The sequence below is a fragment of the Myotis nattereri genome (genome assembly GCF_964212035.1).
Source record: "Myotis nattereri genome assembly, chromosome: 9".
NCBI lineage: Eukaryota > Metazoa > Chordata > Mammalia > Chiroptera > Vespertilionidae > Myotis > Myotis nattereri.
In genome coordinates, this window is record NC_138084.1 from 43,050,833 (window position 1) to 43,339,190 (window position 288,358).

General features: G+C 43.1%; 2 protein-coding genes and 2 pseudogenes across 5 annotated transcripts; 2 read left to right on the forward strand and 2 right to left on the reverse strand.

Moving 5' to 3' along the window:
- Positions 1-6,914: 6,914 nt before the first annotated feature.
- On the reverse strand, positions 6,915-185,991 carry FCHSD2 (FCH and double SH3 domains 2). The gene is made up of 20 exons (XM_081098695.1): positions 185,555-185,991; positions 183,138-183,235; positions 159,234-159,279; positions 118,682-118,758; positions 110,505-110,649; positions 102,134-102,267; positions 97,442-97,496; positions 96,437-96,565; positions 67,150-67,272; positions 60,415-60,510; positions 55,163-55,279; positions 45,913-46,017; positions 32,870-33,031; positions 21,188-21,319; positions 13,564-13,647; positions 13,266-13,443; positions 12,746-12,966; positions 11,434-11,563; positions 10,985-11,067; positions 6,915-9,000 (listed from the first exon to the last, which is right to left on the reverse strand). Exons 1-20 carry the CDS (start codon positions 185,573-185,575, stop codon positions 8,917-8,919), a joined length of 2,220 nt encoding a protein of 739 aa, XP_080954821.1. The 5' UTR covers positions 185,576-185,991; the 3' UTR covers positions 6,915-8,916.
- LOC308524343 (large ribosomal subunit protein uL24-like) lies at positions 17,984-18,436 on the reverse strand (annotated as a pseudogene). Its single transcript has one exon. The product of its transcript is annotated as a large ribosomal subunit protein uL24-like (transcript).
- A 51,329-nt stretch (positions 185,992-237,320) lies between the features above and the next one.
- LOC308525495 (ferritin heavy chain-like) lies at positions 237,321-241,680 on the forward strand (annotated as a pseudogene). The gene is made up of 3 exons: positions 237,321-237,366; positions 240,371-240,438; positions 241,148-241,680. The product of its transcript is annotated as a ferritin heavy chain-like (transcript).
- An 18,721-nt stretch (positions 241,681-260,401) lies between these two features.
- Positions 260,402-277,912, forward strand: P2RY2 (purinergic receptor P2Y2). 2 transcript variants are annotated; one of them, XM_081100216.1, is made up of 3 exons: positions 260,402-260,850; positions 270,797-270,975; positions 276,142-277,912. In XM_081100216.1, the coding sequence occupies exon 3, from the start codon at positions 276,146-276,148 to the stop codon at positions 277,271-277,273; it is 1,128 nt and encodes a 375-aa protein (XP_080956342.1). In that variant the 5' UTR covers positions 260,402-260,850; positions 270,797-270,975; positions 276,142-276,145; the 3' UTR covers positions 277,274-277,912. The 2 variants fall into 2 exon arrangements, with proteins under 2 accessions (XP_080956342.1, XP_080956341.1); XM_081100215.1 differs by having other exon boundaries at positions 260,641-260,850; positions 270,699-270,975.
- Positions 277,913-288,358: the final 10,446 nt, after the last annotated feature.

Genomic DNA, 288,358 nt, shown 5'->3' on the forward strand with positions numbered 1-288,358 from the left:
GTAGAGCTCCTGGCACATGCCAAAGACTGTGTGTTGGTCAAGTACCCAAATCTGCTGACTCCAGATCACTCGCTGCTCTTGGTCGCCCAGCTGTCCCCTGAACTCTAGGTGAGATACCCAGCTGCCTCCTGGGCCTCATCCCCCCCCTCCGCATAAGCTCCTCTTCCCCTCACACGGCATATCCTCTGGCACCAAGGCCTGGGGCCACCATGTCTCTTTCCAACCCTGCGGCCACTGCAGGCCACCTTCTGGATCTCCTGTTACCCCACCGGCCCCCTCCTTGCCATCATGACGTTCTAAGGTGTCATGGTCACATGTTCAACCATTTGGAGTCCCCTGCTGCCTGCAGAGAAACTCGGCCTGAATTTCAAAGCCCTTGGATCTACCCTGCTGGCCTCGGCTGCATCTTCATGTCCTGGCTACTCTGAATGTGTCTTCCATGTGACTTTCTCTCTATTCAGACTGTTCTTCCCTCCAGTCCCCAATTCACATTTGCCTCATTTGTCAGGCTGGCCAGGGGCCCGCCTCCGGTTTGTGCTCCAGTCTGTGTCTGCCTCCCTTCATCCTTAGCAGAGAACTCTTGGAAGAGACCAGGATGGGAAGTAGTCCCTGGGGTCAGACCTGGCACAGAGAAAGCCCCAGGAAATGTTTAAGTGGCTAAATTCTGCCCGAGGACTGCAAGTCCAACAGTTGAAGACACTTGGAGTCCAGCATTCTTAGAATCTAAAACTCCAGAGGCTCATGTCCTGGCTCCAGGTGGCCACCAGGAGTCACCAGCTGCCTGGTGTCTGCTGAGGCCATGCCGTCCCCTGGGGTTCATGGCCAGAAAGACCAGCGCTTCCAGGAGCCACCATTACCCAGTGCTCGTGTCAGGCCCTGTGCTCTGCACTTTTCCTGCGGTCTCTCTTTAAAAAATTATTATTTTTTTAATCCTCACCTGAGGATATCTTTCCGTTGATTTGAGAGTGGAAGAGAGAGGGAAAGATAGAGAAAATATCGATGTGTGAGAAACACATTGATTGGTTGCCTCCTGCACGTGCCCCGACCAGGGCCTGGGCTGTGGAGAGGAGCCTGCAACCCAGGTACATGCCCTTGACCGGAATCGAACCCGGGACCCTTCAGTTCACAGGCTGACGCTCTATCCACTGAGCAGCCGGCTAGGGCATCCTATGGTATTTTATTTGTTCCCAACCACCTTGTGATGTAGGTATTTCTTTTACAGAATAGAAAATCGAGGCTCAGAGAGGTTAAGTGATGTGAGATTACACAGCTGGCACAGCTGGATTGCGACTATTATACTCAAAAACACACACAAACAAACCAGAGAATTTGGGCTCCAGTTAGGCAGAGCTGCATGGCATCCCCCCACCCGTGTCCCAGTGGTGTACCCCCTGCCAGGGGGTGATTCCTCCCTGCATCTTCTTGGAGGGTTAGTGTCTTTTGAAGTGAGGGACATGCAGGGCCACAGGAGTGAGGGAAACAGGAGGCTGTTATCAGCTATACCGTTTGGGGCAAGTCCCTCACAGGACTGCAGCGAAGACTGCTTTGATAACAGAAAAGGTGCTCAGGAAATGATCTGACTCGACTCCTGGGACAGCAACCCCTCCGCTCCCCTTAAGCCTCCTCTCTATGGGCCAAACCGACAGCACACCCTTGGGGTACAGTGGCCTCACCTGAGGGAGCACACAACCTTCACTTACGTGGAAGGAATGCTTCCTGGAGGAGCCAGAGACGTTCGGGGATGAGGTGGGCCTGGAGGAAGAACGGCTGGCCACGGCCGGGTGGGGCAAATGCTCCAAGGGGATGCGGCTGGGAAGGCTGTGCCTGGTCTCTGCAGCCCCTGCTTGTGGAGGTGGGGGCAGAGCCCTGGTGCTGAACGCTGATCCAGGCTCTCAGTAGTTGGTACCCAGGTTTTCAGTACTGAGCACTGTGCAGGGAGTACTCAGACGTTCAGGCTGCTTCCCAGCGAGGGGGCAGGGACTTGCGCAGGATAAGAACTCAGGCCTGTCCCTCTTTTCTGGAAACTGGACTCAGGTTCTGCAGAGGGGCTGGCCTGGTCTCCTGGGAGAGCCCGGGCAAAGCAGTGTCTTCCAGGGCATGGAGCGTCCGATCTGAGTCCTCCTGCCCCATGACTCTGGGCCTCGCCACAGGTGACCCTCACCCAACAGCTCCTCCCTGGGCTGTTCTGCTGGTGTGAGTACTGCATCCTCTGCCTGCCCTGCCCACTCTCAGATCTCATGAGCCTGAGACCCCCAGAGGGAGGAACCCTAGTTTGGGGCTCCAGCTGCCCCCTGGTCATCTTCCTGTCTTGGGAGACCCTTGGCTCCGGTCTCCCATTCCTGAGTCTCCCCCTGGGTAACGGGGGAGACATTTGTGTCACCAGAACATGGCCTGGAGCAGTCAGTTTGCTGACAGGACAAACAACAGTTGGATAGATGTTCTCTGGAGGAATCCTGGCGGCCCCAGGCACGGACCCACCTGAGGCTAAGACCAAGTCAGTGCAAGGCTGTTTCCTTTCTCTGGATGCACATCCACTAGTTAAAATTAATATCAGCTTATCTGTACGTAATCTTATTTGATCCTCCTGGAGCTTAGGGCATTTGTATTACCTTTTTTTTTAATTAAATCTTTATTGTTCAGATTATTACATTTGTTCCTCTTTTCCCCCCCATAACTCCACCTAGTTCCCACCCCACCCTCCGCCCTCACTCCCCACCCATTGTCCTCATCCATAGGTGTACGGTTTTTGTCCAGTCTCTTCCCGCGTCGCCCACACCCCTCGCCCATCTCCCCCAAGAATAGTCAGTCCATTCCCTTTCTATGCCCCTGATTCTATTATAATCACCAGTTCATTCTGATCATCAGATTATTTATTCACTTGATTTTTAGATTCACTTGATAGATATGTATTTGTTGTTCATAATTTGTATCTCTACCTTTTTCTTCTTCGTCCTCTTCTTAAAGGATACCTTACAGCATTTCATATAATACTGGTTTGGTGGTGATGAACTCCTTTAGCTTTTTCTTATCTGTGAAGCTCTTTATCTGACCTTCAATTCTGAATGAAAGCTTTGCTGGATAGAGTAATCTTGGTTGTAGGTTCTTGGCATTCATCACTTTGAATATTTCTTGCCACTCTCTTCTGGCCTGCAAAGTTTCTGTTGAGAAATCAGCTGACAGTCGTATGGGTACTCCCTTGTAGGTAACTGTCTTTCTCTTGCTGCTTTTAAGGTTCTCTCTTTGTCTTTTGCCCTTGGCATTTTAATTATGATGTGTCTTGGTGTGGTCCTCTTTGGATTCCTTTTCTTTGGGGTTCTCTGCACTTCCTGGACCTGTAAGTCTATTTCTTTCACCAGGTAGGGGAAGTTTTCTGTCATTATTTCTTCAAAGAGGTTTTCAATATCTTGCTCTCTCTCGTCTTCTGGCACCCCTATAATTCGGATGTTGGTACGCTTGAAGCTGTCCCAGAGGCTCCTTACACTATTTTCGTATTCTTTTTTCATTTTGCTTTTCTGGTTGGGTGTTTTTTGCTTCTTCATATTTCAAATCTTTGACTTGATTCTTGCGATCCTCTGGTCTGCTGTTGGGAGTCTGTATAATATCCTTTATTTCAGTCAGTGTATGCTTAATTTCTAGTTGGTCCTTTATCACAACATTGAGGGTCTCACTAGATTTCTTGAGGATCTCATTGAGTTTATGGGCGGTTTCTAGAAATTTCTTGAAAAACTTTAAAAGTGTGGTTTTGAACACTATATCCAGTAGTTTGCTTTCTTCCATTTCTGTCATTTGTGTCCTGTTTCTTTGTCTTGGCATTTTTTATGCTTCGCTGTGTCTACAGAGTGGCTTTCTGTGCTAAGTGTCCTATGGGGCCCAGTGGCTCAGCCTCCCTAATTACCTGAGGTAGACACTCTTGGTGCACCCCCTTGTGGTCTTTGTGCACAGTCTTGTTGTAGTTAAGCCTTGATTGTTGTAGGTAACACTAGGAGGATTTGACCTCCAGGCCAATTGGCTGTGAGAATCAGCTGTTTCTACGGTGGGAGAACTTCTGTGCTGGAGGCACCCTTATGGGGCAAGACTTGCTTCATTGGGGCTTTGGTGCTCACTGACTCTGCCCCCTGAGTGAGTCCCTTATGGATCTGAGTTGTAATTGGTTGGTCCCCTGTATTACCTTTTCATTCTCACTGTAGGGTGAGGAAAGCAAGCCAAAGTTCACAGCTTGGTGGGTGGCTCAGGGACTTGAATACAGGATGTTTGGCTCATCTTCCTCACCCCTCACAGGGGCACGTGGGTGATAAGAACGAAAAGGATGCTCAGGAGTTTAGCGCGCAGTGTGGCAGGGATGTAGGTTCCCTTCTGTTCTGTTTCAGGATCAGATTTCAGGAAAACATTCCACAGAAGTACATTTGCTCTTTGGCCAGTGGGACCAGGAGAATGGTCCAGGAACAAGACGCTCTTTGGCAGTCACAGGGTTCTTGGCAGGTCAAGCAGTAACAGAGCAAACACAGGGAGAGTCTAGGAAGAAACATCCCGGTTGTGTCAAGTTGTGAGACTTTGGGACAAATGATAATTCTCCCCCTTAGCTTACATTTCTGTAACGTGGTTGTATTTTTGTCATGAAAAACAACTTTGTAATGAGCAACATAAATGCAGAGTCCGAGCAGCCAGATTTTGTCAGGAGGCCACTCTGAAAGGGCTAGGCCGTTAGTGGCCCCACAGGCAAAGCTGCAGCTGGGCTCCTCGGGCAGCCAGTGAACAGTGGAGCCTGGGATGCGATCCCGACCTGGAAACTGAGGGTTTGCTTTGTCTCAGGGGACGTTGCAGGGGCTTGGGTTTTCCAATTGCTGGCCACCCGGGAAGTCTGTGTGTGCAAGTCTGTTCTCAAATACTGCAACCTTTCTGTGCGACATTCTCACTCTGCGTCAAGAAAGAAAACTTATCTAGAACACTGGGAGTTGGATAAGTCCTTGGAAATCACCCGTTTTCACTCCTTTTATAGCTGGGGATGTGGCAGCGTGGAGGGAAAGGTCACCCACGTCCTCTCACTAGCGTCTGTGTCTGGCTGGTGGACGTGGTGGTCATAGAAGAAAGGGATCCAGGTGATGTGCTGTGAATCCAACTTGACTGCATTACAGTTAGTTCCTGTGATGAAGGAGGCCAAAATGTAGCTGTGACATTAGGGTGGGGCAATTAGCTTAACTCCGTTCCTGAGTCACAGACTAATCCTCTGATGCCAACAGCAGTCTCAGAGGTGAGCAGCTTTTCATTAGCAGGTGAAGGCAGGTGGAAATGACATTTAATGTGCACAACCTTGTCTCATTTACGGTAAAGCATTCACACACACGCCTCCCCTTGGGCCTCATGGCAGCCCTGTGTTATCACGAGGCTGGAGGAGCAAAGACTCTGAAGGAGAGGACGCCGAATGTGGAAGAGGTTCATGAGGAATGTTTGTGACCACCGTGCTGCTCACTTTATGCATCCTTTTTGGGTCCGCAGTATTACTCTCAGATGTCCGATGAGTATGCTGAGGTTTAGTTCCCACAGCTCTCAAAGAGGAGCCGGAATCTCACTCAGACCTTCTGACTCCAAAGTCCATGTTGTCACCTCCAATGCTGTTGGTGGGCGTGTCAATGGTTGCAATCCTTTTGGAGGCCAATTTGGCAAAGTCTAAAAAAATTAGGTCTGGCCGGTGGTTCAGTGGTTAGAGTGTCAGACCACAAACTGAAGGGTCATTGGTTGAGGCAACCAATTGATGGGGCTCTCTCACATTGATGTTTCTCTGCTCTCACTCTCTCTAAAATCAATGCTTTCTCTAAAAATCAATGGAAAAAATATCCAGTGAGAATTAACAACAAAGACATCTAAAAAATTAAAAAAACACAACACCTTTTTGACTCTCAAATTACATATTTAGAAATTTCCCCAATGTTTTTACTGGAACAAATTTATAAAGAATTATGTACAAAGATGCTAATTTCAAACTTTTTAATAGCAAATGGATGGATATAACCTAAACACTCGTCACTATAGGAATGTTTAAATTATGACCAGACAGCCCTGGGCAGTGTGGCTTAGTTGGTTTGGGGTCATCCCATGCACCAGGAGGTTGCTGGTTCAATTTGTGGTCAAGGCTCAACCCCCTGTAGGGGGCATGCAGGAGGCAGCCGATCAATGTTGCACTCTCACATCCATGTTTCTCTCTCTCTCAAAAATCAATAAACTACTCTTAAAGTTATGCTCAGATAATGGATTATAATGTAGCCTTCAAAAAGAATGAGGTAAACCTAAATGTATTATATAATCCCACATATATAAAAAGGCAATGTGTATAGGGGTATGAGTTTTATGGCCAGAAAATATCTGGGAGAATACATATCACATGTGTGCAGCTCTGGGAAGAGGAGAGCTGTAGGCCTCTGCCCAAACATGCCGAGCCCTGACCCTCAGTGTGGCCGGCTGGGAGCCACAGGGACTCAGCTTTTAACCAGGAATCCATCCACCCCGGGGGCCAGTAAAATCTCTGCTTGATTCATTACTCCTGAGGGTGGAGGCTGAGGAAAGGGCAGAGGAGTTCAGAATTCCCACTTCCCAGAAGCCAGCAGTTACATCCTCCGAGGGGACTTCAGTGACTTTCTTGTCCCTGCAGCTGCAGAATCAGCTCCATGCTCAGCTCCCCGCGCACTGTCCTCCCCTCCCTCCCAGCACGTCACACAGCACTGTCACGTGGGTACCTGTCCCCCACCGCTGAAAAGGACCTTGAAAGCAAGGCCACAACTTACTTGTTACTCTCTCTAGGTATCCAGAATGTTACACCTGGCAGCTGGTGGCATCAGGAACTGCTTGTCCCAGGGATGGGTTAACAGATACCCCTCTGTATCTGTCACATGGTTAAAGAAGGGCCTAGGAGTGTGTCTTTATAAGTAAACTTAGAAAACTTACTTCCATTTTTTTATTATTCAACATTTTATACATAATAAATACAAACTTTTTACAGCCACTTTACGTAAAGAAAGCACATCTGCACAGAGGACTCCCTCTAAGCCAGGCCCTGTGCACTGTGATGCTGGGTTATATGTCCTGGAGGGAGGGGTTCTTAAAAAGGAGGCTTATTTGTACAACATTGATTTTTTAAAATAAAATTAGCAGCTCTTCCAAAAAATATTTAAAATATAACAAAATTTCAAATAACCCTCTGAGAGTGTGGAAAACCCAGATTCAAGGACAATTTGGCTAACTAGAGAGAGAATACAAGACTGGGTGGCAAGAACTGCCTTATTCAAGCACTTGGAAGATTTTTAAAGTGCTTTGAAGATATTTAACATGTAGGCAAACTTTAAAATCTTAAAAAAACCCACCCTTTTATTTTTTAAACTTAAGAATAAGTTTGATAACACAAAAAGACCTCAAATAGATCAACAGATTAAGAAATGCAAAAATAACAAAAAAACAAAAAAAGAAACCCCAAATCATGGAGAAAATTCATCAGTTGGTATTGTCACTGAAATGATCAAATAGCAGACTGAAAATTTCTTCAGCTATGACCTTAAAAATTCCCATGGGGACATTTGGCGAGCATTTCAAGTTTCTAGAGTCTTAGGAGTTTTCAAAGTGTAATACAACGTTTAAATTCTGCAAATTTGATTTCTTAAAAAAAAAAAAAAAAAAGCAACTGGCAAATATCCCTTAGTCCCTAGGTGACACCCCCCCTATCTTCCATAGGAAGTGGAGAGCCAGCAGAGGGTTCTGGGACACCTGTGCTGGGGGCTTGCTGGCCTGTGGAGGAATCCCCCTGGCTCTCCTCGTGATGCGGAGAACTTGTCTTTTCCGTGCCCATTTGCACTTGTGCAGGGTGTGCAGTCCTTTAGTCCTTTTTCGTAGGAAGCTGGTTTCCTCCATGAGCCACAGGTTCTTCCTCCCAAGGAAATGTCAGTGGGACCTGGGAAGCGGCATTTTCTGTCGGGGGGTGACCGCTGGGCTGGGCCAGCCACAACCTGGCTGGCTGGGCCAGTCCACGACTTGGGAATAAAACGATGCCAGCGGCTCTCCAGTAGAGAAGCTCAACAAGGCAAGTGTGTGTCCCCAATTTACCTAGACATTCAGATTCTAAGGATACTGGTCAGAAGAGTATGTGCTGCAAAAAATTAAGATGAAAAATACCCAAATACAAAAAGAACATTAAATCGGCTCATTTCAGATCTGGAAGATCCATTTCTGCCTTGGCCGCAGCCTCCTTTCTACTACCCTATGTGATAGACAAGATTTGGCTGCTAGTTCAGCCCCTCCATATTAGCTCCACTAGTACTAAATGAATGGCATAAATATTAATACAAACGACGCTGTTATTGTTTAAACCCGTTAGCTGTGGTAGAGATGTGCATTAATGCAATTGGCGCTAGACTCGGGGCAGTCCACTGGTTTCTCAGTCGGGACCAACTGCTGGGAGGAGCCAGCCTCCCTGGAATCCCTCCTGCTTCCTTATGTAGCCAACGTGATCTGATTAAACTTAACCAGATGAGCAAAAGCCACTTGGAGACGAGAATCTCTGCCACATCCTGTGGCCACAGTAATATACTGTACGAGTGCACACGATCAGCATCTCTGTGACTGTGCCTGCACGAGGCCTGGTCTTGAGTCTCATATAAAAACGGATGCTGTTAGGCACGAGGGCTGTCCCTCTGTTTGGAGGGCCCGCTAGGATTTGTGCTATGGTAGGAGAGATGACATAGAAAATGACAACAAAAAAAGGCACAAAATATTCAACATGTCGGAGGAGTCCACCAGGCCACCCAGTCACATATAATCCTCCTGGTTTTTGCTCTGTTCAAGAGTCTTCATCATGCAAAGGTGCCTAAAAAACAAGACTGGCCAAACTCCAAGCCTGACCTTGATTGTAGCAGTAACAGACGGGCAAACCCATCATCACACCAGCGTGATTTCCACATCCTCGACCTTCTCTGCTGGCCTGCGATGGTTCTGTGTAGGCGGAGGGGGAGCTGCGCGGACCTGAGCAGGAAACAATTGCACAAATTGCCCATCAGCTTCTGGATTCAGGGCCGGAATGAAGCATCCAAACCCCAACCAGTCATTTATCCAAGGACATGGGCCCCCAGGGGGTCTCAGAAATGTTCTGAACGTGTTCTTTCAACCTAATTTTCACTCTTTCCCGCTGAGGGGGAGTTATCCTGGATTTCATGTGAAACCCGTGAATCAGGGTCTTGCCTAGGCTGAAAGCCTCACGGGCACAAGAATGAGGCCCTAAAAGGCTCGTCCACAGCACAGGCTGGAGCTGGAAGTGAACGCAGGGCCTGGAGAACTGAAAACCTTGGCACATGTCTTGGCAGGAGAGTTGCAAGAGAGAAGACGGAAGAAGTAGGCTGGGGTTAAGTCATGAAACCTGAGCTTTACTCTGTAGGCAAAGAGGAGTCCGTGGTGGATTTTAAACAGCATTATCAGAGTGTGGAAAGATGAGTTTGGTAACAGTTTGGAGAAAAGCGTGGAGGAGGGCAAAGGTACGATGTAGTCATCTGAATGAGAGCTGCTGTTAGCCTGAACTGCGCCGGCAGTGGGGAGTAGAGAAGTGGGAAGACTGACAGCTGTCTCCGAGGGAAACTTGGCACGATTTGGTGATGACTACTTGTGGGGGACCAGAGCACTTTTGGTACGGACACTCTGAGATGTCCACAGGCCTGAAGCTCAGGAAAGAGATCGGATTGGCAGTTATAAATCTGGGAGTTGTCAGTAAATAAACAGTTGTCAAAGCTGTGGCAATAGATGACATTACACAAAGAGAGTGAGTTTAATGACTTCAAGAGGATTCATGGACAGAATCCTGAGAAGCATCAGCAGAAATCAATGAAAAGGAAGGGCCAGAGAGGCAGAAAGCGAAGCAGGGAAGGGTGGTGCAACTCATCGGTCCCCTTCTCTCCAGTCTCTATCTGCCGGCCCCTCCTGCTTGCAAATAGAGGCCTGGAAACTAGGTTCTCAATAAATGCTTGCTGGAAAAAAAGTGCTTCTGTTTCACAATTAGACCATGTTGATGCTCACAGACCTTGTTACAATTTAAATATACTTTCACAGCTATCGCCTTGAATCTCACCATGGCTCAGAAAAAAGTGCCAATGTAGACTGGACCTTCCAAGATATGTTGATTTAAAAAATATATATTTTTGTTGATTTCAGAGAGAAAGGGGAGGGAGAGAGAGATAGAAACATCATTGATGAGAGAGAATCATTGATCGTTTGCCTCCTGCACCCCCCACAACTGGGGATCGAGCCCGCAACCCAGGCATGTGCCCTGACTGGGAATCGAACCGTGACTTCCTGGTTCATAGGCCAACACTCAACCACTGAGCCATACCAGCCAGGCAATGTATTGATTTTTTAAAAAAATATATTTTATTGATTTTTTACAGAGAGGAAGGGAGAGGGATAGAGAGATCGACACATCAATGAGAGAGAAACATCGATCAGCTGCCTCCTGCACACCTCCTACTGGGGATGTGCCCGTAACCAAAGTACATGCCCTTGACTGGAATCGAACCTGGGACCTTTCAGTCCGCAGGCTGATGCTCTATCCACTGACCCAAACCGGTTAGGGCCAATGTGTTGATTTTTATACTCTTTTTTTTTTTTAATATATTTTATTGATTTTTTACAGAGAGGAAGGGAGAGAGATAGAGAGTTAGAAACATCGATGAGAGAGAAACATCGATCAGCTGCCTCCTGCACATCTCCCACTGGGGATGTGCCCGCAACCCAGGTACATGCCCTTGACCGGGATCGAACCTGGGACCTTTCAGTCCGCAGGCCGACGCTCTATCCACTGAGCCAAACCGGTTTTGGCTATACTCTTTTTTTTCAAGACCTTTTTACCTTCCCATACCCATCTTACCTTCATATGGGGGAATTAGTAACAAAATGGGCCATGGAGAAACACTAATTTCTAATGTTCAATTTGGAAGATAGCCCTCCCAGATAAGAGACTTACAGGTCGCAGCTTGCCATATGAGGTCTCAGGAGTTTGCCTTGGTGGCTGTGAGAAGCCCGGCGATTCGGCATGGACGCTATTTTCTAAGGGAGGGAACCAAAGAAGCTCATTTTATTTGTGTTTTTATTTTTTTCTTACTGATTTCAGAGAGGAAGGGAAAGAGAAAGTGAGATAGAAACATCAATGATGAGAGAGAATCACTGATTGGCTGCCTCCTACAGGCCCCCTACTGGGGATTGAGCCCCATAACTGGGCATGTGCCCTTGAATGGAATCAAACCCGGGACCCTTCGGTCCACAGGCCAACGCTCTACCCATTGAGCCAACCCGGTTAGGGCTACTTGTGGTTTTGAGCAATGAGAATGCTAATGCAGATCTGTTTGCCCTCCAGTGAACAAGTGAGTTTCTGAGTGAAAATCCATTTTGACCCGTGTCCAGGAGAACCCTTACCGTTTGCTGAAGGAGAGCGGGGGAAGTACTGGGAGCTCCTCTTGTCTGGGCTGGGGTAGGGGCTGCTGGGAGGCTGGTCATACAGTGGTAGTGGCGGCAGGGAGCCGGGCGGCTTGGGGGATGGAGAGACCTGCCATGAAGGGAAGGGAGGTTACAAAGTGCTTACTCAGGAAGGACAGACCAGCTTCTCTGACTGACTACTTCAGACAAGTTACTTTTCTCTGGAGCTGAGTTATGACTGTTGATTTTTTTTGGTCAGATTCATTAGAAGCACAAGAGCCTGCATTAAACACCCTAAACCCTAATTTTGTGTTGCTTAAATCTTTTTCCTCTCATAGATTGCATTATACCATTGATTAGCTCATCTTAAAACAGTTATCAAGTCAAATCATTCTCTAGAGTTCCATTAAAAACATACCAAATTAGTCAAGTCAGTAAATTCAATGAAGAACAAAAAAGGGGACAAGTTGTGTTTTTCGGTGTGTGTGAAAAATAAAATAACTGGCAGAGTTTCTGACTTCCCCAGGTCTCGTAGATGTCAGGCTAAGGCAGTGGTCGGCAAACTGCGGCTCGCGAGCCACATGCGGCTCTTTGGCCCCTTGAGTGTGGCTCTTCCACAAAATACCATGTGCGGGCGCGCACGTACAGTGCAATTGAAACTTCGTGGCCCATACGCAGAAGTCAGTATTTTGTGGAAGAGCCACACTCACGGGGCCAAAGAGCCGCAGTCTGCCGACCACGGGGCTACGGGGTCATATCATACACACAGGACATGTTCCTTATGGCCCTGGCCCTGCCGGGCCTGCCATGATAGATCCCAATCAGGGGTTTCCTGTAAAGGCAGGTTCTGCTATAATGAGCTAAGCTCAGGGCCACGAATATAATGGGGCTTTGGCAGGCTCATGAATTCTCTGAAATGGACCGACACACCCTGGGCTGGCAGGAGGCTGACAGTGAGGGAGCGAAAAAGCAAGCTAATATTTTTACCACAGAAACTAACCACAGAGAGAATACATTCCCTCTCTGGTTTGTTTCCGTTTCTCCTCATACAATGTCACATACAATTTAGCATTTTGGTTAATGGATTCGGAGAATAGAATGTGGGAGAGGAGAGGTGTGACACAGCCTTTACAGAAGAGCCTGACCGATAAGTCCTACTTTCCCAAATTTGGTTTTGCAGAAACCTGACAACTGAGGATTGGAGTGGCGAGGGTGAGGCTGAGACCGCAGCCCACTTCTGCGTGGGTCCACAGACCCCTTGGGAGTCATTTTCTTTAAATATCTTAGCTCAGCTTTCTCTCTTCTCACGTACCCGAATCTCTCTCATCCCTGGAGTGTCACCATTTTCTGAGGCTGGAAGTTCTTCCACGAGCACCGATGGGAAAACTCCAATCCGCCCACTGAATTCTCCCTCCCAGAAGCCATCGTCATCTTGGTTTTCTTTGTTCAAGATTCGGATGATTGCTCCCTCAGGAAAAGATAATTCGTCCTCCGTCTGACCCTCGTAGTCATAAAGTGCTTTCACGAAACAGACTAGGTGGCAAGAGAGAGAGAAATGCAGTGAGAATGACGACAGCCAGGCTACTCGCGACCTCCCCTAGCTCGTGTGAGGACCAAGAGGGCACTGTGCAGAGCAGGAGGACAGCTGTACTTCTTACCCACTGAAGATCAACCTTAGGGGTCTACAATAAAGAATACAAGTGGCCAAATCAAGGCAAACGTGCTATAGAACAGGAATGGAGTTGTGCTTTTTAATCTGCTGAAGGTTGACTCTGGGGAATACAGTTTAGGCCAAATGCGACAGATAAAGAATGCCTTATTTCAGTCTTTACCACTGGCGTCTCCGTTGAGGCTGCCTGACACGAGCTCGGCCTCCGTGGAGTTGCTGGATGTGTGCGACCGACTGTCCAAGGCAGCCAGGGACTGCAGCATGCTCAGGAGACTGTTGGAGGTGGGAAACTGGAGGTACTTTTCTGGCACATACCCCACTTGACCAACTTTGTTTCGAGCCTGAGTAAAAGACATGTGACACAACAGGTTTGCACACACAACCTGGACAGAGCGTAACAAGAACCGAAACACACTCCTAAAAATGTCACAAGAAGGGGCGATATGAGCAAAGGAATATACCTTTACCCAGTCTTCCATATCTCCATCTTCAATCACTTCTAACACCTCATGTTCCTCAATGGTCAACTCATCTGGTTGAGAAGCCTGCAATGTAGGATGGTCATGGACAAAATAAAAAAGGTTAGATAAAGAGAAGATGTGTGCTGATCGTAACAAAAACGGGGGGTCAAAATACTGAAATGATTTTGAAAACATATCAAACACAAAAATTTAAGTGTAAAACTATCACAATGAGGTGAAGTTTTACTTAAAAACAAAACAAAACTAAACTAAACAAAATAAAGCCATAACCAAAACTGGAGAAAGGGAGTCCTGCAGAGGCAAGAGGCTCAATGAACACTGTGGTCTCGGGAAGCAGGGGAGCAGGGTTCCAGCTCTGGCTTCTGCATCTACGGTGAGTTATTCAACTTCTTGATGCCTCCATTTCTTCAGTGACAATCCTGCCATTCTCAGGAGGCTCGGGGAGTCAATGTGGGATGAAGACGCACAGAGCCACGGTGGCTTGGGACGCACAGGCCAAGGAGAAAGCACTGCATTAGAAAGCAGAGGGCTACATGGAGGTGCATGCTGGGAAATGTGAGGAGCTATGTACATGGATTGGATGACAGCTTGAGCAGCACCTAGAATTCACCTGGAATCACTGGCGAACTGTGGCCAAGAAAAGAAAGTTGTAGTAACGGAAATGATTGAGATCTGTCAAAATTTGGATTTATGATGCTCCCACTTAACTGTGGAGACTGGCCGATCCACTCCGGTGCGTCTGCACGGGCTGCTGACCGTGCGGCGTTGTTATCCTGACAGCAGGAGCTCACAGGCACCAGCCACCCAGAATCTGCCCCCGAGGCTGTAGAACCCGAGGAAAACCGCAGGGGCTCTGCAGAAGGGCTGGAGAGACTATGTGGCTTTGTTCCCTAAAGAGACCTGTCTGTCACCTGTTCACTGGGAGGGGGCTGCTGGCCTTTTCTGACTCTCTAGTGAACAATCTTAAAAGCTTCCCTCAAGTCCCAAGATCAGTTAAAACTATCAGCTGAGACCATAGTCTCAAAGTGTGAAAAAATCTCCAAATTTCACAAGCAAAAACAAGGCAAGATAACGGGTCACTTCCCTAAGATCCATTTTCTATTTCATGTACATGAAAACATTTCATCAAACCCAGATTCTGGACATTGCTTGAGGTGGAAAAATAGTGTTGAAAATAGCTGACCAATCACATAAGTATTTACTCCAGGGCCAGAATGTTAAGTAAATTACCTCTGATCTCAAAATATGAGGGAAAAAAGCTCACTTTTTAAAAATCCTCACCTGAAGACATGCTTAGAGAGAGGAAGGGAGAGGGAGGCAGGGGGGGAGAGAGAAGGAGAGAGGGAGAGGAGGGGAGAGGAGAGGGGAGGAGGGGAGAGGGGAGGGGAGGGGAGGGGAGGGGAGGGGAGGGGAGGGGAGGAGAGGAGAGGAGAGGAGAGGAGAGGGGAGGAGGGGAGAGGAGAGGAGAGGAGGGGAGAGGAGGGGAGGGGAGAGGGGAGGGGAGGAGAGGGGAGGGGAGGGGAGGGGAGGGGAGGGGAGAGGAGAGGAGAGGAGGGGAGAGGAGGGGAGGGGAGAGGGGAGGGGAGGGGAGGGGAGAGGAGAGGGGAGGGGAGGGGAGGGGAGAGGGGAGGGGAGGGGAGGAGGGGAGAGGAGAGGGGAGGGGAGGGGGGAGGAGAGGAGAGGGGAGGGGAGGGGAGGGGAGAGGAGAGGAGAGAGGGAGAGGAGGGGAGAGGAGAGGAGAGGGGAGGGGAGGGGAGGAGAGGAGAGGGGAGGGGAGGGGAGGGGAGGGGAGGGGAGGGGAGGGGAGAGGAGAGAGGGAGAGGAGGGGAGAGGAGAGGGGAGGGGAGGGGAGGGGAGGGGAGGGGAGGGGAGGGGAGGGGAGGAGAGGAGAGGAGAGGAGAGGAGGGGAGAGGAGGGGAGAGGAGAGGGGAGGGGAGGGGAGGGGAGGGGAGGGGAGGGGAAGAGAGAGATTGGTTGCCTTCTATATGTGCCCTGACCTGGAATCAAACTGGCAACCTTTTGGTGCACAGGACCACTGAGCCACTCTGGCCAGGCCTCACTGGTTCTTTTATTTTTTTAATATATTTTATTGATTTTTACAGAGAGGAAGGGAGAGGGATAGAGAGCTAGAAACATCGATGGGAGAGAAACATCGACCAGCCGCCTCCTGCACACCCTCTACTGGGGATGTGCCCGCAACCCAGGTACATGCCCTTGACCGGAATCGAACCTGGGACCCTTCAGTCCGCAGGCCGACGCTCTATCCACTGAGCCAAGCCGGTTTCGGCCTCACTGGTTCTTGATAGCTTTTCCACAGGAATTTCTTTGCTCCTCTGAAACCACATTACACCATTGAATATACCACCAAAAGGCACCTCTATAACAAAGATATTTTTCCTAATTCATGGCAAGATTTTAAAAGTACCAACATGCTCCGGCCGGTGGTGCTAAGTGGTTAGAGTGTCAACCCATACACTGAAGGGTCACAGGTTGGATTTCTGGTCAAGGATGTGTACCTGGGTTGCAGGTTCTATCCCTGCCCAAGTTGGTGCACATGCGGGAGGCAACCAATCCATGCTTCTCTCTCCACTCCCCCCCCCCGCCCCCCCCCCCAAAAAAAAAACAAATAGAAAAAATATCCTTGGGCGAGGATTAAAAATAACAATAACAGCAAGTACCAAGAGACAATCATGAGAACACCTTTAAATATATTGTTGTCACCCAGGCTGGGTAGCTCAGTTGGTTAGAGCGTCGTCCAATATGCCCAAGTTGAGAGTATGAGCCTCAGTCAGGGCACATGCAAGAATCAAACAATGGCCCTGGCTGGTGTGGCTCAGTTGGTTGGAGTGTTGTCCCATGACCCGAAGGTCTATTCCTGGTCAGGGCATATACCTAGGTTGTGGGTTTGGCTGGGGCTTGAGGCATGTACAGGAGGCCTGATTGATGTGTCTCTTCCACATCGATGTTTCTTTCTCTCTCCCCCCCCCAAAAAAAAATCAATAATAATAATTAAAAAAAGACTATAAATATATTGCTGTCCTTGTAAAAAAGTCATGGAGGTCCATGCAAGTTGTCCAACATTGTTATATAAGCAGACACTTTCTTGCTCATACCACCTCCAAGAAGTGACCAATTCTTCTACTGGACAAGGTCAGGTCCTCTGCATGGCACTAAGGACTCTAGAGAGCTGGTCCCCAAGGTCTCTCGATGTTCCGGCCCTAGCACACGGGTCCCTATTCTCTGAACACACCATGTGCCCTTGCCTCTATGCTTTTACCAGGCTGTTCCTTATTTCCAGCAGTCGCTGCTCCCTCTTCCCCATCCAGTGAATGGGTTTAGATTACTATGAGTTCAAGTCCAACTTCAGTCTGTAATTTTCAATTATCTTCATAATTTAGGCAAGTGACCGTAAGACCTCTCTGAGCCTCAGTTTCCTTTTTATTCTTATTAGAATGTAAGCTCCATGAGAGCGAAGATTTTTGTCTGTGTTGATCAATGCTAGATCCTTGAACCTAGTTTTTAGGTACATGGAAGGTGCTCAAGTCATATTTGTTGAATTAATGGGTTGGGAAGGGATTAGAAAAAAAATATTTATGGTGCCAGACACACAGTACTTCATAAATGGTGGCCACTATTATTACTCATGATTTGAGGCCCAGCTCATGTTTTCCCAGACTACCCACAAGGAGCTGGTTGCTTCTTCCTCCTGCTCTCGTAAGGCTTTGCACATCCCTCTAACACTGACGACCATGGCATCATAGTTAGTTGTTCGCCCTTGTGGGCTTCCTACTAGAATGACTTACTTAGAGCAGGGAAGGTAATCTCCTCAAGCCAATTAAAGACAGCAAACCGGTCAGTAAATAGTTATTAGTAAAGACATGGTCTCACACTGCCACCTAAGTCCTAATATACAGTGACAGCCAGAACTCCAGAAGCAGCCATGCCCTCAATTACCCCCACGCTCTCTCTAAATTTCCTGTTTTCTTTTAAAACAATGTGTTTTTCTGAAGTCAAAAGTAATATATGTCATTGTAAAAAAAGCTGAAAATATGCATAATTGAGATGCTAAGGTACATACAATTTGGTATCTTACTTCTTTTGACATAGCATTTCTTCTTACACAAAAAACTCACTATTGTAATTTTCAATTATTTTCATAATATTGTTATTGTTACATTATATCAGTAGTTAATATACTGAACTATTCCCTTATTGGATTGCCAACTTTGAACTATTATAAAGTAGACGCTTTATAAAATGATGAAAGAACATTTTGTATCCAAAACGTATTTCTATATTGTGGGTCATTTCCTTAGGATTTATGCTAGCAGGGTCAAAAGTTAGGAGCATTTTTTTTTTTAGTTTTAAGTTTTTAATGAAAGTTGTATATAATATTACTTTATTCCTGCATCTTCTCTATTGTTCCTTCCTTGTATCTTCCCTTTTCCTTTCCTACTTGGCGAGATTTGGCTTTATGTTCAAGGACCTTTTTGCGGTCTTCGTCCAGCTTTAGTCTAGTGATAACCACCTTGCTGGGGTGAATGCCCACATGAACAGTTGTACCATTAGCTTTCTCCCGTTGCGCTCGTTCCATGTAGATGACAAATTTCTGCCTGTAAACCTGGACTACTTTGCCAATTTACTGCCCTTTGTAATGTCCTCAAACAACCTGAACTTCATCATCCTTTCGGATGGGCATGGATCGAACATTATACTTCTCTCTCAGCTCTTTGGAAAGAGGAAAAGACATAATCTTCCTTCGAATGTGGGAAGCTGCATTGAAATGCCTTTTACGGTTCTTTCTCCGGTCAGAAGTCACAAAGGGATTGAACTTCATTTTGACCGCTGGCGCTCCTACGAAGGCCAAAGAGGGAAGAGACCCACACGCTGTTTCCGGTTCTCTATGAGCATGTTTAAGGCTTTTGAATCTGGTTCTTAAATACAGCTTTTCTTTATTTTCACAAGATTAGTCCAGGCCTTTTTGCTATTCTGGACTATAGGAATCACTATTAGGCTTATACTTAATCTCCATTCTACTCTGTCCTCTATAGTTATCTATATCAGGATCAGGGTTACTTTCTTAAAAGCCCAGTCTGATTTTAGGACATCCAATGGCTCCTCCGAGGCAGGATAAAAGGCAAACTTCAGTCTGGTCTACAAGGCCCTTTGCTCTCTGAGGGCAAACATCCTTACTTCCAGCTGCTCTGTTCCCCACACTTGCTGCTCATGCACCACCGAATTTCCCAGACACCCATAGGCTCACCACACTGTGTCGGTATCTACTGTTCTCTTTGCTTAGAAGGCTCCTTCCCTTCCCTTCCTTCTCACTGTGTCTAGAAAGATCTAAGAATTCATGATTGAACTTAAATGCCACCTTGTCTGTAAAATTTCTCCCAGCCATCACAGGGAGAACTAGCAGTTTCACCTCTACTATGTTTTCAGACATACTCTATTTTTTCAATTTAATATTTATTCTTCCCAGACTATCCATTTCTGGGGGACATGGATTATGCCACATTCATTCTTGCATCTGCAAAAGTTATCACAAAATGGGCACTCAATAAATGCTTAATGATTAGCTGATTAAATAGATTTTTATAGTCTGTTTACCATAGGGACACGCCTGGGATATGCCAACAGAGGGGATGTTGGATGAATGTGAGATGTTTGTAATCACTCAGACACCTAGGACCCTTCTCCACTTAAGGATCTCAAATTTTAACTCTGAAAATTCAAAGTAAATACAATATTGAGAAGTGAGATGGGGAAACATTCCCAAAGCTGGTTTTATAATCTCTATAACAACTCTCCAAGTATCTCAGAAGATGATTTCAAATTTTCAAAGATTATCTAAACACTTTACATAAGAAAAAAACCCAACACTCCAACTCTTTCAGAAAATAGGAAGTATTTTTAATTTAAATATATAGTGAAAGGTTGTTAAACTAAAAAGTCTGGAAATCACTGATATCGAGGATTTTAAGTAAATACTGCCAACTTTTGGCTTATCCAGGGATGGGGATAGTGGGCGTGAGACTCTCCCGTATATGATTGCTGAAGATTCTCTCCAGACACTTCCTCTGTTGTTGTCCCCCTAAGCACTGGGTTTCCATCAGCATGAGAGCCAGAGGAGGGTTCATTTGTTCATGCCTTTCTTACATCATTTATTTATTCCACAATTATTTACTGCGTACCTACTATGTGCCAGGCACAGTCCTACATGCTGAAGACACATACACAAGGTGTACAGACACAGACAGGTTTCTGCCTCCATGAACTTTTAGTGGGGAGTCAGACAAAGAGGTTTAAAAAGAAGTAAGTTTAAGTGTAGTTGATGACAAGTGCTATATAGTAGATAAAAGAGGGCAAAGGGCAAGGGGATAGAGAGGAGTGACTGAGCAGTCAGTTGTGTATTTACGTGGTCAGGGGAGACCTGAGGAGGCACTATTTGAACTGAGCCTCAGTGAAAAGCAGAGGGCAGCTAAACAAGATTTGGGAAAAGAGTTCTAGGTAGAAGAACAGTAAGTGCAAAGTTATCAAGACAGGAAGAAGCCTAGTGCCTTTGAAGACTGAAAGGCAGCCAGAGTTGCCAATGTATAGTGAGTGAGGGGTTAGGAGGGGGAAGGGTCTGGCGTGAAGCTAGGGCAAACGGCAGGGGCCAGACCGATCTGGACACTGCAGACCCTAGTGAAGAGCTTGTTTTTCTAAATGTGATGGGAAGCTTAAAAGGGTTTCAGGCAGGGGAACAAAATAATCTCCTTTATGTGTTAAAGATAATTCTGGCTGCAGAGTGGAAAATGGACTGTTGGGAGGCAAGTATGAAGAAGGGACACCAATTACGAGTGGGTTTTTTTTTCCATTTACTATAATCAAAGCAATGGCCTAGGGCAGGCCAAGATGGTGAAAAGGAAATAGATTCAGGATACGTTTTGAAAGTGGACTCAATGGGACTGACTGATGGACTGGATGAGGGGAGTGAGGGAAAGAGAAAACGAGGGGAACTGAGTAAAAACTTACTGTGCAAGCAGGGCAGGGGTGAGTGAGATTGAGAACTATTATACTAAACCAAGTTTGGATATTCTGGCATCTATTTATCTAGGTCCTTGCTTAATACAGAAACAAGAGTTGGTTATATCAAGACTAGGAAAGATAAAGATGAACCACCTGCTTTGTAAAAAATTTTTATTTTAATATCAATTTGAGAATCACCTTAATAGAGGGTCTTGTGTTAAGCAGGCAACTGATAACAAGAGTAAGAGTTCTATGAATGGAAAGTTTATCAGATGCCAGGCACTGTGCCAAGTGCTTTGCTATAAAAGTGTTATTTAATTTCAACTAGCCTTACAGTATTACCCCCATACTACAGATAAGAAAACCGAGGCTCACAGAGACTAAGGGACTAGTGTGGTCATACTGCTCCTTAAGAGGCTGAGACAGGCTTTTAACCCAGGCAAATGACATCAGAGCCTAGACTCTGCACCTCTAATATTAACTGAACACCAATTTTATGTTAAGCACAGTATGAGAGGCTGGGGAGATACAGTTATATGTATCTCCGAGCCGTTACAATTTAATATGAGCAATGTGTTAGAGAAATACAAACCTTGTACGAATAAACAACTTTGCAGGTGAGTGGATAATTTCTTAAGGTGCCAGAAGGGCTGGAACTGCTGTCATCAAAAACATCCATGTTGTCTTCAAACTCTTCTTCTTCTCTTTCAGTATCTGCATTAAGCTAGGAAAAATTAGAAGCCATTGGCTACCTTAAATATTTCAAGAAAGTGGTTGAAAGCAAGAGAACACTTAAAACCTGATTATTTCAAAATATTAACTTATTCAACTGCATAGAGAAATAAGTATCTATTCTCACTCGCATTTTTCATGTTATGAAAGGACACAGGTTTTTTTAAAAACCAAGAGTGAATGTCTTTCAAATTTTTATCAGTATCCTTTCACTTTTCACTGTTAAATACCAATTAATAAAGACCTCTTACCATTTTAAACTGATCATATTGGGGAACATTAAAAAGATTTCTAAATGCTACCAAGGATGTGGAGAAACAGCTTTCATCTATGGCTGATAAAAATGTAATTTGATATATATATTTTTAAAAAATAACCTACCTACTGAAATAAAAATTAAACATACCACTTGATCTAGCAATTTCACTTCTGTAAATCCATTATGGAGAAATAAAAGCATCAGGATGTGGGACTATATAATCTAGGATGTTTACTGCAACAGTGCATGTAGTGGCAAAAGCCTGAACACAATCTATATGGTCACCAATAGAGGAATGTCTGAATAAACTGTGAGGTGTCTATATTACAGATCAATAACACCAATTAAAAATGAGTTAGGGAATAGAAAGACCAGAAATAAACCCTCCCATATATGATTTAATGATTTTCTACAAGGGTCCCAACACTATTCAATGGGGAAAGGACAGTCTTTTCAACAAATGGTACTGGGAAAATGAGATATCTACATGTAAAAGAGTGAAGTTAGACCCTTAACTTGTAAAAATTAACTCAAATTGACCAAAGACCTAAATGTAAGAGCTAAAACTATAGAATTCTTAGGAAAAAAAAAACACAGGGGAAAAGCTTCATGACACTGGATTTGGCAATGATTGCTTGGCTATGACACCAAAAGCACAAGTAATTAAAAAAAAAAAAAGATAGATTGGACTTGATCAAATAAAAAACTTTTATGCGTCAGAGGACAAGAGTAAAAAGGCAACCTACAGAATGGGAGAAAATATTTGCAAATCATGTATCTAATAAGAGATTAATATCCAGAATAGCATGTAAAGAATGCCTAAAACACAACAGTAAACAAACAACCCAATTCAAAATGGATAAAGGACCTAAAAAACATTTCTCCAAAGAAGATATCCAAATGGGCAATAAGCACATGAAAAGATGTTCAACTTCACTAACCATTGGGGAAACGCAAATAAAAAATGTTGTAACAAGATATCACTTCGCACCCATTAGGATGGCCATTATAAAAAGACAGGAAATAAGTGGAGATAAGTGGAAAAATCGGAGCACTTGTGTACTGCTGTTAGGAATACAAAATGGTGCAGCTGCTGTGAAAAAACGGTATGGCAGTTCCACAAAAAATATAACATAGAATTACCATATGATCCAGCAATTTCACTTCTAGGTATATACCCAAAGAATTTGAAAGCAGGGACTTGAATAGATATTTGTATGCCAATGTTAATAGCAGCATTATTTATAGTAGCCAAAAAGGTGGAAGCGACCCAAGATGAATGGACGAACAAAATGTTGTAAACACAGACAATGGAATATTACTCAGCCTTAAAAAGGAAGGGAATTATGACACATGCTACAATATGGGTGAACCTTGAGGACATTAATATTAAGTTAAATAAGCCAGTCACAAGAAGATAAAAAAGTACAATTCTACTTATATGAAGTACTTAGAATAGTCAAATTCACAGAGACATAAACTAGAATGTTGGTTGCCAGAAATTGGGGTTTGGGGGGGGTGAGGAGTTTTACTTTTGCAAGATGAAAAGAGTTATGGAGATGGATGCTGGTTATGTCTGCACAACAGTGGTACTGTACTTAATGCAACTGAACTGTACACTTAAAAATTGTGTAAATGGTCAATTTTATGTTATGTATATTTTACCACAAAAGGGGCATTTTTCTTTTTGAAATACAGCACGAGGGAAACAATTTTTAACAAAGTTTAAATGTGTATTAGTCACCACAGCTAAAAGGCACATATTAATTAAAATGGTACAAAATATAAAAAAATGTATTTACCTAGAGTGCTGTCCATGATATTAAAGTACAAATAATATTTATATAATCATAACTATCTGACAGGGGAAGGTAGAGTAAAAAGAGTAATGACCGGAGAACAGAAGAGGTGTTTGACTTGTTTTTTATATACCCCTGTACTATCTGAGCTATTAGAACAAGCATGTTTTACTCTTTAAACTAAAAATCCAATAAAGATGAAACAAAACCAGGCTTAAAGGTTTCTTTGTTTGTAGCTACATATAAGCACTTATTTGGCTACATTTCCCCGTTTAAACATTCAAAGGCACCAATGTTTGTACATTAAGGATATAACATTATTAATGAACAGTCAGAACTGGGCATCACAATTAATTAAAATATCAAATACCGACTATATGTTGAACACTGTGCTAGGCTCTTAGATATGAAATGGAGGGCACCATCATGCTTTGCAGGAGCTCACAATCTAAGTGGAAAACTACCGCAACTAAATGCTAAGTATGCAGGGAAGTATGAATATGGAAGAGGTCACTGGAGAAGGTCAGAGATTTCCTGGATTTAATGAGTCAAAAAGTAGAGGCTGCCTTTATTGTTAAGTTCTACTTTTTAATAAATTAAAATGACTTCTCTTGAGTAATTATCACTAACATTTTAAAACGGACTCTCCTCTTAACTGCATTTCTCTAACAAAATTCTACAGATTTTTCTTTTGTATGTGTGGGTTTCAGAAGATTAAATCGTGTATATTTTGTCACATTTATTGGGTTTCATTTCAAAATCCCTCATTTATAACTACAATTGAAAATCTCCACAACTGAGTGAGGTAATTGTGTACCTCATCTTACAAATAATTCACCTATGGTCAGTCAGGTCAATGACAAAAAGTAGGCTCAAATCTTGACCTTTCAAATCACCTCAGGCTTATGATTCTACTATTTCCCAACAAGGCATTGTGTCATAAAAGACGAGGATCATATGCTAGAAATTGCTTTCATGTTCTAGTAAAATAACTGTTGACATTACAAAACGAAACAAAACAAAAAACACCCATACATCTTTAAAAACTAAAATTAAAGCCAGTGTGGGTAGAACAAGTTTCCAAAAATATATAAGGAATGTTAATATGTATTGTGCTTTGGCACTGGGAGTCAATCCAAAACATTTTATCTTGGCAACGCTGATTGATACTAAACATTCCGTCCTTCCCCTTTATGTTCTGAGTTCATTTTTTGATTCTCATGAAAGGGAACGAAAGGTTGTCGCGACAGCAGTAGGGGTCACAGCCACATGCTTTCTGCATGGCTCTGTTTCATAACAACTGCTCTCTTACCCTTTCCCCTTCCTGCCACCTGACAGGACTTCAATCACTATTCTTTCTAGCTGTACTAATATTTTCCCTTTCTTTGATGTTGTAAAATGCTTACTCTTATTGCAAGGGCAGATAAGAACCTTTTTGAGTTGGTTTCAGTACCCATCTTCTTGTACTTGGCAAAACAAGCTCTGAAAGGGCTTTAAGGTCCGATAATGAACTGGAAAGCAATGGGTCCTCTAGGTTCAACACGTATGGGCTTGAACGCTGACTATGCCATTTACTTGTTGTGTGACTGGGAAAATTTCTTTAACTTTTCAATGTAATCTCTATAATGGAGACAATACTTCTTCATATGAAAAGGTGTTCAACATTAATAATGAAATGCACATTAAAACTATAATGATACACTACTGAATACCTATTAGAATGTCTAAAGTTAAAAAGACTGACCATACCAAGTGTGGGCAAGGCCGTGGAGCCACTGGAAACACCAGCATCCTATTGATGGGGATGTAAAATGGTACAACCACTCTGGAAAACAGTTGGCAGTTTCTGAAAATGTTAAATATATACCCACTATAATGTTATCATCACAATTATCTAGTTAATAATAGGCAGAGAGCAAAGAGGAAGCCAGACATTACAAGCATGGCCATCTGGGCAGCTTTACCAGGAAGCTACAACTTCACGCTCCCCAGGGAACCACCTGTCCATACCCTGTAGATCTCTGAGGAAAGGGCTGAACAAAGGGGGAGATGGGTACATGCACAGTGAGGTTGGCGTGATGTAGGGAAGATGCTTGCCTGTCAGTCTAGCCCGGGGAACAATGGATTGGGTAGATGGTGGACCCCATCAGACATGCATGAAATGTTGGAAAGTTAAAATCCTCAAAGTGTTCCCTCTCTCTTATTCATCTCTCAGTCGTTCTTGCCCTCTCTTGTTCTGTGACCTGCACTTGCCTATTCTCGTTCCATAGCCATGTGGCCTTAAGCAGCCACACATGCAGACCCCACATACAATGGACTAGGGCTGGGAACACAAACTAAGCTAGCTGGATTAATAGGGAGCAGAAACTATGGGCAATACCCTTAAACCTGGCCCTGCTGAAAACAAGATTGGACTTCTTCCATGAGGAGACAGACAGAAATTGGACCTTGGAGGGAACCCCCTTAATTTTAGATAATCGATCAAGCTTTCCACAAAACCCCATCCTCCTGTGGGGGCCTCAGGAAATTCTTTTCCTCGGGGCACCCCAAGAACTCCACTTCCACCGATAATATAACCCACTCAAAACATATGTTCAAAGCAGTTTTTCTTGTAATCGCCCCATAACCCCAATGTCCATCATCAGGTGGACGGGTAAACAAACTGTGGTATATTCATACAATGGAACAATACCCAGCAATGCAAGGATGGAACTACTGATACCTGCATCAGCCTGGGATGGTCCTCAAAGTAATCATGCTGAGTGAAAGAAGCCAAGCATCCCCACCCCCAACAAAAGTGTACACATTGTAAGACTCTGTTTATATAAAATTCTAGGAAATTCAAACTAATCTATAGTGGCAGGAAGAAGATCAGTGGGTTGATTGAGGCGCTGGAAGGAGCGTGAGGAAACAAAGTTCTCACTGGTGCATTCATATGTCAAAACGTACCTAACTGTATGCTTTAGATATTTACAATCTGTTTATGTCAATTATACCTCAGCAAAGCTGTTAAAAATATCAGTGAAGCTTGGAAATTTTAATGACAACTGGCCACATAGTACTTGAAAATGCTAGAAGACCACTAGCTACATTGAAAATAGGATGTTCGATGATGATTCAACAAATGCTTTAAAAAAAGAAAAACAGGAATGCACAGCAATTAAAACGATTCATGACAACAGGTAGAGGGATAAAGGGTTAGCCACAGGGTCAGAAAGTACAAAAAGAGCAGGGCTTCAGAGGCAGACACATCTGGGTTCAAATTCCTGCTCTCTCCACTTCCTAGCTGTGTGCTCCTGGGTGAGATGTTTAACTCTTCCAAGTCCACCTCCTCGTTGATAAACACATTCAGAATTGTTGTGATCAGTAACTGAAATACTGTAGGAACGTGCCTGGCATAGTACCTGTTACAGAACAGATACTTTAATGACATGCGGTAAGCTCCCTACTTTCAGCAGTATTTTAAGCTGAGCTGGTGCACTTGGATGGAGTAAACGACTTATCTTCAGGTTCAGATGAGTATTTTCGAACAGGCACTACGTGTAAGGATCTGTGTCAGGCCCTCACAGCTAGGCAGGAAATCAAAGGACACAATACAGCTGCAGACACTTCTCTTAGAAGTGAAAGTCTCTACATCTTTTCAATGTCCACCGTTTGGTCTTAACTGTCACGAGACTGGTTGGCTCAATCTGTGGATACCATCTCGACAGACATACTCAGCTTGCAAATTCCCAGCAGCTAGCAAAGGGTTTCATAAGCATTGCAGGCTCAATGCATACTTACTGAATTAAACAAAACTGATCCCAACTGGAAATTTGAAATGTCAGTTTCACTAAGAAACGTGGGCTGTTTAAGTATGGAGTTTAATTTAGTCCAATAGAAAGACCACTGCCCATTTGGAAATAATGTAAACAAAAGTGACAGAAGATTTCTTCAGGTGTATTTTACAATTTTCTACAGTCTACACTTATCACATTACAAAAGCCCATCATTTATTTTCTTTGGGATTAGCTCAAGTCAACAGATTTTCATATTTCAAAAATAAAGCCCATTGAACTGCAAGGACTATTAGGCATTATTGAGGCAGATGGGAACCAAACTCTCATACTGAAGATTAAAAATATTTAATCTCTTTGCCTTTCAGAAACATTATTCAGCATAGTCTACAGAATGAGTGGAGTCAGAATTTACGTCTATGCAACTGTGCAAAATGCTGGTATTCTTAGAGAGGCTGCACAACCAAGTAGATGTCAGGATGCCTTTGTACAGTAGCTGGGAGAAGTGGCTGAAGACAAGAAAGTCACATAAACAGTGTTAGCTATAGTTTGAGAATCTAAAGAAAAAAATAATAAAGAGAACAACAACAACAAAAAACCCCAAGCTCAAACCGAAACAAAGGACTATAGACATCTGACCCGATAACTCTACTTGTAAGACTCTATGTTACAGAAAAATAAACCCAGCATGAAAAAAAGAAATATGTATACAAATGTTTTTTTTAGAGTGTTATTTAGACTACCTGGAGGCAATCTAAATATTGAACCTATAGGAAGCAGTTAGTTAAATGAATTACAGCACGCTTTCCTGATGGAACACTATATAGACATAAAAAGGATGGTTATGAAGACCATTCAGCAGGCTGGAATGTTAGATGGAAAAATATGCAAAATTAACATTATTATGATAAATATGTTTTTAAAAAAAGAATACGAGAAAGAGTGAGAAATTACATCAAGTTGCTAACAGTCTAACGTGTTATAAAGATGAGCTTTAGGTAGTTTTTTCCCACTATTGTAATTTTTAATTATAGTCTAGTTATCGAACTTTTTCTATTCTAAAATGAATATAATTTCAAAATTAGGCTGTAAACTGGGTTTGTGAGTAAGAGAAGGCAGAAAAATAAGAGAAGGGAGGGATGAGTGAAGGCTGACTGGGTCACTGGTAGCGATCCAGTCATATGAAGCTGTGTGTAGACTCCGGTTAACCATCAATTGAATATAACAGTAGACTGCTCTCCTTTTAAAAAATGGTGCTATATTCTGTGAATCTTTGTCTCTCCTCCCCCCCTCTTCCTATATTCTGTACTACAGGATAACACAGAAGGCAAAGAGTTAATACCCAATTAAGTACAGTTCTTTCCTTATTTTTTAAGGTAAATAGGCACGTAACCACTTTAGCATCTATAAGGCCCTTTACACTGCTGATGTCTAACAGCGGTATTTACCATGTTTTCCAGATGGAAGGGAATTCTAAACTTGATGACTAATGTTTCTGTTGGCATCTATAATGGAAGAAATAATTTAGTCCCCAGACTGTGCATTTGTGATTTATGCTCCTAGCCAGCTAGCTGTCAGTGTGAAGAGATAACTCCCTGTGAATAATTTCAGTGCTGCCACTTAAAAGCAGGTTAAATAAATATTGAGGCTTCATTAAGCTATTTTGTGCCTACATCTTTCCCTTATTTTTATTGTTAGTAGAGTTTCCACACAATATATCCTTCAGCTGAAAGCGTGAAGACATAAGCTCCATAAGACTGACTAGAGCAGTGGTCGGCAAACTGCGGCTTGCGAGCCATATGCGGCTCTTTGGCCCCTTGAGTGTGGCTCTTCCACAAAATACCACGTGCGGACGCGCATGTACAGTGCGATTGAAACTTTGTGGCCCGTGCGCAGAAGTCGGTATTTTTTGGAAGAGCCACACTCAAGGGGCCAAAGAGCCACATGTGGCTTGCGAGTCGCAGTTTGCCGACCACTGGACTAGAGGAAAGGAAGAGTGAAAAGGAACTGCAACATGCTTCTTACACAGGAGATATGGTATGTCTCTAGTTGAGTTGATGTCTTTGGACAGTTCTCAAAAATATCCAATTTAATCAACACTCACTGCCCGACTGTACACTCACTGCCCAGCTGCACTACTCACTGCCCAACTGTACCCTCACTGCCCGACTGTGCACTCACTGCCCAACTGTACCCTCACTGCCCGACTGTGCACTCACTGCCCAACTGTACTCCTCACTGCCCGACTGTACACCTCACTGCCCGATTGTACACTCACTGCCCGGCTGCACTACTCACTGCCCAGCTGTACCCTCACTGCCCGACTGTGCACTCACTGCCCGACTGTACTCCTCACTGCCCGACTGTACTCCTCACTGCCTGACTGTACACTCACTGCCCGACTGTACTCCTCACTGCCTGACTGTACACTCACTGTCCAACTGTACCCTCACTGCCCGACTGTACACCTCACTGCCTGACTGTGCACTCACTGCCTGACTGTACTCCTCACTGCCCAACTGTACTCCTCACTGCCCGACTGTACACCTCACTGCCCGATTGTACACTCACTGCCCGGCTGCACTACTCACTGCCTGACTGTACCCTCACTGCCCGACTGTACTCCTCACTGCCAGACTGTACTCCTCACTGCCAGACTGTACTCCTCACTGCCCGACTGTACACCTCAGTGCCCGACTATACTGCTCACTGCCCGACTGTGCACTCACTATACTCCTCACTGCCCGACTGTACACTCACTGCCCGACTGTACATTCACTGCCCGACTGTACTCCTCACTGCCCGACTGTACACACTCTGCCCGACTGTACACCTCGCTGCCTGACTGTACACTCACTGCCCGACTGTGCACTCACTGCCCGACTGTACACCTCACTGCCCGACTGTACTGCTCACTGCCCGACTGTACCGCTCACTGCCAGACACTGTACTAGGCACATCTTTATTTTCTTTCTTCACACTCAGAAGCCTTTTTTTTTTTTTTTTAATCTCATTTTAAAGTTCTTCATGGACTATCACAAATGACATTTCCTTCTTGGGCAAAAGTCTCTCCTACTTTTCTTTTCTAGTTGGTATTAAGCTGTACTGACGACTCTTTACAAAATCACGGAATTTTGGAGTTGGAGATCTTAGAATCATTTAACTTAACTTTCTTTGTGAAACCCAGAGAGAAGTGACTTTTTCCAAGGTGTGCAGATGAGTTAGGAATAAGCAACTAAAAAAAAAATCTTTATTGTTGAAAGCATTACATAGGTCCCCCTTTTCACCCCCATTAACTCCTTCTAGCCTACCCCCGCAGCCTCCCTAGGCCTTCACCACCCAATTGTCTGTGTCCATGGGTTATGCATAAATGCATACAAGTTCTTTGACTGATCTCTTTCCCCTCCTCCACCTCCACTTTCCCTCAGGAGTAAGCAATTCTGAGTTTGCCATACGGTAGCCCAGTCACACACTAGATCTATAAAAGCCTGTCTGCTCTTTGAGGAAAGAGACCAAGTCTTGTTCATTTCCGATTTGCTCAGGAAGCAAGCACACAGCTAGGCGGTAAGTGCCAGCCCAGTTGATGCAGTTAGAAAAGGTGCTAGTCCAAGGAAAAGCAGGGGCTTGACTGGTTGCCAACAGTGCTGCTGCTGAAGCCAAAAGCAAACCTGTGCCTGGAGTTTGCTGTCATCACAGCTCCTGTACAACAGAATAACCTGAGCAGATGGGAGTTGGACTTTTAAGAGACGCAAACTCTTCTAACCCCAAAGTCAAGTGGACCGTGTGTGCTTATCTTCCCCAGCTGGGTTACCAATAACAGTGAAATAAAAATAAACCTTCAATAGATTATTTTTCCTTAAAATGCACATGCACACACAATCCTTTTTGAATGTGCAAGCAGAATGGTATGTACAAAAATTGAGAAAAACTCTAGGAATGTTCTTAAACTTTGGCCAATTTCTCTAGCAAGGATGCCTTTTTAAATCCGAAGGGCACAGGACTGAAGGGGCACTACGGTTATAGTGGGAAGTTGGAAGATTAGAATTTTATTTTTCAGTTTACCACTATTCCCTCTATCCATTCTTCCACCATCCATTCATTCATTTCTTCCTTCAACAGATGTTTATTGAGTAGCTACTATGTGCCAGGCACTTTGCTGTGTACAGCATGAATCAGGCAGTCATGGAGATTACATTCTAGAGAGAGACAGATAATAAACAAAAGAAAACAAATAAAGAAGATAAAAATCCTATATAATAAAAGTCTAATATGCTAAGTGTCCAGTCATCTGTTCAACCAAAGTGTAATATGCTAATGATATGCTAAGGCTGCTCAACCACTCGCTATGATGTGCACTGACCACCAGGGGGCAGACAGTTGATTGCCGACCAGTTGCTATGATGGCACTGACCACCAGGGGGCGGATGCTCCAACCGGTAGGTTAGCTTGCTGCTGGGGTCCGGCTGACTGGGACTGAGCGAGACTGGCCGGACGTGCCCTGGAGCCCTCCTGCGGTCCCTACCCGGCTGGTCAACCTCCTGCGTCCCTCCCCGGCCCAGATCGTGCACTGGGTGGGGTCCGTTGGCCTGGCCTATGCCCTCTCACAATCTGGAACCCCTTGGGGGATGTTGGAGAGCCAGTTTCAGCCCAACAGCGGAATAACTGGTTGCCATGACGTGCAATGACCACCAGGGGGCAGACATTCAATGCAGGAGCTGCACCCTGGTGGTCAGTGGGCTCCCACAGGGAGAGTGCTGCTTAGCCAGAAGCTGGGCTCACAGCTGGCAAGTGCAGTGGTGGTGGTGGGAGCCTCTCCTGCCTCCGCAACAGCACTAAGGATGTCCGACTGATGGGTATCTCCCAAGGGCTCCCAGACTCTGAGAGGGAGCCCCCTCCTGAGTGCACGAATTTCATGCACCGGGCCTCTAGTAGATTGTAATAAATGCCACAAGGAAATAAACGAAGGGAGAATAATGGGTGGGGAGGTATCAACAGGGATGACTTTAGTTTGGCCAGACAGGTATCATTATGCCTACCTATATAATATCAGGTGAATCAGTGAACTCTTCTGGGATTCAGATCTCCAACACGAAAAACTAAGGTTTAACATTAACTGGATGACACTGGAGTGGAGAGAGCCCTGGACTTGAAAGTTTAAGCCTGAGTTCTGGCCTTGTTTGTAAGACACTGTCCCCCGTGAAAGGCTCTGTGAGCAGAGGGTGAAAGTCCTTATGAACTGAACAGACTAAGGCACAGATTAAGAGTGTTCCTCTCCCTTCTTTAAGATTGTTTCCAACTCTCTGGATGTCTATTTTCATTACACAGAAAAGACTTCCGAGAACTTCAGAAACCCTAGATCAAAATTTTTACTTTGCTATTTCCAGACAAGCATATATATTTCATAAATGGGATAATGAATGTGGCAAATCGGCACTGATAAACCAACTAGGGAGAATATATTCTTCACTGAACATTTTTTAAGAACACTATTCCCCTCCAGCCCCTTTCTTTCTTACACTAAAGTTTAACTCAATCAGTGATAGGTTAAAGAAAAAAACAAAACAACAAACAAACACAAGCCAAACCACTAGCTAAACCATTACTTTTTTTCTTTAAAATTTTGGCCATTATCAGGCTTGGCTACATAGTCAAAGAATATCCTCCTTTAGTGAAAGTTAGCCCATCATCTCCAAGAAGAGAAGCCATACCGAGTGTAAAGTGCCATTATTGGTCACTGCAGGCAGGCGGGCCCACCGCTCATTTTCCAGTTCTTCCATGACTTGGTTCATTGCACTCTTCAGCCACGTGTCCACAGAAACACCGATCTGCTTTAGCAGGTCCAGCCGGGCTTCAGCTTTTAACTTAATTACCTGAGAAAACCAAGAAAATGGTCAGAAGTCAAGGCATTTTCTCTCTCAAATTGATAGTTTTTGTTATTTCTGACATTAACTAGTACAATATTGACATTCCCCAGCAATTCTGCCTTGGCATAATTGTTAATTTTTCAACTGGAGGGACGGAGAGAGGGAAAGGTAGAGAGGCGGTGTGCAGGGAGGGAACACACGAACAGGAATCCGGCTGCTGACAACATCAAAGGACACACTTGCATCAACAAGAAACATCAAATATAACTTATGAATAGGAAGATACTGATGTGCTATAAAGTCTGCATCCTTTTCTTCTTAATTAGGCTATGCCTCAGAACATTCTAAAATCTAGCATCTTCAACAGCCTTCTACCCACCTCTTGGACTTTTTCTTCTCCTCTCTCATCTATTTTTTACAAGTCTGCAAATGATCTCATCATGTCACTCCCTGCCTAAAAACTTTTCATGGCTCCTGACTGCCTAGTGAGTAAAGATTTTAAATTATTATGCAACTGTCAAAAATAGTAGAAATTGAGAATAAAACATTCCTATTCTCTAAATTAAAGGGAAAGACTGCCTGTTTTGGCTCTTGTTCCAAGAGGTAAGCAAGTAATCATTGAACCAGTTTAAACCTGTCTCTAAAATAGCAAATTCTTTGCTCCAATAGCCATGCCTCTGAGAGCAGTCAGTGACAGGCAGCCCATCAACCAGAGCCTCACTCCAGTCATCATCACTCCGCCAATCTCTCTATCCACCACAGCTAAAAGTGAGCCCATCTGTAAAACACTCCCTGTTTTGAAAATATGCCAATCTCTGAAATCCACACTTCTCAAAACCCTGTATGACAGTTCTACTTTGTTCAGGGAGATTGTATTTTGTAAGTATCATTCTCTTTTGCTTTAGCAAGTAGTATATTTAGCTTCATTGCTCCACAAATTAGAGTAGTAGTCTCTTCCTCCAACCGCTGAAGGCTCCACTAAGGTAATTTTAAGGACCTTTACTTGATGGCCTTCTGTGGGACTCTTGGACAAGCAAGTGTGCTCACTGAGCACTTCTGGCACGAAATTTGATGGGGGAGTTGGTATCCAAAAGGATCTGAGCTCTGACTTAGGTCATTGAGTTCTCATTGCTGAATTTATTTTTGTATTCCGAAGATTTTTAGGCACATGTATTTTAAAGAATTGAGATCATTCCTATATCTTCTTTAAAAAAAACCGTCTAATTAGATCGTTTGCCCATTTTAAAATTAGGTTGCCTATTTATTTATGGCTTTTAATATATTTTTATTGATTTCAGAAAGGGAGAGGGAGAGAAACATCAATGATGAGAGAGAACCATTGATTGGCTGCCTCCTGCACACCCCCTACTGGGAATCGAGCCCAAAAGCTGGGCATGTGCCCTGACCAGGAATTGAACCATGACCTCCTGGTTCATAGGTCGATGCTCAACCACTGAGCCCACACTGGCCAGGCAGGGTTGTCTTTTTATTTTGTCTCTGTCTTTTAATTGTAAGAGTTTTTATGTGTTCTAAATAAAAGTCTCTTATCAGATACATACTTTCCAAATATTTTTTCCCCCATCCTGTGGGTTTGTTTTTTACTTTCTTAAGAGTGTCTTTTGAAGCAAAAAAGTTTTCAGTTTTGACTAGGTCCAAGTTATATTGCTTTGGCTTTTGGTTCCATATCTAATACACTAATCCAAGGTCACAAAGATTTATCCCTATGGTTTCTTATAAGAGTTTTCTAGTTTTAGCTGTTACACTTAGGTATTTGACAATTTGGGGTTAATTTTGGAATATGGTGTAAGGTAGGGGTCCAACTTCATTCTTTTTGCATGTGTATATTCTGTTGTTTCAGCACCATTCCAGTATGTATTTTAAACTAATATAGGCACTGAAATGTTTAAAACAAAACAAAACAGAACAACAGAGTACCCTGCCTGGTGCGGCTTAGTAGGTTGAGCATTGTCCTGTGCACCAAAAGGTGGCCAGGTAGGTTGTTGATTTGATTCCTGGTCAGAGCAGATGGCCAGGTTGTGAGCTCCATCCTAGGTGGGGTGCTTGTGGGAGGCAGTCGATCAATGTCTCTCTCTCTCTCTCCCTAAAAAATCAATAAAAACATATTTTAAATAAAGAGTAAACCCTTTCTTTGAAATCATAAATGTAAGCCATTTAGCTGCTAAAAAAAAAGAAAAAGAAAATAAGAAAGAGATCAGTTTATTCTATTTTCTCAATAACAAGAAATCTAGTTTTCATAAGATTTATTTTTGCCAGTACTTTACCAAATAACTGACTACAGTTCCAGAATAAACATTACTATCTTTCCTTTAGAGTTTCAACTGTTTATATTTTAACAACCGCTTAAAAGCAGAATTTTCCAGTGTTTTCAAATGAATTTTGATGATTTGCCAATGGATTACAATTTTGCAGAGTATAGCTGTCTGTAACTTGATGGCACTCTAAATACAACGTGACCAACTCATTTTTAGAACTTGTAAAGAGACAAAGCTTTTTTAAATGATGTTTTATAAAGCCAGATCCTTTAAGATACAATATCATGGTGTATGAACACTGTCTGATTTTAATGTAAAATGTAATATAAGCATATCTAAGTATTAAGCCATAGTTGAGTTTATGAAACTTTGATAGTTATAAAGTCTGTATATCTCATTTCATTTAATCCACACAACAATTCTGAGGATGAATATTATAACCTCTAGTTTATAGATGAGAAAAATGATTTAATCAAGGTCATATTAATTGTGGTAAATTGTTATCCTCAATGAATCATGCCTCCTAGTGTCCATATAGTTCCCTCCACATCAATTCTGGGCTTGTCCATCTAATAAGCTTTGGCTAATGGAACAAATGCAAATATGATGCAAACAGAGGTTTGATGAGTGCTCTGAGGACTTCATTTTCTTGGAATGTGCTTCCATCATGTGAGGAAGCCCAGTTTTAGCCTGAGGATGAAAGACCATTTGGAAAACAAACACCTCGTTCTCTAGCAGACCCTCTAGCTCAGTGATGGCGAACCTTTTGAGCTCGGCATGTCAGCATTTTGAAAAACCCTAACTTAACTCTGGTGCCGTGTCACATATAGAAACTTTTTGATATTTGCAACCATAGTAAAACAAAGATTTATATTTTTGATATTTCTTTTATATACTTAAATGCCATTTAACAAAGAAAAATCAACCAGAAAAATGAGTTCGCGTGTCATAGGTTCGTCATCACTGCTCTAGCTGAATGCAGCTCAATGAGGAATCTCAATCAAAACCTGCAAAAACAAAAATAAATAAATAAAAAATAAATACACAATCAACAGCCAGAATGGTGAGAGATAATAAATCATTGTTGTTTTGGTCATAAAGTTGTGTGTTTTTTTTTAAAGATAGCAACAGATTATGGTGCTTGAATAGTTTAATTTCCAAATATCTGGGGATTTTCCAGGTATCTTTTTTGTTACTGATTTTTAATTTAATTCTGATGGGTTAGAGAACATATTTTGCCTGATTACAATTCTTTTAAACTTACCGACAGTGGTTTATGGTGTAGTATTTGATTTTGTTGAATATTCCATATATACTTTAGAAGTGTGGTGGAGTGTTCTATAAATAGCAATTAGGTACATTTGATTGACAGTATTGTTCAAGTCTTCTATATCTTTACGAATTTTCTAGCTTCTTGTTCTATCAATTACTGAAGGGGATGTTGTAGAATTGTCTATTCTTTCAGTTCTGTCCATATTCGCTTCATATATTTTATAGCTCTATTATCAGTTACATACACATCTAGGATTATGTTTTCTTAATGAACTGATATTATTTTTAATCATTATGAATTATCACTCTTAATATTTCTTGTTCTGTAATCCATTTTGTCTGATATTAATATAATCACTCCAATTTTCTAATAATTAGAATAACAGCTGAAATTTCTGCTCAGTTTTTTGTTTTCCAGCTCTTGCTTCTTTTTTTTTTTTTAACATTTTCCTCTTTTTTTTTTTTTTAAGATGTTTGTTTTAAATATATGTTTATTGATTTCAGAGAGAAAGAGAGAGGGAGAGAGAGAGAAAAAAACATCAATGATGAGAGAGAATCATTGATCAGCTGCCTCCTGCCACCCCATACTGGGGATCAGCCCGCAACCTGGTCATGTGCCCTTGACAGGAATTGAACCTGGGACCCTTCAGTCCACAGGCCAACGCTCTATCCATTGAGCCAAACTGGCTAGGGCCAGCTCTTGCTTCTTGCCAAGCACCTGGGAGTTTCTGCTCTACATGCGTTGGGCTAAGCAGGATTTGGGCAGTTACTTACATGCAAATTTGAGACCTCCCTGACATTCATCCTCAAATCAATAAGACTCTCTGCTAGAATTCTAGTGTGCAGCCTTCAAAAAGAACTGTATAGTGTAAATGTCCAAGTATAGTCCCATTCTGTTAAGGATCAATTTCTCTCCAGTTTTTTATTAAATTGATTTCAGAGAGAGGAATAGAAACATCAGTGATGAGAGAGAATCCGATTGGATGCCGCCTACACACCCTCTCATGGGGAGCGAGTCTGCAAAACCAGGCATGTGCTCTGACTGGGAACTGAACTATAACTTTCTGGTTCATAGGTCGTTGCTCAACCACTGAACCACACCTGCCCGGCTCCTCTCCAGTTTTTATTTATTTATTTAAAAATATTTTTATTGATTTCAGAGAGGAAGGGAGAGAGAGAAACATCAATGATAAGAGAGAATCATTGATCGGCTGCCTCCTGCACGCCCCCTACTGGGGATGAAGCTCACAACTCAGGCATGTGCCCTTGACCGGAATCGAACCTGTGACCCTTTAGTCTGCAGGCCGACACTCTATCCACTGAGCCAAACCGGCTAGGGCTTGATCTTTTTCTATGTTTGAAAAATTTTACAATAAAAACTGAAGAAAGTGATTAGCTTAGAGTCTGCTAACATACCATATTATAATAGTACAATGAAATCCTACAATGACAGGCCCTGAGGTAATGGGACTTTGGATATAATGTCAGTGGAAATTTTAACAGCAGGCTCACCTTAGTATTTCATTAACCTTGCCGTAATGAAGCCTCACATTTTATACAACAAAACTTTTTAGATTTCTCTTAGAGCATTATGGCAAGGGTCTTACCATTTTGAGTTACGGAGGTATAAGGATGACATAATTTTCTTTGGAGGGAGAACTATATTATTATGATTTCATTATTAAAGAATACACTTCTATGACTGTCATGAAGTCCTGGCTGGGCAAACAGTAGCATGCTCTAGAGCAGTGGTTCTCAACCTTCTGGCCCTTTAAATACAGTTCCTCACGTTGTGACCCAACCATAAAATTATTTTCGTTGCTACTTCATAACTGTAATGTTGCTACTGTTGTGAATCGTAATGTAAATATCTGATATGCAGGATGGTCTTAGGCGACCCCTGTGAAAGGGTCGTTCGACCGTCAAAGGGGTCGCGACCCACAGGTTGAGAAACGCTGTTCTAGAGGTAACTACACCCTACTCTGGACTTACTGGTCATAACCACTGTCTTGTCTCTACTTTAGCTGAAAACCCAGACTCACGAGGCCTCAATCCCTGCTCTCCAATTCGTGGAAGATGCCAAAGCCAGCTATGTAGGAGGCTTTCTCAGAGAAGAAGATGACTGTCTTCTCTGGAGACAAACTCTCTGCTTTGCTTTGTGAGGCAGACAGCAACCCCAAACCACGGTCAGGTTGGGACCTGCGCAAGCCTCAATGACTCAGTAATTTCGAATTGAATTTATAGTGTGCAACAGAACCTTATGAAATAATTTAAGAAAAAATGGTTGTCTTTGAAAATGTGTTTATATAGACAATAATTGATATTTTTGTTTTGTTAATTCATTTGATACCAAGTACTTTGGCTTTGAAATGTACCTACAATTCAGATCACAGACTATAGTTAACATCTTGGAGAAAGAATCATATAGTCTGTAGTTCCTCCTGCAGACCTTACACTAAATGTGAGTTACTAACCATTTCTGGATATCTTTAACTTCTTACATCAACTTTCTCCTCTTTGTGTTAAACATTTCACTGTCATAAGGAGAGAGAACTGCCCTCAAGCGAAATAAAAGGCACAATTTAAATATAAAAATAATTGTGTTCTGGAACAACTTAAGCTATGTACAGCTTCCAAAAAGATGGCTTTTAAAACTCTTGGCTTCTTGGCAAGCTACTTTTAAAATAGGTATGATATGTCAGATGAAGAATGTGTGTATGTCTGTGTGACAAAGGAATTTCAAAAATTCAAATACCTCAATACCAGGTTAGGAAAACTGTTATTAAAGTGTAATTTAACCAGCTATTGCCTCATTTCAATTCTTGAATTAATCAGGGGCCACCAACAGTAGTATTTCTAGTACCAATATTCTTGTGACCGTCAGAGAGATCGTAACAATGACAACGGTTTGTTCATCACTGTGTGTCTAAAATACTCATCAGGCCCTGGCTGGTTTGGCTCAGTGGATAGAGCATTGGCCTGCGGACTGAAGGGTCTTGGGTTTGATTCTGGTCAAGGGCACGTGCCCGGGTTGCGGGCTTGACCCCCAGTGTGGGAAGTGCAGGAGGCAGCCGATCAATGATTCCCTCTCATCATTGATGTTTCTATCTCTCTTTCCCCTCTCCCTGCCTTTCTGAAATCAATAAAGATGTGTCTAAAAAAAATTTAAAAAAATAAAATACTCATCAGTATCTGGCACAGAGCAGGAACTCATTAAGTATTTGTCAAACTAATCAATTAGTGAATTTGCTCCCCAATTGATCATCCAGTAATTAATTATTCACTACATAACTCCTATTCTTTTGAAAAGCACAAACCATTTATATTTTCAATTTCTTATGAATGGAAAAAGTTTCTTTATTACTGAGCACCACACAGAGGTTTTTATTCTAATTAGCAACACTGAATGGAAACCCAATGTAGAAAACACTGGATGAAGCAGATGAGCCAACAAGGGAGGATAACACGCATGCTAGTAGGAGTTAAAAACAAACATGAATGTAGTCCTAGAAGTGGGGTTACTGGGTCAAATGAGAAACACCAATCAGAAAGGATGTTCACAGTGGCACAATTCACCATAGCTAAGATTTGGAAACAGCCTAAGTGCCCATCGGCAGATGAACGGATTAAAAAACTGTGGTACATAAGCACAATGAAATACTATGCAGCTATAAAAAAGAAGGAACTTTTGCCATTTGCAACAACATGGATGGACCTGGACAGCATTATGCTAAGCGAAATAAGCCAGTCGGAGAAAGATAAATATCACATGATCTCACTCATATGTGGGATATAATGATCAACATAATCTGATGAATAAGAATAGATTGTTCTAGAGACAAATGGTAGGGGAGGCAGAGTTAGAGAGCAACTAAAGGGCTTGTATGCATGCATATTAGCATAACCAATGGACACAGACACTGGGGTGGTGGGGGCTTGCCTGGGGTGGGAATGGCTGGGGGTGAGGGGGTCAAATTGGGGAAAAAGAAGACATATGTAAAACTTAGACAAAAAAAAACAACCATGAAGGATATAATGGAATTTTAACCAGCTTTCTCCCTTTGGTGCAGGTATTTATAATAAATAAAGTAAGTAACTACTGAATGAAAAGGGAAAATCTAATACAAATGTTATATAGGCAGAAAAAAGAAGAAGGCGGATATATCAAAAAATTTCGTTAGGACAATCCTCTGAGTACTATTCCAGCACTGCCCTCAGAGTTGCCATCTAATTTTAGCTGAGTTATTCTCTGTATCTGATAAGTGGAAATCAAGTGAGATCAAGTCAAGATAGCAAGATTAACTACATTTCACAGACATTCAAAACTGAGATAATGAACCTGGCCTCATGGTTTTTTGCATGTTCCATATCTGGGTAAGAAAATTATTTTTGAGAATGCAGACTTAAAAACTGGTATTGGGAGAGATGAGACCTTTTGTTGTGGGAATCTCACTTCATATTTTTACCTTTAAGCTAACAAACACAGGGTAGTTTAGCATATTCATGGAAATAAAAGATCATTCCGGCTAAATGTAGTCTGTGTGACTGATACCTACTACCACTCTACTGGGAGGTGTGGTGGAGCTAGGATAGCAGACGGCGACACCACGGATGGAGTCTGGGAATGGAAAATACAAGAGAAAACACACCCTTCAGAAAACTTCTGAGACTTGTTCTATCAAAGCTCAGAAACTGGCCTCACCGAGTTTGAAGAAACAAACAAGAAAAGCTCTTCTACACAAGCCAACGTTTCTCAAACTAGGAAAGGACCTGCCAATAGTACTTGGCCAGCCCACTCGGGTAGCGGTTGAGCCCTGCCCCTGAATTCAGAGGAAAATGGCTATTTATTGTACGCTCTGCCCTCTTCACTACGGAGGCCGTAGATCGTCTGCCAGGAAAAAGGCGAGTTGTGGTTACTAGGGCTTCTCTAGGCCACGCAGATGGCAAGCTGTTTCTGGTTCAGGTCACTTCCATGGGCTTGTGCCAGAAACATGCTCATAGTTTCTATGTTTGCCTATGCTACTCTCCACCACACCCTCCGCCCCCACCACTGGAACACGTCCTCAAAGTCCCTAGATCCTGAGGGGGTGTATGAAAACACTGGTTTAAATGAACCCTCAACCAATGAAGAATTCTGAGTACAGAGTCCCAGGAGATGTTTTCCCAGAACCGTAAAGCTGCGTGCGCTATGTCCCAGAGGAGCTTATTTTGTCATTGGGAAGATCTGACTGTTAGAAGGTATTTCCCAATACCAAGCTCAGATCTGCCTCCTTCCTGTCTTCTTGTTTTGGTTCAAGTTCTGCCTTTTGAGGCTGCATGGCATAAATCTGTGCTATCCCTTTTCCCCTGACTAATCAACTATTACTAATCTGTTAATACTCATCTTAAGTCCTACTTCTTCTGTATTACCTGCCCTAACAACTCCTCCCAGTGACCTGTTTCTTCTGTGGTTTTTTTTAATTAATAATTTTTATTTCTTAAAGTATTCCTCCCCCCCACCCCCCTTGACATTCCCCCCGCCTCCCCTACCCCCCAGTGTCTTGTGTCCATTGGTTATTCTTTTTTTTTTTATTGATTAAGATGTTACATATGTGTACCCTCTACCTACCCCCCCCCCCCCCCGCTCATGCCCTCACCCCTCCGTTGTCCGTGTCCATTGGTTAGGCCCATATGCTTGCATATAAGTCCTTTGGTTGATCTTTCCCCCTTGCCCCCACCCTCCCCTACCTTCCCTCCAAGGCCCGACAGTCCAATCAATGCCTCTCCGTCTCTGGATCAGTCCTTGTTCATCAGTTTATGTTGTTCATTATATTCCACAAATGAGTGAGATCCTGTGGTATTTATCCGCTCTCCAGTTCCATCCATGCTGTGGCAAATGGTAAGAGTCCCTTTTTCTTCTTCCTCTTCTTAAAGAATACCTTTCAGCATTTCATATAATGCTGGTTTGGTGGTGATGAACTCCTTTAGCTTTTTCTTATCCATGAAGCTCTTTATCTGACCTTCCATTCTGAATGATAGCTTTGCTGGATAAAGTAATCTTGGTTGCAGGTTCTTGCTATTCATCTCTTTGAATATTTCTTGCCACTCTCTTCTGGCCTGCATGGTTTCTGTTGAGAAATCAGCTGACAGTCGAATGGGTACTCCCTTGTAGGTAACTGACTGTCTTTCTCTTGCTGCTTTTAAGATTCTCTCTTTATCTTTTGCTCTTGGCATTTTAATTATGATGTGTCTTGGTGTGGTCCTCTTTGGATTCCTTTTGTTTGGGGTTCTCTGCGCTTCCTGGACTTGTAAGTCCATTTCTTTCACCAGGTGGGGGAAGTTTTCTGTCATTATTTCTTCAAAAAGGTTTTCAATATCTTGCCCTCTCTCTCCTTCTGGTACCCCTATAATTCTGATGTTGGTACGCTTGAAGTTGTCCCAGAGGTTCCTTACACTATCTTCATATTTTTTGAATCTCTTTTCTTTTTCCTTTTTCGGTTGGGTATTTTTTGTTTCTTTGTATTTCAAATCTTTGACTTGATTCTTGGGATCCTCTTGTCTGCTGTTGGATCTCTGTAAATTATTCTTTATTTCAGTCAGTGTATGCTTAATTTCTAGTTGGTCCTTTTTCATGTCCTCCATGGTCTCACTATACTCATTGAGGGATTCATTAAATTTATCGGCGGTTTCCATAAAATTCTTGAAAAACCTTATAAACGTGGCCTTGAACTCCATATCCAGTCGTTTGCTTTCCTCCATTTCTGCCATTCGTGACCTGTTTCTTTGTCTCCGCATTTTGGCTGCTTCCCTGTGTTGATAGAGTGGCTCTGCGCGCCAGGTGTCCTGTAGGGCCCAGTGGCTCAGCCTCCCCAGTTACCTGGGGTGGACACTCTTGGTGCACTCTTGGTGCCTTGGTTGTTGTAGGATCACTGGGAGGAATTGACCTCCAGGCCAACCGGCTGTGGGAATCAGCCGTGTCTGAAGTGGGAGAATGGTCCCCCTCTGACCACTGGGCACAGTGGCTCCTGGATCTAAGGAGGTGCTAATTCAGCCTCTGCCTGAGGCCACACAGCAGGAGCCACGAAGAGGCTCAGCTGTGAAGCAATGCAAGCTGCTGCGGGGCCCTGGGCCTTCTCTTGGAAGTTCCGGGTCTGCCTGGCTCGGCTGCAATTAGGTACATTCACATGCAAAAGCCTTTGCCGCAGCCTGGGTGGGGCGGGGTTTCAGGGAGTCAAAAGGGCAGAGAAAGAAGCTATGGCTGATTCTCCGCCTGGAGTCGTGCGTCTCAGTGTCCCGGTAACGGCTGCAAGCACCTCTGAGGGAAAGCCGCCCTCAAGTTCGCCCGCTGCCGCCTGACAGACCAGCTTCTCCCCGTATGAGTCCTGGGTCCCCAGAGACTCGCCGGAACCGGAGTTCAGAGCAGTCGGGAGCTTGTGATTCAAAAAGACAGCCGCATCCTCAGGTGCCACCCCCTTTCCGTGCACGCGCGAGCCGCCGCCGTACCTCTGCACTTCACCTCCGCAGCTCTTCTGGCTCTCAGCGTGCCCCTCTTTTCTTCTAGTTGTAGAATTTACACTCAGCCAGCCTTCCTGTTGTTCTGGACGATGTTTGCTCCGTCCTTTGCGGTATTTTTCAATTGTTGTGTGAGGCGACAATTTCCCGGTGTTTATCTATGCTGCCATCTTAGTTTCTCCCACTGGTTATTCTTATATGCATGCATATAAGTCCTTCAGTTGATCTCTTAACCGCCCCCCCAAACCCTCCCCAGGCTTCCCACTATAGTTTGACAGTCTGTTCAATGCTGCTCTGCCTCTGCATCTATTTTTGTACGTCAGTTTATATTAGACTTTATTATCCGTTTCAACCTCACCAGGGCTGTCCTAAGCTCACTGGGGCTGTTTCGGCCTCACTGGGCCGTCCCGACCTCACCAGGGCCGTCCCTACCTCACCGGTGCCGTCCCTCACCAGGGCTGTTTCAGCCTCACCGGGGCTGTCCCGCCTTCTGCGTTTCTTACGTGTCAGGTATGCTTCAGTGGACCACTCCTCAGCATTTGTGCCTGACAGTCTTAGCTCTCTCTGGCATTCCTATGCCTTCCTGACAAGACTGGACAGCCTCAGTTTTTCTTGAATATCTACTTCCACATCCCATCCATGGTGCCCTGGTCCTCCATGAACTAGTCCTCACCACGATTCATTTATTTACTGTCTACCACATTTCCTTATAAAACTCTAATCAAATCTAACTGCCAAACTATTGCCTATGTCTTCCTCCTTTTCAAATAGGTTCTTTCTTTCCATCTTAACCTTTCCCCCTTGAAGTCAGGGAATATTAGCCTCAGGTACATGAACGTCTGGAAACTGTTCATAAAAATGTTCCTTTTTTTTGGTGGGAGAGGGGGTTTCACATTTTCCTACAATGCTTCAAGGATCCCATGGCAACCCCTCCCCCCAATTAAAACCCACTATTATAACTTTTTAAAAAACTCCCACCCGAGGATATGTTTATTGATTTTAGAGAGGGTGGAAGGGAGAGAGGGAGAAATACCAATGTGAGAGAGAAACATCGATTGGTTGCCCCCTGTAGGCGCCCCGACTGGGGATAGAACCTGCAACCTGGGTATGTGCCCTGACCAGGAATCAAACCCACAACCTTTTGGTGTACAGGATGATGTTCCAACCAACGGAGCCACACTGACCAAAGCTGTTGTAAGTTTTTTGTCTTGTCGGCTTTTCTCTTCTTAAAAGCGTAGCTTATGCCTCTAGCCCAGAGGTGGGCAAACTTTTTGACTCGAGGGCCACAATGGGTTCTTAAACTGGACCGGAGGGCCGGAACAAAAGCATGGATGGAGTGTTTGTGTGAACTAATATAAAATCAAAGAAAACATCATTACACAAAAGGGTACGGTCTTTTTTTTTTTTTTTTTTTAGTTTTATTCATTTCAAACGGGCGGGATCCGGCCCCCGGGCCGTAGTTTGCCCACGGCTGCTCTAGACCCATGATTCAAGAGGACTTCCATGTAGGGGAGGCTCTTCTAGGCTCTAAACATATATATTAAGTTTCTATACCGTGAATTTGACTGATTTATTAGGTAAACTGTGAAAGTTTAAAATTACTATCTTCACTGTGACTTCATTCTATTTTTTATTTAATGTTTCATGAGTGTAAACTTTTCTTAGCGGGTTTAGTGTCCTTTTGTCATGTGTACCACCTCCTAAGAAGCAGTTACTAAAAAATAATACTCTTGATACAGATGAAGATGGTGAATCATCTTCAGAATAATCAGTGTCTAGAAACTGAATTCTAAAAGTACATATCACACCTGAGACATTGACGAGGCTGGGCAAAATGAGCTATCACCTCACCTCTGCTTTACGAATGTTTTCTTTAGCTTCATCTATTTTCTGTTCCAGCTCTACTCGGCTTTGCTCTGATGCTGGAGCTCCATGACATTCCAGATCACCTAGAACCTGTTAAAGAAAACAAAAAAATAATGACTGATTTTTCTTAAAAGATTATTTTATTTGTTTACATACATTTTATTGATTTTACAGAGAGAAAGGAGAAGCGTTAGAAACTTCGATGAGAAACACTGATCAGCTGCCTCCTGCACACGCCTTACTGGGGATCAAGCCTGCAACTGAGGTACATGCCCTTGACCACAATCGAACCTGGGACCCTTCAGTCAGGCCGATGCTCTATCTACTGAGCCAAATTGGCTAGAGCAGTATTTAGATAATTTAAAAGACTTTAGCGATGAGTGGCAACGACTAGTTTTTTTAACCTTTAATTTTTTTCAGTTTTTATTTGTTAATTTTTTTAAAATTGAAAGAATTAGAGATCCAAAAGAAGCTGTAAAAGTAGAACAGAGAGTACTTTCCCAGCTTCCCAAAATGGCAACAACTTGCATAAGTACAGTACAATATAAAAACCAGGAAATTCACATTGGCATAATCTATAAACCTTATTTGAACTATACATTTTGATATGCATACCTTTAATTTTTAAAAACTACACAAATATAAAGTATTGTTGCTAAACAACTAAAAAAAAATGGCAAAAACTGTTATACCTGCACACCCCACCATGTATCCGACTCCCCAAGATAACCACTGTCCCATCAATTTAAATGCATTTTTTCAAACCATTTTCTATGTATTGCCTATACACTTGAATAGTTTGTTTTAAAAAAATAATTAAATGAGCTCTATTATCCTCTCAATGTGTCTAAGAAACTTTTTTATGTTTTTTAAAATAGACTGACTTCCTTTTCTAATCCATAGATTTAATAGTTTAACTGTACCAATTCTCTTATTCTATTGCTATTTAAATTTGCAAATTTCTCAATACTATAAATAGTACTGTACAATGCTATAAACAGTACTTAATTTTATTTAAGATAAAAACAGAAGTGGAAATTGTACACCTTAATATTAACAGACATTACCAAATTGCCCCCCAAATTGCCTACTCTTTTACAAGTAGTATGTGAGAGCGTGTTTCTTTGTACCTCACCAACACTGGATATGGTCAATTTTTGAAATGTTTGCCAATAAGCTATATAAATAAAGATCTCATTGTTTCAATTTTCATTTCTCTATAATAAAGAGCATCATCTCAGATATTGCTAACCATCTGTTATTTCTACTTTTATAAAGTTCATATCCTCTATACATTTTTCTGATTTTTGTCATTATTTAAATATATTTCTTTCCAGGTATCAGTCTTTTTTCTATTATTTATGTTACAAATATTCCTCCCATTCCCTTTCTTTTAATTTTTCAAAGTTCTTCTCTTCTGTTTTACAAAATTTTTTAGTTTTTATGTTGTTGAGTTATCAATCTTTTCCTTTATGGGTCCTGCCTGGGTTTTATGTTTTGCTTAAGAAGCCATTTGTAATATACAAAAAATTCTATATTTTTCCAGTTTTCAATAATCTTTTGTTTAGCACTTAGGTCAGGGGTGGGCAACCCCTGGCATGCATGCCAAACATGGCATGCCAGTAACTTTTGCTGGCACGCGAAACCCTCTCTTATAATCTTCCATTTACAATTTTTTTCTTAATATCAACTTTTTTATTTTTTCAGATAAATTCAGTGTAGGTGCCTCTTAGATAAATAAATAATTTTACATAACAAGTTATCTTAAAGACCATAGACATGGATTGATGAGAGAGGTGAAGAGCAATTTCTATGCCTCTGCCTTAACTCTTCCTGCCTTCCTAGATCCTACCAGTGTTTTGGTTTCATCCACATACGCTTGTGAATCTTTGTTCTCAGTGATGAATTCTGTTAAGTCTTGTAATAGGAGTAGCCCGATGGATGAAAGTAGTAGCTCGTGCATATCTCTGAAGGTCACGAAATATAAACCTGATGTAAAATCTCTGTCATCAGTGATGCAGCAGCAAAAGTCCCACTGATAATATTAAACGGAGTCATAAAGTTTTCTGTTGGACTATCAGTGTACATGTATACATTAAAAAATAAATGTATTTTTTATCATCATATTCTGTTTTTGTCGCTCGAATGAATTTTACTATTTCTTCAAGGTTCTTCACATACGTACACCTTAAGAGATATCAAGTAGGCGTAACATGTTCTCAAAAAATTAGGATTGGCACGCAGAAGAATTTTGAGTCAGAGATTTTGCTGGTTTTAGCATGCACTCACAAAAAGGTTGCCCACCCCTGACTTAGGTCTTTAATTTTTCCAAAATTTACTTTGTATTTGGTGAAAGAGAAGAATCTACTCCCTCCCCCAAATACCTAGACAATTACTCTAACACCATTTATTGAATAACCCTTTCTCCAAAGCTTTGAAATGTCATTAGCATGTTTTTTTATTATAAAGAATTTCAAATATAGAGTATTCAAAAGTAGAGAGACTAGTATGATGAACTCCCATATACTAGTACCGATCACCATGATTCAATGGTTAAGAAGATTTTTTTCACATTAGTTTTATCTATTCTTTTTTCCTTTACTAAAAGCATTTTAAATAAAACTGCAGATATCATATCATTTCACTCCTACATGCTTTTTTGGTAAGTCTCTAAAAGTATGAACTTTAAGACAAAAAAATATACCCACAATATTATTTCAAAAGTAATAATATTTCCTTGGTAGGCTCAATATGCTGTCCATTAAATTTCCCTGCTTGCTTTAATATGACTATGATTAGTTGGTTTGAATCAGTATCTAAAGGTCCAGACACACAGATCATTTTCTTTGATGTATTTTTTAACTCTTGGATGATGCCACAGTTTTAATTACTATGGTCATTACTGGAATATATTAGTATGTGCTAATAAGTAAGGAACACAAGTCTCATTAATGTTGTTCTTGGCTATTTTGTACATTAAAATAATTCAGATACATTTCAGAACCATTTTTTCAAGTTTCTTTTATTTTTTTTTTATATTTTATTGGTTGTTTTTTTTTTTTACAGAGAGGAAGGGAGAGAGAGAGTTAGAAACATCGATGAGAGAGAAACATCGATCAGCTGCCTCCTGCACACCTCCCACTGGGGATGTGCCCGCAACCCAGGTATATGCCCTTGACCGGAATCGAACCTGGGACCCTTCAGTCCACAAGCCGATGCTCTATCCACTGAGCCAAACCGGTTTCGGCTCAAGTTTCTTTAAAAATGTATTTTATTTGCAAATATCTTCTCCCATTCTTTTTAGTTTGATGTAGTCCCATTCATATATTTTGCCTTTACGTCCCTTGTCTTTGGGGTCAAATTCATAAAATCTTCTCTAAAACTAAGGTCCAAAAGTTTAGCACCTATGTTTTCTTCTATGTAATTTATTGTTCCAGGTCTTAAATTTAGGTCTTTGATCCATTTTGAGTTAATTTTTGTATATGGGACAAGCAGTAATCTAGTTTCATTCTTTTGCATGTGGCTTCCCAATTTTCATCTGACAAGGGGTTAATATCCAAACTATATAAAAAACTCAACCCCAAACAAGCAAATAATCCAATTAAAAATGAGCAGAGGACTTGAATAGACACTTCTCCCATGAAGACATACTAATGGCCAACAGATATAGGAAGAGATGCTTAACTTCACTAGCTATTAGGGACATGCAAATCAAAACTTCACACCTGCTGAAATGGCTATTATCAACCAGACACGTAGTAACAAGTGTTAGTGAGGTTGTGGAGAAAAAGGAACCCCTATTCACTGCTGGTGGGAGTGTAAACTGGTACAGCCACTATGGAAAATAGTATGGAGGCTCCTCAAAAAATTTAGAGTTATAATATGACCTAGCAACCACTCTTCTGGGTATATACCCCCAAAATTCAAAACATTTATTTACTGCCACATTGTTCACCATGGCCAAGACATGAAATAACTGGAGTGTCCTTCCCTAGGTAATGTGGTACATTTATACAATGAAATACTACGCAGCCATAAGAAAAGATGAAATACTGCCACTTGTGACATCATGGGTGGGCCTTGAGAATATCATGCTAAGGGAAATAAGTCAGACAGAAAGAGTTAAGGACCATATGATTTTAGTCATATGTGGTATAAAAATACTGAAAGCAAAAAATAAACAAACAGGGAAAACAAACAAACAAAAATTCAGAGACACAGACAATAGTATGGTGGTTACCAAAGGGAAAGGGGTTGGGGAGAAGGTAGTAAAGAGTGAAAGGGGTCAAATATATGGTAGCCAAATATTTGCCTTCTTTTAAAAATATATATACTTTTATTGATTTCAGAGAGAAAGGGAGAGGGTGAGAGAGACAGATAGAAACATCAATGATGAGAGAGAATCATTGATTAGCTGCCTCCTGCACGTCCCCTGCTGGGGATAGAGCCCACAAACTGGGCATGTGCCCTTGCCTGGAATCGAACTTGGGACCCTTCAGTTCGGAGGCTGATGCTCTACCCACTGAACCAAACCAGCTAGGGACGAAGATTTGCCTTTGGGTGGTGGGCACACAATGCAATATACAGATGATGTATCATAAAATTGTGTAATCTTTTTTTGTTTTTAAATCTTCACCTGAGGATATTTTCCTATTGATTTTTAGAGAGAGTGGAAGAGAGAGGGAAAGACAGAGAGAAACATCAATGTGAGAGAAACACATCGATTGGTTGCCTCTTGCACGTGTGCTGGTCAGGGCCAGGGCTGGGGAGGAGCCTGTAACCAAGGTACGTGCCCTTGACTGGAATCAAACCCAGGACCCTTTGGTCTGCAGGCCAACGCTCTATCTACTGGGCCAACCAGCTAGGGTGAAACCTATATAATCTTATTAACCAATGTTACCTCAATAAATTTAAAACTTTAAAAAATTAAAAATATCTTTTAAGTTTCATCGAGATTGCATTGAAATTATAAATTTAATAAAAATTTACATTTTTTGTACTAATTACTTCTGCCTTCTTTATGTTCTTTGGTTTAAAAAATGCCTTCCTGGAACTCTTACCATTTGCAACGTCATGGATGGAACTGGAGAGCATTATGCTAAGTGAAATAAGCCAGTCAATGAAGGAAAAATACCACATGATCTCACTCATTCATGGATAATAGAGACCATTATAAACTTTTGAACAATAATAGATACAGAGGCAGAGCTGCCTCAAACAGATTGTCAAACTGCAGCGGGAAGGCCGGGGAGGGTTGGGGGGCAGGAGGTAGGGGAGTAAGAGATCAACTAAAGGACTTGTAGCCGAACCGGTTTGGCTCAGTGGATAGAGCGTCGGCCTGTGGACTGAGGGGTCCCGGGTTCAATTCCAGTCAAGGGCATGTACCTTGGTTGCGGGCACATCCCCAGTAGGGGGCGTGCAGGAGGCAGCTGATCGATCTCTCTCATCGATGTTTCTAACTCTCTATCCCTCTCCCTTCTTCTCTGTAAAAAATCAATAAAATATATTAAAAAAAAAAGGACTTGTATGCATGCATATAAGCATAACCAATGGACATAAGACACTGGGGGATAGGGGAGGCTAGGGGACTGTCTAGGGCGGGGGGATAAAATGGACACATATGTAATACCCTTTGTAATACTTAAAGCAACAACAACAAAAAAATGCCTTCCTTCCTATAGGTCATGATATTTCACTGGCTGACTCATCAGTATTTCACTGCTCTGGTAAATAATTTTTCCAACTACATTTTGCAATGTATTATTTATAGCTAATAAAAAAATAAATGATTTTTGTATATAATCTTCACCTCACTGAACTCTTATTAGTTCTAATAGTTTGACAGTTGGGTCTCGTATTTTTGGAAGTACTTATCACATAATCTATAAATAATGACAGCTGTACCTTTTCCTAAAGTTTAAACACCTTACTTTTCACTTATTAACCACTGACTAAATTCTCCTATAAAACTGAAAAGTAGTGGTAATGATGGGTACTGTAATTATCATTGTAGCAGACAGGAAGGTTTCCAAAGATGTCTACACCCTAGTCCCTGGAACTGTGCATATGAAAGATAATGCAGACATATTAGAGTTATAGACGTAAAATAGGGAGGTTATCCTGGGTGATCTGAGTGAACTCAATCTAATCACATGACTCCTTACAAGCAGAAAACTTTCTTTGGCTGCAGTGAGATGAGCCAAAAGCGAAGTCAGTGAGATTCTAAGCCCATGCACCAGGACCAGAGAGACTGGCCTAAGTATAGGAGTTAGGAGCTAAATGTAGCTCCCAGCTCATAGCCAGGGAGGAAACAGAGACCTCAGTTTCACAGTTACAGGAATTGGGTTTTGACAACAAATTGCATGAGCTTGCAAACACATTCTCCCCCTGAGGCCAGCCTGCCTGACACCTTGAGTTTGGCCTTGGTAGAGTTGGAGCTGAAAAAACCAGCCAAGCCCGCTAAGACTTCTGACCTCCAGAAATGTGAGATAACAAGTTTATATTGTCTTAAGTTACTAAGTTTGTGGTAATTTGTTATGGCAGCTATGGAAAACAAATACCAACATCAAGTATAATGTTTACTGTAAGTCTCAAGATATCCTCATCAGGGTGAAAGAGTTTTTATCCAGCTGGCTAGGAATTTTGTTTTATTTTTCAAAAAATTAACACATTTTGGCCTAGCTGGTTTGGCTCAGTGGATAGAGCATCGGCCTGCAGACCAAAGGGTCCCGGGTGCGATTCCGGTCAAGGACACATACCTTGGTTGCAGGCTCCTTCCCAGCCTGGGCACTGGGTGGGGCTTGTGCAGGAGGCAATCAATCAATGTGTTTCTCCCATTTCAATGTTTCTGTCTTTCCCTCTCACTTCCACCCTCCCTAAAAATCAATGGAAAAATATCTGCAGGTGATGATTAACCAAAAAAATCCCCAAACAAACAAAAAATTAACACATTAAAAATTTTTCTTGCCGAAACCGGTTTGGCTCAGTGGATAGAGCGTCGGCCTGCGGACTGAAGGGTCCCAGGTTTGATTCCGGTCAGGGCATCTACCTTGATTGCGGGCACTTCCCCAGTGGGGGATGTGCAGGAGGCAGCTGATCGATGTTTCTATCTCATCGATGTTTCTAACTATCTCTCTCCCTTCCTCTCTGTAAAAAATCAATAAAATATATTAAAATTTTTTTTTTTCTTAAAGTTTTTGTTAATCCTCTTCCAAGGATATTTTTTCATTGATTTCAGAGAGGAACGGAGAGGGAGAGATAGAAACATCAATGATGAGAGAGAATCATTGACTGGCTGGCTGACTCCTGCCCGGCCCCTACTGGGGATCGAACCTGCAACCCAAGCATGTGCCCTTAACCGGAATCGAACCTGGGACCCTTCAGTCTGTAGACCAATGCTCTATTCACTGAGCAAAACCAGCTAGGGCTCATTGCTTGCTAGAGAGAGTGGAAAGGAGGGAGAGAGACAGAGAGAGAGAAACATTGATGTGAGAGAGACACACTGACCATGCCTTTAACCAGAATCGAATCTGGGACCCTTTAGTCCATGGGCCAGTCCTCTATCTACTGAGCCAAACCTGCCAGGATGTTTTATTTTTTTAATGGACTAAGGGATACTGAATTTTACCAGATGCTGTTTTTGGGCAACTAAGAAAATAATCATAAAATTTTCATCTTTATTCTATAAATACAGGCTATTATATTGCTAAATTATCTCATATTGAATCATGCTTGCACCCTAATTAGTCATGTGCTTAAAACATAGCTGGATTCCTTTTTTATTAAAGTTTATTCAGCGTTTGTTTGTTGATTTATTGATGATAGCCACTCTGTGAGGTGATATCTTATTGTGGTTTTAATTTGTACCTCTCTGATGATTAGTGACATTGAGCATCTTTTCATATGTCTATTGACCATCTGTATGTCCTCTTTGGAGAAGCGTCAATTCATATCCTTTGCCCGTATTTTAATTGGGTCATTTGTTTTTTTGGTGTTGAGTTGTATGAGTTCTTTATAAATTTTGGATATGAATACCTTATTGGATGTATCAATTGGCGAATAACTTCTCCCATTTAGTAAGTTGTCTTTTTGTCTTATTGGTTTCCTTTGCTGTGCAAAATGTTTTTAGTTTGATGTAGTACCATTTGTTTATTTTTTTTCTTAGATTATCTTGTCCAAGAAGAAATATCAGAAAAAATATTGCTCAGAGTTTACTGCCTATGTTTTTTTTCTAGGAGTTTTATGTTTTGAGTCTTACATTTAAGTCTTTAATCCATTTTGAATTTATTCTTGTATACAGTGTAAGATGTACACAGAAGAAAGGCCTAATATTGAAGATATTAATATATCATTTGTTGGTAAGTGAAACCATGGAAGAGCTCAAGACTGTCTATAATAAAATAAAGAATAAGAAAAGAAGAAAGCTTAGTACAGAAATCTAAGGAATTTGAATATTTAAACGTGAGGTAGAGAAAGAACCTCTCAGAGCACCCAGGAACGGCAGAAGAAAAACCAGGCAGTTATGCCATAGATGACTAGAGAAGAGAATGTTTCCAGAGGAAGCGTATTGTCAATTGTGACGAAGTTAACAACAGGTTAAGACAGAAATCAAAGTGTCCATTTTGGATTTAACAACACAGACATCATTGGTGATTTTCACAAGTGTAGTCTTTGGGAAGCAGGGAAAGAAAGAAAAACTGGATGTGAAGGTTAAGAGAATAATGAAGATATAAATAAATGAAAATTGAGGAAAAATTTACTATATCTAATGTAATTTCTTTGCACTTTTAATTTAGTCTTAATACATTTTCATGGAATCTACAATTGCACCTTCAAAAAATTTGCTTTTGGATGAGAAGCCAAATTACATTAAGCCCAAGCTGGTTTGGCTCAGTGGATAGAGCGTCGGCCTGCGGAACAAAGGATCCTGGGTTCGATCCCGGTCAAGGGCACCTACCTTGGTTACAGGCTCCTCCCTGGCCCGGGCCTTGGTTGGGAGGCATGCAGGAGGCAACCAATCGATGTGTTTCTCTCACATTGATATTTTTCTCTGTCTTTCCCTCTCCCACTCTCTCTAAAAATCAATGGAAAAATATCCTCGGGTGAGGATTAAAAAAACACACACCAAATTATGAAACACATATAGGATATTTTTCACATTAATAAAATTCAACTCTTAAAATTGGTTAGACATTTGGCTTAAGCTAAATGTAGCCTAAAACTCTATTACACTTACTCGTTGTTGGTGAACAATGTTCTTGTGCTCACGTGCCACACGTGTGGCCCATTTCCGAGCCTCCTTGTTTAGACTGTGCTCCTCTGTGGTGGCAGTTTCTGATTCTAATTGTCGGCTCTACAACACAAGAGAGAACAGCAAGAAAAGTACTGTTATTCTTATTGAAAACACAACCATTTTGTAGGCAGATCTGAGGGCCTTCACTTAATCAGCAGCACTCAAAACAGGAGACATGCTCCACTATATAAACATTAACAGAAGACTAAGAGGAAAGTATGAAACCATAAATGACCACAGTATTTTGTCTTACACTGCTGAACATTAAAGCTTCATCTCTAATACTATGGACTGATCCACTTGGGATGTGAAGAAAGCTAGTAAAGCAAAGAAAAGGAAAGTATTCATGCCAACCTACTATGGCGCTAAAATAGTTGCACAGATGAAAATAGAAGCAGCTCAATAGTTTCAATGGGATTAAAGAAAGGTTCATTGGATAGAGTGAAAAGAAACAATAATAGCATCACAAACTCTCTGTCCCCGGAAGATACTGGGTTTAATTTAGTTTCAAGTCCATTACCAACTTACCACCAAACCTCAAACTAGCTTTTACCTCTCCTCTGGATTTCAGTGTCATATGAAAGTTAGTGGTGCTAGATCAAATGATCACTAAGGGTTTCTTCTACTCCTAAAATGCTGTGATTATGTTTCACAAAGAACAAACTGCAAAATCTAAATAAACAATAGTAACAGTTAACCCCTACTATTCAAGGCACTGTGGAAAGCGTTTCATATAAGGGTGGGACAAAAGTAGGTTTACAGTTGTGAATATGCAAAACACAGATTTTACTCTATAAACCTACTTTTGCCCCATCCTGTCCTTTTACTTATTTTTATTTTTTAAAATATATTTTTATTGATTTCAGAGAGGAAGGGAGAGAGAGATGGAAACATCATTGATGAGAGAGAATCACTGACTGGCTGCTTCCTACACACCACCTACTGGGGATCGGGCCTGAAACCTGGATATGTGCCTTGATTGGGAATCGAACCATGACCTCCTGGTTCATAGGCTGATGCTCAACCACTGAGTAACACCAGCTGGGCCACCCTCTACTTTTATAACAACCTGATGAGATGGGTCATAAGCCAAAACTCAGAGAGATTAAGTAAAATTTTCAGTGTCTACCAGATATTAAATGTTACAACTCTGATTACACAAATCTGGTTCAGGATTCAGCATTCTGAACCACTAAACTATTTTAACTTTCTCTAAACTCTTAAGAACTCATGAAAAAAAATCTTTATTAAAATAATTAAGAAAATTTTTTTTCGTAACCATGAATTACCCAAAGAGAATTTTAATACAAAAAGAAGCAACATTTTAGAGTGGGAAGATAGTGCTCTGTACGCCAGGAGGCTTAATGCTACCAGCTCCAGGAGGAAACCAGAAAAAAAGTAAACAACAGCTCCATGCTCATGTGAAAGAACAGTCCTAGTCCAAACTGAGTAAAAATAATTATTTGGGACTGTGTTATTTGTGGGCAGTAAGAGTACTTAATTTACAACAAAACAAAAAGTACACACAAGAATATTTTGCAGTTAAACACATTAAAAAATGATTATTCTAAAGACTTTTTCAATGGCTGACAATCTGGGATGACTTTTATAAAAGTATGGGCATTTGTCTTTTTCCATTATGAAAAAAATAACTGCTCCCCAAGGGCTCAACATTTCTTCTCAGGAAATAGCAGCATGCAGAAAGAACATAAAAATTGCAATCAAGACAGTAATGTGCCACTAATTCACTGTCTGATTCTGGACAAGTGTCTTTTCCTTTCTAGGCTTCCGTTTCCCTTTTAATCAAGGCAAGATCAGCTCTAAGGTTCTTTTCAGCACTCCTGTTGAGGAATAAGGTGCTTCAAATAAGATGAAAATCAGAAGCTCAATCTTCTCACTATAAACAGGAAATGAAATCCCTAAGGGAAAATGAAAAGCTCATCTTACGCATTCAGTGGTTCTAGCAGGGTGGATTGGGAGGTTGCGATGCCACCCTCAGTCACGCTCAGGGTAGGGCCGATTGGGGGGTTGGGGCACCGCCCCCTGTCACACTCAAGGCAGGGTCGATGGGGAGGTTGCGGCGCCACCCCCTGTCATGCACAGAGCAGGGCCAATCAGGGGGTTGGGGCGCTGCCCCATCACACACAGAGCAGGGCCCATCGGGAGGTTGGGGCTCCTTACCCTATCACGCACAGAGCAGGGCCCATCGGGGGTTGAGGAGCTCCCCCCTGTCACTCACAGAGTAGGGCTGATAGGGGAGTTGGGGCACCGCCCCCTGTCACACACAGAGCAGGGTGGATCAGGGGGTTGGGGCGCCGCCCTCTATCACCCACAGAGCAGGGCTGATCAGGGGGTTGGGGCGCCGCCACTCTCACACTCAGGGCAGGGCCGATGGGGAGATTATGGCTCTACCCCGTCACACACAGAGCAGGGCCCGTGGGGGTGGGGGGGTTGGGGCGCCACACCCTGTCACACACAGAGCTGCAGGGTGATCAGGGGTTTGGGGAGCTCCCCCCTATCAGGAACAGAGCAGGGCAGATAGGGAGGTTGTGGCCCCGCCCCCGTCACACACAGAGCTGCAGGGGGATCAGGGGGTTTGGGCGCTGCCCCCTGTCACGCTGATCCCGATGCTGGGAGGCCTCGCGGCTCCGCTGATCACAGTGCCGGGAAGCATATTACCCTTTTACTATATAGAATAGAGGCCTGGTGCACGTGTGGGGGCCAGCAGGTTTGCCCTGAAGGGTGTCCTGGATCAGGGTGGGGGTCCCCACTGGGGTGCCTGGCCAGCCTGGGTGAGGGGATGATGGCTGTTTGCAGCTGTTCACACACCCTTCAGGGTGGGGGTCCCCACTGGAGTGCCTGGCAAGTCTGGGTAAGGGGCTGAAGGCTGTTTTCAGGCTGGGACTGAAGTTCCCAACTGCTCCTTTTTTTATTCTGGGCCAGCTTTCGCTCTGAGGCTCCAGCTCTGAGGCCTCTGCTGCTGAAAGCAGGTATCTGGTTTGTTTCCGTTCTATAATCGAAACTCTGTATCAATTCCAGCTCTGAGATCCCGGCTCGCTGAAAGCAGGTTTCTGGGGTTTTGTTTAGCTTCTATATTTGTTACAATGTTTTTTAAACTGCAGGCTCAGAGGCTGGCAAGGCAGGCGGGGAAGGTTGGAGTCCTCAGTCACTGAAGCAAGCAAGCCTCATGTTAGTTTCAAGCTGCCTGGCTGCCGGACGCCATCTGGCTGGCAGTTAATTTGCATATCTCGCTGATTAGACAATGGGAAGGGTAGCGGTCATACGCCAATTACCATGTTTCTCTTTTATTAGATAGGATAACTTTCATCTCAATAGCAGGTCCCACCCTCAATTAACATGCAAGCCCACACATCCCACCACTCCTATCCATGACCTACACCCCATATACCTCAGCTATGGTCATTCCCAGAGCACTGACGGGGAGAGCTCAACATCCACCAGCTGGGAGGCTTTTAAACTCTGCCCAGTAAAGATTGCACAAGGACAGAAAACAGCATAGTTAGCATTGTAGGGCGAATGGACACAGCTAAATGTCTAGAAACAAAAAAGAATTTAGTGTTGCAGTTAGGACAAGTGAGATGAGTGTCACTGTTATTCTGATTTTCTGAGTAAAATGAGCAAAGATAAAATAATCTCAAATTAGTCACAATTTTAAGTCAAGCTTCGCAAACTTGTCCACACTCTGCATCTTCCAGTGCTCTGCTTCACTCCTCCCAGGCTTCAAAGAAGTCAAATTATAGAACAATGTTACTGAATCATTAAGCAAAAGCTGACTGACTGAAAAAAAACAAAACAGCCCATCCAGTGTGGCTCAGTTGGTTGAGCATCATCCCATGCTCCAAGAGGTCTGGGTTTTGTTTTGGGCTTGGTCCCAGTGGGGGGCATGCAGGAGGCAGCCAATTGACCATTCTTTCTCATTGTTGTTTCTCTCTCTCTTTCCCTCTCCTTCCTCTCTCTCTATAACCAATAAAAACAACACCCCCCACCCCAAAACAAGACATACTACTATAAATGCAAGGGCTATGATCTACAGGAAAATGGTTTCCCTACATTTCTTTTATACAGCCACTAACAGGGCTACTTAAATTTTAGTAAGAAAAGTAACGAAGCCCTAGCCAATTTGGCTCAGTGGATAGAGCATCAGCCTGCGGACTGAAGGATCTTGGGTTCAATTCTGGTCAAGGGCACATGCCCGGGTTGTGGGCTCGATCCCCAGTAGGGGGTATGCAGGAGGCAGCAGATCAATGATTCTCTCTCATCATTGATGTTTCTATCTCTCTTTCCCTCTCCCTTCCTTTCTGAAATCAATAAAAAATATATTTTTTTTTAAAAGAAAGAAAAGTAATGAAGATACCTCTAGCAAAGTTTTCTATTAAATGGATACCATTTAACTCTGATATAACTCCCCCTGATTTGATTCTAGGTTTACCAACAGAATTAACTGATGTAATCTGACTTGCGTTGTGGCCTGCCGACACTGAGATCATGTGCTAGAGATGCTGGCACAGAGATATCTGCTGGATATGTGCTTTCTCACCTTGTAGAAGTTAAATATTTATTTTTGGTTATCAAATAGCTTTTCAGTGTTTTTTTTCTTAAATTTAAAAAAATGGAATTTTTCATAGATTAAACTCAAGAATAAAAAAGGATGATTGTCAGCCTTTTAAAAATTGCCAATTTGGCATCTGTGTTAATACTTTAACATTCTAAGAATTCTGAAAGACATTATAAAGGACCTATAATTTTGTACAAAACCAATAAAATACCTGCATGCACATATTCATTATTCTATTTATTAATTCTATAAAATTTGACCACTGGAGTCTTTGAAAGGATATATATGCAAAGAATTTCATGGATAGAAAGTATAATTTATATTTCAGTTGAAAAAAAACCCTACCCTTTATTGAATATTTTTTCTTCTTCCCTAAGTTCAATTTTCAGCAGTAACTTGTCTTATAATTTAATCCAATTTAGTAGAAAGTTGTTAGCATAGTACCAGATGTGATAGTTACATTTGACAAAGAAGAAATGTCACAGTTTCTCTGCACCCTCACAGTTATAAAATTAATGAGACATACTCAGCCTTTTCTGTCTGTCTTTTCCAAGGATAAGTTATTTGAGCATGAACATAGCTTAAAAACAAATGAAATGAAAATCTGGAATTCCCTTACAGTATCGCTGTCACAAGGCTGGAACTGGAAGGGCTGGGGTTTGTGAAAAACAGCATTCTCTTGTAGAAACAGCTGAAAATTATAGTCCCGTACCACCTACAGAGAAAATAAAATACTTTTAAGCCTTTAATAAGGTTAAAATGACCAGTAATTACATTTTAAAGTTTAAGATTTATTCTGCTGGGTTTTCAAAAAATAAGAAATCAAACACATGGTCAAAAAGAAATGATAATTACACTTTTTTTTTCTTTCATTTTAGGTAACAGTTGTTCCTCAACTGTTCTATTTTCTCAAGAATCTAAATTTGGAAAGTACTAGTTTAGAAACTAGCCCAGATATTGACTAGACAATAATACTAATACCTGCCTATCTTTATGTCTGTCAATCTCATTGGTATAAAATAGAATCTCGCGATTTTAATTTCCATTTCTTTGATTAATGACGAGGGTAAGCATCTGCATTAGTCTGCTAGAATGAAGTATCACTGGTGGCTTACACAACAGAATTTTATTTCCTCACAGTTTGGAGGCTACAAGTCCAAGATCAAGGTGTTTTCAGGATTGGTTCCTACTGAGGGCCTCTCTGCTTGTTGTCCTTATAATCTACTCTTATAAGGACATCATCTCCAGTCATGTTGGATTAGAGCAGTGGTTCTCAACCTTCCTAATGCTGCGACCCTTTAATACAGTTCCTCATGTTGTGGTGACCCCCAATTTCATTGTTACAAATTGAACATAATTAAAGCATAGTGATTAATCACAAAAACAATATGTAATTATATATGTGTTTCCCGATGGTCTTAGGCGACCCCTGTGAAAGGGTCGTTCGATTCCCAAAGGGGTCTCGACCCACAGGTTGAGAACCACTGGATTAGAGCCCACTCACATGACCTCATTTTATCTTAATAACCTCTTAAAGGCCCTAGCTCCAAACAGTCACATTCTGCGGTAATGGGGGTTAGGACGGCAACATATACATTTTAAGGGGACACAATTCAGCCCATAAGAGCATCTTATACGACTAGAGGCCTGGTGCACGAAATTCATGCACTCGGGGTGTCCCTCAGCCTGGCCTGCGCCCTCTCGCAGCCCAGGAGCCCTTGGGGGGATGTCCATCAGTCGGGCATCCTTAATGCTGCTGTGGAGGCGGGAGAGCCTTCTGCCACTGCCACTGCATTCGCCCACTTTGAGCCCGGCTTCTGGCTGAGCGGCGCTCCCCCTGTGGGGGTGCACTGACCACCAGGGGGCAGCTCCTGCGTTGAGTGTATATGGAGGTGGGTTTTCGATTTAATTCTTTTAATGAAGTATCCCAGCATGTGGTTATTTTGTTGTCCCAGCACCTTTGTTGAATAGGCTATTCTTTCTTCATCAAATGGCCTTGGAAACCTTGTCAAAAATCAACTGCCATAAATGTTGTGGTTTATTTCTGGAATCTCAATTCTATTTCATTGGTCAATATGTCTATCCTTATGCCAGTACCACACTGTCCAAAATAAAGGCCATTGGAATTTTGATAGGAATTATCTTATTGAATCTGTAGCTCGCTTTGCGGAATATTGCAATATTAGCGATATAAAATCTTCTAATCCACAAACATTTATTATTTCTATTTATTTAGTATTTCTTTAATTAATTTCAGCAATATTTGGTAGTTTTCAATGTACAAGTCTTTCATGCTCTTGGTTAAATTTATTTTTAGGTATTTTATTTTCCAGATATGATTGTAGCTGAAATTGTTTTCTTAATTTTCTTTTGGTTCATTTATTAATGGAGTATAGAAACACAATTGATTTTTGTGTTTTGATCTTGTACCTGCAACTTTTGCTGAATTCGTTTATTAGTTCTAATACTTTCTTTGTGGCTTCTATAGGATTTTCTATATAAATCATGTCACTTACAAACAAATAATTTTACTTCTTCCTTTTCAGATCAGATTGGGCATGTTCAGGATGGTATGGCAGTAGACTTCTTCCTTTTCAATCTGGATGCCTTCTATTTATTTTTCTTGCCTAAGTGCCCTAATACCCCCAGTACAACAGTGAACAGCAATAGTAAAAGTGGGCATCCCTTGTCTTGTTCCTGATAATAGCGGGAAAGCTTTCCATCTTTCACCAATGAGTATGATATTGGCTGTAGGTTCTTCCTAAATGCCCTTTATCATGTTAAGAAAGTTCCCTTCTACTCCTAATTCGCTGAGTGTTTGTTTGCTTGTTTTTTTATAATAAAAGAGTGTTGAATTTTGTCAAAATTTCCTGTGTCTTTTTTTGTTTTGTTTTTGTTAATCCTCACCTAAGGATATTTTTTCCGTTGAGTTTTTAGAGAGAGTGGAAGAGAGAGGAGAGACAGAGAGATAAACATTGATGTGAGAGAGACACATCGACTGGTTGCCTCCCACACGCCCTGACCAAGGCTGAGGATGCAGCCTGCAACTGAGGTATGTGCTCTTGACCGAAACTGAATCTGAGCCCTGCCCCTTCAGTCAGAGGGCTGATGCTCTAACCACTTAGCAAATTGGCCAGGGCATTCTTGTGTCTTTCGAAATGTAGTTTCCCCCCTTCCTTTTATTAGGTTTACTTTTTTGGCAAGTCTTCAGGATATTAAGAATGGCAATATTAGGCTATTTATTTTAAAAGAAATATAGGATAACATTGTTATTTTCTGAATTGTTAAAAGAGCTACATTATTAATGAGTTCCTGAAGGAGTTTCCTTAAGCAGACAGAAAGCGAGCACAACTATCTTTAGAGGTTACTCTTCTAGAGAAAATATCTATGACAACATCTGCTTCAGTTACATATACAAAGCATTTCATAAAATATTAAGGAGAAAAGCAAGCTTCATAAATAGTTAAAATTAAACACAAGCTCCTAGGAGATGTAAGTATAGAGTGCCACAACATGTATAGTGTCACTATGAATAACCCCAAATATCTTTCAGAACATGTACAGTTACAATTTAGATATGTGGGGTTCCTCCTCAAAAGACAAAGGAATGATAATGTAGAATAAAAACCTAAAGAGTTTCAAAATTATTTCTGGATTATCAAATCACTGAACTGGGTGGCTTTCAGCAGTATAACGAGAGCAGAATAAACAGCTCTTTGTAACAGAAAAGTACATGGAATAGGTGTGAGCTCTTCTGGTACCTGGAACAAAAGGGTATATCCCCTAGCTATATCATTCTTATTAAATTTTTATTACTACTATTTTCAATCTAAATATAAGAGCATCTCATTTATTTCTTATCCCTGGGGAGCAAGATACTCACATGAACAAATGCAGAGGAAAATAAAAGTTGATCTCTTTATGTCCAAATCAGGTTATACATTTTTAATTCATTTTCTATGAAAATAATAAAGCTAAAGACAGCAAACAGGATAGCAGCAGAGCATGGAAAAATACTGTGTGTGAGTGTGTGACCTTGGGCAAGCCATATAAACTTCGTGAGTCTATTTTCCTCTTTATAAAATAAGCACGATAATGCCAATTTCAGAGAATTGCTAAAAACTACAAAACTGTTAAGTAAGTGCTATGTAAACTATTAGCTGTTTTTTAAGACTATACATTTACCTGTTTTATAAACTAAGGTAGTGTATCTAACCTAACTTATTCTTGAAAAAAGAGATTTTAATGAATTTGGTCAGATGACAATCTCTCAGACAAATTTAGAATAAATGTAATAAAATAAAAATAAGATACAATTTCTAATAAAATTAGAAATAAAAAATGTTACACCACTACATGCTCACTGAATGGAAACTGGAAAAATTCACTTTTAAATAACTCCTGGGTAAATGGGGGTGGGGATGGAGAACATACAACAGGGTTGGGGGGCTGGTAAAAAAAAAAAAAAGTAAAGGGACCATAAAAGTACAAATTGGTAATTACAAAAGTCACGGAGATGTAAAGTACAGTATAAGGAATATAGTTAATAATACTGTAATAACTAAGTATGATGCCAGCTGGGTACTGGAAATATTGGGCACACACTTTGAAAAGTGTATGATTGTCTAACCACTATGCTGTACACCTCAAACTAATACAAAATTGAATGTAAACTGTAATTAAAAATATATATATAAAAAAAGAAAACCCCAAAAGCCCTAAATATTACAGAATGCAATTAAAGTAGAAAGAGAAATTTTTTAGCCTTAAGTGGATTTATTTAAAAACAAGGCTGAAAATACAGGACCCTAATATAAAAATAAGGGCTTATTTTTAACTCAAATAAACTCTAATAAAGTAGAAAGAAATAATGAATATAGAGGCAGAAATTAAGGACACAGAAAACAACACCGAGAAGCAGAACAAAAGCTGGCCCTTGAAAAAAATTAAAAAGACTGTTAAGCCTGATCAAAATAAGAGAGAATGAAAACAATATTAAAAACAAAAAGGGAGACCACTGTAGAAGCAAACAGGTTTATATACAAATTTATGCCATCAAATTTGATAAACAAAATAGACAATTATCTAGGAAAGTATAAGTTACCAAAATGTACAAAAGGAAAACCAGAAAACCAGAGTGTACCAATAAATATAAACAATTTGATCACTAGTCAAAATCAACCACTCCATAAAAAAAAACAAAGCCAAGATGTTTTAATAGATTTTTTTTACTAATATTTTCTTATGGAAAATTTCAAATATACACACATTAAAATAAAAAGAATTGTACTAAAACATCCATGTACCCACTACCTAGATTTTTCAATTAACACTTTCCACATTTGCTTTCAGAAAACTATCTACCTATCCATCCATTCTTCTTTCTATATATCAGTCCTTTTATGTCTTTTATTGGATCCTAGGGGAGGAAAATATAGGAAAATAGAAATATGACAGATTTTAAAGCAACAGACCAGTGATCTTTACAGTTCCATATCAACTTAACATTTTAAATGTTTTTCTTAAAACAGAATTAAAGCAATAGTACATGGAAAACAAGAATAAATACAAAAGGAGGTGTTCAAGAAGAAGAATATGTGGCCCTTTTCTTTCCTATCTTTGGACATTAGCTCGTGAGATGGATACCGACTGCTTTCCAAACAATTTCTTATGGTATTAGCCAATTCCCACTCTCCTTTCTAAAAAAGAGAATTGAACTGGCTCTTTTATTTACTTTTATTAAAATATTTATAAATTTATTGATCTTAGAAAGTAAAAGAGAGAGAGAGAGAAATATTGGTTCCACCTATTTATGCATGCATTGGTTGATTCTTGTATGTGTCCTGACCAGAGATCAAAGTCACAACACTGGAGGATCAGGTAATGCTCTAACTGATGGAGCAACCCAGCTATGGCTGATTTGTCTCTTTCAAAATAGCAGTTATAAAGTGAATATCTTTTGACAAAGGCATGCATTCAATTAGAAAACATTTACTATGCATTTAATTTATCAGAAAGAAACATTTACTAGTCACAGGAACGATTTATCTTCCAAAGGACAGTTTCTCTTCTGCAAGAAATTTTAATCTGTCAGATCCTAAAGCAGTGGTTCTCAACCTTCCTAATGCCATGACCCTTTAATACAGTTCCTCATGTTGTGGTGACCCCCAATTTCATTGTTACAAATTGAACATAATTAAAGCATAGTGGTTAATCACAAAAACAATATGTAATTATATATGTGTTTTCCGATGGTCTTAGGCGACCCCTGTGAAAGGGTCATTGGACCCCCAAAGGGGTCGCGACCTGCAGGTCGAGAACCGCTGTGACCTAAAGAAAAGCAATTTCATTTATTTTCTCTGTACACAAGGTAACATGCCAGCAAAGTTGAGGGATCTCAATACTTTTGAATGGAAAGATTATCAAAGAATGACCATGCCCTGGCCGGTGTGGCTCAGTTGGTTGAAGTGTTGTCCTGTATTCCTGGGTTCAATTTCTGGTCAGAGCATATACCCAGGTTGCTGGTTCAATCCTCAGCTGGGTTGCGGGTGGAAGGTGGCCGACTGATGTTTCTCTCTCTGCATATTTTATTTTTTTAACTGATTTTGGAGAGAGGAAGGAGGGAAGCCGGTGGTGGTGGTGGTGGGGAGACAGAAAGAAAGACGGGGGCGGGGGGGGGGGAGACAGAGAGAATATCAATTGGCTGCTCTGCCCCAACCAGGGTTCGAACCCGCAACCTGGGTATATGCCCTGACCCAGAATGGAACCCTCTACCTTTCAGTATATGGGATAAGGCTCCAACCAACTGAGCCACAGTGGCTAGCGTTTGATGCTTCTCTCTCACATCAATGTTTCTCTCCCTCTCTCTCTCTCCCTCCTCCTCTCTCTAAAAATAAAATAAAAATGACAGCATTTAGATATAAGATTAATTTTGGGGAAAAAAGAGTATTATAGTATTCATCCTATACTGATTATAAGATACTGTCCCCCTTAGTGTCCCTTTATTATTCCTTGCACTGACACATGACCTTGTTTCCTCATATGAATGAACTGAGTGCATTCAATATCTGAGTGGAAGATAAATCTTTTTAAATCATTCTTCTCAAAAGCTATGTACATGGCAATGGACTGATGTCTTGAGCTAGACCGTATCATCACTTCCCCTTTGACCTTTGTGTCAACTCTTCAAGGAGAACAAAATACCCTCCAACTTTATTAGAAGAAATACTGTTTCCAGGAAATTTGTCTTTAAAGCATTCTTCTAATGTCATTGGTATCCTCATTTAGTTTGTATGTAAAAATATTTTAGATTCTAATATGGATAACATCACATATTGCACTAAAGGTAACTTACCTTGCTAGAGGTTTCTAATAAAAACTGGAATGTGTTCTGCACAGCTTGACATGCTTCTAGCTCAGTCTGGCTGAAGGCTATTAAATAATCCTTCAGGTGATCATACACATTTCCATCAAGAGCCTGTAAAACAGGAATAAACAAAAACAAAAATTATGATAAAGCTTTGACACATAATGTCTACTGTCTACAAGGTAAGTTCAGTTTAAAATCTATTAATAGTAAATGAACAAAAGATACAGATTATTATGTAAATGTAAATGAACAAGCATTTGGGAAAATGTTGATACTAACAAGTAGAAACTAAAAAAGGTAAAATCCAATATTGGTAAAGCTGTGGGAAGAGGATAAAACTTGAAGACAAAATGCTTGGGTTCTGACCTTTGCTCATCTGCCATTAGCTGTGTCAACTTCTGTTGCCACTTTAGTGGGAAGAGGTGTGGGAGTTGAATGAAATTATGGACATGAGCCCAACTACGTGGCTCAGTGGTTGAGCATCAACATGGCTCAGGTTTGATTCCTGGTTAGGGCACTTGATCCCCAGTGGGGGGTGTGCAGGAGGCAGCCAATTAATGGTTCTCTCTCATCATTGATGTTTCTATTTCTCCCCCCTTGCTTCCTCTTTGAAATCAATAACAACATATGTTAAAAATAAGTACAGTGGGGCCTTGACTTACAAGTGTCCCGACTAACGAGTTTTTTGAGATACCAGCTGTCTCTCCGCCGATTTTTGGCATTGAGTTGATAGAGTAATTTGAGTTAATGAGCTCCTTAACGAGCTCGGTCTTGGAACGAATTAAACTCGTAAGTCAAGGCCCCGCTGTAATAATGATGTGAAGGGACCCAGGCACAGTGACTGAAACAGAGTAGACACTAAATAAACATTCATCTCCTCTTTTTTTTCCTCAGCCATTATTGGTAGAAGTATAAATTAGCATATTTTTCCTATAGAGCAGCCAGAGAGAAGACAATTTAAATAGTAAAGAAAAAAGAAAAAGAAAAAGTGACTCAATTCCTGTTTTGGAAAAGAAACATTAGTGTAATGTCTATGAAGAGTTTTAAACATTTATATTTGTTTAAGCATAGAAAAGGATTCTTTAAAACTAAAAAAAAGGAGAGAAAAACACCAAATATGTGAGAAATGATTAAGCTATGATGTATATAAATGACTAAAATATATACAGCCACCAAAATAAAAATGATGAAAACTGTATAGAAAAGTATGTATCAAATAATTTTAGGTTAAAGAAAAAGAACGAATAGAATACATACATACTAGCAACAACTATGGGAAAAATATTCAATAATCAAATCTTGCCAATCAATGGAAGTCTTCTTAAAAACTGAGGTAAAATCCACATACCATAAAAGTCACCATTTAAACTATTTTAAATAGTTAAATTCAGTGGTTTTTAGTACATTCACAATATTGTCCAACCATTACTACTATTTAATTTCAAGACATTTGCACCAACCCTCACCCCTCAGAAAAAATCCCATATCCATTAAGTGGTCACTACCACGCTTCCTTTCCCCTAGCCTCTGCCAACCACTAATCTACTTCTTATCTGTACACATTTGCCTATTCTGAACATTTCATATAATATGTGGCCTTTTATGCCTGCTTCTGTCACTTAGCATAATGTTCTAAAGGTTCACTTCTTTTTATGGCTGAGTAATATTCCATTAGATGGAGCCCCATATTTTATGTATTCATTCATTAGTTGGCGAACATTTGGGTTGTTTCCCCTTTTTGGCTATTATGGAGAATACTGCTCTGATCATTTGTGTACAAGTTTTTGTTTGAACACCTGCTTCCAATTTTCTTGAGTGCATACCTAGTAGTGAAATCGCTGGGTTCTGTGGTAATCTGCCTACTTCGGGAATCGCTAAACTGTTTTCCACCGTGGCTGTAACACTTTACCTCCTCACCAGCAATGTACAAAAGTTCCAATTTCTCCACATCCTCATCAACACATTTTAAAAAATTTTTCATGCCATTCATTGTGGTTTTAACCTGCATTTCTCTAATAACAAATACTGTTGAACATCTTTTCATGTGTTTATTGGTCATTGGTATATCAACTTTGGAAAAATGTCTATTCAAGTCCTTTACTCATTTTAAAATTCGGTTGTTTGGTCTTTTGTTGATGAGTTGTAAGAGTTCTTTAGATATTTGAATACTATTAATATATTTGGACACATGAACTTATTAGATATATGATTTTCTAATATATTCTCCCATTTGGTGAGCTATCTTTTCACTTTCTCAATAGTGTCTAATATGCAAAAGTTTTTTATTTTGATGAAGTCTAATTTAGCTATTTTAATTTTGTTACTTGTGTGTTGGTGGCATATCTAGGATCCTCAATGGAAGTTTTAGAGTAAAGAAATTATTTCTATATCTTGTGTTTGGCTATTCCATTAAACTTTTACTACAAAACTGATTTTTAAAAATATATACAAATTCTGTCCCCGAAACCCTGAGCAATAAAGCTGCATGTACATTCTATAGTGCTTAAGCCACTAGGTGGCATCATCAAGCACTTTAAATATAGGTAGTGCGAACTCCTTAAGATTCCTTTCCATGTAGTTAAGTCATATCTCCAGAGAGACTCCCAGTGTTGTCTGAATAAAAATTCTTGCCTTAGGACATGCTTTTCATGAATTTGCTAAAAAAGAAACATGTAACTTCTTCTGATACAAAACTTTTGCCTTAGAAATGCTCATGGTAGGTGGTCATAACCTTGTGTTTGCAGGAAACCCTAGAGTATTTTATTAAATACAGCAAATGGCAATATAGGGCATCATGAGCTCCCACCTTCAGAGTTTCTGATTCAGTAGTGGGGCTGTCACCTGATAATTTGTATTTTCTAACAACTTGCTGCTGGTCTAGAGACCATAATTTGAGAACCACTGGACTCGTCAGTCATTTTGGCTGATTAAGTTGAGTGTCTGCATAGACCTAGATCCTGGTGACAGTAGAAGCAAAGTGGCTGGAGGCAGAGAGATCTCCTATCCTGAGCAAGGAGGCAGACCGACTGCTGCTTTCCATGGGGAATCATGCTCTACTTCAGAATTACAGAGGCAGCACGATGCAGCACGGGAAAGAACTGGAGCTGAGAAAAAGTTGGATGTGAGTTAGAAGCCCAGCACTTTCACTTACCTCAGCACAGGGTATTGTGAAGATTAAGAAAGGCAATGGAAATGGCACAGTGTCAGTCTCCCTTCTTGCCTTGCTTAAAATCTTTACTGGATTAGCCACATATTGGTTAAAGCCGGGTAATGAGTACATGGGGGTCATTGTACAACCCTTTTCACTACAGCATATGTTGGAAATTTTCCACAAAAAAGTAAAAAGAAAACCTGAATATCAGAGTAGGGGGAAAAAAGTGAGGCCACAAAGTTTTGTGTGTTTTTTTAAATCACTCCCACTATATTTTTGGAAAAGTCAAAATTCTTTACTTGGTATTTACTCCCTAAGGCCCTTTACAATCTAGTCCCAAACTACCTCTCATTAGCACCATCTCTCAGCACCATCTCTGAATTGTACTCTACATCTCAATCACACCGAGCCATTTTGGACAATGACATTCACATTCATATTTCCAGTTAAGTTACTCTTGACTGGAATGTCTTTCCTCCTCTACTCTCCCACTCAAATAGCAATAATGATGGCTAAGACAGGCAACTAAGATTTACTAATGGCTTACCATGTTCCAAATGCTTTTCAAAACTGACTCAACCAGTTCCTCCATAGTGATTCCATAACCTTCTGTATACTGTATGTGTAGTTATTGCAAGTTATGGATTGAGTCTTACCCAGGCACAGTGCCTGGCAGACAGCAGATATTAAAAAATATGTACAGAATGATTTATGCTAGAGCTTAATATAGCAGCACATATACCCTGAATAAGTTACCTCACAGGTAAGCTACACCTAACACATTCCGGTTAAGAGAAAATGTACCATTAGTAATCATGTACCAGTAAAGGCTTCTCTTGCCTTCAGCAACTCGAGGAAGGCTTAATGCAACTTCATTAGGTGGGCCAAGTGACTGGAAGCCTCTTCAACAGACAGATTAATTTTAAAATGTTTCTTTCATCCTATTCAACACCTAGAATTCCCTAAATTTCAATGATCACATTTGCAGGGTTGCAGTATTCATTAACCTGAACATTTGAGTTTTTCTGGTGGGTAAGAATAAGCTAGCTGGAGGCCTTCTGGCCTATATGGATTATTGCTAGTGTGCACAAAGTTAATGCAGGAGGTATGAAAATTAAGAAACTGCTGGATCAAAGCACAGGACGTGGATGATTACTCTATGACTGGCTCCAACCTCCTGCCTCAAGTTAAATGCAATTGTTTGAACCACTTGTGGTGCCTAGAGATGAAGCTCAAAGCAATCCTGGGTAGTACTATCTCAACATGGTTTGTGATTAGAAGGCAGATTGCATAATATTTACATGGACTTTGGCTAAAAAGCCAATAATTAGAGGAGAAGCAGTCCCCCAAAATAAAATGAAACACTGGGAATCAAAGAAGTGAGCTTGAAAATGCTTTTTATAAACTCCTCATCATATTATCATACGGAGTACTTATTGCTATCACAGTACTCAGTACCTGTCTCATCTGGATTACTACAGCAATCTCCTGTTGTACCTCCTGCCCACCCTTTCCATACCGCAGCTAGGAGAATGTTTCTAAATTGCATATTGGAACCATTAATATACATCTGATTTCCCCAACAGATGATTAGCTCCTTGAGAGCAGGCAGCACCTGTCTCTTCCCTTTATCCCTAACCTTAGCAGGGAACCCTACAATAAATGATGACTGAACTGAGCTGAGCTGAGAGAAGTGGGACCTAAAAAAGCAGGCCCATCACTGTACAAGAGGGAAGGCACGGATGGGAATGAGAAAATTCATTTTATCTTAATGGGGTCAGCTTTACTTTAGTAAAAAAATATGTAATTATTCAGACTGACTTAGATTTTGACCAGACACTATTTCCCTCCTGAATTTCTCACCTAGATATTAAACTGCCTCTGAGGCTGAACCATTTCTCTTCTCCAACTGCTCTTCTTGTGTGTGTTCCTAGTTCAGTGTGTCCACTATCTGCTCACCTGCCTACCCGGACACTTGGAACTAAAGGTTTACTTTCTCCTGTGCCTTTTCCCCTGACATCCAGTTAATTACTACACTGGTGACCGAGCCTGAAACCCGTGCACATGCCCTTGACTGGAATCGATCCTGGGACCCTTCAGTCCACAGGCTGACGCTCTATCCACGGAGTCAAACCAGCTAAGGCAATTACTAAATTTTGATTCTATTTCCTAAATATTGATCAAATCCAACCCCTCCTCCATCTCCACAGCGACTACCCTCCTGCCATCCTGTCTCATCTGGATTATTGCAGCCAGCTCCTGTTGCCAACCGTTTCTATATTGTGGCTAGGAAGATGTTTCTAAAGTGCATATTCTACTTGACTGCTCAATGATGTTCATTGGTTACCCATTACATTTAAGATAAAGTGGAAAAAAAATCACGATTTCATGATCTGGACTTGCCTTACCTCTTTAGCTTCTTCACTCATTGTTCTCATTTTCCTTCCCACTACACTTTCTGTACAATGCACCTCCTTTTGTTCCTCCAATATTACTTTTGCCTCCGAGTTTTCACACAGTTTTTTCCTCTTTTTGACTACTCTCTACCTTCTCTTTCTTGACTGCTCTATATCTTCTCCTTTTTGGTTTAGCTAACTTTTTCTCCTTAAGATCTTCACTCAGTCATTAGCTATTCTGGGCACCCCTTTTGTCTTTTTGCTGTATAACTCCTAATCACAGCATTAACCTTGCACTGATGATGCCAATTTTCTCTCCTTTGGTTTGCTAAATTCCATGAAGGGAGGGATCATGTCTGTCTGTTTACTGTTGTGTTGTCTGTGTTGGGCATAGGGTGTGACATACTGGTAGTGCTTAATAAGTACTTGCTCTGTTTAACAAATAATATAGCAATCAGAATTCTTTATTTTTAAGCGAACAAGCTCACACTCGAGTCCCATGACTGAAAAGTAAGCCTACTGATGTTATTAACATTGGTAAAGTTTTATAGAAGCTAAAGAGGAAGCTATTCTCGCAAACTTTGTACAATGCAGTAGTTTTAAATATTTTTAGTGGCATCTTTTTATATGGAATCCTAAGACATAAAACATATATGTCTCTGCACACTTTCTCTCTCCTTCTACCAAAAGATCCTGCTCTCTTGACCACAGGGGTGAACTTGCAGGCCACACTGGTATGCAACACAAAACACTGTTACTGGTCAGAGGTGGGCACTTGACCTAAATTAGGCCATCCCTGGGATGGTTGATGAAAGATGAGTCCAAAATGGCCTATTTTCCCCACCAAATGGCTATTCTTCCCACCAAGTAGGGAAGTAGGAAAGACTTAAACCAACTTATAAGAAGACGCAGTGATAAGCAATGTGGCAGAGTGAAGCTGGGAATGGGGCAGTGGAGAGCGACAGGGAGCATCTGTGGATTGGGTGGTTTCTGAACAAGCACCACCTTGTCCTTTTTGTGATTTGTTTATCTGAGCCAACAAATTCCCATTTTGCTCAAGCTACTTTGAGTCAAGATTTTGTTATTTGCAACTAAGAGACTCCTTACTAAAGGTTTTGGATGATAACTGTAGCTTATATGAGCCCTACTATCTAAATTATTTCTTATAGATAATTAACTGGAAAGAATAATAATCCAATAGCTTGCCTTACTATTATTGCTGGTTCTCTTCAATTAAAAAAATCTAAGAGCTTAAAGTAGACAATTTTTATTTCAAAACTAAATCACAAACACAATTCAAAAGCTACATGTATTTCTTATAAAGTAAAGTAAGAAATACTTAAAGCTTACAATAAATGATAGAAGTGTTACAACTATAAGGTGGACAAGGATATGCATGGTGAAGAGTCATCTAAGCCCCACCCAGCATTTACATGAGAGGCACAAGAGTATGTGTACATGTTTATTCAAATTCAAATGAGCAGACGTGCGCAAACTTCAATTCCTATAGAGATCTGTGTCAAGAGCCATACATTTCATAATCAATGATACACTAGAATTAGCATATATGCTTAGAAATGTCAGGAGAAGCATTTTTTCAAGGTTTATACAAATATGAGTTAATCTGGCTATATGAGCTCCTTGGTGGTCTTCACTATGAAAAATCTGATAGGTAACTCATCCAAATGTACATTTAAAACATAGTCAAACTTTTCCACCAACTTACACCATACACAAAAATAAACTCAAAATGGATAAAGGGCTTAAACGTAAGACAGGAAACCATAAAAATCTTAGAAGAAGCCATAGGCAGCAAAATATCAGATATATGTATCTTTACCGATACAGCTCCTAGGGCAATGGAAACTAAAGAGAAAATAAACAAATGGTACTACATCAAAATAAAAAGCTTCTGTACAGCAAAAGAAACCATCAACAAAACAACAAGAACGCCCACTGCATGGGAGAACTTATTTGTCAATGTTATCTCCGATAAGGGTTTAATCTCCAAAATTTACAGGGTACTCATACAACTTAACAAAAGGAAGCTAAACAATCCAATCAAAACTGGGCAAAGGACCTAAATAGACACTTTTCAAAAGAGGACACACAGAAGGCCAAGAGACATATGAAAACATGCTCAAAGTCACTAATCACCTGAGAGATGCAAATCAAAACAACAATGAGGTGCCATCTCACACCTGTCAGAATGGCTATCATCAACAAATAAAGAAAAGGCAAGTGCTGGCAAGGATGCAGAGAAAAAGGAACCCTTGTGCACTGCTGGTGGGAATGCGGACTGGTGCAGCCACTGTGGAGAACAGTATGGAATTTCTTCAAAAAATTAAAAATGGAACTTCCATTTGACCCAGTAATTCCACTTCTAGAAATATATCCCAAGAAAACAGAAACACCAATCAGAAAGGATATATGCACCTGTATGTTCATAGCAGCACAATTTACTATAGCTAAGATTTGGAAACAGCCTAAGTGCCCATCAGCAGATGAGTGGATTAAAAAACTGTGGTACATCTACACAATGGAATACTATGCTGCTTTAAAAGAGAAGGAATTCTTACCATTTGCAACAGCATGGATGGACCAGGAGAGCATTATGCTAAACAAAACAATCCAGTCAGAAAATGATAAATATCACATGATCTCACTCATTTGTGGAATATAATGAACAATATAAACTGATGAACAAAAATAGGACCAGAATCCTAGAAGCATCGAACAGACTGTCCAACCTAATAGGGAAAGCAGGGGGTGCGGGGGTAAGAGATCAACCAAAGGACTTGTATGCATGCATAAGAGCATAACCAATGGACACAGACAGAGGGCAAGGGGGCAGCATGTGCTGGGGGTTGGGGCTGGCTGGGGAGTGGTCAATGGGGGAAAAAAGAGACTTATGTAATGCTTTAAACAATAAAGAAGTTAAATTAAAAGAAAATAAATAAAATAAATGAGTAAGCACCCCCCTCCCCTAAAAAAAACATAAGTCAAACTTTTAAAAAATTATTTGATACAAAGTACTAGGGAAAGGAGTCTGTAATATCTAAATTGAGAAACCATGAGGCCTTAGAGCAGCAATATGCTTTAAAGGTCCAACAGTGTTTTTGTAAAAGTTGCATGTGAATGCCTTTAAGCAGCCATGTTCCGTTACCTATAAACCACACACTCCCTTATATATTTTCTCTGTCTTCTTTTGATCAACTTAATCTCTAAAATAAGTTGAGTTAGGCCCAGTTGGCATGGCTCAGTGGTTGAGCATTGACCCAGGAACCAAGAGGTCACTGGTTCGATGCTGGTCAGGGCAAATGCCCCAGCTCTATCCCCAGTAGGGGGCGTGTAGGAGGTAGACAATACATGATGTTTCTCATTGTATGTTTCTCTCTATCCCTCTACCTTCCTCTCTCTCTAAAAATCAATAATAATAAAAAAAGAAAAAATAAGTTGAGTTAGAACCCAAACTTAACAGTAAATGCCCAAAATAGTAAAAAAAAATTTGGAATATCCTAGAGACCAATTCAGAAACTTAGAATTCTAGGATGTTCCACTAGCTAAACGTTTAACAGGAAAGTGTAAATTCATTGGAACTTCTAAGAGGAAAATTATGGGGAACTAGTAGTTAGGAGGAAGAAAATGTGTCATCTTCTTAAGCATTTGATGCAATTTCCCCTTAAGGGAGAACTTTAAACAGTGGCCTCCTTATTAAGATCCTGGAAAAGCATGGATTCTGCAGTCACAGAGTTATGCCAAAACCTCTGGAGTTTCCTTAATGTAGCCTAGAAATGCAAACTGTTCGTTTTTTTTTTTTTTTTTTTAGAGAACTGGGCATTCTGAAATAGTCTTTGGTAAAAGTCAAGGATATAAGTATTTAAGTTATGATAAATATGAACTATCTTAAAATTAAATCATGAAATTCTACAGTTCTCCCTTGTTGATGGAGAAAACAATGATTGTCTGCCCACACGTTTATCTTTCAGAGAAGACCCCAGGATGCAAAGAGAAAGCAGATTTTTACAAATCCAAAGAGATCAAAGCAAGTACTGAACTACATTTGCATCACTGTAAATATCTTAACACATGGCTTAATTTATCAATTGATATAAAGTAAAATTAAAACACGTCATCTAATTTTATACTTGACTGCTTTATTTTAAAAGAACTGAGTTACTTCAGGTTCTAAGAAAGAGAAAATGAAAAAAAAAGAGCGCTGTTCTGTTCAGCTATACCAAACATGTCAAACTCAAACGCTAACACAGGCCAAGTAAACAAGCATGTGGCCCGCGGGCTGCAAGTTGGACATGCTTGGTCTACACTGTCCTGAGTTATTTACTAGCATATACCATCTGGTTGTGAGTGTGCTAAAGTCACCTCAATATTTAGGCTGCAACCCTAAAGCACATGGTCCAATAGAAAGCCTTGAACCATCTACTCTTGCATGCAAATATAGTACTACCACTTACTAGCAATTTCACTCTGGGAAAAATGAACCTTCTTGATCTTTAAATTCCTGATCTGATAGAGTCAAAAGAGCATGATACTTGTAAAAAGATGGCTATTAAAATAATAAAGCTAAACCATTTCTATGTTCTACCCAAGAATTTCATTTATTTTCCTTTGGGTAAGGGATTTTGGTAACAGACTTGGATTTGAGCCTGGATTCTATTATGTAGTTAAGCAGTCTAACCTCTCCTAGCCTCAGCTTTCTCATCTATAAAATACAGAAATAATAACTGTATTTTCTCATGATATTTTCTAGTGCACCATTTTAATTCCCTTGCTGCTTCTTTTAATATATTTTTTGGAGTTATTTCATAGTGATTGCCTGGGGATTACAATTAACATCTTAATTTAAGGCAAACTGGTTTGGATTAATGCGACAGTAATTTCAAAGTATACATACAAACGCTATGCTCCACCATAACTTTATTCTTTGTTCTCTCCCTCTTCAGTGATATTACTGTCATACAAATATACCTTTATACATTGTAAGTCCATCAGCATTTTATAATTGCTGCTTTGTGCGTTGTCTTTTAAATCAGACCAAATTATCTATTCTTCTCTAGGACTAGATAATCTCACTTATCTAATCTTTACTTACTTTATTCTTATAATTTAAAAAAATATTTGTATTTGTTTCAGAGAGGCAGGGAGAGGGAGAGCGAGATAGAAACACCCATGATGAGAGAGAATCATGGATCGGTTGCCTTTTACACACCCTACACTGGGATCGAGGCCACAACCTGGGCATGTGCCCTGACTGGGAATCGAAACTGGGACCCTCCAGTACGCAGGCCGATGCTCTATCCACTGAGTCAAACCAGCTAGGGCTCTATTCTTTAATTTTTTAAAATCCTTACCAACTTCCATACCGGGAATGGGACCTGCAGCCCAGGTATGTGCCCTACCTGGGACTTGAACTGGCAACCTTTCGGTGCACACTCAACCAACTGAGCCACTCTGGCCGGATTGAATAGTCTAATCTTTGAATTCACGGATTCTTTCTTTTGGCAGTTCCCTGCTGAACTCATCTAGTGTGTTTTTATTTCCATTACTGTACTTTTCAACTCTGGAATTTCCATTTGGTTCTTATAATTCCTATCTCTTTGTTGACATTCTCTTTTTGGTGAGACATTGTTTTCATACTTTCCTTTAGTTCTTTGGACATAGTTTCTTCTAGCCCTTTGGCATTTTAGGTGATTTAAGTAGACATGATTCCTTTAGTCTTTTGGCATTTTAGGTAATTTAAAATCTTTGTCTAGTAAGTCCAATATATGGGCTTTCTTGGGGTTAGCTTCTTTTGACACCTTTTATTCCTGCTGTATGGGCTAAACTTTCCAGTTTCTTTGCATGTCTTATTTTTTTATTAATAACTGGACATTTAAAATAATACAATGTGGCAATTCTGGCAATCAGATTCCTCTCTTTCTCCAGAAATTGTTGTTGCTGCTGTTTATTTAGTGACCATGTTTTATCTCTGTGTTTCAGGAAATTCCAGAATTTTGGAGCTTCACAGACTCCAAAAATACTTGAACATTTTAATATGCACCAATTTGACTACTTTTTAAATATACATGAATTTATTTTAGTTCCTCAGCATTCATTATTTTCCATCTTACCCTACTGCTAAACATCCCAATTTTCATTTCTAACAAACCCAGCAGAATTAACAATAACTAATAAACTCTTGTATAATGTTAAGTAAAATTATATGCTAAAGGTGACTGACTTGACCAGATGAATTTAAAGCAGTACACTTCAAGAAACTTGGTTAAGATCTACTGGCTTGAGTATACTGCTTTAGGAAATCTTTTTTGCTTCCTGTCCCAAGCAGCAAATCTCTTTTATTCCTCACTTATATACTGTACAGGCAAAAATAATTAGCTTTGTAGTCCATAAATTCTGTGGGAATTTAAATTTTTTGGTTTTATTTTAATACCAGAGGCCCAGTGCATGAATTCATGCACATTGAAAGGAAATTAATTAGAAGAAATATTTTAGAGGCCGGAGAGGGACCACGGGAGGTTGGCTCCAGAGCGTCTCTGGCCTGACTCACTCAGTCCCGATCAGTCGACTCCAGCAGCAAGCTAACCTTGGAGTGTCTGCTGCCCTGGTGGTCAGTGCGTGTCATAGCGACTGGTCGAGTGGTCAACCGAATGGTCAACTGACCAGTCGGACACTTAGCATATTAGGATTTTATATATATAGATATAATTTTTAAATAATATAACTTAACCCAGGATTATATGGACAACACCTTGTACTGAAGTATTGCCATAGAATTTCTATGCCTATGCTTGAGTTTATAATCAATGTGTCAAGCAGTTTTACTCCAATGGTCCTAGGTTAATGAGAATAGGTCTTAAACTTAAAATGACCTTGAACTTAAATGCAAATGACATAGTGGCAACATGTGGAGATCAAATGACATCAGTGAATGTCATACTAACAAAGCAAAAAGGGTAGTGAGAGCCCATACTAATTTTTGCCCATGAAAAAGAGGGTCCTAGATTACTGAAGGTAAAGTTTCATCACTGTCCCAATTTTTTATTCTACTTCAGGAGTCTTTAGAAAGGTGTTCCTGCTGTTTAGTTAAATAACAGATTTCTGCTCACCAACCGTACCACCCAAACAGCAAAGAGGGGCTCTTTCTTAGTTGTGGTCCTGATGACCAATACATAGTAGTAATGTGGGCACAGTTGCTTGGCTGGAAGCAGAAGAACTGGAGGGCCCAAAGGCCTGATGGAGGAACCCTAAGGGCTTCTGGAAGAAACTACAACGTAAGTTCAGATTTTTAGATATATAAACCATAAAAACATACAGATCTGACAGTAAACAGGACTGCTGCACACAGTTCTATTTTGGGAGAATTCTGGGCATTCCAATTTAGACTGAGAATTTCCCCATAGTCATCTTGGCTGTTATTTAGTTATGTTTTTGCAGGTACTTATTTTTATTTGCTAAAATATCTCTAACAACTTAAAGTGGAAATGTGATTCAGTATCATGCAGTTACCATTTTAAAACTAAGAGTGAAAGAACTAAAGGGAGAAACATCAAAGGAGAGTAACAAAAAGAATAAGACTAATTTTTGCCTTGAAAATAAGGAAACAGTTTTAGTTACGGTTAACTAAGCATAGATTAGAAACAAGGTTCTGCCTATTCACAGTGTCAACTGATTCTCTCATCATACCTCCAACTCAGCATCAAAAAAAAAATCAACAAAAAACCTGAACTATAAAGCAGTTAAATTTTGCCGAAGTCACACAATTTAGTAAGTTAACATTTTTTTCTCTTTATTTAAATGGCATCTTTTATGTGCATTTTTGACATTAAAGTATTGAAGTACCAGAAACTATTTAGCGTGAAGAATGTAAAGTCTTAGTTTTAGATGACGGCAATATGAAAGTTCCTTACATTAAAATTTTAGGGAAGAGTTAATATACATTTCTTGGACATATGGGACCATGGATGGAAAGAACATAGTTCTGCTGCCCTGAGATGTTCCCATTGCTCTCTTCTGAACTATAATTGGTGGTTGCACTGAACATGGTCTGATCCTTTACAGCTTCAAGACAGCCTTTGACAGGAACAATCTTAGACATATGGTATATTCACATGTGACAGCTAAATTTCTTTGCACCTGAATTTTCTATGCGACTTGGAATACTATGACAAAAACAAAACAAAACCCTGTGGTAAATATAATAATAAATTATTCAATAGTTCAAGTCAATATAATAGTTCTTGAGAACTAACTCTGTGCCAAGAACTAGGCTAAGGGTTAAGTCTGTGTTTATATGTGTGTATGTGAGTACTTAACCATGAAGAATTTGGCCAAGTATTGGAGACATGCATGCAATATGAAGGTTTTAATTACACAGGATGCTATAAGTGAGGCACCAAGACAAACATGGAGGTTTAAAGAAGATTTTTCTGGAGGGAATAATACCTTGAGAGTGCATTTTAAAATCCTTAAGAATTATATTAGTCACAGTTTTTATTAAGAGAATGGTTCAGTTCTTAACTACTGAAATCAGTATTTACCAAAGCTTGCTTAAGTTTAATTTATCGTTTTGATTATTTTTGTTTTCCTAGTAAATCAATTAATAGGGTTTTAAATGGTTTTTTGGTTGTATTTTAAAGCACACTTAAAATTGTAAATAGTTTCTAGAAACTATGTAAGGGTAAGAGCCACAGAAGTTTTGTTCTTTACACTTAATAAAAAATGGACTCTGAGCTAAACATGTAAAGCAGCATATTTTTAAAGTTTAATACAGTAGCCAAATTATACTTTTTGGCATCAGAGCTTTCAAGTACAGAGCCCGTGAAGAAAGAATTTGGCTTTTCTCATTATAAACACTCACATAGTGATACTGAAGTCAATTTCAGCATCCTCTGCTGTGCTCAGCAGTATTTGAATCACAGAAAAAACATTAGCTGAGGACATTCAGGAAGGAAGGAAGGAAGGTCAAGAAAGATAGGATTCATTTCTCAGCAGCAATGATAATAATTCCCCTTCTAAAAAAATTAAAACTAAACACTTTTCCCCTACTTAGTAAGATTATGGTTTCAACAGATTGTGCCTCAAATACCTTTCTAATTAGCTAATGCATTTAAAATTACAAGACAAAAATTAAGATTCTATTTTCTTTTCCCAAGTTTAATGGTACCTACAGTTACAATTTAATTTTCTTTAAAAAGTTATATAGGTCTACTCAGATTTTTTAAAGCTGCCTATTTGGTAAAAAACATTCCAGTTTCTGTTAGATTTTAATCTTTTTTAAAAAACTTCCCGACTTATAGGAAATCTATGAGATGGTGGGTGACTCTTTCTGTAAGCAAGTAGTAATGTTCCAGGGAGCTTCTTCAACAACATCTGTGGACTGCTTGTTCAGTTCCTGGCAAGAGCCCCTAGTGTTCTGTGTGACCGTCCTATAGCCTCTCTGCAGAAAGCGCAAACGAAGCCTAATTGAAAAGGCATTAAGGCCTAACACAGATGATCCTTAGCTCAAATTTCATAGAAGCAGGACAAATAAATTTTAGCCCTAAGTGGGAATCAGCTTTGTCATCATCCTTAGCCTTTTAAACTCATCACTGAGGACTGAAAGTCTTACAACAATACTGAGATGGAATGAGACTTTGCATGTGGTCACATGCTATGCTGATCACAAATGACCACACGTTTGATACTGAAAGGCCTTTTATAAGGTATGTTAGCATTTCAGTTGATGTGAACAGGTTTGATCAGATAGATGAATGTCTCCCAAATGCAGTTTCTAAATATCATTTTGCTATTAAAGAAAATAATATATGTAATGAGGTTAGTACAATGTGTGGCAAGTAATAAATAGTTAATGAATGAATAAGTCTATTTTTCTATTTTTATTACCCCTTAGGGGGCCAGAGGCCATGCGGATCTTGTTCACTATTGTGTCTTCAGTAAATGGCACATAGAAGGCACCCAGTAAATATTTGTTAACTTATGAATGCATGAATGGTCTGAAATAAAAATGTTTGCTAACAGTACTGTATCCCCCATGTCTAAAGTAGTGTCTAAGAGGATAACAAGTTATGTTAGATGTCAGTTTGCTTGGTATAAAATATAGGCTCCAACGTAATATGTCATTACTATCTTCAGCATTAACTGTCTTGTTCTTTTAATGATCCACATTTTTCTTCGACTTGTAACTGGTCAAAGAGTTGTATAAGTAGCACAAAATGAAAATTCAACTTATTAGTATGCAAAAAATTTAAAAAATAATTACACATTCATCCAAATCATTGCTCATATTTATCCTATATAATAAAAGGCTAATATGCAAATTGTCCTCAGGAGTTTGACTGACCGGGAATTCAACTGCTCACTATGACGTGCGCTGACCACCAGGGGGTGGCGCAGAATGAAGAAAGGAAGGCCCTGGCTGGCAGCTGGAAGGCCCTGATCGCAGGCCAGGCCTAGGAACCCTACCCATGCATGAATTTCATGCAACGGACCTCTAGCTTAATTATAAAACTCATTTTTGATAAGGGTGTCAGGAAATAGGTACTTTTATACACTGCTTTTAGGAGTATAAATTGATATAATCTTTCTAGAAGGCAATGAGTCTATATGAAAAGTATAAAGAAATCTTTATTTTGCCCTAACCAGTTTGGCTCAGTGGATAGTGTCAGCCTAGGGACTGAAGGGTGCCAGGTTGGATTCTGGTCAAGGGCATGTACTTTGGCTGCAGGCACATCCCCAGTGGGGGGGGGGGGGGGTGCAGGAGGCAGCTGATCGATGTTTCTAACTCTCTATCCCTCTCCCTTCCTCTCTGTAAAAAATCAATAAAATATATTACAAAAAAAAGAGAAATCTTTATTTTGACCAGTGGATGAATTTTAAAAAGGTATCATAGAATGTTATCAAAGGGGTATACAAAGATTTATGTAAAATAATCTTTACTACAGATTAATAAAGCAGAAAAACGGGGCAAGAAAATTATTGGCATATTAATGTAATAAAATACTATGTGGTCATTAAAATCACATTTTCAAGTGATATTTAAAGGCAGGAATAGTTCACAACGTATTTTATGGGGAAAAAAGTACTTATGTGAACAAAATGATACCAATTTTTAAGTATGTTTATGTAATAAAATATGCATAGAAAAGACGAGAAGGATATGCCAAAATGACAGTAAGAATGATTTGCTGCTGCATAGTGAAGTTAGAGTTATTTTATCTTTGGGTTTCTCTGTATATTGTACGTTTTCTTCTAGTGCTTTGGTAAGAAAACAGAACATATATCTTTTTTAAAATGAGAGAAAAAGAGTATTGGCTCAACTACAAACATGCTATAGAATGCTATGCTATATGCTTTGCTATTCATTTTATTTTTATTATAGCCATCACAGTGGGTGTGAAGTAGTATCTCTATTAGCATTTCCCTAATGACTAATGATGGTGAACATATTTTCATGTGCTTATTGATCATTTGTGTTATCTCTGGTATAGAAACCAATGCTTCAGTGTGGGAAAACATTGACTATAATGAATACTCAGTTACTAGACTTTGTCCCATGGTGTTTACATGAAGTTCAACAATTCCTTTAGAACTTGTCATTATTGCACTCTGCTCCTTAGTGCCAAAAGTTCACCTATGACTTGACTTAAAGCAAGCCATCTTTTCCCTTTGTAAAGTTGTTTAGCCTTTGTTCTAATTAATACAGAATTATTATCAAAATAAGTATCTGACAGCGGGATGTTGCTATAACAACAAAAAATAATATAGGTGGCATCTGCTAAGCAGTTGAGTAGAAAAAAGTGAGAAAATAGACGTTGCAGATTGGGAAGCTGGTAGTCATCACTATACCATGGAAAAACATCAGGTGGATACTATTTCCTGTGATAACATGAAAAGCAGAAAAGGATTACAGGTTATGCAGTTCTAGGGCAAAGTTTCTTAATCTTGGCACTTTGACTTATTTGTAAAGCACTTTCTACAAGGCTTGATACTTAGTTTAATAAATGCTAGCTGTTTTATTATTGTATTATACATTTTTAAAATTTGGAATTGTTAAATCTCTCACCTTATTCTCAGTGTTTGCCTTTGCTAGAATACTTAAAAATCTCCTCCCTATATTAAGATCAGATACATATTTTTTCATGTTTTTCCCTATTACATGTATCTTTCACAAATCTATAACTTGGCTTAGTATTATGTAGGGATCTATTTTTTTCTTTTTCTAAAGAGCCTCAACATCATTGCCTTTAAAATCTGTTATTTTCCCACTGATTTGAAGTTTGGCTTTTCAGTTTGTTTACTAGTTCTTAATATCTGGCTGAAATCAATCATACTTGCAGAGGAAATGAGGCCAGAGTTCAATATAGGAGATAAAGTTCTTACCCCATAAAGTTTAGGGAAATTCTAGTTGACAAGAATAGTATAACAAACATAACTCTTTCTTTTACTTAAAAAATAACTTTCAGAATCCACACATTGTTGGCCCTCTCAACAGGCAAGTGTTTATTTTTGGCAGGAACCAAAAAAAATAAAAAAATTAAAAAATCCCCAAATCTTTGGTATGTCTCCAGGTCTTATCAAATGAAGATAAAATTACGAAGGAAGAGCACCCACAAATTTAATGCCTGGAAACTCCCTCCAGCTTTCATTTATATTGGTCTTGCTTGATCACTCAGGTGAAATAATTCTCTCTTCTCTATTTTAACATCAGAAAAATATGAGGTCTGTAAGGGAAAACACTACTCTAATATTAGCCTTCGGTATTTTTAGAGCAAAAACAATTCCACACTTTTTGTTTAGTTGTGGTCACCAACTTGAACTATTTTGATAAGAAAAATTTGGTTAAGATACATAGGAGTTTATTAGTATAAACAAGACATTAAATTGTGTTAATTAGTGGAAGAGCAGCAAAGGTATACCTACTATATGTCAACCACTTACATACATATACAATTCATGAAAAAAATTAGTATTAGTCCTAGGAAGGCCATATATATATATATATTTCAGAGGGAAGTAAAAGGGAGAGAGAGAGAGAATCAACAATGAGAACAGAGAACCATTGATTGGCTGCCTCCTGCACGCCCTCCACTGGGGACCCAGCCTGCAACCCAGGCATGTGCTCTTGAGTGGAATCAAACCTGGGACCCTGCAGTCCACAGGCCGATGCTCTATTCACTGAGCCAAACCAGCTAGGGCAGGAAGGCTTTCTTGCATTATCTGCTTTTTCTTAAGCCCAATAGCTCACCCTCTCTAGAGCCTTAACCTACCCTGAAAGAAATAGAACTACTCCTCTACTAGTTTTAAAACACTTCACATTTCAAAAATTTTGTTATTGGAGTAGAAAGAATAAGAGGAACTTATGAAGTTACTGTACTCCAGTAGAAATTTAAATAAATGTGGTATTAGATATTAATAAAATAAAATATGCCAGAAAACATACTAGTAAGATGCCTAATAGTCTTGAGTCAGAAAGAAAGGTTACAGATGGGAAGAAATCCAGGTTTCTTCTTCAGAGAGGGCCCAGCTGATGCCATTGGGCGAGACAGATCCATGGTACCAGCCACCATGACCTCAGCATGAACAGAGAACTCAGGCAACAGCTGTAGGCAATTGGATTGTGAGAGGGTTACAGTTGTTTAGCTTCTATAATTGAAACATAGTTGCTTTCGGAGCTGTTGCTTTCAGGCTCAGAGCCGGCCATGGCAGGCGGGGGACCTTGGCTTCCTGCATCACTGGAGCAAGCAAGCCTCATGTTCGCTTCAGCTGCGTGGCTGCCGGCTGCCATTTCTGTTGGCAGTTAATTTGCATATCCTGCTGATTAGCCAATGGGAAGCGTAGCGAAGGTATGGTTAATTACCATGTTTGTCTATTATTAGATAGGACTAGAGGCCCAATGCATGAAATTCATGCAAGAGTAGACCTTCCTTCCCCTGGCTGCCGGCACTGGCTTCCCTCTGGCACCCGGGACCCAGGCTTCCCTCAAAGCCCTGGCTTTGTTCGGAAGGTCATCTGGAAGGACGTCCAGTCTAATTAGCATATTACTCTTTTATTATTATAGATGTATTTCCTAGCTCTGTCCACTAACAGGGACGAGAAGCAATAATACCCAGCAGCAATGAGCACATCAAGTGCCCAGCTTTCAGTTTCTGAATACTAACTTCCACTAAGATTAAACAGGGATTCTTGAGGAAATGCTTGATTCCATAATTGCGGTGAGGAAAAGCAAATAAAAAGCCTGGAACACACTGCACCAGAGAGGAAATACTCATAAATGATGGGGACATTTGTGAAGGACAGGAGCCAATGTGAAGGGACTCCTACTGGTCAAATATGAAGCAATTTGAGCATCATAATAAAAAATTAAAGCAATAAATTTCAATCCAGTGACTAAAATAGAAATCCATAACCATGACGATATAAATAAATGAATGAAAAAAATAGGGAATGTCCTAACTGGTTTGGCTCAGTGGATAGAGTGTCGGCCTATGGACTGAAGGGTCCCAGGTTCGATTCTGGTCACATCCCCAGTAGGGTGTGTGCAGAAGGCAGCTAGCTGATCGATGTTTCTCTCTCATTGATGTTTCTAACTCTCTATGTCTCTCCCTTCCTCTCTGTAAAAAAATCAATAAAATATATTTTTTAAAAATTAAAAAAGAAAAAAATAGGGAAGAATAAAAACTTATACCTTATCATAGAATAACAACTAATAAATGTAGAAGAAATGATGAAAATATTTCATGATTTGGCAGCCATCATAAAGGATTTCATCAAAGTATGCTAAGGCCGGGAAGGTCTGATGAGGAACAAGATATTCTCATAGTCTCCCACCAAAATACTTACTATTGCATAAGAAAGAATGATGACTTTACAGTGGAAAAAACCTATCACACACAAAACTGACTAAGATTAACATCGCCAGTAGCAGGACAAATTGACATCATGTGCCTCTTGATACAATGTACTGAGAAGAGCACAGCGTCATTTCTGAGGTATCTCTGCCAAGAATGCATGACCTGAGATTGGACATGTAGCAATACTGCACAAACCCAGCCTGAGGGACAGCCTACAGCATCAAAGGCTCTTTAAAACTGTCAGTCATGAAAGACAGGAAAAAATGGAAAACCTCTTTCAGACTGAATGAGACTAAAGAGAAATGACAACTGATCTTGGACTGGATCTCCAATCAGAAATGTATGGCGTTGGATGGGTACCAGATTTACTGGGGTAATCACTTTGTAAGTTATATAAATGTGTAATCATTATATTGTACACCCAAAACCAATACAATATTGTATGTCAACTGTACTAAAAAAAAAAAAATAATGTGCCCTAGCTGGTTTGGCCCAGTGGATAGATCATCGGCCTGAGGACTGAAGGGTCTCAGGTTCAATTCTGGTCCAGGGCACAGGCCTGGGTTCTTGGCTCGATCCCCAGTAGGAGGTGTGCAGGAGGCAGCCAATCAATGACTCTCTCATTATTGATGTTTCTATCTCTCTCCATTTCCTCTCTGAAATCAACGAGAGAGAGAGAGAGAGAGAGAGAGAGAGAGAGAGAGAGAGAGAGAGAGAGAGAGAGAATGTTTAAACAGCTGGTAAAATTTGGATTGTGCCTGTGGAATGGATGGTAGTGTTGCACTGATGCTGATTTCCTGGTTTGGATGGCTGTACGTTTGGATGGTTATGTAGGAGAGTAGCCTTATTTGAGGGACATAAATTCTGGAGCAAAATAAAACATTTTAGTGTATAAATATAACTGACTTGTTTCCATCTTTGGAAATAAGTACTGGACTAGTCAGTTTCTCAATTATTTTCCTGCTCTGACACACCTAAAAATATGACACATGCTTATCAGTATTAATACCTTTGTACTTGGTGTGTGCGTCATGGGTCTCTCTACATATTAGAATCTTGAGGGTGAGCAGGTGGAGCACTAGAGCTCACTGAGATTTGTAGGACTAGATGGTGTCTAAGGTTCTGTCAAGACTCTTCACCCATTTCAGAAATTTTCATCTAGTTCAACTGTTACTCTTTCTCTTCCACTTCATATATTCTGCAGTCTTTGTTCATCAGAAAGGCTCAGTCCCTTCTGAGATTAGCAATTCAGAGTGTCAATGTAGATCTGTTTCTACAGTTGGTCAGGTGCCACATGAAATGATGAGTCTCCACACAAGGTGGTCCTGGCTTTAATATACTGCAAAAATGGCCACGTCAGAGTACATGCTCCCAAAAGCCTTCTGTGTGTATACTGAAATGAGCAACAAAAGTATTTAATATTGCATGTCAGACACTGGTTCAAGTGAGATCGACAGGTTATGTAAATCAAATGTTGACTGGTAGAGGCAGAACTATAATTCAAGCTCCTTTGATTCTAAGTTTCCAGGAATGGTTTTTTGTTTTGTTTTGTTTGGTGTCGTCATACACCATGACCAAATGGGATTTATTTCTGGGGTGCAAGGATGGTACAATATCTGCAAATCAATAAACGTGATACATCACATAAACAAAGTGAGAGATAAAAATCACATAATCATATCAATTGAAGCAAAAAAAAGTATTTGACAAAATCCGACACCCTTTCTTGATAAAAACTCTCAGCGAAGTGGGAATAGAGGGATCATACCTCAACATAATAAAAGTCTTATATGACAGACCTATAGCCAACATCATACTCAATGGGCAAAAACTAAAACCATTTCCCTTAAGAACAGGAACAATACAGGGATGTCCACTCTCACCACTCCCGTTCAACATGGTACTGGAAGTGCTCGCCATAGTGATCCAACAAGAAGAAGAAATAAAAGGCATCCAAATTGGAAAAGAATAAGTAAAACTACTGTTATTATTTGTCTTTTCCATCCCCATTCACTCACAACTATATGATAGTTTTCCAAAGGGCTTGAGAACACATGATAATGCAATTGGTCTATTTGCACTTATGTATTCTTGTGTCCTAAAATTTTCTCAGTTTAAATTTCTAACATAGTAACTATCAATAACTCTTTGGGTCTTTAATAATTTTTAAGAGTAAAATGGGATCTTAGACCAAGAGTTTGAGAACCATTGGTATAAGCTCCTGATATTCAAAGTAAAAAGAATAGGAACAATTTATAAAAAAATATATCATATAAACTAAATGATGACTAGATTTATATTTTGACATGCTTTTTCTTTAATAATTGTCAAATAAGTAGATATACTTTGAGGATTTTTACATTATTATTTTTTACTAAAAATGTACTTTAATTACATTAAAAATGACAGAGAAATAAACTTAATGTGCCTTCCTATCTGGAAAAGATTATTAAACAAACAGCTTTATAATTTAAAAAGATAAAGGCAATCACCAGGAACCAGCACAGGTTAAAACAAAAGTCACACCAGGATGAGGTCATAACAGATCTTTTTATATTATTAATTTATTTTTTAGTAATAGAGTTGCTAGATTATGGAACTGCCATTATACCGGAATATCCTGATTTCAGCAGGCATTGCTGGAAGTGACTCTAGATGAGAGGCCATGTTACATAATGGCTTAAAGAAAGCACACAGGCTGAGTTCAAATTCCAGCTCTACTGCCTACTGCCTACCTGTGTGAACTGGGCAGTTTACTTAACCTTTTTGTGTCTCACTTCTCTCTTCTGTAAAATAGAGATATTAACAGTATCTACCACAGAGAGGTGGTAGGTTAGTGCAAGTAGATCATTTAGATCAGTGCCTAGCATATCCTAAGTGTTTTATAAGTACTCTTAATTATTGTTGTCCTTTTTATAATATTTCCAATGCCTAGAACAGGACGAGGCAAAAAGCACACATGCAATAAAATTTCTTGAATTAATAAATGAATAACCATTTTTATTAATAGTGACAATGATGATAACCACTTTCCCATTTACTGTGTGCTTGCTATATGTTGGGCAAAGTGGTAAGTATTTCATATACATTTACCTCATTTACTATTCCCTAAAGCAGCGGTTCTCAACCTGTGGGTCGCAACCCCTTTGGGGGTCGAACGACCCTTTCACAGGGGTCGCCTAAGACCATCCTGCATATCAGATATTTACATTTCGATTCATAACAGTAGCAACATTACAGTTATGAAGTAGCAACGAAAATAATTTTATGGTGGGGTCACATGAGGAACTGTATTTAAAGGGCCAGCAGGTTGAGAGCCACTGCCAAGCAATTTGGGACACTTAGCAGCCCCATTTTACAGATGCGTTGAGACTTACAGAAGGGAAATAATTTGCTCAAGGTTGCAAACTATTAAATGACAGAGCCAACAGTCAAACCAGATTTGCTTACTCTAAAACTTCTCTTCTTTAACCATTTTGTTATACTTACTTGTGAGTAAGACTGAAAAAAATGCAGATGAAAAAACCGTGCGGTTAACGATTTCACAGTTGTTGAATAACAGCGGCTAATTAAGAGATGGGTGAAGTTGGAAGTAAATTTTAGCAGCAAAGAAAGCACAGGGTTTTATCCATTTCAATGATTTTATCTAATCCATGGAAAAATAAATAGAAGGAAAGCTTATCAAGTTTATGGATGATAAAAGAAGGAGAGCACGCTCAATATTGTGAAGGACAGAATCAGGATTCAAATATATTTCCAAAGACTGGAATGATGGAACAGAAATTAGTACTGGCATAAGAAATACAAAATATTCCTTGGGGAATCTGTCTAAATACCTGTATTTAAATACTGACCCAATCTTGCTTTTTAGAATAATTAAAACAGGAGAATTTTCAATTGTGAATTTTATTTTACAAATAAATTCTCTCAGAATTTATGACATTCACTTTATACTACTGCTTACTATACTATCTTTTACTATCAAGAAAATCGGAGTGGTATGAAGAGAACCCAGAGTGATATCTAGGAAAGAACGCAGGCTTTAAAGTCACAGAGACCTTGACGTAAGTCCTGGCTGCTACACCTATCAGCTGAACTTCACTAAACACCTGTATTTATCCAGGCTTTGTCATAATTTCCTCATTTGTAAATAGGGAATAATTCATCCTGTGAAGATTAAAATAAGTCTGCTATCTGATCTGTATAAAAACAGGGCTAGTATTTAGCTTAAAAGATATTATGAAACTAAATAAAATAATGTATTTAAATAAAGGAAATAACATATTTAAAAGTACCTAACAAGTTAGATACCTAAACAGTTGCTCCACTCACACTCCCAAGCATTCAAGGCCTCTTCTACACTCCTCCCCCCAATGCTAAAGAAACGCACAATTTATTTAAAATATCAATAGAATTTCTGTTATGTAAAAAGACAATGTATAACATATATACCAAGCTTCAAAATTAACAAAAACACTTTTTTGTTAATTACTTCATTTGCTCCTCACAGAACCCAAACGAGACAAAATAGTGCTGAATTATTCCCCATTTAACAAGGGAAGAGGAAATAGGTCTAAAAAGCTAGTTCATATAAAGAGCTAATGTCACTGGCTCTGAGACCTGCCAGAGTTAAAGCCAGGCTTTGTCATAATTTCCTCATTTGTAAATTGGGAATAATTCATCCTGTGAAGATTAAAATAAGTTTGGTTGCTCATTCATTCATTCAATAATATTAATTTAAAGACATTTAACACACATTATACAAGGTAGCTAGGATAAATTCTCCAATGACATAGACACAATCATTGTTCACATGGAATGTATAGTTAAGTGGGAGATAAGGCATCTGTCACATAATCACACAGATACACATAAAACGACAACTGTGTTAAGCACGTTAATTTTATTAGATCATCAGACTGTGTGGGAGGTATAACCAGGTTAAGGAGCTCATGGGAGTCTTCCTCAGAGAATGACACCAGAGGAGATGTAATGAAGGGAGTAATGAAGGGAGTAAAGAGGGGGTTTAACCAGCCTAAGAAGAGAGATTTAAGGATACTGACATTAGGGTTTTTCCTACAAAGGTCCACCAGATCACCCTATTATGAAGCTCAAAGTTGCTAAAAACACTCTAAAACAGAGATTATGCAGGGAGAAGAAAAAATATTAAATAAATCTCTTCATTGATACTATCAGAATTAAAAAGAGAAGACAAAGCACAAAAACCTGCTTAAAGTACAAAAGGAATATTCAAGAAACAAAAAGAAACAACTGGATATTGACAAAACCTAAAACACTTACGAAGAGTTGCACCATAAATTTGAAGTCTCCAAGACAGTAGTGCATAATGACAAAAAAGAAAAATAAGAGAAAAATAAAGAATTAGGCCAGGATATCCCACATCTTAATGACAGGAGTTTCAGAAAAAGAAAACAAAAAGGGAGAATTAATACAAGAATCAAAGGGCGTACTGAGGATATTTCATAAAGCTTCTAAAAAAAACTGATCAGATACAAAGAATCAAGAACCAGATGGCTTTGAATTCTCAATACCTACACAGGACACAAGAAAACAACAGAGTATTGACTTAAACATCTGAATAAAAATGGTTTTCAATCTTTAATTCTATACCCAAGTATTAGCACAAAATAATTACATTTTCATTAACATAGTATCTCAAAAACTTAGCTCTCATGTTCACTCTCTCAAGAAAGTACTAGAGGAAATATTCCCCCAAACAGAGTAAACCAAGAGAAGAGAAGACACAGGATACAGAAAACTGAAGAGCCAACAGAGGAAAGAGGCAAAGGAAGATCTCAGAATAACTGCACTGCATTGGACACAGGAGGGCAATTAATCCAGGTTAGGGAAGCACAACACAAAAGACAGACCTAATGAGGGCCATCATCACTAAATTCTCATCAACTATTCACCTAAAAATAAAGAAAGATAAGGAGAAAATAAAATTATCAATTGTTTTTATTCTGAGAGGACAGGAGGGGACGAGATATTATCCAAAAGATCATCTTTGAAAAGGAGGAATAACTGCTATTGAGACTCTTTGGGTCTTGAACACAGATGGAGGCAGGTAATGAGACAAAGGATTCTCCCTTTTAATGGCTTCTATTTTCTCTGTAAATTAGGAAGAAAGACCACTTGCTACAGTAGTGAAAGAAAGGGTAAGTTTGAGGTTTGAAGAGAAGGAAAAAAGTTGAAATAATTGTTAAAAATAGGAGGGAAAGTTAACTAGGGAAATATAGTAGGAAATCTGAGCCGTGTTACTGATCCATTTGAGACGGGTTCCACATTAATTTATGATCATGAATCTGTTGTCAAAAGATCTTCTTCAGTAGTATTTGGCTACTTAGATGCAGATACAAAGAGGTTATCTGAGTTCATCTAGAGTTGGGATTTCATTTCATTTCACTTATAAGCTAGAATGTTAAATAATGTATTATGAACTCTAATCAGGAAAACGAGAAAGGATAATGTGCCTAAAGTGATTAAGATAATTCCAGGGTGACATCAAGCATTATAAAAAGGACGATAGCTATTATTATTACTAACCAAGGTCCTCTAGCAGTAAGTGATTTGATTATTCTAATTGGTAATCATTTCTATCTCTCTCTTACCAGATTGAGCTCTTTGAGGATAAGGAGAGTATCTCACTCATCTTTGCTTCTTCCCAAAGTGTAGTCCAGTAGCTACCATACTATAAACAAATATTAAGTATGTATGATTAAATTAATGAATCAAATTTTGGGTGTCCAAGCTATTCACATAAATTTTTTAAAAAATGATTCTAGCTAGGGCATTATAACCTTAACAACAATTCAAAAACTAGACATTTTCAAGAAAGGCACTAAAGGGCCAGCCACTCCACTGTCACTTCAATGACAGAAACTTACTAAGAGGCTAACAGCATGATTAATGGGAGTTTTCCAATACTGCAGACTATAGAATTAGCATGAGAAAGAAAACGAATGAACATGCACAACAGGAAAATTAAGATATACTTTCTTATTTTTTAGGTATAAGAACTGCCTCTATTTTTATCACTTCAGTACCCTTTAATATTTCATGAAATGAGTAATCTGAAGCATAGACTACCCAAATGCTGATCAAATACATACATGCACGAGAGCAGACCGGGCCCATTAACCTTTTTTTTTTTTTTTTTTTGGCAGAGGGCAAATACCTAAAATAATACAGTACCTTTCTTTCCTGGTTTATCAAAGACCATACATAGGATTTTAAGTAAGAGAACATTTTGGCTGTAGATTCAATTTAAAGAAACATAAAGATTTTGTTTTTGCTTAACCTAATATAATATTCATTTTAAAGTATTCAAAAAGGAAAAATACAGTTAATGGCTTTGACTTAATAGTAAAAGGATATAGAAAAATCACAATCTTAAGTGAAACCTGCACTAAAAATCCTATCCTATATAATAAAAGGCTAATATGCAAATTGTCCCCTTGACCGGGAGTTCGACCAGGGGATGAGGCCAGCCCACCAATCGCCTGTGGCCCCTCCCCTGGCCAGCCCGGCCCAATTGGCACAGGTCAGCCAGACCTCACCTGTGCATGAATTTGTGCACTGGGCCTTTAGTCTTTAATAAATAGGTTGTATGAAACCATGTTATAATGGGAGGCCAAATCTCCAGTTGGTCCTTGTAAGTCTGAAGCACTATGTAAGATACTAAAGCACCCAATAAGATACTAAAATGCCTAAACCTCTAGGTACTTTTCATGGGAAAAAGTATGCAAAGTTCAAAACGATCCCTTGTCTCTCTCACCACCTGTATTCTAACCAGCAGGTCAGAAAAGGATAGAAGCTAGGAAAAGTGTAATTCAGGCAGTGAAAAAAAAAAGACATTAAAAAACTTGTAATAGGATACTTCTTAGTCCAGTTTGACTCTCTCTACCACTCCCATTTTTTCCCTCAAGCTCCCAGGAAATGTCCTATCTTTACTCTCAAGGAAAGAACTTGTCGTTTCTGGACAGAGTTTATCTGTCCCAGAGTCAGTGTTAAAAAAAAAAAGAGTGCCCACTCCTGTTGCATCCCCATTCTCAACACCTTGGATTCATAAAGCAAAGAATTCAATGAAAACAATGTGTTTGATAATCATTAAGGACAAAGTATTTGAGAAGATGGGTTGAAAATTTAGAGAAAGAATAATCAAATGTTTGGGTTCTTGAGAAGACAAAAGAGAATGAGATATAATTCAAAGCAGAACTTATCTGCCAGCAATAAGGGGAAACTTGGTGGCCGGTTAAAAAGTTTTCTTCTCTTCCACTCCCTTTCCTTAAAGTTAGTGCAAGTCAAAGATACAAATAGTGTATAAATAGGGACAGACCAAGATCGAGTTTGGGCACACAAGAAACTGTAATCCAACCTATCTACATTTCAGAGTGATACTCAGGGCAGAGGTATTGTCACATAACTTACTAGACACCTTTTCTTAGAAGTTTTTCCATAGGTACCTCAAAAACCATAAAATAGTGATGTTCAAGTTTACCTATCAATGAAAAGTTATAGAATTTTTTAAAATATAAGCTTTTAAAAATAATCTTATTTTATATATTAATAACCTTCATACACTAAATATCTGCCGCTACTAGGGAATAATACAATCCTTTACTATGATTTGGCTTTAAACATGTTCTTACACTAAAAATTAATTCAGAATTACCTAAAACAGAGATTACCCAAACAAGATCAAGTATATTCCAACAAAATGCCAAGTAGCCTGGATGCTATTCTATAGACTCAATCCCATGTACTGAACACCCAATTCGTCAGTTATTTTTGTCTTTAATGAAACCAAATTACCACAGATATTAAGGCTGTTTTACCTTCATAATGTTAACTAAATCTGTTTGATAGTAGCGATCCTGGTGTGCATTTGCTGCTGCTAATGTAAGAAGATAATCATTCCTTGCGTGGGTAGCTTTGGAATTACACTCAGATCGCCGGGCTTTTAACTATAACATAATAAAAGAAAAAAAAATCAGTGCAAACTGCTATTACAGTGCAAAACATTACCTCTCTTATTTGGCAATTAATGGCTCCTCAACAAGAGTAAAGGTCACGTGCAGAAACATTTATATGCATACAAAACTATTCAACACTATTGAGGAAATAAGTAAACAGTACCTAGAACTGTTAAATATGGTAAGAGTGTTTCTCAAATATTTGTTATTTACACTTAACATACTTCCAAAGCTTCTTAGAGAACTTTAAAGTATTTTGTGTGTGTTATCCGAATGGGAAAATAAAGGTTCCCAAATTAACTACCTTATTGTTATTGTCAAAGACATGGGTAATTCTGTTGGAGATAGAAAATTGTTTTTAAAAATTCAGTACTATTAATGTGCCAAAAGAACTGCATTCCCAATGGGAGCCTGGGAGCCAAAGCCAGGCCACTAAGCTTACCTATCAAGTACTTCACCCCTGAGGGTCCCACAGGAATAAAACACTTGCTACTAGGAATTTGTGGCCCAGAATTTCTGCTCAGGGTCTACATATCAATGAAATGGATTTTATAGAGCGTTCTAAAGCCCGTGGACTAAGTCTCTTGTACTAAGAATTAAAAACATAAGGATACCTAAGCAGATCAAGTATAGAAACCTATCTGTAAAGCAATCTTGAGAAGCAAGCACTGTCCAAAGTGTTGACACCTGGGTGAAATCCACCCCGAACCCACTGAACTGGGAAGGAAAGTTTTTCCCAAAGTTAATGACTTTAAAACACTTCCCTAAATTAGTTGAAATAACTGACCTCCATCATCAAGACATAACTCTTTTATTTTTTTTGAAGATAAGGTTCTCAATTGTGAAATATAGTTTTCAAAAACTCACCTTCACACTTGCCTTCTGTAAACTGATTCTTGATTGGAAAAGACTAAGTTTAGATCTGTTATAAAAACAGAAAAATATGGTTAATAAAATTATCAAATTTTATCATAAAGTGATTAAGTATTATAATTACTAAATTTTTTAAAGTTACCCTTTTCCACAACACTATTCTAAAAGAGAACTAAAAAAATGGAAAAACAAGATCAGTGATTATTTTCCTTTATTTTACTACAGGAAGAATGTAATGTAATGAAACAGGAAATACTGAGATTAATAAAATAAAATATCCTGAATGACAAAAAAATCAACTAGATAAATCCAATATAAAGGTATTTCATAAAAAACAAGAGTCATCAATCTATACGTAATTTCCATATTTTACAATTACTCATACTTCAGTTCCTACAAGGAAAGCTTAAACCCAGGAATAACCAACCTATGGAGGCCAAGGTTAGCAGGCTTTCAGGGCAGTGTGTGATAGGCTGCAACAACGCCATGCAGCAATCCACAGTATGACAGTGACCGGATTCTAGCAAGTCTTTAATTCCATTATTTCTCACATTAAAAGTTCTTGTTTGGGTGCCTGCCTGTGTGCCCTCTTTACTCTTAATATAGTATTTGCAACACAATGAGAAAGTCCCTGGACTCTCTGCCCTATATGGTGTTTTTTTTTTTTTTTATTAGTGCATGGATATGCAATACTTTATTTTATAATCTCCTATTCATGAACAGTTGGGTTGTTTCTAACTTTTTGCTTTTTTTATTTTACACACACACACACACACACACATATATTTTTTTCTTTATTGAATAAGATATTACATATGTGTCCTTATTCCCCCATTGCCCCTCCTCCCCACTCATGCTCTCACCCCCCCTGGTGTCTATGTCCATTGGTTATGCTTATATGCATGCATACAAGTCCTTTGGTTGATCTCTCCCCCTAACCGCCGCCCTCCCCTACCTTCCCTCTGAGGTTTGACGGTCTGATCAATGCTTCTCTGTCTCTGGATCTGTTTTTGTTCATCAGTGTATGTTGCCCTATATGGTTTTGTTCTATTTTATCTTCTCCCAATCTGGTGTCATGATTTCCCTCAATCCCTTTTAGTATGGGAAGGGAACCATAATCTAAAAATTAGCAGTTAAAATATGTTGGCTTTACCCAAACAACCAGAGATAACAAGAAGAAAGTCAATAGACAACTGCTAAGAAACAATTAACATTCCTACAATCAGTGAATTTTGAAGCTGCAAAGTTTGTCTTGAGTGCAGTGTCATGGCGATTGCAGTGGAGAATTCAACGCATGTTTTGGCAGCTGAGCCATACGCTGAAGCTGCAGACCACAGGGCAAGCAGGTCCCTGCAGAACAGATGTGACAAGGACAGCAAAAGCAGCCTCTCACTTTTCTAATGAGAGAGAAACATTTAAGGATGTACACACATATGCATCACAACTACTTCCCCACTGTTAAAAAAAATTGGGCCCAAGATATTCCTGCTATTTTCTACCTTGCCATATTCATACTTCATGGGAGTTTTGGTTTTTATCAATTATATTCGTTTTCATTTTAATCTAGAAAAACAAAGGCCACACACTTTGAAATTTGAGAGGGACCATTCAGGTTTGGGGGGTTCTCAATTATCCTTTTTTTTGTAGCCATTGTCCAAATAGTATGAGTTGCACTTCGATTTTCCAATATAAGGTTTTAAGTTTCTGGCTTCTGCTTCATTTATGAATCCTCATATTAATTCTTGTATGGTACTAAAGTAGGTAATCGATAGAATAATACAGTCCCTGTCCTCAATGATTACTATTTAGAACAAATAAGATATATATATATATAGATATATATATATATATATAATGAACTCTTCCTCATCTACCTTCCAAATGTTAACGTCACTTAGGGTTCCAACTCAACCTCCCATCTCATTTTATATATGATTTCATCCCTATACCTATCCTCTGAAAGGCAATTAACCCCCAGATTCTCATCTGAGAATGAGTTATATGACTCCCTACAAAATACATTCATACCAATGGTCCACAGGTTTTGTAGAACCTTCATATCCAAATCGGAACTCACCTTTGCCTTCAAATGATATCCCTCTTCCTTTGAGGTACATATCTCTCCTAAAGTGCACATCTCACCAACAGTCAAATCATTTATCAAATGATATGTACTCCAGTTTTCACATCCCCATTCCTGATCTTCCTTCTCATCTTTACTCAGAAAAATCATATTCGTTCTCCAAGACTCTGTTCAAACATCACTTCTATAAAGGTTTCCTTTTACATTAGGCAAAATGAGTCTACTTTCCGTGCTTACGTATTACCATACTAGAGGCCTGCTGCATGAAATTTGTGTACTCTGGGGGAGAGGGATCCCTCAGCCCAACCTGCTCCCCTCTCACAGTCCAGGAGCCGTCAGTCGGACATCCTTAGTGCCGCCGCGGAGGCGGGAGAAGCTACTGCCACAGCTGCTGGGCTCGACAGCTGTGAGTCCAACTTCTGACTGAGCGGTGCTCCCCCTGTGAGAGTGTCTGCCCCCTGGTGGTCAGTGTGCGTCATAGTGACAGCTCGTTCCACTGTTCAGTCGATTTGCATATTAGCCTTTTATTATATAGGACAACTACTGCAAATAAATTAGTTACTAGGTAAGTGACTTTAGGCACTTAGTTTCTTTAAGTTTATTGGGAATAAACAAATCATAAAATCACTTTTAAATATATTAGTCTTTAACTATAGGCTTTAAACTTCTTTAGGGCACAAAATTTAATCTTACTCATATCTGTACCCATAGCACCCAATATAAAGTAATTACTCAATAAACAAGTAGTGAGTAAAGATGAAAAGGCATTTCTTACTCTGCAGTTAATTTTCCAGGAAAGTTACACACTGAAAATGTCCAATTCATATCCCCTTTGAATTTGAGCCATGTCAGAAGGAGTTCCTTTCAATCAGCATCTGTGACCGGAACAGCCCTCAACTGTCCTCATTTTCACCCTGTAGGCCCTGCCTAGAGTATGTATTTCTGTATGTGCTACAAATCAGTCAACTCTTTGTTCTAGAATCCCTGAGAGTTTTGTTTTTTAAAAAAAATATATTTTATTGATTTTTTACAGAGAGGAAGGGAGAGGGATAGAGAGTTAGAAACATCGATGAAAGAGAAAAATCCATCAGCTGCCTCCTGCACACTCCCTACTGGGGATGTGCCCACAACCAAGGTACATGCCCTTGACCGGAATCGAACCTGGGACCCTTCAGTCCACAGGCCGACGCTCTATCCACTGAGCCAAACCGGTTAGGGCTCCCTGAGAGTTTTAACAAACAAGTTCCATAACAGGATATTCCTAATGGAGATCACTTGATCTAAAAAATTTTGGTTCTTGTTGGGAAGATGGGTTCATTCCCTCTACAGGAAATATTTGTATGCTGACAAAAATAAAGTAATAAAGACAATACATTAAATCAGGGAAACAGTAAATAGAAAATATATTTCCCAGTAACATTAAGTACTTTATGAACATTCAATTACCGAACCTTGGTAGTACATATACTTCCCAGGAGTCCTTAACTTTTCACAAGATACTTATGAGGTTCTTTAATTTCTTGCAGATAAAGAACATATTAGGAAGATACTCCCCACACCTTACTAGTCTGTACAAGTGTTCATAGCCTTTCTGATTTCATGACTCGGAGTTCAGACCCCTAGATTTTGCATCAGTGAGCACTGAATGGGAGTCTTAGCTCTCCTCACAGACCTCTTCAGAGTTCCATTCTAGGATACAGGTTTTTTTTTTCTTAAAAACGTATCTTTTCTCAAGTTGTCATTGCAACTCTACTGCTTGCTTCATTATCTCTTGCTATTACCCAATGCCATTTCCTTCTTTTCCTAATTATTCTCAAAAGAATGAATTTGTGCCCTGACCGGTTTGGCTCAGTGGATAGAGCGTTGGCCTGCGGACTCAAGGGTGCCAGGTTCGATTCCGGTCAAGGGCATGTACCTTGGTTGCAGGCACATCCCCAGTAGGAGATGTGCAGGAGGCAGCTGATCGATGTTTCTCTCTCATCGATGTTTCTAACTCTCTATCCCTCTCCCTTCCTCTCTGTAAAAAATCAATAAAATATATTTTTAAAAAAATGAATTTGTAAATCACAAATGCAGATGTAAAATTCACAAAGTTGCTGAAGCAGACATAAAACAAGCATATATACTAGAATTTCACATAAAGAGGAAAACCGTGCCAGGGGCAGGGTCTCTACGCTGAGGTCAGTGTCCTTGTTCACGTGATGTGTCCATGGTCCCTCCCTCAATGACAGGCTGACGACGAGGGATTTCCAACTACAATTGACTTAGAGTCTAGAGAAAAATAAGGCTCTGAAACCCTGATATTCAGACACCATACCAACTCTAACTAGACTTTTGCTAAGATTTCAATACAATATTCATTTGTCTTCTTTAGATAACTCAATTTAATGTAAAAACTGACTAATCAAATCTTCTCATTTGGCTATAGTATTTTAAGTAAAATCAGCTAATACAAAAAATTTTTGATCTGAAGTACACTTATAGGTCAAATGAAACCAACATAACCTAAGAATGAGTCTATGCCTGATATTAATAGAAAACAAAGGATTGGCAAAAATAACATTTATTTGCATAATCACTTTTTCACAATCGCTAAAACATACTTTGCCTCGATGTCAGCTTTCTCTCGTACTGCATGAGCCATCTGTTCAGTCTCAAAGTACTTCTTTTTGCCTTTAGCTAAATCTTTCACTGTCTCTTGTAATTCAGTTTGGATCTTTGTCAACTGGTCCACACACTGTAAAATAAAAAGTTCAATTATTATGATTTTAGTTTGAGGCTCACATGAATTAGTTTGTCCCAAGGACTATGCACTCTCCCCTTAGGATGGAAACCCAGGAGAAGAATCAGCACTCCTGCTCTCCTTCAGATTGCAAATCAAAATCCAGCGAACAGCTGGTACTCCCACTGCACGTAATGTACGGCCCAGTGTCACAGTTTGCTGAACAACTGTGTTCTGGGAAATAACCTCTGAGTGCTGATGACTGACATTAAGGTAAGACAAGAGGAGCAACAATGAACATGCTTTTACTGCTGGAGTTCTCATGGCAATAAAGGTAAAATAATAAAGCAATTCTGTGTTTCTTCATAATCTTAATAAAGTTTCTATATGTTTGGGGAACCAGTGGTGCAAAAGGTACTGAAGAATTCACCTCTAGAAAAGAAGTGAAATCTGAGAAGTCTGACGTTTGATAAGCCCAAGATGGAGAGAAGCAAGAAAGCTGGGTCCCACAATAATAATTACTACTCAAAACTATCCTCAACTCTTTGGATGCACATATACATTCTGGAAAGAATAGACATAATAACACCAAGCAATGTTTAATCAATAAACTCCCGTTATACACTGAGGCCAAAGTAGCACTATTTTGGGACCCTTCTGGATATCCAAAAGGGAATAATTTTCCCTGGTTTAAAACAAACCACTGAAAAGTTTCACCAGCCTGAGGCCAGTTCAGAGTAGTCCCCAATGAAAATCTTGTGAGCCTGGAACAGCACAGACAGTGCTTGGCGGACACTGATAAAAGCTCAGCAAAGCAGGAAGAGACATTGGTGAGGGCCTCTACAGGCTGAACAGTGTGGAGTAGAGCAAGGACATCGGGAGAGCAAGGATAAACTTAAACTTAGCCATGTGACATATAGGACAGAATTTCCCAGAAATTGTTAGGTGTCAAGAAAGGTACTCCTTTACAAGAAGTGAGCGATCTGGAAGGTTCCCTGTGGGTACATGTATTGAGCATTTAATAATTGCCAGGCTGTGAATAAAGGGTTAAGAAAACAGACCTCTTTCCTTCTGCATAAAAACTGGAGCTTTAGGTCTGTGTTTCAATGGAAACCTGATAAGAACAGTGTCAACTCAATTACTCAACAACAATGCTTATGAACCCTGATAGGTAAATTGCATCAACTGGGAAAAACTGTAAATGAACTATAAATATCTTGGCTTTGGGCTTGAGTATGGTGATTCCTGGGTCTGGACGTGCCCCCTGCAGGGACCTTGGAAGCTCTATCTCTAGAGCTGTAATAAGATATTTTAGTCTCCTTTAGAGCCTGTGAGTCTCATTCCCTCCCCCTGTATATGTGAGTCTCATTCCCTCCCCCCAGACATGTCTCCTGGGGACCAGAGTAACTCTAGTTGGCTGTGTAGACTGAGGTATACACTGGTGGAAGAACTAATTGTATTAATGTTGGATGCCACCCTACTGGTTAATTGTGTTCCCTGTCCTAATGTCCTTCTGAGTAAATATGCCAGATGTGGCCTGGGATAATCATAACAGTCTGAATACTTAACTACAATGAAGAAGATTCCCTGTGGGCATTGTACGGGCACAATGCATTATGCTTAGCACTTTATGGGCATTTTTAAATTTAGTTCTTGAAACGACTCAGTGATAAAATTATTCATATTATTAGTCCCATTTTAAGAAGGGGATACAAATAGGTTAAATAATTTACCGTCAGTCATACAGTGAGGAAATAATTATATCATTTACCATGTAACCTATTATAGTATCTACTCCAGTTTTGTGATAACCATGTTTTTAAGGTCTAATATAGAGATATTTTATCTTAAAATAGCAAACTTTTAAAAATGTTGATATATCATTTACTTTATATAAAACTCACCTTTTTAAAGTGTATAATGCAGTGGTTCTTAGTATATTCGCAACGATGTTAAAACCATTACCACTATCGAATTCCAGAACATTTTAAAAAACCAAAAAAGAAACTCGATTACATTTACAAGTAACTCCCCATGTCCCCCTACCATAGCCCCTGGCAACCACTAATCTACTTTCTGTCTCTATGAATTTCCTATTCCGGACATTTCATATCAACGGGAACATAAAATATATGGCCTCATATGTCTCATTTCTTTCACTTGGCATAATGTTTTTAGGGTTCATCTATGTAATACTAAGCATTAATGCTTCTACTCTTTTAATGGCTGAAAAATATTTCATTGTAAAGACATACTTAAATAGTAAGGTTTTTATCTTGCAGAAAAATCTTTTTCTCCTTAATTTTAAGTCCTTATCACATACAAACCTCTTGTTTAATAAATAATACCATGACGACCTGACAATCCCACAGAGAAGTGATAAACATCCCAATAATGCCATGTTTACAGGTGTGAAGAGCTGAAGAGAGTGCTCCATGGCTACAATTAGATATTAAGAACTCAAACTGGAGCATGGTCTGAAAGATACAATTGTGTTTCATGGGAAAATGAAATCAATTATTTAAAAGAGGAATCAGGTGTAAGGCATATATGCCTATAATGTTCATCCAAACAAGCTTGGCCTCAGAAAAACTAATCAATGAAGGGAAGCCCAAGAGTCCTATAGTGATATATATGCAATGAAAAGGTCTGCTAATCTATTTTGAGAGGAAACTACACATAGTAGGTCAAAGGTTTTCCGGGGACTACAACCATGTGGAAAGGGTCTCAGTATATCCATACAAACTGAATACCATGGGTACCTATACATGAGAACAAGACAGCTCTCCTTAATTATGGGTGACTAAGCAACTAATGAAGGTTACTTAATTCATTTTCATCTATAAAAGGGTATTAATTAGAGCTACCATATGACCCAACAATCCCTCCTTTGGGTATCTACCTGAAAAATTTGAAAATATTTATTTGTAAAGATATATGTAACCCTATGTTCACTGGAGCATTATTCACAGGAGCCAATACATGGAAACAACCTAAGTGTCCTTCATGGATGACTGGATAAACCAGATGTGGTACATACAGTATATGTAATGGAATATACTCAGCCATAACTAAGGATAAAATTTGAGATAATATGGATGGATTTTGAGAGTATCACGCTAAGTGAAATAAGCCAGACAGAACAGTATAAGAACCATATGATTTCACTCATGTGTGGGATATAAAAGAAAGCAACAAATGAACAAACAAAACAAACTCATAGACACAGGCAAGAATATGGTGGTTACCAGAGGGGAAGAGGCTGCGAGAAGAGAGTAAAGGAGATCAACTATATGGGGACAGAAGGAGACTAGATTTTGGGTGATGAGCACACAATGCAATAAGCGGATGATGCACCAAAGAACTGGACACTTGAAACTTACATAAATATTGAACAATGCCACTCAAAAGGCTTCTATTTTCTCTATGTACCACAGTATCAGATGCACTTTATGATAGTTCATATCTTTAAAAAGATTCTCAAAACTCTTATAAAATTCTGGTTGATTCTATTCCAACTTGCTTTTTCCCCTTTACATATGTTTGTAAGATACTAGTTATTAAACTACTAGAGATAGCCTATGTTTATACTGAAGAGATCTCTTGTAATCCTTTCTTCCCTACAACCAAATGTTCTCCATCACCCAAGTGAACTATTCAAGTCAGAGTAATTAGGGTTTTTCTTCAAAGGAAAGTGCTCTCTACGTAGCAAAATGCCAAAAATATTTATTTTTAAAAAGTCATAAAATTTAATTTGCATAGGAAAAGATTACCTAGGGCTTTCTTTCCAACTTCTAAAATAAATTTCGTCTGTGGGAATCTACTTTTCTGGGGTGGACTATTATATACTTAAAAAGAAGCTTAATGTTGCCTATGTTAAGAAAAGCCCAGCTTTCCCCCAAGAGTTACCAGCACTGAGCAGACAGAATCAAGTTTACATTAAGGCTAAGGGATCATATAAAATGATGACAAACTTGGATATTATAACTTAGATCGTAGTAAAGAAATTTTAAAAAGTATGACCTCTGAGTATGACACGGAAAGAATATAGATAGAGAGATAGATGGATAGATAGGACAGGTAGACTTGCTAATAACTTGAAAGCAGAAATAAAAATAAAAGTAACTTGGGCCAGTACATCCAAGTCCTACAAACTAGTAGGTTCTCTGACCCAGTAGTCATGTCCTGGAAATTTACCCTAAAAAAATAACTGGAAAGAACAAAGTTAACTTTCATTGCAGATTATTGTTATGATTAAACAGAGGTATGATGAAATAAAGTAGCATAAATGAAAAAGTCATTCAGAAATAATAAAAAATAAGCATAAAGGTTGTACAGAAATATGACGAGTTCCAGTCAAGATAGAGGTATAGGTTAACATGGTACTAGGAACCTCCATAATTACATCAAAATTACAACTAAATTACAGAACAATTATCATTCAGAACACCTGAAATATGGCTGAACAGAAGTCCCATAACTAAGAATATAAAGAAAAAGCCATATCAAGATGGGTAGAAGGGGCAGGGATACCGAATGGGTTGGTCCTACACCATGTGTGGTGGTTAAAAACCAGGAGAAATATCTCAACTTCAGAGGTCCTCCACTAAGGAGCGAAGGGTCCCAGGGGCCCCACATCAGAACCCCCAACCTGCGGAAAAGTTCCCGTGCCAGGAAGAAAAGTCTCTCTAACTTCTAGCTGTAAAAGCCAGTGGGGATTGAGGCTGAGGGAGACAAAAGTTGGCTGGAGTCCCAGGCAGTTCCTCTTAAAGGGCCCATGCACAGACTTACTCAGACTCACTTGCTCTGAGCTCCAGTACTGGGGCAGCATCTCCAAAGGCACCAGGGGAAGAACTGAATTGTCTGGCTTCAGGGCAAGGGCTAAGGGGCAGCTTTCTCCCAGACAGCAGTGCTGGAAGAGGCCATTGTTCTTTTTCTGAGCCCTAACTCCACCGAGCCAGCAGGCAGGCCCCATATCTGAGTCTCCATTAACTTGGCTTACAATGTTCACCCCAACCTGGTGATTCCCTGAGACCCTGCCCCACCCAACTTGTGGGCCCACCCAAGCTATTACTAGTGGCTTTTCCATACAAACAGCTTCTCTTGGCTCATGCTTCAGACTTTTCTAAAATCTCCCAAGTTAGCAGCATCTGGCCTCTGTGTGCTCCTAATTACTACTAAGTGGCCCCAGTCCTCGCACTAGTGGTAGCCAGCCTAAGAAGAAAAAGAAAAAGAATATGCAGATGGTTTAGCTGTTCCTATATGGAGTTAGTTGTCATAAAGTTTGGGAGGTACAATTGGAGAGGCCAATTGCAGTGGCCATCTGTTGCTTTTGTTTGTGAATGTTTCTTTGGGAACCCATCTCCATTTTCCTTTGGAGAATCTCTTTCCCCATTTTTAGTCCATGTAGTTTATATGACGATTGTAACTCCTGCCTGGAGTGGGTGGGCTGTGAGCCAAGATAACCCAATGAGTTTCAATTCTGGTGGTTTTGTTAGAACTACTAGAAAAATAGAAAACATGGAATGGCTAGCTATAAAATTTTAAAATCTGGCACTTTGGGGGCCACCTTGTGGAGAGAGTTGCTAAAGAATGAAGCCACTGGAGAAGGCACAGCTAATGGATGGGAAGGAAAAAACTAAATTCTAATATTATTATTTGAACACCTGGATCCACCCCACCTGGATTCCATCCATGTTGAAATTTACAAGTGAATACATTTTCATCTTGGCTTAAATGTCTGAAGTTAGTTTGTGTCATTTATAATCTCAGAGTTTTGACAATTAGCCTAATATGTACCTAATGTTTAACAATTGCTTAGATGAAACATAAACATGCTTATCAGCTATAATATAAAACAAGTTAATTCACATATGAGGGCTTTTCAAATCTCACCAAACATTCTTTGCTCAGGAATGTTGGTTACATTCAGGTCAGAGACTATTCTACCAATGGAAGAAAAAAAGTAAAAGAGGTAAAATCTTTCAAAATATTCTGATAGTGAAAAAGGTGGAACATTCCAGTAATTCAGTTAGATTTGTTGAAAGCACTGATATTTGAAACATGGTATTGCCAGTTAGGAAGTTACAATATTATTCATTTCCTGTCTTTTCTTAGCATGCACAAATGGGTATATGTATATACATATACAAAATATTTTCTTTAAAATCAAAGCACTGTTTGGTCAGTGGTTATATAGTTTATTCACCATGTTTGTTTTAAAAAAGGTATTTGATCAAAGATAAAAAAAAGTGCATTCTTATATCGTATGTTAAGATCAACTGATATTATCTGACCGCTCGAAAGAGATTAAAATTTTATATACACACAACATACACTTAACATATTGATATTATGCTTTGACAAAAAGGAAGATTAGTGTTTGTTGCTTTTTGTTTGTACAAAAGTTCTGAAAATCCAAATGACAATTAGAATCAAAATACTGGATGGCTTCTGAAACATTATATTCTTAAATAATTACCTTAATATCTTCTAAAGTATTAATAATTCCCCAAGAAAAATTTAATTGCTTCTTAGGTGTCATGATAATCTCTATTTTTGTAACTCTATTTCCAAAAATGACATAATTCCATTACCTATTTCCAATAGCAAGCCTTTCATAAAAATCACATTTAATAATGGATTTTCTGTGAATTTTTAATTTCTGCATAATCAAAGAAAGATCTATTTGAAAACTTTTACTTTTACATAACCTATATCCGTGGTCGGCAAACTGGGCTTGCGAGCCACATGCGGCTCTTTGGCCCCTTCAGTGTGGCTCTTCCACAAAATATCACGTGCGAGCACGCACATAAAGTGCGATTGAAACTTCGTGGCCCATGCCCAGAAGTTGGTATTTTGTGGAAGAGCCACACTCAAGGGGGCAAGGAGCTGCATGTGGCTCGCGAGCCGCGGTTTGCCGAGCCGCAGTTTGCTGACCACTGACCTATATAATTAAACTTTAGAGTATATCATTTTTGGTAATTTTTGGTAATAACTTTATATTTTGTCAAAAAGTGTCAACTTCTTTTAAATCATTATGCAAAATGGCTTAAATTGAAGCTATATTGAATTTTTTTAAGACTCAGTGAGATTAATAAATTGTAACTATTTTAATATACACCAAACTATACCAGTGTTGTAAAACTATAATCTATTTACTTAAGCTAAGTTGAAAATTAATATTTAAGTATTTACAGAACTTTCAGAATGTCCACATATTAAATTTACACTCACCATTGTCAGTTAATAAAACACAGTAGTTAGAAAGTACATGTTGTAATCAGAAAACCATGTTGAAATCAGAATTGTGATCAAATAGGAAAGCTCCAAGTATTAAATGCAATCTATATAGCCGAAACCGGTTTGGCTCAGTGGATAGAGCGTCGGTCTGTGGACTGAAGGGTCCCGGGTTCGATTCCGGTCAGGGGCATGTACCTGGGTTGCGGCCACGTCCCCAGTGGGAGATGCGCAGGAGGCAGCTGATCGATGTTTCTCTCTCATCGATGTTTCTAACTCTCTATCTCTCTCCCTTCCTCTCTGTAAAAAATCAATAAAATATATTTAAAAAAAAAAAAATAAATGCAATCTATATATATAAAAAGCCAGCAATCATAATGGCCATAATGACTGTAATGACTGGTCATTATGACACCCACTGTGGCCAGCAAACCAGTTGATTGGGGGGTGGGTGGGGCCAGTCGGCCAACCTCGTGGTCCCTCCCCCCTGCCCCTGATTGGACTCTCCCACTCCGATTAAGAGCGGGGCTGGCTGGCCAAACGCTCCCTCCTTTCCCCCTGGCCACCCTTGCCCCCAATTAGCCTACCCCACCATGATAGGCCCGCAGCCCTTCCCCCTGGCCGGCCCACCCCTGATTGCACCCCCCACTCCATTTGGGGGCGGGGATGGCTGGCCCACCACCCACAGCCCCTCCCCATGGCCAGCTCCACCCCCAATCGGCCTCTCAACCCCAACTGGGGGTGAGGCCCACCGGCCACTTGTCAGCCGCTCCTTCCCTCAGCCGGCCTGGCCCTCATCAGGCCCCGATCAGGGCGGGCTGGCCGGCCAACTTCCCACCATCTCCTCCTCCCGACAGGCCCAGCCCCAATCTGCCCCGATTGGGGCCCAGCCGGCTGGACCTGACCCGTGCACGAATCCGTGCACTGGGCCTCTAGTTTAACATAATCTTGCAGATTACAATATAACACAGATATTAAAATGCATATAAGAAAAGAACAAATAGAAACAATACCCTTTTCAGTTGCTGTTCTTTTAAGCTTCTCACTGTCCTTGCAGGCTCAGAAATGAAGTTTTTATAGTTTTCACATATATTGATCCGAGACTGGGCTACCTGCATTGTTCCCTCGAGAAAAGATTTCCAAACAGGATACATGCTCCTAGGTTCAAAGAGGTACAGAAAAGCATTAGGTAGGGAAGAGAAAAGCTGTCTAACCTTTTTCTTACTGGTTAACACTGACAAACAGAAAGAATGTTGTCTTTATAGTTAAAAGTGTATTTACACTGGTTTATAGGAAGCACTATTTTTAGAATACATAAGTAGAAACACAGCATATACTCTCTCTCTCTATGGCTTAACAATTGGCTGTTTTGATTAATTAGTTATTCAGATTACTGGTTAAAGTGATACAAGGATTGCAATTCCAGACAAAGCTAACACTATAAAAACCAGTCAATAATTCAGCCTGTAGGACTTTCATAGTCTCAGGGTCATCATTATGAATATCACCTGTCATTATTTCAACAAGATATTTTCTTAATTTTATCGATGAAGTAATGAGACTCAGATTTAGAGAATTAAATCACATAAGAATGCAGCAGTACTGAAATACAGATGAAGGTTAGGTACATTCTATTTGAACTACATCATATTACTCTCACACAAACTGATGTGACACGGGGGGTGGAGAACAACTGCTTATGTGCTGGAGAAATCTATTTGTCTGACAAAAGAAGTCTATGGTATCATTGCTTAACATCTATTTCTCTGTTGTAATAATGCTTAGCCAGCATCACACTGTGGCTTGGCATCACTTCAAGCAAATCCCATTACCTTTACTTGATAAATGTGCTCAGCAATCTCTTGGGAAAGTCAAATAATTATTCACCTGTGTTTTTTTATAGCCAACTTCCTTTTCAAACCTTCTCTTCTACTTTGCTAAATGCCTTAGCCAGTTCTAGTATGACCCTACACTAGCTATAAACATATTTTATAACATAGCAGAATAATGGACGGCACTCTGTTTTATAAAATGAGATACATGCACTGATAGATTACAACATTCATCTCCTGAGATTTCCTTTCCTATGTCATGTGGATTTTCTACTATAGCAATGTATAGGACCATATGCTACATAAAATGCTAGCGGGGGGCGGGGGGGGGGCAATGGATGATCCATGAAAACAAAACAAAAATTAGCTGGGCCCCCATCATAATTAGAACTAAAAAAACCTTGAAACTATTTTTCAACCAAGGAAACAATTAATTTGTGCAAAAAATTAGTTTTTGTAATATGTCAAATGAATCAGTTTAGATGGGAATATTCATTTACTTAGATAGAAAATAAATAAATGAATCTTTGGAAAAAAGATTCAGTGTAGTGTGCTAGCAAAAACTACCAGCATAAAAGTACTGATGGACTTAGAGAACAGCAAAATCAATTTCCTCTAAGGCCTTACTGCATGACAATCAATGCAACCTGGGTGTGAACTCACACAGGACCTCCAAAGCAGTCCAAATAACTGATTTCCTCAAAGAATCAAAAGCTCGGTACTATGTTTTATAATCCATTAATTTATATTAAAATACATTTTAAAATCCTAATAAAAATGAGAAAACATATATTTTTTTAATCTCACAAAAAAATAGGTATACTTTTAATTCATTCACACGGGATGGCTACTGTGTTGGTTGTTGTCACTTTTTAAATTTAACAATCTAAGGGAAAAGAGGTTAGTGCCCCTGACTAAATAGTCAGACGCTGCATGTTTTAAAAATTTTTGCGGCGCATCAGTGTGCCATGGCACACCGGTTGAAAACGCTGACCTAGGTGACTGTTGCTGATCCTTCAAATCTTGGCTTAAATGCAACTTCCTTAGGAAAGTCTTTTATGATCACCACCAAGCCAACCCACAAACTCGGTCAAGTCCCTCTCTGTTATTTGTTCACTTGTCTTGAGCATTTTCCCTTCAATTATAAACAGCGTTATGTAATTGTTTAAAGTCTGTCCTCACTATAGTGAAAATTTCATGAAGGCAGGGGTACATGTCATTCTCACTATTATATTCCTGGACCTAGCCCATGGCCTACTATTTAGAAAGATTATAATAATTATGCGATGAATGAAAAAGAGAAATAAATGGATGAATATATATAAATTCATTTTATAATACTGTACAATGAGGCCTATACAATAAAAAATATTTTCATTATACAATTTAAAGGGAGATCTTTATAGAGTAACAGATCCGTAGTAGGCAATCATATTCTCAACAATGAGATACCATGGAAAACACAGAATTCAGTTACTAGTCAGTCAGAAGACCTGGGTTCAAGTTCTAATTTAAGGAATATAATCATATGTAACTTTTCACTTTACTTTCAGTTCCCCAACTGGCAAACAAAGCAATAACAAAAATACCTGCACAATGTAACTCACAGGGCTATTTTAACAATTAAATGCAAATGATGTGACACACAGATTCTTTTAAATGAATAAATAGCAACAGTAGCAGAATTGTAAAAGAGAAGCACTTCTTGTTAACACAGTAGTGGTAGTTCTAAGCTAGTGGTGTTTTTCATTCTGATTGGGGAAAAACAATAATGGCTTGTAGAGTGATTTAAAATTTTTATCTTATGTCACTAGGCTTCATATAAGTAACTCTGAAGCAGAAGGAAAGGTATCAAGTATGTATGGTATTTTATTATTCTGCTCAGGTCAGGAAATGAGGGTCAAAATTACAAAAGAAAGGAGAGAAATTATTTTAAGAACCTATCACATGCTAGTCACTATGTCATGCAGTTTACATTTATCATACCACTTAATTCTCATGATAACTTTGTAAGATAGGCATTGCCCCATTTTGCAGGACCATTTTGCAGAGAAGAAAAGTAAGACTTAGAAATGTGAAAATTTTCTCAGGCTATCCATCTGGACAGTGCACTCCCATGGCCATAACCTAGACTTTGCCATTGCCAACAACTACCTCTCTGCTCTAACTCCAATTTAATTACCTATTTGCTGACCAATAACTCCTGTTTCCCCTCATTCCCTTTAGGATTTTGACTCTAAGAATCACTCAACCCCATCAGAACACCCACAATCCATTTGATCCTACCCCCTTCCCACAGTCTCTCAAACCTGTCATGATCTCCTTTCTCAACTCCTTAACCTACCTGGCTTCATGTCCACCATTATAATTACTTCCTCATGTACACTCTTACTATCCTCGCCCCCCTTTCTTTTCATCATTATAATCCACAAGTTCCAACACTGGTTAAATCCAAAATTCTGTTTATATCATATTGATGTCTGTGCAGCAGAACGTTGCTGAGAAAACCATAATCACGCTGCTTGTTCTCACTATAAATTGATGTCAATACATTCTACTAGCGCCTTAGTGCTACTATCCAGCAATCCTCCTCTGTTCCCCTAATCCACTTGTTATCTCACTGTTTTAAATAATTATTTTCTACCTTCTCCTCTCATCTCAAACCCAGACCCAGAAATATATCACCACACATCAAGCAGATTCTAGAAATGCGGTAAGTTCATAATCTAAGATTAATTTATACAGTAACTGATAACAAGGAAAAAGCATGGTGTTTAATAAATAAGTATTCATCCTGGCCTGTGTGGCTCCATGGGTGAGCATCCGTCTATGAAGAAGGTCATGGTTTGATTCCCAGTGGGGGCGCATGCCTGGGGTTACAGTCTTAATCCCTAGTGGCAGGCGTGCAGGGAGCAGCCGATTAATGATTCTCTCTCATCACTGATGTTTCTCTCTCTCTCTCCCTTACTCTCTGAAATCAGTAAAAATATATTTTAAGTAAATACATAAGCAAGCATTCAAGTATTGTTGTTATTGGTAGGAAGGGAGAGTATCCTGAGCCTAGACAACCAGGAAGGCAGGGAGGATGACCGACTGTAGTTCAGCTGAGGTGTGATATGAACTGCAATACAACTGCAGCCTGATGTGCCCAAGGGTTGGGAACCAAGGATGAAAGGGGAAATGGCAGACAAGGACGGAAGGTCATTTGGAGCCAGGTTTCTCCATGGCTTTGAATATTTAAAAAAATTTCTTTTAATTTTATTTTATCCTCTTGGGAAGGAGAAACAATAGAAGATTTTCAAGCAGGGGAGTAACAGTAGGCCTAGAGATAGTGGTATTGAAGCAAATGAAATTGTGAAAGGCAACGATCAAGCAGAGAAACAGCAACTTAACATTCTTAAAAACAACAACAACATAAGATCTAGAAAGAAGTGAAAGTTGGAGGCAGCTGACTTTTTGGTTCCCAAGATGAAGACTTAATAAAGCATATGATCATTACTAGTTTATAGGCAATATTTAGAGATAGGGATAGAAATAAAGAGTACTTAAAGCAGTCACTAGAGAACTGAGGGAACTTTAAGAAACATTTACAGAGAAAGGACTTGCTATGGTTTGAATGTTTGTAAACCCTCCCACCCTCACCTCCACAATTCATATGTGGAAATCCTAACTCCCAAAGGTGATGTTATTAGGAGATAAGGCTTTTGGGGACTGATTGGTCATAAGTCAGATTAGTGTCCTTGTAAGAGAGACCCCACAGAGCTCCCAAACCCTTTCCCCATATGAGGACAAACCAGAAGTTGGGAAGTTTGCAATTCAGAAAAGAGACTTCACTAGAACCTGACTATGTCTCGGACTTCCAGCCCCCAGAACTGTGAGAAATAAACTTCTTCTATTTATAAGCCACCCCATCTATGGAATTTTGTTATAGCAACCTGGACAAAGACAGAATGAAAACCTGTCCTCAAAGATTTAAAAAAAAGGACCAAGAAAAAGTAGCGTTCCAGAAGTTCAGTTTCTAGGCAAATGGAGGTAGTTTAATGGCATTAAATGGTGCATGTATTATCAGGCTGGCAATTTTTTTTTAAAGGACTTATCACATGCCCTATTGGTAAAAAATGAAAAGGAATAGGCAATTTGAAATCAAATATGAAGAAACGTAATATATGGGAGGGGGGTGCAAAATAGGTTTACAGTTGTTTGTATGGAAAAATAATGCAATAATTAACAAATAATAATACAAAATAAATTCTGTGTTTTGCATACTCACAACTGTAAACCTACTTTTGCCCCATCCCATATATTGACACAGAGTTTATGAAGGACAATTTACAATACTATCATTTTAAATATATAACCCCTTTGACCCAGCATTTCCCCCTCTACCAATTTACCCTATAAATACTTTCAGTCCACAAAGACATAACTGTGTGCATACATGAGTTATCCACTGCAGCATTATTTTGCAATAGTAATAAACTAAATAACCACCAACAGAGAAATGAATAACAAAACTACAATTTACTCATACTATGACACTAGCACAGCTTGAATGTACTGGCATAAAAAGAGGTCTAAAATCTCCTTAAGTGAGTGTATGAGCAGGGGGGAGGTTACAGAAACATCCTTTATAATAAAGAGCTAGGGGTGGGGCGGGGTCTCAGGGAATCAACAGGGCGGAGCAAACAGAAAAAAAAATAAATAAAGAGCTAATATGCTAATTAGACCAGACAGCAAAGCGATCTTCCTGAAGGACCAGTGGGCGGGGGGCAGGGCCACAAGGGCCAAGCCCCTTATACAAATTTCGTGCATCAGTTCTGTTAAAAACAGCAAAACTGTGTATATTCATGTGTGCATCACACCAGAAAATATGGAAGAAAAGACCACAGGCTTTTAGCAGCAATTACTCTGGGGGAGTACAAATATGAGTGGAAGAAGCTTGGGAAAAGCGGGGGCTACACTTTATACTGTTACACATGCTACAAACATGCATTTCTTGGGCAAGAATGTGTAAACTACCAATTCAAATACAAATATAAAAATAAAGTGAAAAGGAAAATTTTAAATGACTAGAATGAAAACTATAATAAACAAACAAAAAACTGGCAATTACCATTCTCACCCTGGATCCTGATTTCTCTCTACTGTTTTTTTCACAATGGTACAACCATCCTCTCAGTGCCTAAGTTAAAAAACCGAGGAGTCATTCTATAGTCCTGCCTTTCACTTTTTCCCTCTACTGCATTCTTCACCAGCAGATACTGACCAAGTGCTTTCTATACTCCAAGAGCTATTTTAGATATTGAGAAAACTATTTTATAGTTTGGTAACTACAGAAAATCTCTTATAGTTTGTCTCAAAACAAATTCCACACACACACACACACACACACACACACACACACACACACCCTCTGCCAAATCAATTCCAAGTTCTCTAGCTTCAGTTTTCTAAGTATAACTGAAATTTCCCCCACAAACTACTTTCTACTATAATTTCCAGGGTTCAAGTACAAGACAAGGGATTAAATTCTTGCAATTCTATTCTTTCCAAATTCTTCTTCACATCCCTCTAATCCACTTTCATACTATTACTAAGTGAAGCTGAACATGCTACTCCTCTTGTGGGAATCTTCAATGGTTCTATTATCTTCTGGGTAAAAGAAGAACTGATATGCAAAGTCCTTCATGACGCCTTTCTATGTATCCTCCCAAAACTCCTCTCACCCTCTAACCCATGGACTTCACACCACGCTGAACTGCTCACCGTTACCTAACATTTATATTTTCTCATGCCTCCATGCTTTTAAGGAATTTTTTCTGCTTAGGATTCCTTTTGCACAAACCTGGCAAACTCCTGCACATCCTTTAAAATTCAGCTCTAGAAGCCTCGTTTTCCTCTGCCGTTGCAATGCACCTATACTGCTACCAAATACTGCAACTATTTATAGTGGCTGCCTCCTGTAAGCTCTTTCAGGACAGGCACCATTTCCTCTAGTCCAACCCTAAAATCTACTTCCACAGCTAGCGTGTAGCAGATATCTCACATCTATCTTATGGATAAAGAATGAATGAATGAATGAATGACTGCGTGTCTAAGTAGCTGTGTGACCCTGAGTAATGCATGTAACCTGAGATCTGGTTTCCCAGTATATAAAAAGACTACATAATTTTTATGTACGTCATCGGGTTGTTTTGTAGATAAGAAAAATCTCTATTTTTGTTTACTTCCCTGTTTTCCTTTATTATTCTATGTAGCAACTACATGGATCTATTACTTATAGTATCATGCTACCTTCCAAGTTATCAGTCATTCCTGCAATTGTGAAGAACTATTAGGGTTTCTCCTGTACTTTCAATTTTCTAGCCCCATTAAGAAATTATCTGAGGATAAGATAATTATCTGGTGACTTCATATACAGATTCAACCACACACTTTAATATGAGTTCTTAATGACTCTGGTTTCTCTGCTATTGTTTCATGGGCATTAGTCTTAACTCCAACCAGACAGCAAACTCTGAAATCTGTCTTTGACTTTTGGTTCCCGCAACACTATGTCTTGAGCACAAACACCAAAAGTACTTCTAAATTAATCTCAAAAAATATATTAATTTCTAAACAAAATTATAAATACTTTAAATATATATATTACTGAGGACAGAATTTATGTTCTATTGTCATCTACCTTCTTTAAAATGTGTATGTGGGATATTGATTAGCCAATTTCTGGATACCTGTTTTTTAAATCATCAATCAATCAATCAATCAATCTGTTTTTAAGTAACAAACAAACAAACTTAGAAACTCTTTTCTCTTAAGCTCACAAAATCCCATCTTTCCAAATCTGTTTCAAAACAAAGAATCAGTAATCATGGTAGAACACTACAATCTTGTTTCATTATTGTTGCAATGTGTTTCATCTATAGGCTGCTGAGGAAATAATGCCTCATTATTCAACTCTCTTAAATTCAATATGTGGGTATTAATTAATTTTAAAAATGTAATACTAGTCTAAGACATAAAATGATCTCTTTTATATAGATTACATATGTTGTGAAACATTAACATTTTTAATAATTTTGAAATTGCATCTAAAAACAGCAGAAAAAAGAAGCAATTTTTTTTTAACTGGAGTCTACATTATCCTCTATATGACATGGCTCTCAGTGAAACCATTTTTTAAAAACAATGGGCAAGGGTGTTAAAGGCCTGGAGCAGGGCGGAAACTGCGTAGAGGGGGACAATGAGGGGTAAAGGGGGCACATCTATAATACTCTCAACAATAAAGTCTTTAAAAAATAATAAATACATACATAAATAAATAAAAACAACGGGCAAGAACTACTTAATTAAGGTACCTGTAATCATTCCGATCATCAGCTTTTATTCCAGGCCAATCTCTCTTCAGATATTGACTAGCCAACTTCTGGATACCCTGTTTAAAAAATACACATATTTTATAAAATAAGTATTGTGCTAAAAGGAGACTCTTTTCCTAAAATACAGTACTTAGCAAACCCCATCTTTCCAAATATAAATTTAATTCTGAAGTAAAGAATCAATGTTGAATGGTAGAACACTGTAACTTATTTCATTATTGTTACAGTCTTCTCATCTCCATTTTAAGGAAAACGGTGAGTATAATTATGAGAAAACTGAAAACTGATATGCTTTTTACTTCACCAGCCATTAAAACAAACTAACAGGGAGCACAGCTGTCCACCTCCATAAAGCTCCAATTACACAGTCTGACATCTCCATTTCCCGCCAGTTTTCTGCTGCGACATGTACTGCGTTTCTAAATTCTGGCAGCCAAATTTTAAGATACCAGGAAAGGTAGTAACACATTCAATTTGGAGCAAATACTCATTGGCTTATAAAATCAATGAATATTCTATACCAATACTTCTCAAGAGAGATTTTAAGGGGTTTTACTTTTTAAATAATACCATGGCACAAACCACTTCAAATGAAAAAAAAAAATTGGCTTTACAAAGAAATATACCCAATTACCGTTATCAATACAACATGAACCGGAACAAAACAGAATATTTATCTATAATAGGTATGGTGGGTATCAAGATTTGAACAGAGAAGACTATTTTGCTGGCAAGTGAGGTTAAACTACTCACTCTAAATACAGAACATATTACCTTTCTATGGGAACATACGTGGTCCTCTAACATTATACCAGGGACTGATGTAATGGATTAGAAATCATTAACTTTGGGATGCTCATCTCTATACATACAACTTTAAAAAGAATAAATAAAATGCTGAGATGAAGAACAATCACATTAATAGACGGCATACTCTAAGCAGAGGTTGCCCAAGAAAAATTAATGCTGTTCTCTCTATATGGTACCTTTTTACTAAGCTCTGCTGCCAAATCAATTTGGCTTCATTAAATCCATTGTTGAATTCTTCTGTTTACCATTTCAATAGCCAAAGGGTAGTAGGAAATGTAGAGAAGCTCCTTGAATCTCAAGTTCCTCCTGAACTTGGTATGAGTATGGTTTCACTATTTCTAGGAATTGTGAATATATAACTGCATATCCACAATACTACCACTTACATAACTTGTACTTTGGGGAACCCAATTACTAACTCTTCCCTGAACATGTACAGTATTTTTTCACTTCTGCATCTTGTTCATACTGTTCCTATTTTCGGAAAACATCTTTCCACCACTCCCATTCCTACTGGCTGAATTCTCACTGCCCCTCCTTTAAACTGACTTAAAAATTTTCAAAAGCACATATGAAAATGTGAGAAGTTTCACTGCCTACTCTATTTTAATAAAACTACATTTTATTAAAACAGAGATTATCATTCTTTCTGCATTTACTAGCTTGAATTCTTTTTAAAGACCTATCTCTCATTGAACAATTTGGTTATCTCAGAGTAAAGGCAAGATAAGTATTTGTCCAGTTTTGGTCCTAAGGTGAACAATGAATTTTTAAAGTAACATTATGAACTCATATATTTTGAGTAAAAGATGTGTTTCAATTTATTGCAGTCGCTATTCTTTTCATCCGCTAATTGTTACATCTGTGGTCAGTGGGAGTCCCCTCAAGTTGGCTCCCATATCATGACCCCACCAGACTTTGATAGTTTGTTTTATAGTTCTTATTATAGATCTTCAAGTAAGCTAGTTTTCCAAGGAATGCTAAGTCCTTTCAGAGAGAAACCACATTTAAAGACCACAATCTAGGCACTTCCTTATCCTTTGGGTCTGACTTTGTACCTTTCTCTAGAAGGCCTTTTCTCATCACTGTATACAAAGTAGCTCACCTTTCAGCCAGTTACTTTCTCTCATACCATCCTAATCCCTTATAATCCTTATTACACTGTTACTGTCTGGTTTAAATCAACAGTATATATTAATGATGCTCAGGCAAACATAAAAACAAATTATATGTCTACTGCACCAGTTTTTGTCTGTTTACTGACTATAAACTTCATCAGGTAGGAATCTTGTCTTTTTAAAAAAAAAAATCACTATGTCTTTAGGGTACAGCAGCAAAGAGCCTAACATGAAGTAGTTGGCAATAATATTCACTGACTGCATGAATAAATGCCACCTACATTATTTTATTTCTAATGTATAATGCCCAAACTCCTTTTGTGTTTTTGCCATTCTCAGAAATGTTTGGATCAAAATTTCCCTGGAAAAAAAAAATGTCCCTGGATCCCAATTTTCATATGCTCAAAGGGGGTGGGGGTGGGGGGCAGGGAACTATATCATATTTCTAAGCTTATGACCAGGTAGTTTTAATATAATAAATAATTTCCTTAGTAAAATTACAGTCAAATTTGACCTTCTCCACTATTGGGGGAAAACACATATGTACACTAAAGAGCAATTAAAAAACAACAACAGAAGTTTACTCCATAGTTAGCACTACACATTAAATTTAGTGAAGGTTCAAATGAGTCAAGTTCCCTGAATTCAAAGAATTCATAATATGTCAACAGATGTAAGAAGCAGATCAGGTAAATTGGGAGACAATACATAGGTTACTGCCAAATAAATGGCAATGTGATATAAGTACACAGATGAAGAAAAGATCACCTGAAATTTACTTAACAAATTACATCTAAATGATATGATAGTGACTTTTTCAGTTTAATCACTGCTAAAGTTGTCAGAGAATACTTAATACAGAATATGAGATATAACATGAGGACTGAATTATATAAAACAAATGAACTTAACAAGCATTTCAAAACATTTATTCCTCTGAGCTCTGTAAGGCTTTGTTACAACCACACAGAAATCTGACACTAAGAGTATACAGAATTTGACTTAAGATCACATAACTAGTTAAATTTGAATTAGAATCCCTAGTTATTCTAAATCTTTGCTCCCTTTCCCCCAAACCCCACCATTTTAGCTTGGATTTTATCTAATTCTTTAAAGAATTCTTAAATTACTTTAACTTATCTTTTTTTGTGCATTATAAGTCACAACAGCAAAGTCTAGAGCGCTCCACCACAAAGTTGAACTGTATTAAACTGAATGAGCCCTTCAGAGATGAGATGAGGGATTCATGAAATAGACAAACAGTGAGACCTTTAGATGAAAGACTTTATTCAAGTGAGTTCACAGAGGCAGGAATCAGGACTTCTGTGTGCTTCATGCAGCTGTTCAAGATCTCATCTGCACGGACGCTCAAGAAACACTCCGTGGCCATTACAGGAAAAGTCCTAAATAACATCTCATGCCTCAGAAAGCATTCTATACTTAACTGGTTTCCTTTTTATGTTATGCTTAAAGCTACATCTTATAAATAAAAGGTTTATTTATATAGAAATAAAATCTACCCCAATTAAGTGTCTAAGGAAAATAAAGGTATGACTGTTTTAAAAAGTGGTTTGTTTTTTAAATCACTCCCCCAAGCCCACAACATTACTCCTTAAAACTGGTGCACTAGACATATAATATGTATTTATGTTCACTTGAGCATCACTGATATATAATGTTGATTTGATTTCCAAATACAGTTTACTCTGGAGCAGTAGTTTCCATAAAAAGTTACTATCAATATACTCTTTGGAACATCCAATAACATCCCATTCCAACTTTTTAAAAGCCACCAGTGTCTGATGTAAGACTTGCTTTGTTTTATCTCTCAATATTGCTCTAACAAGTGAAGCAACACAAAAAAGCCACTATTCAGTAGACACTAGGAAATGGACTGATGGCTTAACCTTTTGACCATTTACAACAGCAAATGGAGCAGGAGTGTGCTCCATGGCTCCCATACAGGTTATTCTGAATCTATTTCTTCCCAACATACAGATGGCTCCACAAAATTATAGGAAACCATGTTATCTATATACTATAACATTCTGTCATGAAATTGCCAACATTAGGCAAATTACATTTAAAAATTAACAAGTCTACTGCATAAGTTGGATACTTCTCATACTGGTGTAAATTATACAGATTGTCTTTATTATTAAGTTACTTTAATAGTAATAGAGAACTTCACCCCCACCCTTGAGGAAACTTATGAAATATTTTTCATTGTCCTATTTGTCATGTCCTCCTGCTTGTTTTTTAGTTATATCCCCAATTAGAAGACTACTGCATGAGAAGATCCTGGGAAGAGGGTGGCGTAAGAAGCACCAGGAATTTATCTCTTAAGCCAGACTCAGTGGCAGAATTTGTCTCATATAACTATTTTGGAACTCTGATGAAGTTCATTTTGGCCTATCACTGTTTTTAGCTCAAAAGTAGTTACCTCCCATCTCCCAGTGGCAGGCAACACTTGTTCCTGGAGCAGCCTCTATGTAGGGTGAGCAATAAAGGCCCTGTCCTCCAAATATTTGGGATCTGCACCCTGATTGCTGATTCTGATCAAGGAAGTGGAGACAGAGAGGTGGGCAGCCATTGTAGCACCCCTATTTGCCACTGAAGAAAAGTAAACAGAGCCTAAGGAACCTTTGGGACACCATCAAATGAACCAACACACACACTGAGGGGAGTATTAGAAGGAGAAGAGGGAAGGTACAGAGAGATTAAGTGAAGAAATAGTGATAGAAATGTCCCCAATTTGACAAAAGATCATATAAAAAGCCAAGAAACTCAATGAATTCCAAGTAGGATGAACCCAGAGACCTACAGTGAGACACATTATAATCCCAGTGTCAAAAGCTAAGGACAAAGATAAATTCTTGAAAGCAGTAAGAAAGAAGCAAATTGCCATACAAGGGCTCGCCAATAAAATTATCAGCAGATTTCTCAACAGAAACTGAGAGGGCAGAAGACAGTGGGTCCAGATATTCAAAGTGCCAAAAGAAAGACAGTGCCAATTAAGAATACTATATCCAGCAAAACTATCCTTCAAAAGTGAGGGAGAAATTAACTGACATGATTGCTAATGGTCTAGTGATGAAAAAGATAAAAAAGGAGACAACAAAAATGATCCTTTGGATTTTGACTTTATATAACTGGATGGATGATGGTAGCTCCCACAGAGATAAATATACTGGTAGGTTATTTAATTACAGAAAGCGTTGTTGGATTATAAGACAAACAATACCAGGTTTAGCAGAAGTATAACAGAAAAAGCCACTATCGCTCCTAAAGTGAGATATGTCAGGAAATATATGTAAATTTAAGTACATTAAAACTAGGTCTGAAAGAACAAATTGGAATTTGATCAACTGAAAAATGAAGAAGGGCTTGGCATAACTCAGGTAAAAAAACAAAACCGGTGATGTAAAAAATAGTAGGGGAAATGTGGGAGATGGGCTGGTGGGGTAAATTTTACTTGTGAGCATCCAACTTGTTCTTTGAAACTTACGCTGACACACAGTGAATTCTTTTTTTAGTACCCAGGAGATATCTTCTCTCAAAGCAGCTTTACACAAAGTTATTCTCTTTCTTTAAGAAAGATTCTCAATGTCTTTCTTTTCCTCATTTTAAAATAAAAGCGCCATTAATATAATGCTTATAATAGAATCATAAAAATACATTAAAAAAGATATTTCCTTGGAACTGGGATGTATCATCTTGAGTTAATTCACTACGCTTACACAAAACACATAGCGTCACCTTCAAGATACATGAGACATAAAAGTCACCTGCCTGAAATACGGTTAGTTCTCCACTGAATATTATGACAATTTCATAAGAGAAAGTATGTGTATAAATCCTGTTGGACTTTTACAGGAAGGAAATGTTAAATGTTAAGTTTCAATAATGCTGTTGCCAATATGAGTATATAACTTGGAAGTTTGTTTAAAAGGTATACTCCCTTTAGGAGGCACAAGGTCAAATCTACCTGATGTCAGTTATTTAATCATTTTCTAGTTTACTTCAATGATTCCCGCCTCCCCCCCCCCAGTCTTGTTTTCTCCTATACAGTCCCTCCATTTATTCCCAAAGAAATTTACATGCAAGCTTTAATTAAGAGAAAATACTACTAATTAAAAGGCACTGACTTAGCTTACCTCTATTATTTCGATAGTTTTTACTTCACTTTTTCCATTTTTCAGATCTAGATTGTTTAACCAAGAAATGATGGTTACACTTTTATGAATGTTTTTCCTTTCCCCCACATTTTGTAAATTTTTCTTTCCAAACTGCCAGAAGATATTAGTAAGAAGAAGCAACATTTTTTCACTGTGTGTTACAGTCATCTTCTAGTAAAGATTAATATTACTTGTTAGCAAAACTGGCTTTGGCAGAATTAATTTTACAATATTTAAACATTATCAGCTGGAAAACAAATTATGGCTTATCAAATTTTAGAGCAAAATGTATGTGACTTTAGCTTATTTAGAACATTAAGAAGTCACTATACATCATAAAATTTGTAATTTTTTAAAAAATTTTTTGTTAAAGTCATATTTCAAGGCTTAGATTAATTGATACCTATTTGTAGGACATGTATACCTCTCCTACATGAAGGTTTTAATTGGGGCAGAGGGGAAACAACCTAGTTGCTGTTGCTTTTAACAGTAAGAAAATGGTTAGATTAGTCAGCATGACTGAACTGCCCACTTGATCTCAAAGACAGCTGTAAAAGCAGTTCCTTCTTCAAAGCAGAACTGGAATGTATCAAATCAGCAAGCAAACAATTTCATGTGCTTGACCTTTAGTCATCTCAAAATAGTTTACTTTAGAGAATATCATTTGCAAATCAACTTAATCAGATGAAAACTGCTGCACAGTGCAACACAGAAAGGCAAACAAATAGAGTGCTGTTAAAAACCCCTTCATGTATATATGATCATTTTGTACACCCCCAATAGTGTGAACAACCTACTGTAGAGACCACTGATTAGATCATGGGTTTTGGTCTCAGACATGATGCGTATTATATATGTGAACTTGGGCAGGTTATTTAATCTCACCTTTTGTCTCATCATCTGTAAAATAAGGATAATACTTTTGTAGGTGAATAGAAAAACCGCAGCACATCCAGACAATGGAATATTCTTCAGCACTAAAGAGAAAGGAGCTATCAAGTCATAAGAAGACATGGAGGAAAATTAAGCACATTTTACTGTGTGAAAGAAGCTGATCTGAAAGGCTACATAATGTGCAATTCCAAAAAAGGCAAGACTATGGGGACAGGAAAAGGATCAGTGGTTTCCAGGGGTTAGGTGGGAAGAAAGAAACAAATGGGGGAGTACAGAAGATTTTTAAGGCAGTGAACCTATTCTGTATGATACAACAATGCTGGGCACATGTTATTATACATTTGCCAAAACTCACAGAATGTACAACATCAAAAGTTACCCCAATGGGCTACATCAAAATAAAAAGCTTCTGCATAGCAAAAAACAAAACAAACAAGCAAACAAAAAAAAACACCCATCAACAAAACAAAAAGGGAGCCCACTGTATGGACGCCCATATTTGACGATGATACATCTAATAAAGGGTTAATATCCAAAATATGTAAGGAACTCATACAACTTAACAAAAGGAAGACAAACAATCCAATTAAAAAATGGGCAAAGGACCTAAACAGACACTTCTCCAAAGTGGACATACAGAAGGCCAAGAGACATATGAAAAAACGCTCAAAGTCACTGATCATCAGAGAGATGCAAATTAAAACGATAATGAGGTATCACCTCACACCTGTCAGAATGGCTACCATCAACAAATAAACAAATGATAAATGCTGGCGAGAATGTGGAGAAAAAGGAACCCTAGTACACTGCTGGTGGGAATGCAGACTGGTGCAGCCATTATAAAAAAAAAAAAGTATGAAGTTTCCTCAAAAAATTAAATATGGAACTCCCATCTGACCTAGTGACACCACTTCTAGGAATATATCCTAAGAATCTCAAAACACCAATCAGAAAGAATGTAATCACTGCTGTGTTCATTGCACCACATTTAAAATAGCTACTAGTAAGATCTGGAAACAGCCCAAGTGCCCATCAGTAGATGCACGGATAAAAAAGCTGTGGTACATTTATACCATGGAAAACTATGCACCAGTAAAAAAGAAGAATCTCTTACCCTTTGAGACAGCATGGAGGGACCTGAGAATATCATGCTAAGTGATAGAAGTCAGTCAGAGAAAGATAAGTATTACATGATCTCACTCATATGTGGAATCTAAGTTACAAAATAAACTGATGAACGAACATGGAAGCATGCAACAGGGTGCAGAATCTCAGAGGGAAGGCAGGGGAGGGTGGGGGTGGGGTGGGAGGAAAGATCTTGTATGCATATATGCATAACCCATGAACATAGACAATAAAATAGTGAAGGCCTGGGGGGGCGGGAGCAGGCTGGAGGGGGTCAATGGGGGGGGGACATATGTAATACTTTCAACAATAAAGAATTATTTTTTAAAAAGTTATCCCAATGTTGGTTTTGAGTGACAATGATGTGTCGATGTATATTCATTGGCTGTAACATATGCACCACTCTGGTGTAGGTTGATAGTGGGGTAGGCTGTGCATGTGTGGGGACAGAGGATATATGGGAACTCTGTACTTTCTGCTCAAAATTACTGTAAAATTGAAACTGCTAAAATTTAAAGTAGATTTAAAAAGTACAATACTATTGATCTCAAAAGATAGTTATGATAATCAAAGAAAATTAAATATACACAGCACCAGATATGTATACTACAGGTACTAAATGTCTCCTAGCAGTATTCAATCTTTCATTCATTAATATATATTTAATGAGAACTAAGATCATTGTCACTACCATGTATATTTCCCCCCAAAGTAACTCTGGTAATTTTTAAAAATTTTTATCAATTCACTGACCACTTATTTGATATTGAGGTTTTCTTATATAGTATGATTACAGGGTCTCTCAATTACAAGTTAATTCTAACATGAAAAATTCAATTCAGTTGGTCATTATGTACAAGAAATACCAACACTATCACATGTAAGTTTTTAAAAAACTGAGAAATTTCCCATCACAGGCTGAATGTCGATGATTAACAAAATTAGTTAATTATTAGGACAAAAACTTCCTAAATGAGTAATGAGGCTAATTATCAAGGTAATAATTATTCATTTATTTCAAGACCACAGAAATTTCTTTTCCTTTGCTAATTTTAAAAATTTAATTAATTATTCCACATAAGTCAAATGGACTCCTAGAAAACAGACAACATTTCATTTATAATTTATAGGAGGGTGACTACAAATCATTTTGAAGTTTCTTTTTAAATTCTCACATTCCTAATTAATATTCATGAGGATAATTTCACAAAAGCAGATACAAAACTATGCCAGAGGGGACATGGAAATATATAGTTGTGCCAGTGGAATAGGCAGAACGTTTCTCTCTCCCCAAAATGGAAGATTTACGTTCAACACAAATATTTCCTAAATAGTTTTATAATATTTAATCAAATTATTCATTACTCAGAAATAACACTGGAGAAACAGATAATAATGTTGCACAAAGACCGAGTTCATTTGTTCTGGACAGGTGGCCAGTCTGTAGCTCTGTGTCAGCAGCCCAAACCCGCCCACAATAGCCCTAAAGACGATTATGCAAATACCAGCCAGCCCAGCTATTTTCCCAGGAACAGGAGAAGGGCTCCTAGAAGCTATAATTGTTCCGCAGTCATGTGGAAAAACAAGCAGGTTTTTTTTCCTTTTTCTTTTTTTTCTGGAAGCAGAGTGTTTTCATTAAGGGCACAACTACAATATGTGTGAGACATACAAACTCACACATACACACACAAACACATCAGGAAAAGACCTGGAGGAGCCCTAAGTGTACATTTACTGAATGAAAGAAGGCTACACACTAGGGTGGGTGGGGTGGGAGTACCGTTAGTCTGTGCATGCATGTGTGTTAGTGTTTGAGGTACACAGGATGCCTCCCCAAAAGTATATGTACTAACAGCTGATAGCGCAATTTAAAAAATGAAATGTAGTTTAATAAACACCACCTTTAAAATTACTCAAAGTGTGTGTGCCCATTTTTGGAGGACAGGCTGTATTTCTCAAACACCACACACAGCTTATCCCAGGCTCTCCCCACGTTCTCCTCGCGAGGTGGCTCTGCCTGCTCCACAACACCAAGGCTCCTGTGATGATTACACCTATCCCCGCCAATCAGACACATACAGTAATGCACTGACTTTGAGCACTGTATGAAACAAATACTCTCTGGCTAAGCTGAGGTAAAGACCATTCTTACTCCACATATGTAACGCATTTTTCCTTTTCATCCGGGGCAAAACAGGCTGAAGACAGAAACCCATCACATTTGAAGTGCAACATTGACGAGGAGCGCCGTTCCCTAGCATTTATTAATTAATGCTATCTCATCAAAGTTTTTGTTTTTGATTTTAATAAAAGTCATCAGAATCCTTACTTTCTAAATAGCATCTTTTAAAGTTGCCCGCTCTAAAACCTGATTTACAATTCTCTCTGGAATTAGTTATTTCAAATATTATTGCTGTTGGATTTTTGATTCTACAAGATTCAAAACCAGTATTTTTTCCCTTTCTCTTATCTATCTTGTCCTACTCACCCCATAATCCTCTCCTCTATAAAATAAATGGACATTACCTGCTTTACTTAGTAAGAAGCTAAGATGTTACTTCTTCATGTATGGGATTTAATAGTTTCTAGAAATCATGTTATACTATTTAAGGGAGGATTTTTCTCAAATGCTTATAAACAGAAATTATTATATGCTTCATAGATGTCAAATATATTATTTTAAAATAAGATATTACCAATTTTTAAATGTTTAACTAAGAATGCATGTACTGTTAAGGTTAAACCAATCATAAGTAGATAACTTCTTTCACCTCACTAGCATTACAGATATGAGATTTTAGTTAATATAAAAACTCCACTGTCTATGACACAAATTCATACCCAAAACTATTTTTAAAATGACTTAGCACCCCTATGTTCATAGCAGCACAATTTACCATAGCTAAGATTTGGAAACAGCCTAAGTGCCCATCAGCAGATGACTGGATTAGAAAAATGTGGTACAACTACACAATGGAATACTACACTGCTGTAAAAAAAAAAAAAAAAAAAAAAAGAATTCTTACCATTTGCAATAGCATGGATGGAACTGGAGAGCATTATGCTAAGTGAAATAAGCCAGTCAGAGAAAGATAAATATCACATGATCTCACTCATTTGTGAAATATAATGAACAACATAAACTGATGAACAAAAACAGACCAGAGACATAGAAGCATCGAATAGGCTGTCCAACCTATGAGAGGATAAGAGATCAACCAAAAGGACTGTATGCATGCATATGAGCATAACCAATGGACACAGATAATAGGGGGGTGAGGACATGTGCTGGGGGGTGGGGGTGGTCAGGCAAAGGTCAATGGGGAAAAAAGGAGGCTCATGTAATACTTTAAACAATAAAGAATTTAAATTAAAAAAATTTACATGAGACTCAATCATACTGCCATTAAAGATAATAAATAATTTTAAATATTCACACAAGAAAACTCCAGGCCACATATGGCTTCACCATAACAACTTCCTAACAATGAAGAAACTTAGAGAAATTCTTTAAGAAGGGGAAAGAGAATATTCTCAACTCATTTTATAAAGCCTTGATATAAAAATTCAAGAAGAAAAAATATCAGAAGAAAAATTATAGTCTTCACTCATGAACAAATGGCATCCAACAATATATAAAAAGATAAAAAACATCAAGACTAAGTGAGTTTCACCCCAAGAATGCAAACTTGACTTAGCATTGGAAAAATCAATTAATATTATTTGCCACAAATTGAAAGTTAATCATATAACTGTCTCAATAGATAAAACAATTGATAAATCCAAAATCCACTCATGATAAAAATTCTTAGCAAACTAAGAATAGATGGGAATACCATAAACTGATATTGCCACCTTCATTCAACACTGTACTGGAGGCCCTTCACAGTGAGATAAAGCTAGAAAAATAAATAAAAAGGTGCAGGCAGTCCTCACTTGCCTAAATTTCAGCTACTTACAGTTTAAATTACCACTCCTCCAACAACACAGTTTGAATTTTAGTTACTCATATATTAAACTTGAGTAACTACATAAAGTACAGACTTGACTGCTAGCTCTTTGGTTCACAAATCACTGCAAATTACAGATGTGTATCATGATCACTGACCAATCACTTCACTTCTTTCAAAGTCTGTCAGTGATTCATCACTGTGCACCTGCTATTCAGTTCACACACAGACAGTAAAGATGTAACTGTGTTGCCTCTTTGTCTTACAGTGATAAACTCACAGGACAGTTTAGAAAAATTAATAATCAAAAGAGGGAGTTAGCCAACAAAGGTAAAACTGCAGCAAAGAAACAAAGTGATAACGTTGGAGGGAAATTCTAACCAGATATAAATGTAGCTATAGAAGAAATAGCTGACTATGGGAATGCTGATACCACTGCCATTCCATTTTAGAGACTGTATCCAGGAAGTCAGAGGGTGAAGGTGAACATATCAACATAAATGAAAAAAGTGAGTGTGATGAAAAGTATGGACTTATCCCAGATGAATGCTGGTGGCAAAAAAAAAAAAAAAATCACATTATGGAAACTCTCAGAAATATTTGATAACATTGAAAGTGAAAGGATAAAGTTGGAAACTAACCCAAATATAGAAAAGACAATAACAATTCACCAAGGCATGTGATGAGAGAGAAAGGCAATCACTGACCCTGGGGTGGGGCTTCCAGTTTCTGGTTCTGCACTTAAGGAGCTTATACATCACCACTCCATCCTAACAACAAGTAAAAAGCTGAAGAGACCAAAAAATCTACAACTCTTCATGGAGGTGTAAACTGCTGCCCCCTGGATTAAAGAGGTAGACAGGTGACTTAACTGATGCAGAGACTGAAGAGCAGAAACCTCTTTGGAAACTGGTGCCAGGGTAGGAAAACATGAATTGTAATTGACAAATTGTGGGAGGCTCTATGTGAACAACTCAGAGTTAAACACTCCAGGGGGGCACAGCCATAGGGGGAACCCCACAATATTGTGAGAATTACCTCCAGGAGCTCTGATAAACTCCTGGTATAGCATACAACCACTTTGGGAAATTTCAGACACATTTAACCCTATGATTCAGCAATTCTACTCCTAATACATGACATAGGAAAACTCATGCATATGTGCAACAGGAGTCATGTACATAAACGATCATTTCTAATAAAAACCAATAAATGAAAACAACTCAAATGTCTATCAACAGTATAATGGATAAACTGTGGTTTATACATACAACAGAAAGCTATGCAGTTGTGAAAATAAACAAATTATAGCAACATAAAATAAGATAGCCTGAATCTTATATACATACTAGAGGCCTGCTGCACGAATTTGTGCAGTGGTGGCGTCCCTCAGCCTGGCCTGTGCCCTCTCACAATCCAGGACTCCTCAGGGGATGTCAGAGAGCCGGTTTCAGCCTGATCCCCGCAGGCCAGGCCAAGGGAACCCACCAGTGCACAAATTCGTGCACCAGGCCTCTAGTATAATTATATATTTAGTATACATTTCTATTGCTGGCATTTTAAAATTACACCTATTATGTTTCATAATTTTAAAAATTTCCTCATTATAAGTGACTATATCATTAAATCATTTAAGAGATTAGATGGAATATATAAATTTATGCATATACATTTACACTAATATGCTAAATGGGAAGAATTTTATTTCCTAATAATGGTATTTTCCCACTTCCTTTCTTCCATTGGTATATACATAGTAGACACTCAGTAAGAGCTTAATTAACTCAGAAGATAACACAACAGTACTAAATCACAAGATCACATGAATCACTTAAAAGGATCACCTTATAATAACATTAGATAAATTTAAGAATACAGGCTAGTATCACAAATCTTTAAAAAGATACAGATTAGTATTTAACATTTACATCAAATTTTACCTCTCTGCATCAAAGATTAAATCACTAAAAGGCTCTATTCAGTAGTGAAAGCAAATATTATTAGTTTTCATAAGCAAGTATTCATCATTCTATCCAGTTTTCTGGGCAACCTGATAAGTAATATATAATTTAAATGTCTATTTGTTTAATTGCTCCTTCCTATCTTAGTTACCAGATCCACCAACCATTTATGTAATTAAAGGAATTAATCAGCTAAGTTACATACAACTTTCATTGTTCTCTTAAACCACTGACGTAATGTACACAGTATGGAGAGATTAAATAATATTTTCAGATTAAAGAAAACTATTTCTGTATTTTTTTTCAATCAAACATGTGTCAGAGACTGCTAGTTTTATTGGTATCCATGTTCTCCTCTTCTTCAAAACACACGGACGAGTTTTTCCAGCTTCCTCTTATTAAATTAAATGTGACCATTTGACTGAGTTCTGGCCAGCAGGATGTTAGAAGTAACGTATACTACGTTCAGGTCTGGCCTATCAAGACTGCCCATGTGCAATCCTTTTCCTTCTTCCCTTCATATGCAGAGTCCATGAGCCCTAAAGAATCTTGGATTAAAGGCATCGAAATCACTAACTCATCACATGAAGGCCATCAATTTTTGCTGTTGTTGTTAATCCTCAACTGAGGATATTTTTCCCGTTGATTTTTTTTGAGAGAGAGAATGGAAAGGGGAGGGGAGGGAGCGAGGGGGAGAGAGAGAGAAACAATGATATGAGAGAGACATATCGCTTGGTTGCCTCCTGCACCTGCCCTAACCAGGAGTAGGGATGGTACCTGCAACCCAGGTACATGTCCTTGAGCGGTAATCGAACCTGAGACCCTTTGGTACACAGACTGATGCTCTAACCTGAGCAATACTGGCCAGGGCCATTCAACAAATTTTGGCAATAAAGTGGAAGTGAGTGAGAAATACATTTCTTTTTGCTAAACTTCAGAGATTTTCTGGTTGTTGGTTAAAGCAATTAGCCTTTCCTGAGAAACACAGAATATTTACCGGTGAAAGTTATTAGTAACTCTACAAATTAGTAATTTGTTTCCAAATTCGTTACTATTGACACATTCAGAGCCTGCCAGTATCCCCATATCACCTTTGTATAATTCAAAGACCATTTTAGTAGATATATTAGGAAAAGGCACCCCTCTGGGAGGACATATTAGTAACTCCACAGGAAATAGCATGGCAAGGCAACCATATCTCTGTGAAGGAAAGAAGTCCCTTTCTCCAAGGGACTATAAGGCTTACCCAGAAAAGCCAGGACCAGATTTCAATTTCCTACTGTACCCTAACTTAGCAAGGGCACAACTGTACAACTGTTCTAAAAGGCCCTGGACATACTTCTCTACTACTCCTTTTCCATCGATAGGAAAGGGTACTCCTACAGTTCCTTACTAGTGCATTTTCTATATCAACTATAATTCACAGTAAAACAGGCACATATCAATTTTTCCGCATATATACAAGGTAATCTTTATGTCAAAAACCATACAAATAATTCTGAAAATTAAGATTTAAAATAAAACATTTAAATTTAGGTGGTCAAATTATTCTTTTGTTTCAATACATTTCAAGAAGAAACCCACATTGTTTTTTTTTAAATATTAAAATCAAATTTCTCATTCTTTTTTTAAAAAAATATATTTCTTTATTGATTTCAGAGAGGAAGGGAGAAGGAAGAGAGAGAAACATCAATGATGAGAATCATTGATCGGCTGCCTCCTGCATGCCTCCTACTGTGGATCGAGCCTGCAACCCAGGCATGTGCCCTTGGCCGGAATTGAACCTGGGACCCTTCAGTCCGCAGGCTGACGCTCTATCCACTGAGCCAAGCCGGCTAGGGCAAGTTTCTCATTCTTTTAAGTAAAATCCATTGCAAGCATAGTATAGACATACTTTCCACTGTTATTGATTTAAAATTACCCCACGTCCCCGTTTTCCTGGCACTGTAAAATTAAGGCTAGGGCAACCACTGTGAAGGGTGATGGAAGGAATCCAGCCTGGCCAAGACATTTGAGCTTAGCACTACTTGCTCAAGAAAATCAATAAACTTCTTAGAAGCTGAGGTTGTTCATCTGAATAAGAGTTATGATAGATATCTCCAATTACAAACAGGATATCTCCCGTTACAAATTTCCTCAAGTCCAACCATGGATATACAACACAAGCAATGTGATACCTTGAAAGTCAAGCAAAGGTATACAATTATTGTATTAAATTGAACCTACAAAATGCCTAGCACAGTGACGAGGACACAGATACTGAATAAGTATTACTTCATTTTTAAGCTTAACAATAAGTTTTGTAACTATTGAATTCATTACCTAAAATAAGAAAAGACTTTACAAACAATATTTCCAGTTACTTCCAAATAATTCCAAATAATACCAATCTACAATAACAGAATTCAAAATCTGTCTTTTAGAGGTTAAGCATGTACATTAGAGATATACATTAAAATTAGAAAATATTGTATGTAATGGGTGAATATTGTATATAAAACGATGCACATATTATAAACAAAAAGAATTCATCGGGAGGTCAAGGGGGGAAAAAAGGAGACGTATGTAATACTCTTTGTAATACTTTTAGCAATAAAACAAAATTAAAAAAAAATAATCCATCAATTTTCTAGTATGCTATATAAAAATATTCTAAAACGAAAGATGGGGAGGAAAGTCAAAAAGGTCTCTTGCCTGACTTTCTGGAAGAACTTTCGAGAAGTCCCTATGAATTGATTTTAAAAAGAAAAACAACCAATACAAAGAATATGTGAATAGCAGATACAGCGAAGTGCATTGCAAATAGCTATAAACATGAGACTATGCATAGACACGAGTATTCAGAGAAATGAAACTTAAAATTAGATACTATTTCTGATCCAGCCTGGCAAAAAAAAAATGTATGACTGGCAGTGTCTACTCCTTGTCAGGGCGAGATGCGCCGGTTCTGCTGATCAGGAGTCTCCCCTCACCGGACGCTCACACTCAGCAGTTTCAGCGACCCCGCCCCGCCCGTGAGTCCCTTAGTGGCCACAAAGGCTATCAGATCGACCTTTGAGGCACTGCGGTGCTTGCGTTAAAGTAACCCTTACTTTACTTAATAGAGGCTTCAAAGCTCAAGCGTAGTGATGCTGGCGATTCGGATTTGCCAAAGAGAAGCCGTAAAGTGCTTCCTTTAAGTGAAAAGTGGAGGTTCCTGACTTAATAAGAAAAAAAAGTCACATGCTGATGTTGTGAGATCTATGGCAAGACTGAATTTTCTATCCGTGAAATTGTGAAAAATGAAAAAGAAATTCATGCTAGTTTTGCTGAAAGATACCACATTCACATAACTTTTTAAAAAATATATACTTTATTGATTTTTTACAGAGAGGAAGGGAGAGGGATAGAGAGCTAGAAACATCGATGACAGAGAAACATCGATCAGCTGCCTCCTGCACACCTCCAACTGGGGATGTGCCCGCAACCCAGGTACATGCCCTTGACCGGAATCAAACCCGGGACCCTTCAGTCTGCAGGCCGACGCTCTATCCACTGAGCCAAACAGGTTACGGCCATAACTTTTATTACAGTAGTTATTTATTCAATTTTATTGTTAATCTTACTGTGCCTAATTTATAAATTAAACTTTATCCTAGGTGTGTATGTACAGTAGTTCCCTTTGTCTATGTTGATAAGGTTGAAGAAAAAAATCAGTGGGTGCATGAAACAGCGGACAGTACCAAACTCCATATATACGATGTATTTTTTCCTATATGTAATACCTTTTCACTCAAAGGAAGCACTTTACAAGCGGCTTCTCTTTGGCATCATCACTACTCTTTCATTTTGGGGCCATTATGAAGCAAAATAAGGGTCACTTGAACACAAGCACAGCGATACCACGACAGTCAGTCTGATAACCAGATGGGTGCTAGGGGACTAACAGGAGGGTAGTGTACACAGCATGAATACACGGGACAAAGGGATGATTCACACCCTGGAAGGGACGGAGCAGGGCTGCATGAGATTACATCGTGCTACTCCGAATGGTGAGCAATTTAAAACTTAAGAATTGTTTATTTCTGCAATTTTCCATTTAATATTTTCAGATCACAGTTGACTGTGGGTAACAAACCACGGAAAGTGAAACCACAAATAAGGGGGGCTACTGCATAGGAAAAAATGTATACATAGGGTTCAATATCTGCAGTTTCAGGAATCCACACGGGATCTTGGAACATATCCCCTGCACATAAAGGGGGACACTACTATGAATCATTAGTGGAAATATAAATTGCTGTGGTATTTAATAAGTTTTTAGAAAAAAGTTTTTAATTGTCTAACCTGTTAATATCTATTAAAATTTTAATGCACATATGCTTTTCTGCAGGGATGTCATTTTTGGAATTATTAAAAGCACAAGTATAACAAGATAAATAAAAATGTTAATTGCAGTATTATTTTTAACAATTTAAGTCAATGTGGATATTACATAATTATACCCATAATATGAACTATGATACTACCAATAAAATTGAGATCTTTATTCACTTAAGAAAAATATCAATAATAAAAATACTATTAAATATGAAAGACAAAATGTAGAATAAGTTTAAGTATGATGCTATTTTTTATAAAGGATAAAAAACTACATATTAAATTGAGTACACATACAAGAAAAAGATTCATACCAAACATAAGGTGAATTTGAAAAAAAATTTAAAAAGACAATTCATTTTACCTTATGTACTTCTGTATTATTTGAATTATTAAAACCAAAATTTTTAAATTAAAAAAAATTCTTATGAGCCTGGTCTGGCTCTGTGACTGAGCATCGTTGGCCGGTGAACCAAGAGGTCATGGTTCGATTACAAGTCAGGGTATGTGCCTGGGTTGCAGGCTCGAGCTCCCAGTGCTGGCATGCAGGAGGCAGCCTATTAATGATTCGATTCTCCCATCACTGATGTTTCTATCTCTCCCTTCCTCTCTCTGAAATCAATAAAAATACATTTTAAAAAATTCTTATGAAACACAGTTAAAATGTCTGACATGTGCCCAAATAATGGGACAGAAAGCTGTTAGCTCATTTACTGTGTTTCATCCAAGGCTGTAAGAAAAGAATTCAATCATCCATAATATTAAATGACATGATATATACTTGAATTTATTTTCTGAGTACATGTAACTAGAAGAGGAAACGGAACACAAGCAATCTTATATTTTGCCTTGGATTTTTATCTTCAGATACAACAAAAAATACCAGCCTTTGAGAGTACATATTCACTTGCCAAAGACAATACAAAAAGTCCTGCAATAAAGTATTAAGCTATGATGTAACATATAACTTATCTATAAAATTGTTCTATGATTTCTAGTGGCAAATATTTATGTACCTTCCTTTATAAATAGAAATGGAATTTTTTTCTTTTCACTTGGCATCAATGTGATACCTACGAGTACTTTGTAGGAGCATGCTTTTCAAAATGCTTTTATAAAACGTGTTGACTTTTTTATAACACGCAAAGCATTGAGCCTCTCAGAATTCACTCAGTATTTGCTAAATGACACAGATGATGTAATCTCATTTCAGTTTAGCAACAACTGTTAGTTACTTATTAAGCCCACTATGTAGAGGAGGAAACAGTTTAAGTAACTTATTTAGGGTGGCTGAGTTAACAAATGATAGACTCAGAATTAGAATCTCAATATACTGGCACAGTGCATTCAACTCAGTACCATGAAGCCTCACAGGAGTAGTCTGGCTGTGGGTTTAGTACAGGATGGAGGAGATCAGATTTAGTGGTAATATATGTAAAAGAATTACTCGTTTTGAGTTTAAGCTACCTAAAAGGATAACGCAACTTAGCCTATAGTAACAGAAACCATAACATCACTGAGTGACCAATACATATGAAATACATTAGTAAAATTAAAAAAAAATAAAAACAGAGAAGAAACATTCTGCTCTTCTGAGCCAATCACATCTACAGGATCATTAAATTGGATTCTGATCTGAGTATCAATCTCTGAGGAACAATGACAGAAAACAAGATAGATAAAAGGTTTAAAACAGGGTTGCACAGTCTGTCTATTCAAGTATAAATTGAATACAGAATTTCAGGACCAGAAAGGCTATGAGTGGGACACACACCTGCCGAAAGAGATAAGAACGAGCATAAAAGTTGTCCTCAAATTCCTAAAAGACTATCATGTATCCATGAAGGTTACCTGGAGGGGAAGGTTTTTGCTCAATATATATAGGAAATTTCTAACTAAATGATGAATGCTTTGAGATATACTGAATTATGACCACTGAATTCAGAAAGAGGCTGCAAGGACTGTAGTGGTTGGCAAATTTTTACTGTAAAGTGTCAGAGAGTAAATACTTTTGGCTTTGCAGGCCATATGATCCCTGTGTCCATTCTGCCAACGTAGCAAGAAAGCAACCATACGTAACATGTACACAAAGGAGTGTGACGACTATGGTTCAATAGAACTTTACTTACAAAAACAAGTGTCAGGCCAAGTGGCTATGGTTTGCCAACCCCTCCTCTATAGTAAAAAGAAAGAATAAATGTAAAGAGGTTGGAACACACAGTCTTTACACCACTAGATAAAACAACTTGAGAAAGTGTAAACATTTATTTCCATAATATGTCATTTTATAATAAATTTAATATTTTCAGTTACATTAAGTAGGTAAATAAGTATTTCCACCTGTAATTTACAGATAGCAAAAAAAAAAACGTAACAGATCTTTTTTGACAAGGAAAGATACACCTTCTGTGAATAAGGCAGGAGTAGTAAATCAAATGATAACAATGGAAGTTATTTGGAAACAAGAAACAGCAAAAGTTCATTCTAATTTTACTTGTAAGTATAATTAACAGTGACATGCTAAAGCCAAAGTGTGTTGACTTGCTATAAAATAATAAAACCATAAAACTGAAGTGGCAATTATTTAGATAACATAAAGAAGTAAGTTCAAAACAAACTAATTTGAAAATAAAAAGTATTAAATTATAGAGCCAAAAAAAGCAGATGTTCCTTCTTTCACATATAAACATTAGTGCTTTCTAAGCTTCTTATACTAGCTCTTCAGATACTAAAACTTAAAAAACAAAAACAAAAATCACCATGTATCTTGACATTAGGAAAACACTCCTTCAAAGATGTTTGCTTGGAAATATTCAGTGAATCTGCAACAAAGAACCAATTTATTTTTTTAAAAATATTTTATTTATTTTAGAGAGAAAGGGAGAGGGATAGAGAGACAGAAACATTGATGAGAGAAAAACATTGATTGGCTGCCTTCTGCATGCCCCCTACTGGGGATCAAGCCCACAACCCAGGCATGTGCCCTGACCAGGAATCAAACTGGTGACCTCTTGGTTCATGGGTCGATGCTCAATCACTGAGCTACAATGGCCGGGCCAAGAAATCAATTTCTCATGATAGTATAGTTTGATGCATTCAGGAACTGGCTAATCATATGAAAACATAATTCACAGAACACACACACCTAGCAAAGTATTTCTTATAAGTGCAGAGAAAACATGGCAATGCCTTTAGTATATGCCAGATTTGAATACGATGGTGTTATACAGAATTTTAGCTTCACTGCCAAACATCACTAACTCTGAATTGTATAAATTTATGAAGGATTATGTAGTCAACAAATGTGATTTAGAGTTTAAGTTTTGTGTAACAGTATATTCTGACAGTGCAAATTTAATGATAGGAACAGATTAAGGATTTTACTCCAGCGTGTAAAGCAGTGTACTGCTTTCTTCATCGAGAAACTCGTGCTATGATTTAAAAAGAACACACAAAAACACTCACCTGTGTAAACAGTGTGCATAGTGACACAGATAACTGTGGATCGCTTAAAGGTTAATACACTATATTAGAGAGCATGCTCCTCACTGACTGATCACATGGAAACTGGTCATATGGTACTATTACTACATGCTGAAGTTCCATGGTTACCAAGGAGAAATGTTCTGTTGAATATGAACAATGAAATGAACTCTTAGTGTTTCTACAAGATAAAAAAAATGTGGTACCAATGTTTTAAATATGTGAATTGGACAGCCACACTTAATTTGTTTCACATATTTGGTATTTTTAATGATCTTCATACTCCCATGTAAGGAAGGCATACACATGTTTCTCAATGGCCAATAAGATCAAAACAAAAAAGTTAATTGTATGAAAGATCAGAGTTTCTACAGATACTTATGACATGTTCCTAATTTAACAATACACTTCAATGAAGCATGTGCGATCAGATCTTGTATATTTTTTGAAAGATTTTCACTATACACCTTACAAATTTTATAGAACATTTCAATCTTTGTCTAATTAAAAAAAGATCCATATGTTGGAAATTTATGGATCCAAGATCCACTTATTTAGTTGAAAGGTATTAGAACTAATAATAAAAGACTGAAACATGAATTCTGAAAATAAAAATTTACTTGCTTCAGCTTGGGAAAAGTTAGAAATTAATATCATGAGTTGGCTGAAATTCCTTTTAAATCTCTTCTTCAGTTCTCATGAACATATCTCTGGTGAGTCTGGTTTCTCTACTCTGAATGTTGTTAAAGCATAGAAATAATTTAGATATACATTATCTCATCAGTAATACTTTTGTTAATCCAACTTCGAACAGATACAATAAGAAGCAAATTTATTTCTTACATTAATTTTTTTATTTGTTTGTTTAGAGTGTACATACAAGCATTTAATTAATGGGAGTTGCAATTTCACTCAACTTTGTGTGTAGTCATCAATATTGTGGGATGACAAAAAGTCATGACTGTAACAGCAACTCTCTACTAACAGGCTAGAAAAGAATTTCAAGTAACAACATTTAGTTTTTCTAATTCTTTTCTTTTTCCTTATGTAACATAGTTTTAATTGTATTTGTTAAAATGTAACTTGTTATCCATTCGATCTAAAATTTTAACCTTGCATTTTGTCTTTTTAAATTTCATTTTTCCAGTAATTCATTTTCATTGTACTTTACAAGTGTCCATCCACAAATTATTAGAAAGAAGAAAAGTCCTCACAACAGGTATTTCAAGAAGCACAACTCTAGTGCACAGGTTGGCAAATTATATCCTACTGTCTGCTTCTCTAAATGAAGTTTGTTTGGAACACAATCTCATCTTTTGTTTACCAATTGTCTATGGCTACTTTCACTCTACAATAGCAAAGTAGAGTAACTGTGGCAGAGACCATATGGTCTTCAATACCTAAAATATTTACTATTTGGTCCTTTGCAAAAAATAACTGCCAACCTTTGCTTTAGGTGGCTGAACATAATGTTGGGAAGGACTCTGTATTTTCCTCCCCCAGTCATTAGGAAAACAGAGACATCACTGGAGCTCAGGACTCTTAAGATGATTAAGCATTTCCACCTGCAGACAGAGGGCTAGAAGACTGACGTTCAGACACTCTAAGTATTATCATTGATAGGAAATTAAAGGCCTGTAAACACCTTTACATGGTCTCTGTCTCTTGGTATCCAGAATTCTAATTTGCATGTCTAATTTTTATTTAAAAGAATCAAAATCTGATCCACATAGAAGAAATACTATATCTGGAAGACCCAAATGAGTCTTCAAGCCAGACACACAAGAGTTCCAACTACAGGGAGGTGTGTGTGTGTGTGTGTGTGTGTGTGTGTGTGTGTATGTGTTATTTCTCTGAATATAATTTTTATCTAACTGTACTTTAGATAACTTTTAAAAACTTTCAATTACTTTACTACTTTCAAAAACTGTTATCCTATATAGATTTTAAGAAGTAACAATAATAGTAAAAAAGATCATTTTAGTTTGATGTGCTTTGGATTTTATTTGCTAGTTATGTCCCAAACTTAAAATAACATGTTAAAACTATAATGGTTATCTAATTCAATGTCCATGATTTAATTATTTTAGAATAATAAAACTATTTTTGTAAAAAGTTATGCATAGAGTAGGTCATTATATTCTTTCATGGGCTGGAAATGCAAAGTCTATAAAATAGAAGGATATCCTGTTATTCTGAGAACAATGCCTCACTATTACACACCTCTCAAATAATTTCCTATTATGATTTTTTTGAATTCCATATAATATAAACCATATATATAATGAATACAAATTATTGAAAGCTGCTGAAAATATAAGTTGGGATTATATTAAACTTTCAACTTTATAACAATAAACAGTGCCCAAAATATTTTAAGCACTGATATCAAAGAGCCATTATATCAGGTATTTGAGTTCTTCCTTTCAAGAAGTTATGACCTATAAGAAATCATAATATATATATAATTGCTGGCTACAACTAGTTCATATCCTAGTTGAAGACTTCTACATAGTTTAAAAGTAAGTGATGCTTCGAATGTCTAATGGTATAGAAGAATTTGTGTTCAAAACTTGTATCAGCAATCATATTCTCAAGTATTGCAAACTGTAGGAGGAAAGGCTACAATTACATAAGCCATAAAATACTTTTAAAAATTAGCTGAAAGGACTATTAAGTACCTTTTTAAAAAACATACAAACCAAAAAGAAAGATCTAATTTTGCGTATTAAAAATGAGAGGGCTTAGTAACAGAATTATCCACGGTGGGGTCAGTGCAAAATTAAAATAAACCACATAACCAAAGGACTTGTATGCATGCATATAAGCCTAACCAATGGACACAGACACCAAGGGGGTGAGGGCATGAGTAGGGGGGATTGGTGGGGCAATGGGGGGATAAGGACACATATGTAATACCTTAATCAATAAAGAAAAAAATAAAATTAAAAAAAGAAAAAGAAAAAAATAAAGCACATAAATGGAGAAGAAAAATATTAAAACATCATCTCTGAATGAAGTAAAAATGAGAGAAAGTAAACCTTTCAAAAACAAAGTATACTTGAGGAATTTAGAAGAAAATGTCTTGATATCTGCAATTTATTCTGAAATGCTCGCAAAATAAAAAAGATTAATGAATGATAGACAATCAATAGAAGGATGGATATGTAATAAAGAAAGTATAACAATGATAATGGTAAAATATAGGTAGATATATGGGTGTTAATTGTCATATTCTTTGATATATGTTTGAATATATGTAAAAGGGAATACGAGTCTATTAGTATTTAAAATTTTTTACATTAACATTTTAACATCCGTTCAATATGACATCAGCTGAAGAATTTACTGAGTACAATATACTTGGATAGAAAAAAATTTGGAATGTGTCCAGTTTTATTCACAAGAACAGATTAAATGATATGAACTACTAAAACAGAAATAGAGAACTAGTTAAAATCACATAAAGACTAATGGAAAATTAAATAAAAGAATGAGGGTTTCTCATTAATTTTGCACTAATAACTTTTAAAGCGTAAGAGAAAGTATTTTTAAAAGCGGAGGAAACACTTAGATAACTGGCATCCAGGCTTTTAGAAACCTCAGAATTCCAGAGCTGTTCCAAACCTAAAAGTCAATGTTCTCTCTAAAAAAAACAAAAACAAAAACAAAACTGGTAGCAGAGAAGCATTTGCTTTCTTCCTGAAATCTAGGACATAATATAAAAACCCCAGATTAAAAACCTTTTCTAAAATACTATTTCCCCTGCTCTTGCTTTCAGTATTCATAGTTCTAATTTCACTGCACTACAATTGGATTTTTAGTGCACACACATTCAAATCCATTCTCGCTCTCACAAACACGCTTGCATACACACAATGTCTTGTTCATCTTAGAATCTCCATTTATTTATTCTGCTATGAAGTGTCTATCCCTGACAAAGCCTACTTTAATAAGAAATAAAGACAACCCTACATGGGTATTATTATACTTTATAGACTGGTAAACTGAAACACAGACTAGTTAAGTAAAGTGCCCAAAGGTACACAGTTAATAAGTGGCAGAGTTGGGATCCATACCATATTCTTAGCTATCAGGCTATACTGCCCATTTAGAAAATTCTTATCCTCCAGAGACACATTTTTAGCAAACAGTCAAGATTTCAAAATTAAAAAAATTAAAAAATTGGCCTCACTGTTTAAAAACTGCACCAACCAAGACAAAGAAAACTCAGTGTGTAAGAACTGGTTATATTCTTCCAACAGCAATTAATATCGATTGCCTTACCCACAGTCTTCCCTGATCATTCATTACTAGTATGGATTATAACTCTTTGCTTATAATCTTGTTGCATGCAACTGTGATTTGGAAACTACCTCATTTTGCTTATGCTATACTCATTTACACATTTCTTTGTCCTGCTTGATTATAAACCCTTTGGGGATTAGAATCAAGTTTTATTTATCTTTGCATCTATCCTGAAAAACTGATTTAAGAAACCACTTGCTCGTATTCAATAATTCATTGAGTTTCAATGTTTAAGTAATTAAAAAATTATTTGAATTAGTAACTGTTCATTAAAATAACATTTAATAACATTAATAAATCACCAAAACGCATGTTCCTTATATCAGTGATATTTGTTTTACATTGATTAGTGTATGAAGACTAAGGGCATAATTCTGTTAAATGATACATACATGTATATAAAAAATGGTTTAAAATGGAAAAAAGCAAATGTCATTAAATGAATAGAAAAGTCTAATCCTACTACCAGAAATATATAAAGTTTTTGCAAACTATTTAAATGCAAACTTCATAATGATTAATTTCTGAGAATATAAAGGAATAGTTTACACTACACGAGCTCTCAACTATTGGTAGAAAAAACATGCTTCGATTTCCTTCCAGCAATACCATTTTCTCAGCTTAAGAATAATATTTGATTATCAGTCTGAATTTTAATTTTCAACACAGCAGACATGAAAAGAACATTCTTCACTTCACATATCAAATGTTGCTTAAGCACTTATGATGTGCCAGATATTCTAAGAACTAGACATAAATCACAAAGGAAATATTATCCTGTATGGACATATTTATAGGTGGGGAAGTGAGGTGTGGATGCTATCATGGAATGTTTCCTGGATAGTTGTTAATGATTCCCTTTTTTAAAGTAAAAGCATTAGAACTCCTCCTCCTTTCTCAGAAAAGTCAGGAAGCAAGCCAACTTACAGAATTAGAAAGGAAATAAGGTTAGGCTAGCTAGAGTAATGTTGGCTTATACCAGTAAACTAAAATTTCTGTTCATTACTTTTTCCCATACATCGCAATAAAGGGTTGGATTGAGTTTTATTCAGTTGGACATATGGTTAGGACCAGCTGATTTAAAATACAGGCTAGCACTGGCTGGGTGGCTCAGCTGGCTGGCGTATCATTCTGTATACCAAAAGGATGCAGGTCCAATTCTTCAGTCAGGGGACATAACCAGGTTGCAGGTTCCATCCCCAGTCGCAACGCATATGGCAGCCAACCAATTGACATTTCTCTCTCCTTCTCTTTCCCTAATTCTCTCTAAAATGAATAAAAACATATCCTCAGGTGAGGATTAAAAAATAAATCAATACATAAAATACAGTCTATGTGGCTTAAACAAAATTTACTCTGGCATGTTATAGGGAGTGCATGAAAGATATAGGCAGTCCTATTATAGAACAACTGATTCTAAGATACAACAAACAAGAGACCTATGTGATTGTTGATTATAAATGACCTAACATACATATTAACAGGAAGAAGTGATTTCAGATATGAACCCCAAATTCAAACTCACCTGAACTAATGATTTAACGTGCAGAAGTTTATCTCCATGGGCAATACTATGAAGCAGCATTCTAATGAGAAGCACTAAATGTGCATTTATTTAATAATGGATAATTATCCTAGGCAAAATCAGATCCTACTACCAGAAATATATAAAGTTTTTGCAAACTATTTAAATGCAAAAATATATTTGTTTAGTTATTTCTCCATCAGATTAAGATTTATTCTGTGACACTAACCATATTCTTTTTACTTTAAAAAAATTAATTTTTATTGAATTTATTGAGGTGACATCCTAGATAATAAAAGGGTAATATGCAAACTGACCCTAACAGTGGAATGACCAGTCGCTATGACGCGCCCTGACCACCAACGGGCAGATGCTCAATGCAGGAGCTGCCCCCTGGTGGTCAATGAGCTTCCACAAGGGGAACGCCGCTCAGCCAGAAGCCAGCTCATGGCTGGCCAGCTCAGCAGCGGTGGCAGGAGCTTCTCCCGCCTCCGTGGCAGCACTAAGGATGTCAGACTGACAACTTAGACCCACTCCTCCAGAGAGCGGGCCTAAGCCATAAGTCAGACATACCCCAAGGGCTCCCGGGCTGCCAGAGGGGTGTCTGAATGCCAGCTTAGGCCCATTCTCCTGGGGAGCAGGCCTAAGCTGGCAGTCGGACATCCCCTGAGGGGTCCTGGACTGCAAGAGGGCACAAGCCAGGCTGAGGGGACCCCCCCCTCAAGTGCACAAATTTTCATGCACCGGGCCTCTAGTTGGTTAATAAAATTATATAGGTTGCATCTGTATACTGTATTGTGTGTTCATCACCCTAAGTCAAGTCTTCTTCCATCACCATTTATCCCCCCTATACTCTCTTCTATCTCCCCGCACCTTCCCTCCTCTAGTGATTACCATACTGTTGTCTATGTCTATGAGTTTTCTGGGTTTTGGGATGGTTTTTTTGTTTGTTTGTTTTTTTTGCTTAATTGCCTCACTGCAATCCCCCTCTCTTCTGACAGCTGTCAGTCTATTCTCTCTCTATGAGTTTGTTTTTATTTTGTTTGTTAGTTTATTTTGTTCATTAGATTCCACATATAAGTGAAATCTTATGGTATTTGTCTTTCTCTGACTGGCTTATTTCACTTAGCATAATGCTCTCCAGATCCATCCATGCTGTCCCAAAGGGTAAGATTTCCTTCTTTTTTTCAGCTGCATAGTATTCCATTGTGTAAATATACCACAGCTTTTTAACCACTTATCTACTGATGGATGCTTGGGCTGCTTCCAAATCTTGGCTATTATAAATAACACTGCAATGAATGAACACAGGGGTGCATATATTCTTTTGAATTAGTGTTTCAGGTTTCTTCACATATATTCCCAGAAGTAGAATTACTGGGTCATAAGGCAGTTCCATTTTTAATTTTTTAATCACTCCATACTGCTTTTCACAGTGGCTGCATCAGTCTGCATCCCACCAACAGTGCACGAGGGTTCCCTTTTTCCCACATCCTCATCAATACTTATTTGTTGATTTATTAGTGATAGCCATTCTGACAGGCAAGTGTGAGGTGATATCTCATTGGGGTTTTAATTTGCATTTCTCTGATGATTAGGACATCGAGCACCTTTTCATATATCTATTGACCATCTGTAGGTCCTCTTTGGAGAAGTGTTGTCTATTCAGGTCCTTCACCCATTTTTTAATTAGATTGTTTGTCTTCCTGGTGTTGAGTTGTCTAAGTTCTTTATATATTTTGGAAATTAACTCCTTATCAGATGTATTATTGGCGAATATGTGCTCCCATACAATGATACTACCCAAAGTAATCTATAGATTCAATGCAATTCCTATTAAAATACCAATAGCATTTTCAGACCTAAAAAAAATATTCCAAAAATTTATTTGGAACCAAAAAAAGACTCCGACTAGCCACAGATATCATGAGAAAGAAGAACAAAGTTGGAGTTATCACAATAGTGGATATCAAACTATACTTCAAGGCCATTGTGATAAAAACAGCCTGGTACTGGCATAAAAACAGGCATATAGACTAATGGAACACCACAGAGAGGCCACCCTTTTATGGTCAACTAATATTTGACAAAGGAGGCAAAAACAAACAACGAAGTAAAGTCTCTTCAATAAATGGTGTTGGGAAAATTGAACAGGTACGTGCAAAAAAATAAAACTAGACCACCAACTCACACCATACACAACAATGAACCCAAAATGTATAAAAGACTTAATGTAGGTCACAAAACCATAAAAATCCTAAAAGAAAAATAGGATTAAAACCACTGACTCCCCATCCCTGGGTGCTGATGCCATTTTTGGGCTCAGTCCATCTAGTTTGCAGATGATCAATAAATGTATAATCATGTGCCACTTTTGGCCTTGTGCGTTCCTCCTTCGGTGACCTTAACAAAGGGTTCTTTTTAAAAACTATGTGGAATATACTCATTCAAAGATTATCTAACACCACTAGAAGCTTAACCCTAACCTCTATGTCTACGTTACTGAAAAAGGAGTTAATTTTTTTTGATAAATTCATTAAATGAATGCAAATGTAACTACTCATTTAAAGTTAAACCTCAAGGAAAATAACACCTGCTCAAGAAAGAATTTTAAACAAATGTCTAACTGTATAAGATTAGTCATTCAGAAAGTTGAAGCATTTATTCATTCTTCATATCTGCATATTTCTTACTATTGTCTGTCATAGCGAATTCATATGTAATATCATAGGAACTCATGGTTTATTTTAAGATATCCTATATCATTTCATTCAATCTTTCTAATACCAAGAGTGTGGAAAAATACCCAGGATAAGAAAGTTTTGTTTTTCCCTGTGCTCTGACCCAGAGGCAATGAAGGATTACATTTTAGTCAGTATATTCCAGGAGAAAGTCTAAGAAAGGCTTTGAGGGGAAAAAAATCAAACAATAAGTTCATGTTTCAATGCACTGTCCACCCACCTATTCAAAACCTATATGAATGAGATAAAAAAAAATTAAAAGAGAAAATCAGTAAGACAAAGATATGCATAAAAATGATAACTATCTTCCTGGATGTGAAAAGTGGTCAACCTTACTAATCCTTACTACACAAGGTTTCCAGTTTCTCCACATCCTTGCCAACACTTGCTATTTTATTTTTATTTTGCTTTATTCAGTTTTATTGGATTGACTCTATGTAAGTTATAAAATGTTAAAGGTGCAAAATAGTATACAGTGAAAGATAAAGTCTCCTTCCTCCCACAATACCTGCTCCTCCTCCTTGGAGGCTACCACACTATTACTTTTTTTAAAACTTCATTTTTATTGTTGACACTATTACAGATGTCCCCATTCCCCTCTCTCCTCCTCTTTGCCCACCTCCACCCAAAGTACCCCTCTTTCCATTAGCCATCACTTACACTGTTGTCTGTGTTTATGGGTTATGTATATATGTTTTTTGGTTAATCCCTTCACCTTCTTTCATTCAGTTCGTCCTTGATAATAGCCATTCTAATGGGTGTGAGGAGGTATCTCATTGTAGTTTTGATTAGTAATGATTAGTAAGTTAACTAATCATTGAATATAAACTACTTGAAAAATAAAATAAATGAAGAAATTTTAAAAAGCATCATTTTCACTTATAAAAGAGTAAGAAATAAATTAGGAAAACATTCAGAACTAACACAAAAACTGGTGACACACACATATATATATGTACACATATACACATATGTATGTATATGACACATTTATATCTAAAAAGAACTAAGCAGAAATTCTAGAAATAAACAATATGGTCACTAAAAGCAACAGATAAGATAAAACCCTCAGACACAGCTGAACAGAGAATTAGTGAACTGGAAGGTCAAATTGGATATGCACCTAGAATGCAACACACAGAATAAAGAATAAAAAATGCAAAAGAGCAACTAACAGACTTGAAAGTTTTAGAATAAATTGATAGAAAGAATGAAGAAGCAATATTTACAGAAAGAACTGAAATTCTTCCAGAACTGAGGAGACTCAGATAGACAAATAACTCTGGATTCCTAACAGGTAAATGAAACATCTAGATTCATAAATGGTAAATTGCCCATACTTAGGAAGAAGGTTCAGATACTCTAAAGCAGTGGTTCTCAACCTTTCTAATGCCGCGACCCTTTAATACAGTTCCTCATGTTGTTACAGATTGAACATAATTAAAGCATAGTGATTAATCACAAAAACAATATGTAATTATATATGTGTTTTCCGATGGTCTTAGGCGACCCCTGTGAAAAGGTTGTTCGACCCCCAAAGGGGTCGCGACCCACAGGTTGAGAACCGCTGCTCTAAAGCAAAAACAAAATAAGATTATTTCTACACTATAGGAAAACTTGCTCTACCTTTTAATTCAAGCTTTATAATCTTCATAAATGTATACTGCACAGCTCAACAAAGAGTAAAGTTTATTGTCTTAGTTTTGTGAATAGAAATTGCCAGGATATATGTCAAGGGAACTAAAATGGAGCCAGGAGGTGATAAAGAGGTTTACCTTATGCTCATTCCACCTGTGAACTTTTGAACCAGCTGTAGGACCACATGCTGAACTTTAACTTCCGCCTCATGGTGGCATCTGCACCCTTCATCTTGGAAGGAGACAATCTGTTTCATTAGCCAGTATCCTTCCTTTGCATAAATGAGGTTTTAACTCTTGAACTTTCATGCTTGCCGTAGAAGCACATCCTAGAACTCAGTTACTCCAGAGTCTCGCCACCCAGACCTGACCAATCCTTTTTGAACTAGTCATTACACTGTGCTACTTCCACTCTCTCTAAAAATCACCAATGGAAAAATATCCTTGGGTGAGGAAGAAGGAGGGGGAGGAAGAAAAAGAAGGAGGAGAAGGAGGAGGAGGAGGAGGAGGAGGAGGAGGAGGAGGAGGAGGAGGAGGAGGAGGAGAAAGAAAAGGTGATATTACATAAAGATCTACCAATTATTTTACTTCAACACTTCCGGAAGACAGTTCCTTCCATTCTGGATCTGCTCTAACTAGAAAACATCTTTTGTTATCCTGATCTCTCTACCCCTTGTTCCTAGTTCTACACTTCAGAGTGACAAGAAATTAGTCATAGTCAATTCTCTCTCTCTCTCTCTCTCTCTCTCTCTCTCTCTCTCTCACACACACACACACACACACACACACACACACACACACACACATACATGAAGTTATAATGCAGGCTGCTGAAAATCTGCAGTTCCTTCAACCATTTTCACAAACAGCATGATTTCCATCCTTGGTCTTGTTCTGGATGCCCTTCAGTTTGCCAAGGTCTCTTTCAGAATGTGGTCAGAACTAAATTATTTAAGGGAAGGGGAGGAAGGAGCAGAGGACAGAAGACTCTGAGGAAGTTACTTTACTTGCACATCGATAAAATAAGAATAACAGTTATTACCCCAAAGGGTTATTGAAAAAACATAAATGAGTTAATGCACATAAAGTGCTTAGAAGAGTGCCCAACACAAAACATCTCATGTATGTGGTTTAACCTATAATACAGAGAAAGTTAGAGTCCACAAGATACCCTGAAACTTACATAGAGAGACTGAGACAGGGGAAGTATTTAAAAAAAATCATGGCCTTTGATCAATGGTTGGAACAGGGGATCCAAACTCAACTAGTGAATGAAGATGTGTGCAGACCAGTATGTCCTATGTAAAATGGGGGAGGGGGGGCACATTAACATAAAAAAAGGTTCAAAACCACAGCTTGAGTTTGAATTCTCCCCTCTACATACTCCGTGTTATCCTGGCTTAACACTAAATTAATACAAATGATATTTGGAGAGGAAAAGAATAGGGGCAGCATAAGCAACCATTTCCTTTCACTCATCTAAGATGTGTGCTGCAGAATAGCTATGAAAAGACAAAACCTACTAGCAAATTTATGTACCCAAGAACATGAATATTTACTCATAGTCAGCATTTCTTCTTTTAATACAGTTTAAAAATTTTTTTAAACCAAACTATATCAAGTATTTTGAGAAAAAAAATAGTCTTCTCTTCAAATGTATTTCTAACCATCACTGCAAGCTGAGGCACACAAAAATTAAATAATTTTTTAAAATAAGTATCAACATGAAGACAGAAAATAACCCTCAATTTTCTCTCAAGATAGTTATCCTTATTGTTCTACATGACAAGGCTGGCAGAACAGCAAGCTCCAAGTATAGAGTCCACCATTTCCAATAAGTTTACCAATAATTCTTTAATAGCAATAGCCAGAGAGCTAACTGCACAAAGCTGAGTTAAGTTATAGTTTAAACTTCTATGCTGATGAAATTTACCAAAAAAGAACCCTACCACATACACATAACACTAACTTTATGGGTAATATGCCCAACTCTTTATAAATGTATTTCTTAAAATAATAAAAATAGCAAAAACTTTAAGTTCAAGAGTGTGATACCACGGGCTACTTGACAGGGCGTTCGTGTTTGCTCTGTGTTTGTCCTCAGGCAAGGAGCCGCCCTTAAAGTCCACAATCTTTTCCTGCTCTTTCTCTCCAGCCACAGTAACCTTTTGTATCCTTCCTTCACTAGAAGCATTCTGCCAAAGACTACAGGAAGTATATTAATACACAGAACTTGCCTTTAGCAATTTCAGCTAGAGTATTGCAAATGATTTTACCAACACCTCAGTGGTTAGCTAACTGCAGTCAAAAGCCAGAGTTGATTTTACCCTAACATTTAATTTTGTTTAGTGACATATATGACTCCTATACTTTCAGGTATTCATCTGTTTTGTTTGTATAAATAGATTGCAACACATCTGTTATTTCTGGAGAATTACTAAATGAATTTCACAAACTATGCCTAAAAATAAAATTAATACTCTTGTAGAAAATGGAAAGTACCAAGAGACTTGAAAAAATTCAGGGCTCAAGTCCTTTAAGTGTAAATACTAGGTTATGAAATATTATTTTATTCTTGAGGTACTATTTCTCAAATTGCTGTCATATGAACAATCCCACATGAGTTCTTTTTCTTTCTAATACTTGTCTATTGGGCTGGCTCTCTAAATTTCACAAATAATACTCAACCTTTTTGGCCAATCAATCCTTTGTATAGAGAATGACAACATAGGCTACTAGCAATAATTCTATAAAGGTCATTTTTCTCAATTGACTATAATGCCGTCAGTGGCTTTGAAGAGAAAGAAGTTAATATACTTAATCGAAAGATAACATACAACTTTAGAATATAAACTCTATAAGTGCTAGGGTTTTTTCTTTCTTTTTTGGGCACTGCTATAGTCATAGTACCTAGAAGAGTGCTCAATAAATATTCTCAATACATGAAAACTAGTCGATCTTAAAATAGACTTCTAACTTTAAAATAATACTTTATAAAAAAATTAAATGTAGTAAATCTTTCCAGAGCATAGATTCCCATTCATCTTAGCTATTGTAAATGAACTGTATTGAGCATCAACCTATGAATCAGAAAGCCACGGTTCAATTCTAGTCAGGGCACATGCCCAGATCACGGGCTAGATTCCCCAATAGGGGGCATGCAGGAGGCAACTGATCAATGATTCTCTCCCTCTTTCTTTCTGAAATAAATTAAAAAAAGAACCAAAACACATCACCATATTTTTAAAGACCATTTTAAAATTGACAAAATTGACAGGGGAAATAAAAATTTCACAGCAGTTGCTCATATAAGTTGCAATTCAATTTTTTTGAAGTATTTGAATATTCTGACTATTTAAATGATGTATCAATGACAAATAATAGCCAAACCTTGGGACTTCTTGAAAAGAAAGCTTCTCATGTAATTACCAAACATTATTATTAGATAACTAGTGGCCCGGTGCACAGACTCATGCACACTGAAATTAATTAGAAGAAATATTTTAATATCGCTATTCGCCCTTTCTCTATAACAGAAGTGTCAACCAAATTCACGATTGACAATGACAGATTGAAACACATGTGTGCGATTGGCACCAGTGAGAGCTTTATATGTATCGTGCATGCATGTCAACTTAGCCTTTTATATGTATAGAATATAAATAGACCTGCTTTCTGATTTAGCTAAACTTTTTCCAGTTCAGTGAAGCACCCCAACTTCTCTTTCAGGTAATTGTCAGCAACACAGCAGTAAACATCAACACGAAGCAGATTATTATTGTAGATCACACAGGGAGAACAAAGGGTAAAATATTTAACTGTAGCAGGGTTTGACTATATTCTGCGCAGTGAGAAAACCTAAGTCATTTTCAAGGTCCACCATTTCTTACTTCTTTTCAGTCAGGTCAGGTTTCTGAACTTTCTAAATCTCCATTTTCTGGCTAGTGAAAAGAAAATAGGATTCCACTGAGTCTCCTGTCTACCTACTCCAGGACTTCTGTGAGGATCAAATGAGAAGAGGTACAGGAAAATGCTTCACAGACATTTGGTTAAAGTGTTGTAACTGGCTATAAAGCAAGTCCTGTTCCTGGGCTGTAGAAACTCCAAGGAGGCTAGTTGCTAGGGAGAGGAAGCCAGATGTTGCTATGTGATGTCATTACTCAGCGCCCACAGCCACCATTTTCAGGCTGGGCTGTTGGCCACATTTTGCACCATGGGGTCTCAGCAGTGTTGGCTGCGATTGGTGGGCTGTCACACCGGGGTGGTGGTGGGGCCTGTGTCCCACTTGGGGGAAGCCGAGTGTTGGTTTGTTGGTGCCAGGTCCACGGTGCCATTTATTTTTAAATGGCCAGTGTTCGTCGTGGTGCTCCGGCATTGAGCGTCTGCCCCCTGGTGGTCAGTGCGCACCACAGCTACCAGTTGGACAGACACTTAGCCTTTTATACATATATATATATATAGATAGGACTTAAAAACACTGACTATAAAAAATAAGTTAGATTTCATTAAAATTAAGAACTGTTGCCGAAACCGGTTTGGCTCAGTGGATAGAGTGTCTGCCTGCAGACTGAAAGGTCCCAGGTTCGATTCCGGTCAAGGGCATGTACCTGGGTTGCGGGCACGTCCCCAGTGGGGGATGTGCAGGAGGCAGCTGATCGATGTTTCTCTCTCATTGATGTTTCTGACTCTCTATCTCTCTCCCTTCCTCTCTGTGGAAAATCAATAAAAAAAATTAAAAAAAAATAAAAAAAATATATAAAAAAAGAACTGTTTTCATGAAAAGAAACAGATAAAAAACGAGCCATAAAACATAACCTTTCTTCATGAGATTGAAGAGATATCTATAATACATACAAAGTGGGCAAAATTAGGTTTACAGTTCTAATACTAATAAATAATAATACAAGAATAAATTGTAGCCACTGTTCTCAAAACTGCCTGGTACTGGCATAAGAACAGACATATAGACCAATGGAATAGGATAGAGAACCCAGAAATCGGCCCAAACCACTATGCTCAATTAATATTTGACCAAAGAGGCAAGAACATACAACGGAGTCAAGACAGTCTCTTCAATAAATGGTGTTGGGAAAATTGGACAGATACATGCAAGAAAAGAAAAAAAAATGACACTAGACCACCTACTTACACCATACACAAAAATAAACTCAAAATGGATTAAGGACTTAAACGTAAGATGGGAAAACATAAAAATCTTAAAGGAATCCACAGGCAGCAAAATCTCAGAGATGCCGAAGCAGTATCATCACTGATACAGCTCCTAGAGCAATGGAAACTAAGGAGAAAATAAACAAACGGGACTACATCAAAATAAAAAGCTTCTGCACAGCAAAAGAAACCATCAACAAAACAACAAGAAAGTCCACTGCATGGGAGAACATATTTGCCAATGATATTTCCTATAAGGGTTTAATCTCCAACATTTACAGGGAACTATACAACTTAACAATAGGAAGATAAACAATCCAATCAAAAAATGGATAAAGGACCTAAATAGACACTTTTCGAAAGAGGACATACAGAAAGCCAAGAGACATATGAAAACATGCTCAAAGTCACTAATCACCTGAGAGATGCAAATCAAAACGACAATGAGGTACCATATCACACCTATCAGAATGGTTATCACCAACAAATCAACAAATGACAAGTGCTGGCGAGGATGTGGAGAAAAAGGAACCCTCTTGCATTGCTGGTGGGAATGCAGACTGGTGCAGCCACTGTGGAAAACAGTATGGCGTTTCCTCAAAAAACTAAAAATGGAACTGCCATTTGACCCAAGAATCCCACTTCTAGGAATATATACCAAGAAACTAAAAACACCAATCAGAAAGGATATATGCACCCCTATGTTCACAGCAGCACAATTTACAATAGCTAAGATTTGGAAACAGCCTAAGTGCCCATCAGAAGACAAGTGAATCAGAAAACTGTGGTACATCTACACAATGGAATACTACGCTGCTGTAAAAAGGAAGAAACTGCTACCATTTGCAACAGCATAGATGGAACTAGAGAGCATTATGTTAAGCAAAATAAGCCAGTCAGAGAAAGATAAATATCACATGATCTCACTCATTTGTGTAATATAATGAACAACATAAACTGATGAACAAAAACAGATCCAGAGACAGAGAAGCATCGATCAGACCATCGAACCTCAGAGGGAAGGCAGAGGAAGGTGGGAAGGGTAAGAGATCAAACAAAGGACTTGTATGCATGCATATAAGCATAACCAATGGACACAGACACTAGGGGGGGGTCAGGGCACGAGTGGTGGTTGGGGGTGGGTAGGCAATGGGGTTATCCGATAAGGACATGTGTAATACCTTAATCAATAAAGGGGAAAAAAAGAATAAATTGTGTTTTGTGTACTCACAACTGTAAACCTACTTTTGCCCACTCCTGTACATCTGACAAAGGATTCAAATGCAGAACATATAAGCACTATAAATCAATAAGAAAAAGGCCAATAAGAGACTTTAACAGGTTCTTCTCTAAATGAACCACCCAAATGTCCAATTAACATACGAAAAGTTCCTCAGCTTCATTAGTCATCTAGAAAATGCTCATCAAATCCACAATTATTTACCCCAATTTACACCAGACAGGCTAAAATAAAAAACATGACAAAGCCAAGGGTTTAAAGCAACTACAACTCTCATTCGCTGCTGGTAGTGATTGCAACAATCACTTTGAAACCATTGCATAATATCTTCCAAAGCTGAACATATACCTTATGACACAGCAAATCTTATCCTTAGGAATATACCCAATAGACAACATTCATAGTCACCAAAAGACACATACAAGAATGTTTGCAGAGGCACTATTCATAATGATTTCAGTCACAACAATAGCTGTAATTAGAAAGACAGACAATGGTAAGTACAGGGTGTCCCCAAAAAATGTATACACACTTTAACAGCTGATAGCTCAATTTTGAAAATGAAATGTATTTTAGTAAACACAACCTTTATAATAAGTTTGTGTATACATTTTGGGGGGACGCCCTATATTTATGAGGATATGGAACAACTGGAACCTCTATACATTGCTGGTGAGAATGAAAATTGTACAACCAATCTGAAAAACAGTTTGGTCATTTCTTAAAAAGTTAAACATAAACTTACCTAATGACCTGGTAATTCCAATCCTAGGTATACACTCAAGATTTTAACAACATATGTCCAAATAAAGACTAACATGTGAATGTCTACAGCAGCATTATATATAACCAGAGGCCCGGTGCATGAAATTCATGCACTAAGGGGTGGGGAGAGTCCCTCAGCCCAGCCTGTGTCCTCTCCATAGTCCAGGACCCCTCAGGGGTCGAAGGAGGTTGGCCAGCTAGGGAGGGACCACGGGAGGTCTCTGGGAGGGCTCCAGGGCGTGTCTGGCCCATCTCACTCAGTCCCCATCAGCCAGACCCCAGCTGCAAGCTAACCTACCGATCGGAGCATCTGCCCCCTGGTGGTCAATGCACATCATAGCAACTGGTTGACCGGTCGACCATCTACCCCCTGGTGGTCAGTGTACGTCATAGAGACTGGTCAACGAGTCGACTGTCTGCTCCCTGGTGATCAGTGCACGTCATAGTGAGCAGTTGGTGGCCTTAGTATATCATTAGCATATTATGCTTTGATTGAACAAATGACCGGACGACCGGACACTTAGCATATTAGGCTTTTATTATGTAGGCTATCAATAGCAGCAGTAGCAATACTGGTTAGCATGTACAGCATTTCCTGGGTATTAATTTTCCTTCTAATATTCTCCAGTATTTTTAGATGCTGTTATAAATACTAATTTTTTGAAGGGGTATCATATTTTGGGGGTGGAGGGGAGCGATCTATTTTAGAATTCTATTTCACATAGAAAGTAATTGCTTACAAGGGCCAAATTTCCAAATTATGTTAAGTTGTTTTTGTCCAAGGAAGGGTAAGTTATTAATTTTTACATATCGATAAAATGATATATCAATATAATTTTTCTTGGCACATTTAGCTGTCTGATTCTAATTTAAAAAAATTTTTTTAAATGCTTAAATTTTCTGTGCCATACCATCCATTGAAAGCACACCATTCTCTATCAACAAGGACCTAATGAGAAAAAATGCCTGATTGTACAAAAATAACAATTAACTTCTCATAAAACTGCAGAATGGGATATATAAGGGAGAATAAGTTATTATTCTTATTTATATTTGTAAATACTTTAAGTGTTATCTCCATCTAAAAGGTTTGATTTATGACCTTCTTTGTAGTCATGAAGATCCAAATGGAGTAAAAGGGGTTAGCCAGAACTATGAAGAAAAGGAGAATGCAGGGATACCAAGGCTTCTCTCCAACAAACATATCTGCCCTTGTACCTTATAAAGAACAGGTATACCTAGGATGGGACCTCCATATCCAAGCTTACCTGTGCATACTCTCTTTCAATAGCAGCCTTCTTCTGACTGAATGTCCTAAAAACACAAATAAGAATTCATTACCAAAAGTATTATAATAATGTTATGTAAATTTACCACCACACCCTCAAATTGTACCTGCTAAGCTGTGTTAAGGAAAGGAACCATTTTCATTCATCTTATGTGCCTAGGAATACTGCTGACATCACAGACTCCTCTGGAGTCCGGCAATCTACATTCAAATCCTAGCTCCACCACTTACTAGCTGTATGACCTTGGTCAAGTCACGTGACTTCTCTGTGCCTCAGTTTTCCCGTTGGTAAAATGGGGACAGTAACAATACCACCTTGCAGGGATAATGTAAAATTTAGTTAATTAAAATATATAAAGTGCTCAAAACAGTGTCTAGCACATAATAAATGCTATATAAATGTTAGCTACTGCTATTAGAATGGCTAGTGCATAGGAGGCACTAAAATAAAACAAATTTACTAACTTAACCAATGTAGAGGGAACTACAGAAAACAAGTTTAAAATCAAATTCTGAGCAGCTTCTCATCATGAAAAAATAGTCAAATCATTTCCTTCTTCCCAGTTTTTTACAAGAGTTACAAAACAAAGTACAGGGCTACTACATGTGTGGTACGATGGGAGCACCCTTTCCATACCCACATATTTCATAGATTCTACAGCAAACACTGTTCACATTTTGACATTTATTACATTGGGATTCACCTTTTAATAATTATTGGTAGTATTTTCTTCTATGGCAACAGTAATGAAATAACAGTGTACCTTATAAACCATAGACAAGGTAGAGTCAATGATATATATAATATGCACAATTTACCTTGAATAGTCTGAGTAAAGACTTTCCTATGCACGCCAGATATGTGTGCTCTTAAAAGCACTTCATTAAGGCAGAGATATGACAGCAAAAAGTGAAAAAATATAAAGAAAAGAGACTGACTAGGAAAAAAGGCAATAAGCCAAAATTCCCACTTTTAATTCAAGTTATTTAAATTTACCAAAATGACTATTAATTTCTTATCTAAGAATTATAACTATTTAAAATCTTACTACATTTGTTTTGGGTGAATAGCTATTATTTAGCCTTAAAAAGGTAGAAAACTGCCCGACTGGGTGGCTCAGTTGGTTGGAGCATCGTCCTGTACACCAACAAAAAAGTTGCAGGTTTGATTCCCAGGCAGGGCACATACCTGGGTTGAGAGTCCGACCCCCAGCTGGGGCAGGTGGGGGAGGCAACCAATCGATGTTTCTCACTCTCTCCCTTCCTCTCTAAAGTCAGTGAACAGATCCTCAGGAGAGGATTTTAAAAAAAGGACAGAAACCCTCACAAATGCCTTGAGGATAATATACTAAATAAAATAATTCAATCCCAAAAAGACACTGTATGATTTATATGTGGTATTTGGAGTATACAAAAATTATATAGACAGAAAATAGAATACTGGTTGCCAGGGCTTGGAGGAGGGTATCAGAGGAGTTATTATTTAATAGGCATAGAGTTTCAGTTTTGTAAGATAAAAAGTTCTGGAGATGGATGGTGAAGGGTGCAAAACAATATGGATGTCTTTAATACCATTAAACTATACACTTAAAAATGGTTAAGAAAATAAATTTTATATTCTGTGTATTTTGCTACTATAAAAAAAAGAGTTGAGCAAGAACATTTTCCTTATGGGGTACTGCACATTATAAAAATAGCCCTTTAAAATACAATCAGTATACTCTTCTTAAGAAACACATAAACTATCCTATCTAATACAGAGGGAATATGCTAATTGACCCTCACGCCATCGCAAAATGGCGGCACCCACAACCAATAAGGAGGGAATATATAAACTGACTGCCCCACACTCAAAGATGGCAGCGCCATCAGCCAATAAGGAGGGAATATGCTAATTGACTGCCACGCCTCAAAGATGGTGGTGCCCACAGCCACAAGATGGTGGTGCCCAGTCCCCTCGGCCCTGCTGGGGCACCTGCCTCCAGAGTCCCCAACTCCCCTCAGCCCCCCAGCTGCCCAGGGCCTCCCAAGGCTCAGGTAACCAGGGCCGGCCGAGGCTTGCACTGCCAGCAGTGGCAGCAGCAGAGGTGTGATGGGGGCATCACCTTCCCCTGATCACCATGTCGCCTCCCGCCCCTGAGGGCTCCCGGACTGAAAGGGGGTAGGCCAGGCTGAGGGACTCCCCCTCCAGTGAATTTTCATGCACCGGGCCTCTAGTATTTTATATATATAAGTATATATACACACACACTGCATACTAGCATTTATATATTGTATTTTATATATATAGATATACACATGGACATTTGTGGGTATTTGGGATTATATGTCTCTGTTTTTATACACACACACATACAAACACACACACACACACACACACACACTAGAGGCCCAATGCACAAATTTGTGCACAGCTGGGGTCCCTTGGCCTGGCTGGAGATCGGGGCCGATCGGGCCTGGTGGCCAGGGGAAGGGACCACGGGAGGTTGGCTGGCTGGGGAAGGTTGCCTGTGGGAGTGCACTGACCACCAGGGGACAGCTCCTGCATTCAGCGTCTGCCCCCTGGTGGTCAGTGCACGTCACAGCTACCGGCCGGTTGTCCAGTCATAACGGTTGCTTAGGCTTTTATATATAGAGATATATACATAGAGAGAGAGAGCGATCAAAATAATAATGTAAGTTTTGTCTGGGTAGTGGGATTACAGAATTTCACTTTCTTCTTTTCATTTTACTTTCTATATTTTCTGATGTTTTACTAAAAATTTGTATTGTGTTTGAAGAAAATATTGTCCTTATATTTACTTTTATTTTTTGTTCCATTGATTTTTAGAAAGAGTGGAAGAGAGAGGGAAAGACAGAGAGAAATATTGATGTGAGAAAAACACATTGACCAGTTGCCTCTGTATGCACCCCAACCAGGGAGGAGCCTGCAACCAAGATACATGCCCTTGACCAGAATCAAACACGGGACCCTTTGGTCGACAGGCCGATGCTCTATCCACTGAGCCAAACCAGCTGGGCTACTGTCCTTATTTTTAAATAAATAAATGAACACTCACAAACATATGCACACACCTTTTGACACCCATGTTATTTTACTAAAAACTTCTACACAGCAAAAGAAACGATCAACAAAATGAAAAGGGAATCTATGGATTAGAAGGAAATATTTGTAAATCATATATCTGATAAGGAGTTAATATCCAAAATATATAAGGATCTCATATAACTCAATAGCAAAAACCAACAACAAATAATTCTATTAATGATAGGCAGAGGGCCTAAAAAATAAAAAAGGCAGTTTTCCAAAGAAGGTATACAATGGCCAACAAGTACATGAAAAGGTGCTCAACATCACTAATCATCTAGAAAATACAAACCAAAACCACAATGAGATACTACCTCACACCTATTCAAATAGCTATTATCTAAAGACAAGATATAAGTGTTGGTCAATGTGCACTGTTGGTGCAAAAGTAAACTGGTAGAGCCATTATGGATACAGTATGCAGGTTCTTCAAAAATTAAAAATAGAACTACAATATGATTCAGTAATTCCACTTCTGGGTATATATCTTAAGGAAGTGAAATCACCATCTTTAAGAGAGATCTGCACATTTATGTTCATTGCAGCATTACTCACAATAGCTAAGATATGGACTAAGTGTTCACTTCTTTCCCCAAATGTACCAACTCTGAATCTTTTTTTTTTTTAAATATATTTTATTGATTTTTTACAGAGAGGAAGGGAGAGAGACAGAAAGTCAGAAACATCGATGAGAGAGAAACATCGACCAGCCGCCTCCTGCACATCTCCTACTGGGGACGTGCCCGCAACCCAGGTACATGCCCTTGACCGGAATCGAACCCGGGACCCCTCAGTCCACAGGCCGACGCTCTATCCACTGAGCCAAACCGGCCTCGGCCCAACTCTGAATCTTAAGAGTAGGACCTAAGCATCTGTAATATTGTAAAGTTCACAGGTGACTCTTACTAATACAATGTGTTGTTGGCACCTACATTTGAATAAGCTATTTTTACTTCTGGGAATTAAAAATACTTCAAAGACAATGTCATCACACTGTGATAGCAATATTCAGGAGTTTGAAAAAGTTCTATGATCTTCCTCATCACATAATCATCTTCCCCAGCTCCCTCCCCCACTCAATACTTCCCAATGTCAAAGTGGTTTCAAAGTGGTTGTGGAGCATCACCTCTCACATTTATCAAATGCAGCCTAGATAAAGCTGCTTTGCCCTGGCCTGGTTGCTCAGTTGGCTGGAGCATCATCCCGTACACCAAAAGCTTGTGGGTTCGATTCCCTATTGGGTCACTATGGGAGGCAACTGATCAATGTTTCCCTCTCACATTGTTTTTCTCTCTCCCTCTTCCTTCCTCTCTCTCTAAACTCAATTTAAGAACATTTTCAAAATCCCTTTCTTTAATAAATAATTACATAAATGCATAAATGCATAAATGCATAAATAAATAAAGCCTTTTTTTTCTAGTTGCATGTGTTGACCAACTGACTTGCTTTAATTGGACATCTTTAATCTTATTTTCCTTTCAGCTCTTGATGCACCATAAATAAAATTTTAAAAAATGTCATCAAACTGAGTTACCTGAAAAGAGATAATTTATATCACAAAGAAATCAAAGTCCAAGTTTGTCATGAATAGCCCAGGGCCTAATATGAAGAGAGTCACAAGAAATCTTCCAATGCTTTCTAACACTGCATCCTTTAAATAGTATTCAGGTCATTTTAGTAAAAACTACATGATAGGAGATTAGTATGTCCTCTTATTCTTCAAAAGTGCTGATATCGTCACACACACACACACACACACACACACACACACACACACACCCTGAGGAAAAAGGGGTTAAACACCCCCAACAAAAAGTGCATTTTCAAAAAAATTCTTTATTGTTTAAAGTATTACATGAGTCTCCTTTTTACCCTATTGACCTCTTCCTGGCTGCCCCTACCCCCCAGCACATGCCCTCACCCCCCTACTGTCTGTGTCCATTGGTTATGCTCATGTGCATGCATACAGGTCCTTTGGTTGCTCTCTTACTCCCTCACCCCCCACTTTCCCTCATAGGTTGGACAGTCTGTTCGATGCTTCTATGACTCTGGTTCTATTTTTGTTCATCAGTTTATGTTGTTCATTATATTCCACAAATGAGTGAGATCATGTGATATTTATCTTTCTCTGACTGGCTTATTTTGCTTAGCATAATGCTCTCCAGTTTCATCCATGCTGTTGCAAGTGTTAAGAATTCCTTCTTTTTTACAGCAGTGTAGCATTCCCTTGTATAGATGTACCACATAAAACTGCATTTTTAAGTATAGTCATGCACCCCTTAACAGGAACATATTCTGAGAAATGTGTCATTAGGCAATTTTGTCATTGTATGAACATCATTGAGTGCACTTGCACAACCTAGATAGTACAGTCTACTACACACCTAGGCTATATGATTAAACCCATTGCTTCTAGGCTACAAGTCTATACAGCACGTTACTGTACACAATGACACAAGATTAAATCAAACACAAGATAAAAATAATGCAATCAAGAGATATGGTAGACACAAGTTGTATGAGGCAGCCGTGTGTAATACAGCATACTGTTTTACAACCAACTTTTTTTATAAGAAAGATTGCACTCTAAAATGAAGATTAAAAGTATAGTATAGTAAATATATAAACTAATAACACAGTTGTTTATTATCATTGTTAAGTATTATGTACTGTACATAATTATATGTGCTATACTTTTATACCACTGGCAGTGCAGTAGGTTTGTTTACACCAGCATCATCCCAAACACGTAAGCAATGTGTTGTGCCACAACACTACAACACTGCTAGGCAACAGAAAATTGTCAGCTCCATTATATCTTACTAGAGCAGTGATGGCAAACCTTTTGAGCTCGGTGTGTCAGCACTTTGAAAAACCCTAACTTGATTCTGGTGCCGTCTCACATATAGAAATTTTTTGATATTTGCAACCATAGTAAAACAAAGATTTATATTTTTGATATTTATCTTATATATTTAAATGCCATTTAACAAAGAAAAATCAACCAAAAAAATGAGTTCGCGTGTCACCTCTGACACACGTGTCATAGGTTCGCCATCACTGTACTAGAGGGCTGGTGGATGAAATTCGTGCACTCGGGGGTGGGGGAGGGTCCCCCTCAGCCCAGCCTGTGCCCTCTCATAGTCCAGGAGCCCCACTATAGATCACTCCAGAGAGGTAGGCCCCACCCATATTGGCCGGGGCTTCATGATGGATTGCCCCCGCAAAGGGAGGCCCAGGCTAACTGCTGCAGCGCAACGGCCAGGGGCCGGGTAGCCTGGGCTTCCCTCTTTGGGGCGATCGTGGAGCCCCCCAATTGATCAATCACCCTGCTGGCCAGTGGCCTAGGCCTCGCTCTGCAGGGTGATCATGGGGCAATGGCCGGGCCCCCCGACCAACCGCATCGCACCCGCCTTGGCTGGCCTGGCACCAGTGGGTGTCATAGCATGGTCGTCCGGAAGGTCATCTGGAGGTCATCCTGCTGTTTGGTCGTCCGGTCGATTTGCATATTACACTTTTATTATTATAGACGGGACCATCTTCGTATATGCAGTCCGGCACTGACCCAAATTTTGTTATGTGGTGCATGACTATAAACACATTAATTTCCATTAAGATTTTTCAATACTAACCAAGTTGCCAAAACCATCTTGTCAGGAGATTCATAATCAAGCTCACCTTTGAACACCATGACTTAAATTTGTTTCATCTATGATATATCATTCAAGACCCAATTTAAGATGCCAAGTTTTCTTTGCCAGAGAAAGAGTGGGCGACATTTATTAGTCAGATAATTTTTTATTAAAGTGGGACACATATTCCTTTCAGATCATGGCAGAGAAAACATTGTAATCAAATGAAAATTCCTGCCATTTAAGTTAACACAATCTTTTACTACATGATTTATCTTTAAACATATTTACTGCAAGATATATCTTACTCCTTTATCCATGAATTACATTGTACATTTGAAAGATACATCATAAACCTTTCACAGCCTTCAGCCTGGCATTTACTTACATAAAATTAAACACTGAAGTCTTTTTCCTTGCTTTCTCCTCCCTTAACATGATAAAAATGTATAATGGATAGTTTTGAAGACTTACTTTCAATACATGTGTACTAACATATAAAGACTAGGTCTAGATCAATGACAAAAGCCTTATTAACAAAATAGGCCACTGTCAAAACCATTTAAAAATTTTAACAAAGTTTTACAATTTGTTATTATTCATTTATATTTTTTTATAAACTAATGGAACTGAAATCTAGTCATTTTCCTGAAAGCAATTTTAGGATTATGATGTCTCCTCAGGAGAATATTTGTTTTAATGCATATAGCTATACAAAATGAAACATTGTAATGGGCTAAAAGCAACTTATATTCTAGGTAAAAATATTTCAGTAACTTTTGTAACCTATTGGTTTCTAACATGTGAAGATTTTTCCCGCCGAAACCGGTTTGGCTCAGTGGATGGAGCGTCGGCCTGCGGACTGGGGGGTCCTGGGTTCGATTCCGGTCAGGGGCATGTGCCTGGGTTGCGGGCACGTCCCCAGTGGGAGATGTGCAGGAGGCGGCTGATCGATGTTTCTCTCCCATCGATGTTTCTAACTCTCTATCTCTCTCCCTCTCTGTAAAAAATCAATAAAATATATGTTTTAAAAAAAAGATTTTTCCCATTAAAGTGAATTTACTAATATAAAGTATCATGATATCATATACATTTCTATCACCCAATATGAGCTGATTATAAGCTATCTGTGGTGTATTTTTATTTTATGTACACTGCCAAAAAGTTGAAAATAAACATAATTAAATAGCAAAAAAACACACCTTGCTACATAATAAGTTATGTGGTACGTGACTATAAAAACATGAATTTCCATTAAGATTTATCAATACTATCTAAGTTGCCAAAACCATGTTGTCAGGAGATTCATAATCAAGTTCACCTTTGAACACCATGTTCACCTTATGTTCATTCAGAAACTTTGTCTCCTTCACTCAGTCACCACAAAACTGTCTCATCTTAACTTGCAGCAAAAAAGACAGGTAAGAGCATTTTCAACTATGGAAATATCTCAAAATCTAACCTAAACCCCATATACAGTTATCAGAAGAGCTAAACAATCCCTAAAAGCTCAGTGTTTCACACAATCTTTCAACAATCCTGGATCTGAAAAAACAGAAACAAAAACATGAAACCCCAAACAATGACCTTCTTCCACTCCTGTACTACTCAGCCAGACTGAAAGTTATGCAGGGCACTGAATCTTACACCTCTTCTTTGGTGTCTATTCTACGTAGCAGTTCTTGAAACAAGATACTACATCCTCCATCTACAACAGTGGTTCTCAACCTTCTGGCCCTTTAAATACAGCTCCTCACGTTGTGACCCAACCATAAAATTATTTTCGTTGCTACTTCATAACTGTAATGTTGCTACTGTTATGTCGTAATGTAAATATCTGATATGCAGAATGGTCTTAGGCGACCCCTGTGAAAGGGTCGTTCAACCGCCAAAGGGGTCGCGACCCACAGGTTGAGAACCACTGATCTATAATGTCTGGACATGGTGGGCACTGAAAATGCTGTGCTCCCAATTATTTAAAATAATCCCAAGGGAAAGATAACTGTCTTCTATTTTCAAGAAAACAGCTATCAAAACCAGGGAAAAGATGTTCTTGGTTCAATGGATTTCTGCCAAGATGCAATAAAGGCTGGGAAAATATCTACATAGGCTCTCTCACTGCTTGGAATACTATGAAAATTTCACTTGATTTTAACAGCTACATCTGTAGAGATAGTTTTCAATGAGAGGGAGAGCTTAAAATTTAAAGTCACATAAACCCAGGTTAAAACCCAGTTCTTCCGCCGAAACCGGTTTGGCTCAGTGGATAGAGCGTCGGCCTGCGGACTGAAAGGTCCTAGGTTCGATTCCGGTCAAGGGCATGTACCTGGGTTGCGGGCACATCCCCAGTAGGAGATGTGCAGGAGGGGGCTGATCGATGTTTCTCTCTCATCGATGTTTCTAACTCTCTCTCTCTCTCTCTCCCTTCATCTCTGTAAAAAATCAATAAAATATATTAAAAAAAAAAAAACCAGTTCTTCCATTTCTTAGTTCTATGATCCTATATAATTAAAGCCTAATATGCTAAGTGTCCGACAGTTCAACCAGTCGCTATGATGCGCACTGACCACCAGGGGGCAGACGCCCCAACTAGTAGGTTAGCTTGCTGCTGGGGTCCAGCCGATCAGGACTGAGCGAGATGGGCCAGACACGCCCTGGAGCCCTCCCATGGTCCCTCCCTAGCCCCAATCGTGCACCGGTGGGGTACCTTGGCCTGGCCTGCACCCTCTTGCAATCCGGGACTCCTCGGGGGATGTCAGAGAGCCGGTTTCAGCCTGATCCCCACAGGCCAGGCCAAAGGACCCCTTCAGTGCACAAATCCATGCACCGGGTCTCTAGTCTAATAATAATATAATGCATAGTTGCTAGGAGGCTTTGATATACAAGTATAATTAATGTTCAAAAGCAAATGTTGACAGGATATGGAGAAATCGGAACCCTCATACATTGCTGGTGAGAATGTAAAATGGTATAGTTCCTTTGAAAAACAGTCTGGCAGTTGCTAGAATAGTAAAACAGAGTACTAAGCAATTCTACTCTTAGGCATAACCCAAGAGAAATGAAAACAGATATACATGAAAAAAACTTAAGCAAAACAATCCAAATGTTCATCAACTGATAAATGGATTAATAAAATGTGATTTATACAAACAATGGAATATTATTTAGCAATAAAAAGGAATTAAGTACTGATAGATGCTACAACATTAATGAACCTTGAAAATCTTATGCTGAGAGAAAGAACCCAATTACAACAGACCATATATAGTACCATTTCATGTATATGAAGTGCCTATAACAAATAAATCTATAGAAAGTACATTAGTGGTTGCCTAGGGCTGGGCAAATGGAGAGAGAGGGGAAGGATAATGGCTAAGGGATGTGGGGTTTTTGTGTGTGTGGTAATGCAAATGTTCTCAAGTTTATGTGGTAATGGATGAATATACCAAAAGCCACCAAATTATACATTTTAAATGAGTGAATTACATAGTATGTGAATTATATCTTAATAAAGCTGTTAAAAAAATTCCTATGCTACAGTATACATACATTTAGATATGGAGTATCTAAACTCATATATCCAAAAGCAGAGGATTAAGATTATATAGATATTTAATATGCATAAATACATAATTTTACTTATGTATTTAAAGACAGTTAAATATCTTCCTCCAATACACCTGAGAAGTAGACTCCCATTTCTCGCCATGATGAAGTAACTGGCACCAGACTAGCCTTCCTAAGCACTATCTATAACACTGGATAAAATATGTAACTCTGTTCTGTTCAGGTATGAAACAGCCAGCACACAGGAGGTGTGAATCACAACCGCTCCAGCTTTCTGCTTGGGACCCTTTCCCAACTGTACCACAGGGAAGTGGAGCCTCAGCCAAGCGTGATGGTCTCACTGAACTGAGAGGCAGAGATCCTAGTTCTGGGCTACTGGAGTGGGCTAGAATGGATAGGACAGATACTGAAAAGGAAGCAACAATGCAAAAGGGGTGGCCCCAGAAATCTGTATGGCGGGGCGGGAGGGTCCCTTAACCACCCTCTTCTGAGTACTGAGCTACAAATAAGCCAGGGTGAGATTCCATGAGGTGTAGTAAAGTCATGCCTGAGAGCTGAACAAATACCAGAAGCTACACATTTCTGCAAAACAGTGGAATTCATTCAGCCAGTGTGGCTCAGTGGTGGAGTGTTGACCCGGGAACCAAGAGGTCAAAGGTTCCATTCTCAGTTGGGACACATGCCCGGGTTGCAGGACTGATCCCCAGTAGGGGTTGTACAGGAAGCAGCCAATCCATGATGTTTCTCTGTTATCGATGTTTCTATTTCTCTATCCCTCTCCCTTCCTCTCTAAAAATCAATAAAAACATTTTTTTTTTAAAGTGGAATTCCAGGTCAGCCAGGGTGGAGACATAGCTGTACACCCTGGGCATTCAGGCTTTCAGTTGAAGCCTGCAAATTTAACACGCTCTAAAGCAGTGGTTCTCAACCTTCTGGCCCTTTAAATACAGTTCCTCGTGTTGTGACCCAACCATAAAATTATTTTCGTTGCTACTTCATAACTGTCATGTTGCTACTGTTATGAATCGTAATGTAAATATCTGATATGCAGGATGGTCTTAGGCGACCCCTGTGAAAGGGTCGTTCAACCGCCAAAGGGGTCGCGACCCACAGGTTGAGAACCGCTGCTCTAAAGAAAGACAACACAACAGAGACTTCTTATGATGTGTCATCCACATGCCCAATTAATAAAAAATTACTAAATATGCAAATAAGCAGGAAAACATGACCCATAATCACAGAAGCATTCAATGGAAACAGACCATGACATGACTGCAATGTTGGAAACAGCAGGCAAGAGCTTTAAAACAGCTTTTATAAATATTCTAGCATTTAAAGGTACAATATCAGAAATGCAAACTGTACTGGATGGGCTTAAAGGTCAATTTTAAACTGCAGAGGAGAGACAAACAGAAATTAGCCAATCCAAAGAACACAGATTAAAATCAGTTTAACATATGTGTACTCGGAGTCCAAAAAGCAAAGAACAGAGAATGGGGCAGAAAAAAATATTTGAAGAAATAATGACCCTACAATCCCCAATTTTTGTTGAAAAACATCACCTATAGATTAAAAAAAAAATCAGTACAGTCCAAGTGAAGATACCCCATTGCTCACATCATATTCAATGTGCAGAAAACCGAACATAATGAGGAAAAAGCAATGGGGGGAGAGGAGGCACATTACACAGAGAACACGTAAATACATAATAGCTAACTTCCATCAGAAACAGTAAAGGCCAGAAGACAATGGAGTGGCCAACTGTCAACCCAGAATTCTATATCCAGCAAAAATTATCTTCCAAAAACAGGGTGAAGTAAAGACACTTTCAGATAAGTGAAAGCTAAAAGAATTGTCACCAGCAGAACTGCACTAGAAACTGAAGGAAGTTCTTCAGCCCAAAAGGAAATGATACCAGATTGAAACTCTAAACTATGTGCTGGTCTCGGGAAGGAAAGAAGAGAGCTAAAATTGGTAAACATAAAAGACCCTTTTCCTTCTCTTAATCTCTGTAAAGGATAACTGTGTTTAAAGCACAACTAACATTGTATTATAAGGTTTATAAAGTATGCAGCACAAAGTCTGGGGTGGAGGTACTGAATTGTTTGTAAGCATCTTATGTGGCGTGGTATAATATTAACTCTAAGTATACAGTGATAAATTAAAGATGCATGGTGTAACAACTAGAACCACTTGAAAAACAGAAAGAGGTAGAGCTAAAAATGCAAGAGTTGAAAACAGAATACTAAAAATATTCAATTAGCTCAATATAGCTGAGAAAACTATTTATATAAAATACCTCTATAGTAACACAGACTAAACAGTTGCCCATGGAGCAAGTTGGCTAATAATGCAAAATATATCTTACCACAGAAAAAATATTTTAAATGACTATAATGTAGAACCTTTGGATAAAGTCATATAAAATAAAATTTGAGACTAGAGAGGAATCTGAACACCTTAAATGTTTGCCTCTTTGGGGACAAAATTCTAGAAGGAAAGGAAAGTAGCACACAGCCTGTTTCCCCAACTCCAAGCTAAAAGACCAGTCATTTTATGAAGAGAAGTTTGTGCTATGGCCAGAGTGGCTCAATGGACAGAGTGGTAACCTGCCCACTGAAGGGTCTCGGGTTCGATTCCTAATCAAGGGCATATTTGGGTTGCAGGTTCCATCTCCGTCCCCATTGGGGCATATGGGAGGCACCCAATAGATGTGTCTTTCTCACATCGATGTTTCTTTCTCTCTCTCTCTCTCTCTCTCTCTCTCTCTCTCCCCCTCCCACCTCCCTTCTAGTCTCTCTAAAAATCAATGAAAAAAATATCCTCGGGTGAGGATTAACATAAAAATTTTTTAAAAATAAAAGAAAAAGAGAAGTTTGTGAATCAAGTATTCTTAATATTTATACATATTGGAAATATACTGTAAAGTCTATTAATAATAAAAATAACTTCACTAAAGACTAATTAAAAGCCTAAAATGATATTTTATCTTCAACTAATAAGAATTTTTACAACATTTATATTAACAGACATGCAGTAAAATGTTACCAATACAAAATCACTAAATTTTAGTTTTGAGAGTAGAGAATATTTAGTTCAATAATTCAAAACATACCAAAAAAAAGGTGTATAATAAAAAGTCTCTGGCTCTCACCCCCATTCTCCAGCCACCAATGGGGTAAAACAAATACTGCTAAAATATAATCAAGGGACATATACTCCCAGTTGTTTCCTGTGGGAACATGGACATACTAGTACTTTTCATAACACCAGAAATAACATTTTCTTTTTGAATTGGGATTATTGCAAAGTTTACAAAACAGAAAACATCTGGATGACAAGACACTCATACATGAATGCCAAAAAGGAGACCAAGTGAAATGTTGAAATAAAGCATGACCAAGGGATACTTCGAGGACACAATAAAATGAAATAAGAATATCAGCCAAGTTCTGTTTAGTTCGTCCTGACCAGCACATGACAGGAAATCTGCAGCAGTGGAACAAAGCGAGGATTACAAGTTTCTGTGCCTAGTTCCCAAATTAATCACTGAAGAGCCAACAGCACAATCCAGACTTAGAAACTCACTCCTGCTTATGCAGCAGATCATTCCTGAACACTGACACCAGCAAAACAGAACAGCATCTGTGGGATTCAAGTGAACATTCGAAGAATTTACAAAGAAAAACACTGACTTACCACCACTGGGCTCCTCAGGTAAAAGGCTTTATACTTTCAAGACTAAATGGCCAAACCTCAATCAAGGGGCAAATTATTCAGCTAGGAGTATTTTTGCTCTTATTTGTCCTTCCCTGCTTTCAGATTAACCACTTCACTACATATTAATGCTTTCACCCGAGAAGTACAAGGAATGCAGCAAAAATACAACTGCCTGGTGGGCCCTTAGGCACCATTTCTCCAAATTATCAGAAGACCAAAAGCGACACGATATTTAACCACTCCCGCACTCCTAAGAGGAGAATCCTAAGAGACTCCTGGCCTCTGGCCTACCTATGGCAATACAAAAACCTACTCCTGACCCAAGACATTTAATTCAAAAGTAGTTGGAAGGAGGAGATACAAGGTTTCTAAAGAGCTTCTTATTCCCAATTTGTCCGGGACAACTGGAATTCTAGCTGTGTCTTTCACAAACTAACCCCAAAATATTTTTTACACTTTCATGGCCAGCACTGGGAGTAAATGAGAAATGAGTCCCTGTGGCAAACTGGCAAGACAGTAATGTGGCAAAAGCCGTATTACTGGTAACCAACACCTATTTCTTGCTGGCAAAAACCACCTCTACAAGAAGATAATCACATCCCCGGCCTCCTTCGCAGCTAAGCATGCACGGGCATACGAAGCAAACTCAGCCAATGAGATATAAGGGAAAGTCTGCTGGGATAATTTCTCATAGAAATTGTCTTCACTAATAGAAGGAAAGGAGGAGGGGAGGAAGGGAGGGAAAATCTGCATAAGGAGACACTGTCCTTCCCTCCTCTTCTTCCACATAACATTGTTGCATGAGAATATCATGCTTGGAGTTGCAGAACCCATCCAGCAATAGTGAGGAGAATCATTACCAACACACAGAGCGATGGATAGTACCCAGGACTGCTGAATTTGGTGAAGGAAATTCTCTTTAGAATCACTTGAACAGTTTATCTTTGAGGTCCATGGCATTTTTTAATCCACAGGTTAATTCCTTAGGGCAGCGGTTCTCAACCTGTGGGTCGCGACCCCTTTGGGGGTCGAATGACCCTTTCACAAGGGGTCGCCTAAGACCATCAGAAAACACATATAAAATTACATATTGTTTTTGTGATTAATCACTATGCTTTAATTATGTTCAATTTGTAACAATGAAAATACATCCTGTATATCAGATATTTACATTACAATTCCTAACAGTAGCAAAATTGCAGTTATGAAGTAGCAACGAAAATAATTTTATGGTTGGGGGTCACCACAACATGAGGAACTGTATTAAAGGGTCGCGGCATTAGGAAGGTTGAGAACCACTGCCTTAGGGGATGACAAGTCACAGACATAATTTCTGAGTTGATGTTCACAACTAAAATCACAGTCCACATGCAGTTCCTGAGCATCTATTATGTTCCAGACACTATGCAGGAGAGTCTTTATATGCATTACTGTGTTTCATTATAAAAATAATCCCATAAAATATAATTATTACCATTTTACTGATGAGAAACATGAAGCTCAGAGAAATTTAGGTGACTTGTGGCCAAAGTCACACAGTTAATAAGAGATTAAGAACTAGAAATCAAGCCGGGTTGTATGCCTCTAAGCTAGTGCTAGTTGCAGTATATCACAGCTACCCTACCACACAGATCACCTTCACCATCTCTCCTGCTTACATACCTGGGTGTGGCCAAAAAGACCAAATCAAGAAAGGGCGCACACAAACATTCTTCAACCCCTCTATTCTTAACCCAAGTGGTAGGTAACACTCATTATTAGTCCCTAGTTTAATTCCATCTGGTTCATGAAAGTATCCTCCATTCAAGTCTATAAATCAGAAAGCAACTTCTCCCCGAAGTGGGCTGCAGTGGCTATCCCATTCAGAACCAAATCTTCAAATTTTAGGAGTACATAAGGACCTATGAACAATGGCTTATGAGTTCATAAGTTATTAAATAGTAATAGGAAGAGGTATTATTAAAACCCGACTCTTTCAGTAGAAGTAAGCAGTGGTCTGTGACAAAACTCTATTTCCCTCTTTCTTCCTCTGCCTAGTTTGTATCTCCTATTCTGCGCAAGCACTGCTGTATACCGCGCGCTAACTGATTGCGCTACTGGAGCTCCTGTATCTCCCATTCTTAGTATCCTCCACAACTGGCCATCATGTGGAAGTATATATTTAAAATTTAAATTCATTTAGTCAGTTAAGTTTCATGTTTTCTTTTAATTTTAAAATCAGGTCATCTTTTTTCTCCCCTCTCTCTCAAAGAAATATTTATGGTCCTACTTATCTTTTTCTTTGTAACCCTGTTTTTAAAAAATTCTCTATCTCATGGTCTGCACCTCTTTTAAGTTCTAGTCTGAAAGAATACTAGATTGAAAAGCAACAATGATTGCTGAACAAGTGAAGAAAAGACCAGAGTCCAGTACCTGATCTGCTGCTTCCAGTTTTTATCATTTCTAAAATACCACCAATTGCAAGACACATTATGTTCCACTACGGAAAAATGCTGCCAATTAAATTGATAGAATGGCCTGACACTTACTATTTTTATTTATTCTTATTGAAAATAACTTTTAAACTTATACTTTTAGCATGTATTACTCTTGTGCATAATTTCTAAAAGATAAAATAAACTGGTGCATAAACTGGCCACATTTAGACTTGAACTCTTTTGAATTAGTCAATACCCATGTTTTCCCACACAAAATCATATGTTGTTGTGTTCATTTATTTTAGAGAGAGAAGAAGGGAGAGGGAGAATGGGAGAGAGCAAAACATCAATGTGAGAGAGACACGTCAATTGGATACCTCCCACATGCACCTCAACTGGGGATCAAGTCCACAACCTGGGCATGTGCTCTGACCAGGAATCAAACTGGCAACCTTTTTAAAAATATTTTTTTATTGATTTTAGAGGGAAAGGGGGAGGGAGAGAGAGAGAAAAACATCAATGATGAGAGAGAATCATTGATTGGCTGCCTCCTGCATGCCCCCTACTGGGATTGAGCCTGCAGCCCGAGCATGTGCCGTTGACTGGAATCAAACCCAGGACCTTTCAGTCTGCAGGTCCATGCTCTATCCACTGAGCCCAACCAGCGAGGGCGTGAACCACCAACCTTTTGATACACAGGACAACGTTCAACCAACTGAGCCACACTGGCCAGGACTCCACACAACATCATAATCTGTGTCACCAAAAGCCCAGGTGCTCCAAGATTTGTATTCCAACCTTTATCTCTGGGATTTTCTTCCAAGTCTGCTGATACCTATTCTGCAAGTTCTCTGCCTAAAGAGACAATGACAACTGCATCATGGCCAAAAGCAACTGTAAGAAGTATCTGGATTTCAAAAGTGTAAAAATGTAAAAACAGTGCTTCTCTAGAAGTAATGAAACAATGAGTTTTTCTGTTACCTTGAATAAGACAACATCCTTCCCAGCCTTCAATTTCCCCTAATAGTAGTTTCCAATGCTGAATACCTACCACACTGGGCATTTCACGTATCTCATTTAACTCTTACAGAAAAGCAAAAAGGTGGGCATGAACCTTGCTTTATATACATAAAATATGAGGCTCAGAGAACCTTAGTCTCTTGCCGAAGATAACCCAGCTAATAAGTGGCAGAGCTGGGTTTCAATCTCTGGTCTACTTTCAAAGTCCTTCTTCTTTCCACCACTTCAGTGGTTCCCAAAATTCAGTGAATGTAAAAATCACCTCAGGTGATTCTCCCACAGAGTGGGAAAATACTGCAAATACAGTATATATTTGCAAACCATAAAGCTGATTATATATATTTATTTATTTATATTTACATATATATTTATGTACATATGTATGTGTATATATTTTATATATATGTATATAGAACTCTCACAACTCAATAAGAAAACAACAAATAACTCAATTAAAAAAATGGGCAAAGGATTTGGACAGACATTTCTCCTAAGAAGATATACAAATGGCCAATAAGCACATGAAAAAATGCTCAAAATCATAAGCTATTAGGAAAATACAAATCCAAGCCACAATATGATACCATTCACACACTAGAATTCTATAATCAAAAGACAGACCACAGACTAAAAATGGAACTCCCATTTGACCCTGTGATCCCACTTCTAGGAATATATCCCAAGAAACCAGAAACGCCAATTAGAAAGGATATATGCACCCCTAATGTTCATAGCAGCACAATTCACCATAGCTAAGATTTGGAAACAGCCTAAGTGCCCATCAGCAGATGAGTGGATTAGAAAACTGTGGCACATATACACAATGGAATACTATGCTGCGGTTAAAAAAAAGGAACTCTTGCCTTTTGCAACAGCATGGATGGAACTGGAGAGCATTATGCTAAGTGAAATAAGCCAGTCAGAGAAAGATAAATACCACATGATCTCACTCATTTGTGGATTATAGAGAACAACATAGACTGATGAAAAAGGACAGACCCAAAGACTGAGAAACAGCGATCAGGCTATCAATCCCCAGAAGGAAAGTAGGGGAGGGCGGGGGTAAGGGGAAGAGATCAACAGAAGGACTTGTATACATGTATATAAGCCAAACCAATGGACATGGACAACGGGGGGATGGGAGCATGAGTTTGTGTGGGGGGGGGATGTTGGGGGTTAAAGGGGGGGATGAGGACACATTTGTAATACCTTAACTAATTAAAAAAAAAAAAAAAAAAAAAAAAAAAAAAGACAGACCACAAGCATTGGCAAAGATGTGGAGAAACTGGAACCTTCATACATTATTGCTAGTGGGAATATAAAATGGTACAGCCACCTTGGAAAACAGTTTGAGAGATCCTCACAGAGTTACTATATGATCCAGCAATTCCACCACTATGTATATACCCAAGATAAATAAAAACATTACACACAAAAATTTGTACATGCATGTTCAAAGAAGCATTATTAATAATAGCCAAACAACCCATCGATTAATGACTAGATTAATAAATTGTGGTATATCCATATAATGGAATATTATTGGGCAACAGAAAGGAATGAAGTACTGATGTCACAACATGGATGAACCTTGAAAATATTATGCCAAGTAAAAGCCAGTCAAAAAAGACCACATATTGTATGATTCCATTTATATAGATTCCATTTCTATATAGAGAGCAAGTAATTGCTTAGGGCTAGAGAAGTACAGAGTTTTTTGTGGTTTTAATTTTTTTTATTTTATTGATTTTTTAGAGAGAAGAAGGGAGAGGGAGAGAAACAGAAACATCAATGAGAGAGAAACACCAATCTGCTGTCTCCTGCAGGCCCCCTACTGGGAATTATACCTGCAACCCGGGCATGTGCTCTGACCAGGAATCAACCACTGAACCACACAGGCCAACCAGAGATTCTTTCAGACAGGACAAAAATGTTCTAAAGTTTAAGTGTAGTGGTGGCTGTACAGCCCTATGAATATACTAAAAAACTTTAAATGAATTAATTGTATGTTATGTGAATTATATCTCAATAAACCTATTTTTAAAAATTCCTCTAGACCAGACTACCGCTAAAGAAACTACAGTTTAGAGAAAGTATCATGTAGTATAGTAATTCCTTACTTGGTGTCGTTGGACCTCCAGGTGTCAACAAAGGAAGGACAGGTGCTTCTTGAGCCAGTTTCAGTTTTTCAGAACATCTGAGAGAAACCATACACTCAGCCTTCTCTGAGGTAAGGTTTTAGGTATCTGCCTTCTGGCTAGTTTCATGGTAGTAGTTTTAAAATATGATTCAAAGCTGACTGACAGCTTAAGGTATGAAAAGTAACAAATAGGAAAACAAACTATTAGTTAAAATGTACTTTTTAAAAGGCAAAATGTTTCCCAAAAAATGAGACCATGATGAGTTCTCTGGTTAAAAAATGGGAAATACAGATAAGTGCACTAGTCTAGAAACTAGGAGAACCATCTCAGGGTCCTCCTTAATATGATTCATTTCATCTCACTGTGCCTCAGTTTCCATTTTCATCTGTAAAAATCAACAAATGTGATAGTATCCACCTGACTCTAAAATTCCATGATTTTTCCGTATTATATAATGACACCCTAAAAATGTCTGCTAAAAAGGAAGGTATTTCTTCACATTGTGGGTGCTTGCAAAGAACTTTCTTTACTGAGAGCACATCATAGTAATAAACAATACAAAATACATAACACTAATAAATAATACATGCTACAGCATTTAGAAACTTACTTATGAGTGGCCTTAGAAAGCAAAGAGAGGAAAAAATGTTTAAAAAGAGAGTGAAGTGTGCTTGTCTACTACTGACAGCAAAAGTCAACAGGAAACACTTCAGAATAGAATCTCGCCAAAGCACGGAATGTCCCTGATTAATAACAAATGAGTTATCTCTCCTTCCAATACTTTACTCCCAACACACCAGCTTCCAAATGCATCCCTGAAACTAATGAACTGAAAAAGAGGAAGAGAGCAAAGGAAAAAATATATATTATAATTGGTTTCCTCCCTTCAAAATTCCAAATGATCAACAGAGGGGAGAGGGATAAACACTACCAATAACCAAGCATAAAATTCTATTTACAGCTTAATGTGTTCTGGTGTTTTTTTTCTTTTTTAACTTTTTTTAAAGTCATAAAAATGTTTCTACTACTAATTTCTTTATATTAAGAATAATATACTATTTGCATTTTTTGAATAAATTCATACTAACTTAATTGAGTAATAACATTGGGGGGCCATGGGTTAAAAGGAGTGCTGTCTGCAGGGTCTGGGAGAGGAGGGAGGTTTGGTTCAGTGGATAGAGCATCGGCCTGTGGACTGAAAGGTCCCAGGTTTGATTCCAGTCAAGGGCATGTACCTTGGTTGCAGGCACATCCCCAGTAGGGAGTGTGCAGGAGGCAGCTGGTCGATGTTTCTCTCTTATCAATGTTTCTAACTCTCTATCCCTCTCTCTTCCTCTCTGTAAAAAGTCAATAAAAAATATTTTTAAAAAAGGGAAAAGCAGGAAAGCAGTCAAGATCCTTTTCAAAATAACATATACAAAAACCCCAGTTCAGAGATTTCTGATGAATTTTTAAAAGGTCATTCCACTTGCTACAACAGACCAGAAAAGCCAGACCTCCTCCCTCCTCAAGCAACTAAAGTTATCATGAATACTAAAGAGCAGGCAATTTTCAACTTCAAATTCAGTATTATCATTGAAAGCAAAAAAAATGCCTGGCTGGGGTTGCTCAGTGGTAGAGCGTCAACCTCTGAACCAAGAGGTCACGGTTTGGTTCCTGGTCTTGATTCCTGGTTGGGGCATGTGCCCAGGTTGCGGGCTTGCTCCCCAGTGGGAGGTACACAAGAGGCAGCGGACAAATGATTCTCTCTCATCATTGATGTTGCTATCTCTGCCTCCTCCTTCCTCTCTCTGAAATCAATTTTTAAAAAAGGCAAACCTAAACTCCTATTTTAGTAAGTAATATAGTATTCTGCTCACAGCTACATAGGAGTGAAGGAATTCATTCTATTAATTTACTATGAAAGAAGAATGCACTAACGCCTTCAAAATAATGAAGAACCCATTAATTCTTGCAGCACCAACAATCTTTGTATTTACACGTTATACTATATACTATATATTACAGATATACTATACATCAAATAGCACAGTACATTCTAAAGTGCTCATGTAAATCAAAGTATAACCCAAGCTCAACAGACTATAGCTCCTATAAATGAGCTTATAAAATATCGCACTTAAAAACAAATAAGGTGCAGCCTGGTGGTGTGGCTCAGTTGGTTGAAGTGTCATCCCACACACCAAAGGCTGGCAGGTTGAATTCCCAGTCGGCACGTATGAGAGGCAACCAACTGATGTTTCTCTCTCATATCTATCTATCTATCTATCTATCTATCTCTCTATCTCTTCCTCTCTCTAAAAATCAAAACAAAAAAAGATGCCATTAAATTTATCAATTCTGCCAGCCTAAATAAAGGGTACAAAGACACAAGTAATTTCGACCCTAACTGAAAGGAATTCTCATGAAGAGGAGAGCCAGAAACATGTACAAAGTCAAAATTCTTCGAGATCACAGAGGACAACAAACTTATACACGTAATGGTAACCAGAATTTGCCAGGTGAAAAAGCAGGAGGAACGACACAGCAGGCAAAGAGAACAACACTACAAAGGCATGAATGTAGAGAACACAATTAGACAACCAAAAGTCCTGAGGGGCCAGGGCAGGGAGATTAAGCAGGAAGGATGCATGGGCATGAAACGGTAGTAATTAAGTCAGCAAAGGAAGCTTGTAGCTGGTTGCAGAAGGCCATGACAAGGTGTTTGGTCTTTATCCAGAAGGCCACAGAGAACCTGATATACAATAAGCAATGATTTCTGAAAGCTAACTGGTGATAAGACTTAGAAGGAGGGATTGGGGGGAGGGGTTAGAAGATAGGAAAACATTACTGCAATAATGCAAGTAAAATGTGATGGGGTCAGCAATAATACAAACAACAACTTACATCAATTTGACAGTGATTCTGTATCCATATATTTGACCATAAGCTCTGGTACCAAGTTACAGGAAATGAAGGAAAAATTGTTTTTAAATGCAAGCAAGAAGTCTTTATAAGATACAATCAACAGGACTTAATGACCACTGACCATCCAAAACCCAAAGGGTATCTTTACTTACACGCTAATTTTGCCTTCCTAAGGTGCTTCTGAAATTTTACTTTCTTCATCTAGAGAGTTCTACTAAAATACCTTAGTTCACTTAATAGATGTTAAAAACTTTAAATTTTTAACCACATGAAGAGTGTCAGGTATCCTGTACAGGAATTATTTAAATCTAAAAATTTCCTTGTGGCCACAAGAAAAGTAGAAGAAATAAATACAGAATTTAAAAAGAACAATGATCTTGGTACATCCAAGACTGGAGACTATATGTCTTAGGTAGAAACTCTGAAAATATAGGTATGCAGTAGAAATACCCATAAATAATACCTAATAAACAGGGGGGAGAAAAAGGAACTCTTTAAATCAAAATCTTTGGGCTATAAATAATTCAGCTACCCAAACACATATAATTTTATTATAACAACATATAGTTTATACTTTTCATGAAACCAACATAAAGTTGTGCACCATAGGAAAAATAGGAAACTGATGAGGCTTAGACCCAGTTCCAATTTGACAAACATATTACTAAAGGGAAGTAAGAATTGTAGCCATACTGTTTCAACGTGCAAAGCATTTTCCACCCTTTACCAAGGTATGGTAGTTAAACTATCGGTTTGTATTATAGGATTGTAAAATAAAATGGTGTTTCTTTCAATAAAATGAGTTATGCTTCCCTCTATAGAGAAAGATACTGATTTTCACAATGCTGACACAATGTCTTATCTTTTAAATTTAAAGTTAATGTGAATACGAAACAAGGTAACTTTAATGATAAAATAGGATACATTTTCCACTGAATTTAATGTTCAAAGACAAAGTGATATTTGTCATGTTCTAACAAATAATGCCAGTATATAATCAGCTGAGGTTGACTGGCTCACCCCCAGATATTAACCATTAACCAGAGGTGCTACTCTAAAAATCTGTGTGAAATTGTAAAGGTCAATAAATGTTACAATTCAGTAGAAAGATTATTTAAATAAGAATTTCTACTTCAATGACTATATTTTGACAGGTAAATTTTAAGACCCTTGTTTTTTCATAATAGTATGTGTATGTTATAGGTTCCCCCACTAAAAGAAAAAAAGCTTGAATTGTGTTAGTTCCAGTAATAATTTCTAGCTGAGTCAAAGCTCTAACAGCCTTAAAGCAGGAAATCCAAAAGGAAATTCCATCATCAGTTCCTGGGGTTTGGTAACTAAAAGGTTCTTTGAAACAGATATAGAAGTTCAAACTAGTTACTATAACCTTACCTCATATCTTCAAGCAAGTCACATTCTGCTTGATGTTTGGCTTGAAGTTTTGTCATCTGTTCAACTTGAATGTTTTTCAGTTCTTGCGTAACTTTCACCTAAAATATACCATGTATTTATGAAGACCTTACTGCAACTTTAACAACAACAAAAACTACTTAAGGAAAATACTAAATACGTGTCAGAATATATACCTCTTGCTCACCTCTCCCCTGAAGACCATAAAGCAGCGGTTCTCAACCTGTGGGTCGCGACCCCTTTGGGGGTCGAATGACCCTTTCGCAGGGGTCGCCTAAGACCATCGGAAAACACATATATAATTACATATTGTTTTTGTGATTCATCACTATGCTTTAATTATGTTCAATTTGTAACAATGAAAATACATTCTGCATATCAGATATTGACATGACGATTCATAACAGTAGCAAAATTACAGTTATGAAGTAGCAACGAAAATAATTTTATGGTTGGAGGTCACCACAACATGAGGAACTGTATTAAAGGGTGGCGGCATTAGGAAGGTTGAGAACCACTGCCATAAAGCCATTATTTGTCACCTAATTTTGTTCACTAAGGATATTTAATAAAAATTCTAGACAAATAAGCGGAAACAGGTTAAATATAAATACACAAATATAAAAACTACAGATTAAAGAGGTGCAAAATAAACTGCCCATCATCCTACTTCATGCACGAGCTCAGTAGGCATCTAGGTCTTCTTAAAGTTTTAAGACTCTTGTCTTCTATTTCTTCCAAAAAGGATTCAAAGACATTAACCACCAGAAATGGTGAGCAGAGTGGAACCGGGAGGAAGGAGTATATAAGAATGCCTAATATATAATGACTGAAATGTACACAATAAAGAAGTTACATGCTTGAATCGACTACATAAATTACTCCATAATGGCTGCGAGCAAGCACACGGTCTCAGGATGATGCCCTCCACTTGCTGACAGCGCATCAAATCACAATCTCTTTCTCACAAAGGAGAAAGCAAAAGTGACCTTCTAGGATGTGCACTGCTTTTAAGCCTCCCCAGCAAGCCGGTTCCTGTGGCGGCTCCACTTCAAACAGCTAGAACAGCAAATGCAAGCTGGCCAGTGCCTCGCCCGCCAGGCCGGCACCCCAGGGTCCCAGGTCCAGTGGGCCTGGAAACGCCCCCCCCCCCCCCCCCGTGGCAGCGGGACTACTCGGAGGGTGGGGGTACATGTGTGAAAGAAAAAAGAGGCATAACTGGAGAAATCCGGATTAAGAAGGGAAAGGAAGGGCAGGGAAGGGCAGGGCGAGGAAGGGAAGGGAAGGGAAGGGAAGGGAAGGGAAGGGAAGGGAAGGGAAGGGAAGGGAAGGAGAGAAGGGAAGGGAAGGGAAGGGAAGGGAAGGGAAGGGAAGGGAAGGGAAGGGAAGGGAAGAGAAGAGAAGAGAAGAGAAGAGAAGAGAAGAGAAGAGAAGAGAAGAGAAGAGAAGAGAAGAAAACAAAGAAAAGGAAGAAGACACAAGTGAGGCATTCAGTAAATGTTTGCCCACGAGGGGAGGACAGAACAGCCTCCTCCACCCAGCGCCCAGAGCAGACACTGAGGAACCATCTGCAGGATTAAAAAGACAAGAACACAGCCTCAGCCCTGGGGAACGCTGGAGAAGAGGGCAGAGAGGCGGTTCTCCAAGGGGCGCAGCAGGGAGGCTGCTGACAACCCCGGAGACCCGTCACTCCCACCCCAAGCCCAGATCGCGACACACGCCATGCACCGCCGGATTCTCACTCTCCGGGGGGCACTGCCACCGCCCCCAAGGTCCCCTACCGGAGGAACGGAACGGGAAGGGGGATGGGGGGGGGGGGAGGTTGAGAATGGCAAGACTGGTCAATGCTGAAAACCTTGTTTATCCCTAGGATGGGGGGCGATGACTATTCCAACTTCTTTACGGCCCGCCCCGTGGGAAAAGCAGGCCAAACCTTCAGGCTAGGCTGGAAACAAATTGCTTGCAAATCTGCAAATGGGCGAGGATGGCGACAAGCGGCTGGAGGGCTCCAACCTGGTGCAGACTAAACAATCACACAAGCACAAGGCTCTGCAAAGCTGCAAGGGCTCCCCCGCCCCCCCCTCAGTGCAGCCCCGAGAATGCACTTTGCAGCGAACAGCACTGCCATACGCGCGCGCACACACACACACACAAATGTGCACCCGAAACTCTTGTGAGATGTCTGGGGGTCTACCGCGGTGGAGAGGGCGAACCCCGGCCGCCCCTTCATCGGAAAGGCACCTCCCCCGTCTGGAACCGGCAGCAACTCGGTGACAAGCCAGAGGCTACGGCGGGCACGGCCCGTTGCGGAAAGGGGGAGGGGTCGCAGCGATCGCCCCAGCCGCGTTCCTTGGACGCATCCCCCCCAAAGCCCCAAAGCCTCCCTCCAGCACCCTCACCTTCCTCGGCGGCGGCTGCATGATGCTGAAGGGACATCAATCCTTCCCCCGACGGCGGCGTTAGCTGGGGTAAGAGAAAGGAGAAGGGCCGAGAAGAGGGACCGGCCCAGCAAGCGTGCGTGTTTGAAAGGAGAGCTTGAGGACGAGGACGAGGACTCGCCCCGGAGGGAGCAGGGCGGGCGGGCGGGCGGGCGGCAGGAGGACCCGGTCACGGGCGAGAGTGAAGAGAAGGAGGAGCCGGGCAGGCCTGGGGCTCCAGCGGCCCGGGGGGTGTGTGCGCGCAGGAGGCGGAGACCGCGAGGGGGCGGGGGCCAGGAGCTGGGGCGCAAGGGCTCCCGGCTCGCCGAGCGGCTCCGGAGGAGCAGCTGTGCCTTCCGGCTCCCCGCCCGCCGCCGGCTCGGGCTCCTCGCAGACTCGGGCTCCCTCGGCCCCAACTCAGGCGGCCCGGCCCTCGCTGGGCCCAACGCCCCCGCCCAGCGCGGGGAGGTGGAAGGCGGCGCCACGCTCTCGGCTCCGGCTCCTCCACTCGGGCCGCGGGAATTTCCGGCCCCACCGCGCGGCGCAGCGCCCCACTCCGGCGGCGGCGGAGAGCGCTCGGAGAGCCAGAGCTGGGTGGCAGAGGGCGAGCGTGGCCGCGGCGTGGGGCTCGGTTTCGTGGCGGGGACGGGGGGAAACTAACGGGCCTGTCAGCAAATAGGCAGGGCAGAAACGCTAGTCGAGCACGAAAATCCCCCCGTCCTCTCCCCGAGTGGCACGTTCCGGACGCCTCCAGCCCTCCCTCCCCCACACCGGGAGCCGCCGGGGGCTTCCCGCGCGCTTTCCCGCCAGCCGGCCGCGGCGCGCACCTCCGCGCGGGGGCGCGCACGTGGGCGAGTGGGGGCTCTGCGGCGACGCACGCGCACCAGCCGCCCCTGCCCCCCGCTGGCTTTGGCGACTGCAGGGTTCGTGTGGGATGGGGGGCGCCTGGACGCTGGCAGTGAAGTTTTCACAGTGAGGGGAGGGCAGGAGGAGAGCTGTGTTTTCTGCTACTTCTGGGGTCCTCCAGCACGCCTCTCCCCCGAGCGAGCGGATGGAGTTTGAACAAATCCTTTCGCAGTGGCCCGCAGGTGCCTGTTACTGAGGGTTGGGGGTGAGGGGGGGGGGTGAGGGGGGGCGTCTAGTTGTCCTGCAAAGAAAAACACCGACGGCCCTCCGCTACGGGGCGTTCAGGCCAGAGGGCATGAACTCTGCTGGAAGGGAACAGTGAGGTCATGAAGGCCAGGGCCCCCATTTCACAGATGGAGAGGCTACGGCCCATAGAGGACAGGATGTTCTGACGGTCACATAGTAGGACTAGAATCTCTGTGTCACGAAGGGGGTTTGGGGTTATAAAGAAACAGATGCAGCTCTCCCTCCAGGGAGCAGGCGGTTCCCTTCCCCCTCCCCTCTGCCTTCCCCACAGGCCTGTTGCCATTGCCTTCCTCACTCCCAGACTCCAAGGGTCCTTCCTTTGCCTCTGTAACTTGTTTCCTCCGCCCATTCCTTCAGATGATAACCATGAGGAAGAGTAGAGGAGGCAGCAGGGGCAACAAAAGCCCTTGTCTGGGAGTCAGGACCTCGGACCTGTGTGCTCTGCCTGCCCCTAACTGGCTGGGTGAGCTCGGGCTTCATTTGCCAATGGGGATGCTCATCCAGGCATTGCCTCCTCTCCCCCCTCCCCTCCCCACCTTCCCGCTCTGTCCAGACCATCTGGGGGAAGGGGTATCCGCTTTCCTTGGGGTCCTTAGAAGAATGAAAATACCTCTTCTGGAGCCACAGGTCTGTGTGGAAGATGAACTACATTCCCCCATAATTTTATCAGAAGTTGGTCTCCCAGACACAAGCTCTCAGAAGTGTGTAATCACACAAAGCAGGAAAGTGAGTGAGGCCTGGAGAGACCTAAGTACGGAATTTGCTGAAAGCTACGTGGCCAGAAATTGGGAAAATGGAACTTGAACCCAGGTTGTTTACATTGAGTTAGCCTAGATTCTTAGATAAGAAGGTGATAGAATCAGAGTTATGCTTCAGTCAGATTCAATCTAGAGCTGTGTATGAACTAGCAGAACAGACTTGATATTTCTAGTTTCCTTGAAGCCATTCAGAAGTCTTCACCAGAGCCCTCAACTACTATCAGAGAAGGCCTGGGGCAAGGGAATAAATAGGTGAGTGGAGGCCCAGCTCCCAGGACCTTTAGCTGTGGGTTAAAGGCTAGAGCGCCCAGGACCAGGACAGTGGTGTCTTAGCCAGTCTCAGCTCCAGCACCACTTCATTGTGAGGCCTTGAGCTAATCAATCCCCCTCTTTCTTTATTTCCTCACTCATAAAATAGGGATATAATACCAGTTTGCGGGCTTGTTGACTAAATAGAATTTCTCCTACCACAGAACCTAGCACATCGTGCTCAATAAGTGCTCACTGATTCATCATTCATTCAAAAAATATTTGCTAAGGTCCTGTTTTGTGCCAAGCCTTGTACCAGGCACTTGGGATACAAGGGTAAGCAAGACTCTGTCATCAGCCTAGGCCTTCACTAAGGCTGAGTTCCAGGCCAACCATGCCATGAATGACACTGGCTTCTTTGGGAAGGGGGTGGGGGTCACTGTGCCTGCCCAGATGTAGTAAACACATAGAAGGTGTTTAACAAAGATTTGCTGCATCCTAGTCCTGGGTGTATCTAGTCTGGCCCAGAGACTATCCTCCCTTCACCTCCCTTCTGGCAGTAAGCGTGGGGTATAAAGGTGCTGGATGTTGGGAGACTTGGGATCCAGCCTCCCAACTGATCTGCTGGGCCTTCTCTGGGCCTTGGTCCCAACTGCAGAATAAGGTAAGTGAATGAGCCTGGAGCTTAGTAGGCGCTTCATAGATTAAGTCAAATCCTGGGGCTTCACTTTATGACTTTAGGAGGGCATCCTCCACCTAATTTGCCATTATTCTGGAACCAGGAATGGCATTGACTTTCTGGGATAATTTCCTTTGGAGATGTTATAAAAAGCTAAGAGGCAACTCCAGATGGGCTTACCTACTAACTGCTTTTTCAAAAATACGATTTTAAAAAATATGTTTCATATTTACCAAGTGCCTTTACCAAACCCCAAATTTTCATGTTACTTTTTCAAGCTAATCTTCTTTGTAATTCTATGAGGTAGCATTATTTTCTTCATTTTACAAACGAGGAACTGGAGACTCGATGAAAATACGTGACTTTTCATGAAGTGATAGATTTGGGACTAGAACCCAGTTCTCCCATCTGCTTCTGTGGGGACTGTTCAAAGGAATTGGGAAAGTTCACACAGGAAAAAAAAAGCAGACTTGGGAGGGTAAAATCCATACCTTCTAAACTCACAGGGGTGGAGAAAGGGGTTTCTGTGATTTATGCAAGCCCGATATAAAATATACCCCTTTGTCCTGCCCAGGTAGCTCAGTTGGTTAGAGCATTGTCCCGATACCCCAAGTTTGTGGGTTCAATCCCGGGTCAGGGCACATATAATAATCAACCAATGAATGCATAATAAGTGAAACAACAAATCCATATCTCTCTCTCATCAATCAATAAATAAATTAATTAAAATATACTCCTTTGAACCAGGCTAGGCACTTTCAGAGCCTTGCTCCTGAAACTCAAGCAACCACCATGCTACTTGAAATTCTTTGGGGGAGATGCCACAGAGCTGTCCCATGGCCACAAAGCAGCATGCACTGTGGCCCCAGAGACAGAACTAGGACAGACCTCAGCTGCATCTAGGGAAGGGGGTTTCCAGGCAGAGCCGCACCTAGAGGGGATGAGCTCCTCCATCCCTGGGGCTGTGCAAACAGGTGCTGGCCCTCTTCCTTAAGGAGGCTACAGATGGGATTCACACCCTGGGAAGGAAGTAATAACAGCTACCATTTATGCTGGTTCTTCCATGTTCCAGGCATTGAACTAGGCATGTCATTTACATCGTTTCTAACCCTGACAACAACCCCTCATAATATATATGACCCCATTTCACAGATTTCACAGACTGAGGCTCAGAGTGAAATGAGCTGCCCAGGGTCACATAGCTAGGACAGAAGAGCCAGGGGTGGCCCCTGGCTCCCTCTGGCTCTGAAGCTGGGCTTTCCCTCCAGCATGTGTGCAGCTGTGCAATCTCCCAGAAGGAATATGATTCTAAGTTGAAGTCATAGCCAGGATTGAAAGCTGGCCTGAAGCAGGTATATGCCACTGTGAGTGGGCATTGGAAAATAAGCTATTCCAGTATCCCACAGGACTCCCGAGAGAAACCAGTTTGCAGCAGCCCTTAAACATGGCTAGAACATGAACAACACCCCACCCCAGTCCAGAGTGGGCACTGAGGAAAGGCACTCCACCCAAAGCTCTCTCCCGAGAAGGTGGTCACCATCCCATCTGCCCATACTGCCCCCAGGCACTCAGCCTACCCTTCGTGAAGGGGGTTCATAGCTTCGTTCGGAGCTTGCTCCCTTTCCTGCTCTGTCATTATCCTCCGCTCACATTGGCAGAGGCCAGCTACTTCCTGCCTAGCTTTGGATGCTGCTGCAGACAGTCTGTGGACCCCATTCCCATTCACCTCCCTTCTTCCCTAGACACCTTGCCCCCTCCACCTCCAACCCCTATGCACACATATGGGCCTTTGCTCCTGCCTGAGCTAATCCCCTCAACACCGTCAGCCTGCTGTGGGAGTATGCCTGTCTCAGCTCCCAAGACAGTCACAGTCCACTGGAATGAGGCTTCAAGATCTGTGGCCACCAGAAGAGGGCAGGGGCTCACCCTCGGACACAAAGTGAGTCCATGGCAAACCTAGACCTTGGATTCCATCCTACATCACTCAACAACCCCCTTATTGTGGGCTCAGGCATAAGCAGGTCTCTGGGATGAGATCCACGCCCTGCACTCCAGGAGCTCCCAATCTCAACACATGAACCACAGGTCACAGCAGTGAGTCTAGGGTATGTAGGGCCAGGAGAGTTAGGGACCCAAATCCCACCAGGTGGTGAAAGGGATCTAAGGCCCGAGGCGAATCCTTGAGAGGCAGGCACTGGGGCAGGGAATTATCTGGTCAGCTGGCACCCTTGTGAGGGAGTGTTACAACGTGGGGTAGGGAGGAAAGGACAGCCCGTCCCAGGAGGTGGCAGTCACATGGTTTTAACATCAGGAGGCAGGACACCGAGGTTCTAGTCCTATCTTCGCCAGGCACTTGCTGAGTGTGACCTTTGGCACATCACAAATTCTGTCCTGGGGGGAGGAGGGGTGCAGGATAAATGAAGTAACAGGTATGCGATCTATCAAGGGCTGAGGAGCTATGTGAGCACGTGACTGCCCATCCTGGGACAGATCAGAAAAGGCTGAGCGGCTGACTGCCTACCAGTATGTGGGACTCGGATGAGGGTCTCCCCCCTGGGAGCTATCCTGCGGTTACAGCTCTGGGCAACTAGGACTGATGGGCAAAGCAGTCAGGTTTGGGTGGAAGGGTGACACTATGGTGACTTGGGGGTCAGACAATCCTCAGTTAGATGTCCTGTTCCTTCTCTGCCTAGCTTTGGGTTCTTGACTGAGTCCCGAAACCTGTTTTCAACTGAGCTCCCTTGTCCATAAAGGAGAGTAAGGATTTTTTGCAGGGTGTGGTGGGAATTAAATGGGAATGTTTATATAAAATGCCTGCAACTGTGCTGGCCCACACATGTGCGTTTCCTTTGTGTGTGCATATGTTTTCCTTCAGTTTCTCTTCATTTTGTTCTGATTTAGTTTGTGAATTTTAAAAAATAAAACACAAAAAGAGGAATTCCCATGGGAAGAAGTTAAGCCCAACTGCAGTCCCGGGTTTTGCCCCTGACTCACTGTGAGGCCCTGGGAAGTCCCAGCCCTCCCTCGGCCTTCGGTTCCTCATCTGTAACACCAGGGAGTTTCTCAAAGCCCAGCCTGGAAGGTGGGGAGGGGGGGTGCCCCCCTTCTGTGAGCCCTTCCATGGGAAGGACCCTCCAGGCTGAGCTGAGGGATGGGGGTCAGTCAGGGACCAAGGGAGGGAGATGGAGTTGTGGGGGAGGGACAGCAGGACAGGGAGGTGGCAGCTCTGTAACCATTGTGCTCAGGCCCGCTCAGCTCAGGAAGCCTGCTGCCTATTTCCCACAGCCTGCCCAGTTAGTGCCCAAACAAAACACTTGCCTGCTCCCTGCCATGGGAGGGCAGCGGGCCAAAATGAGCGTCCCGAGGGCTGGCAGATGCCCTGGCATCCTGCCTCTCCTTCCTGGGCACCCACCCTTCCCCTGTCTGCGGCACATCCACACTCACGTCCTGTGGCCTGGGCACCACCCTCAGCCCGAGCTGGCCCAGGGAGTGGAGAGGAGCTCCCCCGGGACCTGCACCCCACCTCTTGTTTTCAGCCCTCCTAAATGGACACCTCCAACACCAAAACCTGCCCATCTTCTCAGACCAGCCTCTGCCCGAGATGTGATCTGATTCTCACTATGCTGCTGTGGGCAGAGCACGTGGCATCAGAAGGCTGGGGGCTGCTATTAGTTGCTATGGGAGGGAATTCCCTGGCTCGGGAAAGCTCTTCCAGCAGAAGGGAGCAGGTGGTGAATTTCCCTGAAGAGACAGACGCCGCCGCCAACTCTGTAGACAGAGCCAATCCTGGGGTAAAAAGCAGCAAATCCGCCACCCCCGCCTTCTCTCTGATGCTTGTCTAGACGGGGCACAGTGATGATAATAGCTCATACTTTATAATAGTTACTATGTGTCAGCACTTCACATAAATAATTAATTTAATTCTTACAACAACTTTGTTGTAGGTGCTATTAGCCCCATTTTACCCCAGGGTTACGCGGTCAATGAGTAGCAAACTGAGATTTGTACCCAATTAATCAGCCTCCAGGATCTGTGCTGCCAACTGCTATGCAAATCTGCCACCAAAGATGGTATCCCCCATAAAACCCAGGTCCCGACTTGGAATATGGCAAGATGCTTGCCCTAGCATTCTAGGATCCAAGGATTTTCCAGATTTGCCTAAGCTGAGAACCACCTCGGGAGGCTTGTTTAAAATCCAGGGCCCTTGGCCCCTCCTCTGAGGATTCAGTAAGTTTGGTATGGAAAGAGAGGAAGTACCTGCCACGTGAAAAGTGTCCCCAAAATATCTGTTAAGTGAATGAATGCCTGTGTCTCCGCTGAAGCCTCCACTCAACTTAAAATGGGGTCACGGTTCCCCACCCTGCCCCATCTCCCAGTGTGGCTGTGTGTTGAGCCGGTGTGTGTCCTCACTAGCTTTGCTTGGGTGTGAGGAGTTGTTTACCAGTGCACCAGGCTGGCTCCTAATAATAGCTGTAATAATAATAGCTAACATTTCTTGCATGCTTATGGAGTACCAGGCGCAGCTCTGAGGGCTTTCATTGTGTTAACCAATCGATTCTCACATACCCAATTATCCTGACTGTAAGAATGTAGAAACTGAGGTTCAGAGAGGCTAAGTAACTTGACTGGGATCAGGTAGTTAGTAAGAAGCAGGATTTGAACCCAGATGGTCCGATTCCAGTGTCCAGAGGTTAATCACCCTATAATAGTGTCTGGACTCACCCAGCCCCTCCTCTTGGAAACTGGGCTGCCACGGTTCGTTTGAGCAGATGGTTACTGCAGCACTGGAAGTGGGCCTTGATGTATGGAAGGTACACACTCACTCCCAGGAGGGGGACAGTGAGAGCAAAAACCATAGGTGAGTGGGCCTGGGTCGTGTTTAGGAACAGTCTGAGTAGTGAGTCCTGGAGAATGAGCCTGCAAAGGCAGACTGGGCCTTGAGTGTCCTACTTGACTGTTTGCTCTCAATTTAAAAGCAATCCTCCTTTATGGCATTGATCATGTTCTGATATAGCCGTGTGTATTGCCTATCTCACCCATCCTGTCAGTGCTCCCCAACCCCATAGATCTCTGGGAGGATACCTTTATTGTCACTGTATCCCCAGCACCTAGGATGAGGCCTGCTGGATGGGTGGATTTTAATACTTGAAGACCCAGAGGTTTACCAGCTGTGGAACATTAAGTGTGGGCAGCCAGGTCGCAGACTAGAAGGCCCAATACAGCACCATAAGGGAGAGTGTGCCTGAGGGCTGCATAGGCCTGTTGTCTGTCCAGATTCAGCCGTCTGTCCTCCCGCCCTGCGCGGGGCCTGTGACCGCACTGCTGCCCTCCCAGGGAGAGGCTTGTGGACAGACGCATGGACCATGAAGGAGAGATGGACCCGTCCAAAGAACAAGGCACCTTGAGCTGGGTCACACTAACTCCAGTGCCTTTCCTCGCTGCACACTGGGCACTCAGCTTAGCGTCTTGGTTAAGAGCTTGGGTCAAATCCGAAGTCAGACTGACCAGTTTGAATTGTGGCTCTGCTGCTTTCTAGTTATGTGGCCACAACTGCATAGTCTAGATACAGAACACCTCTCTAATGTCATCAGACATCAGCCCTGGGACCCTGGGACCCTGGGACCCTGGGACCCTGGGACCCTGGGACCCTGGGACCCTGGGACCCTGGGACCCTGGGACCCTGGGACCCTGGGACCCAGCTCTCACTCTCTGCGTATTTGGGATGGTTACCCTGGTGGCTCTGTCATTCTCTGGTTCTATAACTATCAAGACTACACAGTGCTTTCTGGATGGTAGCAAAATGAATGTAAAGGTGAAGCTTGGTCTTTTCTCTCTGGGGCAGGTAGAAAAACTGTCTCCAGCCACCTCTGATCACAGAGAAATGACTGGGTCAAGGCCATAGGCATCATCCAGATAGTCCATCTGGGTGGCAGTTTTTCAGGCGTATCTGGAGAGGGTTAGTCTCTATTTGCACCCCCACCCAGACTCTTGGCCCTGCACTGTGCCCTAGGAGGCAGCCACCGTGGGCTGCATCACTAAGGCCCCCTTGCCAACTGGTTTCCACTTGGTTTTGGACAATGAGAAACAACAGGAGATTGAGGCTGAGAGAAGGGGGAGGGCTATTTCTCCTTCTGCTCCCTCCCTGCTTTTAGTGCCTTCTCCACTCCCTCCTTGATCTCATTCCTGCCAGGCAGCCCTACCTCTCACTGGGCTCCAGTAACATGATTCCTGCCCTTCCTTCAGCTCTAGTCTCTGGGTGCTGGGTGGGTGCCTCACCATCCTTTGTTTGTTGCTTTAACCTACCCATACCTCAGAACAGCAGTCCCATCATTAAGTCTCTTCTTTTGAACCATTGGAGAGGAATTGCTTCCTTCCAGCCTTCTGACTTATATAGGACCCTCAATCTGGAACTTGCCTATTTGGCTCAGTCAGGTCAAGACATTCCCCAGAACAAAGAATCAACCAGCCTGGTCCATGAACGTCCTTCCCATGCCCCTGTTCTTGGGCAGGCATGCACAGTATGGCTTCTTTGGGAGCCCCCAGGTCTGATTAGGACTTACTGTCACTCCTAAAGAGCTCTTGTGGGCAGTCAGTTGACAGAAGGACACCCACAGCAAGGTAACAGTGACTAGTGTGGTGAACCAAGACCACAGATCAAGACATTGCTCAAGGCAGAGCATGGTCCTGCCACCACTCGGGCAGGGTAGGCGGCAGGGCCATGGAAAGCAGGAATATTCACTGCTCAGGGCAGGCTCCCTGGAGGGCCGGGCAGGGCCTGGTCAGGAATCCTGGGGTGCTGGATAGGCAGTGAGGAGAGGGAAGAAAAGCTTAACTCAGAAGAGAGTTCAGCAAAGGGTTGTCAGAAGGAAGTAGGATCCCAGAGGGCAGGAGCCAGGGGCAGGGACTTCAAGGAAGTCCATTTAGTCATATTTTACACAACACTTTTATGCCCTTGGTGATCTGGTGTAAACAGCTTCTCCAGCCTACGGAAGGGGTAGCTGGCTGCCCCTTGGCCTCCCTCAGCACATGGCCCCTCCCCCTGCCCTAGCACAGAACAGGGCTCCTGTCAGTCACCCCAGCGCTTTCACTTCCCTAGCGAACCACACCTGCCCAGCCCACAGCCACAGCACGGTCTAGGTTTCAATTCTCATTTTCCCCACACCTCTGTAGGCGCCTAAAGTTTCAGTTTATTGACAGAGGTTGGGCCTGACACTGACCTAGGTTCGCACCTTCAATCCTCTGTCACCGCCTCCTTGCCGTCATTCCTCTCTCCTAGCTTCTGCCCTCCTAGCAGCTAAAGCAAGCCTTCTAATGTGCTAGTTGGACCATGCTCTCCTCTGCTCTGGTTTCTGTGGCTCCCCCTGCCCTATACATTAAGCCAAAGCTTTTAAAGGGACATTCGAGGCCCTTCACTGTATGAGTCCTGCTGGCCCACCTGACCTGACCTCTCAGTCTCACCATTTCAGGTGCCCTTTGTTCCAAACACAGCATATTTGTGCATTTTCCAGGGCTTGCCAGGTTCTTTTAGCAACTTCACACTGCTGAATATGCTGTTCCCTCTCCTTCAGCCTTGCCCTCTTTTCTCTGCCTGATAAACTCATACTCATCTTTCAAACCCCAGCTCAGAACTCCTGCTTCTGTAAAGCCTTCCTCCCGGCCAGAATTAATCCACCTGCCTCTGCGTCTCCACAGCCTCGTTCAGACCTTGATGAGAGCACCAAGCACAAGCTGATTGGACTTCTATTTAGCTGTGTCTTTTTCTGAGCTCCCCTTCCTTTCAAGTCTCTGGCCCAGCTGCTCTGCTTCTTAGCTATGTGACCTTGGACAAGTCACTTGACCTTCTCCAGAGCTCTCCCTGAGCTCCCAGGTTGCACTGGGTGCTCCCTGTGGGGAGATTTGAGAGCCTATACATACACTGATAATCATGATTACCCCACAAGTCTGTGTCTATCTCCCACCAGGCTGTGAGTCCCTTGTCAGCAAGGTAACAGACCAGGTTTCTTGTCACGAAATTGTCTCTCCATCCCCAAAGCCCACCATTCCAGAAATCCTTATGGCACAAGCAAATTTAACCCAAACTCTATTTTTGCAGGTGGGGAAACGGGGGCCCAAAGAGGCACAGAGAATTGCCCAAGGTCATGAACCTGCTCAGGGCTTTCCCCTCTGCCCGCCCCCAAGTCCTTGGGCCAGCCTACTCTCCAGGGACCTCCCCTAGCCAGGGCCACGGTTCTGGACCAGAGAGCAGGCCTGCACCAGGCCTCACCTGTTGCTGTCCCATGAGCTTTCAGAATGCAAGCTGCCAGATGCCCAGACAGTTTTACTTCCCTCCTGGCTGCAGAGTTCTGAGAGCGACTGTCAGACTCAAGCACTTCCGTTTCACTCAAAGCCAGGCTTCCTCTTCACCCCTTCCGTAGGCAGCAAGCAGAACCAGGGCCACAGCCTCTGTGCCAGCTTCTGGAGAGTTTTGTTTCTCCTTGGGGGCCCAGCCCAGACAGCCCACGACAGTCTTCACCCTTGGGGTTTGTGGCAAGAAAGCCTAATTACCCAAATCCCGGGAGATTGAAGTCTTGACCTTAATGAAACCTCAATTGCCCTGAATAGTTGGGGAGGGAAGGGCCTCCCATGAGGAAACCCCTGCGGCATCACACACTCTCAGAGCCCTTGATGGAACCTGTTCATTTTACAGATGGAGAGACTGAGGTCAAAATAGGATTTTCCCAGAGCAGAAATGCAGTGAGGTACCCCAGGGCATTTATGTGCAGGGAGGTCTGACCCTGAACAAAATGGTCACAATCTGTGTTGCTCTGAAGTGCTTTGCCTGTATAAAAGTGTTGGTTTTTTATCTCCCTTCTACTGGCTCATCAGGGGCTTCTCTCTGCTGCCTCCGTGGGTGCCAGCCTGCCTGCCCGCCTCCTGCCTACAACGGCAACTCTCACCTCCAACCTGGCTGCCAGTTAACCTTTAAACTGTTTATACCAGATCACCAAGGGCATAAAAGTGATGTGTAAAATGTGAGTAAATGGGCTCAGATCAAGGACTTGAAGAACAACTTGAGGGTATCCGGGGACCTTTTATGTCTAAAGTCTGGTTTCTGCAGCCCTCCCTCAGCAGAGAAAAAATTTCAGGCACTCTTTATCGATCACCTGCTCACACTTAATCCACACATGCTTGGAGGGTTCCTCGAGAAAGAGGAAGACAACAGCTTGCCCCTCTGCTTCCCTCACTTTAGTAATTTAATATCATCTCCAAGGCTGAGAGGGGCATTAAAGGTCAGGCAGTTCATACCAGAAAGGGAAACTAAGAAAATAATCCCATTTACAATAGCATCAGTAAAATAAAATACCTAGGAATAAATGTAACCAAGGAGGTAAAAGACCTGTACTCAGGAAACAAGAAGATACGAAAGACAGAAATCAAAGAAGATGTAAATAAATGGAAGCATATACCATGCTGTTGTATAGGAAGAATTAATGTCATTAAAATGCCCAAACTACCGAAAGCAATCTATAGATTCAATGCAATTCCTATCAAAACACCAATGGCATTTTTCACAGAACCAGAACAAATAATCTAAAAGGTTATATGAAACCACAAAAGACCTTGAATAGCCACAGCAACATTGAGAAAGAAGAATAAAGTTGGAGGTATCACACTACCTTATATTAAACAGGGCTGTAGGAATCAAAACAGCATGGTACCAGCATAAAAACAGACACATAGATCAATGAAACAGAGTAGAGAGCCCCAAAATAAACCCATGCATATATGGTCAATTAATATATGACAAAGGAGGCAAGAACATATCTATTCAATAAATGGTGTTGGGAAAATTCTATAGATACCAATGAAATGGTTTCAAAAAAAATGAAACTACACCACCTCCTTACACCATACACAAGAATAATCTCAAAGTGGATTAAAGACTTAAACGTAAGACTCAAAACCATTAAACTCCTAGGAAAAAAAGTAGACAGTAAAACCTCTGACATTTCTCTTAGCAATATGTTTTCTCCTTTGGCAAGGGAAACAAAAGAAAAAATAAACAAATGGGACTGCATGAAACTAAAGAGTTTTTGCACAGCAAAGGAAATCATCAACAAAATGAAAAGACAACCTAATGAATAGAAGAAGATATTTGCCAATGATACATCCGATAAGATGTTAATAGCCAAAATTTATAAAGAACTCATACTACTCAACACCCAAAAGACAATCCAATTTAAAAAATGGGCGAAGGACCTGAATAGAAACTTCTCCAAAGAAGACATACAAATAGCCAATAGACATATGCAAAGATCCTCAATGTCACTAGTTACCAGCAAAAGGCAAATTAAAACCACAGTAAGATATCACCTCACACCTGTCAGAATGGCTATCATCAATAAATCCATAGACAAGTGTTGGTGAGGAAGTGGAGAAAAGGGAACCCATATGCACTGTTGGTGGGAATGCAGATTAGTGTAGCCACAATAGGGAACAGTATGGAATTACCTCAAAAAATTAAAAATGGAACTGCTTTATGACCCAGCAATTCCACTTTTGGTTAGAAGAAACCCAAAATGGTAATTCAGAAAGATATACGTACCTCTATGCTCATTGCAGCACTATTTATTTTTAAAAAAATATATTTTATTAATCTTTTCACAGAGAAGAAGGGAGAGGGATAGAGAGTTAGAAACATCGATGAGAGAGAAACATCAATCAGCTGCCTCCTGCACACCCCCCACTGGGGATGTGCCCGCAGCCAAGGCACATGCCCCTGACTGGAATCGAACCCGGGACCCTTTAGTCCGCAGGCCGACACTCTATCCACTGGGCCAAACCAGTTAGGGCAGCAGCACTATTTAAAATAGTTAAGATATGTAAGCAACCCAATGCCTATTAGTAGACAAGTGGATAAAAAATGGTGGTACATATGTATAATGGAATGAAATCTTACCATTTGCAACAGCATGGATGAACCTAGAGGATATTATGCTAAGCAAAATAAGTCAGACAGAAAGAGACAAATATCATATGATCTCACTTATATGTGGAATCTAAAGAGCAAAATAAATAAACAAAACAGAAACAGACTCATCGATACAGAGAACAGACTGTTAGTTGCCAGAGGGGAAGGGCATGGTTTCATGACTGGGGGGAGATGGGGGCTGGGTAAAAAAGGTGAAGAGGTTAAGAAGTACAAGTTGGTAGTAAACAAAATAGTCATAGGGATGCAAAGTACATCATAGAAAACATACTCAATAATATTGTAATAACTATGTACAGTACCGGGTGGGTACTTGACATATTGGGGAACCACTCTGTAAAGTATATGAGTATCTAACCACTATGCTGTACACCAGAAACAAATACAAAATAATATTGAATATAAACTTAATTGAAAATAAATTTTTTTAAAAAAAGATCAGGCAATCCAACCCCAAGTTAGATTCAGAAATTATTTTCTCCATCTAGTTCTTCTCTTCAACACCTTTATTGGACTCACATGGAATCCAGTGCTTGGTGTATAAGATCCACTGGGGGTTTGCCTTCAGGGAACTCACCATCCCAGGGGGGAGAGAGACATGTAAGGAAATGTTACAATGGAGTGTGTTGTGGGCCCATGGGAGACAGTGACCAGGAGCCTCAGAGAAGAAGATGCTTCCGGGATCTTGAAGGATGAATTCACCAGAAAAGTGAGAGAAGGGCTCCATGGAGCTCTCTACATCCCTACTATCAGAGCCCCCTGTCAAGCAGGCCCCTCCCAGATCAGACTCTGACTTCTGCACGTACCCCCCAGGCTTTATTCACTCACTTTGTTGGTTAACAAACTTCCCATGCATTTCACCTTTGAAGACTGTACTGGGCCCTGGGGACTCCTGGCCTTGTGGACACCGCCTCCCCGCACCCTGGCACATAGATACACATAGATGCATAGAGAGATAATGACTGCAGTGTGGACATGGTGTGGGGGAGGAAAGGACAGCTGGAGAGCCATTCTGAGAGGCCAAGGAAGTCTTCCTGAAGAGGAGATTTGTTAACTGAAATATGAGATGTGGAGTCTCCTTTGCTCCTCCTAACATTCCTCTAAGGTGGTCTTCCTATCTCCATTGTAGAGGTGATAAAACAGAGGCCCAGAGAAGGTCAATGCCTCACCCAAGGTCACCTGGTTAGAAGGGAAGGTGGAGTGGGGGTGTTCACTCCTGAGCACCCAGCAGTGGAGTCAGAGGGTGGCACCACTGGAAGAGTTGGGTCTGGGGGCCGGGACCAGAGGTGGGATGGACAGAGGCAGGGGGAGGAGCAGATGCTGAGAGACGAGCTGGCGGAGCCAGCAGGACATGCCATCTCCCACACACAGTGGAGCAACACCCTACAGGCCACCAGTTCAGAGCTCCGGGACAGCAGAGCTGGCTTAGTCCTTGAACTCCATCTCATCCAAACCTCATTAAACCGAGACTCAGCCTGGTTGGCGTGGCTCAGTGGCTAAGCATCGACCTTTGGAGGTCATAGATCCATTCCCGGTCAGGGCACATGCCTGGATTTCGGTCTTAATTCCCAGTAGAGGGCAAGCAGGAGGCAGCCAATCTGATTCTCTCTCTCATCATTGATGTTTCTCTCTCCCTCTCCCTTCCTCTCCGAAATCAATAAAAATATATTTAAAAAAACAAAAACAAAAAAACACCTGAGGCTCAGCCAGAGCAATTGACATGGACAAACAGTACCACAATAGCTAGCCCGGGACTAGAACCCTGAAGCTCTGTCCTCCAGCCAAAGGCTCGTGCGCAGCCCTGGCTGCCACTGCATTGCTTAATCCAATCTACGTTTACTGGCACGTGCTCTGGGTTGGAAATTCTTCCAGGCACCATGGGGATCACAAGGATCCTCCCCATCACGGCTGTCAGGAGTTTACAGCTGGAATGGGGAAGTTGGATCTGGCTCATAGACATGGATTCCAGGCAGCACTGGGAAGTAGGGCAGCATCAGGCATGAGCAGAGTCCTGGGGAATCAGCTGCGGGAGGACCTTTGCGTGCCCTGGACAAGTTCTTGGACCTCAGTTCTTCCACTTTTCCAAGAAAGGACTGGAGTCAACAATCTCTGTGGTTTCTCAGTTCAGGCAGTCAGGCCTCGATCCCCGCTTGCCATGCAGGAGTTGGGAAGTGGGGTTGGGCCAAGCTTCTGGGAGGCTGCGTGGTAGGAGGCAGAGGAAGTGGCTCAAGCTACTTGAGCCACCCACCCCTGGTTGCCCATGTCGGGGCTGACCCATTACCAGCAAGGAAATCACAGACTCAGCGCTCAGACATCTGGGAGGTGCTGGGCAGCCAGGGTATTTTTAGAAGGCCAGAGGCAGACATGCCAGGAATTTGGGGCGTTGCTGAGCCAAAGAAGCTGGGAGGCCAGTGGAGGGTGAACCAAAAAAGGTGGCCCCAGTCCTGGTTCTTACTTCACTACGGTCAGTTGGTCTTCCTTTTCCCCAGAGGCCAATGCTCAGGACTATTGTGTACAAGCTCTGGTTTCCCTGACTTGCCACTGAATCTGCTTCCTTCTGCGGCGTCAGGTGCAGAGCAATTACAGAGCCTCAGTGGGAGGATGTGCCCTTGGTCTCCACTGATCCCCTCAGCTAGCTATCGGGTGGTCCAGGTGAACTGCTGGGCCCTGGGAATACAGAATAGAAAGGAAGTGGCCCTACCTGGGTAGCTCAGTTGGTTGGAGCATTGTCCCTATACGCCAAAGCCGGGGGTTCGATACAAGAATCAAACAATGAATGCATACATGAGTGGAACAACAAATTGATGTGTTTTTCTATCTCTTCCTCTCTCTCTCTCTCTCTCTCTCTCTCTCTCTCTCTCTCATAAATACATAAATACATAAATAAATACATACATAAATACATAAATGCATACATACATAAATACATACATACACACATATATAAATTTTTGTCGTTAATCCTCACCAGAGGATATTTTCCCATTGATTTTTTTTTTTTAAGAGAGAGTGGAAGGGAGAGGGAGTGACAAAGAAAGAAACATCGATGTGAGAGAGATATACTGATTGGTTGCCTCCCTTAGGCACCCTGACCAGGGCCGAGGATCGAGCCTGCAACAACCCAGGACCCTTCAGTCCACAAGCCGACGCTCTACCCAGTGAGCCAAACCGGTTAGGACAATAAATAATTTTTTTTTTTTAAAGAAAGGAGGTAACCCTGGATGGGAGGCAGATATGGGTATACAGACATTGATAACAACCTGAGACCTCTTTGGCAAAAGAAAACATGAAGGAGCTTGGGAAGAGCAGGGGTGGGGGTAGGGGGGTGGTTTTCCAGGACTGCTACAAGGACCAGATGATTATCTATGGACAAAAATGCAAGCTGCCAGTGTGGAGGAGCCGAGTATGGGGGTGGGGGGTGAGGGTGGAGACAAACTCTGGGTTATGACTAAAGAGTGATCTAGTCTTTTCTGGAGCCATGTCTTTTCTTCTTGCATTATTTCTGAAAGATGATGTCTCAGGGTTGGAGTAAAGGGTAAGATGATCCGTTCAGCTCTGGTTCTATCAACTACTAGAAAAGCTGCCCAGTTTGCAGGGGTAGCTCAAATGAATGGAGGCTCCTGTGCCTACCCATCCCCAGCAACCCCTCCAGGCAAGTCCAATCCATCTTTTTATGGATGAAGACCCAGACCCCCAGACTCAGAGAGGGGCCCAGGATCCCTCAGTGAGGCCTAAGGATGGCCTCCGACCTCTGTCTGAAACCTACAGATTTCCACGGGGTCAAAAACCACAGGAAGTACACTCCCAGGCCTGCCTGTCACAGGGAGAAAACAAGGGCTGGGCAAAGGGCAGGAGTCCATCCCCACGCTGAGTTCCATCACCACTGACTCTGCAGCCGAGACGTGGCCTGTCCCCACCTCCTCCCCAGGACTGTGTATCCTTCCGGCTCAGCGTTTCTCAAACCCGGCTCCTCAGTTTCCTGAGGGTTTCCAAACTGAATTTTTAAATGGTGTAGCTTCACTTTAATAATAATCTAAATGACTTAATATAAGAATATTCTGGCTTGGCTGGAATGCAAAGCATCTTATAAAAGAGGCAGCCCGAAATGTCAATGCCCATGTCTGGCTTTATCAGCAAACTGGTTCCCAAGAATCTGCTAAAGTGACCATATTTAATTTTAGTGCAGTGTCTTGAGCTGACTTATCAATTTTGAAACTCACTGCTCTAGCTAAAACGCTTATTTCCTTCCTGCCAGGTCCTAGGCGGAGAAATAAGCCTCTCAGTTGGGGTCAGAATGCCTGGGTTCTAATTTTGTCTCTGCTCCCAGCTCACTGAATAGCCTTGGACAACTCCCTTCCTGAGTCTAGATCTGGATCTAGGTTTCTTCATTTGTAAAATGGTTAGTTTGTGTTAGACCATCCCCATGACCCCTCCTGACTCTCACGTGGCAGGATTCCAAACCGTGATGAGCTATCCTCTCATCCCCCCAGACCCTCCAGCTCCCACCCCTCACCACCCACCCATGCCAACCCCATCTCTGAGAGCAGTGCTGCACTGGGCTGGTAGGTAGAGACAGAGGCAGAGAAGTGGAACCTCCAGGAGGGTGGGTCGAAGGCAGGGAAAAAGCCCGAGGTGGGTTAGATGTCATCGGAAAGAAAGCCCCCTGCCCAAAAAGAACTCTTACAACCAGCTGAGCTGTCAGCTGAGGCTTAACCCTGGGAAGTCCACATCCCAGGCTCCTTCTAGGTCAGGGAGCCTCGCTCTCACCTGTGTGGGATTCCCCTCTGAGGCTGCCCCATCCCTACCCACCCATTCCTCCCTCCAGGGACTGAGCCGGCTGTCCTCTGCCTGCCCATCCCAGCTCACACTGGGGCCTCAGGGCACAGGGGCCCCCAGGCAGTGCCAGAGCGACCACTCTGACTGGACCACCTTCTTCCAACTCCTACCCCTTGGGCCTGCCCATAGATTGACTAGATTGTCAGAAAACCCTCCCAGGTCCCCCACCCCATGCAGGGTCAGGCCTCATCCCACCCTGTGGTCTGTATTGATCTCTGTCTCTGCACTGATCCACTGTAAATGTTTTCTGTCCCTCCCTCTCTCCTTCCCTCCCTCCAGAATCCCTGCTGCCTCCTTGAGTTTAGACTCTGTGGAGATGACACTCTAAGTCTAAGAGCTTTGTACTTTAACAAAACTTTTCTGAATCAGCTCTGTGCTGGGTACTGCTTTGCATCAGAATTGCTGTAGTGTAAACTTGCTGGGGCTTGGAGTAGGGCTCCATTAAACCTCCCTCTCTTTCTGGGGAAAGGTTTGAAGCTCTGTCGCTTGCCCAGGGAATTTTAGGCCTGGAAGAGCAGCTGAAGTAGGAGGAAGTGCCTGTCCTATAGGCCTCACTGATCTTGGGCCCCAGACATACCTGCCCTCCAAGTCTATGTTCACCAGTTCGGGCAGACTTTGCCGGCACTTGACAGTTTGTGAACTGGATATACTAATCTGGGTGCCTTCCTGTCCTGACCCATCAATTTGTCTTGCCATCCTGTACCTGAAGGGGTCTCCTGGGAATACCAGCTAGAGAAGTGAGTGGGGGCACTGCCAAGTGGAAGGAGAGGGCAGAATGGAGGAGTACGGGTAGGGAAATGCTTGGCGGGTGGGTGGGTGTCTCCACCACACCTAGGTGGAGGTGGCTGCCTCTCCACCTGGGTGCGGGACCATTCGCGCGTTCAGTGACTTGGTCCCCACCCTGGCCCAGCTGAGGAGCCTTCATAGTGGAGAGGTCATGGATCCTCACCTCCCAGAGGAACGCTGCCCATCGTCAAGGTGATCAGTTCTCAGCACCCCAACCCAGGGAGGGAGCGCTGGGCCGTGGGTTTGGGCAGTCATGCCTCCTCTCTAGGCCGTAGTCTCCCCATTTGTACAATGAAGAAGTGAGCTCCGTAAAATCCAAGGGCCCCTCCAGTCAGGACAGTGTGTAGACAGGATGAAGTGGAAGAAATCTCTCCTGTGTGCGGGGTTCTGGCTGGGTGCTCCCATCTCTCTCATTCCACTTATCTCACAGCCACTGAGTGCAGAAGAAGTACCACTGCCCAAGAAAAGCTGATGGAACTGTTTTGGTGCCTTCAGAAACCATGCCTTTGGACAGGGAGCGCCTTTGAGCTCAGGCAGGGCTACCAAATTTTTGTTCTAAGCAGCGAAGGTTGGCCAGGATATGTTTTGTTTTATAGTAAAATTATTATATAGATATAAAATTTACTATTTTAGTTATTTCCAGGTGTACAATTCAGTGGCATTAAGTACATTCACAATGTTGTGCAACCATCACCATTATCTATTTCTAAAATTTTCCCATCATCCCAAACAGAAACAATGCCAATAACTCCCCATTCCTTCTCCCCCTAGTCTCTGGTACCCTCTTATTCTACTTTCTGTCTCTGAATTTGCCTACTCCAGGTACTTCATGTAAGCAGAATCATCTAATATTTGCCCCTCCCCTTTTTTTATCTGGCTTATTTCATTTAGCATAATGTTTTTAAGGTTCATCCATGTTGTAGCATGTGACAGAACTTCATTCCTTTTTAAGGCTGAATAGTTACCTGGAATGTGTGGCTCGGTGGTTGAGCATCAACCTGTGAACCAGGAGGTCACAGTTCGATTCCCAGTCAGAACACAAGTCCATGTTGTGGACTTGATCCCAAGTAGGGGCATGCAGAAGGCAGCCAATTGATGTTTCTGTCTCTCTCTCTTTCTCCCTTCCTCTCTGAAATCAATAAAAATATATATTTTAACAAGGTTGAATAGTATTTCATATATGGAAATACCACGTTGTATTTATCCACTCATCTGTTTATGGATATTTGGGTAGTTTCTACCTTTTGGCTACTGTGAATAATGCTGATATGAACATGGGTATATGAATATCTGTTTGAGTCTCTGCTTTCAATTCTATTGGGTATATACCTAGATGTGAAATTGCTGGATCATATGATAATTCTATGTTTAATTTTTTGAGGAACCACTAAGCTGTTTTTATAGTGGCTGCACCATTTCACATTCCCACCAGCAATGCACAAGAGTTCCATTTTTCCTAGTGACACGGGCTACAGACACTTATTATTTCCTTTTTATTATTTTACAACTGAGGTCTGGTGCATAAAATTCGTGCATGGGTAGGGTCCGTAGGCCTGGCCGGCGATCAGGGCCAATCAGGGCCTTCTGGCTGCTGGCCAGGGACTTCCTTCATTCTGTGACGCTCCCTGGTGGTCAGTGCACATCATAACGAGTGATCAAACTCCCAGTCTCCCAGTCGAACTCCCAAGGGGACACTTTGCATATTAGCTTTATATACATAGATAGTTAATAACCATCCTTATAAGTGTGAAGTGGTATTTTACTGTGGTTGGCCTGGATTTTTTATTAAAAGGTTATTTTTGGTTTTTAGAGAAAGAGGATGGGAGAGAGAGAGAAGCATCCATCAGCTGCCACACACACACACACACACACACACACACACACACACACACACCACCGGGGATCAAGCCGCAACCCGGGTATGTGCCCTGACCCAGAATTGAAATGGCAACCCCTCAGTGCCCGGGACGACACCCAACCAAGTCATACTTGGCCTGGATGTAAAAACAAAAACATGCTTTAGCTTCAGAGTTCTTTCATAAGAAGAAAAGTTACCCAAGGGCTACATGAAGTCTGGGTGAGAAGTTGGCAGTAGTTAACTGGAGGAGAGAGGGGCTGGTGAGGGATGTGTGTGTGGGGGGGTGGGGGGTGGTGGACAGGGTGCTCATGTCTGAGGGTACTTTCTCTTGGTTTCTTCTTCCCTGTCCTGCCCCACCCAGAGGTCCCGGAGGTCTTTCTGAGAGACCTGGAAGCACAGTATAAAACGTTCCTGACTCATGGTCCCTGAAGTCACTTCCCTTCTGGGGTGCAGCTAGGAGGAGGCCCAGCGTCACAGTAGCAGGAAGCTTCTCATTCATTGTCCTTAGGGAAGGACTTAGATGGCCACCTTGGGGGAGGCCCTCTCAAGTGACTCGAGGGTATCGGATTTACGTAGGCCTTGGCAGAACAAGACAGGACCCCTGACAAAGGCTGCCTCGCCCAAGATCCATGGCATGCAGGGCTGGGGAAGGAGGCAACATACTTGCAGGACACAAAGGAGCCCCCAGGGCACAAATGGAAGAAGACCGAGACCCTTCCCGTGTGAAATAACATCCCCAGGGAGCTCCCCTAGCTGGTGGGAAAGGACCACTGGGTCCCCAAGGGGAGCTCAGTGGTGGGGAAAAGGGTCTTGAACTGGTGACCAGGCTTAATTCTGCAACTGAGGAGCCGGGAGTCCCTTGGACTCTCCTCCTGGGGAAAAGTGCCTGAGTTCAGGAGGGTAGATGAGTGCTGAGACTTAGGAGTCAGGCGTTCGTGGCCGCTGGGGCTCTGAGCAGGGAGGTGGAACAAGGCTGGTGCTCAGCAGTTGAAATAAGCTAACCCCCAAGGATTTTGAGCAGTTATAGGAGGTGGAAGAAAGGGCCTCCAGAGGGGCAGTTTGGACTTCCTCTTGATAAGATCGTGTGGGAATTCAAATTAATTCAATTAATAGAGGAAATATGTGAGCATACTTTGTACCCTAAGCTGGTGGGGTGACCACACCCAGCTACATGCAGTTCTCAAGTTTTCCAGCTTCCAGAGTTGGGTCATGGTGAGGGGGAGACAAGTGCATTATCCCTTTCGGCACCCAAGCCAGCTCAAGACAACCCTGGGAAAGGGAAGGGGAAATCTCTGGATCTTCAATTCCCTGCGAATCCTTCTTGGGTGCCCTACGAGAGATCCCCTGCTGCCCCTCATCTTCAGGATCCCGTCATGCCCTTCCCCTAGGTCTACAGCCCAGGATAGTACTCAAGGGCTCAGGTTATTTCCTGCTCACGCTACCTATCAAAACTTATCCAGCCTTGCCCTGACCGGTTTGGCTCAGTGGATGGAGCGTCTGCCTACAGACTGAAGGGTCCCGGGTTCGATTCCAGTCAAGGGCATGTACCTTGGTTGCGGGCACATCCCCAGTAGGGGGTGGGCAGGAGGCAGCTGATCAATGTTTCTCTCTCATCGATGTTTCTAACTCTCTATCCCTCTCCTTTCCTCTCTGTAAAAAATCAATAAAATATATATTAAAAAAAAAAAAAAAAACTTATCTAGCCTGTGCCCAGATCCCTCCTACCCTCTTTAGAGACACTAAGCCCAGCTGACAGACCAAACTGGCCTAAGGAGTTGATGGCAATATTTGGTTAACCTAGAGTCACAGACATCCCATCCCTGATCCCACTCACATTTTACTCCAAAACACAACAATTTGAACAATAGATTGTTGGAATGTATCCCCTCAACAGTCTTTTGGTTCTGTTTTGCAAAGAAGGTGTGATTCAATCCGTGGAATTTTAGGCATCTTGAAAGAAAGTTTGGGAAAATATTTTCTTGCCAAATAGGCTAAACCACAGAGAAGATAGCATTTTCTGCCTACACATGAGGGGGCCCAGATGAGGCCCAGGACTCAGAGCCAGCTCCAGCTGTGACCTTCAGTTCCACTCCCCTGGCCAAGATGATAACAATTCAAATCTCCTATCAGTCCCGAAGCAGGTAAGACCAGTCACCATGGGCACGTGCCTAGGCAACCAAATTTGCCTAAGGTGAAATTCTGATTTATGCAAAAGGAATCTTTAGGCTGCAATGTTTTCCACACTTAGTACACAAATGAAAGCATTTCTTTTTTTTAATACATTTGGAAGGAAAAGAAAGACAAACAGGATAAAGGGCAAGATAAGAGAATAGAGCAGGAACCAAGAAACTGAATCCTATCAGTCATCAAACCTTTATTCAACCTTTCTACTCATCTACACCCTATATTTCAAAGTCATTCTTGCAACTAACCCATCAATCTTCATTCAACTAATCAATAAATGAACCAATCTTCATTCACTCAAACATCTTGTATTTATTGGAGCAACCAGTTAATTTCATTCATTCATTCATTCACTTTCTTTAACAAATCAACCTTAATTCAACCAACAAAGTACGAAGTAGTCATTCAGTCTTAATTCACTCAACTATTTCAAAAATCAAAGTTCGGTACTGGACAAGACCTCAAAGTCCATCTGCTTCAGCCAATTCAATGTTGTAGGAATCCTCTCCATTGTCACTTTGCCAAAGAGTCACCCAGGCTTTATTGAAAACTCTAACAATGGAGAGTTCACCGTCTTCAAAGGCTGCCTGGACCGTTGTGGGACGGCTCTGGCTGTGAGAAAATATTTCTCATCCCCCTTGTAACGTTCATATCTGCTTCTGGTGCTGCTTTCCACGCCACCCAGAACAATTCAGCTCCCCTTGTCAGCAGGTCAAGCTAAAGATGATGTCCTCTGGCTCCCTCCTTCCCTCACCTGGCCCTCCGGGTTTGTTCCCAGTTCGTCTCTCTCTTCTGGCCAGCCAGGCCTCACTCCGTCCAGGGCTCTCTCCTGGTTTGGGGATTGGAATGGGAGGCCTCATTCCAAGCGTGATGTGAACAGCTCTGAGGTAAGGGAACAGTCACCTTCAGTTCTGAACAGACCAAGCCCCAGAGTTTCTGTGACGCCAGCCATTTTTCTGCAGGGGTCTCCTTTCCCCCTGTTCCACATGCCCCCACCTCCCTTGGCTATAGTGGAGTCCCCATGGGCAACTGGCCCATGGACTTGCTGAGAAGTCAGGATGGGCTGACACAACGCTTTGCCCAAACGGGGACAACAGCCATTTCTGCTGTGAGATCTGAGGAGGGAGCTAAGCCATCCGCGGAGATGAGGCAGGAGGGCAGAGAGAAGGAAGTGGGTAGGTCATGAGAAAGTGGAGACTGGGGGAAGGAAGTGATCCACTGCCTCAGTCAGGTTGTGGGAGCAAGTGACAGAGACATAAGCAGAAAAATAATTTATTAAAAGGACACTAGGTAACTTGCAGAAACTGATCTCTAGTGAGAGGGTGATTTAGTAGTGGGGTATATATTTGATTCTGAAGAATTAACATCACATGACGGGGCAAAAATTAGTTGTTTCAGAAAATTTATAACTTTCCTTCCCACATGCCTTCTAAGGAAGCTACATCCAGGTAACTCGAGGGTGTTTGGTGATGGCCTTTCCTACGCTAGATTACAGCCTTACCACATGCCATGCCTTACCACATGAGTAAGCAAGAGAAGAAGCCCCGAGCTATTTGTGCTGCAAAAAAATGGGGGCAAAAAAGTGGGGTAGGGGAGGCTCTGGAGAGGAGAGGGGCTGAGGTCACTTCAGGGAAGAGAGAACGGCTGTAGGCTATTTGATGTAAAACCCAATTCCATCTCTAGATAAAAATATGCAATACAATGGCGTTTCTCACTAAGGCCTTGTGGTGACGGTAAAGAGAAGTAAGTGCTCCTCGGAGAGGGAAGTGAGTGGAGGCTGTGGTGGGAGGGCAAACACACCTGAATTGCATTTTGGGACCTTGCCCAGGGTTTTTGATGAGAAGTTCAATTCTCAGTTGAATCTGGGTTTCAATCATTACCCTAAGTAAAGAACCAAACATACCACATTGTACCTCTAGTGTTGTGCATTTGAACATTTCTTAAGAGGGTAAATCTCATGTTAAGTGTTCTTGCCACAATTAAAAAACAAAACAAAACAAAACAAAAAAAAAACCTCTCTCCCATCACTGCCAAAGTGCCAGTGCAGGCTGATCTAGCCCAGGCAGAGCTGGCCGTGGAATCTGTCTCAATGCCAGAGGGAAGTTGTGGCTGCGAGGTTAGCCTTCTGGCCTGACCAAGAATGGGATTTATTTTTAGCTGTATTAATCAGGATCTTTTTGATAGCAAGTCATGGAAATTCATCGCTAATGTGTTAAGCAAATCAAACAAAACCCCAAAACATGAGAGGGGAGGGCAGAATTATTGGCTCCTGTAAATGTGAAGTCCAGGAGTAGATCTACCAGCTTCAGGAATGGCTGGCTCCAGGCACACAAGTCAAGTCACCAGGAATTGGTGTCAGCTTCTCTCTCAGCTTTCTCTCCCTTTGGACTTGCTGAGACCTCGGGATGGGCTGACAAAAAGCCCCAGAAACCAGAGACAAGGGAGTAATATGGCCTCCGAGAGCTCCGTGCTGACATCATCAGCCCTACTGGGAAGAGCTTACCTTCCCAGGAGTTCTGGGGAACGTTCCAGGACCAAGTCTCACGGGACTGACTGGCTATTTGTGCAGCCTTGGCGTTGGGAGGGTGGGTCAGCCACACAGAAACTCCCAGAACGGAGAGTGCGGGCAGGACAAGCTCCCAAAGGAAATCAAGGCGCGGATGCCAGAAATGGGAATGGCAAACATGGAGACACACACCCTGTGAAGTCAGCTCAGGAGACTGATGTAAAAAAAAAACACAACATACCCGGACTTCCTTATGTGACCCCAGGCTGGGAATTGATGCTTAATTCAGCCTTGAAGGGACACATGATTTATTAAGGAACTAGAGTGCCTGCAGGAGGAAGGGCTGAGGTGGGCTGGGGCAGATACCCTCGGCTGATTTGGGCCCCCACTCCTTCCCCTGTCAGCCTCAGCTTCAGAGACAGGATTTCCTGGAGCTGGGGCTGCTGCTGTGGAGCTGGCTACCAGGCAGCACTGAAACCTCTGGTCGAGGCCAAGTGCTACCAGAAAGGAGAGATGGTGGCAGGAAGTGTAGCCCCGGGAACAAGAGATGAGGTGATTAGAGCTCCCCACTGAAATGTTACAGGAGGGTGCTAAGAGAGAGGGGGAGAAATGGTAGGAAACCCAGACGTTTTAGGCTCTGGCAGTAGGAATCAAACAAGAATTCAAAGCCGCATAGGCTCTGGCAGTAGGAATCAAACAAGAATCAAAGCCGAACATGTGCAAGAATGGCCAGTGCCACTTAAAGGGATATGCAGTGATGAGGGGAGGTGCCAGGATTCACACGACCTAGAGATAACAGGAAGGAGATAAGTGCTCCGAGACCAGCGCTATGCGCCATGAGCCCTAGGACAAGATGTGCTTGAGCGCAGCTCCAGCTCGGAGAACCTGGCCCTACTAGAACAGATACCCATGGGGGCAGCTGTCGGAAAAACCTTACTGAGAAAAAAAACAGAATTCCCCAGAGACTGGGTTCCCTGTCCTAGGAAGCTGACCACTGTAGACTTATTTAACGGGATTAACTAAGTGCTTCTGGCTTCAGGCTGGGTTTGGCCAATGGAGAGTCCCAGCTGAAGACCGGAGAGGAAGGGATGAGGTGAGGTCAGGGTATTTATTCCCTTGGCTCCTTTCTGGTGGTGGCTGGCTCTGTCCCTCAACTAAAGGTCACTGCTCCACTCAGAGGCGGACTCCACATGACTCTTTGTCATTCCAGGTTCCAGTAACTGCTCTGCTCCCTTCCCCCGCCTCCCAGCCCTTGGCCATTCAGGCCTAGAGGTGGTGACATCCCTGCTGCTACTAGCTCCAGATTATTGCACTTGAGATTCCCCTACACTTTGTAAATAGTCCTTTTATAAATAAAAAACCTCCTTCCACTGTCAGTTGAGTGGGTCATCTGTTGCTTGTTGGTACCCTGGCTGATAGTGTCCCTGGAATTCTCCCGGTTAACTTCGTGGGAGGAGGAAGTGGGGACGGTGAGTGGAACAGTCCTCAGGGAAGAAGAGGAGCCAGTGCCCACTGTGGAGGAGAAGGGATGCAGATACACTCAGTGTCTTGAGTCTGAGTCCCTGGCAGGAGACATGGGGCTGGGGCGGGCAGGAGGCCAGCAACTAATAGAAAGTTTTCCAGAGCCAGCCTGAAGCTCAGGCTAAAGAGCTGGGCATCCTCTCTTCCACTGGGGAGAGACTGCTACCCGGGAGGACTGACAATTGCTGACACCTGAGGGTTCCCATACTTAATGGTGAGATTGAAGGGCGAACTACCAAATGCCAAGGATTCTTGAATTTGAAACACTCCAGCATTATTTTCACCATGACCAGCAAGGCCATCTTGTGGCAGATGTATCTCTAGGAAGCTCAATAAATGCATCTTTTTCCCCCTTAACAGGAGGAGATGGGGAGCTTGGAGCTGAGACACACAGGGACCTACCTAGTGCTGGGGGCTGAGCTTGTCTCTGAGGGCAGAGGGAGTGAGAGAGAGGATTCCGGATGAAAATTCTACCAGCTTTCCAGGCCCCTTTTAATGCCAGTGCCTCCACATTTCAACCAATAATGGCTCCAAATCACCCTGTTTCTCTTCCCCATCAAAGCTAAGTGTGTGTGAGTCCGGCTGGTGTGGCTCAGTGGTTGAGCGTCAGCCTATGAACCAGGAAGTCATGGTTGGATTTCCGGTCATGGGTTGGGGACTCAATCCCTCGTTGGGGGCATGCAGGAGGCAGCCAATCAATGATTCTCATCATGAATGTTTCTAACTCGTTCTCTCTCTCCCTTCTTCTCTGAAATCAATTAAATATATATATTGGCTAAGTGTGTGTGTATGGGGGTGGGGCGAGGGAGTAGAGGCACCTGAGAGGCTCCTTGAAGAGCGTGGGGGTGCCTGTGGAAGGAGAGGCGCTGCTCCGCTGGGCACTCGCTGAGCTAGAAACCTGCAGGCTCGTCCTGGTGCTGCTGCTGGAATAAACGGTGGTGGAGAGGCCGGGCTCTGGGCACAGAGGACCTGGGCCATGTTCCCGTGAGACCAAGGGTGTTAGTGAGCGTAGAGAGTGGGCCAGAGAGTAGATAGGAGGCCCAAGGAAGGGCCCTTGTCAGCGAGTTTGTCAGGACCGGGATACGGTGGGCCTGGGAGGAAAATGGGCTGGGCTCACACACACTTACCCCTCCCAGTTCCTCCTACTCCCCATGGCTCCATGTGAAAGAACATGCAGTTAGAGGAGGGGCAGGAACCAGAGAGCCAGCCAGCAGCTGCTGGGCCAACCAGTGGGACCCTCAACTTGGAGAGGGACTGGGGCTAGACAGATGGTAGGGACAAAGGAAGGCCAGGCGGGCCCTAGCTGTAGGAGTCCTTGGCAATGAGGGGGCCCAGGTAGAGCTTAACAGCACCCAAAAAACTATACAAATCCCATGTGGAGACCACCACATCACAGAGGCCACTGACGTGGACAGAGCCAGAGTTAGGCCAGGGACCCCTGTCCACTGCAGAGTGAAGTTGGGCGGCAGGGGATCTCGCCAAGTTTCCTGCCCACCCCAGGAATCAGTGACCAGAAAAGAGAGCAGGGTGTGCTGTGGTCATACCATGGTCCATCCCCTCTGGTCACAACTCTAACCTGGGTGGGGTGGGAAGATTGTTATTGATTGGATAGGAGATTGAAGTTTTAAACTAGACTGGTCTAAGTTTTGATAACTGATCAAGACCAGAAAGTTATACGAACTCTACCTATGATGTTTAAAAAGAGGAAATATTAAAGGAGTGACTAAGGAGAGAAAAAAGACCCAGAATTGCTTCATGTGTCTACCTCAACATGTTGAAACTCTGTAATAACCAGCTGTAGTGAAAAATGGCCACTGGCCTCTTATCTCCAGAGGGGGCGTCCCACCAACCTGAGCATGGCAGCATCTGTCAACCAGAATCCCCACTAAAGTCCCAAGATTCACTCTGATTGGACCACCTGAGTGACAAGGCCATTTCTGAACCAATCAATGTGGCCAAGGGATGGAATGTGCTGATTGGTCAAGCTTAGGTCATACTTCCACCCCTAGAGATGTCATCCCTGGAACCACAGGATTCCCCAACGGGATGTGGGAACTACAGAAAAGGGGAAGAGAGGATGAATTTGGGGGAATGTTGCACTAGGGATTTTCCCCATTCACTCTTCTAACAGCATAAAGTGTCTGCTCTGGGAGGGAAGTAGGGCTAAAACTAAAATTTCAGGTGTTTTATAATTCCCAGAATATTAGCCATTGGCATACTTAAAGACAAGGTTAAATGGTGAGTAGGAGAAGCAGGGCAGAATGAAATATCCCTGCAGTAAGAAAGGGGTGGGCAGGGGAAGCGGGGACATAGATGGGTGAGGGCTCTTGAGGGGAATCCTGGGCCTGAAGGCTGGGAGGGGTGTCACCATGAGTGGGCTGCTTCAGGGAGCAAAGCCATTTTTAATGGGGATTTTGTGAAGTGAAATTGTGAAAGTGAAATGGAAGAAAGCCACAAAAAAATCCTCTCCTGCTTCCCATATGAAAATCATCAGTTAAGAAGTCAGTTTTTCTTGTTATAGACCAGAGTAGGGAGACATGATGACTAAAAGTGATGTGGTGCCCTGGGTGGGATCCTGGGACAGAGGAGGATACTCCTGGGGGGTGGGGGGTGGGGATGGGTCAGAGAAAAGAAGCCAAAAAATGGTGAAACCCAACTAAAGCCTGGAGTGTAGTTAACAGTACTTACCAATATCAATTTCTTCCTTGTGATAAATGTACCTTAGGAACGGAAGATGTTACCAATAGGGGGAAACTGGATAAGATGTATATGGGATCTCTCTGTACTGTTTTTGCATCTTTTCTACAAATTTAAAATTATTCCAAAATAAGAAATTTAAAAAGGACAAAAGAAAAAAAAATTATTCCAAAATTAATCTTAAACAGTTTAAAATTAAATTTTAAAACTGACTTTTAAAAAGAATCAGTTTCGCGTGGTATAGGATCACGTCTCCTGTGTGGAGGAGCAACACACCTGGACACAAATAAGCACTCATCTGCCTCTAGGTGGTGGTATCACTGGTTCAGCGTGGGGCCCGTGGAGAGAGCCAGGTGCCAGCCTCAGCTCCTCCAAGATCCCATGAACTAGGCACGCATGGGTGAGGTGGAGTCTGTGATGCACTCAGCAGAGGGCTGGGCACATAACTAGTGCCCAGTGGAGGTTAGCGATCTTCGCTCCGCCCACTCCTGGAGATGTTGGAATGTGCCTGCCCTCTCCTCTTGGCCTCCCATCTCCCTGGGCCACGCCTCCCTGTGCCCAGGAGGTGAGGCGAGGTGAGGTGTTTAGCTGCTCAGTGGAGCTTTTCTACAGGGATGAGAACCCCAGCCCTGCGGGCCTGCATCTTTGGTGCAGATTGGTTTCTGCCCTACCTCCTGCCATGTGTGGACAACTGGAGTGACTCTGTACCAGGCGCTGACCAGACTAATTTTATTTAATCCTTACATTCACCTGGGAGGGGAGGGATCACTATCCCCATTTTATAGATGATGAAACTGAGGCTGCAGAGACTGGTATTCCCATTCTCTCAGAGCAGCCTCCTGAGACAGATAAGACAAACGGCACCAATCACTCTGGGGCCAGATGAGCTAATAAGCAGGAAAAACGGGGAGTGCTGGAAAACTCGGCGAGGAACGGTCATCTCTGTGTCCCACAGTCAGTGGACTTTGGAGCCAGGAGGGTCTCCAGGGAGAGAGGGATGAAGAGGGTATGGGAGAACATAGGGAGGAGCGGAGGCTGACACTGAGATGGACGACTTAGAAATCTGGCAGTTCACAGGTAGTCTTTCTAGGTGGCCCGGAGTCCAGGATCCAGGCAGAGTGTGAATTGGGGCCACAAGCAGAGGAGTTAAGCAGGGGACTCCACAGGGCTCTTTACCTTCCAGTCCATGGGGCCTGTTTCCCCTAGAACCTGCCCCAACGCTAACATTAGCATTTCATCACTCGCAGCTAAGGACTGCTCACTCCAAAGCCTCTTCGTATTCGTTGGAAGGAGGTCCCTGCTAGGGTCTTTATGGGTCAGTGCTGGGAGGACTCAACAGGGCAGAGGTGGGAGAAAGATTTAGTATCTGTTTGTGCCAAGCCCTAAAATAGGCCATGGGGATGAAGCTGACCCATGCCCTTTCCCTAGGAGCACTCAGGCTGGGGCCAAAGCTGTCTGCCCTGTACAGTGTGGTCAGCTAGTCCAGAGAAACAGGGCTCAGGCCTGCAGGTGGCCAGAGGAGGCCCCCAGCCTCAGGGCAGGGGGCATGGGGGACTCCCTAACCAGACCTCGCCAACTTGGTGGCAGGGCAGCCAACACAGACAGCCGTCCCAGTGGGAAGGATAACCCTGAGTTCTACCTCTGGCTGCCCCTCCAGGAGGAGACTCAGGTCCAGGAAGCAGCAGGGTCCTGCCAGGGGCCTTGCAGGGTGAACCAGGCCTCCCACATGGGCAGCCCTCTTCCTGCTGGAGGGCTGTATCTGGGCAGGGCCCCATGGTTGGCTCCCAGCAGGTCTGAGTGCCTCTCACTATTCCAGGTGACCTATCTTTATAGCCCACAAAATGGGTGTGATCCTGTGAACTTGCCATTTGCCAGCTGTCTGGACTCAGACCAACCTAGCAAGCCTATTCTCACCTCACATGCTAGGGCTCGTGACACCAAAGTGCAGGACTCCCTCAAGTGTTCTGGCTACTTCTCCAAGGACACGCAAAGGGCTGAAGTCCTCTGGGCTTACAGCCCTCCCGGGAACATGAATTTCTGCAGCGCTTCGGGGAGAGGGCTGTCTCGGTGACAGTGGGAATGCAGGCAGAGTGCTGTGTGCCCACGCGCTTGGGGACTTTTCTCAAGCGACATTCTTTTTATTCTTGTGAGATGAGTAGGGAGGCATCGAGATAATGCCCTATTGGCAGAAACCCCATGATTTCAGGAAAGGTGGCTAGTGAGACTTGAAGGCACATGAGACGCTGAGCACTGAGAAGGGAACAGTGGGGGAGGAGTCGCAGTCGCTCTCAGCGTCTTAGATGACATGTGGAAGGAAAGACCACGAGGCTGGATGCAGATGGATTCTACCACGAAGAACGCAGGACCTGAGATTATTGCTACAGGTGGGTGGATGAAAGGGGCGCCCACAGACAGAGGACCTGCCTGGGCCTCCCCTGACCCTATGGGGATCACTGGATCCTGGGTCGTCAGATCCAAAGGGGCTAAAGGAGCCCATGACATCCAATCCATTACACTGAAGGGAAGGCCGAGGTCTGGAGGGAAGAGGGCATATCAGAACAGGGTCCAGCCTTCATAGGATCCTGCCTCCTGGGCAAAGCATTTTCCTCCTGAGCTCAGGCAAGTCAAACCCAGCAGGCAGTGTGCTCTCTGGGGCTGGGGAAAGGGAAGAGCCCCCAGAGAGACCGTCTGGTGCCCTTGTCATTCATATATATCCTATATAATAAAGAGGTAATATGCAAATTAACCATCACTTCAACACACAAGATGGCTGCCCCCATGTGGTCACAAGATGGCCAGCAGGGGAGGGCAGTTGTGGGCGACCAGGCCTGCAGGGAGGGCAGTTGAGGGGGACCAGGCCGGCAGGGGAGGGCAGTTGGGGGTGATCAGGCCTGCAGGGGAGGGCAGTTGGGGGGGACCAGGCTGGCAGGGGAGGGCAGTTGGGGGTGACCAGGCCTGCAGGGAGGGCAGTTGGGGGTGAACAGGCCAGCAGGGGAGCAGTTAGGCATCAATCAGGCTGGCAGGGGAGTGGTTAGGAGCAATCAGGCAGGCAAGCCATTGGGAGCCAGCAGTCCTGGATTGTGAGAAGGATGTCTGACTGCCCGTTTAGGCCCAATCCCACCAGGATCGGGCTGATGGGATCGGGCCTAAATGGGCAGTCAGACACACCTTGAGGGGTTCCAGATTGGAGAAGGTGCAGGATGGGCTGAGGGACACATATCCCCTCCCCCCTGCACGAATTTTGTGCACTGGGCCTCTAGTATATATATATATATATATATATATATATATATATATATATATATATATACCCATATATAAATATACCCATTATTAGCATAACCAATGGACACAGACACTGGGGTGGTGGGGGCTTTCCCGGGGTGGGAATGACTGGGGCGGGGGGGGGGGGGTGCAATTGGGGAAAAAGGAGACATATGTAAAACTTTAGACAATAAAAACAAAAAACAACAACAACAGCGACCAAACAGCGGAATGACCGGAACGACTGGTCGCTATGATGCACACTGCGGAGGCCAAATGGCCCAATCAGGACCCGAACAGCTCCCCCTAATTGCCCACGGCCCTTCCTCCCCACTGGCCCCACCCCTGAAAAGCCACCCCCACCCAGATTGGGGTGGGGGCTGGCCAGCCAACCTCCTGCATCCCCTCCCTCCTGCCAGTCCCACCCCCGATTGGCCCCCATTGGGGTGGGCCAGCTGGACCCCACCCGTGCATGAATTCCCGCACCAGGCCTCTGGTTTCTCAAATAATGTATCAGAGAGGGACAGCGACTTGCCTGAGGTCAGGCAGCCAGTGAGCAACAAAACCCACCCACCAGATCAGGTGTCCTGACCCCAGCCCAGGGCTTCTCACTGCACCAATGTCTCCCATGGAGAGGAAAGTGCAAGGAGGAAGGAGCTCACATTGACTGAGTATCTGTCATGTGCCAAGTCCTTGACATACATTCTTTCCAATCTCCACAACCTTGGAGGCCGTTTTCACATACATGTTTCACAAATTAGAGAACAGAGGTTCAGAGAGGCAAAGCGACTTGCCCAAGGCCACACAGCTGGTAGATGGCAGTGCAGAAACTCAAGCCCAGTTCTGCCCACTTCCAAAGCCTGTGCTCTTGTCCTTACCCAGGCTAGGTTTGGGACCCAGGGCTGGCAATGCAAGGACATGGGGGAGGGGAAGCCAGGGGCAAACTCCAGGCACTGCCCAGTCTCCTAGCTACCCAGTTGTGCCAGTGACAAAGATCAACAGAAATGACCTTGGGACAACAGGACCTGGCCTCCCGCTGACAGGTTTCTTTAGAAGGTGCATTGATCCACACCCTGCAACAAACCCACATAAAACAAACAGAGCTGATGTCATGGCTCTGGCGTTGCTGAGATACTCACTACCAAGTGGCTTCAGGCCAAGGCACCGTGGGCCTCAGAAGCTCAGATTCTTAGACTGATTCAGGAATTTAGACTCTCCCACAGCTCTGACATGGAGCAGCCGCCCAAACGTCTCCCGCCAGGAGAGGACTCCTCTCCACAGACTTCCCAACTGGGCTCATCCAACCCTGCTGTCACCCTCACTATCTGTCTCTAGAGCAGCCCCTCCCTTCTGCTGGGACTGCCGTTCTCACTCTGAGCTGAGGCCAGCCTCCTGGGACATTCCCATGGTCTCCTTTAGGGCCCAAAGCCAGCTTTCGTGTGGCCCCGGTGGCCCTATTAAGCTGGGAGAACAGTGACTCTGCATCTTCCATGCTCTGGGTCTGAAACCACTTGGGCAGGGCCATCAGTGCCGAAGCCATTCCTGAGAAACGGCTGGTCACCTCCCACACTCTAGGCTTCATGCCTCTGCTAAGGTAGCCAGCCATCAAATCCACCTTTGTGCTGGCCACATCGTTGTGTTCCTATTATCTCAGACCCTAAGCCTTTTAAAATTTGATCCAAGTATGGCGTTTTGCCTTTTAAAAAAAATGTCCATCTTGTAACTATTGGCAATTCATAGTGGTTACAATGCTTTACAGTTTACATGCAGCCCCCTCACGTGCATGATCTCCTCTCATGCTTAGGGCAGTTTACTGGACCCCACAGACGTGGCCGATGTGAGGTGCTCCTGGGAAGCCTGGTCCTGGCAGAGATCCCAGCAACAGTTGCTGAGATGAGCATTAGGCAGGCAGGATCCTGTGCTGCAAGGAGTGATGGGTAAAAGGCCTTTGATGGATACAAGACCAAGGGAAAACAGTGTGCAGCCCTCTGGGGTGTCCAAAGGGCTTCTGAGGGCGGCTCAGACCCTCAGGCAGGAGTCCAGGAGCAAGAGCTCAGGAACCTGCAGGAGGAGGGGAGAGGAGAATGAGCGGAGCCTGCCTGGTTTGGGTGGAGTCCTTCTCAAGGCAGAGGGTGGGCCAGATGCTTTGGAAGGTCCCCTCACCAGCACTTGGGTCCCTTCAAATGAGTATTACCAGCCCTCCAGCCCTTTCCTTGGCAGAAGGAGACATAAAGGCTCGGCCAGGACAGGAGTCGAGGTCCCCCCGAAGGCTCCCAAGCCAGGGGTCTTCATCATACATGAACCAGACTGGCCCGCGGTCTGTCCTGAGCTCCCTTCGTTGGCTTGAGGAGCCTTCCCCTGCCCTCCTGGGGCTCCTGTCTGGCTGGGGAGATGGGCTTCCTCATTTGTGTGAGGTTATTTAGGTAAGTAGATTCCAGGGAGGCTGGTGGTGGAAATTCAGGCACTGGTGACCGGCCTGTGGGTGTCACTCTGGATCTGGGCTAGGATCCCACCTCACACTCCTGTCTCTGGGCCTAGGATGGGTTGTTTGGGAGCTGGGTCTGGCTGCAGATCAGAAAGCAGGGCCCACCCAGCCCAGGGACCAGGCCTGCGGGTGGGTCCAAACTAAACCTTCACACAAGGGTCCATTGTGGTTGCTCAGCCTGGCCCTGGGCTCTGCCAGACCTTCCGGTTCCCGGAAAATGCTTCCCGTCTGGCAACTCCCAAGGCGGCTGTTTTGGCCAAGGTGACAGCCCCACACCCAGGCCTCTCCTGCCTACTGGGTATCCTGAACTCCTACAGCTCATAGCCGGGTCCACCCCCCATTTCACAGGCAGGGTCTCTGGGGCTCAGGAGGGTGGGCACAAGCCAGTGCTGCTCACCAGGACCAGAACCCAGCACTCTGGCCATTTCTTCAGCTCTCAGTACCCACAGGAGGCAGCAGGTTTGGACTCAGAGAGGGAACGGGGCTGTCCTATCATACAGCCAATAGTGGCAGCGTTGGGTGAAGTGACTGTTGCCAGGTGGTTGCTCACTGTCTCTAGACCTCTCAGGAGACCTGGGCCCCCTTGGTCCTCTGTGTGGTCTTGCAAGGATCACTGTTCTCTGCATCTGCTGGCCCGGGGTCCCTCACTGTCCATCTAGCCCTGACATCCTGAGCTTTAAGTCAGGCGTGGATGAATGAAAGAAGCTCTGGAATTTGGGGTTTGACAATCTGCTCCTTATGCGTGTGCCAGGCTGCACTAGAGCCACAGGCTCTGGGGCCGGGGGCTCCCCAGGTCTTGCCTGGGCTGACAGCGCCACCTGGGGCCCCATCAGTGGGACATGAATCCCACGGGGAGTGACATGCCAGGCCAGCCTTCACTCACTGAAGGACCTCTGTGCCACCCAGTGGTAGGTGCTGGGATAAAGAAGGGCTCTGGCCTTAACATGAGGAGGCTGCGACAGCACAAAGTCCAGGACAGAGGTGGGCCTCTGAGCACCACAGGGCCGTGAGGAGAGACTCATATTGACTATCTTTTGGGCCAGGTCTGTACCTTCAAGGAATCAATTATGATTTAATGGAGAGGGGTGGGCCAGGGCCACCCTTGGAGCTGGGTCTTGGAAGAGGATAGTAATTAGCCTTGTGAACAAAGGGCATCCCATGCTCAGCGAACGTACCTGTGCAAAGGCATGAGTGTTTGTGTATAAGCTGGAGGGTGAGAGGAGTGAGAGGGAAGAGGAAGTGCTGAATATAAGGTCAGAAAGGTCACAGCCCCGGGCACGTGTGGCTGGCACAGGCCCCTCCACTGCCCCCCACCCCCACCCCCCGCCCTCTTTCTGGTGGGTACAGGGCCCCTGTCTACAACTCCAACCCCATCCTCACGGGTCAGGTTCCCCACTGGAGGCCCTGATGCCTGGAGCCTCCCTCCTTCCCCAAGGCCAGGGTTAGGTCAGACTGCCCCCCAGCTGACCCTAGCGGACACAATCCTCTGACCTCTCTGGCCAATCAGGAGCCCAGGTGCAGCCCTTGGCCCAGGAGAAGGATCTCCGAGCAGTTGCTGAAACTGGTCTCAGCTTCCTCAGTTGTAAAATGGGAATAATAATGGTGCCTACCTCGTGGGATGTGGTGAGGATTAAATGAGAAAATGCATGTAAAGGCGCTCGTTAGCACCCTGCTGTCATGGGCTGATGTCAGTGAAGGAGGCTTCTCTCCATCACCCCTCCCTCTGAGCACATCCCTTCCAGAAGGGGCCGCTTGCCGCTCTGGATCCTGGGCCCCCGGAAGCCCACTTCCCAGCCTCGCCTCTCTGTCTACCTCCCTGAGCCCAGAGAGGCTCTACTGTGTGCCCAGTGGGGAAGTTTGTTTCTTTCCATGTGCTGCTTTTTTTTTTTTTAAAGAAAATGTTCAAATACAATGGGGGGAAAGCATACAATGAGCATCCATATGCTCTCCTAGTTTCAACAACTAATGAGTTGTCTTATCTGTCTCATTGCTTTCTCCTCTTTTAAAAATCTGAAGCATTTAAAAGTAAGTTGCAGCCATAACCGGTTTGGCTCAGTGGATAGAGCATTGGCCTGCGACTGAAGGGTCCCAGGTTCGATTCCGGCCAAGGGCATGTACTATCTTGGTTGCAGGCACATCCCCAGTAGGAGGTGTGCAGGAGGCAGCTGGTCAATGTTTCTCTTTCATCAATGTTTCTAACTCTCTATCCCTCTCCCTTCCTCTCTGTAAAAAAATCAATAAAATATATTTTAAAAATAAATAAATAAAAGTAAGTTGCAGATATCATGACACACGATGACACCCATACCTGAGCATGCAACTCCTAAGATTAAGAACATTTTCCTACACAGTAATAATCACAATATTGAGAAAATGATAAATAATTCCATATTATCATCTAATATCCAGTCTATCTTCATATTTCTCCCAATTTCTCCAAAATGTATTTTACAGTTATTTTGTGGGAAGGGTGGCAAGGGATCCAGGTTCTAGTCAATGTTCATTCATTTCATTTGGTTGTTGGTCACTTCATTCTCTTTAAATCTAGAACAGGTGACTCACTTTTTTTTCTCCCCCAAATAGGAAAAATTACAAAAGAAAATAATCTGTAATCTGACCACCTTCAGCTACCCACTGTTGGCATTTTGGTATGTTTCCTTCCAATTAAAAAACAACAACTCTGTCCTAGTTGGTTGCTCAGTGGTTAGAGTGTCAGCCTACAGACTGAAGGGTCGTGGTTCAATTCTGGTCAAGAGCACATACCTTAGTTGCAGGCTCGAACCCTGGCCCCGGTCCGGGTGCATGCAGGAGGCAACCAAACAATGTGACTCTCTCACATAGATATTTCTCTCTCTCCCCACTCCCCCTTCCTTCCACTCTCTCTAAAAAACAATGGAAGAAAATATCCTCGGGTGAGGATTAACAACAACAACAAAATTCTGAGTATACATGCTTTTAAAAAATAATATCTCTATTGAGATAGGATTCACCTGTCACTTAATTCACTCATTTAAAGTATACAGTTCAATAGTTTTTAGTATATGCACAGATATATACAACCATCACTACATTCAATTTTAAAACATTTCCATTACTTCAAAAAAAATAAAATAAAATCCCATACCCTTTAGCTATTACTCCTCAGCCCTAAGCAGCTACAAGTCTATTTTCTGTCTCTATATATTTGCCTATTTTGGACATTACATATAAATGGAATCATATTTTTAATGTAGCATAATGTTTTCAAGATTTATCCATGTTGTAGTATGTATTAGTCCTTCATTCCTTTTTATAGTCCAACTAGAGGCTCAGTGCACAGATTCATGCATCGGTGGGGTCCTTCAGCCTGGCCTGTGCCCTCTCGCAATTCGGGACCCCTTGAGGGATGTCAGAGAGCTGGTTTTGGCCTGATGCCTGCAGGCCCGATCCAGACAGGAGGAGCCCAATCCTATGTATTGAGTGTCTGCCCCCTGGTGGTCAGTGCGCATCATAGTGACTGGTCCATCGGTTGTCTGGTCAACCAGTTGCTTAGGCTTTTATATATATAGATAATACTGCATTGCATAGATACAACACATTTTGTTTGTCTACTCATCAGTTGATGGACATTTGGGTTGTTTCTACTTTTTAGCTATTATGAATGATGCTGCTATAAACATTTGAGTTCAAGTTTTTTGTGGACATGAATTTTAATTTCTCCCTGGTAGATACCTAGGAGTGGAGTTGCTAAGTTATGGTAACTCTACGTTTAATTGTCTGAGAAACTGCTATGCTGTTTTTCCAGACTAATTGCACCATTTCACATTCCAACCAGCAATCTATGAGGTTTGATTTCTACACATTCTTGCCAATTATCTGACTTTTTTTTATTATGGCCTTTCTTCAGGGAAGAATATGATAACTCATGTGGTTTTCATTTGCATTTCCTTGGTGACTAATGATGTCAAGAATCTTTTCTTGTATTTATTGTTCATTTTTGTCTCTTTGTTTATTTGCCATCTTCTTTGGAAAAATGTTTAGTTAGATCCTTTGCCTATTTTTTAAAAATATTTTTTATTGACTTCAGAGAGGAAAGAAGAAGGAGAGAAAGATAGAAACATCAATGACGAGAGAGAATCATTGATCAGCTGCCCATCAAGCCTGTAATACGGGCATGTGCTCTGACCCGGAATTGAATCGGGACCTTCTGGTTTTTTTGGTTCACAGGTCGATGTTCAACCACTGAGCCACACCAGCTGGGTTGCCCTTTTTAAAAAAATATCATCCGAGGACATGTTGAGAGGGGAGAGAGAGAGAGAGAGAGAGAGAGAGACAGAGTGACAGAGAGAGAGAGAGAAACATCAATGATGAGAGAGAATCACTGATTGGCTGCCTCCTGCCCCCCACTGGGGATTGAGCCCACAACCCCGGGCATGTGCCCTGACTGGGAATCAAACCATGACCGCCTGGTTCCTAGGTTGAGACTCAACCACTGAGCCATGCCAGCCGGGCTTTTTTCATTTTCCTGATGGTATTCTTTGGAGCACAAGCATTTTCTTAATTTTAATGAAGTTCAATTTATCTATTTTTCTTTTTAAATTTTTAATTATTGATTGATAAGAGAGAGAGAGAGAGAGAGAGAGAGAGAGAGAGAGAGAGAGATTGATTTGTTGTTCTACCTATTTATTCATTCATTGGTTGATTCTTGTATAGGCCCTGACCTGGAATCAAACCCAAAACCTTGGTGTATCGGGATGATGCTCTAACCACCTGACTACTGGCCAGGACTATGTATTTTTTTCTTTTGTTGATTATGCTTTTGATGATGGATATTTGGGTTATTTCTAGTTTGGGATTATTGCAAATAAAGTTGTTTTGAATTTTTGAGTACAAGTTTTTGTTTGGACATATGCTTTCATTTCTTTTTAGTAAATACCAATAAGTGGAATGGCTGGGTTAATGGTATGTTTTTGTTTAATTTTTTTTTTTAATTGCTAAACTGTTTTCCAAAGTTGTTATACAATATTACGTTCCCACCATTCTGTGTGAGAATTCTAGTTGCTCCATATCCTCCCCGACACATGATATGGTCAGTCTTCTAAATTGTAGCCATTCTGATAGATGTGTAGTGGCATCTCACTGTGTGTGTGTGTGTGTGCATGTGTGTGTGTGCGCGCGCGCGCTTAATCCTTACCCAAGGATATTTTCCCCCCTTTTCTTTTCTTTCTTTTTTTTTAATTCTTTTTTTATTATTATTATTAGTTAAGGTATTACAAATGTGTCCTCATCCCCCCCTTTAACCCCCAACCTCCCCCCCCACACACAAACTCATGCTCCCATCCCCCCGTTGTCCATGTCCATTGGTTTGGCTTATATACATGTATACAAGTCCTTATGTTGATCTCTTCCCCTTACCCCCGCCCTCCCCTACTTTCCTTCTGGGGATTGATAGCCTGATCGCTGTTTCTCAGTCTTTGGGTCTGTCCTTTTTCATCAGTCTATGTTGTTCTCTATAATCCACAAATGAGTGAGATCATGTGGTATTTATCTTTCTCTGACTGGCTTATTTCACTTAGCATAATGCTCTCCAGTATTTTTAATTTATTTCAGAGACAAGAAGGCAGAGGGAGAGACAGAAACATCAATGATGAGAGAGGATCATCAAGAGAAACACCATGTAAGAGGGAACATTGATTGGTTGCCTCCCATACACACTCCTACCGGGGATCAAACCCTCAACCTTTTGGTGTCAGCCAAACTGACCCACCCAGCCAGGGCAGAGTTCTTTATATATATTTTTATAGGTTTTTTTTTCTTTTACACTTGTTCTGTATACAATTTCTTTCTTGGATACGTAATCTGCAATAGTTTCTCCCATTTGAAGCTTGTCTTTTCATTCCCCTAACAGTGTCTTTCAAAGAGGAGAAGTTCTTAATTTTGATGAAATCCAGTTCATCAGTATTTTTCATTTATGGATCATATTTCTGTTATTGTATCTATAAAGTCTTTGCGTAACTCAAGATCACAAAGATTTTTTTTTCTTTGTTATTCCTTCTAATTTTGAGTTCACATCGTATGTATGATTTTCTATCTTGCCTTTTCTTCCAAGCACTTTTTTAAACCTTTCAAATCTATGGAAAAGTTGAAAAAGTAGTACCACCAACGCCTACATGCACATGTCCTTGTCCTAGGGTGCCTCAATTTTTAACATTTTGCCTCATTTGTTTTATCTCCCTGGATACGTTTTCCCTCCCAGATACATTTGACAATAAGTTGCAGAATTTTGTCACATGGACTTTTGTAAAGTCTGAGCAAGCTGTCTTAGAAACTTCTTTGAAAAGCACCTACAGCAGCATGTGACACTTACGATGGTGATAAAGGCGGCACTTGCCCAGTGTGGAGGGCTTAGAAAAAAAAAACACAGAGGAATAAAGAAGAAAAGAAAACTGCCTCCCATCTTTGTTCTAACTCCATGATGCCGGGAGGGGGGCGGGGGGGGGGCACTTGTGGGAGAGGTGGGAGGGGAAGACACACAGGACTCAGGCGCAAACCCCTGTTTCCCCCTGTAGCCCCCCACACCCCTCCCAGTGCTGGGACAACTTTCTGCAGACACGCCCTCAGCTGGGAGGCCTGGATCTCCCTGTGTGACCTTGAGCCAGTTCTGCCTTCTCTGGGCTTAGCTGGTGAAAGTAGATAACATGTGGTAAACTCTATTGTGAAAGGGCTTGGCACCCCTTCTCCAACACCCCACCCCCAGTCCAGGCCTCTCCTTTAACCCTTTGCCTCCTGCTGGGGACTCAGAATCCCAGCTACTTTTGCCTGAAATGACAGCCTCTCCCTTAACCAACCTCTGTCCTTCAAGGCCCAGAGAGGGCTCCCTCTCCTCAAACCTCCCCCCACATCATCCCATCCTTAGTCACCCTGGCCTCTCCTTTTTTTCTTGCAGCAAATCACGCAGCTGTTGTGGGCCTGGCCTGTGCTGGAGGCTACTTGATGCTCCTATTTCACTCCATGCTCCAGGGAGGTGATTGTGGCCATTTTACAGATTAGGAAACTCATCTTCAGCCACTGGGCAAGGCCAGGCACCCAAATCAGGCCACCGCCGCTGCCTATGGAGACACGGGAGTCCTGGTCTGCAATCCCAGCGGGCGGTTTGCACAGAGGTCAGGCCTGTGTCTGACGTACCTGGAACCGGCAACCTACCCGCCATCTCCATGCGTCTAAATCTGCCTCTTGCTTCAGAGCCCAGCCAGCAAGGCTGTCTCCTTCTGGTACATGAAACCTTTCCTGATTCTCAGTGAGAATGATGTTCTTATCTGGACACCCCGTACCCTGGGACCAGTGGCCTGATTCTTCTGCCTCTCCCGTCCCCACCCAGATGCCCACTCCCCGTGCCCAAGGCCCTGCACACCTGTGCTTAATTGGCTGCATTCAGTACACTTCAATGTTTTACTTTAATGCACTTACATGATCTCTGTTCCTAACATTTATTGATTGTTCTATTACCTTCTTTTATAATGTTGTGTGTGTGTTCCCCTATCAATACATGTTCACTTTGTCAAAAATTTAGGAAAGAGTAAAAATCACCCCAAATTGTCCCAAAGATAACTGCATTAACATTTTAATAGGTTACTTTTGTATGATCTTTGTAGATATATTGTATACAGTTGATATTACACTGGATAGACATTTCTAAAGCCCGTGTGAGTGTTTTTTAAATCTAACAATCCACCAGTGACGTTTTCTATGTCATTAAAAATTACACGGGCCACACCCACTAGGATGGCAAGATAGATTATAACAAGTGTGGCAAAGATGTGGAGAAATTTAAACCCTGTGCACTGCTGGTGGGAGTGTAAAATAGTGCAGTCCCTTTGGAAAACAGTCTGGCAGTTCCTCAAATAGTTAAGCATAGAGTTCATGATTCAGCAATTTCACTCCTCAGCATATGCTCAAGAGAAATGAAAACATATCCACCAAAACCTTGTACATGAATGCTATTACCAATATTATTCACAACTAGGGGCCCAGAGCACGAATTCATGCATCTTGAAAGGAACTGTGGGCTGCGAGGCTGCAGTGGGCACAGGGGCCAGTCTCGGCCCATCCTCCATGCCCCCACCCAACCCCCTCCTGCTACGGCCCTGGTCCCCTATCTGCTGGCAACCCTGCTCCTGCCACCACTGCTCCCACGCATTGACGGTGCCTGCCCTGCTCGTACCCTCTGACAGCATGGAGCGATTGGGGCTGGCGCCAGCAGCAGGTTTGAGTGGTGGCTGCTGCCCCAATTGCCCCTACGGAGCAGGGGTAGGTGGAGAAGCCCTCAGGGGTGATTGGGCCAGCAGCCATCACTCACACCCACTGACAGCACAGAGCAATTGGGACCGGCACTGGGCACCAGCAGCAGGTGCAAGCAGCAGCTCCGGTGCCGGCTGTGGGTGCAAGTGGGGCCAGTGCCATCAGCGGGGGCGAGTGGCGGCTGCTGCCCTGATCGCCCCTCAGGAGCAGGGGGAGGTGGAGAAGCCCTGAGGGACGATCGGGGCTGGCAGACGCAGCTCACCCCCGCTGATGGCACTGCCAATGGGTGCGAGTGGTGCCGGTGCCAGCTGGGGTGAGCGCCTGGCAGGACTGTGGCCCACGAGAGCAAAGAATTTTTAGTAACCACCAGAGGCTCGCCCCATGATAGCCAGTGCCCCACCTTGGTCTGGCGCCCCCACTCATCTGCTTCACCATCCCGCTGCGGCCGATGCCTGACATGTTCCATGCTCTGCCACCTAATGCCGATGCCTGCCATGTTATGCGTGTGCCCCCTGGTGGTCAGCGCACATCATAGTGACCGGTTGGTCGGTTGTTCTGCTGTTCGGTCTAGTTGCATATTAGGGTTTTATGTATATAGGTAGCCCCCAAACGAAAACAACCCGAATGTCCATCAACTAATGCAGGGGTCCTCAAACTTTTTAAACAGGGGGCCAGTTCACTGTCCCTCAGACCGTTGGAGGGCTGGACTACAGTTTAAAAAAAAACAACTATGAACAAATTCCTATGCACACAGCGGCGGGCCGGATAAATGTTTTCGGTGGGCCGCGTGTGGCCCGCAGGCCATAGTTTGAGGATCCCTGAACTAATGCATGGTTAAACAACATTGGTATATCTATACAATGGAATATTATTCAGCCACAAAAAGAATGAAGTGCTGATACATGCTATGACATGGATGAACCTTGACAACGTTATGCCAAGTGAAAGAAGTCAGACACAGAAGACCACATACTATATGATTTCATTTTTTATTAAATGTCCAAAATAGATGAATCTATTAGAGACAGAAAGTAGACTTCTGGACTGGGTTGTGGGGAGGGGGGATTGGGGAACAAATGAGGACTGCTAATGGTTTCCATTGGTGGTGAAGAAACTGTTTTTAAAATTGATTATGGTGACAGTTACAAAACTTTGTAAATATACTAAAAACCATGGAATTGTACAGTTTAAGTGGGTAAATTATATGTTATGTGGTTTATGTGTCAATAAAGCTGTTATGATTAAACACAAAAGAACTCCGTGGGAGCGTTTTTCATGTCTATAGACATTATTCCTTCGCACAGCTGCATCATAATTTATTTAGATTTCTATTGTTGGACCTTTATGTTTTCTATTAACTCCTTTGTTTCAAAACATTTCAAATACTCAAAAATGAATTGAATAATATAATGAACCCAATATAATGAACCCTTGTAGCCATCATCCACTTCAATGATTACCACCATAATTTCTTCTTTTCCAGACATAGATTTGATGAATATTCTTGTGTATAAATAAATCTTTGTCCACATTCCACACTGTTTCCTTCCATTTATACAGAAGTAAATTCAATTCAAACCACTTCCTCAAACCTTCACAATGCGTTCCTGGCACACCCGAGGGAGGTGATGGATCAGACCCCATCCTGCTCTTTGGAGGCCCCGGGTCTGGTGGGGGAGGTCTATATTGCGTTGTGATTAGCAGGGACAGGGGCTGTGTAACTGGAGGGTACCTCCTCCTGTTTCCCAGGAGGGATGCCTTCATACATTGGAATCATCCCACCCAAGGAACCTGTTTCCCAACCCTCTGCACAGCCCCGTCTTTCTTCCCTTGTGCCACACGGGGGCGCCAGAACCTGAGTCATTCGCAGCCTCCTCTGGGAGCTCTTCTACCAGCCACCGGTGAGTGCCTGGGGTGGGTTGGGTCCTCTCTCCTGGTGACCCTGGCCTGGTGATGTCCCTCTTTTGGCCTTAGGAGCCTCATGTGGAAAATGAAGACGGCGAATGCAGTGAGCTATCTGGACCCACCATTGCTATAATCTGGTCTCCCACCTTTAGCCTGCTCTCGTCCACAGAGGGTCCTGTGCTCCATTCCCAGGCACCTGCTTCTTGGTATCCCAGGGGTTCCATCTGATGCCCCTTCACTCTGGGGCCCAGGAGAGACGAGTGTCCATTAAGGCAACTTTCCACTTTTTTGGAGAGGCCTACAGGAGGCAGCTCATTACCCTAGGAGGGACTCAGGCAGCAAATGTGCCCGGTAAGTAAGAGTCTGCCCACTGATGCCTCACAGATGCCCATGCTGGGAGCCACCCAGTGTCAGGGACACCCCAGCTCCCGTAGCAAGGTTAGGGTCATGGGTGGAGGAAGAGAAAATTAGTCACCGGGAACTTCCAAAGACACCGCCTAACGGATCGCCAGCCCAGCCCAGAGGAGATTTGGCCCCCAGTGGGCACAGTCGGCAGAGAACCGTGAGGGCTGATGTGCCTGGCATAGCTGAAGGCCGAGTCAAGGGACAGGGTGTTTGTTTCCCTGAAAAACAGGATGTTTGCCTCTCCTGAGTTGAGGGCATCTGTAGTCTTTCAGCGTCTCCTGTCTAGGCCAACCCAAGGGGCAGTGGGCCAGGCCCTGAGCCTGGATGTCTCTCTCCTTTGGTTGCCTCTTAGCCGTGACTCCAACACCGCCCTACTGGCCTTGCCCCTGCGTGTCCCTGGCCTTCCCCAGATGCCTCCTCCTAACCAGGGAACTGGCTGCAACAGCCAGGCCAGACGCCATTCCCAGATGGCCAAGCAGGACAGTCAAGAGCGGAGGAAAGGACCAGCTCATATCCTGAGCATCTACCATATGTCAGGCTGCCCTGGGGAAGCTACTTTGTATGCACTATTACATTTCTTTCTCATAGCAGCAGCCTCAGGAAGCATCTAGTATGCACTCATTTCACAGAGAGGAAGTCAGAGCTTGGCCTGGCAGAGTGAGGATTCAAGCCCAGGCTGATCTGACTCATACCTTTGTCTCCTGCCTTCTCCCCACCTGCCTTCTGCACACCCTCTGAATCCTGTGCACAGCTCCTCCCTCACCTACTCATCCTTGCTGCTGCTTTACTCATGCACTCACCCATGCCTACCCAGTTGCACGCACGCTCCCAAGATCACATGCACCTGTGCCAGATCTACGAGGGTGGGGGTGGGGATTACCTGCGGACAGAAGATAGGGTGTCTGGTCTGGGGGTCCACCCAGGCTGGCCAGGAAGTAAGATTCATGATCAATGTGTGGTCTGCAGACCAATCTAGGACCTTGTTAGAACCTTGAAGAATCTCTCTCACACCCCACCCAAGACCTTCTAAATCAGAATCTGCGTTTAGTAAGATCCTCAGAGCACCAAGGCAGATGGGAGGGCCGTGGGCAGAGCTGCTATCCCTGAGCGGGAGGGGGGTGGGCCCTGGGTCTGTCCCCATGTCTCCAGCCCTCTCATAGAAGGCTGCTATACCTCCTGTCTCCTCCTCTGTGCTTGGCAGTGGTGCTGAGGTATAAGGTTATCCAACTCAGCCTTGGAAGGACAGGCTGGCCCCCAACCCTGGTCTAGAAGAATATAAATAGCAAGGCTCCTCCCTGGTCCTTCCCAGGCCTCTGACAAGCTGGGGGCTGGGAGTCACTTCAGGGCTCAAGCAACTGGTAGAGGGCGCCTTCCTTCAATCCCCCTCCTGAAATGTGTCCGGACTCACTTGTGATTCTCCCACCCAGCATCATGGCAGGCTCACTGCCAGGACTCTGGCTGACCTCTCCGGCCTTGAGTGAGGTGTGGGCTCAGTCCCTCACTGTGGGAGCCTGAAGCCTGGGCCAGTGCCCCCTCCCTATTCCTGTCGGGGCTAATTTTAGGGCTGCATTGACAGCTGCCTCAGCTCAACCTGGGTCAGTTCCCAGACACTCAGTGTTGAAGTCAGCGGAGAGTGGAGCAGGCCAGCCTCAGCTTTGGCTGCAACAGATAAAACTAGAATCCTTAGCCCCTGGCCACCATCTCCACTGCCTGGAGAGCACCCCTTGGTGGTGACCAGCAGCATGGGATGGGAACTGATCCTGTTCTCAGCCTCTGCAGACAGACAAACCAAATCCCATGGAAACCCAGAAGTCACAGAGACCAGGGAGCTCAGCACCTTAAAACCTTCTAGCTCAGCACCTTAGAAAAAGCCTGAGGGGCCAAGGTCTTGACCAGGGTCACAAGCAAGTGATGGCAAAGCTGGGGCAGGAGCCCAGGTCTCCTGGTGCCCAACTGGGTTCCAGGGCCGGGTAGAAACGCAGAGGGGCCCAGCATTTAAAATAGCCCATGGAGGTCAAGCCCCTCCATTAGTGCCTTTCTGCCTGGAGGATGCAGAGAGGGGACCCCTCTCTCATGCCAACCTAACACATACTCCGTGAGCCCCCTTGCTGTGCCCAGCTGCGAAGGATTCAGGAGCAGATGGCACCTGGGACAGAGGAAGGATTTTAGCCTCTGAGGACAAGGGAATGGAGTCCTTGCTGTCACCAACACTCTGGTCTTTGGTCTCCTCCCTGATGAAATGGATGTGGTGATGCATACAGACTGGTTGGGAGGGACAGAGGAAATGAATGGAGGGTGAAAAGAGCGCTGGGAACTCTGGAGTGAGCTGTGCCCCTGGGCTGTCCGCTGGCTGAGAACCGAGGCTCCCTCCTGTGGGGAACCGGCTCCCTCTCCCGGGGCATCTGGAGCCCAAGTGGCTCCCACAGTCCTCGCCCTCACTGTTTCTATCCTCACTCTGTCCCCCATCCAGTGATGTTGCAGGGGAACAGGTCTTAAGGCTGACTGGGCAAGAGGAAAGGAAAATGCAAGCAGGGGTCACAGAGGGAAGCTGGGGTCTTCCCCCTTCTCCCAGCCTTTGCTCCTTCTGCTGCCTCTGTTCCTGCCTGTTGCCATGCCCCTCTCCCTGTTGTCCCCCTCCTGCCTAGCTCCCCATTCCTTCCTCTCAACTCCTCTGAATCCCCTAGCCCTGGAGCCCTGTGCCCTGGCCCTTGTGACTCCCTGGACTTGTGTCTGCAAGGGGGGGAGTGTGGGTAAGCGCATGTACGCACAGGGCTTTGCAGCATATGGCCCGCACTCAACAAGTATTTAACAGCCCACTTCAAATCCTTTTTGAACCAAGGACAGGTGTTCGTGAATAAATAGATAATATTGACTGGCTCTCAAAGCACACACATGCACCCTGAGAAAAACTTTGTTTATCCATTCCCCCTGGGTACAAGTGGATTCCCACCATGGACTCTCCAGATGACTAAGGTGGAGGAATCTAAGGATTAGGAAGGAGGAAGGCATTCCAGGTGGAAGAAGTGCCTTGGGCCAAGGCTGGGAGGACGCTCAGCACTCGGTGCACCGGCATTGTGAGAGGAGCTAGTGAGGCTGGCAGGGTCCGGACCCTGAAGCACCTCGAATGCCAGGCCAAGGAACTGACTTTATCCTGAGGGCAATGGGGAGCCACGGGTGAGTTTTGAGCAGGAGGGTGATGAGGCTGGATTTGCTGCCAGTAGGATCCCGCTCTGGCTGCTGCATGGAGAATGGAGCGTGGTGTCAAGAAGCCCTCTGCTCTCAAGGTTCAAGGGGGAGAAGATGAAGTCCGAGGCTGCTGAAGGTGAGAAGTGGACAATGCCCAGAATGTCACAGAGGGATGGCAAGGACTGGACGAGAGATGGGATGAGAGCAGGGAGGAACAGTGATCTCAGGGTCCTGGCCCAGGTGACCAGCTGGCTGGAGGTGCCTTTGCTGAGATTGAGAGAGGAGCAGGCCTGGTGGAAGATGCAGAGTTCAGCTTTGGACATACCAGAGAGTGTCTGACTAGGGCGGAGACAGGTCAGAGGGCTGGGGCCAGGCAAGTCTGGACAGATCCTCTCTGAGAAAGGTTCTCTGGATGACTTTGAAGTGTCCCAGGTACCCCCAGAACAGTCCCATGGCCCCAAGCAAGACAGGACCTGGACTTGGGCCCCCAGAGAAGGACAGGCAATAGGGACAGCAAAGGGTGTGACCAGGATGAAGGGGAGGGTCTGGGGCCTAGGGAGAAGGGACACCCCCAGGGCACCAGGAGAAGCTGGTGCGTAGGTCTGGGGTGGAGTAGGAACAAGCCAATGGTGGGCTGGGCTGGTAGGCCTTAGAGATCCGTCAGCCTGAGGCCGTCACTGCACAGACAGGCAGAAGGAGGCTCAGCAGGGGTGGGGACGGGCCAGGTAACATGGCGAGACAGACAGGCCATCAGCTCCTGGCTTAGGGTTATTCATGGGCCACACTGGTTGGGGGTGGTCAGCTCGGTGTGACTCTGAGATTGAGCTCCCTGGCCATGCCCAGATTTGGGGGGCTTGTCTGGTCCACAGGGATGCGCTGGGCCAGACAGGTGAGAGCCCAACCTCTCACCAAGCAGCACCCCTAAACCCACTGTCATTCCATCTCAGCCCTTGCTGTATGTTCTTAGTCCCAAGACCCAGGCTGGGCTGCGATTGGAGGAGGAAGCTACAGACCCCGAGCTGGGGAGCCCACAGCCCAGCACAGAGCATGTCTGAGGACAGGATGGGTGCGGGTGGGGGGCTGTGGCATCATGTAATGTGTTCCACGCAAAGTGAACTGGAATAGGGGGAATTTCCTCCAACACATGCTTATTCAGCACCTACTCAGTGCCAGGCTCAGTTCTAGGATCTCAAGACGGTGAACAGGATTTGTTTTAACTGGAGACTGGCCATAAAAATAAACAACCTAATACATAATAGAATGTCAAGGAGGGAAAAGTGCGATGAAGAAGCACAGAGCAGGGTAGGAGTGGGCAGTTTCAACTGGTTATTCCACAGAGAAAACCCTGCTTGTGGTGTGAGTGGTTTTGGCCAAGCCCCTGCCCCGACTCCCTGCCTCTGCTTCCTTTGTTTATCCATTCCCCCTGGGTACGAGTGGATTCCTACCATGGACTCTCCAGATGACTAAGGTGCAGGAATGTGAGGATTAGGAGCTGGAGGATGTGCAGCACTCCGTGGACCGGCATTGTGAGATGAGATAGTGAGGCTGGCAGGGTCTGCGAGCTGAGACACCTCTGAGGGTCCCACCTGGCCTGGCTATCAGAAGGGCCTGAGGGGATGGCCAGGCCATGAGCCGCCTGGAAGACCAGCCTCTCCCACGAGGTCCAGCCCTACCCACCCTCTCCTGCCCATGAGACCCCTCCATCCAGGATGGCTCAGCCTCGCCTGGGCCTGGGCACTGCCCTAGATCTAGCCTGGCAGGTAGAGATGATTCACCTGGGGGTATCAGGGTCCAGGAAAATGCCCGCAGTAGGGGTGGGGGTGTCAGAGCAGAAACATGGAGACTCACTGCCTTTCTCAGGCCCCTTCTGCTCTCCAGGAGGCCCAAGTAGTAGCCAAGGAGTTGCAAGGGGCCCAGGAGCTGGCCAGTGCCTGTCCACTCTGGGTCTCAGTCTCCTAGTCCACACATCAGGGCGTGGTGGGCTAACAACCTTTAACGTTTCTTCTAGCCCTGGATTCCTATTCTGTCAGAATGTCCCAGGACAGCTCTGATGGTTCCCTGGGGGCTCGAGGCAGAGGTGAGTGACAGATTCTGAAATGGGGGTGGGGGTGGGTGGGGAAAAGGGTTGCCAGGTTTAACAAATAAAACTATGAATTTCAGATAAGAAACAAATACTTTTTTAGTATAAGCATGTCCCAAATATTACTTATGCTAAAGAATTATTCATCATTTATCTAAAATTCACCTTTAACTGGGTGACTTGTATTTTATCTCCAGGTGGGGAAGGTGATTGGAGCTGGGACTTCAACAGCCAAAGTCCTAGACCAGCGGTTCTCAACCTGTGGGGGTTGAACGACCCTTTCACAGGGGTTGCCTAAGACCATCGGAAAACACATATATAATTACAAATTGTTTTTGTGATTAATCACTATGCTTTAATTATGTTCAATTTGTAACAAGGAAAATACATCCTGCATATCAGATGTTTACATTATGATTCCTAACAGTAGCAAAATTACAGTTATGAAGTAGCAACGAAAATAATTTTATGGTTGGGGGTCACCACAACATGAGGAACTGTATTAAAGGGTGGCGGCTTTAGGAAGGTTGAGAATCACTGTCCTAGACTCTCAGATGACCAGAGTTCTGGCCACTTACCTTGCTGCTCTTTGAGTTCCTTGCCCATGGACTTCTTGATGTCTTGTTAGGAGACAGAGGGATGAGGGAGAGAGAACGAGGAGGTGGGGGAAACCAAGAACTGTGTAGAAAGGCAGAGAGGCCCCGAGGCTCTAAGAGGCAGCACCTGAACTCCTCCTGCCCTGAATTCAGCTAACCTCCCCACTGCTCCTCCCAATAAGGCAGGAAGGTCTTCATACCATCTCCGGCACAGCCCAGGATCATTCCTACCTCCACACCCTTGCTCTATTCCTGCCCCCCTCCCCTCCTATGCAAACTATACCCATTGCAGGAACCCTTTCTTGGATTTTCTTTAGCATCAGCATTGCCTCTTCTGAGTTCCCAGAGTGCTGTCAGACTCCTTGTCTGACACTGACATGGAGCCATTCAACCAACTGAGCACCCTCTACGTGGCAGGTGCTGGACACACAACAGAGATCAGGACAGACACAGCCCCTGCCCAATGGAACTCACAGGCTAGTGGGGAGACAGATATACAAACAATCACAGAATGAGGAGATAATTGCCCTTTCACAAGGACTGAGGCATCCCTGTGCCCGGAGACATCACACAGGTGGGGCCCATGTTCTGTTTTATGCAAGTCCTACCACACAGCAGACTTCAATCAATATTAGTGGAAGAAATGAAAGTGCTGACGGAGAACCGAGGAGAGAGGGTCTCCCAGCAGACCTTCCCCATCGAGGTGGAAGAAGGACCTCCCAGATGGAGGGAAGAGCACAGGTGGAGGAGGCCTGGCATGTGCAACCAGGAGAGGAGTGTGGCTGGCATGGAGGACAGTGCAGACCAGACCGAGAGGTCACCAGGCAAAGAGCCAGAACTGGGCAGCTCTGTCAGGTGCTGTGCACCCATGGCCTGGGGGGCTTCATATCAGTGTGCTGCTACTCACAGTGGCCTGGCCTGTGAGAGCCTACACTTCTGGAGGCAGGGGCTGGGCCTTCCCCTTCTCTCATGCCCTCTAGGACTAGGCTGGGAACCCAACACAGGACATGGGTTGACAGAGAGCTGCGAGATGGGTGCGCTCCTTGCGGCTGACTGAGAGAGCCAGGTGACCGCACTGTTCTCTCCTCTTGGGCATAGGCTGTTGCTGGGGAAATTTTAGATGATCATAGTCACTCAACAATATTAGGAAAGATGAGTGACTTTCTGCCCCTTGTGGGGGCCCCTGTGGCATTTAGCATGAATGCCCAGGCCTTTCACAGCCATGGTCTGGGGTGGTGCAGTGACAGTGACAGGCGATGTCTACCTACCCGTCACTGAACCCCTACTGGATGGGCCAGGCCCCTACAGACACAATCTCCAGTGCCAGGTTTAAAACGAAGAAACTGGGGCTTAGGGAGTTTAGGTGATTTGCTGGGGGAGCTTAGGCACTAGACCAGTGGTTCTCAACCTGTGGGTCGCGACCCCTCTGGTGGTCAAACGACCCTTTCACAGGGGTCACCTAAGACCATTCGGAAAACACATATATAATTACATATTGTTTTTGCGATTAATCACTATGCTTTAATTATGTTCAATTTGTCACAATGAAATTGGGGGTCACCACAACATGAGGAACAGTATTAAAGGGTCGCGGCATTAGGAAGGTTGAGAACCACTGCACTAGATGTTTAGGCTAAGCCAGGATTTTAACCCAGCTTTGCCCAATGCTGATGCTCCAGCTCAATTACACTTAGCTGCCCTTATTTTTTAAAGTAATCTTTGAGCTGTTGCTTATTTTTGGTACTGAGAAAATTATTCCAGTTTTATGCCGTTTTAAAAAATATATTTTTTATTGATTTCAGAGAGGAAGGGAGACAGGGGGAGAGAGAGAAACATCAATGATGAGAGAGAACCATCCATCGGCTGCCTCCTGCATGCCCTCTACTGGGGATCTCAACCTGGGCATGTGCCCTGACTGGGAATCAAACCATGACCTCCTGGTTCAGAGGTCGACACTCAACCATGGAGCCACACCGGCCAGGGTGTTTTATGCCATTTTGATCTTTGCTACTTACGTTGCAGATGCCATCAAAGCTGTTGTTTATTCATGAACCTCTGCAGTGGCCTTTGCCCAGAAGCAGTATAGGAAGGAAGGAAGGAAGGAAGGAAGGAAGGAAGGAAGGAAGGAAGGAAGGAAGGGATGAGGCTGGCTTCTCCTGGGGTTTACTGGCACTTTCCTGGGTGCCCCACCCTTCCTCCAGCCCACAGCCCTGCCCTGCCCTGAGTCATGCAGCAAGCCCAGCACTCTAGGCCCTGCACATGCAGCAGTGTTCCTGCTCTGCAACCAGGCTCACACCATCCTCCTCCACGTCACCCAGGAAGTACTCCACTCCCTCAAGGTAACCAACGGCCACTGCTAGGCCAGCTTCTTCCGGGTGTGTGGTGTGCCGTGTCTCCCCTGCTAGACCGTGAAAGCCTTGAGGATAGCGTGAACCCCAAGAAGGAATATATCTGCCAAGAAAGACTCCCCCTGGTAAACTGGGCCCAAATTCATAACCAGGGTCTAGCAGACAATATTGATGGAAGCTCCTCACACACTGTGTCTCAGGGGAAAGCTGCAGGCTGAGCTTTCAACCTCCAGCACTGGGCTTCTGCTGAGTCAACCTTGTTAGGGGAGCTCCTGGTGTAATATTGACCAGTGGACTTGGGGACCCGATGGTCCAGTGGGAACTGTGCAACTATATTCTCATTTGCACCTGTACTAACCAATCAGAACTGCTCCACAACAACCAATCAGAATGCACGGTTCTGGCCAGTCAGGACTGTACTGGTTGGACCAATCAGTTATGAAAATTTAGATTCCTCATTTGCATAACAATGGACCAAACTGGGAACCAGGCTGGGAACTTTCTCCATAAAAGACAACCTTTTAGCATCCAACAGAGGCTGCATTTCCCTGTTTGCAAACTACTCGCCTGAGTAAAATGTCCCCTCTTTCACACCTCACATTGGGAATTTCTACTGACAACAGGGACCTTGCATTCTCCCATTTGCCTGCTCAATATGCACCTACTGACAGTCTTTGCAAAGAGTTCCCACAATTTCCTGCTCCAACAGTGCTTGGATGGAACCCATGCTAGACCCCAACTCCAGCCTGCTGCTCAGAGCCAGCCCTCCACCACCTCCTCACAGTGCCCTTGGGCCACCCCAAGGCCCCCACTGTACCCACCATGATAACCTAGTCTCCCTCACAGGTGCACCAGAACTACCACTAGAAGTCAGAGGCCGCCATTAACTGCCAGGTCCACCTGGCGCTCTGTGCCTCCTATGTCTGCCTGTTCACGTCTTACTACTTCCACCGAGATGACGTGGCTTTGAATCACTTTGTCAAATATTTTCTTCACCAATCTCATAAGGAGAGGGGACATGCTGAGAAACTGATGAAACTGCAGAACCAAGGAGGTGGCCAAATAATCCTTACGGTGTGAAGAAACCTGACTGTGACGACTGGGAGGAAGGGCTGAATGCAATGGAGTGTGCGTTACGCTTGGGAAAAGCGGGAATCGGTCACCACCAGACTCGTACCAACCAGCCACTGACAAAGACAACCCTCATTTGTGTGACTTAATTGAGACTCATTATCTGAATGAGGTGAAATCTATCAAAGACTTGGGTGACCATGTAACCAACTTGTGCCAGATGGAGGCCCCCGAAATCTGACATGGTGCAGTATCTCTTTGACAAGCACACCCTGAGAGACAGTGATGAGAGCTAAACCTTATGCTGGCTGCTCATACCCACTGGGCTGACTTCCCTGGTCACCAAGGCAGTGAAATCAAGTTGGGGTTGCCTATACCTTCTCTACAAGTTGTGTCAAACAATCTACTTTTGTTCTTTCATTTATATCATTCCTTCAAATAAAGTAATTTGGTAACCCCTTCCCTCCCCCCCCCCAAAAAAATAAGCACCTACTGTGTGCCAAGCACACTGCTGGGCACCAGGGTCCAATTAGGGCTTATATACCCTGAGACTTCTGACTGTTTTGCCACCCTGACTGTCCCTGGGTGTACCACCCAGGCCTCCTCATGGCCCAGCAACTAGAGGGGTAATGCCTGGCACATCACAGACACTCCAGAAACTCAGGCCACATCAATGCATGTCTTGGACCTCCTGGACCCCCCTGGGCTCCCTAGGTGTGTGCCTGGTGCAGGGCTAGTCCTCACAGGGCAGTTTTATCACGTAAAACTGGTAAATGTAAGGTACTGTTAGGTGCAGGCCACGCACGAGACCTTGAGAGCCACTCTGCAATAGTCTCCCCACTGATAACCCGCAGAGTGAAGTTTGGCCACGAATAAACTCCCTTCCTTTTCTCCCACTGGCTCCGTGACCCAGCCTTCCCTCCCCTCTATTCTGGCTTCTGTATCATAACGGACTTGTGGCCTTAGTGGCAGGTGCCACTGCCCTGGAGCCTATGACCTTCTCATCAGTTTCATCCTAGGACCTTGACAGAAGCCTGAGACCTTATACCATATACTGTGCTAAGTACATTCCATGAATTACCTCATCTCATCCTACAAAAATCCTATAAAATAGACATTATTAGTGTCCTTATTTTATAGTGTGGAAACTGAGGTTCATCGTGTCTTCGTAAATTAAGAAGTGATGGGATCAGGATTTGAATCTAGGGTTGTCTATGCTAAACCATCCCTCTTAATTCCCCCTTAATTTCTACACTTCCCTGCAATGCAGTTGTATTTGAGAAAGGCCTCCGTCAAAGCCATGATGTCCTCCTGCACCAAAGGGAGGAATGTTTGCTCATCCAAGAAGGAAATGGCCCCTGGTTAGTGGGTGGGGGCATCTGTGGATGTTATGTTGGGTGAAGATATTCTACTGTTGACTTAGAACATAAGCATCAGGCCTGGAGACTCCGCCCTGTGGGAACACGGTGAGATGTCTCATCTTAAGTTCTTCCTGGTAGAAGTCCCCTGGGGAAGGTATGTGGTTCAGGGCCTGCAAAGCAGAGCTGCTGTGGGGTCCCAGGCTATGGAGGAGAGACCCTGACTCTCTTAGTCTGGGTTTTTAAAGGTATTGGTATCTACAGGGGTGCTCCCAAATCAGGAAGAGGCAGGTCAGAAAGCAAGTCCCTGGGATCAATTAGTCCCCCAGAGAACAAGTGTCATCTGATATACCAGTAGGTCACACTCCACTCTGTTCATTTTCCTGTGTCATCTCTGTCTGAACAGCCTTGTTATAGCTCCTATAAGGAAGGACTTTAAAAGATTGCATTTTTTTAAAAATATATTTTATTGATTTTTTTTACAGAGAGGAAGGGAGAGAGATAGAAAGTTAGAAACATCGATGAGAGAGAAACATCGATCAGCTGCATCCTGCACATCTCCTACTGGGGATATGCCCGCAACCCAGGTACATGCCCTTGAGCGGAATCGAACCTGGGACCTTACAGTCCACAGGCCGACGCTCTATCCACTGAGCCAAACCGGTTTCGGCAAAAGATTGCATTTTTTAAGATAATATTTTAAAATAAGCTTTAAAAATAAATAAACTTTTAAAAAGAATCATTTTATATTTGCAGAAAAGTTGCAAAGATAAGTATAGAGGATTCTTGTGCACCCCTACTTTGTTCCTTTATTGTAACATCTTATATTTGTCACAAATGATGAACCAATATTGATACATTATTATTACCTAACTCAAGTCCATACTTCATTTGGGTTTCTTTAGCTTTTACTTAATGTCCTTTTTCTGTCCCAGGTACCACATCACATGAATCATCATGCCTCCCTACCCCCTTTCTAGTCTGGGACAGTTGCTCAAACCCTCCTTGTTTTTGATGACCTTGGCAGTTTTGAGGAATATTGGTCAGACAGATTGTAGACTATCTCTTAGTTTTTTGTTTTATTTTTTTCTGGCGTTTTCCGCATGATTAGATGGGATTTATGAGTTCTTGGGAGTAAGATCACACAGGTATAGTGACATTCTCGTCACCTCAGATCTAAAGTACATAAGATCAACATGACTTACGGTTAATGCTAACCTTGATCACATGGCTAAGGTTGCGTTTGACAGGTTTCTCCAGTGCTAAGTTACTAAGAGGATGCACTGTGTGTCGTACCAACCCAAGTCACTACGATGGGAGGGGCAGCAGCTCTGGAAGTCTGTCGGCATGGTGGTCAGAATAGTAACCGGTGAGAGGCACCCACAATGTGCAAGGTGAATCTCAGAAGGTAGCCCCTCTCAGCTTCAAAGACTTTGGGCTCAACCCAGCTTTAGCAGGCAGCAGGTCTCATTCATCTGTGTCCCCGATACTCGCACTAGGCTACCTGCTGAAATCATTGCACTTTTTCTTTTGCGGATGCAATTTATTTTATTGAGGTGAAATGCACTGAACATAAAATTAACCATCTTAAAATGCACAATTCAGTGGCATTTACACATTCACAGTGTTGTTCAACCACTCCTTCTATCTAGCTTCAAAATATTATCATCATTCCAAAAGAAAGCCCCATATCTGTTAAGCAGTCATTCACTACTCCCCTCTCCCCTTGGGCCCTGTACCTATTCTAGATATTTCATATAAATGAAATCATATGTGACCTTTTGTGTCTGACTCCTTTTACATAGAATATGGTTTTCAAGGTTCATCGGTGTTGTAGCGTGTATCAGAACTTCATTCCTTTGTAAAAATATATATGTATATATATATATATTTTTTTTTAATTGATTTCAGAGAGAAGGGGAGAGGGAGAGATAGAAACATCAATGACGAGAGAGAATCATCGATTGGCTGCCTCCTGCACGCTCCCTACTGGGATCAAGCCTGCAACCCTGACCAGGAATCGAACCATGACCTCCTGGTTCATGGGTCAATGCTCAACCACTGAGCCATGCCACCAGGTAGAACTTCATTCCTTTTTATGGCTGAGTAATATCCCATTATCCACACTTTGTTTCTTTTTTTAAAGATTTTTTTATTGATATATATATATATATATATATATATATATATATATATATATAGAGAGAGAGAGAGAGAGAGAGAGAGAGAGAGAGAGAATTAATCAGCTGCCTCTTGCATGCCCCCAATGGGGACCAAGCCCGAACCCCGGGCATGTGCCCTGACTGGGAATCAAACGGGCAACCTTTCAGTGCACAGGACAATGCCCAACCAACTGAGCCACACCCACCGGGGCATACCACACTTTGTGTAACCATTCATCCATTGAAGAACATTTGGGTAGTTTCCACCTTTGAGCTATTGTGAATAGTGTTGCTACGAATAAGCACATATATAATGTATTTGTTTTAGTACCTGTTTTCAATTCTTTTGTGTGTATACCTGTGTATGATTGGATGTTTTAAGAAGGTGATTTCCTCAGAGGTATTTAGGAAGCTGATCAAACTTATGCAGGGGTTCTGGATAAGGGAATTTCTGTCTTGGGCCCAGTTCAGGTTTACAGATGGTTATACAACCATCTTACCAATAGGTTGTATAAAGACATGACACACATGTATCAAATTCACCCATGATAAGAAGCCAAGAGGGAGAGCTAAAAACCATAATGCAAATATATAAAGAGAGCAAAGTATCAAGTCTTACATTAGATTTCTTCAAATGATTGTTCAAGCACAGCATGTGGGAGAACTGGTTTACCAACAATTATGCAAAAAGAAGCTCAGAGTTTGAGCTGACCACAATCTCTACATGAGCCAAGTCAATGTTGGCTGCATGAAGAGAGGCATAGCATCCAGTGCAGAGAGGGTGATTGCTCTGCTCTGTTCCACACTCTGCCTGACCACCAGGAGCTCCGGGGACTCTCTGGCATGCTGGGTATACTCTGGGTCAAGAGAAAGTGACCGCACTACAGAGCCCTGGACTCCAGGTCATGTGACAAGTGGGCAGAGGACTCAAGTGTGGGCAGGACGGCTGCAGCAGGGCCTGTGTTGCTCAGGGTTGGCAGGATCGGCCCCTGGGGAAGAGGGCTTTTTTCAAGGTAGGATCTCCTTCCTTATAGACTTGGGTGTATGGAATGAACAGGGGAAAGTGTCAGAAGGGCATTGAGTGAGCCCAGGTGACTCTGGGGGTCAGGTAAGTGCCCTCGGATTTTTCAATATTGAGAAACATAGTCTGAGGGTCAGAGAAGGACAAAGAGAATGAACCGTGTGGCGTTGCTTTTGTCTCCTCCCTCCCCTTTCCCTTCCCCTTCTTCTTCGCCTCTTCAGCTATTCTTCTCCTCCTCCTCCCTCACCCCTTCCTCCAGATTGGCACCCAGCACCATTCTATCCTGGGAAGAGGCAGCCAAATCCCAACACAGGTTAAGGATTTTCATTAGAATAATGGGCTGAAATCAACAGGGTAGGATTTAACTGGATAGGTTTTAAAAACCCAGGAAAATGCTTATGCTGTTATGGTAAATGTAAATGAAAAAAAAGAGTGGAGTATGCAATTATATATCTATATAAAGTAAAATGCATAGAAAACTCTAGTATAACATACACCAAAATCTTAACAGCAGTTATCTGTGTGGATCTGGACTGTCAGAATATTTTATTTTGTGTTTTCTTTTTTTCTTTTTTTTTCATAATGTCTGTAATGTAGAGGCATTATTTCTACAGTCGGGGCGGGGGGCGGGGACAGGAAGCTTTGTTGTGAATGAATTTAACAATTGGAGTAGTTGTGGGGTGCAGTTTTCACATGTCCACTTCCTTCCCAGCCCTGTGTGCAACGCCCCACCCCCCATCTTGTCTCCACTCTCAGTGGTTCTTCTGGTCCCCTGGACCTCCCCCACACAGGGCCCTGTTCCCAGCAGGCACTTGGGAAACGTCAGCAAACACATGACGTTTGCTTGAAGAGCCATACAAATAAATGACTCTAGAGTAGGAAGCAGAGCCCTAGCTCACTCCCAGGTAGAAAAGACCTGAGGGGTGAGGAGACCACAAGTTGGGTGCAGCCAATGGTGCTGGGCCCCGGCCAGGGCGAGCGGGCCTCTCCTCCCCCCATGTCGCTGCAGGTGGCTAGCCGCCTAGATGCACCTGCGCTGGCAGGAAACACAGGCTGCCCGTGTGGGGGTTCTGAGGAGCCGGGGCGGGGTGTGCAGCTCACGTGGCCTCCAGACATCCCCATGTGGGAGCCCCGATCATGGAGCACCTCCCTCGTGCTGCCCTCGCCTGGCCCTCGACACGTGCATTTAGTCCACACACCGAACCCACCAGTTTGGCGTCATTACCCATTTTTTAAAAAATATGTTTTTATTGATTTTAGAGGGAGAAGAAGGGAAAGGGATAGAGGCATAGAAACATTGATGAACATCAGTGGGCTCCCTCCTTCAGGGGATGGAGCCTGCAACCGGGCATGTGCCCTGACCAGGAATCTAACCGGTGACCTCTTGGTGCACGGGTTGATGCTCAAACCACTGAGCCAGGCCGGCCGGGCATCATTGCCCATGTTAACTATAAGAAAGCTGAAGCTCAGAAAGATTGAGCACCGGCCGCCTAGCTGGTACACAGCGGAGGTGCTCTTAACCACTGTTGCATACCACCTCAAAGGAGTCTGCAACACTTCAGCGTTCTGCTCGGTAAATGGCCTATTTTTCTGTCCTTGAATTTAACGTGGTCCCACTGATGGTTTGGTTATTGCATGTGATGGCACTTTAACTGTGGCCTTGGAGAAAGAACCTCTTGCTCACTTCCTCATCTCTCAAAGATGGCAGAATGCTGGAGGTGACAGCTGCAGAGACCCCCTCCCTCCCACCCCCAAACCGCGGCTCTAGTGGGTTGTTCTGGGCCCTGGAGGCAGGTGGCGTCTCTGTGGCCTTGAAGATAGAGAGAGGGTGCTCCCTCCCCCTACCCCGCCAGAAAGTCACATAGGCAGGTCTCAGATCCCAGGTTGGGTGAGTTCCTGTTGCCAAGGGCATTGTGATTAGAGCCTGGACAGGACAATTGGAACTCCACAGAAGGGCAGTTAAAGGTCACACCCAGGGAGGGCCTTCCTACCCTTCAGATTCTAAGATTCTACAATTCCAAGACTCAGATATTGACGGGGGTAGTGGCAGGGCAGTGGGCTGGTACCTTCTCCCACTTGGTCTGATGCTTTCAGAGCCTCAGCTCATGAACTCAGGGTTGTAACCAAGTGCGTCCTTACCACATGCCAAGAATGGGACTTGTGTTTGTGTGGCTCTTGGTGGACCTTCTCCTGAGGGGGGAGAAACTAGCCCATGCAGGCCAAGGCGCAGCTCTCTCTGAACTAACTCTAGAAACATTTACTGCTGTGTGCTGGGGAGATGGGTTGCCTGGGCTGGGTGCTGGGGATGCAGAAGGGGGATCACCCAGTCCCAGCTCGTACATAGAGGCAGACAGACCCAGAGCCAGGGGCTTGATGCTAAGGCAGAGGGACATATATGGCATGTAGGAGCCAGAGGAAGGGCCCCTAACTTTGCAGAGCTGGTTCTTTCCTCCCTCCGGTTCCAGGCAGGCCTCCAATAACCTGTGAGGCCCACACTGGTGGCCTCAGAATAGCCAGGGGTAGGCTGAGTCTGCCTGCTGCCCATTACATGCAGATACACCGAGTCATGGCAGCCCAACTCTAGTTGCTGGGCCTTGGGAGAGAGTCACGGCTGTCTCATGTGGCCCGTTGGGTAACTGAGAAGAAGCTAACGGTTTGTGGGTATTGAGTAACTGCTGGGCTTCCTGAAACTTCAAGTTTCTTTTTGGACCACTCCCCATCTTCCTCTTTCAGAATCAGGTGGGAGCTTCCCATTTATTTACGCATTTGCTAGTCACTTGCTTACCACCTCCCCTGCTCCTGCCTGTCCAGCTTGGAGGATTCAGAGTGGCATCCGTGGGGTCCTGCCCTCCTGGGTTTCCTGGCTCAGATAATGCCACCACCATCTACTCCTGCAACCACGGCAGAAATCTTGGCCTCAGACTCCTCCCTCACACCCCCTCACATTCTCCCTTCTGTTTTTCTGTACTTCCTCAGTCACATCATTTATCATCTTTTATCATAAAAACTCCAGTTGTCCATCTTCCCCTTCTAAACTCAGTGAAGGCAGGGGCTGTATATGTCTTGTTTCCTACTGTATTCCTGGCACCTGGCATAGTGTCTGCCACTTAGTAGCTGTTCATTAAACACTGTATGAATTAATAAGTCCCTTTCATTTCATTTCCTTAATATTTCCTGGAGCCATACCCTCCTCCCCTTCCCTTTGCTCAGATTTCATCCTTCACCCTGACCGAGCTGCCTGCCTCATTTCCCCTATTCGATTTATTTTCCACGCTACAGCCAGAGTGCTAATTCCAAAGTGCCCGTCCGCTCTAGTCACAACCCCTCCAGACACCCCATCACTTACAGGAACAAGGCGACATTTCGGGGATCAAGAAGGAAATGATAGCAGATATGACTAAACAGCCCACCGTAAAAATCATCAGGACAATATGCAAAAATACAAGAACTTGCAGTGATACTATATAAACTAAAGATAAGAGAAGGTCATGAGGCAAAGTGCCAGGAGAAATTGCACTAACTAGATGGTACAAGGGAAGAGATTGAGAAACACATTCTTGGATGACACACCACCTGCTCCTCCCTCTGGAACAGAACAGTATGTGTCATCCTGTCATTCACTGACCATGTGTTCACCCTCCTTTACTACAAGCCCCTTAAGGAAAGAGACCATATTTAGTTTATCTTGGTGTCTCTGGCACCTAGTACAGGACTTGGCATATATAGGCACCCAGTAAATATTTGCTGAATGAGTGAACCAGATGATTTAATGAATGAAAAACCAAGGGTTCCAAAATAGATAAAACAGAGTAATCCCCACTGCCTAGTCGACTCTCAGGGACCAGGGCAGTCTCACTAGGAGGCCCTGGGGCCATACCCCAAGAACACAGGATTGTCTTCCAAGCCAGAGTGGTTGAGGCATGGATCCTGAGGCCAAAAAGCCGAGGCAGAGTACTGGTTCCAGAAGGTGTTAGCTGTGTGAGCTGGGGCAAGTAACCTAGCCTCTCTATACCTCACCTCTGGCATCTGGAAATAGTAACAGTACCAATCTTAAAGAGTTGTTATGAGAACTAAATTTACATGTGTGTATAAGTTTAGTGCAGAATAGTTAATATATATGCACATACACAAATACATATATAAAAATAAATTTACATATATACTATACTATATATACTGTATATACTATATATACTATGTAGTAGGGATCCTCAAACTACGGCCCATGGGCCACATGCAAATACAAATATTGTATTTGTTCCCGTTTTGTTTTTTTACTTCAAAATAAGATATGTGCAGAGTGCATAGGAATTTGTTCACAGTTTTTTTTTTAAACTATAGTCCAGCCCTCCAACGGTCTGAGGAACAGTGAACTGGCCCCCTGTTTAAAAAGTTTGAGGGCCCCTGCTATGTAGCATAGTTTAGATATATACATAGAGAGACAGACAACATATAGAGCTGTTTAAGTGCCAGCTGTTACTGATGATGATGGAGATAATTCCCTAATCCATCCCATCAGCTTTTCTTTTCCCGTGTCTACACCATCTGTCTAGTGGTGGAATTGAGAGTTCTACCATTATTAAGCAATGCCTCATAAAGTTGAGAGGGTCAGGAGATGGTGCCTGGTTTGGCTTTATTTCTGCGTGGTTGAGAGAGTGAACAAAACAATCAACAGGGTACCTGTGAAAAGATCCTACACACAAGGAGGAAGCAAATTGTTCTGGAGATTCAGATGAAGAGCTTATCTCTGAAATGATCTTTTTTAAGAAACAGAATAAAACTCAAAATCATTAATTTGGTATTCCTTAAGACAAGCATGCCCCCCAGGAAGCTTTGGTGTAGTGGTTATTTGCTGGGTGCTTCCCAAGTGGACAAAAAATGTGAATAGAAATGGAAATGCCCATCGCTCTCAAACATGGGAAAGGATGCTTCGTCTCACTCATAGGAGAAATGCAAACCAAAATACAGCAAGACGTGATGTTTCAACTGTCAGAAATCCAAGAGTTTGATATCACAGGGCTGTGAAGCTCTTGTGAAATCCATTGTGGGGATTTTAAATCCCTGTGGGGATTTTACTTTGAACCTGCCCCCACCCCCTTTCAGCAATGTTGTTTACCTGTGATTTCCTCCAGTCAACTGCAGAGGTGGCCCTGACGGGCTGAAGTCTGCTAAATTTATCACCATCCGGAGGAGATCATAAAAAATTATTGGGCAAGCTCTGTAGCACTCTGAGCTTTGTTTCCTCATCTGTAAAATGCCACAATAGTAGAGACTCAGGGGAAGCAGCCAGCTCAGTGTCTAGCACCTATTCAAAAAGTGTCACCTTTTCTTGACTTTGGTAATTGGATACCTATTAATTAAAATATATGTGCTTGACCTAATCTAAAGGTTTATGGAACCACAGACTAGAGTTCTACTTTCTTAATCATTGCAGAAGATAAAAAACAAGAAAAATCTAGACTGGATAGCAAAGAACAAAAAACCTATTTGAAAAAATAATGACAGAAAACTTCCCTTTCCTGGTGAAAGAAATAGACATACAAGTTCAGGAAGCGCAGAGAGTCCCAAACAAGAGGAACCCAAAAGTCCCACACCAAGACACATCAAAATTAAAATGGCAAAGATTAAAGACAAAGAGAGAATCTTAAAAGCAGCAAGAGAAAAGCCGTTAGTTGACTATCAGGGAGTGCCCATATAACTGTCACCTGATTTCTCAACAGAAACTTTGCAAGCTGGAAGGGAATGGCAAGAAATATTCAAAGTGATGACTAGCAAGGACCTACAACTGGAAGTAGTAACAGTACCCAGCAAAGATATCACTTAGAATTGAAGGTCAGATAAAGAGCTTCACGAACAAGAAAGAGCTAAAGCAGTTCATTACCACCAAACGAAGATTAAATAAATGTTAAAGGGTCTTCTTTAACAAGAAGAGCCCTAGCCAGTTTGGCTCATTGGATAGAGTATCAGCCCACGAACCGAAGGGTCCCGGGTTCGATTCCAGTCAAGGGCACATTCCTTGGTTGCAGGCTCGCTCCCCAGCCCCAGCGGGGGCACCTGCCAAAGGCAACCAGGTGATGCTTCTCTCTCTCTCGGTGATGCTTCTCTCTCTCACGGTGATGCTTCTCCCTGTCACGGTGATGTCTCTCTCTGGCTCTCCCCCTTCCTTCCACGCTCTCTCTCTTAAAAAAAATCAATGGAAAAATATCCTCAGGTGAGGATTAACAAACAAAACAAAAAAAGAAAGAACTTAAAAGATAAAAATATGAATAATAAAATGGCAATAAATACATACCTATCAACTATTGAATCTAAAAATCAAAATAAGCAAACAAGGAATCTAATGAACAAAATGAACTGATGAATAAAATAGAACCAGAGGCATGGAAACATGGAACAGACTGAAGAATCTCAGAGGGAAGGGGGGAGAGGAGGCGGGAAGAGATTAATCAAAGAACTTATATTCAGCCCTGGCGAGTTTGGCTCAGTGGATAGAGCGTCAGCCTGCAGACTGAGAAGTCTCAGGTTCAATTCCAGTCAGAGGCACATGCCTGGGTTGTGGGCTCGGTCCCCAGTGGGAGGCAGCTGATCAATGATTCTCTCTCATCATTGATGTTTCTGTGTCTCTCTTCCTCTCCCTTCCTCTCTGAAATCGATAAAAAAAAATATATTTTGCCGAAACCGGTTTGGCTCAGTGGATAGAGCGTCGGCTTGCGGACTGAAAGGTCCCAGGATTGATTCCGGTCAAGGGCATGTACCTGGGTTGCGGGCACATCCCCAGTAGGAGATGTGCAGGAGGCAGCTAATCGATGTTTCTCTCTCATCGATGTTTCTAACTCTCTATCTCTCTCCCTTCCTCTCTGTAAAAAATCAATAAAATATATTTTAAAAAATATATATTTAAAAAAATAACTTATATTCATATATGCATAACTTATGGACACAGACAATAGGGTGATGAAAGCCTGGGGTTGGGCGGGATCCCAGTGGAGGGGACAATGGGGGCGGGGGGGTGGGGCGAGGGAGAAGACATCTGTAATACTCTCAACAATAAAGATTAAATAAATAAATATATACTAAAAAACAACAATAAGGAAACATAAAGACAAAGAAGTAAAATGAGACTACATCATGTATTAAACAGTTAACAAATAAATTAAGCTATGTTATTGTCAAACAAACTAAAAAAAAGAGTCTGGAGGCTTTGGCTAGAAATAAAGGATAAAGATTTAGTCAAGGGTTGTAAGGTAGGCAAACTGGAAATGCAACCAGGCAATATCTGAAAGTGTTGTGAAGAAAGAAAAGCTGAGGGTTCTTATAGTAGAATCAGTCCTACATTCTTAGCTCTGGATTGGTCTGAGATGGTCATCCTCTAGATGTAGTGGTATGGATATTCAACGTTCTTTTCTTACCCCTTCAGGGAGTAACTAGAGAATTATCTAGATATACTAAGATATCCAGGCATTGACACAAGATTGGAAAGTTCAAAAGTTTAAGTTCTTAGGCTAGTTAAAACTAAGAATAGAATCTTTCCTCATACCTCAGCCTACTTGATTTAGTAATTTAGCAGCTTGACTATAGCGACTCCATTTTATTTCTGCACTCTATTCCTCTCTATTGAAGGCAACAATTCTCACATTTTCAGGTTGAAAAACAAAATTCAACTAGATCATATGCTGCTTACAAGAAATACTTTAAAATAACACAGACTGTCTAAATGTGTTAAAGATGTACATGTAAAAAATGAGATGTAATAATATTAAAAGAAAGCATAGGGAAGGGATCTTGGAGTAGTAAAGACCTTTTTAGATATGGTTCAAAAATCCAGAAGCCACAAGAGAAAGGACTGATAAATTCACTGCTGAAAAATAAAAACTCTACATTAAAAAAAAAAAAAAAAAAAAAAAAAGGCTGGCCCTAGCCCTAGCTCAGTTGGTTAGAGCATCATTTCTCCCAATGCGCTAAGGTTGTGGGTTCCATCTCCGGTCAGGACACATACAAGAAGCAACCAATGAATGCATAGTAGAACAACAAATCTCTTCTCTCTCTCTCTCTCTCTCTCTATCTATCTCTCAATTAAATTTAAAAAAACAAGGAATATCAAAATAAAAATGATAAATTGGGAAAAATAATTTTTAATTTTTAATTCAGGTAACATACAGAGGGATAATCCAAAATATTAAAAGTTAAAAGGAATCAGTAAGCCCCATGACCTAATAGAAAAATGGCCAAAGGATATAATAGAAAAGGAAATGCAATGGATCTCAAATGGCTCTTCTGTTATGAAAAGATGCACTCAAAATACGAGAAATACAAATTCAAACTACACTCAGATATGATTTTTCACCTATCAGATTGGCAAAATTCCAAAAATGTAATCTCGCAGGGTTGGGAAGACTGTGGAGAAACAGGTTCTCTCATATTGATGGGAGATAAACTGGTACAACCCCAATAGCAGGCAATTTGGCAGTTGTTATCCAATAAATACACAATCCTTTTGATCTAATAATAACATTTATCTCCCAGCTGGTGTGGCTCAGTGGTTGAGCGTCAACCTATGAACCAGGAAGTCACAGTTCAGTCCCTGGTCAGGGCACATGCCTAGGTTACAGTCTCGATCCCCAGTGTGAAGCATGCAGGATCATTGATGTTTCTGTCTCTCTCTCTCCCACTCCCTTCCTTTCTGAAATCAATAAAAATATATTTTTTAAAAAAGAATAATGTTTCTGTGATATTTCCTACATGGACAAAAAGTATCTACATGGCACTCATTGTAGCATTACTTATACTAGCAAAATTGGCAACAACCCAAATGTTCACCAATAGAGGACGGGTTAAGTACATTATAGTACATCCGTACAATGGAATACTATCCAGCCCCTAAAAAGAATGAGGAAGCTTCCAACATACCAATTTAGAAAAATCCCCAAGATACAATTAGGTCATAAAATGCAAGGTCATATGTATGGTATGCTACATTTTTGTGTTTAAAAAAAACAAAGTAGAAATACTTGTATTTGCACAAAGAAATTCAAGATATACAAGAAACTAAAAAAAACCCTGCCTTCCAGCTTAGGATGTGAAGGGAGGAGTGGGAACTGGGTAGAGAAATGGAGAGAGATTTTTCTCTGTATATCCTTCTTTGCTAATATTTTTAATTTTTGAAACATGTAAATATATAACTTATTCAAATACTTAAATAAAAACATTAAATGATAAAGAAAATTTACATAAAAACAGACAAAGCTATCTATACAAATAAAAGGGTAATATGCTAATTAGACCAGATGTCCTTCCAGACAAAGCCATGGTGGTGGGGCCAAGGCAGAGGCAGTTAGGGGTGATCAGGCCGGTAGCAGAGAGCAGTTAGGGGGATCAGGCCAGCAGACAGGTGAGCAGTTAGGAGCCAGAGGTCGCAGATTGCGAGAGGGATGTCCGACTGCCAGTTTAGGCCTGATCTCACAGGGATGGGGCCTAAACTGGCAGTCGGACATCCCCTGAGGGGTCCCACATTAGAGAGGGTGCAGGCCAGGCTGAGGGACACCCCCCTCCCATGCACGAATTTTGTGCACCAGGCCTCTAGTATCAAATAAGTGCAAAGTAGGAGATGGTAATAGTGATATAAGAAATAATAAAAATTGTGGCTAAGAGCATGAAATGAAACAAAAGGGGGATACTTTTATTATTTAAAAATATATACTCCAGCCCAGCTGGTGTGGATCAGTACGTTGGGCCCATGAACCAAGAGGTCACGGTTCAATTCCTGGTCAGGGCACATGCCCGGGTTTCAGGCTTGAATCCCAGTACAGTGTATGTAGGAGGAGCTGATCAACGATTCTAAACTCTCCCTCTCCCTTCCTCTCTGAAATAAATAAAGATACATTTAAAAAATAAAATAAAGTAAATTCTAAAAAATAAAATATACACAAACTATAGACTATAAATAAACCAATGTCCCCTACGTATCTGCAATAAGACTCCAGGAAGGAAAAAAGGCATGAGCAAACATAGGGGTGTGTGCGAAAGAATTGGGTGGTTTGGAGAATGGGGACTGTCCCATAACACTAGGGTTTGGGGGGCTGATGGGAAGTAGGGACAGGGGAGTGAAAAGGTCATTGGGGCAGGTCACAAGGGCCTTGAATGACACACGGAGAGCTTAGGCTTCCTCCCCCTGTGGGTGATGGAGAGTAGCCAGAACTTTCTGAGCAGGATTGTGAGGGTGGGACTGTCAAATGGCCAGTGTTACCAGAGAGGGGTCCTGGCCCTGAACGGGTCTGCCGAGGGCCAGCTGGTAGCGTGTGGGCTCTTGACTTCATGCAGGACAAACTTCACAACATGAGTCCAGGTGAATCTTTGAGGAAATTCATTAAAGCTGGGGACAGTGAAACAAGAAAGGGCTGGGGAAGTGAGCCGAGGCGGGACTGCTTTGGCTCACTAAGAAGTCAGAGAAAACCAGGAACTGGGGACAGGTTCAGGACAAACTGCTGCTGCCCATTGCTGCCCTGGTGGCAAGCCTCGTGGGGTCCCTTGGAGTTTGGGAGATGCACCTCTGTGGGGGGAGGCGGGGGAGGGGGGCCTGCTCCTGGGAGGGAGGGCGGTCGCTGATCCTTTCTCTTGAGGCTTTTATCTCTCTGTTGCAGGCAGGAATCTTAGGGGAGGTCTCAGGGGAGGGTGTCAACAGAATATCCATCAGTTTTCTAGGTGTGGTCTTCAGGGCTGTGGTCTTCACGGATGGGTCAGAGTCAGGGCAGGGGGTCCGCAGTCACTGCAGCTGGTCCTGGTGTTGCCCACCTGGTTCTGTTGCTTTTCTGGGTCTGGAGCTGAAATACAGCTGAGGCCTAGATGTTGCTTCTAAGGAGGTGGCCTTCTGTATCTGCTGGAAATTGCTCTCAGTTTGTTCAGCTCTCTGCCTCAGCTTCCCTAGTCCCCTTGTCCTGGCTCATTGGCCTGTCTGTCAGCTGCCTGAGCCCCGCACTCACTGAGGTGGGGGAAAGAGGGGTGGTTAGGGCATGAGGGGGCCTTCCTTAAGCTGGCGGGCTCCTAGGAGGAGCTGGAGAGAGGCGGTGTGGACAGTGCTGGCTCTGGAGGCCTGGGGCTGGGGTGAGGGGTACAGCCCTGAGTCCGTCCCTCCTCCTCAACCCATTTCCTACTTCCTGCATGCCATCTCCTCACCCCATCACAGCCAGGGAGGGACTGAGAGGCAGCTCCTGGCACCTCCCCAGTCACCGCTGGCTTTTCTGTCCACCCTCTGGCCCGGCCCCCGCAGGGGCCTCTGTGGCCAGGGCTTTGTGCCTGCACAGTGGCCCTCTGTGCTGAGCAGCACTCCCCCCACCCCACCCACACACACCTCCCTCCTGCCCTTCACTCGTTCTCTCTCTTTCTTTTCCTGTGTTACAAAAAAACACCAAAAACAAGGGACAGGCCTCTAATCTTGGTTTCCCTCATGGAGTCTCTGAGCAAGTCATTTTGCTTCTCTGAGCTGTAGTTTTAAGTCTGTGAAAAGGAGCTGTGCGAGAAAGCAAACTCCGGGAAAGACTTGCTCTGCTACCCAATGCTGAGAACTAAATAACAAATGACATCCATAGGGACCCCTGCCTCACTCCCATGCTGTTCACTGGACCTCCTGCCTACCTCGCCAACCTTACCTTCACCACTGCCTGGCCAGTTGGGCATCATCCTCCCAGTTGACAGCTGAGGAAAGCAAGGCCTGAGAACAGGGCTGGCTTCATGGGTGTGAGTATGGCTGGCACAGTAACACAGGGCCCCACATGTTGAAGGCCCTGCACTTGATTTAATGCTCTGCTATCCAGTCTTGAAATTCCTATCAGGTTTTGAACAAGGGACCAATATTTCCATTCTACCCTGGGTCCCACAAAGTCTGTGGCTGGCCCCGCTTATGGAGAGGTGGAGCAGAGGCTTTCTCGGGCCTGGATCAGGCTTCTTGCCTCAAGGCTGCCTCCCCTGGGTGCTGCGTTCCGGCATCTGAGAGTCAGAGCTTCCAGGCTGCATTTGGCATCAGAGGCTGGGCCCCTCCCTGGGAAACCTGAGGAGCACAGTTCCCGGTCGGTCGGCGAGGAACGCAGGATGGTTCAGGCCTCCAGAGAGCAAGCAAGACAAGGCTGTTGGAGCCGGCCCAGCCCTATGTAACTGGAACCCCATGTGGATCCAGCACCATGTCTCAGTCATCACTCCGGGAACTCACAGGGCCTTCCTTCCAAGCAGGTTGCAGGTCCAGGGCCCGGAGACCTGCCGCAGACTCATGGTGTGACTTGGGATATTAACTCCCCGTTTCTGAACGTTAGCTTTCCCATATGTAAAATGGTAGTGACAGCACCTACCTCACAGGGTTCTGATGAAGACGATGAGATACGTTGACATAATGACTAGCTCAAAGACAGTGATCAGAAAACCCAGAAATCACTAGGTAGAATTCTTAGTCTAGATATTCATGGAGGCTGACCAGGTGGCAAGGACAATGCTAGGTGCTGTGACTATGAACAGGATGGATCCTAGGCCTGTCCTCAAGGAGATCCCATTAGAGCAGCGGTTCTCAATCTGTGGGTCGCGACCCCTTTGGGGGTCGAACGACCCTTTCACAGGGGTCGCCTAAGACCATCGGAAAACACATATATATAATTGCATATTGTTTTTGTAATTCATCACTATGCTTTAATTATGTTCAATTTGTAACAATGAAATTGGGGGTCACCACAACATGAGGAACTGTATTAAAGGGTCGCAGCATTAGGAAGGTTGAGAACCACTGCATTAGAGGGAGATAGACATCAACAGTGACAACGGGGTAGTAAGTGTTGCGACAAAGGGGCACCTGATGGGGCACCTGGGCTGGGCCTTAGAGGAACGAGTTGGGGGGCCATGAAAAGGGGCCAAGGGCAGAAAAGCATGAAGGGCATTGCAGGCCGACAGAGCAGCAAGTGCCAGGCAGGAGGCCAGGGAAGGCCCAGCACTACAGCATGGCTGGCTCAGAGGCAGGAGGTGCGGGAGGTGAGGTGGGGAGGTGCGAGGGCCTGGCCTTCCGGGCTGCGGGGCTGGGTTTTATCTTGAGGATGGTGGGGCTACCAGAACTCCGAGGCAGACAATGGTTGGGAAGGGCGACAGGGACCCCACCCTGGCCTGTGAAGGAGGGCTTGGAGGTGTCATGTCCCAACTCAGCGAGGAGGGGATGCCAGGGCCCAGGCTCCACCCCCAGCAAAGATTCTCTGAGCAGGTTTTTTCAGGGGAGATGACACAAGGCGAGAGAGGGAAGACGAGAAGGCTTAAGAGAGCCAAATGCCTCCTCGGGGTTGGCGAGACAAGAAGCCTCCTAATGCATGGAGAGAAGCGATCCTGGGTTGCCCTTCTGTACCCTAATCTGCTCCTGCTAATGGGACCCTCCTTGTCCCTCCCCCCGCCCCCCCCCATCCCCCCATCGCTCCATTCGCCTGCTCCTGGGGACCATTCGGTGACTTGGCCTTCACCACTAGCCTGCCTCGGCTGCTTGGTTGTAGGGAGGCTCCCTGGATGTTAGTCTACCCTTCCAGATGGGGCCTTGTTTGGGTTCACTGTGGGGCTCACTGGGCCCCGATTTCCTGGTTGGGTCAATGGGTCTAAAATCTTTCAGCTATGAAAAGTCCTATATTTTTTCAACAAGCTCTTACCAGAAAGTATAAATAAATACAAAGATAAAAGCAAAGGTGCTCACTCAGGTTGAAGTGGGATGGGGGCTCCTCAGGCAGCCCCAAGTAAGGGGAACTCAGTGAAGGGTTCGGAGCCTGGACTTGATCTCCAAAGCCCAGATCAAGTGTCTGGGGAAGTTGTCCGGAGACAGACTTTCAGCCCCTCATTAGAAGGAGTATTAACCCTCGAACCCTGGCAGCTCAGGACAATGGAAGAAACCCTGAAAAAAGAACTTTAGATGGGCAGTGAGAAAGGGGTTATTATTACCATTTGCAGAAGAGGAAACTGAGGCTCCCAGAAGAGACTCTAACCCAGCCGTGGGCAAACTACGGCCCGCGGGCCGGACCCGGCCCGTTTGAAATGAATAAAACTAAAAAAAAAGACCGTACCCTTTTATGTAATGATGTTTACTTTGAATTTATATTAGTTCACACAAACACTCCATCCATGCTTTTGTTCCGGCCCTCCGGTCCAGTTTAAGAACCCATTGTGGCCCTCGAGTCAAAACGTTTGCCCACCCCTGCTCTAACCTGAAGTTAAGGCCGTGGGGTTCCAGGCCAAGTCCCTTTCCTCTGCTCCTCAGGCCTCACTCAGCCTCCTGTTGTGGTAGCTCAGACACTGTGTGTCTCAGGGATGCAGTTTCTTTGACTATAAAGTAACAGATGAGCCAGAGCAGGAGCAGGACTCTGGGCTCTCCACTCTCCAATCAGCTGGAGGCTGAGCAGAGTCCTGGGTCCACAATGTGGTATCGGAGGAATTTTTTTCTCTCGGCCTATATAGCAGTTACAGTAGAAATCTGAAGGGAGAAAACAGAGGGAGGTTGATTGGGCCTCCGGTGCCCAGGGAGACTTCCCCACACTGGGACCCTAAGGCCCAGGCTCGATCAATAGGGGCCACAGGGACTCCTAGTTCCCTAAAGCTGCACGGATCAGCGTGGACAATAGGAGGAGGAGGCTGGACAAGAGGCCTTTGTGTCTTCCAGGCGTAGGACTCCGAGCACTGCAGAGGCGGCTCAGCTGCCCAGGGCGGTGTGTCCATTCCACTCCTGCTCTTGGCACAGCTTCAGCCAGCACCCTTCCTGGGCGCCTCCTGGAGCCTGCAGCCGGGTGCCCGTCAGCTGATGTGGAACCCAGCAGGACCCATGGCCCCGGGGCCCTGAGCAAGCTCCTAGGCTACAGAAAGGACGACTGTGCACTTGTCCAGACCCTGACCGTCCAAAGCCCCAACGGATGGACACTTGTTGGCAGGAGGGTGAGTGTGATTGCTTCTATTTCACAGAGAAGTGGGCCCTGAGAGGGACTGGAACAGGGTCAAGGCCTCCCAGAGTTAGTGCTAAAGCTGAGCCACAACCTACTGTCCTGGCACCTAGATCAGAATGAGTGGGGGAGGGGGGGGGGGGACATTCATTACTCATTCATTCATCCAGTCGCATGCTCAGCAATTCCTGGGACCGCTGGGACCGCAGCAGGAGGAGGCATACCTGGTCCCGCCTCTCCCGGAGATCACAGTGGAGGAGAGGGTCCTTGATCCGTGGAAAGCCATCAGAGTAGGGTTAAGGGCAGAGCAGGGAGTGATGCATGTTTGGCTGGAGTAGTCTGAGAAGGCAGCTCATGGGAAGCAGCTCAAAGATGGGGGACCAAAAAGATGGGGGTGTTCAGGAAATTTCTTTATTGATTAAGGTATTACATATATGTCCTTATCCCACCATAACCACCTCCCCAACTCATGCCCTCACCCCCCTGTTGTCTGTGTCCATTAGTTAGGCTTATGTGCATGCATACAAGTCCTTTGGTTGATCTTTCTAATGACTCTGAACGAGATTAAGCAAAGGGAGCATAGAGGAGGCTCCCGCCCCCCTCTCTGGAGCTGGAGACTAGCAGGACCCTGGATGCCGGGATTCCCTCCCTGAGGCCGCGAGGAGCGCCCACCTCGCCTCCCCGGCTGGGCCTCACGCCAGGGAGGAGAGCTCTCTGTGTGGTGCTTTAAGCAGGACCGGGAGGAGAGGGCACGGGTTCCTGGCCAGGTCTCGCGGTGGGCAGCGACAGGAGCCACACACGCACTAGACAAACTTTGCAAAACTTTAGCGTCGCTGACAACCTCAGCCAGGCAGCAGGACTGTGGCCGCCCGCCCCTCCCCTCCCCACGCAGCACCCGTGGCAGATGCGTTGACCCCCTGGCCGAATCGCTCGGCGGCGTCCCTAAGCCGGTGGCTGGGTGTCAGTCAGGACGGGGCGGGGCGGTTCCAGAGTCTGTCCAGAGTCCGTTCGCCCCCGCCTGACCCAGCCGGTGCTGGAGCCACACGGGGCGGGTGGGGCCTCCCGGCACGTGGGTCCCTGCGGCAGCGGCGGCAGGACGCGGCGCGGGCACCGGGGAGCGGCGGGCACCGGGGAGCGGCGGGCACCGGGGAGCGGCGGGCACCGGGGAGCGGCGGCCGCCCAGCGGCTGGCGGACCAGCACCTGCGGAGGTGAGGGGCGGGCCGCCTGGCGGGGCCGGAGGCGGGAGCGGGAGGCGGGTGCGGCCGGGAGGCGGCGGTGCGGACGGAGCGCTGGGAACGCAGAGCCGCGCGCCTGCCTGGCCGTCCGAGTGCGGCTCGGCTGCGAGCCGGTGTGCGCGCGCTGGCGGTCGGGAGTCGAACTCTGTGTCCACTGGAGCACTGATCACGGGGAATGTGGACGGACACCCCGTGAGTGTGCGTCCTCGTATTTGGGAGCGTCTGTGTGTTGGTGAGTGAGAGCGTGCGCCCCTGCAGTGTCAATAGCTGAACTTGTAGAACGTGTGCGTGTGTGTGTGTGTGTGTGTGTGTGTGTGTGTGTACACGCGCGCTCTGGAGTGGGCGCCCGGGGGGCAGCTGGAGACCCACGAACCCGTAGAGGCCGGCTCATTCCGGGGCACTCTGGGTGGCCCGCCCCCGCCTGGGCGTCGGTAGGACTTGGGGGGGCGGGGTATGGGTGATTGGGGCAGTGGCCTGAAAGGACAGTTAAGCCGCTGTCAGGGGACTGTTAATCTGGCCGGGGGTGCTGCAGGAAGGGTCTGTCTGGGAAAAGGCAGTGCCCTCCCTCTATTCCCCAACGAGGGTGCAGGTTTGGGACCCTTGGCGCCAGACTAAGGACCAAGCCCGGCTGTGGGCTAGGGGCTAGAACTGTTCCGTTCGGTATCCGTGGGGCCACAGCCTTAGGTACCCGGTGTGTTTTGGATGTTGGCTGGGATAATGGGGAGCTTTTGAGGGCCAGGGTGAGGCCCCAGTAAAGTCTCAGTTATCTCAGTGGGTAGGAGTGGTTGGGAAGGAGATTCTTTGAGCAGACAGAGCCCACAAAAGCTCCCCGAGAATCAGAGATCTCGATTCCTATCCTGCCTTAGCCGCTGTGTGACCTGGGCAAGGCATGTTCCTACTCCGAGCCTCATGGCCTCACCTGCGAAAGGGAAATAACAACGATGGGGAACTGGAGGGCTCTTGAGGAGCTGGTGTGTGGGTCCCGTTCAGCACCAATGTCTTCTTGGACAGGATCACAGCTTGGGGGTGGGATCGGTTCCTAGACTCTAGGACAGTGATGGTGAACCCTTTGAGCTCCGCGTGTCAGCATTTTGAAAAACCCTAACTTAACTCTGGTGCCGTGTCACATATAGAAATTTTTTTATCTTTGCAACCATAGTAAAACAAAGACATATTTTTGATATTTATTTTATATATTTAAATGCCATTTAACAAAGTAACATCAACCAAAAAAATGAGTTTGCGTGTCACCTCTGGCACGCGTGTCATAGGTTCGCCATCACTGCTCTAGGACCTAGAGGGAACTTCCTGAAACCCAAATCCCAACAGTTCTCTGAGCTAAACTTCCACAGGACCCAGCCTGAACCCCTCAGCCTGGGACTCAAGGCCTCCAAGAACCGATCCTTGCCAGCCTCTCTAGCCCCCTCTCCCACCTGACTTTTCACCCGCTAGTAACTGCATGGAGTCTGCTACACATACTGGGCAGTTCCTTGCCTCTGGATCACTGTGTATGCTCAGCTCACTGCTTGAAATGCCTCCCTCCTCTCCTCTTCCTCAGTTTGGCCAGTTCAGATGTCTCCTCCTCCGGGAAGCCCTCCTTGATCCCCCAGTTAGTTTAGGTTCTTCTGGGATCTTGCAGTCCCAGTGCTGACAGCCCTGCTCTCACTTGGACTATCATGGCCTCTGTCTGTCTCCTTTCCAATCCCCAGGTCTGAGGCCTCCTGGAGGGCAGGAACGGGGCTTATTTCTGTGTTGCCAGCACCCTGCACAGGGCTGAACTGAACGGAGAAAGCAACAGCAGCGCCTATCCTCTGCCCTGGCCCCAGCTTCCCCAATGAAGGCCTTCTACAGTGGAGCTCTATGTCAGTACAAAGAAGGGGAAACCAGAACTAGGTCGTCAGAGTGGGTGGCACAGGATATCAGAACGGTGTGTCCTGGGGCACTACTGGGCCCAGAGTAAACGGGCTGAAAACTTGGATTTCATCTGAAGGCTATAGGGAGCCATGGAAGGTTTATGAGCAGGAGAGATTCGTGTTCAGAGCACATTTCAGAAAGCTCTCTGGCTGCAGGGTGGAGAATGGATTGAGTAGTGCTAAGTGCATGGAGGTCAGGGCATTTGAGATATTGATACCGGAATCATCCAGGCATTGTTTCAGCTATGAGCCCTTACCCCCTTGTTTAAACACTTCCCTGACCCCTCAGATGCTTCTGCTGAGGAATTTGAGGACACTTAGGACTTTCCCTCCCCCTTAGGGAGCCAGGGGACCAGTGAGTGATTGATCACATCCCAGCTCTGCCCCCAACTTGCCGGGTGACCTTGGGGCAATTCCTACCTCGCCAGTCTCTAAAAGGAGGCTAGAACCGGTAAGGCCCTGTGCTGAGAATTTGTGCGTGGGGAGGCCCTGGCATGGACAGCTTGTCACTCTTCTCTCTTTCCTGCCTTGGGCTGTCTTGAGGTCTGGCCAAATGGGTTGGAGGATCATAGTGGGAGATCCTCATAAATGGCTGCCAATGATCCTTACCTCTTCAAATGCTAGGGTGCTGTGAGGATTCTTAAGATAGTGGTCAAGAAAGGGCTTTGTAAGCTGCAATGCACAGGGAAGAAGTGTGATACTCACAGACTGAAAGGCATCTTGAAGACAATAACAGAAAATAGGTGCAATAGCAAGGGATCACGTTAACTGTTTGGGGAATTTTAACTGTTGACTGCCCTCCTCTGCCGGTGCCACCTCTGCTCACTAGGACTAGCTTATAAATGTCCCTCCACCACCCCTGTTAGGGAGGAATTACTATCTCCATTTTGCAAATGAGCAAATAGGGGCTCAGGAAACAAGGTCACAACACCAAGGTAAAAGCTGGGCTCCTGCCTACCTGCCCCAGCTTAGATCTCCCCATTCAAGACAGAAGCCCCATCTAGATGCAGCCCGGCCCTCCGGCTTTCAGGCTGAAGGAAGTTTGAATCATGCCCTGAAAACCTGTCTTCAGGTCGTGCTGCGGCCTGATTACCCAGTTGCTGATAATCTAATGCCCATTCAGGCCTGCCCTCAGGACTAGGGAAGCCTTGTTGATCTGGTGAGAGGAGATAGAGGTGCCCCTAATGAAATCGTTCCTCTCCCTGAACTGCCTTCTGTGGACCTGTCTAGCGTGCCCGTTGGCCGACATCTTCTTCTTGGGCTGCCTTTGTGATCTCAGGCCTGGCCTCCCAGCCATTCAGGCCTGACGGTAGGGAGGCCGGTGTGGGGGCCCATCCTGACCTCTGTACTCATCCGAGAGATCAGTTGCAGGACTTGGCCAGGCCAGGCCTGCTTTCCCTCTATGTCCACATCATGCCACACAGGTTGGGCTAAAAGAGATGCCAGTAGGTGTTTGGGAAATGAATGACCAGGTGAAAGTGGGCGTATAGTGGAAGAGGAGGGCCTTGCTCCATGGAGAGCTACAGTTGGTTCCTGAGCAGAGGAGTTCCTCCACTCCCTCGCCTCAGCATATCTTAGCCCTGAGTCATTTCTGCTTCAGGATGAATAACTAGAGTTCCTGCTGTGAGAGTGGGCAGCCTGGGCCCTTTTGGGCAACTACTTCCTCCTCGGCCCTCTATCCTGGTACCCTGTCACTGTTACTGTATTGACAATGACACTGCCTGGGCCCTGGAGCATGGGAGAAGGGCCTCCCTCAGACTTCTTGGGGCCCACATGACCCTCCCCTCTCCCCCTGTGTTGGGGGAGTCTCCCCCCTCCTAACCACCTTCCATGTGGCACTATCTCTACAAAAGTCAACTCAGACCATGTCCTTCCCTGCTTAAGCCCTGCCATGGCTTCCCATTGTCCTCAGGATAGAGGCCAAGTTCTTCAGCCTGGCATTCCATGTGAGTCCTGCAGCCCTCCCCCTCACACATACACATTCTGTGCCACCTGTCCCTCCAGCCTCACATGACCCCTGGCTTTAGGCAAACAGTCCACACTATCACACCACTGAGTCTTTGTACCTGCTCTTCCTTCTGCCTTCAATGCTCTCCTATGTCTATATCCACCTAACAAACTCCTAATCATCTATCAGGACCCAGCTCAAATCACCCCTCCTCTGGGAAGCTCTTCCTGGCCACCTTACCAGGCTCATTAGGGGTTCTATGAGCTCCATGGCCCCTGGGCTTCCTTTGGTCATGACTTGATCACCCAAGTAGACTTGATCCATGTCTGTGGCTTTCTTCCCATTCAGACTGGAGCTCTTCAAGGGCTTGACTGAGTCTGATCTGAGTCTGGATTTGTAGGGTCCCTCTGAGGTCAGGCCCATGTGGGCATTGGCAGGTGTTTGCTGAGACTTTGGCTCCTGGGAAAATGACTTATGATTATGTTGTTCTGAGGGTCCAGACTGCTGCGGTTCTGAGAATCTCAAGAGAAACAAGTAACAGAATTAAAGAAACATTTAGCATTTACTCCAAGAACCAGAGACTCTTGCAATTGGACTGTAAGTACCAATGAACCCAGAATCCTGGAAGCACTCAGAATGAGACAGTCTCAGGATCACAGACTCACTTGTATCCTATTCTACAGCTTTGTCCCTTTTTCTTCTTTGGGTCCTCCATTCTCCCTTTTTCCTTCCAATCTGGACTCTTTCTGCTTCTCTTCATACCTGATCACAGCCCTTTCCAGGAACTTTCCCTGACTGTCCTGACCACGGCCCCTCTGCTGGATCACCTAGGAGGGCCCCCTGCTGAGAAGTGTTTCAGTGTCTCTGCCATGACAGGAGATGCAGCCCTCACAGCAGGACAGAGCATGACTTGTTAGCCACGTGGGTCACCCACCTGTCATTTCTCGTGAGCTGTCTTGTGTAGTGGTGACTGTCCCCAATTGACCACTGAAGAACACAAGACTCAGAGAGGGAAAACAATTTGACCGAGATTGACAGCATGGGCAGTTCCAAGCTGGAGCCTGCACCCAGGGTTCTTGCCGCTTGAGTCTGGCTGGAGGCATCTGGATTGTGATAGGTTGATGTGAAGTCCAGGGCCTTGTGGTTCTGAACTAGTTCAGCTTAGCAGTGCATCTCTATAGCCTGTGCTGGGTGGGGCTGGTCTGGACCGTGCCAGGCCAGGGGTAGTAGGACAGGTAGTTTGGAGTCCTGCCCTGGGGTGAGGGTGGAGGTGCTCAACTCCACACTGAAAATACTAGAATTAGCACACCAGACCTTGAGGAAGGCCCTTACTCTTAAGGAGTCTCAGTTACCTGATCTGAGGTGGGAGGACCAGACAGGCTGATCTGAGACCCACACACTCAGAGGCTCTGAGCTCAAACCCAACATGTGGCTCCCACAGCCAAGATTCTAAGGGCTCCCAAGAGGGTGAGTGCCTCCAGGGGGGCTGCAGAGCACAAGGGCTTCCTGGAGAGGCTGCAGAGGTTTTACTTTGCAACTGCACCTGTCGATAACATCTGAGGTTACCCCCTCAGCTACTTCCCCAGGTGAGTCCAGTGCTTCTGGTGTAGAAAGCACTCCAGGCAAGGCTGGGGCCCACTGGTCTTCAGCTCTGTGGGTGAGATTTGGGAGGGGACAGAGAATGACTTCCAAGATGCTCCCTGTCTTTTAACCCAGCCTTGTCCTCTCTTCTCCCCTCAATCCACAGAGATGACTAACAGTTCCCCAAACATACTGTGTGATCTATTGCCCTGGTTTTTGCTCATTCTGCTTTTCTTCTCTCTTCGCTCACCTGACCCCTTCCAAAATACAGGTCAGGCGTCCTCTCCTCCAGGAAGCCTTCCTTGACCACCTCCCCATTCCCATTAGGGGTCCTCTTATCTGGTTTAGCCCTGTTGCCTCTGCTTTCTTCAGCCCCGATCTCCCTGAGTTGTCATTACCTATTTCTGGGTCTTCTCCCATGTGCTACCTACCCCTTCTTCGCCAACCTTGACAGTGACCCACCTTAGAATCCCAAGAGCCTTATACAGGGACAGGCATCAACGTGACAACCTCTGTAAAAGGGTGAGTGAGTGAAGAAATGTGGTGGGATCAAGTTCCTGCTGGGGGGCCCTGAGGGTGGCCTTCAGTGTGGGAAACTTGATCTGTGACCTTGCTACTGTGCCCCAAATTCCTGTGGGTTTCCTGCCCCTCTTGTCTTCCTAAGATACTGTCCTTAGATGGCAAGGGATTGAGACTTCAGTTGTGGAGAGGAGACTTGTCCAGGTCCCACAGCTGAGAATGACAGAACTGGGATTTTCCACCTGCCTGGGGCCCTCCCCTGTCCCTCAGTGATATTCCAGGCCCAGGTCTTCTGCTTCCCTTCACAGCAGAAGCAGGCAGCAGAGGTTTCCCGAGTGGTGATGGGTCACAATCCCCTTCCAGTCTGGACAGGGCCAGCTAGGTGGGTGGGCGAGCGGGTACATTCCACAGCCACCCTAGTGGAAGAGCTGGAATGTCTTCTAACCACCCTGGAAATTCCTCAGCTGGCCTGGGAACTGCCTAGCCCTTCCTCCCGGCCTTGGGTGCACTGGCCTGGGACCCAGGGTGGGTAGAGGCAGAGCCAAGTCAGTGGGGCAGGTATTCTGCATGTTTGGCTTGGCACTTTCTGGCCTTAGTTATTGTGAGATGGGTACAAAAACCATCATGGCTGCTTCACACCTAGAAAGTGCCAGGAAGAGTAGATCCTGGGCCCTGCATGTAGGGCATTCCCTGTGGTGGAGAACCGACCAGGAAAGCAGAGCCATGGGGCTCACTGAGGGCTAGTCAGGGAGCTTCCTGGAGGGGAGAACCTAGGCCTTGGAGGGAAGGAGGTGGTGGTCAGGGGCACAGCTCCTCAAGTCAGACAGACCAGGCTGCTCTGCCATTTGCTAGCTTTGTGACCTTGGAAAGGTTGTTCTGCTTCTCTAAGCTCCTCTGGATTAAATGAGAAGGGATCTGTGAAGCCACCAAAGATGGAACTTGGCAGAGAAAGCACTCCTCTCTGGTTATATTACTGTTAGAAGTTAAGGGATGTGTTCCTGAGCAAAGATAGACCATGAGACTGCTTCTGCTGTGCTTGGCACAGGAAGATGAGGGCGGAGGCAGAGAGGGTGGGCTGTCTGGAGCAGCGTTCGCGAACCTTTTGGACCTCACGGACCACCAGTGGTCTGCAGACCACCAGTTGGCGACCACTGGTCTGGAGGGTTGGCAGGGCCTGGAGTGTCAGGCTCAGGCGCTTGGGCATAGTCAGGGTAATAGGGAGCCATGGAAGGGTCCTGAGCTCCACAGTATATGGTCAGGTTCATGTTTTAAGAAGACCTGTGACTGCCGTACAAAAGATGGCCAGGAGGGCAGGAGCAGAGGCAAGGGAACCAGAGAGCGGGTTGGTACAATGTGGAGGAGAAATGCAGGCCTAAGGCCACGAGGTGGGGGAAATGCCATCCCTGAGTCACTGTACTGGTTGAACTGACAGGAGCTGGTGAGTGATGGTTTTCACATGGGTGGGACAGAGAGAGGTTGTCAAGGGCATATTAGAGGTTTGAAGCCTGGAAAGATGGATGGTGGAGACCCTTCTCAGAAATCGGAGGGTGGCTTTGAGAAAGAGTTGTTCTCCGCCTGAGTCTGTTGCGTGAAGGCCTCGCCTGAGAAGACAGGGTGTGACCCTGGGCGGAGTCGGGTGAAAAGGTGAAGTTCTTTCATCTTGTCACTAGACTCCAGAGCAGATTGACACATAGCTACCTGCCCACTGGCCCAGGTCAGCCTGGGATCCTGGGGCAGGGCCCACTAGGAACACAGTGCCCAGGGTTATTTCCCAGTGCCTTTGCTCCCGTCCTATTCCTGCAGCCTCCCATCTCCTCTCTCCACTTTCCGCCACGCTCGTGCTGCACCCCAGCCTGGGGACCTGGCCTCGGCTATCTCGAGCCCCACTTCCCCATTGTGGAGACATGAAAGCGACAGAAAAGGGATGTTCTTTCCCCCCTGTGATGTGTCTGAGATTCTGATGGATGCTGGGACCTGTCCACACAGACGGTCTACTAGGTAACCACACCCTCACTGCAGCCCTGTGCCTGGTGTGTGTGAGGGGCTCCCAGGCAAGACAAAAACCAGGGCCAGAGCCCAGAAGGCCTGGCTTCTGATCTTGCCTGCGTCGCCGACTTACTGTGAGGCCTTGAGTCTCCATGTCTTCTGTCAAATGGGAGTTTGGCACACTGATTTCTAAAGGCTATTTCAGGCTCTGACTAGGACTGTGTGTGTGCACTTCGTGTCCATCTCAGTGTGATTGTATACATCTCTGTGTAGCTGTGTATCTAGGTGTGTCCATGCCTGTGAATGTCCATGTGTGTTTACAACACCTAGGGAGGAATGATTAGAGGGAAAAGGGATATTCCAGATAGAGACTCAGCTTGAGCAAAACTGCGTTGCTGAAGTACTGTCAAGTGTATACCGGGCAAGGAGGGTATTGACTGTTTCCAAAATCAAGGAAAGGGGCTTCAGAGGCTCAGCTCAGCTCTGAAGGACACGGGGAGACCTTCTCTGGCAGAGCCACCTTCCTGTGAAAGGGGGCTCCTGGGGAAGGAGCCTGGGAACAGCCATGCCTGGAGCCTGTAAGCTGAGAGTGGATGGCTGGTGGGTAGAGGAGACCCCTACTGGGACCAGCACACCAGGTCACCTCTCTGCCTCTTTCAGGCCAAGGTTGGAGCAGAGCAGGTGGCCCCTGGAGGGCTTGGCCTGGCTGGCTTCCCATGATCCAGAGCCCACACTGTCTCCACCTCCCTGTGTCTCAGGAGCCCACAACACTGCCTACCCTGAGAAATGCTGGAAGCTGGGTGCGGCCCCAGGCGGGGGACCTGTTTTTCCTGTTTCCTGCAGAGTTCCCTGCAGCCCTGTCCAAGCCTGTGCATTCATGAGTGAGGAACCTGAGCGGGCACTGAGCATCCTGACAGCAAGAGCAGGGGCCGGTCAGGTACGAACGTGCGAGGGCGGGGTCCACTGGCGTTTGGGGCAGGTGTGTGCATGTGTGTGTATACACTGAACCGGGGGTAGATCAAAGGGATCCCTGCCTGCTCCCTCATCCCAGGCTGTGATAAATGCAGGCTTTGGAGCCAGAAGAGCCCTGGGTATTAAGCCCAATTTTTCCAGTTCCTGGCAGTGTGACCTTGAACAAAGAGCTCAGTGGCAGTATCTGCTGAGGAATGAGGGCGGGGAATAAAACTGAGATGCTGGTGGAGGCTGCTCATCCCAGGCTTGACCTTTACAAAGTGAGGGGATGGGGCTCCGGGGTCAGGAGCTCCTGACCCGGGCGGGCCTAGGATCTGAGCCAGAGGTGGATGAAATAGAAGAATGTGGTTAGCTCAGACGCTGACCCAGCTCCAGAATATCTGGGTCCAGTTACCCTCCCTCTGTCCAGAGAAGGGCAGGGCCTTCTCTGCACCTCTTGAAAGAGAGACAGTCCAGGAACCTTAGGTGGGCTGGGCCCCAGGAGAGCTGGGTTGACTCCTCGCCACCCAGGGTCAGCAGCCAAGAAATCTTTAAGTGACATTGTCCTCTGGGGGGCTCTCAGAGGAATAAGGGAAAGGAGAGTCATCCTCCTCTGGGCTCCCATAGCCTTTTGTGCTTTAATCATTCATTCATTCATTATCTCATTCATGTTATATACCTGCTTTAACACGTTAAGCCCCATGTCAGTCATCGGTGACTGACACTATACTTTCTGTCCGGAAGACAAAACAGGCTGGGCGCTTAACGTGTTAAATCAGGCCTCTTGCTGGGTAGGGACAGAGAAAAGAATCAGATAGTCCCAGTCCTCTGGGAGTACCTGGAATGTGTTGCGGTAGAAGGTGGATGGACAAATTACTAACAGGCTATGAGGAATGCCTGGGGGTAGTGTTAGGAGGACAGCTTCAGAGATGGGGTGACATTTGAAAAGAACCTTGAGGGATGGGCAGGATGGAGTGCAATGTGGGTGGGTTTCCAGACAGAAAGAACAGCACGCACAAAGGCAAGGAAGCCTGGTAGGGCACTTGCACGGCTCATAGCACCCTCCAGACTAGGAGCTCTTCAGGGCAGGGCCAGCCAGAACTGGACACGGAGGGACTGGTGAGTGGTGTTAGACAAAGTTAGGCAGAAGCCAGTCCCAAGAGAGCAGGGAGTGAGGCCCCAAGGGCACCGGAGTTCAGAAAAGGCTGAAGACAGGGCTGGGGACTTGGCTATCTCCGTAAGCAAAGGCTGGGGAGGCAGGAAAGGTGTAATCACAGGCTGGTGAACCAGCCTGCGGAGGGAGGGGGTGGGCAGAGTCAGTCTGGATGGGGGCCATGGCAATGGAATCCCCAGCTGTCCTGGGAGGGAGGAGGCCGGGATATCTTAGAGCAGGTGGAAAAGGCAGCTCCCTAGGTTCACTGGAAACTTAAGGAAGTCTCCACCCCTCTCATTAGTGTCAGAGATTCCACCACAGTGATTAGCAAGAGCATTGTGCAGAGCAATGGGATGTTGGCCCGACTCTGAGGAGACACCTGCCTTGGGGCTGGAGCTAAAGCAGCAGTGCAGAGGTGGGACGGGGTGTCCTGGAGGGACCACTCTCCCTACCTCCAGTGGGAAGAGGACCTCATGAGGGAGGTTTTATGGCCGCAGTTCTCCAAGGCCAGGGAATTCGGCCCATGAGAGGTCTGAGTCTCAGGAGGGCAGGAAATGCTGGATGTCACTGAGTTTCTGTGGCAGGGCTGGACACCCCAAGCTGGTGGCCCTTCTACAGGCCCTCAGCCTCATGCTTGGGCCTCCGCACTCCTCCTGCAGCTTCTGCGAGCCAGCAACTCCCAGCCCATCTCCCAAAGTGTCAGATCTGATGGCCCCAGCCTTCACCCATGCCCATATCCCACCATACCCCTTCAGGGCTCCCCACACTTACAATGTCTGACACTGAATCCCTCCTCTCCCCTCTCCTGCTCCTCCTCCCAACCCCTGAGCCGGGCCTCTTGACTGCCTCTCTCTCCTGCCCAGCTCCATCCAGACTTCCTCTGGGCCAGTCTCTCCAGGCTTCCTCCCAAAAAGCTCTCAGATCTCTCCCCTCAGAGGTCCCAGGCCTGGCCCTAGCTTCGGGCTCATCAGCACTCCCCTGGCCCATCACACTCACCTGCCTTCAGTCAAGACCTGTTGCTCCTCCACCAGTGGCCTGAGAGAGCATCCCAAAGATTTCAAGAAAAGGCCACATCCGAGCTGATAAGCCTTGAAGCTCATAACATCACAGCATACCTACTGTGTGCCAAGCATTGCTCCAAACATTTTATGCCGATTACTCACTTAATCCTCACAGGGGTTCCAATAATCACCCCATTTTATAGAAGTGGAATTAGGAGGTCTGACTCCAGAGGCCAGGTTCTTTGTTATCACTGGGGCTTGCTGCTCTGAAGGATAAAGAGTTGCAATTTCAACAGGTAGATATGGAAGGTGTGAGTGGATTCCTGGTTGAAGGAGCAACATGAACTAAGGCTGAGAGAGGAGAAGTGTTGGGCACATTCAGGAAATTGTAGGTCACAGAGGATGGTTGGGGCTGGTGAGGCTGGCAGAGGCTTTCTCCTGACAGCAGGCAGGAGCCATGGAGGGCTTCAAGCAGGGGAATGACTTTGTCTTTTACAAAGACCCCTCTGGATTGGGGAGGACTGAGGCTGGAGGCAGAGAGATTGATGCAGTGGCTCCAACGGCAAGGTGGAGGCGACAGTGGGCTGCTTGGAGCAGGGGTGGGAGGCAGGAAATGCTCTAATGCCAGGTCCTGAGTCCAGGCCCCAGGCAAGAGGGATCCCTGCAGTTTAGCCCTTCCAGAGCCCCTCCATCCCTGCTCCCTCTCAACTTGGTACCACAAAGGCTTCTCCCTGCCTCCTCACCCTGGATCTGCTCTGGCCCCTCAGGAAGAAACCTATGACCATGGGAGGGAGGTCACCAGTATAGGCTCCCTTCCTCCTGGTTGCACCTTTGCTGACAACAGGAGACAGGAAAGCTCTGGGGTGGGGGGTAGTGGAGTATTGGGAAATAAGGGAAACTGAGGCACCTATGTGTCCCTCAGCCCCCCTAACCTCAACATCAAGGGCCTTGAACTGCTGCTGAGAGGCCAGGCTGGGCATGAAGCTTAGGGTCTAAAGGAGTGGAAATCGCTGGCCTGACAGAATCCCCAAGTCCCAGCCTCTCAGGACCCAAGTTTCCAACATGAAGGGAATTGGACAGCCCCAGATTATCAGGGTAGGAAGGACTCACACACAATCTGCCCTCTGTGTCCTCCCAGACACACCCCCACACGCAGGACACGAGCCTTCCTGAAGACTCTGCTTGCACAACCCCATAGCAGAGAGTTCACTATCTCCCTCTGATAGCACCTTCAGATTCCTGGATAGGAATTGTAGCCTGTGACCTTGGTCAAATACCTTGAATGATTTGTGTCTCAGTCTCTTTATTGGCTCCCAGAAGCATGTTGTAAGGACGGAATGAGGTGACATTTATAAAGCACATAGAGTAATATGGTTTGAAAAAGTCAGCCCCCTCTGCCCATCCACTGTTAGAAAATCATTCTTTTTAAAAAATACGTTTTTATTGATTTTTAGAGAGAGGAAGGGAGAGGGAAAGAGAGATAGAAACATCAGTGATGAGAGAGGATCATCAATCAGCTGCCTCCTGCGCACCCCCTGCTGGGGATCAAGCCCACAATCTGGGCATGTGCCCTGACCAGGAATTGAGCGAGTGACCTCTTGGTTCATGGATTGATGCTCAACCACTGAGCCACACTGGCTGGGCTAGAAAGTTATTCTTTGTGTTTGTCCCAAACTATCCACCAGGGACTCCTGCTAGGATTTCCAGCCTGCCTTCTGGTACCTTTGGGCACATCATTACCTTCCATTCTGGGATATCTGTCTCCTACCTCCCAGATGAGTGAGAGATCTTATTGGTCACATGGGAGAGGAGGAAGGTGCATACCTTGTTCTCCAGGTGCTCACTGGGCAGTCAGGCCCTGTGGGTGTGTTATATACCCACTAGGGACAAGGTAGGGGAACCTCAAGATAGTGATAGTGGGGAAGGAAAGCTGGGTAAGCCTGGAGGAAGCTGAATTTGACTCACAAAGGAAGTCCCCAAACTTCCCATCCCCACCCCAGACTTCTCTGGAATCTTCAGGAGGTTCACTGTCCCATCTGGTAGACTCACACTCCAGAGAGCAGCTTGCAGATGCAGAAAGTGCCAGAACATGAAAGTATCTAAAAAATATTTGCTGAGAGAATGAATGAGTGACTGAAGAGGAAGACCCTTGGAAATACTTCCTCAATACCAAAATACCAGGCACCGGGCCAGAACCTCCCTAGGGAGCCAAAGAATAAGCTAAAGGAAAGAATGTTCTGATGCCCCCAGGAAGGTATGGGCTGCCCATTGGCCAGAAACGCTTCAGAAGGCAGGGGGCACTGGGTGTGAGGTGGAGCCCATAGGCCTCAAAGGCCCCTGTCCATGAATCTGAAATTATGCCCTCTGGAATCCTCCGATTCTAGAGTTCAGAATCCCAGATCTAGAATGCTGTGCTCCTGAGGTTCTAGAATAGAGTTGCCAAACTTTGTTTTTGTAAAAGGCCAGATGGTAAGGATTTTAGATTTTGCAGAACAGATGGTCTTTGTCGAAACTGTTCAGTTCTTTGTAAACAGATGGATATGCTGTATTCCAATAAAGCTTTATTGAGCTGGATTTGACCTTTAGTGTGTAGTTTGCCTACATCTGTTCTCAAGTTGTAGAATTGTATGATCCTGATATTTATGGATCTCATGCATTCTCATGCATTTTTGAGGTTCTGGGCCCTCTGGGAGGTTCCAGGGTTCTGAGGTTCTGGGCCCTCTGGGAGGTTCCAGGGTTCTGAGATTCTGGGTCCTCTGGGAGGTTCCAGGGTTCTGAGGTTCTGGGCCCTCTGGGAGGTTCCAGGGTTCTGAGGTTCTGGGTCCAGGAAGCCAGGTCAGAAGGCCTTGAACGTGGTTGGGCAGATCTTAACCAAAGGAATCTGCTTAATACTTGAGGTCCCTCGTATCCCTGGTCAGGTGGGTGTGTCAGGCCTCTTCGATGAGCCCTGGACAAAACCCTGATGGCTGTTCTCCCCACCCCGCCCCCTTTCCTTCAGGGCAATGGCCGCAGGCGCGGGCCTCTGGAACGGCACCAGCAATGACACGTGGTATGGGGATGAGCTGGGCTACAAGTGCCGCTTCAACGAGGACTTCAAGTACGTGCTGCTGCCCGTGTCCTACGGCGTGGTGTGCGTGCTCGGGCTGTGTCTGAACGTCGCCGTGCTCTACATCTTCCTCTGCCGCCTCAAGACATGGAACGCCTCCACCACCTACATGTTCCACCTGGCGGTGTCCGACGCGCTGTACGCGGCCTCCCTGCCGCTGCTGGTCTATTACTACGCCCGCGGCGACCACTGGCCCTTCAGCACGGTGCTCTGCAAGCTGGTGCGGTTCCTCTTCTACACCAACCTTTACTGCAGCATCCTCTTCCTCACCTGCATCAGCGTGCACCGCTGCCTGGGGGTCCTGCGCCCGCTGCGCTCGCTGCGCTGGGGCCGGGCGCGCTACGCCCGGCGGGTGGCGGCCGCCGTGTGGGTGCTGGTGCTGGCCTGCCAAGCGCCCGTGCTCTATTTCGTCACCACCAGCACACGCGGCAACCGCATCACCTGCCACGACACCTCGGCCCCTAGTCTCTTCGGCCACTTCTTGGTCTACATCTCAGTCATGCTGGGCCTGCTCTTCGTGGTGCCCTTCGCCACCATCCTGGTCTGCTACGTGCTCATGGCGCGGCGGCTGCTCAAGCCGGCCTACGGCACCGCGGGCGGCCTGCCGCGCGCCAAGCGCAAGTCCGTGCGCACCATCGCCGTGGTCCTGGCGGTTTTCGCCCTCTGCTTCCTGCCTTTCCACGTCACCCGAACCCTCTACTACTCCTTCCGCTCGCTGGACCTCAGCTGCCACACCCTCAACGCCATCAACATGGCTTACAAGATCACCCGGCCGCTGGCCAGTGCCAACAGTTGCCTTGACCCCGTGCTCTACTTCCTGGCTGGGCAGAGGCTTGTGCGCTTTGCCCGGGACTCCAAGCCACCCACGAATCCCACTCCTACTGCCCAGGCTAGCCGCAGGCTGGACCTGCGCAAGTTTCATAGAACTGACCCCAAGACAGAAGACGGGTCGGCCAGCAGTGAGAACTCCAGCAGGCAGTCCCCGTTGGCTGGTGGTGGGAACACTAAAGACATCAGGCTATAAGGCCTAAACCCCTCCGGCCTGTGCAAGCTTGTATCGGGGACTCTGTAGGGGCTATGACTTGCTCAAATGAGGTGGTCTCCCCAGATATGGATCATCATGACTCATGCTGGATGGTCAAGGGAGCCATGACCCCACACTCTGTCACTCAGCAGGGGCTCCAGACATTGTGGTCCAGCAAGCTCAACAGTACCCCACAGCCCCATCACCATTTGTATGTGTCAATTGGGGAATAAGGTTTCAAGAACGAAAGGGTTCCGGGCCTGACTCACCCACAAAAATAGGTGGCCGTGCCTGCCAAGGGACCTAGGCTAGAGCCCTGCTGAACCAAGTCAAATAGAGAAACAGGGCAAGAGAGGCAAGTGACTTACCAACGTCACACAGAGGCTCTGGGCCTGAGCTACCTGGGAGGGTGGGGTCCCAGGCTGACTAGAGGACCCTGGTTGCAGCCAGTGCTGAGCCAGAGCTTCCCACAGGGGAACTGGGGCAGGTCTGGGTGCCACAGTGGACTAAGCAATGAGAAGTACCCGCAGCCCAAGAGATGAACATCTGGAAACTGATTCATAAACCCATCCGGAGGCTCCCATGGGCTGGGAGCCAGTTTGAGGCTGTTACTCATACTAAAAGTGTTGTTGTCTGCTGCGCTTGTGCCCTATTGTGTGGTTGGAGGATGGGGATGCAGCCTGAGAAGCTCTCACCAAGCACACTAGGCTTCTTTCTCCAACCTGTTCTCATCAGCCACCTGCCTTCCCACTAGCTGCCTCCGTGGTGGTCTCATATCAGGTGTCCCCTCTATAGACCCCAGGTCAGCCCCACCTTCAAGCTAACTGGCTTTTGTACCGAGCTCTGCTGGCCCAGAGAGGAGTCAGGTGGGGTCCCAGTCCTTGGGATCCCCCGGTTTAGGACTTAATGGCAATCATGTACTGGTAAATGTTAAAACATTTTACTGACCCTCCAGGTGGGTGAGGGGAACCCCTTATTTGTAGCATTGCCAATTGCCGTGCTGCAAACACCCCTACAATGGCCAATTTCAGGCTACCAATATAATGTCAACCTTCTGCAGAATTCCTGAGAATTTAACAATTGGCTCTTGCAAACAGTACAGATGGTTCCAACACATCACTGGACAATGTTGAATGGTTGGGGCTGTGGACTCCCAAGCTATAGTTTCTGGGGAAAGCAGTTCATTGGAAACATCCAAGTGCAGGGTGCATCCTGGGCAAAGACATGGGGCCAGGAGAGCAGGGTGTGCAGGAACTGGAAGCAGGCTGGGCAGCTGGTGCCCAAGCTAAAAGCAGGAATGAGGTGGGGGCTGGGTCACAAGGAGGTCAAGTCAGGGCTCCCTCCTTGACCTGATCATGTGGTTCCCTTAGCACTGAGAAGTGTGGGAGAGACTCACTTCTCTTCTATCCAGTCCTCTGCCTTCGTGGAAAATCCAGCTACATGGCAAAATGGTCGGTATTCCGGTTGAGTCAGGGCTTAGTGTGGGGGAGATGGATCTCACCTGTGACAGGTTCTGGGTCCAGCCAGGACCACTCTAGAGATTTGTGGAGCTCAGCTGGACAGGGACCACAAGCCTTTGGGCAGGGACGGGGCAAAACTGACCGGCCTCACAGTTAACCTCAAGGATAAGGGCTCCCTCCCTCCCTAAGGGCCCACTCTACTTGAGATAAGGCTCTTTCCTCGTCTCACTTTCCCAGCCTCCTATGACTTCTCCACCCTTCCCACTCCACCTTGGCAAAAAGGGGCACCCCCAAAGGTTGCTCTATTTAGAGACTAGCTTCTCAGCTCCTCATGTGACAGGGACCCATCACAAGCCATGACCCAAATGATTACTCTGCATGATACAATGTGGGTGACCTGCCCAGAATAGAGTTAAAGGCTTACCTCCCACATTCTAGGTCTTATACTTCTGTTAATGTAACCCGAGTCCCTAAGAACTTTTTTCGTGATGACCTCTTTCAGGTTGTCTTTGCACCTTTCCTGTAGGTTTGAGTCTGTCTTTTTCCTACTGGCTGCTGTTGAGGCTGAAACCCACCCCAGTGTATAGGGACACCCTACCCAGGTAAGATGCTATGCTGGCCAGGAGTATAAATGTTGGGCTCTGACTCCCTTAGCCCTTCTTAGATCCAGAATCAGGGGTTCTATATCATGATTTTGGGGACTCTTGAGAGTACATCAGTGGTTGGGGGTGGGACTGTGGACACCGTGGGCCCAAGATCCCTTAGTCCCCATTCTTTTCATATCTTGCCCAACAACCCCTCCAGCAGCTTCCCTGGAGACCCCAAAAACCCAGGACACCACAGCACATGGAGACAACACTATGGCCGAGCCCCATGAAGTCTTCCTTCACCCAGCTACCTGCAGATTTCTAAGGACACAGGACCTATGGGACACAGGGTGGCTGACTCACCCCCTAATCTGTGGCAGAGAGTGGGGAATGGAGACCCTAAGGAACCCAGGGACAGGCCCAGGGTCCCACCTCTGGACCCCAGTTGGACTGCCTGGCCCCCTTGGTGTGGACATCTGGCCTGCAGCTCAGTGCCCAGGCCACCCGCCCGGTGGGTGAGGTTCCTGATCCTGTTGCCTTGTGCTATTTTCAGCTCAAGCAAGATCAGGATTTTCCACTCCCAGCCCCAGACCATTGTCCAGCAGTGACATGGGGGGACATGCCTGCTCTCAAAATACCTCCTCTTACTCCTGGGCCTCCCTGCCCCTCCTCACCTTCCCACCTCCTCACCCTGACATCACTTCCTGAGGCTGTTGACTCCTGAAGGCCACTGTGAAAGGGCACAGCCCCCTGACAGGGAGGGACCCCAGGGATTATCCAGCCCAGCTGCAGACTCAAGGCCAGAGAGAGGCGGGGCCTTGCCCAAGATCACTCACGAGGTCAGATGGCGCCTGGACATATGCCGAGGGCTCAGGCTGGCCCTGCTGCCCTGCTTCCTTTACTGCAGGTTGGTGCCTTAGTGGGAATCCTGCTGTCACCTCTGCCCCGAGTGGACAGAGCTGCAGCTGAGGCCAGGGACAGGGGCAGGGGGTTGGGGTAAGAGTGGGGTGGGGGAAGTAAATGCCTGCTGACTTGCCGGCAGCAGCTGTTCTCAAGGAGCTCCCTGCAACCCGGGCAGGGACCCTGCACAGAGGGGTCTCTGCCCTGGATAGCAGGTATCCCAGGGCCCAGGAGGGAGGGGGAGTCCCAGAGACATTACCACTCTCACCCTGCAAGGCTAGGAGAGGCCCTGAACAACATACTCCCCAGACACAATTTGCTCCGGTCTAGGCCCCTTGTCAAGGCAGATTTGAGCTGATCTGTTCCGAATCAGGTGCACGAGGAAGGGAACTCATGTACAAATCCATGCCCCAGGCACCATGCCAGACCCTATCACATCCATTTGATGTCACTGTTTCTTCACTACAACCGTGTGAAATAGACAGCAGAGGAGGAGAATGCACCGTGGGAGGAGGAGGAGGAGGAGGAGAAGGAGGAGGCCCTTGATGTCAAGCTTCTGCTGCCAGTCCCTTTGGCCCGTTCAGCAGAGGAGGAGACAGGCTCCGGGATGTGAAATAGACATGCTTATCCCCGTTCAGCAGAGGAGACAGGCTCCGGGAAGTGACGACTTGCTCCAAGTTATACAGGCAGTTAAGTGACTCGAGACTGAGCCCAGGTCCATCTGAGGCCCAGAACAGTTCCCTTTCCAGTATCCCTGGCCACTCGAAACCCCTATGGGGAAGGAGGGCCATTGGCGAGAATGGGGTTAAGAGCACAGATTCTAGGCCCAGACCATCTGGGTTTGAGTATGGTCTCCAATTCTCCCAGCCCTGGAGCCTTGGGCAAATTACTTAATCTGGCAGTGCCTCGGCTTTCTCTTTTCTAAAAGGAAGCATGGCCCCCCATGCAGGTCACTGGGAGGCTTACCTAGGTTAATACACATGGGGCACTTCGAATAGGGCCTGGCACGTGGCAAACGTTCTCACGCAGGCACTGTGCAAGAGGCTACGAAGGCGAACCAGCGAGACCCTACCTTCATGGAGTTGACATAATTTAATATGTAACCACATGAGTATAAGTTATTTGAAGAAAAGAACAGCGTGTCCGGCCAGTGAGCGCCACGGGTCTCCTGTGGCCAAGGCTTCCCCGGGGTGTAGGAGGAGGGGTCCTTTCTGGAGTAAGGGGTGGGACCACCCTCTACCCAACCTGGCACCGTGTAGCCTTCAGGCACATGGGTCCGTGTGTTTACAGAACCTGGTCCAGGTGTCTGGCCTTGGGAGGGCAGCGGGGAGAATGCACCGTGGGAGGAGGAGGAGGAGGAGGAGGAGGAGGAGGAGGAGGAGGAGGAGGAGGAGGGGGAGGAGGCCCTTGATGTCAAGCTTCTGCTGCCAGTCCCTTTGGGCTAGAGAGCGCCCACCCACCCGTGGAAGCAGATTAAGCCATTTCTCTCTGACTAATGGTGCCTGCCATGGGGTGCTGCAGCCACTCTGTGGTTGAACCAAGACTCCCGTGTGGGAGTGCTGGATTGGATCTGGGCCTAAGCAGGCAATGAATAGGCAGCTTTTGCTGTGTGATCTGAGGCCACCTGCCTTCCCTCTCTGGGCCGCTCTGCAGAACTTGCCTCCAACGTTCCAGTTCTCCCTATCTCAATTAGGGCATCAGCGATCTAGATTTTCATCACAGGCACAGCTAACAGCTGCTCCTCCAGGCATACCCAAAGCCCGCTGAGCTCTTAGTTTTGAGAACCTGAGTGGGGGTAGTGAGTCTCTCTGGCATCAAGTGACCAGAGAGGTAAAGTGACTCCATTGGCACCACACTGTGCCTTGAATGGAGCCAGTCCTGTCTCCTGCGGGCTGGTGGGTGGAGCTTGGCCAGAAATGGCTGCAGGGTGAGGAATTTTCTTGCCTTCCCAAGGGGAATGTGCTTGTGGGGTGTGGGTGATGGTGGGAAATGAGCCCCAGAAGTCAAACTCTCATCCTCCTCAGCCCTGATCCACCATGTGACTTGCTGAATCCCTTCTCTCTGTTCTTCGGTGCCTGCATCTTCAGTAGGGCTTGGCTCAGTCCAGCGATTCCTCCGTTAGCAGGGGCTTCCTGGGCTTGCCTCTGCCTTAGCTCCAGCTTAGCCAGGTCTTCTGTCCCAGCCCTGTCCCATCCTGAAACAATGGGCCAGCCCGGGCAAGTCACTCATCTGCCCCAAACCCAGTCCCCAGGGGCTCCACCCTGGACTATTTTCAGCCCTTGGAGATGGAGTCAGAAAAGGATTTTCCACTCCCAGCACAATGGCTGCCCTGGACTATTGTCCAGCAGTGATCGGGGGATATTGCCTGCCTCAAAATATCTCCCCTGCCCCTACCTCCTGGGCCTCCCTGCCTGCTCATCCCCTCCCCACCGTGACGTTGCTTCCTGGGGCTGTGAACTCCTGAGGCCCACAGCGAAACAGCACGTGAGTTCCCTGGGAGACATGACCACTTGGAATCCGTTTCCTCTCCTGGCAGGGACCCCAGGGATTTTTGGCTGCTTAGAGGACTGGAGGCCCAGAAAGGGCTGTGCCTTGCCCAAGGTCACAGAGCGGTCAGCATGGAGGCTACATGTGAGGCCAGGGTCCTCGGGCTGCTCCTGCCTCGGCTGCCTTCCCCAGGGCTAGTCGGTGCCTCCTGAGAGTGAGAGCTCACTTTCAAGGCTGGGGGTGGGCGTCCTGGAAAGAAGCCTGAATGACATAGGAGGGAGGCAAGGGTATATCTTGGGATCTGACTTTGGAGATCCCTATTCAGTCTTGTTGTTTGTTTGTTTGTTTGTTTGTTTGTTTGTTTGTTTGTTTTTACCAGCTATGGCTTTGGCTTACACTGAACTCACAGTTACAAAGTAGCAGCTCTGGGGACACAGGGAAGCTGAGGCAGGAGGAGCACGGTTCGGCCCAGGCCAGCCATCACCAGCTCTGTGATCATAAACTCAGTTTCTTCATCTGTAAAATGGAGCTGATGATACCTCTTTTCCCCAAGTTACTGAACAGTGAGAATGCAGTAAGGCACAAACATATAGCTATTTTCTTTTCCTCCCATCAATTCTCCGTATAAGGATGTCTAATTGCTCTTCCCCATCCATAAACTGCATATTTGGCAAACTCCAAAACTTGGGTCACTTTTGAGTAACAAAGTTCGGTCCTGATTAACGTTCCAGTCCCTACTTAGTTGACTGCTCCCTCCTCCTCTTCCCCCACAGCGGAGGGTGGTAGAGGCTGGGGATAAACTCTGAGAAGGTGTCTGGCCCCAGTTGTTTTCAGGTTCCTTTAGAAAGTAGGATATTTTATCCCTGTGTGTCCTCAGATTTATGTCCTGGAGCCAAATTTCAAACCAGCAGCCATCTGAAAAGTCCCACCTGATGGTGGGATTAAACTGTTAGACCAGCCACGGTGACAAAGCAATTGCAAAATGTGGGGGAGGAAATTAAAGGTCTGCTGCATGGTTCATCACACAATGTGGGTGCGTGTGTATGTGTGTGCGCACACGTGCGTGTGTGCATGTGTGTGTGAATGCTTGTGTTTGTGCATGTCAGTATGTGTGTGTATGCGTGTGTGTGTGTGCGTGTGTGCGTGTGTGTGTGTGTGTGTGTGTGAATGCTGAGGGGGAGGTGCAGTCCCCACTGGCACCAAGTAGATACCTGGAGACAGATGGGCCACAGGTGGATGGCCAGCCTGTGGGAGGCAGAGAGGGACCAGGAGGGGCTGCCAGGAGGTCAGACTAAAACCAGGACATGAAAGTAGCCAGCCTGGGGGATGGCAGACAAAGATGGGCAGGGGGAAGAAGATCCAGCTGCCAGCTCTGTGGAGCCCCTTTCCTTCCCACCCTCCTATTCTTCCTCCTTTCCCTCAGCCCCCCTTTCCCCTCCCATTTTCCTCCTCTTTGTGCTCCCTGCTCAGAATTCCTGGGAGCAAAGGGAAGCAAGTAGGGCACTTGAGAGCTTTACTAGACCCATTCATTCCTTCACCCTTGAGGCTGGCTCGGTGCCCTTCCCGGCTGTTCAGTCTACTGCGGGCTCCAGGTGCATGGATGCGGCCCTGCTGCCCCCTGGTGTCCAGAGCTGGCTGCACAGGCAGGAGTGGGGTGCAGACCTTCACCTGAGGATGATGAGAAGAAAATGATCCTGCTGGCAACCAGGTTGTTGTGGGGTGTGAGATGGAGGTAGGACTAAGAATTAAAACAGGAGAAATAATTTGCAAAACATACCCTGGCCTGCAAAACTGACCAAGTGCCTGACCGAGCCATGATGTCTAGCTCAGGCGATCTAAAGTCACACTCATAAACACCCTGTGTCCAGACCTGCATGTTCCAAGAGAAGACCACAAACAGCCTCATCTAATAGAAACGCTCCGTGAGGATGCCTGTGTTCTCAGCCAGGATCGCAGGCTGTTCCAGCAACAGCCTGTTTTGCAAATTCTGACCAAACCTTGCCGAAAACCACCCTTTGACTAACTTCAGCCCCCACAACCCTATAAGCACCCTTCCCTAACTCCCCCTTTTGGAGGCACCCCAGGGACCCCTGATGTGAAGTCTGCTGCTGTAAGTAATAAACTCTGCCTTGTTGGCTACAGGTGTGTCCCTGGTGGCACGGGCTACCTAGCATTGACAAGAGGTGCTGCCTCTTCCTGGGGAAAAGAGTGAGAGCCCGTAACATTTTGGCTCTCAATCCCAGCCTCCCTGCCCCCATGGCTCCCAGGAACTGTCCCATCCAGAGCCCCCCAGCCCCTGGCTGACCAACATGATGTCTCTGGCACCAGGACAGCACTCCACACAGTGTCCAGCTGATGACTCTGTAAAGCCTGAGGGACAGACAGCTGCTCTGACCTCTCGGGGCGCTGCCTCCCGCCTCCCAGCTTGGAGTTTCGAAGGAGCTGACTGCCCTCTCTGGTTCCGCTAGGAAGAGGTTCCCTGAAGACGGCCCCATGATGTTCTCTGTCTGGCCTTGGGCGTCCCTTTGACCTCCTGCTTACTTTCAAGGAGGCCCCAGATGGGGTCCCCCACCTCTACTGCCAGGAAGACACACAAGCCCTGGGTCTGAGAACACAGCTGAGTGTTGGGGAGACAGGCTACAGCAACCCGCCCAAAGGAGAGGCTGGACTCCAGGTGCTGAGGGCCAGCACCGCCCTCTGGTCTGGGAGCTCTTCGGAAGGGAAGCCAGAACCTCCTTCCCTCTCAGAGGACAGAGGGGGCTCTGAAAAGGTCTCTCTCCTCCACAAGAGTCCCCTCTGCACCCCCTCCCCCCACCTCCAGAGATGGAGAGAACATGGCTTCCAAGGCACCCCCTCTCCCTGTGGGAGAGCCTTCCTCACAGGGCCCTGTCCCCCAGCTCAGCGTGGAGCACACAGCATCTCTGCCCTCAGCTCAGGGCAGGCATGGGAGGCTGTGACCATGACCCCACGCTGGCCCTCCTCCAGGCTGGCACACCCAGCTACCTCCCCTGCCCCCACCAGAGGCCCCGCCCTCTGCCTGCCCCTAGAAGTCCTTGCCTCCTCACATGGCCGCCTCCAAAACTGGATTCTATCTCTTGGGAGGTGTGACTGCACCTTACCCACTCCCCACCATGTGGACCCCCCAGCACATCAGCAGGTAAAATGCATCTGGCTCTCAGTCATATGGGAGGGAAAGGCCCAAGGGCGGAGCCCTAGGGGTGGGGTGGGTAACACCAAGATGAGAGAGAAGTCTCAGCCAGCCCTTGGGCCCCTCCCTCATGTCCTCACCATAGACGTAGAGAGGGTGCCTGTCATACCTGGGAGCAGAGATTGTTGGCCAGGATGGGTGGGGCCATGCAAGCCCACAAAAACTTGGGAATAGAAAACCCCCTTAACAAAGGGGTCCGTGCACTTGGCACTCTCTCGGCTCTGGGGGCTCCCTCGTTCTGGCTTCCTTGCGTTCAGCCTATGGCCCACAGCCATGCAGACCCCACGTGCCATGGGCCGATGGAAACACAAGCTAAGCTAGCCCGATGCTGCATGGTCCGCTTCAGCGCGGAGAGGGAACTCTGGACACTGGCTCTGATTTTAGCCCAACTGAAGCCAGAGCTACACGCCGTCCTTGTGGGACGAGGGGGAATGGGACCTTGGAGACTCAGGGATGTGATTCCACAGAAATAAAGATCACTCATTCTACCACGCGAGTCTCAGAAAATTGTTTTTCTTGGGATATTGCAAGAATTCCACTCCCAGTGGGTATTGAGGATATTGATTCTAAGCTGGTTAGTAAGAAACCAAAGGCTCAGAAAGAACCTATGACTCTCCCCCTTTACCTGCCCGAAGGAAATCAGAAAAACCTGCTTCTGGAAGGGCACCCTCGTCCCGTTAGCATATCGGAGTTCACTGGTAGACAGGGAGGACCCAAGCAAGCGTTAGTCCCCCCCCCCCCCCCCCCCCGTGTGTCCCATTGTTTGGGTGGCCCAGCGAGAATGTGAGAATTCGTTTACCACATATTCGCTCTTTCTCATCTACCTTTGAATTGTCTACTATCCCTATGAAATCCCAGACTCCTGTCACTCCCTCCTTATTGTGGAATGGTTTAGAAGCCTCAACTGCCCAATGTGTCCTCGGGTCGCATTTTCTTATGGGATCCGGTATGTAAATACGTTATAAATTTGGTCATTTTCTCCTGTTCCATTCATTTGATTATTAGTCCAGCCAGAAGAACTTAGGAAGGTGGGAGGAAAATTATGTTTCTGCCCCCACAAGGAGGTGAGAAATGGATCAAAATCGAACCTATTTTGAAGGAATAGCCAATAGGATTCCTGATCGTTTTTTCCTGCAAGATTTGACAGGCAGTGAAACTGCGAGCCAGAGAAGGTCTAGTGAGGTGCCACACAGCTGGCCAGTGGGCGGGGCAAAGGAGCCGAGGATACGGGAGGGGCGTCGGGAAGGTCCCTGGGTCTAGGGAAGAGGTTGGCAAACCTCGGCTCGAGAGCCACATGCGGCTCTTTGGCCCCTTGGGTGTGGCTCTTCCACAAAATACCACGTGCGGGCACGCACGTACAGTGTGATTGAAACTTCGTGGCCCATGCGCAGAAGTCGGTTTTCGGCCTGGGCGAGTCTATTTTGAAGAAGTGGCGTTAGAAGAAGTTGGGGGGTGTCCGGTCGGCCGACAGGATACGCGGCGCAGGCGGGCGCGGGGTACGCAGCACGGGGGAGGTACACTGTTTTGAGCTACATTCGCTGAGGACGACCCCTTCCAACTCTCCCATCCACACTCGTCTATCTGAAACAAGTATACAAGACGAGTGTGGATGGGAGTTAGAAGGGGTCGACCTCAGGGAACGTACCTCAATCAGATTGAGGGCGTTTTAGCAAAGGCCAGCTTAGGCGTACCCTAATTAAGTTAATAACAATGTACCTACCTATATAGTTTAAGTTTAAAAAATTTGGCTCTCAAAAGAAATTTCAATTGTTGTACTGTTGATATTTGATTCTGTTGACTAATGAGTTTGCTGACCACTGGTCTAGGGCACTGTCTGGGAGAAGAGAGCAGAGTGCGAGGAAGGATTCGCAAACCAGCCCCAGGGCAGCTGGGCGTTGATTTGATCAATGGCTTTTTCCTCTTCCCCTGAGTCCCCCTATGATGGCCTTTTAATTCGGTCCATTTGTTCCAAGACCCTGGGCTGAACTGAGCAGACACCAGAGTGTTTGTCTTTTATTAAATAGATTAGGAAATGGCCCTATGTCTTGGGCGCCAGGGAAGTCAGGGCAGCTGCACAGCCTCTCTGAGTAGTAACCGCAGGCCCTGGGTGCACGGCAGGATCAGTGCCAGGCATCTTGCCTCTGCCTGTGCTGCTCCTCTGGCTGCAGTGCCCCGGATGGGCTGTGCCCTGCTCCCCTGGTAAACGTCTCCTCCTCCTCCTCCGAGGCTCATTCCAAAACGCTTCCTCAGTGAAGACTTGCTGACCACTGCACTGGCTCATCTCCCTGGGTCCAGACAGACACACATGTGCAGGGGCGGGAGTCCTTGCTGGACAGCCTGCCACCAACAGAGGACAAGGTCAAACTCCAGGTTGTCAGGGAAGAGTCACCCCCAAAGAGCATTTCACCCACAGTCCTGCTCAAGTTAAAAAGACTTTTCCTTT

What these genes read in the sequence shown, in the direction of transcription:
- FCHSD2 (XM_081098695.1), bottom strand. Translation starts at nt 185,575, where the DNA reads ATGCAGCCGCCGCCGAGGAAG. An exon ending in AAGTTGTTTATTCGTACAAG is followed by an intron (nt 13,648 to 21,187) that starts GTTTGTATTTCT and finishes CCTACATTGCAG; the next exon opens with GCTTCTCAACCAGATGAGTT. An exon ending in CCTCAACGGAGACGCCAGTG is followed by an intron (nt 12,967 to 13,265) that starts GTAAAGACTGAA and finishes CTTGCCACCTAG; the next exon opens with TCTGTTTCGTGAAAGCACTT.
- P2RY2 (XM_081100216.1), top strand. Translation starts at nt 276,146, where the DNA reads ATGGCCGCAGGCGCGGGCCTCTGGAACGGCACCAGCAATGACACGTGG.